The 288,358-nt window shown below is 28.4% G+C and overlaps 4 protein-coding genes across 6 annotated transcripts; 3 read left to right on the top strand and 1 right to left on the bottom strand.

The window, feature by feature from the left end:
• Positions 1–5,449: 5,449 nt before the first annotated feature.
• Positions 5,450–5,983, bottom strand: LOC136975035 (uncharacterized). Its single transcript, XM_067270026.1, has one exon. The coding sequence runs from the start codon at positions 5,981–5,983 to the stop codon at positions 5,450–5,452; it is 534 nt and encodes a 177-aa protein (XP_067126127.1).
• A 48,112-nt stretch (positions 5,984–54,095) lies between these two features.
• Lerp (lysosomal enzyme receptor protein) lies at positions 54,096–137,494 on the top strand. The gene is made up of 42 exons (XM_067269994.1): positions 54,096–54,401; positions 63,531–63,810; positions 63,916–64,144; positions 75,455–75,654; positions 75,723–75,891; positions 78,027–78,195; positions 80,447–80,553; positions 86,251–86,415; positions 88,374–88,493; positions 90,004–90,153; positions 94,454–94,591; positions 97,107–97,269; positions 98,242–98,532; positions 100,631–100,787; positions 103,612–103,770; positions 105,103–105,306; positions 105,723–105,900; positions 106,821–107,117; positions 109,040–109,227; positions 109,305–109,385; positions 111,313–111,532; positions 111,639–112,001; positions 114,852–114,921; positions 117,170–117,320; positions 118,261–118,387; positions 118,468–118,596; positions 118,675–118,925; positions 119,000–119,197; positions 119,269–119,409; positions 120,724–120,909; positions 122,292–122,499; positions 125,956–126,032; positions 127,086–127,243; positions 127,800–127,939; positions 128,016–128,208; positions 130,136–130,219; positions 130,393–130,574; positions 132,021–132,130; positions 134,390–134,475; positions 134,551–134,691; positions 136,673–136,739; positions 136,871–137,494. The coding sequence occupies exons 1-42, from the start codon at positions 54,295–54,297 to the stop codon at positions 136,949–136,951; spliced, it is 6,915 nt and encodes a 2,304-aa protein (XP_067126095.1). The 5' UTR covers positions 54,096–54,294; the 3' UTR covers positions 136,952–137,494.
• A 7,687-nt stretch (positions 137,495–145,181) lies between these two features.
• LOC136975011 (cytochrome b5 reductase 4) lies at positions 145,182–213,962 on the top strand. Of its 3 annotated transcripts, none has more exons than XM_067269999.1 (16): positions 145,182–145,292; positions 175,998–176,196; positions 184,840–185,004; positions 186,976–187,076; positions 192,652–192,736; positions 193,101–193,175; positions 196,880–196,916; positions 196,998–197,149; positions 197,235–197,267; positions 197,373–197,498; positions 200,973–201,113; positions 201,178–201,330; positions 206,732–206,885; positions 211,294–211,380; positions 213,487–213,645; positions 213,722–213,962. In XM_067269999.1, exons 2-16 carry the CDS (start codon positions 176,130–176,132, stop codon positions 213,774–213,776), a joined length of 1,590 nt encoding a protein of 529 aa, XP_067126100.1. In that variant the 5' UTR covers positions 145,182–145,292; positions 175,998–176,129; the 3' UTR covers positions 213,777–213,962. The 3 variants fall into 3 exon arrangements, with proteins under 3 accessions (XP_067126100.1, XP_067126102.1, XP_067126101.1); XM_067270001.1 differs by having other exon boundaries at positions 201,178–201,332; positions 206,737–206,885; XM_067270000.1 differs by lacking the exon at positions 145,182–145,292 and adding an exon at positions 164,639–164,689.
• Positions 213,963–234,622: 20,660 nt separating this feature from the next.
• On the top strand, positions 234,623–284,578 carry LOC136975051 (monocarboxylate transporter 10-like). Its single transcript, XM_067270042.1, has 5 exons — positions 234,623–235,145; positions 279,619–279,952; positions 280,583–280,859; positions 282,564–282,945; positions 283,378–284,578. Exons 1-5 carry the CDS (start codon positions 234,776–234,778, stop codon positions 283,920–283,922), a joined length of 1,908 nt encoding a protein of 635 aa, XP_067126143.1. The 5' UTR covers positions 234,623–234,775; the 3' UTR covers positions 283,923–284,578.
• The last annotated feature ends 3,780 nt before the right edge of the window (positions 284,579–288,358 follow it).

Here is a 288,358-nt window from a genome sequence, read left to right as displayed (position 1 = left end):
CAATTCTAGAAATATATTTCTCGAATTACTTTATATGTATAATAATCTATTTTCGTATGTAGCCTAATTTATAATAATTTAAATAATATAAGTTTATCTTGTATATATTGGAATACAAGTATAACGTAAAAGTTACTTTATAATTATTTTAAAATATAGTTTTATATAGTTTTAGTTTGATTCAAATTATTTCTATACACCTTTTTTTATATAAAATTTCAAATTAATCATAAATTTATACGTAGGCTGATCCAAAAGTGAGTTGGCAATACTGTATTTTATTATTTGTTCCAGGTTTACTTGTAAATATGCACGTAAATCATAAACTGAATTTAGAATGTGTTTTTCTTTTATCAAACTTGCAGAGACACGATAAAAAATATGATTATGTACAGTACCAAGTGATCGTAAGTACCCCAATTCAATGTTGTCTGCAGGGATATTTAGTAGTTCAAATGCAGCCAAATCTGGTACGATGACATTTCCAAACACACAGAAGACATTTCTATAAAAAGAAATTAGTACCAAAACATTATGGCTTTTTGGAGCTGCTAGTCCCAAGCATTATAATTGTACAAGACACTCATGCTATATAGCGACCTTCAGGAAGTACTGCTCAATGTGGTGTCCCCATTCTAAACATGTAAAACTCCGAAGACGATTAATATTGTATTCAATGGTCGATCATAATTAATCATATGTAATGCTTCACACACGCAGTGAAATACTGTCTTTTTTAAACTTGTCAAATTTGGATAGGCTTAAAAGATAGGAAATTTCCCTGTGGTTGGTAAAATGTAGTCACAGAGGCTGTTGTACGTAGTATCGTATAAACTTTGTGGAGGTGCTTCATCTTGCTCGAAGATTGTTGACTCAAAGCATTGTCGCTATTACAGTTGAGATACAAGTGTTGAGTACTTCTATGTATCTCTAGGCTGTCACATAGCATGTCATAAGCCCATTTAGACTAGCTTATCCGAAAAAGAATGATTCAACGCTAGATAGGACAGTAAATCCACCAGACTGTAACTTTATACATGAAAATTTTCCGTGACCCAAATGTAACAGTTACTGATGTCAACTGTTCCACTAAATTGAAAATGTGTCTCGTCGCTCCACAGGATCTTCTATGGCCACGGCACATTCACTTGTATTATGGCAATGAATGTCGATGCAAAGATCAATCGGAATTTCCTGTTGATGACAACAAGGAACTGAAGAGTGTGGTTAGTAGCGGATCCAGAAGTACCAAAGAGGGAACTAATTAAAAAATTAAAAATACTGTATTTCAATTTCTGCACCGTAGCTGAGAAGAATTACATTCAACAGCTGTGGCCACTTTTATACCTATAACTTGACTGTAATACGTACAGTCATTTTCCTACAGTGGCTAAATACATAGTGTAGCCATGCTACATACGGCCGTCATATTTCTTCCATTCTAGCTTTCAGTAAAAATTTGTAAACAATACGTCATCACTTTTTTATGAGAGATCTCACGAAAAGAATATATGGAGAAATGCATATAAACGGAGTTATAGACAAAAACTCTTAGGAGTTCTTAACTAATTCTGCACCTTTCGAATGTATATTGTTTCAGATTGTTTTTGTTATGATCGTGCTTAATGATATTTGATAATTACTATTAAATACTCTGCATTTACGTTGCCAGTATTTTAACAGATCTTTTTACACTTATGGTTTCCAAACATAATTTGTTTTATTTAACTTTATTTATTTTTCGGTTTAGTATTGCAATTTGTTGGCTCAGTGATAATAAATACTGTATAATAATTCTATTTGAATTTTCATTTTTATTATCACTTACATCAGTTGTTGTAGCTGCATTTTTCAATAATCTCAAGTTCCTGTGAAATTTCATTTTATACTGATCAAGACTCTAAGAATAGATAGTTTACTTTTTACGTCAAGTAAACAATGTAGCAATAGAATTACATTTTTAATTTCCGTTTTTCACCTTCGAAAGTTTTCTCACTAACTTGAAGAAAAGTGAACTTATAGCTAATTATAAAGAAAATTAAGTTTAATAGTTATAATGTTACCCAGTAAATATTTTATTTATTAATTATCTATTAGGAAGAATATGCAGAATACGAATTTTTCTTTACGTAGAATTATCTATCAATCAGAATCTATCCTTCGCTCTAGGCTACAGTATTTATAATTTTTCTACGTGTTAGGTTTTTTTGCAAAAGCTTTCATTAAATTTAATTAAAGCCTAAATTAATTTACAAAATAATTATGCTTGTAATTAATTTTCTAAAACAAATTACTATATTTACTTGTCTCCTTTTGTTCCGATTCTATACAACGCTAGTCTGTATAGAAATATTGTTGTTATTTAGAATAGTTATAACTTTTAAATAAAAAATACATTTATCAAAGTAGATTATAGATATATACTAATTTCAACAATTTCAGTAAAATATGAGTTAAAATGAATAATTTTCAACGTACACACGCTCTTAAACAATCCAAAATTGAAAGAAATATAGCGCAGCCTATCAGAAATATATTATCATGACCACACAGTATATATCCAGTCACTGTGCTCTTTCATAACTATAAACCTTTCCACGACTGTTGTGAAGGTTGACCCTTATGATTGCGTGTTCTATGATCATGCTATGAATTCTTCAACTCGGTGCTGAGGTAAACGTATCAATCGAGATGTACTAGAGGCACAACCGTCTCCAGAACTCCACAGAAACTAAAGACGTTAAAATTCCACATTGGCGTTAGACTATAGGCGTGAAAATAAGACCTATCTTGATACTATGGACACAATTGTTTATTGCGAGAGGTAAACTAAGATTTAAAGAATTACATTTGCTTGACGAAAGTTGACGGATCACATGTGTACACAACGAGCAGCAAAGTCATCCAAATATGAGAAAAGGGGAAAATATAACATACAGTACATTACATACATAAACAATTAAAAAATGTAACTAATATAATACATCTACTAAGTCATATCTGTACAACGGGAAAAGCAACGTGTAATCTACACTGTTGTCGACAATTGCTATCTATAAATGTCGAGAGAAGGTAACATGATAGTAAGACGTCAATGATGGATAAAAATGATTATTTTTTGTGTGCGGGTTTAACGTTATTTCGTGCTTTTGTGCTTTTTCTCTATCGTGCAATTATTTATTTAAGTACAGTACCTTAAGTTTTATATTATCTGACTGAATTATAAAAAAAAGGATTTTGTTAATATAGATAAAAGAACATTGTACAGTACAGTAGTTTGTTTCATAAATTTTGTCTAGACAATGTGAAATACTGAAAATAAGCTGTAAATTTACTAGATATTCACTGCTAAATCTCTGTCTAGACGGCGTTGAATAGGGAAACTTTAATTACGAGTGAGGCAAAATTAATATTTGCAATGATTAACGGACTTTGGGCCACATGTGTTTTTTTTTTCTGTAATTTCATTCAATAGAGAAATAAATTCTTAAATGTAATTGTAATCATTCTTGGCACGTTTTTTATTCATTAAATAAACTTTATTTTTATTTTATTCAAATCAGATTACGATTTCTTTCTTGCACATAAACTTTTAAATTTAATTATTGTATTTTAGATTTAATATCGTATTACAGTTAAGAAGTTAAACGAAATTACAAAACGTTAAATGTTTACTCTTACTTTGCCTTTTATATATATATATATATATATAAAATAGAAGCTAAAACTTTAACGCAAATTAATTATTTTTTTAGATGTAAAGTTCAGAAAAAAAAATTAATTTAATAAATTTATTAGATTTGTGCATTTAAAAAATGTATAAATTACTTTAAAATATTAAATGCAATAAAATATAATATAGTAAGGCCTTATTTTACGAATTAGTTATGTTCTCAACCTACTGTTCATAAAGTAAATCGTTAGTAAACCAGGAGTTTATTCGAGAAAATACTGCTTATGCTCATTTTGAAGCATAGAATGTGTGTGTCTACAAATTTTGGTGTGATTCCGAATGCCCAGTAGCTAATAGAAAGCATAATATTTGCATAGTAGATGGAGAAAGAGCGTCATGTGGCTTCATACTTTCTGAAATGTAAAGCCACATGATATAGCAGAGTTTAATAGAATCAGATTATTATCTGCTTTTTAAAAAATCTAATAGAAGATAATAATGTGAAACTATCTTCTATGTTCGTTCTAATTTCAAATACGCATTTATGTACGTAACGAATTTTTTTAATTGAAACAATAGAATCAACGTGAAAATAATATTTCATAAAATAATAAATATTTTATCGCTATAAGAAGGATAATTTGTACTGTTTTTGTTATCAGTATTTCCTTTTTATTTATTTATTTTTTTTTTATTATTATTAAAATATTAAAATTACACTGTTGTATTGTGTTCGTTGAGATTTTTGCCTAGAGTCTACGAAACTTTACCTCCTGTTGGGGAAAGATCTTATTTTTCTTTACTATTATTGAGTTGTTATATATCTAATTAAAATAATAGATATAAACTTAATAATTCAATACCGGTTAAAAACATACTTATACTTAATAATAGACAAAAACAATCTGTGTGTTATCATCATTAAAACATAATAATTACGGATAAATGCATAAGAATTTTGCTCCTGTTATTCTAATTTACATTTCCTTCATAACGAGTTTTTACCGAAAACACTACTTTTTGGTAGCCCTCCTGTACCAGATGTACTGTACAGGACAAATGATCCTGTATATCTGGTACAGGAGGGCCACCAAATAAACGTGAATGTGAAATCTACGGTATTTAAAGTTTAACTAACTGCACTAGTAATCAACGATAGTTTTCAAATAAGTAAATAGTAAATAAATCTTTAATCATGCGAATAATTTACATTAACACGTTTACTCAATATTGATGAGCTTTAGATGAATAAATTTTTAAAAATAATTTTAATTAATAAAAATAATATAAATCGAATAAATAATCTTCAAACTTTATATTAAAGTTGTTTAATGATTTTGTAAACGAAATCGCTAACGAAAAAGTAATATGGAAGAAAATTTGCTGGAAATATTTTTATCGAGTTATTGATGAATACTTAAAAGGAATTCGGATAATGAAATGACTGCAATGAGATGAAAGGTGAGAATAATACTCGATTTTCCCACAAATAAATGCTTAGATGAAAGGAATTTCTATTATTCTTTTAATCTATCAACATATTGTGATTTTTAATGCATTTCGCATTTATGAAAAAAAACTTCTTGATAAATTTTATATCACATCCTTGATAATCATTTCACTTGATAATCACTTATTTTTATAATTTAGTCAAAGTCTTTAAAATAATAATAATAATCTTATTAACGTATGATGCAAGAAAAATATTTTTTTATTTAGAATACATTTAATTTAATTTAATAATAGTAAATACGTCATTACATTAGCTTAATGTCCCTAAATAAACGTTGTTTTCAATAATAAACTAGCTTGAAAATTGTAGCCCAATAATACATTAATTATCTTATTTTTATATACTGTTCTTCTTCTTCTTCTTCTTCTCTTTGGCCCTCGTAGTCCTTGCAGGACCTTGGCCTCATCCAGGATTTTCACCCATTTCCCTCTATTTTGAGCCTTCCTACTCCAGCAGCTCACACCCATCCTTCTCAAATCATCTTCTACATCTTCATCCCATCTTTTTCGTCGTCTCCCTCTCCACCTTCTCTCCTCTGGTCTTTCTCTATACACTTGAGACACATTTCTCTCCGGATCCACTCTTTCCAAATGCCCAATCCATCGAAATCTTCCTCTTTTGATTTCTGTCACAATATCAGAATTTTCATATAAATCTTCGAGTTCTTTATTACTTCTTATTCTCCACTCTCCTCTCTCTTGTACTGGCCCATATATTCTTCTCAAAATCTTCCTCTCAAATCGTCTCAACTGCTCTTCCTGCTTGCTTATCAGTGTCCAGGCCTCGGAGCCATACATGATTACCGGTCTTATAATAGTTTTATAAATTCTAATCTTACTGCATCTTTTATATACTGTACTATTTTTAATTCTCGCGACTAATTTTACAATTATTAAAATTAAAATTAACTTTATATACGGGCAAATGTAATAAAATACAAACATTAAAAAGATAACCTTGTTTATGTAATATTATGAAAGTGTAATACTGCTGATATAGATATATACAAAGCGCTGAATTATACACAGGTACTTTTAATGCTAAGTTATAACGTTATTTTATAATTTAGTACATTTATAATATTACATAAACAGCTTTAAAATTTACGCTTATTCCATTTACGCGTATATAAAGTTAATAACTTTATTTTTTGTGTCTTAATTTTAAGAATTGTCTTTCTCATAAATAAGAATTTTCAAATTGCAGACCTCTATCATCCGTCTGTATGTCTGCACATCCTCCTTTAATCTCTGGAGTTAGATAAATTTTTTTAAAAAAAAGACCAGATATGGAGAGTTTAGGAGCAGGAGGTCCTAATTAACTATATACGAACTTCTAATCTCGAGCGGAAGTCACGTGATTTTTATTTTAATTAAAAGATTATTAAAAATTGCATCCCAGCATTGTTACGATGTCACAATAAATAATTACTCGTTAATCAATACGTACGCTTATTTAATTTAGTTTAACTTGGATTAAAATAAATATGGTTTTAAGTAATGAATCCAAAGGAAAATAATTTTAAGCGGAGGGAAGGAAATGAAGCAGTGTTTAGTGTGTACACAGTATAAAGAAAAAGCATTGAAAACTACATATGTCATTTTAAAAATATCGATCAAAAGCACTTCTGAATATTAAAATTATTTTATTATTAAAGTTTTAATACTATAAAGAAAAGAATTATTTAAAGTTGGAAAAACTTTAAGTAATACTTTTAATTCTACTTTATCATTACATCTATAATAATAATAAATTATTCATAACATTATTGAAAATAAGATTATTAAATTTCTCCTTATTCAAAACATGAAATTTCAAATAAGAATAGATTGATTAATTATTATTTTATCAAATAACAATTATTATTGTATAGATCAAATGGAATAAAGTTTATAGAAAAAACAATATTATATAATTTATGAAAAATAGTATCTCAGAATTAATATGATTAATGCAAGTAAATACATTTTTAGTAAATATTCAAAATAAATTTTTGAATTAAAAATATACAAATCATCTAATTAAACTCTTCTCTAATAATTAAAATAATTTATTGAAGGTCGTTCAAAATATATAAATATATACGTAAGTTCCCCCACCTCTTTATCCTCATTGCATTCACTCTTCTCTAACAACTCTTAAAAAACCTTAAACATCCGTTATCCAATCTTATAGGTTCGGTTTTCTATTTACTTTATATCCACTGAATCTCTCGTGTTTTTAGAGCTGATCCCGTCATCACATCTTTCCATATATTCGATAATTCTTTGGCACCGTTTACTGTTTACCATTTCATAATTTAAGCATTCTACATAAATGTTTACTTGTTCCATTGTCTTTATGCTTGTCGTATCCTCATGCTTTTACAGTGATCTAGCAAGTTCGCAATTTATCTTCAAATCAGCATTACATGTCTCTCTTGCCAGACTTGTTTTTAATTGTTCTTTCTTCACATCACTCCAATGGTTTCCATTCTAATTTCCAACATCATGATCGTTGAACCTACATAAAAATTGCTTCTATCTTTATTATGCTGCAATTTTCAAATTGCAGACCTATAAATTGTCTACTAAAATCGACTTAAAATAAAAATTACAATCCGGCATTATGACAATGTCACAATAATTTTGTTGATTTTTGTATACAATTCAGTCCCAATTTTTTTATTCGAAATTTTAACTTTCACGATATTTTTTTTTCTGTCAAATATATTATTCCTCTTTCCATATATTAAATCTGTGTGCCTCTTTCTCTCTTCATAATATTATACATTTTCATATTATCCAACTTTACTTTTATTCTCTTTCCTTCTACTACATCTATTCTTTCTCCATTCTATTCATCTTGTCCTTTATCTTTTCTAAAATCTTTTTTGAAATGATGACCCTTGTAAAATTGTTTCTCAACATATCAATTTTCTATGTTTAAATCCTTCATATCTATTTACAATACCCATAAACCACTAAACAGATTGTTATACAATTGTTTATGTTTAGTCGTTCATATGAATACCAATGTATTAAACATTGTGCTGAATTTTCTTTTCTGTAAATTTTAGTCAAACATTTGAAACGAAATAAATATTTAGTAAAGTTACATTAAAATTTATTTCTAAATCTATTTAAAAGCATTCTAAATCCGTAAAAATAACAATAAAAATTAATTAAAACAACAAAAGAAAATGTTATTAGAATTTCAAATGGTTTAGTTTTAATGAAAAAACAGTAGATTTTTCCTTATAAAATTTTTAAATATTACTTTTTCCACAAAATCTATACAATTAACACTCCTAGAAAATCTTTATTTATTAACATTGAGTTATATTATCAAAAATACAAACTTATCCATCTGCAACTGTTAAAAATTTATGTCTAATTTTTAATATAAATTTTATTGGAATAAAATTATTTCTAAGGCAATAAATTATTCAATATTTAAAATTCTATTTATTAATATTAATTTAAAATTTAAATATTAAATTATATGACATTACCGTTAGGAAGTAATTTAATGTAAAATTTTTAGTATTAATGAAAGGCAAATTGTATTTATATTAATATTACAATTTCAAACATTCTTGATAGAAATTACTTTAAAATATTTATTTATCTTGTAGCATTACTTATTTAACTTAAAGTTATTGTAATATATAAATTATTATCTCATACTTTTTATCTATATCTAATACGTAACAAAATAATGTTTATAAATTATATCTAAGTTATACATAAAAGTTGAATTCATAGTTTCTTAATTTAATTAATTATTTATTTATATTTAAATAGAATTTAAATATAAATAAAAACATAATTTACTCAGAGATGAATTTAGGTAATTCGACACCCTGGACTCTAGAGATTCCTTCATATAAGTAATATAATGTAAAATCCGTATCATACGTTACTCGATACAGTCTAGGATCTTGACTAGTACTGAATTTCGAGTGCTAGAAGAAGATAAATACCGAAAATGTACAGGAAGGGCCAATTGTCAGTTAACTGAGAGATATTTTAACCTTTTCTTGTTATATTTTATACAAATTTATCACCAGAATTGATTATTAAGTTTGACTTATGTTCAACTGAAATTGGGCCCACCGGTGGCCGAGTGGATAAAACCACCGACACCGTCGCCGATGTTGGAGTCTTCTGGGTATTCTTCACACTTGTAATACGTAAATAGGAGTCAGTTTCCCACAAAACGAGATATTTTTTCCATAAAAGGAAAGGCATCTCCTAGGCTGCGAGTCGAGTTGCCGTATACCAACAACAATAAATATAATATGAGCTTTAAAATTTAATATGACGTAAGTAAAACAATCTTGACCATACTGATGGAAAAAAATCTACAACAGTAAGCGTATCTGTATCCATTTGCTAAGTATCGTATAAATATAAATGTGCATAGTGATAAATTTTTAAAATTTAATGTAATCAATTATAGTATGCTTTCTGTAGTCATTAATTTTCTTAATAATATTTTACCTCTTATAGAGAAAAATCTGTTTGTCTTATTGTTTAATTTTATAATTCTAAAATTGTAAGATAAAAAGATATATATTGTTAGAATGCAATTGAAGAGGAACAAAAGATATCCAAAATGCATATTACATCAGAATGGAGCGTGGAAAACGTATTAGAGATATAAAATAAAAAAGATTTTTTTATAAAGTAAGTGATTGTTTTACTAAAGGTAAAATTTTATTAATAATAAATTTAAGGCTTATTAAAGAAATACCGCAGTTTTTCTGCAAGGGGAACTGGCCTCTATTTAGGTGTTACAAACGTGAAGAATTCCACGTGGTCATCCCTATGGCGAGGTGCGAACCCACGACAAGCACTAGTGTTTAGTGGTTGGTTTTAAAAATAAAGCAGTAATTAATTATAATTATTTTTTATATACTTTAATTTTCATATAAATTTAACATAACTTTTTTATTAATTATCAAATATTTAACTAATTTTTCTTTCTTTTTAAATTTGTTTCTATTGTATTCGATATTATTAAATAAAATGAATAAAAATAGAAATAATTATCACCAACTCTTATTTTTAATTTAAAAAATTAACATAAATTTGCTCCTTTTGTTTCTTTTCTACATAAAATAATTATTTAATAAAAACGTAAAACGTTTCTTATAAAAATTTTATTTAATCATTCATTCTGCAAATATTCTTTTTCAATTAGTGTAAAGCTTATGTAGAGACAAAAAAATAAAAAAAAATCTCTGATGATACTAAACGCCTCTGCAATTAAAGAATTAAATTAAATACAGACAATAATATGAGATCAACAAATTATTTGCTGTGCAGGAATGATTCAACAGAATTTCAACAATCTAAAAATGCCCGAGGGGGAAAAAAAGCTATAAAATACTAAACGTTAGTTTCTCTAGTAACTAAATTTGTTTGCAATTTACAGTTGTCTCTCTCTTTGTTGAGTAAATAAAGAAAAAACTTTTTTCTCCAACAAAAATTTTAAGTAATTGAACAATGTTATAACATCCGGAAAAAAAAACTGATTTTTTTTATGTACTTTTTTGTAGATTTAATTTATTGTTAATCAAAAATTAACGGTGCAGAAAAAGTTTATCATCATTCTTGTTAAGTGTAACAATAATATTTTTTAAATCATTTTAAAACATTATATACAGTCAAACCTGTTTTTATGCGCTCTTTTTATGTGCGATTTTTATTTGTGCGATTTTTTTAATGCGAATTTTTAATTTGTGCGGTATAGTTGGCGACTAGTCTCGTGCGATTCGTCATGTCTCACGTTGACTTATTATAGCTAAATAAACTTATTATAGCATAAATGCACTTATTATAGTAATAATATTGCATGAATATGCGAAAAATGAAATAATTTACTTTTTAAGTCAACAAAACACCACCTGGACAAAAATATGTAAAACAGACGATAGACCAGACGATGCAGTCAAGTGCTGACATCTGTTGTCAATAAATTCTATTTCGTACGGTTTTGAGTTATTTTCTATGTGAGACTTTTTTTATGCGGTCCTTGTTGACCGCATAAAAAAATTATTTTTTAAAATTGTGTTGCGAAAACTATTATTTACAGCCATTCGTGAAGTTTCGTGAGATTTTTTTTAATGCGTTTTTTTTAATGCGGTCCCTATCCCCCGCATAAAAACAGGTTTGACTGTATATTAATTTCGTTCACTAAACATCACTTATTCGTTAAACGAATTAGCAACACATCATCCCACGAGGTAATTATCCAGCTAACACCACTTCACTCCCTACAGTTGTAACTCTTTTTGAAGGGTTCTCATGTGTTTCTCTGGAAATTGTGTTTCTCTTCCCTCAGTAACTGGCGAATCTTCTTTAAAATATTTTCAAAAACACGAACAAGGGAAACAAATAAATGGAACTTATAAAGTATTATTAAATTTTATCATTTCAATAAAGGCTTGTTTTAATGATAGACTATTAATTTTTAAAAAGTAACGTAAAATGTTTAGAGAGAATTTTTATTATAGATACGCCCATACCGAGTAATTAAAATCAGATTATTTTAATTAAAGTTTGTTGTATTCACGGGTATAATAGATAGTCAGTAAAATTTACGTAATGTACAGAAAACATTGAAAAAAATAATAAAAAATTATTTTAAACTAAATAATATAAAGATAAACGTATCCATTTTTATTATAATTAATTCTATTAATCCACATTAAGCATTTCCAGCACGAAATTTATTGTAAGTGGATTTGCAAATAATTTATCTTTGATAATGCATTTCTGCAATTATTAGTAAATTAATTAGCATTAATGGATATTTAATGTATAAATATAACAGAATAAATAAAATTCACTTTCATTCCTTTAATTAAATCAAAGAAAATAGCATATTTTTCGACTTCAAAGCTTATAAAATAAAATTTGTAGTCTATAGTTAACTTTATAATGAACTCAATGGTTAAATTCTTTATTGATGCATAAAAATAATAATTTTTATTTTAATTATTCACATTTATTTTAATAATTCGTAAAATAATATATTTAGAATATAAATTAGAAACTAAATGACTGTTTTCTACACTTTTTAAAAAATTCGACCAGGCCCACCATAAGAGTGATCAAACGGTGAAGGATCGGGATTTTACATGTTCATATATACGGGTTGACCCACCCACGAAACTTTTTAAGTTAATTCAGACTCGAACCCAATCCTCCAGCCGTAAAGGCACCACAGGGTGGTACCTTTACTCCTTTTGCTATCCGAGCTTCTAGCGTATTTACTAAAAGTATGTCATTTAAATCGAGAAAAATCTTTATAAATTAATTTAAATATTAAAAAATTTAACACAGGAAGTCTTATAAAAAAGCAAGTTCTTGAGGGTCTCTTAACCGCTGAGAGGCTCGAATGTAGATTATTAATTTTAATTAAATTACGTCGCGATAATTTAAGAAAAAGTGTGTATTATATACCGTACAAAACATCATATTTAACGTTTATTAATTATTATGATTGTAAAATGCAATCCGCTCTATTGTACAGCAATTCCTCGCCTAATGTCGTTTCGTTGTAACGTCGTTGAGTACATTTGTAGTCACTTACAATTGTTGCTGTTGAATTTTCTTTATAAATAGTAAAATTGATCCAGTGAGGCGGGAATTAAATGCTGGAGTTCGCAAACATGACCCAATAGGAAACTTAACTCATGTTTACATCAATTAGCCTGCGGTAAAATTGGTTTCCTTATACGTCGTTTCACTTAACGTCGCAATTTCCGAAAACCCATCGACGACACAAGATGAGGACTTGCCGTATTTATGAATTTTTTATGATAATGTCAATTCTACTAATCCTACAGTTAAATTTTTATCTTTACAGAATGAAAAAATGAAATAAATCCACAAACAAATATTAATCTTTCAACGTTTAATAATGTTAGTTGAATCAACCCATGCAATATAAATATTGCGTTATGAGTACTTTTATATTTTTGAAAGGCATATTGTTGAAAACCTGATAAAACCTGTAATATATATATATATATATATATATATATATATATCGTCTTTATCTATACCAGCAGTTTTCAATCTTTCTTCACTCGCGTAACACTTGTCTTCTGTATGCAGACTTGTAGCATCAACGGATCCTTCTTGAGTACCCTGATGGTACATTTACTACTGGTTAAGAACTGCTAATCTATACAGTTATGTGCCTCGTAAAACCGAAAATAAATTGGAAAATGATCCGAAAAGACAACCTCCAAGACACTAAAATGATCCAAACATTCAATTAAACATACAGTTAAAATTACATTATTTATTTCCCTGTAGCGGTGCAAAACCATAATTTCCTAGAAGTCTATTGTAACTGCTCCATTCAATACAGACAATTTATTTCTGTATTATCACCAAACTTCTCAAAATTTTCATTAAATTATTCAATTTATTTTTTTAAAAAAATCAACAATTCATTAGTGATGTAGAAAATAATAAAATACAACTAAAACCTCTGTTTTTTAGGGGTAGAACTTTCAGTAATCGTTAATATAATATAATTAGAGTCAATACAAAATTGAAATTTCAGTATTACTTTCCCGGAGACTTTAAAACGTGAGGAAATTCCAAAAAAAAAAAAAAAAAAAAAACAATTGAGGTATTTTTCTGTATGTATGGATGTTGTGGGATTTTGTTCATCCAATTTAAAGCTTAATAACTCCCGTGCCTTTTGTCGAAAATTGCTGAAATTTTGCAGGGAGGTTTGAGCATTACGTGATTAAGTTTTGGTGGTTAGAGATCGACGGAGTAGGGTGATAGACGGGAGTCATATGTGGTATCTCGACTAGAGTCGAACTTAATGAAGATTTTACTCGTTATTAGCATTTAATGTTTACGAAGTGCCGTATTTAGAACTAACCGAATTCTTTAATGTGTAAATCTCTATATCTTCGGCCGGGACAAAAGTACAGTTACGAACTAACTGGGTTTCGAACTATCCGAGTTCGAATTAACGAAAATTTCTTGTAACAATAACTTTCTTTTTATTCTAGATCAACTACAAATATCAAAGAAAATAAACAAATGTGAATAAATAATATTCAATTCACTTTACTTTTGCAAAAAGAATTTTTATATATTTGATTTCGACTAAAAAGAAATTGTAAAGTTATTTTAACAAAAGAACTATTCGTATTATATAATGTTAGTGATTTTATATCTTTCAATTTAAAATTTGATATTTTGAAATTGCTTTTTTTTATAAATTTGCATATTTCATGTTTTTAATTTTCATTTTTAAAATGTAAAATCTCTAAAATACAATCAATTTTTTTTTTGCTAGTAATTCGTTATTTATTTTATCTAATTCAAATTCAAAATTTATTTTTACAGCCAATGTTTTTCTCACGAATACCTCTGTTTCTTTTTTAATAATTTAATTATCAGAGTTTAACAGAGCTACATTCGCTTTGATTTACTTTAAGTAATCATTTATTAGATTAAAAGTAATATTTATCAATTTAAATAACGCTTTCAAATATATTATTCTTCATTAGTCGAAAAGTTTACTGATTCAAAAAGTCGTAAATGAAGATTTTGACTTAGTTGAAGTTTGTTTTTAAATCGATTTTGTTATAAACTGTGATTCTAATGAAGATTTCTGACCAAAATAACAACTCCTAACTGTACCTCTGCTTCATTAATCTGTTTCTCAAATTCTTTCTAGGATGACCTCTATTTTTTTCCGTGTGAGATTTTTTTCCAGCTTTAATTGGGGAAAGTGTTGCAAGACTTCTGTTCTATTCAAGAAAAAAACAAGAAAATACAAATAACAAACAGTAAAAACACAAGTGATAAATTAACTCGTATCATAAACACTATATATTCAACATTTTTGTCTCAAACAAAATTTAGAGTATTTCAAAAAGCACACTAATACATCACTCTACAGCATCCTTTAATATATGTATATATATTTGTTTTTTTTAAAACTAATTTCTACAATTGAAACTATTGTTAACACTTCTCTTTTCTTAGCCACAATACATATTGGTCAAAAATTATCTTTTCTTCAGTTTACATCTCATAAAATCCTCTTTCAATCAAAGGTAAAAATACCATGAATCAAAAGTAAAACCCTTGGAGTAGACATTAGAAACGATTGTTAGAGTTGAACAAATTACAGTTTTTATCCTACAACACGGTGTTTACTGTGTAGAGAAATTTTTTAATTAAATATTTTACAACAAACAAATACAGGGAATCTTTTTTTCAATTTTCCTGTCAGTAAACAACTTTAATGAAGTCTTGTCAGAGAATCGTTCTCAGTTTACAATTGCGATTTAATGTTGTTTGTGAACGTTTATTTTCGCTAGAGTGGAGTTTGTTTCCAGTGTAATGGTTAAGCCAAACCGCATGTAAATTCTTGAAGTTTCTTTTCCTGAAGGCAAAGATATATTTTAAAGAAAAATACTGACTGCATTTAAAGAAAAGAGAAAACATGATCCGGTAAATGCATTGGTCAGTCATTTTTGGGTCAACGCTCAAGAGACCACACTGAAGAGAAATTTCCTTTAGCTGCTGATGGAAGAGAAGCATTTTAGCCCAAATCCACGTAGAATAAGAACTGGCGGATCGAATTCTTCCGTGAATAAAAGCGAGAAGAAAATAAACAAATAGATTCAGTAGAAAAAAATCCCTATTCAATCTCGCTTGTATTCAGAATAATTATTATTATATAATTGTAATATTTAGACATAACATTAAAGAGGAAACTCTGCTTAGAACTGTACTTTTTTTATATAATAAATTTTTAATATAAAGAGCGTGATGAGGATTTAAGCCGTGCGAATGACTCATTTACAATTTTTAAGGGCAAATGAAACGTCACCTGTTAAAATGATGGGTATTTTTTTAATAGGGAATTTTCCTATACTCATCACTGAATAGATTACGAGCTTAAATTATTAATAGAAAAAAAGTAAAATGAAAAATTCTTTATTATTTTTTTAAATGCTAGAAACACCAGCTTAATAGAATACAATATTAAGATGCCATATGATTTAAAAGTTGTAGAGAAATTCAATAAAATATATTACTGTATATAAAAAAAAATAAGAAACGTAACGTATATCAAGTGTTTATTTTCGATCTCAGAACACCCAATAAGGAGATAATAAAGTAAAAACAAAATGAAAATCAATACTTTTGAAGATAAAGATATTGCAATGTCATAGCATATCGCAAGATCGTGAAATTACCTAAGAGGTAGACACAAGATAGAAAAGTTCTAAAAAAATATTATTTCTATAATAATATTTAGCTCTATATTTTTATAATATAGTGTGAATTCATTGTTTACATGATAGTAAATAGTATTACATACGTTTTAATGGTATGACTATTTTTTTTAAATTTATCATGCTTTAAATGAGATGAGGGATAAATTGAATTCTATATTTCATTTTTCTTATTTTTTATGTCAAGTTATATTATACTAAAACAATTATTATAATATAAAATAATATATGGTTTTGTAACAAATAATTAATTATTTATTATTACTTTCTTTTACTATAATTTAATAATCAAGCTCGTCATTCTCTCGTCATTTGTGTATAATAAAAATTACAATAAACGTAATTATATAATGTTATATTACTCTGCATTCTGTAGGCCGCTCACTATACAGTAACACCTGTTCAAAACGAAACCTTAATAAAACGGACACTAAAAAATTATTCAGTGCCGTGCGAGTCCGATTTAAACAGGTTTACATGTATATTACATACGCTCCAGAACCGTAAGTCCTCCCCTCCATCGCTAGAATAGATCAATATTTAAAATGTAGGATCTAGAAAGGTGAGATGAAGCTTGTCCAGTCACAAATGTGAGACACACGTCACTCTCTAAAAGTCACAGAAATATATAAGTAAAAATAATAAAATTAATAGACTTTTGGTCATCTCTGTGTTGAGAAGTATTACTGTCGCCGTCTATCTAAAGAAATTTTTATATATGAATAAAAACACATAAACTCTTAATTTTGACGGTAAAATACAGAAAGATGTCGAACTTAACGTGTGAAAGCGACTATTTATGATATTTTTGAAGTTGATTTTCAAATTGCAGTGCTATAAATTTCCACCGGTGTCTGTTTGCCTGTCTGTCCTTTCTTAATCTTGAGAACTGAGTTAGATAGATGAAATTTGAGACCAGATATGGAAATTTTAGAAGCAGGAGGTCTCGATTAACTGTATAGGAATTTTCAGTATGAACCGGAAGTTATGTGATTTCAATTCAAAAATTTTCTCCAGAGTGGAGTTAGATAACAACAGATTCGTACTGGTCATCTATCAGCAAAAAGTATTATGTACAGGATCAAAACACTATTAAAATCGAGAGCGTATACTGTATATAGTAGATTAATTAGTTCTTAGAAAGCCATGTAGAGAGCCTTCTATGAGCTTCAGAGTTATAAATTGGGAATACGCTCCCAATGTTTTTAATATATTAATCTAATGACCAACAAATGAATGATACTTAAATAAATCGTTTCATATAATCATAGTGAAATATAATTAATTATTTAATTATTTTTTAAAATAAATTTTAAAAATAACAAAACCTCCTTCTAACTAAAAATGATTCAATATTTTCATTTTTTAAAGTAATTTTCTTCAGTGTCAATCTTAAAAAAAGCAAAAACAATTTTAGAAAAATTGTTTTGTGGAATGCAGCTCAACAGCTGTCTTTGAGACGTGAATGTGATTAATGTTTGTGTCGTAATGTCTCTTCTTGACACGACTGATTTATGAAAAACGAAAATTCTCCAAGATAAAAGATTTGGCAAATGATTCATGGTTTAACTGTTACTTGACTCTCTATCTTCATTGCTATAGAAATAGACGTATTTAAAAACAGTATTTATCCAAATTACATATATTAATTGATATGTTTACGTTTATAATTCAACAATCTTCCCTAATAAACTGCGTAGAAATATTTATAATTAATAATAAATTATTAAAATGATACTTATAATTTGTAAATATTAATATTAAAAATATATTAGGAATTGTTATATAGTGAAAAAAATATACAATTCTACGTAAAATTAATTTACTCTTTGTTTATACAAAACAATTTTTCAGGTTATAAAATGATATAAAAAGAATTCCATTGGAAAGAAAACACGGCGAGACTTATGAGGTAGAGTTGAAAGCAACGACAACGACTCCTGGTTGATAGGAAAGTTAGTGGAATTTTTGTCTTCCTTGTCCTGTCAGTCTTCATTACAGTAAACCTGACGAAAGGCACAAAACAAATTGAAAATTTCAATATTATAAAATCCGTGGGTCGGCAATCTGCTGTAATACTATACCCGCAGATTCGACATATGTCGGACTACAGAGATTCTACCGTACTTTCTTGCAAATTATATATACCGTATACATCTATATATATATATATATATATAATTGAGATTGGTTGATAATAATACTAATAATAATAATACCAAACTAAAAAGGCACACTAAAAAGGGATTTTTGGAAATTTCCCCCGCGCAGAATAAGGAGAGGGTTAAAGTTATCCTGTATAACTTGGCTTCTACTGTACTATTTTAGATGCGGTTTTATACGAAAAATCGAACATATTTTTGACTCATCTGAAAATTCTCTAATTAGTTTCGGAAGAGAAGGAACACGATTCTTGCATCCGGTGAAAACGGGTAAGATCGGCTATATAAATATAATATAAAGGTTATCTTACGTAAGGGTTTATCACACCAAATGACCAATCTTACACAATTTAAAAATTCTTTATTCCTTTACTGTACACAGTTTTAAAGAATTTTTAAAATAGCCTAATTGGGCATTCGGTGTGATAAACTCTTACGTAAGGTAACCGTTGTAAATATAAATCAAATACCATAGTGTAATATAATAGAAAGGTTTGAAGTACGAAAGAATCTATCTATATATTATAAAACTTGAGTAAGACCAGATCCAGATTGAGAAAAGCCAGTAGGGTCATTTAGTCCATAGAAAAAATCGCGTGATAAGTCATTTATACTGTATAAAAATAGCACGAAAGTGATATATATATATATATATAAATTTTGTATACAGATTGTCCTGAGTATGCGGTTTTCGAAGAAAGTTTACTTTAAAATTCAGCTACTAGGACAAAATTTGGCAATGCTTTCCTCTTATTTTGCTTATTACCTGCATTTTCTAATTAATTTCGGGTATAAAAGGAGTCGCTAAACCTTCTTCACAATTCTTCGATAAGTGAACAGTAACGGTACTTACTTTGTCTTTATTCAAGATAGTGAATAATTAGTCGATTGTTTTGCAGGAAGCTACGATCGCCAGATGTAATTGTGACTGTGACTTTCGGTTATAAGGTTACCTAAAGAGCCTCGTTTATCAAGATAATGTTCATAATATAGCTGTCTTAAAAGAGAGATTGATTGGATTAATAGTATAAGGTAACGCAACACATGGGCAATCTGCCAAGGAGAGTGCCTCCCAGGAGGACTTTAATAGGAAACTGGCCCGTATTTAAGTGCCGGATAAGTGAAAAAATCCAAAAAGTTCCACGCGCCAACCCATTAGTGAGGCGCGAATCCGCGACTAAGTACTAGTATTTAGCGGTTTTATCCATTTGGCCACTGGTGGGCCTTAAAAGAGAATTTCACATGCGCAGCAATTGTACTCAGATCAGTTGTGTTTCGCCGTCGAGTTATGCTAGTTGTGCAGTGAATACAGTTTTTATAGCATAGCGATAAAGAGCACATAAAGCCATATCTTTGATGTCATCGTCAATTCCACATTCCACATCTGTAATCACATCGTAATTAAAAGTAAAATTCATGGTCGCCATAATAACACATAAAGCACAAAAAAAAACAGTCATTTCAAAGTACACATACACCACAACTCGAATCATTCCGCATTCGATTTGAACCTTGGATTTTCCGCATCTCCTCTACGATTCAATACCCCTTGGCGTTTGCTTCACCCCACTATGTTCAGTTCCCTTTACGCTCAGTAAAGTGAAATCAGAGCTAAATTTCGCTCTAGCGGTTGAATTTTGAAGTAAATCTTTTCCGAAAATCAAAACCAATACACGGGTATTATATGCTAGTATATATACTAGATTTAGTTGAGATTTGTCCAACAGTTCTTTCTGTACAGAGCTCTGAACACCTTCTCCATTATGATTACCTTGTAAATTAAAGTTTCATTGATTTTATTAATATACTCTTATGATTTTTAAAGAGGACATGAGACATTTCTGTATTTAATTGTAAAAAAAAAATTTAGTTAAGAAAATAAGTAAACAAAAAAGAAATAAAATAATGAAGTTACCATAAACTATACAACCAATTGTACTGCCTCTAGACTGTACAGAACAAATATACAGCGTGAATGAAACAAAGAAAATGAAAGTGAAGAAACCTCCTTAGTGGTTTTAATTTACAACCTTTTTGGCCACTATTTAAAACTACTATTTCTCCCTTTATTATTACTTATACTATTAAATAAAATACAAAAAAAGGGCATTGACATATGGGTATATATCATACTATATATAAGTATTTAAGATTGAAATGAGTGTAAAACATCAAAAGTATTAAATTTCAACACTTTATACGTTGAAAACTATAGCCGTATATCAAAATCAATCCTTTTTTTTTCGTTTATATGAATTAATTTTGTGACTAAACAAAACTCGTATGGTGTGTTAACCTAATCATTATAAAACTTCGTTTCGGAACTATTCTAGTTTGCATAATTAAAAATTTAAATAACACAAAACATTAAAAGAAAAAATAATTTAATATACAAAATGTTTTCATTAAATTATAACAGCTGTTATTTCATTTACTTTTAAGTTTGCAGGACTTTATTTATCTCTAATTTACGATATTTTAATACATTAAATTTCTTCAAAACTAAAATTTTAAAACAAATTTTACATATTTGTTTATTTAATTTTCTATTTATAACCATAATTAAATTTTATAAACTAAAATAAATTCATGGAATTGCCTTTCATAACATCAGAATATTTATTTTCCTAGAGTTTTCATTGCATTTATTCTCATACATGCTTAATATTCTTACTAAAGCATTCTTTGTTTAACATTTTATAAGCTCTTCTCCGACACGACTCAATTGCTAACAGGAAAAGTATGATGTACAGGGACTAAAATACTACACATTTCAGGTGGAGAGTCTTTCAAATTAAATAAATTAAAAATTGCAGCCCGGTATTGTGATTTTTTCTAAACTCTTAATTCTTTTATAGCACGAAGAATGAGTAAACAATGAGTTGAGAGATTGAGTTATTAAGTAAAGTCAAAGAGTAAAGTTCAAATGTTAGGGTTGATTGTTAACATATTAAACACTGTGTTTACATAACGAAATTTTTAATAAACGAGTATAATAATGAAATAATCATAATTAATTTTGGTATTTTAATAATAATTCGAAATAGATTTTGAATATTAAAAAAAACCAACAAAATTTGCTTACCAGTGGTGGAGTGGATAAAACCATAAACACTAGTCGCGAACTCGCGACCAGTGTTCTTCACGTTTGTAACACCTAAATAGGGGACAGTTTTCCGTAGAAAGTCCTCCCGGGAAAACTTTCTATGGGAAATACTTTCGCATTATATTTATTATATTTTCTTTCTATGGGAAATACTTCTCGGTAGATTGCCCGCTAGTAGGATTGCCGTATACCTACAAAAAAAAACCAACATTATTTATCTGGAAGTATTACAAATACTGTAATTTATAAGCAATTTTATTACAAACCAATAACTTTTTCATATTTTTTCATGTTTTATTAGTTTAAAGATTTAAATTCTGATTAAATTAATGTAATCTTTTTAAATAATTGAGTTATACTTAAATATGATTTATATTTTTATGATATATTGAGAAAAAATGACTCATTGTAACACTCATTACATTTGATTTTCTTTGTATTTGAAAGATAATTTAAGTGAAAAATGAGCTCTTAGGTGTTTTTGTTAGAAGAAATTTCAACCGATTTTTTTTTATCTCCAACAAAAAATGATCTACTTTTTTTTCCTTCTTCTTTTCTCCTTTTCTGAGATCATTATCTTAATTTATCTCTGGTTATATTAGAAATAGTTATTTAAAGATTAAGTTCGAAATATCTAAAAGTATCCTTGAATTAGGATGCTTTTGTATTATTACATTATTATCTACTTTAATAAAATTAAAGTAATATTTAATTAATACTTTATTACAACGATTAAACCAGGAATAAAAAAAACGACATGATAAAAATTGAGTGTTTTAAGATAACAGAGATAAATGTAGTGCTAAAGACTAAATAAAACATTCATTTAAGATAATTTAAATTTTTTTTGTTATTGTTTCTACTATATTTATATCTTTAGTTTTTAATTAATAATTAATTAAGACAGTGAGAAAAGAGAGAAGGGACTCAGACTAGTCACAACTATCTTACACTATGTAGAATAAATGAAGAAATAAATTAAAAGTTTTTCTGTGTTTCTATACTTATATATAAAATATATAAATTCTTCCATCACATAGAAACAATTAGAAATAATTTCCAATAATTAGAGCTTGGAAGAAAGTCGAAAATACTGTGCTTGATACCGTACCATATTTGACAGGTTATTAATAAGCTTATAAATCAAATACACTGTTAATATTTTTTGAATTACTGTAAGAAGTTCATATTGAAAATTTGTTATTGCGTCCGTGACCATATAGCGAGGAAACGTGAAAAACCAGGTGTTTTTACACGTAAGCATGGGCAACCTAAGTTTTGCCAATGTCTTGAGCCTTTATGAATCTCAGACACTCGACTTATCGATAGTTGGGCTTGATTTTATGTCCGGAATTAATATTAGTTAAAATTTCAGACCTTGTACTATATAAAATAGCTTGTGATGCGTATTGTACATTGTGTAAACTTATATAAAACCAACATGGAGAGTTCTTTGCCTGGAGACTCGTACAATTAAAATCACCACTGAACTCATCATTAATACAAGTATTCTCTTATATGTTATTAGTCTTTTTATATACTAAAAAGTAGTATTAATTAACGACAAAACTTCTTTTATAAATTTAGTAAAATAAATTTTACTAACAGCTTTATTAAACTAATAAAAAAAAACGTTAAAATTATTAGTACAGTGCTATAAATTTTAGATATTTTGTATAATAATAAATTTAACGCATTATTTTCTGTCTTAAGTAATCCATTAAGTAGCAAAAAACTGACAATAAAAAAGAAATAATTTTTGAATAAAAAGTTCTAAAATAAATTTATTTGTTAAGTGTGAATAATAAACGTTTCTCGTGAGTTTTTAAAAACCTTTACAATATAAATTTTTACTCATTTATTCACTTTCAACGCTCGCTATCCTGGGACGATCAGCAGTTCAATAGAGTCTTTTAATGGTTTCGATCTGAAGTAATTTAATTTAACTCTCCTCCTGGAATCCCAGGATGCGTCCAACCAAATTTCCAGATGGGATCCTTTCCTCTGGTTCTTGTCCTTCCAATGGTCTGCATCCATTGGGATAGGAAAACAGAACTTTCTTTACAGATCTTTTCTGTAGCATTCTGCTAACGTGTTTAAACCAATGTAATTGTGATTTCTTTATGCAAACAAGCAGAGAATTTTTCGTATTCTAGTGTTGCAAACTCTGTAAAGCCTCTTAATACCAGGAGATAGTCTGAGAAATCTCATCTCTACTGCCTGTATTCAAGATCGCACTCTTTCAGTCATTGCCCAACATTCAGGTATTACTGTGGTAAAAATTGGAATTGTCCGTTTGTCTAACAGTCAAGGTACATTTAAGAAAAAGTTATATTAAGAAAATAAAATGAATTTTAAATAAACAAGTTTCAAAAATAAAAGGATGAAAGTATCACAGTTTGTATTATGGGGTCATGTAGAGATTCCTGATGTCAAGGGGTTCTCCAAAAAGGCCCGAGCAGATAGTACAGGGTTATGGCATTCTCTATCCAAGAAATAGAGAGAGGACTTAATAGACTTGAAGTTAGAAAAAGATTATTTTAGATGAAAAGCACTTATTAAAGAGCAAACAAGTAGGATAATGAGAGGCAATGCAAGCAAAGATATAAAACAAACAAGAAATTGTTCGAGAGAAAATGATTTGAGCGGATAAAAGCAAGCTCTTGGTTATTATGAAAAGACAATTCTACAACAAAGCTTTAGACTATTATATTAATACTAGAGATGCGAACAGTTTACCATCAGCATGGAAGTTCATTGTAAAAAAGGAACTTTATAGAAACTCCTAATTATGTTTACTAAGATATATTTTTTGTATTTAAACTTTACAATTCTTGTTCTATTTTTTTCAAATTTTGTTCAAATTTTCAGAAAAATAACTGAATAATATGGTAAATACCTTTTTTTTAAAAAAATCATTTTAATTTATTACTATTACGTTCTTTGTATAGTAAATACGACTTTATATGAGGATCATTTTACTTGTGTCAGGTTTACTGATAGAGAATGTGATGTAGATACTTCTATAATCTGTAAGGCGAATAACGAATTTATAATTAACGTCTTTGTTTTTGATAAAAATATACAACAGTTTAATATTCTCAAAATTATGTACTTCAGTCCTGCTGCACCTCTCTATCCAAGATTCCGCCTTACTAATTCTCCTGTCTGAACTTTATATTGCTTTAGTGTTAAATTAAAAACATAACATGTTAAAAATCTTTAAAAATTTTCTCAAATTTCTAACATTAAATTACTTTCTTGCTGACTTATAGTCTCGGGATATGTAATTATACAGAAACAGACTATAAATATGAAAATAAGCATAATCAAATACAGTACATTCTGCAAAAATACTCATACTCTGCTTAATAATTTTTATATTCTGAGAATAAACAGAACAATACAATAAATTGACTCGGTTGACAATCAATCTTTCCTAACTTAAAAATATTACAGTTTGTAAAATTTAATCACGATCGACTGACAAATCGGTTGAGAAATTTTCTATTACAAATTCGTTAAAGATAAAATATAATCAATAATAAAATTTAGTAAATATAACTAAATTCGAAGTAAAATTATTTTAATAATAAGAATCAAATAAATAAAAAGTTAATCATCAAACCTTAAAAAGAAGTCGACTAAATATTTTACTTTTGTAAATTAAATCACAAAGACTCACGCAAATTAAAACCATTTATCTCAAAAAAATTCATTAAAATTCATTCCGCTAACACATAAATATTCACCGAAGTAAGAAATGTTTTTTATTTATTTAATATAAATAAATTAAAATTAAAAGAATTTTTTTTCAAATAAATAACACGTAAGATAAAATTAAATGAAATTTGTAAATAAAATTTACATGTAATCTATGAATAAAACATCATTTTCTTAAATTAAAAAAATCAGGACCGAATTTACATATAAACGAGGCTACAACGAATAACACTAGTAGTATTTGGCCCAAGCTTTTTCGGCTGCAATTTTTAAATTGTAGACCTGTAAATTCCCACTGTTGTCCGTCCGTTTGTCGATCTGTCCATCGTAAATCTCAGAAGGAAGACACGAATTGCAATTTGAAAATTGCGGCACGATGATTGCTCGTTTACTTATAATTTATAACTTAAGGCTCGCATTTTTAAATTTATTATTATTTAGTATAGGAGAAGGCCTCTTATTAGCTATAGTTAGGTCCAGTACAGTTAAAATACAGGCAATCTGTAATATATTTTTCTTTTTATTTTTCTGCAAAGATGAGGCTCTGAAAATCCATTTCCCAGTGAATAAATTCTAGGTTAAATTTAAATTATAAAAGCCATGTTAGATTGCATAAAATTTTAATTATTAGTTGTTATAAATATTTAATTTTGAATTAAAATATTACGATTTGTAATTATATATATAATTTAACTGAATGCACATAACAGTGCTTTCTATCATGGCAAACACGTGTTAACATCTAGTGTCATGTGCACACACGCATCACAATTATATCCCTTAGGGTAGTTGGTGTTTGTATAGAGAATTTGAATCACTCTTTATATTTAGAATCCAAGCCGTATCACGGAAGCTTTTGTCGCAGACCCTACATTTATGGAATTAGACAGATGAAAATCGAGACCGGTTATGGAAAACGTATTGTAGAATTTTAAAAATATATTATTTTATAATATACTTTAGATTGTGTGTGGTAAAGGTCATTCAATATAAGGTGCGAAAGGGTATAAAAAGTCTTATATAGTGGCTACAAACTCTTTATATATAAGACTGTGTCGTAAGAGTTCCCAGTTAGAAAATATCTCTACGATAAATTCACTGAGATATAAATTAAACGTAGATTTAATAGACGAGAACAATTGAACCGTGTAAAGTTGTACAATTTAGTGAACTGAACTAAATAATTTTTTGAGAATTTTTTGATAGATCTATAGGTTCTATCGCTAAATATGACTGATTGCTTTTTCCTATGTTCATATGGAGATTTTGGCACTTAGTCATGTTACATTAATGGATGCGAGATGAGGTATTTGAGAGAAGTGTGTGACATAACGAAGAGAGACTGTATGAGAAATGAACAAATGCTGGACGAATGTGGAATGAAAGAGTATATAATTCAAAGGGTGAGTAAATTCGGTCTACGAAGGTTCTGCCACGTTGAGAGGATGAAAGGAGAATTGTGTTGAAGAAAATATACACGAGAAAGGTGGATGAGAAGAGTGATTGGGGAAGGCTGAAAAAGTCTTGGTTGGAACAAGTGGGCGAGTATCTGAAAGAACGTAAGATGTTAAATCAGAAAGAGAAAGTGTTCTAGAAGAGGCACGAGTGTGTCTAAAGCGAAGAGGTGTACATGTACTGTACCTGGACAGAAAGTTGCTGAATAAATGGTTTGTAAGATGTATCCTTTTGCTTACTGCTCACCATTTTTTGATTATAAGTGTGAGGATATGCCTTGTTCTCGGAAAACGATTCCATTCAAAGCTCTTATAAATAGCTGAATAATAGCTGGACGGAAGACAAAATTCTCAAAGCTTCCATGTAAATCAAAATTCTGTAAGCTTCCATGCAAATGAAAGGAAAGGCTAACAGACAAGAAGAGATTCGAACCACAATAAAATTCGTCAACACCAACTAGAAATGATACTCCTAGTATTGTCTCCTCTAAAACTATATTGAAAAACATAAAAAGATACTATCGTAGACTGCTTTAAATACTTCAAACTATCAAATATGGAAGCAGATTTCTATAAAACCACGAAAAAAATTAAAATTTGAGTGTAGAATGAAAGGGAGGTTACAGATAAATTCTAAACAGTACCACGTCGTCCATCCCTTATTTTCCATTTCAAATATAATAAAAGAAAAACAGTTAAAAAAGTAATTTAAATTAAAAACATAGGACAAAAAATGATATAAATTAATTGCTATAATTTATTTTAAATATAATAATATCAAAAGTTTCTAAATTTAAAGTTTTATAGATTAATATAAAAGTATATTTACTTTTAATTAAAACGTTTAAAGAAATTAATTAATATACGGGATGGTGTTACATTTATTACTCAAAATAACAAAATATTCAATTATTCTCTTCTATAAGAAATTATCGTTTCTAATTAATAGAATTCTAAATATAATTCCAATCATATTGCACTGTTTATTAAAGATTCCGAGATTTAAATCATTACTTCAACTGAAAATGAAGAATTACAAACACGAAAATAATTAATTATGACATATAATAGATATAGAATAAAAGTTTAATTAAAATTTCTTGAATTTACCTTAGTTTTTATTCTATAATTTCAATATAAAACTGTAATATCTTCTTGAATTACCTTAATTAGATAATTAAGAAAAAATGAGAATAGTACAATAATATTTTTTTTTTATATTTATTGATATATTTTATATAGAAAATTATTCGCAGAATTGATCATACGAAGTTTTATTATAGAAATATTTTATGAAATGATTGACATTATTCATAGAACACGCGATAGAATGACAACCGCAAGCATTAACATCCATATATCAAAATGACAGGCAAGTCTGACTTGAAATCCAAACTCTTTCTGTCAATGACAGCTGTATTTCAAACTGAAAAAAAATCTTCTTTGCTTCAATGACACTTTCAATAGATATTTTTATACTTATGAGAATTTCAATATACAAAGTTTCATCGATAATACATTTATTGAAGATTCAATGAGAATACTCCATTCGATCATTCCAGAGAATTCATAGTTTAATTACTCATTTCGTGTTGAAATTATAAATATTTTTAGCTAAAATAAGGTTATTTTATACTTTTATTAAAAAGACATAATACATGTATATATATATATATGTATATATACTGTATATTTTATTAAAATTTCTTCAAAAAGTGTAGAAATTGAACTGATTATGATTATTTTATTACATCTAACAAATGTAAATAAATGATTTAATAATTTATAATTCAATAAAAAATTCAAGAATTTTGGATACTTTTAAACACATTTATTCATTTTTATACAATTAAATGTGTTCAGAATTAAATTAAATACATTTAAAGTCTTATATATAACCAAATCCATATAAAGGAGTATCAGTAAAGCCATTTGGTCTTGCTGGCACTCCTTTAATCATAAATTCGGCTTTTATAAAAATAATATAAATTAAACTTTCTATTGGTAAGCATAAACTGTTCCTTACTCATTTTGTTGGTTTTATTTATGCATTTTAATGAATTTTTAAGAGGAATTGACTCTATATTTGTGTCTATTCCTCCATTGACATATCTAAAGCTAATACGAAAGAACAAATCATTATGAATTCCTTAAAATTCACAATGAAATTAAAATTAAGAGAATTAATTTTAATTTCATTGTGAATTAAATTTAATTTTAATTAATTAAAGAGAATTAATTAAAATTCAGAGAAACACTTCAGAAAATGGCGTCGTCCTTTTCACACATCTCAAGACACACTCAAGGCAGAGTCGAGCTTAATTTCCAGGCTCTTCTCCGCCTCAATATGCAAAACTTGTTTTAAAAAATACCCTCTGCCACAGTGTAATTGAAGCATAATTAATTTTAAACTCATAATTCAGGCGAGAAAAGCCTTCGTCGTGTGACTTTGTTGTGATCCTGAGGTGTGTAAAAAAGGACGAATGATGAAGCCATCTCTGAATTTTAATTATATGCCTATTGTTATGGATAATAAAGTTTAATTTAATAAAAATTGAAAGCGATTTCCTCTTCTTATTCGACATTTAAAACTCATTAAATGATCTATAACTATAATTAGTAATAACATTTGGAAGTAGTTACATCACTGAATAACGTTACACATAAATATCAACTGACATTTGCTAGTATTTTTTTAATGTTAATTCGGAACACGTTTGAAAAGAAACAAGTTTAAAAATCTTAAGAAATCAACCTTTCCAAAATTGATTATTCTTTTGTATTCACAATTCAGTAATCTTTGTTGCTTCAGGGATATTTGACTATCCAAAACGTTGTTTGCATTGAAAATTGAATTTGATTTTAAAGCTGAATGTTTAAATTTAATAACAAAGAACTGTATGTTTTTTTATCGCCAATATTCACATCAATCATTAAAAAAGCTTCTTTATATTTTATACAGGCGTTAAAAATGATTTTCCTTTTATCAAAACGATTCTCTATCGTTAAATATCATTTATTACGTTTGATACATATATTTAAAAAAAAACAACCAATGAAAAAGTTTAATTTACCTAAAATAATACAAATAAACAGCAATTTAAATGCTAAAATTCTCAATTTTTTTACGTATTAGAAGTTAAAAAATCGTGTTTTATTCGAAATGTATAAAATTCCATCGCAGTAAAATCAGTGTTTCGTAAAGAAAGTAGTGAACTACAATAATTACTTACAATTAGACCACTCGATGAGAATAATAGCCCACATCAGCGGAATCTATTCTTTAATTACCACTTTACGTTCAGGAAGAAGAGTTCATTTAGACGATATAATGATTACTTCTTAATGACTTTTTGATGAAAAGAACGATACCAGATGGTAAGAACTGTACAAAATTCATACATTAACGCATCATTTTATATAGAATGATACTTTTAAAGTTGATCCCATATATTTTTTTTTATCGAAGAAATTTACCTATCTTAATTCTGTACGGTGTAATTTGGGAGATCTTTTAAAAACTAACTAAAGAAATCAACAGCTAATAACAGTTTATTCGAAAATGTTATAGTCTCAACTTCTTATAGCATACCATAAAGATTTCTAAGTCTAAAAATTGAATAACCTAATTTAGAAACATTTTTAGTAAACCCACTTTCTTTGCTGCATCGGTCATGGATGAGACCCCTTCAAGTGCTCCTAACAATGGCTGCTCTCTTGATAGATAACACTGTATTTATTGTAGTATTTCAATTTTATTTTATTGGACAATCAAATGTTTTCTCTGATTGTTCGATTGTGATAAACAAACTTTAAAACTATGCCATTTAGAAATGACAAAGAAGCCAATTTATTTCTCTATTCCTCACTCACTTCTTTTTCCTTGTATTGTATTATATAATGTTATCAAATAAATACTTTTATTATATTTTATTCCACTTTACTATAATAAAATATATTAATTTTGTCCCCAGATAAGAAGGACATTCTGATTGTCAAATACAATATTTAGTATTTATACCGAACTATTGCTCTAAAAGTTCTCAACAAGATGGATCATTTTTTAAAAGAAAACTTTTTTAGCTTATAAAGTAAATAATTAATATTTAAATAATATAATTCTAAATTAAATATCTTACGCTTGAATATTAATACCGGAAATTTATTGGTGTCATTCTTATTAAAGAATAAATGAATTGCATACTCGACATTCGATTGTCAGAATTTAATAACTGGATAGTTTATGACGTTTAATAACTTGGTTTTATATCCAAAGATCAAAGAAAGATATTTTACTTAATGTTATGTAAAATTAGAAATTCAAAATGCTTTTTAAAGAAATTGACCATTATTTATCATCCTTAATATTCTTTTTTAAAAAAAGGGAGGGAGAAAAGATGTTTATTTAAAAATACTCAGCGTGACTTTGTTAAATATCTTATAAGCGTTCATAATGAGCCTAATAATCTCTTTATTTTTGTTTCCTACAGAAATTAAAAAATAAAAAAAAGTACTTACATTACCTTCCACATAAAAAAAGACAAATATGGCGATGATTACATTAAGAAATGTCAAGGAAAGAAGCTTATAACAAAAGAAAATTTCGATCGTTTTTTCGGGGGGTCGAAACTGTTTCTTTGGCATTCATCCTATTAAAATTGCAAATTACATCGTTAAAATTCAAAACCTTAATTCTTAATTCTAATTTTGATGAAAACATAACATTTTATGTCTTCTGTACTGTTTATTTGACAAACGAATCTTTGTGAAAGCACGTTTAAATGTTCTTTTTTCTTCCTCCTCCTCCTCCTCCTCTCCTCCTCCTCCTCCTCCTCCTCCTCCTCCTCCTCCTCCTCCTTTTTCTTCCTCCACTTCCTCCTCCTCCTTTTCTTCTTCCTCACTCCTCTTAAAGTATTAATGGAACATATTGAATAACTTAATTTATAAATGATTCAATTAAATTAATTGATATTAATATCGTATTTCTTATTAGAATTATACTTATTAATTTTATTGGCTCGTCTAATTATTAAATATTTATAGATCTAATTGTCTTAAATGATAAAATTAATAAAAGTAAACGAATATTTCGAGTATTCGAGCGATAAAAATGCTTTTTAATATAATAATAAATTCGAATGATTTAAATTAAGTAAACGTAATTAAGAAATCGAGTTTAATTAAATCAATTAAAATATATAAATTTTATTATACTTACTTGATGTTTATGACATATTCTATGAATATTTTCTACATATTTTCTTAATTAAAACATTTAAAGAAATGAAAGTAACGGCATTAAAACTTTATAATCGTTTTAAATAATTATAAAACACCTTCCTTATTTAATTATTATTTTAATTTACTTTCAAGGTAATTATATCAAGTTCTTAGATGATTAAATTACTTAATAATATTTAAGGGCTAGTTTAATTTTTATATTATTTTATTATAGTTTTGAGGTGCTTTAGAAAGCGATTTTTTTTCCAATTTTTTAAATTAAGCAGGGTGTGTGGTGTGTGGTGTGTGTGTGTGTGTAGTGGTGTGTGGAAAGTGGAGTTAAAGAAATTCCGGTTTATTTTTTTGTAAAATTTATAATATAAGGGGTTTCATGTGATTTTAGTTTTTCTTGCAGAATTTTTCTTTCTGGTCGCTGTTCGTCTTTGTTGTAGTAAATGTCGATCGCTGTCAGGAACCGTAATGCATAGTGGCAGCACCAATCGAAATAGTAGGCGGGAATGGGTGGAAAATGTGGCCTTGTTGGAGACTTCAGACGACAAATAAGTCAACTGTAATAAAAGAAGAATCAATAATACATTTTCACAAAAGTTTTCTTTTTACAGTTTCTTAAAGAATATAACGTTTAAAATAAGCTTCTTAAATACCAATTTATGACTTGTGAAATTCTTTTTATTAAACTTTCCCCTCCCCCCTTTTGTTATAATTTAGTGTTGTTTCCTAAACGGTTTACTTATCTTATTTGTACAGGGCTATGTTATAGATCCGGTCTCTTAAATTTGATTTTTATCGTATTTTAATGCAGCGATTAATTTTTGTTTAAATTATAAAATATTCCATTTATTAATAAACATCTTTTTCCTCTCATAAAACATATTTATTATTAAGGAAGGATTTCTGTAACGTTGTTATAATTAATAATGATTTTTTTATATTTTATAATTTTCGTGATTATTTTACGTAGATGTAAAGAGAAATTTTTAAGTATTTTAAGCTACGGTAGTTTTTTTAATTGATCGATATTATAAGCCCATTTATATAGGACTTATATATATAATTTAACAGGTTTTAATTACGTCACGAGTATAGTTCTTATGGAATTTGTTCGATTGAAAAATCAATCAGCACGTGCAAGATGGCGGAATATTTGAAAATTCCCTTCGATCTTGCTCATGCAATAACCACGTCCATTCAGAACGGACGTGCTTATTGCAGGGTGATTGAACATATGTGAACTTAGAAATGAAATACAATTGATATACTCAATTTAATACTTTAAAAATATTTCATAGAATTAATAAAAACAATCCTAATACTACATTTCCATTAATTAAGAATCTCTTAATTATTCGGTGTCATTATAATTATATGTATATATTAATTTGATGTTCAAAAACTGAATATTTTAACTAGTTAAATCAGGAATGGTGTATGAGTATTTAGATATAAGATTATTTTTTTAAAAAAAATTAATGGAACATTATGGCAAATAATTTATAACCTAAATGGAAAGAAACTGGTAAATACAGTAAGTGGCAGGAATAATCTTGTATGCAATTAGTGTAATTGCTTCCTTAACTACTTGGAAGTTAGAACAGTGGTTAATAATATATTGAGTGTAAACCTGTAGTTAGTTTCTAACTCTCGTATACTATACATGTTATAGAACTGTAATAAAGAATAAACTATATTTGAAGACAATTTGACTAAATAATTACTTTGTTTTCACTTTAATAATAAATGCCTCATATATAACAGATTGAAAGATAATTGAATTTATAATAGAACAATTAATATTGTGATTATTCTATTGAAAACTGTGTTCATTACAATACAAATTTAAAATAATAGACAAATTTCAGGATAATTTTTAAAGAAAGCTTTATAGAATAAGCTATATTGTGTTCTACTTAGTTTGAATATGTCAATAACTATTGAAAGTACAGTATTTTCTTGTAAATGCACTAAAACTTAATGTTAAGTACTAATTTAGTGTTTCTAACAGCAGATGAGAGGAGATGTAGAGAGTTACAGATCACAGATGTACAGGGGAGATGTATAGTCACAGATTACAGATCACAGATGTACAGGGGAGATGTATAGTCACAGATTACAGATCACAGATGTACAGGGGAGATGTATAGTCACAGATTACAGATCACAGATGTACAGGGGAGATGTATAGTCACAGATTACAGATCACAGATGTACAGGGGAGATGTATAGTCACAGATTACAGATCACAGATGTACAGGGGAGATGTATAGTCACAGATTACAGATCACAGATGTACAGGGGAGATGTATAGTCACAGATTACAGATCACAGATGTACAGGGGAGATGTATAGTCACAGATTACAGATCACAGATGTACAGGGGAGATGTATAGTCACAGATTACAGATCACAGATGTACAGGGGAGATGTATAGTCACAGATTACAGATCACAGATGTACAGGGGAGATGTATAGTCACAGATTACAGATCACAGATGTACAGGGGAGATGTATAGTCACAGATTACAGATCACAGATGTACAGGGGAGATGTATAGTCACAGATTACAGATCACAGATGTACAGGGGAGATGTATAGTCACAGATTACAGATCACAGATGTACAGGGGAGATGTATAGTCACAGATTACAGATCACAGATGTACAGGGGAGATGTATAGTCACAGATTACAGATCACAGATGTACAGGGGAGATGTATAGTCACAGATTACAGATCACAGATGTACAGGGGAGATGTATAGTCACAGATTACAGATCACAGATGTACAGGGGAGATGTATAGTCACAGATTACAGATCACAGATGTACAGGGGAGATGTATAGTCACAGATTACAGATCACAGATGTACAGGGGAGATGTATAGTCACAGATTACAGATCACAGATGTACAGGGGAGATGTATAGTCACAGATTACAGATCACAGATGTACAGGGGAGATGTATAGTCACAGATTACAGATCACAGATGTACAGGGGAGATGTATAGTCACAGATTACAGATCACAGATGTACAGGGGAGATGTATAGTCACAGATTACAGATCACAGATGTACAGGGGAGATGTATAGTCACAGATTACAGATCACAGATGTACAGGGGAGATGTATAGTCACAGATTACAGATCACAGATGTACAGGGGAGATGTATAGTCCAGATTCATCCAGAAGTCAAACGTATATGAACAAAATTAATAAAACAAATAAAACCCCATGTTTTTCATCACGTATGAAAGCAAAAATTTTAATTTATATCACTTTGGCGCTATGTACTAAATTTCGAGGAAGTTTCTGTATAAATAAATGCCTGAGCTAAATAGCTCTGTTTATACTCACTCTAAGTCTGATTTCTGCAAATAAACTAACATACATGACGTAGTTAATAAGTTTGATTTTATGGATATAACGACTTAAAAAGACTTTTACTATTATTATTTTTCAGTCAATGCCTCTCTTCTGACTTGTTAATTTAGGAAGAGAACATTTTTGTTGAGATACACAATGACAGTAGTACAAACTAATTCTTTTTTTCCCGTACTGTAAACTGTTCATAACTGTTTATTAAGTTAAAACTAAGTACGGTTGATAGATGCTCAAACACTTTTAAATATCGATTTTTTTAAATTTTAAACAACATAAAAATATTTAATGTATTTAATTTAAAAAAAAAATCTATGAAAAACTTCGAAAATGTTTATTATCGAAATATTAAACTTTATTTTTTGTATTAATTATAGTTCATAAAATATATCATTCAATACAAATTAATGAAATTAATAATGAATAATATAATTTGTCTCTAATAGTCAGACTTTCAAATGATTATTTACATTTCAGATGTTTTACTGGTTATTTTACATAGAATTCATTCATAATTTACCATAAATATGGTAAATATTAAGAAGATTTTCTGTGTAAAAGATTACTTGTCTTTTATATAGAACTCTTCAGGCAATTCCATGTCTTTGTCTTGTCTCTAAGAGACAAGACAAAGACATGGAATTGCCTGAAGAGAAATCTATGCTAAGTAATTGCTGAACTGATTAACCTTCTTGTTCCTGAAATATTACAGGAAAGTCGAATATCTTTCTGATAAGTGAAACCGATTGTTTCCATTGATATGCATATCTCTGTAAACAGAAGTATATAAGGAGATGCTAGCAAAAAAGGGGACATTTCATTCATACCCAGGACACATGAAAACCTCCAAAGTGCCTGCAAGAACATTTATAAAAGGTGTCAGTAAGCATTTCAATTACTTTTACGATTATAATTTGCGGAATCTTTTACTCAATTCAGGGAGGGTAAGTGCCCCGATTGCCTTCTCTGCGGAGGCCCATACTACTCATATATATTTTTATATACATGCCCAAATAGAGAGATTACTAGCAGGAACATTTGACTCGAACCTGGACATGGAGGGCCTCTAAAATTTAATTTAATTTTGTTTTATTTATAAAAAAAAATAATTAAAATATTTCACCTGAATAAAAATCCGTATCATTAAACCAAATTAAAGTGATTATTACTTTTTTGCGGTATTGAAATTTTAAAATATATTTTTATCAGTTAATAAAATTTTAGTTTATAGTGTAATTAATCTATAAGATTAAACCGAAACTATTATATTATTTCTAGAACATATCAATTAGTTTTTACTATCTCACCTCTGACATTTTCTTCCCATTTGCCGAAAGTCAATACAAGTTTTTTCTCTCTGCCATATCCTGCTTATGTCAACCTTGATGTGCTGACTTCAGCTGAGGAAGATAGGAGATCGTTTCCAAGTGATGACTGCCTCATTTCTTAAGTTTTTTTTAAAATAATACTAATACGTTTACTTTATAAGTTTCGTTAAGTACAAACCTAAGTTTCGATTAATACACGTGCTTTCATAATCAATTATTAAATATACAGAAGTTTAACTTATGTATAACAGAGAGAAAGCATGGCCATCGGTCAAAAAGTGACCTCCCGCTCAAGATTTTTGTACCTTGAAATCCGAGAAATGCAAAAAAAATTGGGGATTTTTTCCCTGTACGTATGGATGTTAGTGTGTGAGGGGATGATTTTGTTCACCCAATTTGAAGCTTAATAACGCCTGTTCCGTTTGTCGAAAATTTCTGAAATTTTGCAGGGAAGTTTATGTATTAGGGAGAATGAAACTATTCAATTTTAGTGGTTAAAGGTCAAAATGGTGAGGAGATATAGGTGGGTCATGTGTCATAACTACAGTGGGGACAGTGGGTTAATAATGATTTTATTCGTTATTCGCATTTATAATTTTTTTTTTTTTATACAACTCGTCCCTACCCTCAAAATTAAGCTTATTTTTGCCATTTTATAATAATTTTTAATCATTTTTTAAATAAAAAAATCACATAACAGATGGCGCCACACACAATTTTAACTTCCTTGCCGGGAAAGTTACGCAACTCGTTGCTGGATTTTTTTTTTAACTTTATCGATTTTTTCGAGTCTTTCCAAACTTCATTTATCGAAGTACAGAAATAAAACTTGCGAAAACAATAGTTACTATGGCCGTAAATGTCGTAAATTTCTGAAATTCGTTATTACTAAATCTTAAACTTTTATATTGCTTAGTCTCATAATGTAAAATTGGATATAAATTTTATGTGGCTTAAATGATACGTTTTGAAATATCGTAACACTTTCTACGAAGTTTTCTTAGATTTTGGGGTGAAATCAAACGATTTTAGTGCTCAGTCTTTTTAATAAAATATAAAGAAAAAGTAAAAAACAAATTTTATTAATTAATAAAATATTGTTATAAAAATTTATAAGCTAATGGACTATGGTGTAGAGTGTAGAGAACGTTTAAAGTAGGGAAAAAAAGCTTAATTTTGAGGGTAGAGATGAATTTTATAAAAAGTTGTAAATGCTAATAACGAGTAAAATATTCATTAAGTCCAACCCCACTAGAGATATATAAATAATGCACGATCTCATCAATCTTCTCACTCCTTGACTTTTAACAACCAAAATTTAATAGCATCAATGCTCCTAATACAACCCCCCCTGCAAAATTTCAGAACTTTTCAACAAAAAGTATGGGGGGTTTTGTGTATGTATTTCGACAATACATACACAAAAAACCACCAAATTTTTTGCATTTCTCGACATTTCAAGTTCCCCCGAGTGCAAAAATGTAAAAATCTTGGGGGTCATTTTCTGACCGCTCTCCATACTTCCGTTGTATACAACAGCCGGAAAAGTAAAATGTTATTTCGCAATTCGTGTACAGTAAATTCAAATTTATATTTAAAGCAATGCGTTGATAAAATTGAATAAGAATGTACTCAAATTTTAATTTGATATAGCTAATTATGTAGACTGTATATAATCGTTATATATAATTTTTAAAATGTGATTTGCGTTCTCTTTTAATACATGGAAAGATTAATAATAGTATATCAGATTATCAATATTAAGAAAAAATTTTTAAAATATATCAAATATTTGTCTACTATCAAATAAATATTCAATTTGCAACACATTATATTAAACAACAAATACCATTTTTAAAATTATAATTTTACCAATGTACATGTCCCGATTATGTAAGGCCCAATTTATTTATAAATAATTTCTCATTTTAATTCTACTTTATGTAAAAATAAAAAGAAATAGCAAATTAAAGTGATAAGAGAGACAGAGAAAGGGTAAGAGAGGGGAAAAGGGGGAGAAGAGAGCAAGAGAAGAGAGAGGAAGAGGGAGAGAAATGATAACTTGTATTTGACAGCAGTTTTATTTTTTTAATGTTAGCGTAACACTTATAGAGTATATTCTATAAGATTTTGTAATGTTAGAGTAAGACACCATTATTAATATTACCACGTATTACACTTAATTACAATCTACCATGTAATTACGTAGATTATATTCAAGTAATTTACTTACTTCACATTTATATATATATTAATTATATAATTGATTACATTAAAAGAAACTATATTAATATGTAATTTGTCCGCCATTGATCTAAATATATCTTTTCATAGAAGAAAAACTCGAACGTAAAAATTTTGATACAAGTTATTTTACATTTAACTAGACTCATAGCGTCACATTTGTTTTTGAGATGACACATTTAATTAAGTACGTGTCATAGTAATTGCAGTTGGAGGGAAAGAACATTTCATTTCTTCCATAGGGCTTTCGTTTCTGTCAGGTGTCAGTTCCACTTGTTCGTTTGCCAGTTAATTCTCAATATATACTTCAACTCACTATAACATAATTTGTGGTTTGAAGATATCTCGAAAATTTATAATAATGTAAATTCTTCGCATCTAAAATTGACTAAATACTAATATAAAATCATAATGTAATTTTTAAGGCTCTTTTTACTACACGATACTTGAATGTAGAATTAATAAAAGAATTTAAAAAGCACGAATATTACTTCCTCGGCTGCTATATATAACAGAGGGAAAGTATGAAAAAGATTTGGGGATTTTTCTGTATGTAGGGATGTTTGTGTGAGAGGTTCACCCCCTTTGAAGCTTAATAACTCCTGTGCTTTTTGTCGAAAATTTCTGAAATTTTACACGGAAATTTTTATATTAGAGATTTCGATACTATTAAATTTTGGAGGTTAAAGGTCGAGGGAATGGGAAGATAGAGTGAGATTCATTTGTCATACCTCGAGTGAGGTCGGACTTAATGAATGTATTATTCGTTATTAACATATACAATTTTTTTATAAAACCCATCCCTACCCTCAAAATTAAAGCTTTTTAATAATTAATAATATAAAATGTTTAATAAAATCTCATAACAGATGGCACCACGCATAAATTTAAACATTTTTGCCGGGAAAGTTATACAACTCGTTGTTGGAATCTTTTAATATAAATGTTATATATAATTCTTTAAACTGCGAAATAAATGTTTTCTTAAATATTTATACATTTATAAACTATTCAAGACGTAAAATAAAATGATAAACTTTACTTATAAATAAGTGATTACATTTACTTTAGATTTATTTGTATGTAAAGACAAGAAATTTAAGTAATTTTGAATATTATTGTTACAATTCTTTTTTAATGTTAAAATTATCTTAAAGATAATGTTTATGGGCTTCATATAATGGAAAAAGTATAGGAGTTAAATCTTATGATCCTATCACGAATCCAAATAATGGGATATAAATTCTCATTCAGAGAATTAACTTTACTGTTAAATTTGTCGGCTTATCTTCTATTTAAGTTTATCAAGAATTTTTTAATAGTTTAATTTTTTCATTATAGTACTTTATCATCCTCACGTACTGCACTTTTCACGTTAGGTAATTAGATAAATCTGTGCAAAATTTTTATACTAAATTTTTACTTTAATTTACAAACTTTTTATTAAAAAGTATGTCGTGTCTTTTCTTTAAAATATTTTAACAAAAATTCATAAAAATTTCACACTTTAAAAATTATTATCCTACGCTAAAGTGGTGCCATCTGTTAAGAGAAAAAGAAAGTAATTTGGGTAATTTATATCATAAATTATCCTTTATTTTAACATTATATTATTGTTTAGTAATGTAATATATATATATATATATATATATATATACTATTTTAAAATAACTTTTTAAGTATACAAATTTAAAGGATACGATATTAAATGTATATTTTCCTGGAATACATATGTTAGATTGTGTTGCATATTTTGTGCGATGTTTTCGACACGTTAAAGTCTCAAAATGTTTTCCTTTATAGGAAAAAGGCGTAAACATTTTGACATTTATTGATATTGAAAGGCATTTTTATAAAATCTCATTACGTAGCACGGAATGGCCGAAACGTTTTAAGATATGAAAGAAATGATATAAAGCAAGGAAAAAAACATCAGATAAATTTAAAAAACAGATTGAATTTAAGTGATATATAAATAAAAATTATATTATTATCATCTGAAAAAAATATATATACTTATAACTTTCAGGCATTAAAATAATATATTTTATTGTATGATGTACAAAACTTCTAGACTTTAGTAAATGAGTCTCGGAGAAAAAGTGTTTTCTGAGACTTGCACTTTTATTGTAGTTCCTGATAATGGACTACATCCGTACTTTATTTCATTCTCAACATATATCCCTGCAGGTATTAGTTATCTTCGCTGTTTCTATCATTCTAGGAAAAACATGTCAGCATTGGTTGTCATCGTACTACTGAAAGGCATCGATCTTAATCTCTTCTTTCTTTCGGTTCCATATATCATATGAATTTTTTTATTGATTTAAAAAAGAATTATAACATTATATAAGAATTATCGTCCATATTTGAATATGTAAAAGATAATGAATAAAATCCAGCAATGAGTTGCATAAATTTCCCAGCAAGAGTTAAAATTATGTGTGGCACCATCTGATTTTATTTTTAAAAACTTTTATATTATTAATTATTATAAAATGAAAAAAGAGCTTAATTTTTAGGGTAGACATAAGTTTTATAACAATTTGTAAATAATAATACTGAATAAAATCTTCATTAAGTCCGATCCCACTCGATATATGACATATGATCTATATTCTCATCCTCTTGACCTTTAACCCCCAATATTTAAAAGTGTCAATGACTCTAATACAAAAACCTCCTTGCAAAATTTCAGAAACTTCACACACACACACACACACACACACATACTAACATTCATATATACAGAAAAATCCTTATTTTTTTGCATTTTTTGACGTTTCAAGATCCATTGTCTCCTTCAATTGTAAACATTATTATTAAAATTTATATTAAATAAGTAAATTTAGTATTTTCATCCATTTATTTAAAGTTTGATTATTGAGAGAAATGTTTTAAAATTAATTTACATTACTAGATAATGAGTATTATTAACTAAACTATATATTAAGAAAACGATACGTTATTGAATATTAAAAATTTTGTAAATTTTGTAAATTAAGGTAAATAAATGGAAAGGGGTTAAATTAATATAAAATAAATAATCTAAATTTTTTTTTAGATTTGCTATAGTCTATGGAAATAATCAACTTAAGCATTAATCAATGAGAATCAGCCATTGATCGCTTAGTTGTGACAAGGTCTTCCTCATTTGTTAAATACGTCATCGCCGTTATAAACAGTGTCGTGGAAGCTGATGCAGTTAAATACATTACGCACGAGTTTGAGAAAGACCGCATCATCAGAATGAGGCGGACAGTTCGGACCGTTCTAACTTCATTGTTATTAGATGTAAGGATAACAGATACGTCAGGGCACACATGGCTCTGGACGTTTCAGTGGACCACCAGAGACAAGCATAAACCGTAATAGTGTTTTTGTCCCAATTCAATGACAGATGGATAAAACTCTCTTCCGATGCCATTGGTAGGAGACTAGCAGAAGCAAATTTGCCGTGACTAAGAAGCATGGACTGCTACGGACTAGCAGCATAGTCTTTAGAGAAGATTCCTTCTTTTGTTCGGGAACGGACAACCACCATGTTAGATTTTAAAAAATCCAGTGGTGAACGTTTCAATTCAGCCTTTATACTGAGCGGCACACTGCCCTCACTACTGGTGTGATGATCTGGGAAGCCATGTCGTATGACAGTAAGTAACCTTTAATAGTGGTACGAGGGGCATTGACGACACAGCGGTACGTTCAATAAATCCTGCACCCTCACATTTTGCTTTTCGTGGCAGAGCTGCAAAGAACCATGTTTCAGCAAGAATGTTCGGCTGCACATAACTAGGATTTCCTAGGAATGTCTCCCTCATGTTGCCACACTTGCTCGATCTTCCCAGTCTCCGGTTTTATTGCCCATTGAGAATTTATGGGATCAAATGGGAATCCAGCTTCGGACATCTACGAGTATGAGAAATGTGGAGTGGCAGTTGCAACATCTGTGGACAAATATTTCGTACCTCTTGCCTGGATATAGCATATATCCAGGCAATATAAAGTTCTACAAGATATTGATGGTTGCTTTAAATTGTTCCGTTGTTCCACAGTAAATTGATATTGTAAACACTTATTACGCTGACAATAATAAATTTTCATTCGATATCAAAGCCTCCTTTTTGAAATTTTCAAGTTTACTTAATTCATTACCATATTAATTGGAAATTCCTGGGATTTTTTGACCCATTCAATTCGTTCCCGTGTTCCCCAGAACGGTAGGCTGACAACTTAACCGCTCGGCCATCCGAGCCTCATCGATTAATTCTCTTGGGACCAGTGCCCGTTAGAATCTGAAGTAGCCCTTGTCAGCTCCTTCTAAGCCTCATATCTTATGTTAATTTAATATTAGTAACTTCAATTTTGCTCATTCCGATAATTTGATCTGTGTTAGAATGGGCAATATGAATAAAGGATGAATACAATGCCGCCGCAAACTGAACTAACTATTTACGAAGAATCATGTGCCACAGTCGTAAATACGCCAGTTTGCCAGTTTTGAGAATCTATAAGGATCCTTTTATTAACATATACAAGACGATTGTGTAGTGATTGGTACAATAAACCATACTTATCATCATAAACGTTTTTTAAAAACAGTATTTTTTTGTATGATAATTCGAACAAATAAATTTTAAATTTTGGTGTCAATGAGTGCTTAAACCCTCGTAATATATATATATATATATATATATACAGTAAAATATCAATTATCCGGTTTGCTCTTCAACTTTATTAAAAAATAAATAGGCATCGTGCATATATGTTTGTATGTATGCATAAAAAGTGATGTTTTTCTGAATGTAGAAGATAAACTATATACATTTACACATTTAACATTTTATTTGCACATTATTACGTACTTTGCGGTGTGTTCGGATAGGAAAAAAAAATGACTATTTTAAAGTATGTATAATTTTAAAGTCTTCAAAAATTGAGATAATAATAATTAAAATTGATGAAAGTGGATCAGCAAATTAATTAAATATAGCTAAAAATTCAATTTAAGTAAAAATTTAATGTGAAACGAAATTAAAAAATAAACACTTTTCATATTAAATTTTTTAATTCGTTGTTCCTCTTACTATTTCAGTATTCTGATTCAACTTTACATTGATACGGTGTGTGATATCATCATGAATTTATAAATTAAAATTAATATCTTTTAAATCAGATTAACATTGACAAATACAAAAAAAAAATTGCCAAAAATAAAAGATTATTTTGTTTTAAAAATTATGAAAATTTGTTTGGAAAATTATTCTATTAATGTAAAAAATACAGCATACATAAACTAAGTCGATATTTTTCTTTTCTTTTATTCTAAACGAAGTGGTTTGATATTTTATAAAAAAAAATATCTTAACAAATTCATTTACAATGTACTGTACATATATCACACGTGTGTTTGATACATATTGAAAGTCAATTGTTCGAATGCTTTACAAAATTGAATGAATATAACAAATCTTTTTGTATATTTATTTATTTAAAATTAATGTTTATAAGTATCAAACAGCGTATTTAATTTAATTTTGTAATTTTTTAAATTATATATAATTTTTACGAAATAAATTTAATTACCAGATGGTATTTAACAGGATAAATTTATCAGAGAAAGCTTATCTATAAAATTAAACTGTAATCATTAAAAAATAATGTAAATGCCGGTACATCCAACATAATTTTGTTTTTAAATCTTGTAACTGAATTTATATTTAAAAAAAAATAATATATCTAATTTTATTAAATTTATTTATATTTATGTTATATAACATTAATAATTCTGTAAAATTCATATGTAGAAATGGAATGAATATTTATTGAGCTGTAAAAGAACGAGTCAACCCTTATAACTTGCACCTCTAATAGTAAATAATAGGATCAGGTACGAAGATTAAGAATTATTTTTATTTCAGAATAACAACAGACTGCTTTATTAAGGTTACCATTAGTGCGGACAGTTCGTACTTTAAAGGCTCTGTCTGTATCAGTACCGTACTTAGAAAAAATAAGCAAAGTGTCAATACTTTTCAACTGATGGCACAGTTAATAGTTAAATTATAACCACTTAGATTTAAATCTGACAAAAGGTGCTAAATTTTTGATAATTATTATTGCATCCGCTACGTGGCAACATTGTATAAGCAAAATGTAACGGCTCTGTTGCTTAGAGAACATGTGCACATCAATAACGATTTTTTAAATTTGCTAGTGCTTGTTGTCTGCGTGATAAAATAGTTTTCTTATACAGTTGTCCCTTGATAGTCCGACGTTTTGTAATCCGACACGCTCAGTCCCCGTAGTCCACGTCTTCAAAGTGTGAGCACAGTATGTACTGTACATAATTAATCTACCTATGTTGTAGCATTTAGTTATAATGTTTATAAATTATTGTACGTACTGTATTATTTATGCCTATACATACTGTATGTACATTTATTGGCTTCCATATTTCTTTTAATAAACATGTTTTAGTTAACCGAAATGGGTGTTTCATTTTCATATTCACCTAGGCAGCATTTTACTCATAACATGTAGGAATATTATAGGCTACTGCTAGCAAAACAATGCCAAATATGTAATCACTTTCGGTAATCCGGACACTTTTGGTAATCCGACACCCCTTTAGTCTCATATCTGTCGGATTATAAAGGGACAACTGTATTTAAAATTGCATACGAAAATGTGTAGAAATTTAACAAATTCTTTTTTTAAATAGGATTTTAGAAAATTATTTACAGCAAAGTTTATAAATTCTAGTTAGCTTTGATTTTACAGATTACAATACACTCTCTCTAATCCGACCATTCCTTCAGCCGTAGAGTGCCAGATTACTGAGAATGTATAGGCCTAAAGGAAATGAATACGACCTGTCGCCCTGCGGTACGGGTTCACTTTTGAAGACAGACGGGCAAGTAATAATGACACATTGAATCGAAATACTGTACGCAGAAATAAAACCCGAGTGAGCAGCAAAGCAGAATATGACTAACATTTCATTTTCATAAGCGATCAGGGTCATATTTATACATTTAACATTGCAGGGATTAGAGCCATGGAGGATGATTTGCCGACTGATACCAAAAGTTCTAGTAAAAAGCCAGGATTTTTTTTTTAATTCTCTGTATCTCATGAATCTTCTTTATACTGCTGTATTTCTCTTAATTCCGAAAACAAAAAAAATTCTGTTTTTTTTCTTTTGGTAGTATGACTTTGCCAACTATTCAGCGAAATTTGCATACATCGGGGCGAGACCCTCTTCAAATTCCCAGTAACTTCTTCCCTGTAGGCGATCAAATTGAACGGATAATGGGAAGAATCTGATTGTATAGAAAGTCTACTGTATATTTTATTATTGGTAAAAATGAATAGAATAAATAAGTTAAAGATGTTAAGTTGTTATGTAAAAAATTATTAGACGATGTTTTTAAATTTACATTTTGGCAACTAAATAAATGTATTATTTCGGAATAATTATCCCAGTGTAATTTGTCTAGAGCAGATTTTTTTCTTTTCCAGTTGTCACTTAGCAACGTTTGATAACAAACTAAACTGGAAATGTCACATAATTTATCCCAGAATTATTTCCATCTTCTAATAGACAATTCGAGATAAAATCCTTCGGTAATGTTAATTGTGAATTTATTTAATTAACAGTTGTCATATTATGTAAATGGATTAGATTATTACATCGTATAGATATCACAAATGAAAGTATACAGTATGATTTTAAACAAGATTTCCTCATTTCGTTTACTTCAATCCTTTTCATTGCTTTATTGTCAAATAGACATATATTATGTGGGGAAATGAATTCCTTCCTATATAAGGTATCAGCCCGGATCCATGTGAATTTTTGTGAATATTTATGGAACTGGTTAGCATTCTTTTCCTCTCCTATATCGGCCAACTGGAAGTGTTAATCGCTTTCAAATTTGGCGCTGAATTGTCCTATCACCGTAAGAGTTCTGGGTTCGAAACTCATTCAGACTTTAATTTCATGAGTAATTCGAATCCCCGTCTCTTATTATACTAAACAACACAATTCCGGATCTGAGTCTCATATTGAACACGAAAACACAAATGTGGTGACATACTTCTAAGGTTCTGTCTAAAGCGGTTTAAAACACGCAGGTTCGGAGAAGAAGTGCGTGTTCATTGTCATAACTGACAAAAACGTCAAGTAATGTTTAAAGCACCCGCATGTACTGTACAGCCAGTGGCCAATCAACTCCAGCAACCGGTTAAAACAGTCGCATGTTGGATCGCAGGACATACACGTGCGTGTTTTAAAAAATTCATTTCGTCACGACATCGTGCATGTTAAATGCCGTCGTAAAGGTCAATATAGAAAATAGTCGTAGAGATCGATGTAAATTGACAGTAATCGGAAACTCGATTGCAACCGGCTTACAACTGGCAATAGGTCCATAGACTTTACATGGCAAACTTTGACCCAAAATATCTAAGCCCATAGATCGAATTTTGGCTTCGTCAAGACTTCGGCCATACCGAGTTGTACAGTACTGTACATAACTATAAAAAAAAATCATGTTTGGTGGTCTTTCGGTTGCTTTAAACTTCACAGACAAACTTCACTTTGTGACTTATGCAGAGCACCGCTCAATTATTTATTTCTAAAATCTTGATTAATTATACGAAATTGTGGTATAATGACTGCAAGAACGTTTATTTTCATATGATATTATTATAATGTGACCTTCATATATTGACTTATTTTTATTTTCTCGTTTCTACTCCTTTAAAAACGGTATAAACTTCATTATGTATAAAGATTATATTGATTAACGAGCTAATTAGGTATATTTTTTAAACGTTAGATAACATCTGTGATAATTTATTTAAACAGTAAAATTTTTAATGCATTTGACAGGATCATTTTTATTTTTATTTCCACTTTTAGTCTATGTTATCAACTCAATGATTAAATTTATGAGTTCATCTATTTGTTAAACTAATTAGAAATAAAATTTTTTAACGAATTCAATGAGAAATAGCATAAAACAAATTAAAATTTTATAAATTAAGATCAGTTATATTTTATTAAATTGTAATTGAAATTAAACTCTGTAATTTCTTTCTAACAAATAAATTTATTTATGAATTTATCATTTCAAATCAGTAATAGAAAGGTTTAAAGGCTTAAAATTACGTTATATTTATTATTTAATAAGTAATATTAATAAATGATTCATTTTGTTAGTTAAAATATTTTAATTAATGCAGAAATAATTATATAAATGAATTATTTAATATATTTTTTAAAAAAATAAATTAATATTTGCATAGACAATATTTTTCTAAATAAAATTTATAAATTAAAAATGTATACGTTCATTAATTGACTGTGTCATGTGAATATAAATTTTCTAATGAGCCATAACGTACACATCTGGTATTTTGATATAAAAAGATGTCTCATGATTATTAATCACTATTGTTACCACTTGCCAACAAGCAATTTCATAGAATTAGTTCTAGGTTAATGAATTCTGTTTTTATCGTTTCTTATCTCTTTATCTCCATTTAAAATATACTTGTTAATATTTCTTGTCGTGTAAACACGCTTGTCTTAAGAATATTACAATTGATAAAAAGTAAAATCATTAGAAAACATTAAAAGTAATATGATATTATCTATATTAAATATACCAGAGATAATTTAAGTTTTATTTCCGTAAATGAATTTAGTAATTTGTTATTCATTCTTTTCCTTTTTTTTATGTACTGTACTTGTATACTGTAAATGTATTGTAATTTTTCAAAATCAAAACTTAATAATAGTGCAGATAAATGAATATTTATGATGCTTCTGGACTATTTTCCGCTTCCTGTTCAGATGCATCGTGAAATAAATTTTAAATTATGATGAAAACCGAAACCCTTTGTCACGGTTAATTTAGAAATTTTTGAACTATTTACATTTTTCTCTGGTTATTTATTTTCATCTATTGTAATTCATGAAATCGTTAGTTTTAAAATTACATAGGCTATATTACATTTAAAACTACGTATTATGATACTTTATTTTAAAAACTTATTAGATTTTTAATTATTACAAAATAGTAAAAGGCTAAAATATATACTAACCCATATATACTAAGATTCTTACACACAGAAAAAAACCAAAAAATGTAAAAATCTTGAGGGGTCAACTTTTTGACCGATCGACATACTTTCCTTCTGTTATATATAACAGAGCCAGGAAAATAAAAATGATACAAACTGTTTAATAGAAGTCCTTTCTTATCTTTATGGTCATTTCCAACAAGCTTTTGACTCTTTACGGTTAATCTTTTCACGTTTTAGGGTAAAGCGGGTGAAACTCGCCACGTAGAATTGGCAATTGTAGATAATGGTGGAAAATTGACGAAATCACGTTAACTTATGTAATAATCCTTGGTTTATAAGTGATTAACACTCTGTTGAGATGTTCACTCGTGATATTAAATACTTTATTTAGCCATTTACTTGTTAGTCAGCCAGATAAAACATATCTTCGTTAATATCTAGATAATCTCTAATAAATAAAGATTTATCTGCATATTATTTCGAAGATAAATTTAAATAGAACAACGAGTTCTATTCTATTACAAAGCGCTTTTATTTAACTTTATTCGTCAAATGTTAAGTTTTCTAAATCCATTTCTAATTAAGATAGAAGGCTCGAAGAATATGACCAATAAAATTCTTTCTTTAAGTTTTGGTTATAGTTATCATTATATTTCAGTAAATAGGAATTTTGTAATTGGTTTTTTTGTGCTGTCAGTCTCAACGTATGGCTGATAACGATTGATCATTATCAGCTTCAAATGTTAAATGATAACAGTAAAGGGTAATGATGGTCACTTATGAAAAAATCGAAATGAAACAGATTCTAATGATCAGATCTTTATTTTAATTAAATTCATTAAATCATCGATTCATAACATTTCATATAAAATAAACGCTTTGAATGATGACAATACTAAAAAATAAAATTAAAAACACTAAGAATGATCGGTATTGTCAAAATACCCGTTGTCTATAGAAGTAGTGGCGGTCCGATTACGTCTTTGACGCATAATCGGATTGACTGTTCCATCTAGAAAATTCAGAAGGTGCCCACGTCTTACATTTAGTGTACCTATACCATAACTCATTACCTTTCAGACGATGGTATGGCTGATTTTGACAAATCCACCGTACCATCGTAGCCACATTTTTTGTTTCCTTCTATTTTCCTTTGTTTTCCCTTTTTTTTACTAGCTATTTTTATTGTTTGATTTGATCATCCATTTCTTTTTCTTGGGCGGGACTGAACACAGTAGGGCCTCTGCCAGACTAATGATAGTTTGTAAAATCACCTTTTTTACCTTATTCTTCTTGCAACGTTGAAAATGACAGATTCGTACACCTTGCAGAAACCCGTATAAAGCATTCATTTACCAACAATAGCGTTTTGTATATATTATTCCGACCACGATCAATTCTTGTTTTACTCATCTAGAATGAAAAGAGAAATCAAGTGAATTGAAATAATCGTTCAACAGTGAACAACAGCGAGTAATCCGATCAGGTGACAAGCATTACTAACTTTTGAATGGGTTGTCCGTTGAATTATTGTTTGGGTAAATTGACTGGTAAACTGATGAGAATACGAGTACTGAAGGAGGAAATATATATAAAGTAATTTATTATTCATAATGAAACAAAAAAGTCAGTCCTAACCGATTACAGATACATTTCACAATATAAAAACATGGAAATTATGAAGAAATAGTAAGGAAAAAATGTTTACTTAACATGTTCAGAGTCAATAAAATCAGAATTTTCTCTCATTGTAGTTTTATTTATTTACTCCGCATTATGTAATCGAACGGTTATTATCATTTCTACAGGTAATTCCGAAAGAGATTACAACAAGTGGATTCTACTGTAATTCTGTTTAGATGGAAAGGGGGGAACCATATCATACCTCTATATATACTAAATTGAGAAGTAATGTTTCTCATAACTCAAATTTTTCAGTAATGATTAAATGATTAGACAACAGCTTTATTGTTTAAATATAAATTTGACTTAGTAAATTTTACTTGAATAACAGTCAAGATAATAATTAATGAGTTAATGCGATGCAACAGCATTAACTTATAGACTCTATTGTCAATCACAACTATGCACACATTTATAATACTAAGCTATATAATTATTTCTTTCTATCAGATCTTTTGTACTTCAGAATAAGTATTGTTTTTATTACGTAATGGTTTCTCCATTAAAGGAGACAAAAGGACGAATTCCGAATCTTTCAAGAAAGGTTAAAGGGGGAAAAGAACCTCTCTAACCTTTCTTAATGTTTCTGTTTACTATAAATTACTTACAAATCTCGTTGACAATTACATTTTACCCTTGCTACTAATTTGTTGAATTACGTGCTTGAGTGTCTCAAAAAGAGTCACTCAAGCGTCTAATCCAAACATCTGGTCCAAATAATAAGAATAGAAAATAATGAAAAGAAAAAAAAGAACAAAGGGTCATGTCAGGACAAGAAAACGATCTCTTTCTTGTTCTTACATGTTGTTTTGTTCTTTAGGAGAAGAAAGGAGAGAAAGAAAGGAGGAAAAATAAGTAAATAACATCAACATTTCGTAATATACGATATACTGTAGCAGACCAGCCAAGTGTCATAGTTTAGGTGTGACTGGAGTAAATCCCATGGTCTCACATTTTTATCCTTAAATCTCACTTTTTTTTTTTTTTTTTTTTTTTTTTTTTTTTTTTGTGGCCGAAAGAACAAAAGGATCAGTCGTCCTGGTAGAGGCAGAGGGAAAAAATCAATCTGTTTGTTAAACGCGACTTTTTAAATAAGAAAAATCTGAAAAGGTTTCATCTTTCTACACATTAGCGAGGTTGAGGCCGAAGTTTTAAACGCGAAAACGTGTACGTCGGACGTTCAGCGCCGCTTTCCTGTATGCCTAGAAGTTTGACAATGGTGTTTGGAAAGTCAGTGGAATCGTGCTCGACATTCCAAACGCCATTGTCAAACTTCTAGGCTCACAGAAAAGCGGCGCTGAACGTCCGACGTACACGTTTTCGAGTTTAAAACTTCGGCCTCAGCCTCGCTATTATTAATATTTTTAAACAAAAAAAAAAGGAAAGCATTTTTAAATGATTAAGAAGTGGTGACTATTTCCAATCTGATACACCGAATACAGAATACTATCATATACATTGCATGTACTTATGTATGTACCAATACATGGTAGCAGACCTACATAAACACGAAAGAAAACTTCACGCTTGCAGAAGCCTCGCAAATTAAATAGTACATTTTAGTACTTAAATATTCAAATTAGTAGTTATTGAAAATATAATTGTACCAGTATTTGTTGCAACTGCAAAACGGTTATTTTCAAAGTGATAAAGAATCATCTCCAAACAACGTATCAAGAGGGACTTTCTTCACTTTCGATGTTACATTGAAAGAATTTTTGCTGCAGAATTAATTTTTTCCACTATACTGTAATTTCTGGATTTAGCGCTTCGAAAGGCAAGAAAGCTTTCTTCTGCGAGAATTTCCTTACACCTATTAAATTATCCAGATCATTGTAAAAGTCCACCCACCAGTGGCAAAGTGACAATATTACTGAACGCTGCTATTTGGTGATGGGGTTCTCATCGGCCTGGTTGTATGAAGTTTTCTGCGTTTTTTTTTTCACATGTCTCACCTAAATAGAAGCCAGTTCCCATAAAAGTCTTCTCGGGAGGTACTTTCTCTTGGCAGATCACCCCTGTATCACATTGTCTTTTATAATTTCGTTCTACATCTTTGTAAAACTCTTGTACGCATTTTTATTACTTTATCGTGTTTTACTCTGTTTCCGTATTTAAAATGTTCACATTATTATGGACGTAAATAAACTTATTTTCTAACTCCCTCGTTCTTTTAATTAATGAGTCTCAAAAATAAATGTTGGACCTCACAAATCCTAGGACCGTTATTTTACATAGACAGCCGGATGGCCGAAGTGGTTAAATTCGTGGATACTATTCTATAAGCAATATTTCATGACATTTCGTTCTTAGTATCCATACCCTTATTAATGCAGAATAAACATTTTCTAACAGATCACGCGTTTGAAATACAATTTACAAATGTGTTTAATATACAGAAAGCTAAGTTTTTAAATTTTTTTAAGCGGGAAAAAGGTGAAAATTTTCCTAAAACGACGGTACAGTCGGGACACAGCAAAAAAAATTGTTCCCGTTCGAATACAGTATGGTCGGCATATTTTTAGAACAACTCCATTGTGGTTCGGTAAGGCCCACAATGAAAAGACTGGATGGGAGGACGGAACCCGACATATCTGAGACACGAGATCGGATCCACGAGAGCAAATTTTCATTGACTACCGCCAATGAATATTTGCTATCGTGGATTCGATCCCGTGTCCTCTAAAGCAGTAAGCCGACGCCATAACCGCTCGGCCATTCGGGCGTCAATCTGGTTCTATCGATTAAAATTCCTCGATTTACTTTATATATAACATTTATTATTAAAAATTATTAAAGAAGTTATAACGTGGAAACGATTTTATTCAAAACATTTCCAAGAAAGTAAAATTATATTTTATTTCAAAACTTAAAATAAAATAAAAAATAAATATAAATTTTTAGTACTGATTTAATTATGACGTGTATTTTTTTACGTTTAAAGTTAATAATTTCGATTTACGTTTTAATTTAATTCATTTTAATTTTAGTTTCAATTTTACATATGCTTTTGAATTTAAAAACAAAATATCAAAATTAGTAATTTCAATTTATTTGAAATATATATTAATTTATGAAGTAAATAAAATTAAACAAAAATAATTATATTTAATAAATAATATATTTTCTTATTGAAAAAATAATAATTTTACAAATACGAAAATGCGGATATAAATAAATGTAAAATAATGTATAAACAATAGCAGTTGACGTCATCATGTGATGTTTGACTCATTTCACCACGTGAATTATTTAGCCATCGTCACGAGTTTACCTTGATCACGTGCTTTTCAGTTCCATAGTAAGCTGCGTTGATATCGGTTGATGACTTACTTTTTCTCAAAAATAGAAGATATTTATGCGTCGTCACAGTTATTAGCGTATTAAAACGCACTCGTTAATCGTTATTTTAAGAAATATGAAGAACTTTATTGTTGTGACTGTTTTACTTTCTTTCATTTTAGTGGTTAAAACGAAGGAATGTGCTTTAAAGTACGAAAATCACGATTTCAGCTCTCTCGATTGGTGAGTATATTTTACAGTTTGAGCATTTTTAAATGAAATTTAAATAAAATTTATTATATTCTGAGGATGAGATTATGATTTCGCCATTACATGTAAGAAAGAAAATACTTATGTATACAGGTGTGACAATACTTTCGATTTAGGTGTAAATTGCTGTATACTGTTATGCGTAAATTTAATACGAAACACGTTTCGTTAATTATACGTAAAAATGAATATGAAAGAGTTAGTTTGGTAACATGAATCCAAACTGGAATACATTGACACAAAATTTTGAATTCTAAACTATTGTGAAACAATAGTTTATGACACTACATTCCAGCAGACAATTTCCTTGACAATTATACCTCTATATCAGTGGTGCGTTATTCTATGGGCAATTACCCAAAATCTTTTCATATAAAAGATTGGTTTTGGGGCTCCAAACCGATCTTTTACGTGAAAGTATTTTTCCCAAAACATTCTCTCGAAGAAAAATGTCCAAAGTCGATGCTGTACGTGGGGTCCCATAATTTGAATTCGCCTGGACCTTGCGAAGCTATAACATGTTTCATATACTAGCTTTATATGCACTATATGCAATAAGTTATACTTTATGTACGTAGTTCTCGACATTTGCTGCATTATCGACATTACCGATATATAGAGTTATTGTAGCATGTTAAGAAAATTGTTTTATAGAAAGAACAGAATAGAGTATGAAGAAAAATTCATATCATCATCCAGAGAATATTAAAATATATAGTAAGTCATCATTACAATATACTAATTTAAAGGAAATGTTTAAACAGTTTAACTTTATCCCTAATAATTATATATATCTAATACCTAGGAATAGTTAGTGATAAAAGGTTATATCGAAACAAAGGCTTTCTTTATTTTCTGATAAGTTAAGTATGGGTATTAAATAGTATTTCAAATTGATCTCCATCAAATTTTCAGATAAATGCTGGTTTAAATACTCCTATAAAAGAAGTTGTATTAATAATTTTAAATGGTTGTAATCTGGTTTAAAAAATGTATTTTTTGTAAGTAGGTTATGTATTGGAGCCATTGCTAGAGCATTTGGCACCAGGGACAAACTTAAATATTGAGCCTTTTTGATATGCCTTTCATTAGTCTGTTACAAATGTAAAAGTAATAAATAAATACTTTTTTTAATATAATGCATGTCATATTTCATAATATAATTTTTCAAACTCATGTGTGGCAGTGTCTATGAATTCATTCATTCTCATATGTAACAATTTTGGAATTTTGGTGCCCCATCATCTCAACTTCCTGTGTACCTGTATTGAGAAGTTTCAGGTTTGAGTCTGGAATGGGACTCAAACCTGCAACTTCTCAATAAAACCCTCAATCTTTAACTTTTTAAAAATGGTAAAATAACTAAATATTGTTTATGTACAAACAAAAAGAAAAGAACATTAAGGAGGATCTGTATTTATTTTTGATTTCTCTATTTGAATGTTTGAATATTTATAAAACTTGTCAATATTAGAATTAGGGTTTCTCTAATGGGATTCTGGTAATCCTGGCTGTTTTTTAACCCGGGAAATCCCACAAATTTATTAAAAGGTCACTTTTTTCTTATTTTGTATTAAGGTTGAAGAAATTTTGCAAATAGAAAGTATAATTAACCCATAAACTGTCAGAATACATTTGTATTTTTTTTTTTAAACATAAAATCTAAAAATAAAATCTTTCTAGAGTATTAACGAGTAATATTATACACTTTATATTCGATTTTGAGTAATTTTTCAAGGCAAAGAAACCAAATAACAAATGAATACTAGACCTTTATTTTAACTTTTTCCAAAAATTCCATTTTCATTAGTTCCAAATGCATTCACCCTTTTTAACTGGCCTCATCAGTGGATACATTCATTTGGCAAAGAAGATTAGGAAAACAATTAGAAGTTGCAGGAGTCATTTATAAAATATTCACGTTTCCTAGTCCAAAGTGTTACATAGGAGAAACCATACCCAGTAGCTTCAATAATTGCATTATGGCACGTTGTGCAAATTGGGCAAAGATACAACTGAGTATGAAGTATATAAGTATGAAGTTTTTCTTCATAAATCTTATTATTAAATAATACTACTAGATCTTACTGGAGATAATATACTAAATAAATAAATGCTACCTTTAACTATCCAGCAAATTGTTTAATAAATAAAAATAAAAACGTTTTCAACTGTTTTTAACGGCCTTCTTCAGTTAACAAAAGAATACTAAAAATAGAACGCAAAGAATTAAATACGAAAAACATGAACTGCGCCTGCGTAAATACAATTAAGATGCACATCAAGATTAACCATAAACAAATTAAATAATATATAGTAAAAATAGTATAAAAATATAACAAAAGAAATAAATAAATATATAATAACAAATAGATAATAAAAACATGGCTGCAAATAAATAACATTGGAAAAACGGTTGAAAATGTTTTTATTTTTATTTATTAAACAATTTGCTGGATAGTTAAAGGTGGCATTTATTTATTACTAATTATTAAAGCTAAATGAACTGCTGAATTATCGGGCTATTAGCTTGATGCCACTAAGCAGCCAAAAAAGACAAATCAAGAATACTATAGAGCAAAAGAAGTACTGCAACGCATCTGGAAAACGAACTAGAGATCTTCAAGACTACAGGTGAAAAACCACATAACATCTGTCTTCTCTTAAATGCATTAAAGACGATTTCACCCACATCAATTGAATCTGAAAGGGTATTCTCAGTAGCAGGACTTTTCATTAATAAAATAAGAACCAGATTGAGTGATCGGAGTATTGACCATCTTTGCTTTTTAAAATCTTATAAAACTTTACAATAATATTTTGTATTATGTTTTATTTAAAAAACAAAAATTACCTTTTAAGTTAGGAGTTTGGTCTAAGATCATTTTTTTTCTTTAAATTTTTCAACTCAATTCAGAGACTTTTTTTTTGTAAGTAGTTTCCAACAAACTTTAATAAATTTTTTTCTATTTGTAAAAATTTATATGTAATTCAAAGGTAATTTTTAATACTCTCTGCACTCAAAGCTAGAACTACTTAAAATCAGTAACACAAAAAAAAAACCTTTCACACTTTGTACTTAGTGATTTAATTGCTAGAAACAAACGTTTTCGGCCATTTTGAATGGCCTTCTTCAGGTACAATAAGGTCGGTTGGAACTTGTAAGAAGATACCTTCATAAACACTGACATCATGTAAATATCTGCTAACCAACGTTCCAACCGACCTTATTGTACCTGAAGAAGGCCATTCAAAATGGCTGAAAACATTTGTACTTAGTGATTTAATTGCTAGAAACAAAGTGTGAAAGGTTTTTTTTGTTACTAATTTTTATTACATGTTTTACACAGCATTATTATTATTATTATTATTATTATTTTGGAGGTTGCAGGATGTATTAAGTTACTTAAAAAATTAAAAATAATTATATCATTTGATTTGCAGATTTATTTTATATCTAAAAAATAATAAATTATATCTTGGGATTTCCTGGGATCTTGGGAAACAGATCACTTTTTTCACAAAATCTCGAGACAAGCAAAGAACCAGGAAATGAGAAACCCTAATTAGAATGTTATATACTTAATGGCTTTCATGTTAATAAGGAGCAACTGTCCTGCTTAACTTCTCAAGCCTGAATTCTTCTCAGACTTCAGAAGTTAAGGAGAGCAGTTACCACCTATGCAAAAAGTGCTTGTAATGAAAGACCATATCATTATTTATCTTAAAGCTTAATGACTGACTGACTCATTTATTTGCAATCAGTACAGTCATGTAGAATAACTAAGCAAAATATTACAATAAATATAGAAATCAACTAATTAAAAAATGTACAAAAACAAGATTCCTGCAAATTTGTAGATTTGATGTATTGTCAGCAAATTTTTTATGATTAAGTATTCTCCTTTGATCTTTGTGTCATCTTGTGCCATAAGTAATGCTGCCGACACCACCAATATCCCCAACGAGAACTATAGATATAATTGTAACAAGTATAGTATATTCTCATCCTATCATATCCAATATATAGCCAGACTTCCTTAGTATGAAGTCCTATACAATGAATTTCTCTTTTCAGTGAATTTTTCTATAGTATAATGAAAATATTAAATACATCTTATTGTATTCATTACCAGATAGACTAACCATAATTTCTGTATAGCAGAAACGGAATAGAGGAGCCACAGCCGATAAATATTAAAATAAAAATTTATTTAACTCTCATCAAGAAATATAAATACATTAACAATTTGTTAGTACATTATTGCTGATAGTGATTTGGTGATGTAAAAAAAGAATACGGCATATAAATTTTTTCACAAAATTTTTGAAAATCTAATAACAAAAAAGCAATGTTTTTATTACGGTGGGATATCAAAATTTAATATTTAGGTTGATTTAGAATGTTTCCTAAAGTCAAATCAAGCATATTTTTCACACAAACTTATTTTGTAATAAATATAATAAATAAAATTTATAAAATTAAAATATTTAAAAAGAGCAATGAAACTAGAATTAGGATCAGGCCTGGTATAAAGCAAAAATGTTATCCTGGAGATAAAAGCTGGGTTGGTTTATAGGCTTGTTCTGGAGGATAAGCAAAGTTAGAGCAGGTTTGTGCTTGTGTTGTCTGTCCTGCATATCAAGGAAGCCTCATTCTATCAATACAGTGGTTGAAAATTATGATGTATAATCAATTCTGAGAATTTAATGGAACTTATTTTGCTAAAACATTTGTGTTAGTAATCCTTTGTCAGAGTGAGTGTGAAATTGCTTGAATATAACATAGTGTATTGTTCTTATTTCGTTTAAGTACTTTATTATTAAAATTTTATTATTTTATGCCATAATTTTGCTTTATAGTTAGCATTGCTTTAATGATTTCAATATTCAATTTCAGTGGCATGTAGTGACATTTGATGATAGGGACGCTGTGTTTCCATGAAAATTTTAAACAATTACTGAAAATGACAAAAATAAACAGTTTTATCTATTTTAGAATTAAAATAAATATTGACATGAAACAAAGATATAAGAACTTGTTTTTTTACTACCACGCCAACTGCATTTAATATAAAACGCAAAAAATACTTCGAAAACCTTTAATGTGCAGCTAAAACTATCACAAACAATCTAACGTTTTTGGTCAACTTTATTGACCATCCTCAGGATCAAACAAGAACCATTATTTCGAAAAATTCTATTGCCAAACATAAAATTTAGAACGTTTCTTAAAAAACAAAGTTGCACAATCTCAGTTTGCTCTTTTACACATGTATAGCGGCTGCTTTCCACATCGATTGGACCCTATAGGATTCTCTAAAATTAATACTTTGCTCTTTTTCACTGTATTTACAAATATACCAAGCCTCCGTGTACTTAAGCTGTTTTCTATTTGCCACTTTTTGTATAATTTCTGCACCGTCCTGATTGACTGACACCTCCGATGGATCTGCAGTCACGTAATTCATAGTTTTAGCTGCATATTAAAGGTTTTTGAAGTATTTTTTGTGCTTGTTTTTTTATTTTTTATAAACTAACTCTATTTGGCAATTTTTTTCTGCCAAGTCTTTAATTACTGTATCATAAAAATCATTTGTCATCAATTCCATCAAAGTATTTAAAAGCTCTTTTTCTCGAAAGTAACACTAGTGATGACAAACTTTCCTCTGACTTCCTTGCCAATGTATGAATTCGCTTCATGGTTGAAAAACTGCGCTCAACAGACACACTCATAGATGCTACCGTAAAAATTAATGATATTAAATCATATAATTCTTCTAGGATGTTTTTGTTCGGATTGTCATTAATTATATTTTTTGTGTGTAAGAGTGACTTGCCAATATAGTCTTGACACAAATATAAATATTGCAATTCACTACGTAATTTAGATAAATCAAAAAATTCTCTATAAAATTTACTTAAAGAATTAACACCTGCTTCGGAAAATTGTTTTTCTTAATATTTTAAAAATTATTAACATCTAAAAGTGATGATAAAAATTCTGAAGATTGTCTGAAAATCTGTCAATTAATTATAGTTAAAAGAAAATTATAATTAAATATAGATTTGTAAAGAAATATACATAAAAACAACATAAAATCTTTTTTACTTTTTAAATCTTAAAACAACGCACTTAGTCAAATAGCTCCCTACGAGTGGCTAATGGATAGAATCGTTGGAAGCATTATATGATATTTTGGTGTGTAGCATCCACAAGCTAAATCACGAGAGGTTGGTGCTGTGTAAAGTGCATGCGTGAATGTCTATAGTCTGGCTGCATTACACCATTCAAATATTTTTGCTGTGAAAGCTGCCCTATATTCGACAATACAGTGCATCCATTGGGAATTTTCATATACGAATTTATATTCGAATGCACAATAGCAATCTTATCATTGTTTTTCATATGTATAGAAATTTGTAATAAAATACATAACGCAGTTATAATAAAATATTAATTTTAAGTAATTCAAAGTATGTTAAAATATAAAAATAATGCAATTAATCTCTCATAAACCTTTAACCGGGGTGAAGTACAAATAACTGTCCAAGCAAACATTTTTGGATCCCTCCTGGGTCCTTCTTCGAGCTGCGATTTGTTTGTAATGATTAATCGGAACGAAGACCAGCCGTTTGGAACAATATTTCAAATTCCAAATTTGAAATATTGTTCTTTATTAATATGAAAATAATCGCACAATATGTATTTATATTTTAGAAAATACAAGGAAAGCGGAAATTGAACAGTGGCCTGCCATCCATGGAAGCCATGCCACTGTTCAATTTCAACTTCTCTTTTAACTGCTGGAAACTCTTAATCATTGACACACTCATAGATGCTACCATACAAACAGGACAGGCTTCCTTGATATGCAGGACAGGCAACATAACATTTTAAGTTAAAGTACTCTTTCTACAGAATTTCCTGAAAAGTAAAGGACCAATTTTATCAGATTATTAAAATCTTATAATTCAAGATTGTTTTCATATATTTCATTAAATATTTTGATCCATCTGTCAGCTATATTGATTTTTTTTTCATCCTTTAATTTCTTCATGTGTTTCATTATTGTATTTATTAGAATCTATTGATCAAACTGTCAAATTTCATGTTTCTGGTTGTGTAATATGTTCCTTAAATTCATTGAAAACTATTCTGTAAGCTATATTTCATGCCATTTATTTCTCAGTAGTATCAACAGAATAATAACAAAACAGATATAATAACAACAATACTCGTATAATTACAAAACAGATCATAGATGATGCCTTTGGGTATTGCCTCTGTGTATGATATGTTTTGCAATAAAGAATAAGTGCATGCATGGATTATAAAGAGGTACCTCATATATGGTATATTTATTGATATATCAGTAAGTAATTTCTTTTGGCAATCTTCACAATTTTAAAATATATACTGTACTTTGAATTAGACATAGAAGTCATAGGAAAATGTTCAAAATTTTAGCCATTGTTCATAATTCTTTTGAAAGCTACATCAACTTGCCTTTTAATAAATGTTGTATTAATCTGTTTTTTTTTTTTTTAATCCTTATATCATTTAAAAACTAAGTAAAAAAAAATGGAAAGAAAGCACTTCTTGTACTAGAAAATACAGAACAATTACAAAGTTGCAAAATATATTTCTGAGATAATACTTCAGACTTTTTATCATTTTATAAGCACATCTATATACTTCCACCATGATGCTGAGCTACTCCCTGAACTCTTCCAGTTATTCCTCTTCCCGTTCTCGTGTCTGTCTCCTGCCAAGAATCTTTCATTTCTAGAAAGTTCTTGGCACTTGGCTGTTTTTAATAGAGAAGTAATTAACAGTATTTCTGTTATCTTAATAAGTTATATTAAGATAACAGAAATACTGTTAATTACTTCTCTATTAGCACTCCATTAGTCCCCATTTGTGGGCAACTCATCTTGACAGTTATTCAGTCTTTTTATTGTCTGTGAAATGTTCTAAATCTGTTGTCTTCCAAATCATCTAGATTTTTTAAATATAGCTGAAGAATTATTTTGTGAAGCGATTAGAATCTGATAAAGTGTAATTACCTTTGTTCTTGCTAGAACAAAGCTATCTTTGTACCAAAGGTACCAAAGATGGAATCTAACATCTCCCTAGAAGGAGTTCCATCTCATAATAAATTTAATAATTATAGCCCAATGATACATGGCAATTGAAGGTGTGTTATAACTTAAAATATTTTTTTATCTGTGAATAGAGCAGGCTAAAAGGTTGAATTAGTGAGTCAATCAGTATAAATTTTTTAATGTACAGTACAGTACATTATAACATTTTAACACATCTTGCACATTTTAAATTTGTTATTAATATATCTTTCTAAAACAGATGCAATTTAATGGACTTTGGCAATAGCATATATAAATTTTTCCCAAAAAGTACATTAAATTGAGGGTTATTGTGCATTTTAACACGAGACATGCTAATTTTGATAACATGAATGTCAGCGGTATCCATGATTATAAGCAATTTGACTTATGTAGTCTATATCCAAAATTTTTACATTGATTTTTAAATAAAGTAAGAAATTAATAAATACGTAAACAGGTTGACTTCAATATTTGCTGAATATTTAGCATTCAATGTTTCCAAACTATTATCTCTTACTTTAATAAAAAGTAGATCTTATCTTGATGTACTATATTAATGTTTGTATATTAAGTAGTTGCTAATGTATTTTTGCTTAAAATAGAAAGTTTTTCTGTTTATATTGACATTATGCTGGTTTCCTGATTTGATATCGTTTTGTTTTTATTTATATTGAAAACAAAGTTCTGTCTTATATAAATAATGTTCTCTTATCTTTCATGTCATTGATTATTGAGTTAACTTGTTTAAAATAATTAAGAATTTTGTAAACATTTGATAACTTATAAATTGTAATTTCATAAACATTATTTAATAGTAATAACTTTATTTTTGTTTATAAATTTGAAATTTTTATGAATGTAAAATTTGGATTAATATTTAATTTGCTTTAAACTTCATTATAAGATATAAATATTTAAAATAAAACTATAAAAGATACAATAAATTATATAATATTTATCTTTTTCTTTTAGGCCATCATGGACTGTGAAAATGGCTAATGGAGAGGGTTATGAAATCAATGTTTGCCGTCCTTTAAAATTTGATTCTAGTCCAGGAAAAGATAATTGTTCTCAAAGTGCAATTTGTATGTTTAAAGATGGATTTGCAAGGAGTTTGGTTGACTTTCCATTAAATGCTTCTATCAAAAGTACAAAAAATTCATATGTTGTTGAATTTAACAAAGGTCCAGTTTGTCCATATAAAAATTTTAATGAAATATATACATTAACACTTATTTGTGACCCTCATTTGGTAAATAAAAATTTATATTTAATTTTGACTTATTCTGTTAGTAAATTATAAGTGTAAGTATAATAATTTTTAAAATTTTACAAGAATAATTTTTTTCTTTTTTAGGGTTCACCACAGTTAAGTTTGAAAGGGAAATGTGGAATTGATTTTATTTGGAAGACATCTGCAGTATGTAATTCGTTAAATAAAGCTAAAGAAGTTCCTTGTTATGTTTATGATAAAGATGGAAATAAGAGAGACTTAACACGTCTTATACAGTCAAAAGGACATTATTCAGTAGAATCTGCTTATCCATCAGTTGAATTTTACATTAATGTTTGTTCTGAAATAATAGGTATGGCTTTTAAAATACAAATTTTAGTATTTGTTATAGATATATAATCAAAAAATAATTTATTTATCAAATCGAATAACAAAAGATACAAAATAATTTGCCGTTTTATGGTAATTAAATTTTTACTAATTTCTAAATTAATAAAAATTTAATTATTTTACACTTTACAATTATTATTTAATTATTTTACAATTAATTTTATGATGAAAATGCAGTTATATGTAATTATGCATAAAGTTTTAAATCTTGATTTCAAATATTATTTTTGTAATTCATTAAATGCTTTATTATTAATTTTCTAAAAACATAGAATGAAATTCCTATTATGTTTATTTTTATATATAAAAGTATTCTAATTCTAAATTAATTTTGCTTATTTCTGTTTATTCTGCATTACAATGTATTAGATATTTTTAATGAATAATCATAATTAATAAATAAAAATACACAGAAAATATGAATGAGAATATGAATTGTCTAGTATAAACATAATGTTAGGAAATGTATAATTAAGCATCATAAAGAATCTAAATTTAAATATTAAAATTTTTAAAAACTTCCTGACATATTTAGAATATCAGGTGCCTTGCATATAAATATTACAATAATAAAATCATAGATATTAACAATTGGAATATTTATGAATTGTAAATGATATTTATAATATATTTTGTATGGTTATTGCAAAATTGTTTTTAAAACACATATATCATCTATTTTAAAATTTGTAGAATGCAAATAATCTGATTTAAACTATACATGTAATAAAATGTGTCTGTGTGTTAACAGCAAGGCACCTTACACAAGTCATCATCATAAGCAAAATTACAATTTAAAAATATAAACATATAACATTTTAGTGGTGAGTGAAAGTACTCCTAACATTATGGAATTAGTTCATATGTACGTGTTTTTGAATATTAATGTATTAATATAATTTTAAATACATATAAGTCATTAACAATCAAAATCAAAATTTAAAAAGAATTGGAAACTTCTCTGTACATATCTATTTTAATTAATTAATAGATTAACTGATTATTTATCATATTGCCTTTAATTTCTCAGCATTTGTTTTGTGTGAAGCAAGTAATTTCAGTCTTTTTTAAAGGGTCATCTTTAGAATCGAATATTATAAAATTATAAAACTGTAGTGTGCGATTGTTATTCAATGAATTTAGCAGAACACATTTAAAATTTAAATAAATGGGTTTCAAACAAATTAATGTGTACTTGTATATAATTAATTTTAAATATTGTATCTGTAGGAATATCTTGCAAATTGTTTTCACACCTTCATGTGAACATGTTTAAAAATAGTAATACAACTATAAGAAATCTTCATTAATTGGAAATTCAAGGGACATATAATTGAAATTCAAATTATCAAGTTTTGAATTATTCAAGATTTACATATTTCTGTACAATATGCTGAATGCTATGTAACTGTTGTAATTTATTAAATAAACAGAATAAGGCAATATGTACAGGATGCTATTTACATTACTTGCATTTATTTATATTATTATTAATTAAACAGAATATGTCCAGTGAGAATCTGACAGGTGGCCTGATAAATTTTATAAAAAGTAAAGCAGAATTCTCAAAATGTAGCCTAAATTATTTTTAAAGTAGCCCCAAAAGTAGTAAGTTGCCCAAATCTAGTAGCTTAGACCCCTACGAATATTACAATCTGTTACTTATAGCTCAATTTTGCCCAGCCGTATTTTATGAAATAAGAGAAAAAAGATTTTCCATGGGTAAAGTGACACCTGAAAGTATGTTACTATAAAAGCAAAGCCATATTGACCAGATTAGAGTCATTCTTGATGTATTGTTGTAAAGTACTAATCAAACTGGAACGACTAAAGATATATTGCAAGGCGATTGCTAACTTACCGACCGTCAACTCAACGGGTACTTTACACGGGTTTGCGTGAAAAAAATTTATGCCAGGCCTGGACTTTTGCGTGTTCTGGAAATTATAACTATAAATAGTCAACCAATAATAAAGAACAAATCAAGTTTTAATGTGAACTAATAAGACTATGTACAAATTAGTAAATTCTAAAACAATTTATTTCACAAAGGACACTTATTTCGAACTGACAAAACAAGATAACTTATCAACTACGATCTAGAACTAATCCCCTGAGACTTCCGACAAAATCAAAATTCAATTTATAACTATGTACAATTCAACCTTTGAATCGCAAAACTTTCCTATCCTTTTTCCCAATCTGGAAATCACCTGCTCGAACCTCGCTTTCGACTTCCTTGGCAGCACACCTCTCTCTCGATCAATTGGAAGCTCACCTCAGTCGTCGTCTCGGATCTTGTTCTTTTTATACGTCGTGAGGTGACATTACAAATGTTCTCTGGAACCACCCCCTCATTTACATACTTAGACACTAACAGTGATTAACATCTTTGTCTGGTCAGCATTAATCCGAAAAATCTACTAACGACTTTTACATTACTTTTTCTCAATTAAATGTTACATACTTGAGATGTCACTTTTAAGTCATTTAGTGAGTTCTGATTCTAGTATGTGTGGGGTCGTCCCACCTTTTCATGTCAGAACTTCCGAGTGCGGGTGCGCAATAGCCCTTTAGTTTTTTTCCTATGGTGCTTCGTCAGTTCGGTGAGTTGGTTCTTTTTTTTTTTTTTTCCCCCTTCTTTCTTTTTGTCTTATTTGTTACAGTGGGTGAGTGAAGAACTTTTGCCCTAACTAAACATAAGTCCCAAAATAAAATATTCATAACAAAAACAAAAAAAAAAGAAAATAAAAATACAGCTCGGACTCTGTTTCTTACATTGTTCTCTTATAGTATGTAGGAGGCACTTCGATCTAAACCACTGATTTTCAACCTGTGTGCCACAAAAATTTTTGAAGGTTATCTAATAAATTATTTTCAAAAGAAGCTCAAAGAACAATCAATAAGTGTACATTTTAAAATTAAAACCTCTTTAAATTGATATGAGTTTTACATTGTTAAAATAAATAAATGTATACATAATGTAGTAAAAAAATATATATTCATAAGCAAAATTATATGCACATAACACCAAGTTATTTCTTTTAAATGCAAATTAAAACTTAATGTTAATTGTTTTTTTAGGTCAGATATCTCATTAAATGTTCAATTATAATAAACTGAACAATAAATAATATTTTTTTAAGAATTTTAATTATCTATTTATTAGAAATTATAATAAATTGCTTTGTGTTAATAAATAAATTATGAAAAATACAATCTTTCTTTTTACTCTTTTTTTAATCATTATAATTGAGTCTGCCATGGAAATTTAATTATAGGTTCAAGTGTTCCATGAGATTATAAAGGTTGAAAAACACTGACCTAAACAAACAAGTTAACATATGCACATCAGAGTTCAAACAGAATTTTTACTTCAAATTTTGAAGTAGCTGTATTTTGAACTATCCAAATTCTTTAACATGTAAATCTGTATATCCCCTGCCAGGACAAATAGTACAGTTACGAACTAACGGAATTTCAAACTATCCAAGTTTGAATTAATGAGGATATTTTGCATATATATTTAAATATATCTAACCATTCAACTATTCGTAAATTCGTGAAACTGTTTCCTTTTATAGCATCCTCCATGTATTTGATAAAATCCTGGTACCATTTATTAACACAATTACCCTGGATGGACTGTTTATATATTTCCAGTATCTTCATTATTATGTGGTAATATGGGATTTCTGATATCCTTAGCAGTTTTTGCTTGGTTTCAATATATTTCATTCTCTTGTATTATTGCAAATTTTGATGCTATGTTTATTGCTTTTTTGTGCTTACATTACTTTTTTCTTTTATTCTGTTTGTAAGTGCTCCCAATGTAGCCCACCTGTAACAAAATGAATAAAATCACTGAACACTAGTAGTTTGTTGTGGGTTTGTGTCTCACCAACAGACTAGCCATGTGGAGTTTTCTGGGTTTTCTTCACATTTGTAACACCTAAATAGGGGCCAATTTCTTATAAAAGTCCTTTTGGGAGGCATCTCTCTCAGCAGATTGTCCCTGTGTTGCATTGCCATAATCAAATAAACCAAAGCTCTTGGTGTATATCTTACAATTTTACAATATTTGATGAACTTGTAGATGATCTCTTAAAAGGATTGAAAGTACAGTGGGTGATCGGTTAACGAACATAATCCATTCCAAGACTTTGTTCGCTATCCGAATTGTTTGTCAATTTTGTCCGAACTGATTATCAATTTTACCATAGGTTTTTATGGGAATTTGATTAATTCATTCTGGAGACCCCAAAAAATCAAAAATATATACTTTCTTACTATGTTTATTTCTATGTAATAGTAAAAATACATATATATATATATATATATATATATATATATATATATATAATATATATACATACACACACAGTCTTGCATTTTTATTGGTCATGTTTTTTCTATTTGTGGGGATTAAAGAATCTGTCTTCTTCAGGATTTTTCAGAAGTAATTAATAGCATTATAATTGTAGAGATTCCCAAGCCTATTAACCTCAACCTGGTTTCAATGCCATTCTAAGATCATTGTTCTGACATCCTCCCACTTCCTCAAAAGATGTTTAATAGCAAATATCGGCAATAATCCTCTTTTCCGGAAAAACATATCTCGCCGAGTTTCTTGGCATTCTTCTGTCATCAGATCAGTTTCAGGTTCCATTATGAGTTCTTCAATGTTCTGTATTTCTCAGATGTTATTTTTGTTACTCCTTTAGTTAGTTGACTCTTCTTGATTATACAGTATCTTTCTTAGATAAGATTGAACTGTGGCCTACTGTAGACCTGTTTAAGCCATACTGCCCAGCAACATCAGACATCTTCTGCCCACTCTCTATCCTTGGTATTATACTCTCACCTTTTGAAAATAAAGACTGACACAAAACTTAACGAGTGCCCGCTTGACAGTCTCGCGAATACTATAAAAGAATTGTTTCTGTAAGAAAAATAAAAGGCTGGAATTACAAGAGAGAGTTTCAAAGTTCAGAAGAATACTATCTGATCAGTACCTACCAGGTTGAGTGTCAATTGGAGAGGTTTCAAATTGTTGCTTGAGGACAAGAGAAGACCATTCAGTATTCATTATTTTACATCGCTGCTTCTTGTGTTTGTTCTGTGAGGTGTTCATTATCCAAACATAAAAATCTTTCACGAAAGTGTTCGTTTACCAATCACCCACTGTACTTATTTACACAAACAAATGCTTCTCTATTTTAAAATTAAGCTATTTTTTCTATTTCAAGTTTTAATTTTTTTGTGTAATTTTATATTTATTTTTATTTGTATTACAATATATATATTGTTTTATCAATATTTCATTAATAGTGATGATTTTATATTTTAAAAGTTGACCTTGATTATTTTCAAATTCAATGACTTGTTAATTTAAAACAGACTAAGGTATCAGCTAAAAGTCTTTTATGTAAAATAATATATCAATCATAAATTCAAGTCTGATATTTTTGCTATCTTATAATTGATTTTATTATTTTATTGCCATTTGTTTTTATGGTATATTTGCTATTCTGTTAAATCTTTACAATCAGTATATTACAATTTCCTACTTTCCAGACAGCTGGAAGATTGCAAAAATTTGCCTGATAAAGAAACAAAACTGTACAGACCAATACAGTCCTAAAGCCTAAAGGGTTATCACTTTACTCCCAGTGTTGGGTAAAATTTTTGAGAAATTGATAATTACCAGGCTTAACTGGGAGGCAAATAATAGTACATGGTTTTTAGAACAACAGTATGAATGTAGAGCAGGTAAAGGCATAGAGGATGCTATTTTCAGTCTTGTCAGCTATATTAGCAGTGGTTTCAAACAAAAAAAAAGGATACTGGAACAGTATTTCTATATATTAAAGAGCCTTTGATAATCAAACACATGGCACCCAAGCATAATAAATTCTGAATTGTTCTCAATGCACTTAGGGCCTAATTACCAATTTTTGCAGCATCATTTTCACTGGTGCTATATAGCCTATAGTTTCTTATGCAGCTTTCAGTTGGGGGCATGTGGTTTATGTTAAAAGTACAGCTGATAAATTTTTAAGGGTACAGAGGCAACTTGCCTTAAGGATAACACGCGGCTATAAAACAGTCTCTACTGAAGCAATTCTTGTTATTTAAATTAATGCCATGGCCTCTATTCAAAAAAAGATTCTGGAATATTACATTAGGTGTGGATCTCTGTTACCAGTATATGAACATCATCTTTGGGCAACTGGTTTAAATATGTTTAATATTGACAAACTCATGATGGGAAATATTCTACATCCTGCTGAAATGAAGAAGCCAACTGTTGGTTTAGAGAAGAGCATCTTTTTTGACAAGCAGACAGATTTATATACTTACAGATGGTCCAAATCAGCAGGGGTGGCTAACTTTTGAGTACGTAAGATCTACTTTTTATTTTAAAAATGTGTCATGATCGACTTGTTGTCAGAGGCATAGTCTAAGTGGGGAGGGGAAAGTGTGAAATACATACTATGTTTATAACACTATGTTTCAGTACAAGGTGCACTGCTTATGAGTCGAGTCATAACTGCATGCATAGGCCTACTGTTGCGTTCGGTTACAAATATCATACATTACGTGAAGACATTGCGAGTGATCGACCAAAATTGGCTTGGCGATCGACTCGTTGGCCACCCCTGCAAATCAGAGATGTTGGGGGCAGTGTTTGTATATTTACTTGCTATAATAGTAATAATATTACAGACCCAACCTTTATCCTAAATTACAAATTTCGATCTCACACTTCAATCTTTCAGGCTGAAAGGGAGGAAATATAATATATCAAATAGTAACCTGGGTATGCAAACTACAGGATAAGGAAAAGCAAGTGAACATATGTAGTGACTCCAGGTCAGGTCTTACTGCTGTTCTTAACAGCAGAATTAAAAATGAACAGATTTTAAAAAATGAAGCTCTATTATCTTCTTATGCAGATAGAATAAAACTTTAGCATATACTGGTTATAGGGAAATGAAACAGCCGATCCGAAAGCAAAGAAAACTGAAACTGACAACAACATGAAGGTAACTAGCCTACCTGTTTCCACACAGTACTTGAAGCAAATTTTGACAACATACTTTACTCGGCTCTGGAATGAAGAATGGAAAAAAAATGCAAAAAGATCGCACAACTAAGCTTTTTCTTCTCAATGTTTCTCTTTCTCTAGTTCTCCTATCACTCAATACAGTTTTAAATTTGCACAGTTACTGTCAGGACATGGCAATTTTAAAGTTTATCCAGTAGCATTTAATTTGGCAGAAACGTCCTTTTGCTCCTGTGATTCAGGTAAACAGGAAACTGTAACTCATTTTGTATATGAATGTTCTTGTTATGATAGTCGTAGATTCACATTAAGAATGGAATTACAGTCTCTTAGACTTGAGTGACTAAGGCCACTCTTTATCCTTATTCAAAAGCCATACTAGAGGTTTTTCTGATTTTGTGAAAAGAATTAAGATTAATTAATATACCCTTCTTAATTCTACCTTGGCTAAATTCAAAAAGCAAATGCTAATAAGTAATATTATATGTATTGTACATACAAAAATACATACAGCAAAAAATTAGTATTTCACACTTGTCTTATGCTATATCGTGTTGTAAGTATATGTAGTGCTATACACCCATGGAATGGTGCACTTAATAAAGATGTTCTGTTCTGTAACATTTTTAAAAAGCTTAGTAATTTACTAATCTAGTAAAAAAATAATAATTAAGCATCCATTAATGAATGTCTACTTAAATAAGTTAATAAGATTTTCTTCATTTCTTATAGTAATTTACCATATTTTCTGGCGTATAAGACGACCCTCCGACTTTTACTTTTACTATAGAGTTTGGGATATACTCGCCCTATAAGGTGACCCCCGACTTTTGAGAAGATTTTCCTGGGTTAAAAAGTTGTCTTATACGCCGGAAAATACGGTAATTGTGTACTTGTTACTATTACAAAACAAAAGATTATAAAAGTAGAGAATAAAAGATAAATTTCAATTTATTATTTTTTAGTAAATATTATAATAATAATCAAATTGTGAATTGTTTCTACAATTTGTTAAAAATATTATATATATCTGTTTATAAGATGTCTTGTTTGCATTACTATTAATTCAGATTAATGACTTTGTTTTCGTACTTTTATTTGAAATAGAAGAAAAGTTCAAAGTAGTAAATTTAAAATAGTTTTATATCAAATTTACTATTTAAAATCAAATACTTAAACCATTTATTCGAATTACTTATTGTTGATTTTGAACTGTTGAGATTTAGGCCTTTTTCTGGCCAGCTAACTTATAAACAAAGTGGTGGTAGTTATTTTAATAATCCTCTTAAGATCACTTACTATCAGGTCATTTCTAATGATTTTACAATAATCTTAATTTCAAAACTAAAAGATGATTATGAGTTGAATTTATCATTAAAAAATGTATTCAGAAACATTATAATAATAGTTCTTTCACAATTGAAAGAACTATTATTATGATATATAAGAAATTCAATATTCTACATATATGACATTAAAAACTGCTAAATAATAAATGTGAACTCAGGGATAATTGAAAACAGATAAAATTATTTGTTGATAGTAAAATTATCCATAAATTCTTAGTTTGATTATTAAAAATTTCTGTTCTTATGAGGGATGTTTGGAAATGATTGAGACTGAATTGTTTATTTTGTCAAAAAGCATACAAGAAAAGAAAAAATGTTAAATGAGAATTCACACATTCCTTAACTTAGGCATATGTGCAATTGTTTCACTGACTTCCACACTACAATGCACAGAGTTTTTTTTTGGTGAAGTGTTGCTGCACCATCAAGTAGACAGAATAGAGGGACACTCTTGCAGCCTATTTGTACTGCTTAGTTTTTGTTTAAATTGCAACTGCAGCTGATTATTTATCATTGATTACATTGTTTGTGATATACCTCTCTCAGTTATATGATCATGTACAGGTGGGTTGCATTCAATAATGGATGGAAATCTGTTGAATCTGTCCATGAACAAGTCAAACTGAAGCAATGGTGTGATTGATTTCCCAAAAAAATATGGCTAACGGGCAAATTATAATAGACTTTCTTTAGTTAGAAACAGATTTAGGTGAGGCAACAATTCATGATAACATTACAAAAGATGTGAAAATGAAAAAACTATCTGTACATTGGGTGCTCCACATCTTGACATTGGATAAAAAATGAAGAGTCCAAATGTCATAATCAGAATTCTTATTATTTCTTTGAGAAATTGGTGACATCTGACAAATTGTAGTTTCTGTACCGCACTCCAGAAAAATACCATTCAGAGCATGATGGTAGCCCAAAGAAGTTCAAATGTGACTAGCAACTGGACAACTGTCTTTTGGAGTGCAGATGGGATAATCTTAGTAGATTGGCTCCCTGAAGATCAGATGTTTAATATCACATCATATTTTTTGTGGCAACTTTATCAAAAAAATTCAGATATGAATTCATATCAGGCAGGCATAAAATCAATTCAGGCAATTCTTTTGCATGACAGTACCTCCCATACAAATAAAGTTATAACTGAAAAGCCGGCAATTTGAATTCACTATGTTACCTCACTCCCATACATTCCTGATTTGACATCATCAGACTGCATTTTTGACAAGATGAAAAACTTTGTATGGACACAGCTTACAAATTGTGATTTGGTCACTGCAATTGTCTTATCAATGGATGTGGACCACCTCAAAAGATTGGTTTATTGAGGTGAAGTGAAAATTATCCAAGAGATGGCAAAGATGTATTGATGTTAGTAGAGACCATGGAAATGTACTTTACTCAATAAAGTTTCTGATATCCATAAGTATAATTGATTAGAGTTTCAATCATTTCTGAATATGCCTCATAAATATAAATGAATAGTCTTCAGTGATGAAAATAAGAACATCAGTTATTATATCCAGAATATATAAAGCTTAAAAAATATTAAATATCAAATTTTTGTTAAATAAAAGTTTAGAAACTAATTTAAATAGATCAGTGGTTCTTAACCTTTTAGTGATGACAGACCATTTATCAAAATTTTTCTCTTGCCATGGACCACGAGCTGTTTGGCAGTAATATAAGTTCTTATAAGGTTGTTCTATAAATTAAACATGTATAAAATTATTCGAAACCAAGAGTATTATATTATTTGCGAAAATGTTACATTAATTATATTATTTTAGTGCAATTTTTGTAACTGCATAGTGTTTACCAACTGCTGGATTCTTTGTTCAGTGCTACTCAAAGCCAAACGCATGTCGGCACTGGCATCCAACCGATTTCGATGTTTATTTTTAATTATCAAAAGCACTGAGAATCCTTGCTTGCATAAATATGTGGTTGAAAATAAAGTTAGGTACCGTAAAGCAATTTCTCGAATTTTAGAGAAAGCAATAGCTTTATGGCTCCAAAAATCTTCAAGATTAATTCCTGTCTCGAAAGTATCCTTGCAGTTACTATCGTGTTACATTTCAATTAACTCTTCTTGTATTTTATCCGGCACCTCAGAAATGTTGACTATGAAAGGATTGTGGATCAGTTTTCGAATAATGCCTTCCAGGAGGTCTTTTAAAGGAAACTGGCCCCTATTCAGGTGTTACAAACGTAGAGAAAACCCAGAGAACTCCACGTGCCAGCCCGTCCAAACGCAGTGGGAACCCGCAACCAAACTCTCAGTGTTTAGCGACAGAACCGCTCGGCCACTGGTGGGCATCTCAGCACACTGTCTGTCAATAATTGGGTTCAATGTATCAAACGCAGAAAAATTTCTCTTTCAACTTTGCTGATCAATAGGTCGATTTTAGCGATAAACGTACTGATTTTATCTTCAAATGCAAATATATTGCTAGTGCCTTCCAATTTCATATTTCCTGACTGTTGCAGTTGAAGGTTCAATTTATTTAGTTTGTGCAAAAAAATCCACTAAATAAGCAAAATGTATTTGAAATTTGAACTGACAAAACTCGTCATTTATTTAACAATTTTAGGATGACTTCACGGACCACTTCAGGTGCTTTCAGGGACCACCAGTGGTCCACGGACCACCGGTTAAGAACCACTGAAATAGATTATATTATTTGAAGTGAATTAAATGGTTTTATGCTTATTAACTTTGTGTTAAACAGTTTTATACTATCAGTTAATTGTATTTTCATAGTATTATTAATGTATAACTTCTTATTTTGTTATTAATATTAGTGTTCATAGATTAGAAAATTTAAATACACACTATTTTTAGATGGTGATGCACCTGAAGGCAGTGCTGCTTATCAGAAGATTGGTAATGAAAAAATTACTGTTGGAAAGCTAGATTCTGGAGTATTTTTAGATGGTAATGATTTGAAGTTAGTATATAATGCTAATTCCTCAAGTCTACCTTCTGGTTGTACTAAGGACTATCGTGTAGTTATTACTTTTAAGTGTCCTCCAAGAGGAAAGGTATGTATTTACTTTATAAAAATTTATTTCTTAATGTTTAATATAAATTTAATTATTTAATGTTTCAGAGTCGCAATCCAAGGATCGTATTTATTGCAAACTGTCAGTATGATATTGAATGGGAAACAGAATATGCTTGTACAGAAAAAATCTTAATAGGAAACTTTTCAAAGTGTACATTTACTAGCATGCCTCATCAAATTGAATTGGATCTTAGTCCTTTAAAGAAAATATCAGGTGAATATTTTAAAGTTAAGATACTGTATTATTTAAGAGTGATCAAATATTTTATAGTATTTATTTATTTGTATTAATTGAATTTTTTTCTTTTTGTATTACTTGATGAAAGACAATGGCTTAAGAATATTAGATAATTATAAAACTTTTGTAAAAAGAAAAAGTTTTATTTTTACTGGCTGAATTTTAATATTAAAGCTGTATTGTGTGAATGTATATTTATATGATTCTAAGTGACAGTTTTATATATTCCTGTTAAACTTATTTCATTTCTATTAATCTCTCTGAAACATGCAGAAAATACCTGGCTACAAATTTCATTTTCTATCTCATTTTACAACTAATTTATTGTTCATTTTATAATTAGTTCTGATATTTACTTTGAATTAGGCCTTTTGATTATTCCAAACAAATAGCTTTCTTATCATTTCTATAATAGATTATCAAATTTGTATTTATTAAATATTTTTGTTCATAGTTTTCATAAATATAAAACAACATATGGCCATAATTCTTGCTTTTGAGTTTTTCATTTGTAGATGAAATTATAAATTTTTTATTATTATTTTTGAAGAAAAAAAGATATAGCATGGATATGATAACCTCAGTATATTTTAACTAATTACAAAACAACTGTTACATGCTAATCTCTATATATTAATTTTGTCAGTAACATTTGTTAGTAAAATCCTAACTACATATCAGTATGTCTGATTTAAAATGTACAACATTGATAAAATTTTACATATTATAATTTTATAATCAGTTGAAATAATTCTATAATTTTTATAAAATAATAATTAAAATGGAATGTAAATCAAAAACATTTATATTCGTTATTGAAAACTAAATTTTTATCAATAAAATTATCATCAATATTAAAATATGATGGTAACTTGTAACCAAAACTGAAACAAGATGTTGACAAATCTAGAAAAAAAAAGCCTTTTCATTTTCCAGCAGTATTTAATGAGAAAAAAAATTTCAGCATTATAAATCGGTTTTCTTCAGTTTTCAAAAACAAAAAATGGAATGTTTCGTATAACATACATTGTTAAAAAGAATCTGATTTAAAATTTCCAATAGCGTTTAGATTGATATAGCAAACAGGGAAATGAACAAATAATAGTAAATATAAATGAGAAAAATAAAATAAAAATAACAAAAATTTAAAATACGTAATTAATAATATATATAAATGAAAAAAAATAGAAAAATAACATATGAAAAATTTTTTACATAAACAATCACATAGGATCTACCACTGATAAGCATAGAATTCACCATGCAAACCTGTCTTTTCTTGGTATGTGGTATCTTAAAGAAATCACACATATCTGATAATGAGTATTCTTGTAAGCAATAAGGGGAATTTGCTATCAGAAATTTATATCTGTGGTTATTTATAGAATATATTTAATTTTTTTTTCTTTTTTTTGGAAACTGAAGAAGGCCGATTAATAAGGATGAATATTTTTCATCATTAAATACTGCTGGAAAGTGAAAAGATGTTTTATTGTGTAAATTTGTTGACATATTGTTTCAGTTTTGTTTATAAGTTATGATGATTTTTAATTCTAAATAAATTTCTATTAATTTTTTAAAATTTTATTGTAATGTTCTCTTAAAGATTGATCATAAAAACTTGTTTTTTTTTTTTTTTCATTTATTCAATGAGATGTATTACTGCTTAGCTCACTTTATTTGTTGTACTAACTTTGTTATTTCAAAGTCATGAGTCCACTTCAGCATATCATAATGTTGCATTATCATTATACTACAATAATAATTGTTTGTGATGGATTTCTGCAGGTTGAATTCCTTTTATCTAGGAAAAAATAATTGTAGATTTCATTTTATTCGTATGTACTTACATTTAGTACATTTGCCATTGCTAAACTGGTACTACTCAAACAAATGAGGTGAACCTTTGCCTACACTGGGTGAACATTCTTGTCATATGATGAAGGAAAAATGCTAACTGACGACAGAACCAGTGTGCTATAGGCTTTATTTTCATTTGAATAAAATACGGAAACTTATTTTCTGACATATGCCAGAAAAATATTTATACTTGTATTTTTTATTTATGGATAATATTTTTCTAATTATAAAAATTTTGATGTCTGTTTTAGGTTATTATTCTATAAAAAGTAATGAAACTGCATTTGCATTGAATGTTTGTGGTGGTATTGGATCAAGCATTACATGTAATAATCAAAAGTGGAAAAGTAATTCTGTTTGCATGTTTGATTCAAAGAATAACTCTGAAATCATAGGTACAACAAGAGATGCAGAATTAAGGTAATTATAATTAATTATTTATACATTTTTTGACAATAACCAATATCTTTAAAGAGAATATGTAGGCCTATATGTGCAAAAATTATTACATTTTTAATTCTTAATGTAAAGTTTTCACTTCAGTCTGAATATTATGTTGCAATATGCATTAAACAAGTATTATATATTTAATCCTTTTGTGTGTATGGGCTTTAAACATAATATGTTGCAAACATGAAATTTCTGCAAATAGTTTATTACTATTCCTTAGACCAGGGTTGTCCAACCTTTTTTTCCTAATGGGCCAAATTAGAAATTTATGTGTATTCGGTGGGCCACAAAAGTACATTATATAAATATATTCACATTTTGAACTTTTAAAAGTTCAAAACGTGAATATCAAATTTTAATAACAAATATATATTATTATAAAAAATACTGTATTATCGACAGTAAAAAAAGAAATTATACTCACACAGAATAAAAATAAATTCAATGCAATTTTTGACATTGCCTTCCTTTTATAATATTGTCAATATCTACTTTTATGAGACTAGTCTTAATTCTAAGAAAGTTAGTTAAATGGGAAACACTCCCTATTTTTTTCAGCAGTTTTGATGTTTTTAATGCACGAAAAGAATTGTTCACAACAGTATGTACAATACTACCACACACGCATAACAGTTCTCTAGATAAAACAGTTTTCTAACGCCAATTATGTCATTATGACATCAAAGTGTAGCCAGTGAAACAAGAATAAATTTTATGACATACTTTACCAAAATAAATGAAAATATACCTAAAAAAAATTTAGGGTGCAGTGCAGCCTGCAGGCCACAGGTTGGACCTCCCTACTTTAGACCAAATATTCAAGTAGAAAAATTCATTGTATTCGTAATGTGGACTATGAAATACTTGTACCTGAACATGCCGGGCTTCCATACTCATAAAAACTTTTAGAATCTTTTGAGATTTAAAAGTTTTATAGATATAATCAAATAAGAAATAATTTATTTATTTATTATTTTCTAGATTTAAAAAACTGCAAAAAATTAAAATCACCTAAATTACCTAAACAGTGTTGTATAGATATCTAAAATATCTATATCAAATTAAAAAATTTTGAAAATTTATTAATAAAATAAAAATAAACTTTTACTATTTGTATCAACTAACGATGATTTGTAGTTTTTATGAATAAGATGATGCTAGATAATTTGATAGGAAGTTTCTGATGCAATTTTAGATTTATGACTTTTTCTGAAGACATTGTTAATCACTATTTGTATGATTTCCAAATGATAAAGAATATTATTTAAAAAGTAATAAATATAAGAATTATGACATTACAGTTTAATTTTTAAAATTAAACTTAGATTATAATGATTTAACTTAAAGCTTATAAAATTAATTCTTCGTATTTTCATAATGTATTACAGTAGACTCCTGTATAACGGGCTCCCATAAAATGCGAATTCGTACAACACGACAAAAAAATTGCGATTAGTACTCATACAGCGCGATAAACAGTCCCGTATAACATGTAAGATAAATTTAACATTTTCACATAGTTTCTGATTTTTTGTTTAGAAAAGCGAATGTATACACTTACCTGTTGTTTATATATGAATAGTGAAGCTGATAGTTTAAAGAAGTAGCAGTTTATACAAAAATAATAATACATATTCATTTAAAGATGTAAGAGGAAAATAATTTTATTCAACTTAAAATAAAATTATGCACTTCACTGTTTAACATTTATTCACTATTGGAAGTATCAACAAATAAGTTCCAATGATGCCGTTTTGTTAATATTGGTTGTACTGTACGGATTTATTGACAACTGTTACAATTTACAGACTCCTGAATTTGCATAAATTGATCTGTCCCATATAACGCGATTTCCTACGTGGAACGTATCCCCCACGTTATACGAGAGTCTACTGTATTTCACTTTTATAAAATTAATTTATAGAAATTTTTTGTTTCTTCCTTCTTTTTCTGTAAATAGAATTTTAATAATTTTTTATGTTTTTAGAATATAAGATAAATCTATGCAGAGATGGCATTATTTTAAGCAAGTTATCAGTTAAATATTTATATAATATTTTTTACTTTAAACATTTTGTTGTTTTATAAATATTTAACAATGCAATATTGGAAAATAGAAGTATTTCAAATTGATTTTTTTTATTATTATATAACAATAAAATATTATTAGTTACATTTTTATATATGTTATAACTTTGCACATTTTTATTGCTATTAATAGATTTGTTGATGGACAGATCACCTTGATATACCCCACTACTATTAATTGTGAAATTACAGGAGCCACCAAATTAAGTGTAATTGAATTTGAATGTGATGAAGAAGCAGGTGAGAACTTTTATATATATTTTATTTATTAAAGTCAATCAAAATACTAGAAGATATGAAACATGAAAAATTTTTAAAATGAAACAAGAAAAACTGTTTTATTAGTCCATATACGGTTGGTGCTGTCTGATACTATCATTATTTTATTTCTATTCTGTCTAAAATGTAGTTAGGCTGGAAACTTGATGCCTACTATGTATTTTTATGACTATTTAATTTAAAAATAATTGTGATATAATTATAACATATAACGTATAACATATAACATTGAGCAATAATATTAGTTTCTCTACTATTATTGCTCAACAGGAGTAAAAAGATGAAGTTGTAGCTATAAATTGAAAGTTATAAACCATGTAAAGAGGCATGGTAGCAGAGCAGAAGAATGTTTTTAAGAGACACCACCCACGGAAAAAATATGCATGATTACTGATTAAATCATTTTTATTGTTTTGTTCATTTAAGTGAGTTTGAATTTAAATTCCAAATATAAATATTTTCATTAGCTTACCTAATTGAGATAATTTAAATTATTAAGCATTATTTTAACATCATATCACTCAACTAGTGGTTGTTGCTTTCAGTTCTGTGTCAATGATAGATTGAATCATTCATTTATGATTTTCCCATTGTTCTCATGTTGAATTAATTACAAAGTTGCCAGTATGTCTGGAATTGAACTTTTTCAATCCATACTTTAAGCTAGTCTTTTTATATTTCTCATCAATCAGATTGATATTCTTTCTAGTCTAGATTAATTTAACTTTTTAACATTCTCATACTCTCTTAATGTTTACATTTCTTGTTGCTATCTCTTAACCCTGTTTAATAATTGATTTTTTTTCTATCTGAATTTCTTACTTAATCTATATTATATTAGTGGTTAAAATTATTCTGTTTTTATTAAATTGTGAAAAAATTTATATATCATATTTTTTTACTTTACTGGCTTTATGTATAACAGAGAGAAAGTATGGTGATTGGTCAAAAAATGACCCCCAAGATTTTTACATTTTTGGACTCTAGACTTTGAAATGTCTAGAAATGCATAAAAAAACAAAGTTTCAAAAAAATGTATGAATGTTAGTGTGTATGTGTATTGGGGCATAATTTTGTTTACTCTCTTTGAAGCTTAATAACTGATTTTTGTCAAAAATTTCTGAAATTTTGCAGGGAGGTTTGTGTATTAGGGAGATTGATGCTATTAAATTTTGGTGGTTAAAGGTTGACAGGGTGGAGAGATAAAGGGGAGTTGCGTGTCGTATCTCAAGCAGGGTTGGACTTAATGAAGATGTTATTCATTATTAGCATTTATAATTTTTTATAAAACTTATCCCTACTTCAAAATTAAGCTTTTTATTATTTTATAATAGTTAAAAATATAAAAGATTTTTTAATAAAATATTATAATAGATGACACCACAAACACAGTTTTAAATGTTGCCAGGAAAGTTAAGCAACTTGTTGCTGGAATTTTTTTATTCCATTTAAGATGCACTTCTTTTGTACTTAAAATTTCTTTGAAAATAAGGATTTTTGCTATCATTCAAATGTGATTCATACTACAAAGAATATTTTTTCCCTCCAAAACTTCAATATGTAAAATTTGATACATCCTATAATGGTAAATATAAACATATGGTAATTTTCTGTTATGAGAATCATTTAATATCTATTTTTGTATTAATGTACTTAACAAAAGGTTGCAATCACCTGTCTTTTTAATTCAAATGTAGTATGTTTGGCTGATTTAAATTATCTTTGATGATATTCCATAAATTTGTTGTTAATCTTATTTTCCTACATCAGTTTAAAGAATGACAGATGACTGCAACTTTTTGTAATATGTATTTGTTATGTATTTGAAAAATTAAAGCTAATTATGTTAAAGATTTTAATTATAATATATTACAAAATTTAAGTATCCAATATTTTTAATTTTTTTATTGAAAAAAAAAATTCATTAAAATTAAATATGATCATGTAGAAAACCAAGCCCAAATTATATATTAATAATTAAATGATAAAGCCAGATTCGTTACCAGTAGGGATTGCAATCCAACAGTGTTTTGAATCCAGCTGGATTTTTGCTGGATTGAAATCATTCCAGCTGGATCCAGCGTGGATATATTTTTGGTGCAATAAAGTGTTATCTGTCTATCTATCTATCCTGCAATTTATGTTTTTTTTAATGAAATAAAACGTTTTTAAAAAATACTTAAGAAACTTTTATTATTTAGACTGGTCACTATAAATCAGTAAAACTTACACATTTAGGTAGTAAACTTAACTTTGGTTCAGTTTAACATTTGAGATAGAGATAATTAACTTTAAATGTTTAGTTAGATTATAATTATAATGTAATCTTTAAGTTAAATAATAGCAAAGGTAATTCTACTGATTAATTTATATTAATATATTATAATAATGTAAGGACGGATAATCAGTGGCTAAGTGACTATCAGTCTTACCAGTTTTCATATATAGGCTCTACATATTAGTCTGTAGTTATTTATAAGTATATAAAACTATGTACTGGAAGTAGAATAAGTTAAATAAACTACACCTTTATCAATCCAGCAAAATTTAATAAAATAATAACATTTTCAATTGTTTTTAACGATCTTCCTCGGTTACAAAAAAAAATAGAACATTAAATATAGAACATAAAATGTGTTCGGAATAAATATAAAAATTAACGGAAAATGCTCAAACAGACAAAATATAGATAAATAAACAAAATAAATAGCGGAAAAAATATATACAGGGTGTTTTTTTTAAACTGACGGTACTCAGAAACATCTGTAGAGCAATCTAACAGCCGGACTGTTGCCAAATTTGGAGAGTGACTAAGTATGACATGGAAAAGAGATATTATTGATGAATTTAGCTGTACCTAAATTCGCCGGTAGAGGAGGATTTGGCGCTGTTGTAGCGAAAAAGCTACCAGCACTTCACTGAAGAAAGGGTCATCAGTCGCTTTTTTCCACTTGCATGGCCGCCTCGCTCCCCGGATCTAACCCCATGTTACTTTTTCCTGTGGGGTTACTTAAAGTCCAAGGTCTATCTTAGTAGTGTCCCAAACTTGATGACTTTGAAGGATAACATTTCTCGAACTGTGATGAACATTCCTGCGTTCGGCCATAGAGAACACGGTGTTCAGGATGCAATGAGTTGTCCAGCAGGACGGTGATCACATTGAAGAAGGGAGAAGGTTATTTGCTGATTAATTAAACTTTTGTTATTACACTGAAGCCTCTGTCTGATTATTCATTCGTGTGTTTGTTAATTGCAGCTGGATTTTATGCAGATTCTTAGCTGTTTTGCTACAACAGCGCCAAATCCACCCCTACCGGAAAATTTGGGTACTACTTTTTTCTTCGCGGAATCTCTTTCCCATGTCGTCCTTAGTCACTCTCCCAATTTTGGCGACAGTTTGGCTGTTAGATTGCTCTACAGATGTCTCTGAGTACCGTCAGTTAAAAAAAAACACTCTGTAGCCTATATAAGATCCAATGAAACCAGCATTGTCCGTTAATAACATTAATTAATGTAAAAGGATCTCCACATGGTAGACAATGAGTCCGCATCTCTATGGTTTATACAACCAGTTTGGAAATCTGCAAGGCGCACATGACATCTCTCAAGATGTTTGACCGTTTGCCTATTCGTCGTTGTTTTTATAATTGCCGCTTGATCCCATTGGACGTTAACATCCTTCTGTCTTTCGTATGATGCCAGCGCAGTGTTGTCAAGGTTCTTACTGATTGTATATTTGTGCTCTTGAGCCTTTGTTTTAAACTGCGCATCGTTGCACCCAAATAAACAAGCTTGGAATTGAAGCGATGGTTGTGTAAAGGCACCGAATATATACCCGTTGTTGAATTCTGATCCTCTTTCTTTTTATCATTTCTTAAAAGTTTGAAAACAGTGGGATTATATCGGTATACAATACAAAAATTATCAGACCTGGCAGTACATCTATGTATCTTGTTTAAAAAAAATGGGATGTAATTAAGCACTATTATTTTTATATTTATTCCAAACACATTTTATGTTCTATAGTTAATGTTGTATTTTTTTGTAACTGAGGAAGATCGTTAAAAGCAATTGAATACATTATTATTTTATTAAATTTTGCTGGATTGATTAAAGTATAGTTTATTTATAAGTAATTTAATTATTAGTGTTAGTAAAGTAGTGAGTAAGTAATTAGTAGCAGTCTAGTAGTTAGCAAAGCGGCAACGTGACGACATAGACTTTTGCGCAATTATTTAGAAAGTTAATTGAGTATTTGCGGATCCACAGCACTGGATCCAGCAGGCCAAAGAATGCGCTGGATCCAGCAATTGCAATCCCTAGTTACCAGGCTAATAAAATATATAAATGATATGCAATTTGGATTAAAGATAAACAAGTAAGTTGTCATATTTTATTAAATTTAATAATTAGAATTAAATTAATTAAAACATTTACCACAGCAGAAAACTGGTTGTTTAGAATGAAATTACATACAAAATATCACAAAAATCAGTAAAAGGAATAAAAAAAATTGTCTATAGGAGGAGTCCAACTACCTTTGCTTAATTAGGAACAACAAAGATTCCATGAATGGATATTAAACACAGGTGTATATGCTATTCTGTTTCATGATACTCAAGTGGAACCACTGTTTAGTGTACATCAGAGTGATTGCCAGGAACCTTGTTTTAAGAGTAAAGGAGCATATACGTGACATCAGTAAGAATTGGTCCAACATAGCACTTACAGGATATTCTTTGGACAGTGACATGAGGATCCATTTTGATTAGGCTCATGTATTACATTGGATGTCAGTTCCCACATATTTGAAAAATTTAGAAGCACTTCAGATTACAGGACTGTTAAAAACTGGAAGGTGGTCAACTTTAGAGAGATGAATACACACACTACAGCATGGAGGGCATGGCATATTTTGCACTTCCCTTAGAACTTTAGTTTTGTGTTTTATTGTTTTTATTACAATTCAATGTTAAATTTACAAGTTTTAACTAATTGTGGTAACACAGTGCTATTGTGCATGTGTGCTTCAAATTACTTTGAACCTTTAAATGTATTTGATGGCTTGTTCTGTTTTCCTTACGGAATACCTGAAGGCATTCATTACAAATGGACAAAAACATTTGTGGAGGTAAATAATTCTTATTCCTTTTATTGGTTTTGTGATATTTTGTGTGTAGTTTTAAATGAATTAATTTAGACTATTTTGGAATAAAAGATAGATCTAGAGCGAGAGAAACCTGCAATTTTCTGCTTATTGTACTGTACATTACCACATACACTACCCAGATCACCATCTGATCTTTGCTTCCAGATTAATTGATTTAAAAGATATGACATTGTGATTATATCTTCTATATCAATTGATCTGGAAGCAAAGAATGGATGGTAGCATAATTGGCAATGCATTTACACAGTAAGCAGAAGTTATGAGTTCAAATTTGCTCCAGATTAAGCTTTCCTTACAGAAAATTTTAAGTTAATTAATTTTAATCCTAATTATTAAATTTAACACAAGATGGCAACTTAATTTCCTACCATTTTATTCTAAATTATGTAATATCTGTTATTAATACTTAATTATTGAAATCAAAGCTCAATGATGAATTTAGCTGTATCTAATTATTAACATTAAGCATGTCTTTTTTTATTTTTTAGATGATAATGGTGTTGGTAAGCCCATATTTTATATGGAAAATAACTGCAAGTACATTTTCAAATGGAAGACAAAATATGCATGTTTAACACATCCATATAATAATAATTGTTATATTAATGATGGAAATGTCCGTATAGATCTAGGAGTTTTGACAAAGAAAAATGGTAAGTTTGTAATTCGGTTATTTTCGTTATAATATAAATCAAATATATTTTACTGATTAAATCATTACAATTTTAATATATTCTAATAATTGGAAAAATATTTACGAAGAACAGACTAGTTATTATAGTTTACATAATACACAATAAAGCTGCAATATATACTAAATGTTAAATTAATTTATTTCTCTAGATATGGATAATATTACATTATTTTAATCTAAACATTATATATATATTTTTTTTTTTTTTTAATTTGTGTCCATAAAAAAGGTAAAAAGAAACTGGTAAAGTGAATTATAATAATTGAGATAAAGATTATACTAATTAAAAACATCAACCGACACCTTAATTCACTAAAGAACAAAAATTTAATGAACAACTGTTTTCAGTCTTTTACAAAGGCCATCATCAGGTTTTAAGGATGAAACATAAATTTTAATAGAAAACAAAATTCAAATGTAACTGCCCTTTCTTTATCAAACTCAGTTTTATATTTAATAATTTAATTTTTAACACCTGAGTATATGACGTGTCTATCCAGTTGCATTTGAATTTTGTTTTCTATTTTAATTTATTTTTTGTCTCTAAAGATGAAATTTTTTTCATCATTAGATGAAAAACATTGAAAACATTTGTTAATCATTAAATTTTGTTCTTTTCTGGATTAAGATGTGGTTTGGTGTTTTTTAATATTAAAAACATTAGTATTTAAAGTATGGTTTATATTATATATAGTGTAATATTACAAATTTTAATAATACAATAATTAAACTACAAAGTAAGGCGATCACAAGAACAGATGACTTCCACGTCCGTTACACACATGTCCGGTCTAAAAAGTGGTGACCTTTCTCTCCTCTCTCCCCTGTCCAAGCTCTTCCTTCCCCTTCGTGACCCCTCAGTTCTCCGAATTCTTGACCCTCGCAGATGTGGAGTTAATGGGGAGGGGTGCTAATGAATAGCAGATTTTAAACTCTGCTTACATATAGTATATAAGAACAACTGTTTTCAGTGGTCTTCAGTTACCATCTTCAGATTAGAATAGTCCTTCAAATGTAGAAAAAGCTTATAATGGAACACTTCAATTTCAAAAGTAAAGTGTCATAAATGATGGAAAAATTCCTTTGATGGTAAGGCTTCTTATTCCAGTCAGTTATTGGTGTGATGAGCCGTGGGTAGATAGTCTGGATTAAACTTTCTACCACTTACTCGGCAGCGGATTTGTTGAATCTGTCCATGTTGTAGGATGGCTTTTATATGAATGTAAAAATGTGGAGACAAGACGATCGTATAAACACTGTCTCCTGTCAGGATTTTCCAACACCAGATAGGGATTCACGCCCTATCACAAGTTTCACTTATATCATTTAAAGAGTATAGGAGGGCTACTATGATGATGATGAGTGAGGGAACTGCGGATATGCAATAAGATTGTGATTTAATCAAAAAGGCCATTATAACAACAACAAAATTTAATAAAACAATGAAGTAGAATACACAATACTGAGAGACCAATAAATTCCTATATTACCCTATTTGCGTGAGAGAGAGAGTTTACAAATAGGTTGTCGTACTATCTTAACTTGATCTTGACTTTGGATAGGTGTCAAAGCGTTGATAAATATTCAGGAGATGGAGAATGTGGAACGGGAGGAACAATCTTCTATGCACCCAGTATAAATTATTTTCGAGACTTCTATATGGCATCGATATTATGCGAGGCTGCCTAGTTCATGTAGCATGTTCTAATCTTGTTGAACCGCCGTTTGTGGCAGATAAGAACTTTCCATCATCTGCCTCGAATGGCGGAAAAATTCCGATTCAAAATATTCATCATAAATATTAAAATTGATGTTCATTATTATTAAAATATAACTGATTCATTAAATTAGTTAAGATGCTGATATACTTGATATTCTGTTTATGAAAAATTTCAATAATTTTTAAATAAATTTCAGGAACTTGGAATGTAGTTAATACTTTAGATAATGAAAAAAGTAGTTTTCTTCTAAATGTATGTTCTGAGATACCAAGTTTTAATAATAGCTGTGAACCTGGATCTGCTATTTGTAAAATAGGTATGTATATGTAAATTTAGATACTATTCCACTATAAAAAATTAAATTTAATATGTATTTAAAAGCAGCTATATCAGTGATGATCTTGTGATTATCATTGGAAAAAATTCAATAATAAAAGAATAGCCACTTTCTAAATTAGTATTTAAAAAAGTGTTTACATTATTGCATTAAAACATAAAATAATGAAAGAAATATATTATTGAACTAAATGATTAACATTTGAAAAGTCTAAAATTTGTTCTGAAAAAATTTTTAATTTTCTTGTATTTGAAAAATCTGATTTTATATTTTTCTATATTGCAAATTTTTTTTTATTCTGAAATTCACTAACTATTTACAGAATACAAATATTTGAAAATAATAAAGTTTAAATGTAATATTTTATTATTTTCTGTTTTCAGAATCTTAATTACAAATGTCATAATTGCAATACAGTATATTTAATGTAATATTTTATATTTATTTTTGGGAAATTATTTTCTAAAATACAATTTTAAAAACAAAATACATGGTGTCTGAAAAGAGAACTGACAGATTATGAAAAGTATTGTGTATTTAAAGAAAACATCAACACAAATAGTTTTCAGCAATTGTCAGTGAAACTTCCTTCCATAACTAAGACACAGAGTGCTATTGTTACTGCAGGTAGAACTTTTGAATGAAGTCTTTCCTAACTGATAGATGGGGCAAGATGGATCAATTCAGTTTTTATCCCACTCTGCTGACATAACATAATCTCTCTGAGGCCAACCAGTGGCCAAGCAGTTCCATTCCCCAAACACTGGGAGTTCTTGAACGGGCTGGCCACGTGGAGTTTTCCAGGTTTTCTCCATGTCTGTAACACCTAAATAGGGGCCAATTTCCCTTAAAAGACATCCCCCCAAGCAGATCGCCCAAGTGTTGCATTGCCATAACTTAACAACAACAACAAAATCTCTCTGAACTTTTTCTTGTGGGGTTTATCAAACATCTGTTACAAATATTGAAACATTAAAAAATTAATAATTCATGACATGTTTTGAGTGACAGTTCTGATTGCATAATAAATGTAATCAGAACTGTCACTCAAGACATGTTGTATTTGGAGGAACACCCAGAGAGGAATTGAATTATTGTTTTGATATTGCGCAAGTAACACTTGATGTGCACATAGATTTCTTAAAGATGAGACATTTTTTTCAGTTTGCTTACTAATTAGAACAAATAATATGGCTGTATCTATTTTACTAAAATAAATATGAGTGTCAGTAATTCGTCAGATCTTTTTCAGACAACCTGTATTACAGATATTGCATATGTTTTATTTATTTATCATTTATCTATTTATCCTTTGGTATTAAAAAATTATATAAGAATAATTGTAATTGTAATTTAATATCGATATATAGTAATATTCTTAAAATTTGTCATAGAGAGTTTTTATATATAAATATGCTTATTTATTTATGAATTACATTAAATTTTGTTTACTTTTTCTTAAACAATTACAAATATTTATGAAATTTAGATGAAAATGATAAAGCCATCTCTCTTGGAAAATCTGCTTCACCTCCTAAATACAACAAAAAATTTAAAACAGTAGAGTTAATATATGAAAATGGACAATTATGTGAAGGAGGACATTATTCAACTCACATCACTCTATACTGTAAACCTGGTATGTACTTTTATTCATTTTTTACTAGTAAATAAAATATTACTTTTTATAAAAGAAAGATTTAGAAACATTGTAAAATATTATAAATTTTAAAATTAGATTAAATATTTGCAATATTTTTTTAATCATATACAGTGGATTCCGCTTATTTGGGACACATGGGCACTAATTCATTTTGGCCCAATTAAGCGACTGCCCCAATTAAACAAACTGATAATAAATTCTATAATAAAATATGTAATACGTAGGTAAAAAATAATAATTAGGAACCTATTTTAATGCTTTATTAAACCAAAATACAGAAAATATTTGTATTATAAATATGCCAGACTCATGACGATAGATAACTGATTTGCATAATGCTAGTGTTGCCAAATATTAGTAGTGACATAAGCAAGGGTTGACCATTTGATCCGTTCCTGATTGAACAATTTTTCCGTTTTTTCTTTAGTTGGAACACGTTCTAACTAAACAGGGAGGGAAAAAAGGGTTCATCCAAAAGTCATTTTATGGTCTTCCTTTGAGTACAGTTTTTTTTTACTTGGAGGCGGGCCACTTCGGCGGGAGTGTCCATAGAATCCGCCAGCTCAATGCTGGTCTCAACAATCGGATGACTGCCGTCTGAATGTAGACGTAATTGTGCACACAGTATCTTCCAAGGAAACTCTAGCTGTCTTCCAACTCAGTCGAGAGACTTTGAAAAACTGTCCGGCGATCTTTGTCTCTTTGCCTTTGAGGAGATCATCCTGTCCAATCTGGTCAATAACTTGCATTCAGGTCGCCTCAGATGAAATCCCTGTGTGATACATCCCACTATGCTGACCTCCTCTGGAAAAACCAAACTGCTTGAGCAAAAGACAAAATTGCTTTGTCTCTGCCAACCATTAGGCCTACATGACATTAGTGTATGTAGTGCTTACACATTTTTGGAAGATTACTAAAATATATCAAGAATTGTTAACTTCTTTTTCTGCTACTGTCCCAATTAAGCGATTAAATTATGTATTAATTTATTAGTTTGGTTTCCATTCTTTGAGATTTGGCCCAATAAAGCGGCTGCTCCAATTAACCAGTGTCCCAATTAAGCAGAATCCACTGTATTTAAAATTATTTAAAAAAAAATTTTTTTTTTTATTTTTCAACTACTGAGTGATTATTTCCTTTCTAAAATCTTTTAGAATGTCAGACATTTAATTTACCTTTGCTGCCTCAGCTATCCAGTTGCTTTGTTTAGATTTTTGAATAATTTAGCAAGAATTCATTAAAATTTTGACAAGTCAATTGGGAATGTTGATTGAAAAAAATTAATAATAATTATTGACAGATTATATATTTTTTTAATAATAATTTTTTTTAAATACAGTGTCTGTACAGACCTGGAAAGTCAGGGAATAAGATTTTTAGAAGAAAAAGTCAGGGAATGGCATCAAATGTCAAGGAAAGTCACAATCTGCAAACATTGCAGAATCTGTCTGCCATTCTGACTTTTTTTTTTTTTTAATCTGAATATGTCTTTAAATTTGGTTTGGTATAAGGGGAGTCTACAAAAACTGGAGCAACTGAAAGAATGGCAAGATTCGTCACACTTTTATCTTGTAAACTATAAATGATAATCTAACAATTGAATTTTTGTTGGATAGAGGATTTATGTTTGTATTTAAAATGGTGCATAGTGGGAGTGTGCAACTGTGAGGGGGGGTTTGCATTGCATATGAACACTGAAAATGGCACTATTGCACAGCATTTGGGCAGTATAACTTTGGATCATGAAGAGATAGGACATTGAAATTGGTGTTAATTTATACAGAATGACAAGATCTACAATATTACTTAGCAATAATAACTGATAAAATAGGATTTGTAAAGTTATAAGCTGATAAGTGTGTGAGTTGAAGAAAATTTTCATAATGTCAAAGAAATTGCAAAGAAAATATGAATAGAAATGTAGGAAATATATATCATTGGAAATAAAAATTGAAAAGGAATCAGAAAAGTCCAAAATGACTAATCTGAATGATGCAGATTCTATAGAGAATGTAAGAAAACCAAGCTTGTCAACTCCAATGCAAATACTTTGAATCTGCTGCCATCTAAACCAATAGATATTGACTTGGAATGTGATAACTATCGTGACTTTATTTGTTTACATCTTATCCTTCCTCTAATAACACAAAGACATTTATTCATACCATAAATTATTCCGATGTTCCATACACAACCCTCCCAATGTTTTTGACTTGCAAACTTCTGGTTAATTAACTCTTTGCAATCAGTCAATGATGTGGGAAGAGGCAAAGAACTGTCAGCCGGTTTAACAATATTGTGTACAGGATATTTTGGACCCCGTTACGAACCTCACGCAATTCATGTATTTTTATTTGTTATATTCTTTGCTGCTGACACACATACGGTATGTGGAGATGATAATCCTGCCAATGTTGACGGATTGATAATCTGTGATGTGTTATATCTTTAACTGCAAATTTTTGTCTTTCAATGGCCCACAGAGTTTCAGAAGTTCACATTTTTCAGAAGTATACCAAAAATTCACCATAGAGTTAAAGTTGGGTTTTCAAAAACCCATTCAACAGCAACCCGCTTTACCACCAAAACTCCACTGCTCTCATCATGAGTTACAGGGAGGATTGGGAAGAAATGTAATGACCATGAATGGATTCATATCGGATCAAAATTAGCACACAATGTGTGATTTGTTCCTCTCATGGAATGCATGATTTATTCTGCTTAAATTATTTTGACTTTCCGCCACCTTGCTTTAAGAAAATTTGATTTTTTGATTCAACTCGAGTCTTTTTCTTATTTAAATAAAATTTACAAATTAATGTAAATAAAATCACAAAATTTTTTTATATGCTGTAGAAATGATGTAGCCAATTACATAATTGATTTTACACCAAGTTTTTCATTTTTTGTAAGTGAATAAACTGTTTTTAATAATACAGTAAGACCCTGCTTAACGCGGGGATACATTCCTAGACGACAAAGCACTAAACGAAACAGCATTAAATGAGGTCATTTTAACATAGAGTAAATAGGGATAGGGGAACACACAACCAAAAATAAACAAATTTTACTTTAATTGTAAGTTATCTTATATTAATTTGTGTAATAATATGTGTTAAATAACACATAAACACATGCTCACAGAAATGTAAAGTTCATTTTTTGTGATGAAGATCCTGACTTTTCTGAAATTCTTGTTTTTTTGCTATAAAGTCGTGAAGTTTCTATTGTTGCTTTTTTCTTTCCTTAAGCAAATGTCTGTAGCGGAAGATCGCATCCAAAATGCCTCGTTTTGCTTTTGCACTGTTTTCAAAATCTGGATCATTCACTACTATTTGATCAATGATTTTAGTTATTGTTACCAAACTTTTACTAAGGAAATCTGTAGAGAAATTTTTTGGATTCTTCGTTTTCAGAATCTCTTTTCCAGTTCTACACGAATTCCTTGTTCTGCAGTTCTTGAAGGTTGTCGTCGGTAAGGCTCTCACCAGAAACCTGCGTTGTCATTTTTGATTTTACAGTTTTTATTATATTAAGCATTTATATATATAAAATATCAGTAATTAATATAATTTTAATTGTTATCCATACAGTTTTAGGTTAAAAAATTTTTTTTATAATTTTGTACTAATAAAAATTATATCTATAAATGAGCTAAAAATTAGCTTGCTTGTACTGTGCACAAAATATTTTCATACAATAATTCCAGACTCAATTAAAATATGAAAACATTAAAATTTGTCTTCTTTTTATTGATAGTTATGAGATGAGTTATCAGATCAAATAAATAAATAATTTTTAATCAATTTCTTAAAGAGTAATTTTTAAATTATTTTTACAAGAATAATTAAAAAGCAAGATTTATAATATACAAACATTTTAATTTTTCTACTGTGATAGATATTTTCTTCAATTTTTTTACATGTATTTTGAATTTTATTAAATGTTTGTTCTCCATGCTTATTAATTAATTTTATGTAAATTTTGATGAAGGCTTAAGTTTAAAATTGTTTGGTAATTTACTGTTATGTAAATGTGATTGTGATTTATATGGTGGAAGTTCCAATAGAAGTGCAACTGCAAAGAGGATTGAAGTTTTTAGGTTCTATTGAAGTAAGGGCTACTTTGTTGTTTTAGGAAATTTTTTTTGGTGTGTGAACTTTTAGTTCTACAAGTTGTTATGCAATATTTTAAAATAAATCAACTATATTAATTAAATATTTATTAAAAAAAGATTAAATACTTAATATAAAATTTGTTTGAATTATTAATTTAGGTATGTTAGAGAGTTCACCAGTTTTAAAAACAGTAACTAATAAAGGCTGCTTATATGAAATTGAATGGCATACTGCTGCTGCTTGTCCATTAAAAGTCAAAAAAGGAAAAGATTGTAAAGTATTTGATGATGATTTAGGTGAGCATTATATTTTATATATTGTTTGTATTTTTCAGAATAAAGTTATTTGTTTATAAGATTCAAAAAAGTTTTTAGAGGATTACAAATATATCTTCACTTTCAAATTATTTTTAAAATAACTGGATAAGATCTGTTGTTTTTTAAATTAAAACTATCAAATTTACAAATATAATTTAATCTTTAAGTGATGGTAATTAGCTACTTTTCTCTAAGAGACTTAGATTTTTACATAGACAATTAAAAATTTTGCTCTGTTTTAATTACAAAAGTTAATTACAAAAATTATTCCATATTACTGCCATATGCACTTAATGCAAGGATCATGTTTGTATATTATCAATTGTTGTATATAGTCATATCAGCACTATGATAGAAACTAAGAGTTCAATTCAATAAGTGTAAGAGAAAAGTAAGAATAATACTAAAAAAAAAAAAGAAAAAAAATGACAGTCTACAAACACATCAAGTAACACAGCAATATTTTCAAAACACTCAATGAGCAACAACTGTAAAAATAATTTTTACAGATTCACAGATTAGAGAAAAGTTTATCGATATTTTGCTTATGACAAACTTTGTAATGGAGTAATTAAAATTACCAAACAATCTTTAAAATGTCATATTTTTCATTACTTGTTGTTTAATTTCTAATAGTATTTTATATTATATTATATGTTGAGTTATATACAGGTTTCCTACGTACATAAAGTCAGGAAAAATCAGGGATTTTCATTAGTGTTCAGAAAGGGAATTTGCCTCCTTGACTGCCTTGTTGTGTTTTTTGCTGACAATATATTTGACTACATGTAAGCATAAAGTAATGTGGTGCAATACAATTTATGAAAAGATGTGCAGAATATTTCCAGGATCCAAAATTTCTCCCAAGCATACACAAAATTTTCCCAAAAAATTTACAAAGTAAAAAAAATGATAGATAATTTTAATTTAAATGGTATTATTTATTATTTTAATAATTTCGATTGTGTAACAAAACAATTTCCAATTTTTTTTCAGTTTATTAATATTTTATAAAGTTCATGAAATTTATTAAGGGATAAATTTAATAAATATATACTTTTATAGATGGATTACACAAGATTTGTTAGTGAGTAAGAAATAAATAATTGCTTTCTTTCTTTTTTCAAAGCCATGTAGATTTATGCTTATGGATTAATAACAATAAACTAGTTTAATTTAATAAAACATTTTATTTTTAGTTTTAATAATTTGGCAATTATAAAAAATATATAACTGTTAATTAGAAAAAATAACTAATTAAAAAGTTGGAGAAGCAATACAATATGGGCATAGTAAGTTAAATGCTATTTTATTTTGTCATTGTGCCACACTATAAAGGACATGAGGGTCAGGGAATTTGTACAAAGTTGGAAGTCGTGGAATTTAAAACAAAAATTTGAGTAGGAATCCTTTATATATTTTACATTAATAATATAAAAACCATTGCCCCATTGCCTGTGTGTGAGAATTCCTTATAACTCCTGCAATTTCTGTCCAGTTCAGATGAAATTTTGGTTATATTCATTTTATGTTCTGGTGGAAAGTGTAGGCTACTTATTTTGCAGAAATATTAGCTATAGAATAAACGTTTTATCGATTTTGTATCAATGATCTCAATTATGTTGTGGTGATATCAGTGACCACGTTTAGTTTGTGCTTGATGACAGAATTTCCCTTAAGTTACATTTTTAAATATTTTGGCAAATGGCATATTTAAACTTACTTCATTAAATATAAACTTTAAAAAAGATAGTTGTATCTTGTCACTTCTATAACAAATTTTTAAAAAATTCTTTTCATGGTGACTACGTGATTTTCTATTATTTAATCATAAGTAATGTCTAACGAGTCTGTTATTTAGAAAGTGTTATCACTCATCTAACTAACATACATGCCATTTATCTTTGTTTTATCAATATGGAATTAAAAAGACTTGCTATTTCGTCCAAAAGAAATGCCTAGGGGAAAGCGTAAGAGTAAAATTGGCCAGGTAAATTCTAGATCTAAAAGAGTAAGAACAACTGAGACCCCTGAAGGCCCTGAAATCTCAACTTGAGCAGCATTAAGTAAGAATGGCTTTGTCAAGGGCTGCAGAAACAGCATCACAATGTTTTACTCAGAATGTATTGTGTGAAGAAATTTTATAAAGAAAGATTTTAATATTTTTTAACATAAAGGCCATCATCTGTTTGTATGTATAAGTAAATTATTTGTAACTTCTTTTTGTCCACTCCAGGTGAATTTTTGTTTTGTTGCTCTTTATGTTACAACAGATAGTATGAACTACTTAATTTTAGAAATATTAGCAACTCTTCTTGAATTTCTTGAAATTCTCTACCCTTCTCAATTCTTCGATCTCTGCTTTCTAAGAAAAGTATTCTACCATGTTTGATGGGGAAATTTCTAGTTAATAATAAATTAATATCTAAAATATATTGTAATAATTGATTACCAACATTCTATTAAATTAATTATAAATTTATCATGTTTTTAGGATTTACGGTAGATTTGAATCCACTAAAATCAGATAAGAATTATGAAATAAAAACAGATAAATATACATACTATTTGAATGTTTGTGGTCCAGTTAAAGGAACAAAATGTGATGAAAATGAAGGAAAATCTCAAGCTGCTGCTTGTCAAGAAGAATCAAATGGGTAAGTTTTTAAAAAAATCTCTTAATTTTTGTGTATATTAAATAATAGAATTGTAGATATTCCAAATTTTACATCTAGGAGAACAACTTATTATTAAAATAGAAAGTATAGTTTAATTTTGCAAGCACAAAATTCTTTTGTACATAATTTGATGTCATTAAATAAAACTTTATATATAAAAAAAGTATTTTTTAGAATGAAAATGGCACAGTAAAGGAAAATTAGTCATCTATATAAATAAAAATGTAAATGTTCGTTTGTTCAAAATCTTTAATCTCCAAAAGTTCTTTACTGATTGCTTTGAAATTTTGCACAATGTTGCATTCAAATATGCATGTGCTTTTATATATCTACTATTATATAGATGTCCCACAAAATCCCCCTGCTGGGGAGAGGGACAGGATTAAAGCTTATCGTGAATAACTCTGCTTCTATTATACTATTTTAGATGCGGCTTTTTGCATTTTTGATTGTGTTTTAATAGGGGACATCATGAGAATGTACACTAAGAAGGGATTTTTCGAAATCCCCCCACGAGGGAGAGTGAAAAGATTAAGTCTTATCCTAAAGAACTCAGCTTCTACTGTACTATTTTAGATGCAACTTTTTATTTTTAACTGCATTTTAGTAGTGTACCATGTGGTGATGAAAGAAGTGTATTCTTTAACAATTGAAGTGTTAAGAGAAAGTGACATGCAAGATTTACAGGGGCAGATATGGTTTTTTGCAGGAAATCGAACATATTTTTAGACCCATCTAAAAATTTTCTAATTAGTCTGGAAACAGAGGGGACCTAATTCTTGCATTCTGTAAAATGGGTAAGATTGGCTATAATGTAATAATCTTAATCTTCGCTATCGTTACTTTTTGCCCGAGCAACGCTGGGCTTATCTGCTAGTTTATAATAATAATTTAAGTTATATTGAAATTAAGTCTTTATTTTGAAAATCAAATTTCATGATATCTTTACAGAAGATTTTGGAAGTTAGGTGAACCAAATTCTGAATTATTCTATGTTGATGGCATGATAAATCTAACATATGCTCATGGATCTCCATATAATGATGAAAATAAAACACCTCGTTTAACTTCAGTTACTTTCCTTTGTGATCATAATGCTGGGATTGGTAAACCAGAATTTATTAAAGAGATAAATCAAGCATATTCTTTTCAATGGAAGACCAGCTATGCATGTCCAACTAATAATGTGGCAAACTGTTTATTAAAAAATCCTAAAAATGGAATTCTGTATGATTTCTCCAGGTAAGGTTTTGAAATTTATACAGTTGAAATAATACAAAACATAAAAAGTTTTGATATTGTTGTTAAAAAGTAATTTTATTTAGTTTATAAGATACTCAATTCTTTGTAATGACAAATTAACAAATAAACCAAAGGAATATAAGTTACTAATTAAAAGAATTTTAATTTTCATATGTAGAATGTTTTTCATACTTTTATAAAGTATTCAAGTAATAATCATTATTTTGTATATGTGTAATGTAATTTTATAAATTTGTAGTTGGACTTTAATCATAATTATTTTTCAGCCAAAACAAATTTAGTAATTTTCTGAGTCCTGAATATTTTATTAATGTTATAAAAAATATAGTCAAAAGAATATTTAAATGTGGCATTCCAATTTTTTTTATGTAACTAATTAAATGGTCACCATTTTAAACTCAAAGCTTCTATTGAAATTTTTTATTTTGTACAACAAAAATAAAATAAAAGATTAGCTGAAATCTATGTTAAAATTTGATTTCAACAAATTCTAATATGATAATATAGAAAAATAATAAAAAATAATAAATAATTGTTATATAAAGTAACTCTTGATGTTTCTTTATGTAGAGCATAATAATAAAGTTATAAAAATTAATACAAAGCTGAAAGTGGCCAGATGGCCAAGGCAGTTAATAGGGATCAGTAAATATACCTGCAATACAAATAAATATTTGCCTTCAAAAAAATTGTCACTTGTCTACCTATTTTTTATCAAATTTACTGGTAAAAAAATATTGTATGTATTTTAACCTATATTTATATGTATTAAAGACAAATATAAGCATAAAATGTTTTTATTTTTACACCATTAAAATAGTTTACATCATTTATCTTTTAAATTATTGCTTTAAATTTAAAAATATAGTTTTTGACTAGACTATGTCTCGTATCTAAAATCTCTCTGCTGTCAATGGTTGCACATCTTAGAGGTATGAAGGAGTACATGTCAGGAGTTGCAATTTGGCACAGAGTATTTGGTGCCCAAGGCCCATCAGTGGCCGAGCGGTCTTCGTTCCCTGAACACTGGGAGTTCGGTCATAGGTTTGCACCTTGCTCGGACAGGCTGGCCATGTGAAGTTTTCTGGGTTTTCTCCATGTCTGTAATGCTTAAATAGGAGCCAGTTTCCCTTAAAAAGACCTCTCGGAAGGCATCCCCCTAGGCAGATCGCCCAAGTGTTGCGTTGCCATAACTAAACAAACAATTTGGTGCCCAAATCATGCACACATAAAAATAAACCAGACTTGTAAGTAGTCAGGGGACCGAAAACCGGGTCTAAAGAAAATACAAAATGCTGAGACTTTTTCTACAAACAGGTGTATGAGATTTGTGCATGCGTTGCTCACACTCTCTGGGACATAGTCTCGTGCCAATAATTGCTTCGCCATTTTACTTGTTAAAGTATATTACAGTACAAAACTGGACAGTTTGGCAATTTGTTCCTTTATCTGTAAAGTGTAGAGTTCACTAACAATTTTAGTTGAGAAACTTTGTAATTGACAAAATGGAACATGTTTATTTGAATGTGATTGCTTGTACTGATCACTTTTTAATCACGGCAACTAAAAAATTACAGCATGCTCTACTATATTTTTCAGGCAATGAAACTGTTGCTTTTCAAAATAGAAAAAAGCAAATTCAGTTGTTCTAAATCTTCCCAAAGCTGTTATACTCTAGTAAATAACACCAATAAAACCATTGGACATAGTGCACTAGCGATTGTTTTGGATGCTGACTCACTCTATGAATTAGCAACTAAACAATTACTAGTGTGTTAAGTTTTACATTTGGAGTCTAAATTTAAACATTAAGTAATTTACCAGTAATAAAATGTCAGTAAATTTGCAACCCATAGTGGTTAAGGCATCAGCTTACCACTCTGAAGACCTAAGACTGGATTTTAATAAATTTATTGAAATAAATTTGAACAAAATATTTTTCAATTGTAATTTTGTCTGTTTTCAAAATAGCTTTTAAGATGTAAAATGATGATCAAGATTAATTTTTAAATGTTCTTAATCCTTTATTGATTTAATTTATAAATAATAATTCTCAATTATTAATTTCATTTTACAGACTGACTAAAACTGCTCAAGAAGGTAACTGGATAGTAAATCAAAATACTAATGGGAAACAAAGAAAATTTTATTTAAATGTTTGCCAACCATTAAATCCTGTTATAGAATCATGTTCATCTGATTCATTTGCTTGTGTAATAGAAACAAATGAAGAGGTTAGCATTTTATTTAGTAATGATTGTGTATATATAAAGCCTTTTATTTTTATATGTACAGTGGGTGATCAGTTAACAAACATAATCTGTTCCAAGACTTTGATTAATTCATTCTGGAGACCCCAAAACTTGTTACTATCCAAATGTTTGTTAACTGATTATTGATTTACCATTGGTTTTTATGGCAATTTGATTAATTCATTCTGGAGACCCCAAAAAATAAAAAATATATAGCTTTCTTACTATGTTTATTTCTATGTAATAGTAAAAATACATATATATACACAGTCTTGCATTTTTATTGGTCATGTTTTTTCCGTTTGTGGGGATTAAAGAATCTGTCTAATGTCAATTGCTTTTCTCTCTTCTTCAGGATTTTTCAGAAGTAATTAATAGCATTATAATTGTAGAGATTCCCAAGCCTATTAACCTCAATCTGGTTTTAGATGCCATTCTAAGATCGTTGTTCTGTCATCCTCCCACTTCTTCAAACGATCTTTAATAGCAGATATCAGCATTAATCCTCTTTTCAGAAGAAAACATATCTTGCCGAGTTTCTTGGCATTCTTCTGTTGTCAGATCAGTTTCAGGTTCCATTATGAGTTCTTCAATGTTCTGTATTTCTCAGATGTTATTTTTGTTACTCCTTTAGTTAGTTGACTCTTCTTGATTATACAGTATCTTTCTTAGATAAGATTGAACTGTGGCCTACTGTAGACCCGTTTAAGCCATACTGCCCAGCAACATCAGACATCTTCTGCCCACTCTCTATCCTTGGTATTATACTCTCACCTTTTGAAAATAAAAACTGATGCAAAACTTAATGAGTGCCTGCCCGACAGTCTCGCGAATACTATAAAAGAATTGTTTCAGTCAGAAAAATAAAAGGCTGGAATTACAAGGGAGAGTTTCAAAGTTTGGAGGAATACTATCCGATTAGTATATACCGGGTTGATCGTCAATATCGACGTCTCCCATGCTCTGAAAAGTTTTGAACTGTTGCTTGAAGACAAGGGAAGACAATTCGGTATTCATTATTTTACATTGCTTTTTCTTGTGTTTGTTCTGTGAGTTGTTTGTTATCCAAACATGTGTTCATTGTTTGAACATAAAATTCTTTTGTGAAAAGTGTTCGTTAACCAATCACCCACTGTAATCTATTGATGCTTGTACAAGTATTATGAGATTGATAAATTGTATATTAGTGTCTTATGTCCATTGACAAAAGTACATTATTTTTCCTGTTCAGCATACCACAAATATAGCCTGATGGCATATGGCAGTGTTGGCTTTGACAACCAAAATAATCAGTAATATAAAAATGTATTTATTTAACAATCGGTTTAATTCAAATGATAAAATAAAGTACATATACAAAGATTAAATTTATTTTCTTAAGAGAGTGCTGATTATTATATATATTATACAATTCTGGGTGCATTCTTATATATACATATACAAGGACTAAATTTCTCATTTAATTCCAACAATGAATTGAATCTGAACAGGCCTTTGAATCCTGATGAAGCTTTATTCTCATTATTTTTACAATCGGTGTCATAAGCATTTCTATTAAACCAAACGATCACCACAATTAATTGGGCTATTATTTTGCTACAATTAATAATTAGAAATTAAGTAATGTGGTACTAGAGGTAAATGTTAGGTGCCATCTCTTATCAAAGTGGACAAAAGTATAATATAAGTAATTAAGGACAAGAAGCACATATCAACATAAAAAATATCCATTTGCACAGATACTTAACTGCCAGGTGACCAAAAAAGTTTGTGCAGTTTTTGCAATTGTAGCTATTGCAAAAATTGTATAAAAATTTTTGGATTTTGATTTTTAAAAATTTGGAAAAATCTTGCAAAAAATCAGTTTAATCATGTTTTTATTGGTAATAACTACACTCAAATTTAGAACATACATGATCCCCTTTCATATACTAGTCTTATTTTTGCAAAGCTCTTTTTCATGGCTTTTCCAGCTTTCTGTTCTGACCTTTTTGAAGGTCCAGAAGTTAATTTGTCATCTTTGTTTTATATCTTAGCCTCTCTTCATGAAGAATTTAGGTTCGTGTCTCTACCTCTTAGCAAAGTAGACATCATCAGCTGAGTTAAGTTCTATATTCCTAACTGTATATATACTTACAGACTACTATGTAAACGATTTACAATATTGCACAACACATGGATACTAAACACCTTATCATTTGGAGAGTTCCTTGTCAACCTTGTTCTATCATGTCCTTTCTCGTGTCATAGTCCCTCTTATCCTTATAGTTGGTTGGGTGTCTCAACCAACTAAAAGGTCAGGATTCCAACATGTAATGGGTGTCATGTGGATGTTTAACTAAAATCAGGTGCCAACAGACCAATTCATTCCCATATGTTTATAGGGATTACTTCTGTCAACCTTCTAACAAAGTCTATTTTTTTCTTTTATGTTCAATTACTAAGGCCTAGTTCATTCATACATTGATAGTAGTAAATCACTGATCCTGAATGTACTTCTGGACTATATTAGCTTGCTTTCACTTTTGCATGTATCTTCTATAACTCTACCTAAAAGTTAGTACTATATTTTAGAAAGAATTATCTATATGAATTCATTTTATACAATGAGCTAAATTATTATTAGTCTTATTAAATTAAATAATAAATATAGATTAAATTTTAATACTAAGTATTATTTTGTTGTCTATAATATGCAAATTAAATTGTTTAATATTATTAATCAGTTTAATTCAAATGTCTATAAGTTTTTGTTAATTTTATAAGAATAATTTTCAATTAACTTTATGTAAATGTATAATTTCAGGGAGATACCTCTGTCCATAATTTAGGGAACCAGATGACAGAACCAGAATTTAAAAACCAAGGGCATTTTACAGTGAAGTATACTTCTGGTGATCCTTGTACATCATTTGGTAAAGCAGATAATTATACAACAACAATTCATTTCTTATGTGGGCAAGAGGTATTAATTAATTCCAAATTTTATTCACACTAAAATAATTGTTTCATAATATTAGACTAAAATTATTAAGAATTTCTGTTAATATTGAAGAACTTAAGAAAAATATTCATTTGTTAAGATTTTTAAGTAAAATTGATGAATAGAACTGAAGATTACATTACATTTATTCTTTTATTAAAATCTATAATTATGGACTTATCAAAATTTCAAGATTTAAATAATGATAAATTATTTTAATTTTATAAATTTTAATTAATACAATATATATTTATGTAAATATTATCATTTGATGGAATAGTAATCTTTAATTTTGAAAATTATGATAAATTGATAAACTAATATTAGAAAATTTCAAATAACAAATTGCATTGGAAGACTGTGTGACTTTCCTATGCTAATCCAATACCAAAAGGTACTGGAGGAAGATGAATGTCTGTTTTCCTTCAGAATTCAACAGGATAGTGCAAAACAGCAGATATGTGTATCTTGAGCCACTAGTAGAACTGAAATTCATGAAATTTGTACAATTATTGCAAAAAGAATTAAAAAGCAAAGAAAATTAATGCAAAAAATTTTATCTGTTGCTCCTAAAGTTTATTCTAAAAATTAGACAAGAACTTGAACAAACCTTTTACTCTTTATGCCAAAAAATTCCTTTTTTCAACATAAAAAGAGTATTTAAGTTTTTTTTTTTTTTAAAGTTCTTTCAACTTTTTTATTAGTCATTTGTAGAATATTAGTCATTGGGCTTTCATTTACAATTGATTTCAGTGATTTAACATATGCTTGCTGATTGTAAGTGTTTTGTATTTTCTCTACTGTAGTATTTGCTCTCTTTACCTTGTTTTCTGTTGTCATTTTTGCCTCCTAATGTATTACAATTTGGTTTTTATTTCATTAAACTTGGAAAATATCATGTTATGATTTTAAAATCTCCATCAATACAAAGATGTGCTATTACCCTTAACCATAATTTTACATCAAATACACAACTATATAAATTTATTATCCTAATACCATACAATGTCAGATTGAGATTATTTCATACTTTTTGTTTATAGGATGCTAAATATAATAAATTGTTCAGTTATTTTAAGAACAACAATTTATTTGAAGTTCTATTTTCTGAGTTTATTACATTACAGTTTTATTGTCTTTGATATATGATATCACTAGTATAGAACAATTTATCCATACTATTAATGAAATATGAATTATAATTAATATTAAATTTACTATTGTTTAACTATTTAGATCAGTAAAATATGGATAATTTGACTAGTTAAACAATCCGTGTTATTTTACTCTTGTAAAAATGTTTTTTATTTACAGGTAGAAGAATTAAGATTCTTAAATCTGTTGGGAAATTGTGAATACATGTTTTTGTGGACAACAGAAGCTGCTTGTGGTGTAAAAACTGAAATAATTAAAAATAAGTGCACTCTTGTCGATCCATTAACTGAATATACGTTAAATATTCAATCTTTAAAAAATGATCATGGTTATAGTGTCACTGTTGATTCTCGTACTTTTAAGGTAAAATTATATATAAAATAATAACAATTTAATTAAAATCTTTAATAAGAAAAAGCTTGTCTAAAATTGTTTGGTTTTTAATAAATACTAAAATAACTTTTATCTTGATGAAATAAAAAATATTATGATTAAAAAACAAATGTTTTTAATAATTACTTGTTTTTATAATTTTGATTGTAGTTAATTATAAAGGAATGTTTGATTAAGAGTTAGAAGTTATGATTATGAATTAAGAGAAGTTACAATAAAAATACATATCAGCCAAAAAGTTTTGTATTAATTAATGATACTCTATTAATTTGACATTCTTTTAAAATTTAATTATTAAATAAAGTTTTTAATTTTTATATACTTGACTTTGCATTTTGATATACTCAGATGAGAATTTTAAATTATGTTTTTAAATATATATTTAGTTAAATATATGTGGAACTGCTGATGGATGCACATTTGAAGGAAAAAATGTATCTGTTTGTGAATTAAATGAAGGAAAACCTCATAATATTCTTGGATTACTAAAAGATTACTATTTGGAATTGTCCGACGATGAAATTGTAACACTTGTTTATGAAGGAATTTTTAATCAAACAACAGGTAGGAATTAAAATATTAAATCTATAAAGAATTCATTGATTCTGTAAGAAAAAGTTATTATTTGTATAAATAAAATAACTCTAAAAGTTTGTCACTATAACTTGTTATTTGTAATTAAATTTTTTCTTATATAAGTAAATTGTCAATGGTGTTAACGTATGCCAAAAACATACTTTGTGATACATTATTAAGGTTTTTATTAATTAATATATTTTTGTGTGGAATGTGTCTAAAAAATTGAATGGCTTTGTGTTAGGATTTCAACCAGTAGAATACAATATTTGTTGATAATTCACATAATTTATCATAATATAATGAAAACGTTACATTACAGTATAAGATAATGATTGAGAAGCAAACATAACTTATACTATAGTGCAGTGCTAGTTTTAAAATAAAGTTATGGGTAATAAATGAGTAATATGCAGAACATTGAATATACAAAGACCATATATAGAACATAGAAAAATTTAGTGTATAAAACTTAATTTATTCTAAAAGATAAGAAGTAATTGTGTGGAAGTTAAAGGTTTAGAACTTTCTGTAAAACTCTGACGATCTATTTATATTTTTTCTTGGTTATACAATTTAAATGTAAATTGATATTTAAATCTATTTTATTTGAAATTTAGTTTTTAAGTAAAATACTAAGAAAAGATGAAATTGATATTTATTAAACATGATTACAATTTCTTAACTTTAGAAAATTAATTAAAACTTTTTTCCTTTCAACTTTTATTACAAAATTTTAATTAATAAAATCTCTATTTGTTTAAAATATAATAATATATAATATTTTGAAAATCTGAATAGAAACTTTGTAAATAAAGTAACAAAAGAAATGGCATTTTGTTAAATATTAGTCAATTTCTTCAAAACATTATTAAAATTTTCATTTTATGTAAATGGTTATTTTACAGGTACTGTATCAAAAGTTTATGTTGAATTACCATGTAAACAAGGATTAAGACAGAATGAAATTAAATTTATTCGTCAAGACGGCAATGCTTACTTTTTTGAATTGGAAACTTCACTTTCATGTTTTCCTAAACAAATTGATTGCTCTTTTAATGATCCTTTTGGTAATAGTTATGATTTAAAATCTCTACTTAGATGGAAAAATGACAATTGGGAAGCTGTAGACATTCATTCAAATGATAAATATCATATAAACTTTTGTAAGCCATTGAATCCAACATCATTTTATACATGTCCAGGTATGAATATTTTTATTTACTAAAATATGTTAAATTTAGTTACATATTGTATTTATTATGAATATGGTAAACTAGTTAATTTATTAATTTTACTTTTTGAATTGAATTGATTAAAATGAAGTAGAATATAGCCCAATTTTTTTTTATCATACAAAATTGGAACTTGGCATGTTTGTTCTCTGAAGATGTAATGAGAACAAAATCAAATTACAGGCTGCTGGTGGGAAAATGTATTTTGCTACAACTGATATGGAAATAGTGTTTTGAAGTGGATGTTGCTTCTATTCATTCTGTTTACTACTAGAAAACAAGTGTAAATTATGTTTTTGTGTGAAAAGATTGCTATTATAGCTATTTGATGCAACTAACAAGTTTCCCAGCATTTTTTTTTTTTTTAACCAACATATGCTGTAATTTAGGTAACATTTAATGTAATCAAAAAAGCTTGGGGACATAAGGATTAAGGAAAAACATTCTTTATTTTCTGAATGAAGTAAGGAAAGTGTTTTAACTTTTTCTGGAAGCAACAGAATTACAATAGTTGCATTTTGATATAGAATATGCACAAGTTCTTTGGAATGATCCAGGTGCTTCAAAGGTTACAGTTTTGAAACAGAACTTGTGTTTTCAGATTCTGAAATACTACAAAAAAAAAAAAAACATTGTTTTGCTACAGCAAAGTCATGGCATAGTCTGGAAAAGCAGAAAATGATTTTTCCATTCTGAATTCATTTTCATTAGTCTGTACAGAAGTTCCATTTCAGAGTCTACTCTAGATATACAGGGGGGTGCAAAAGTAAATATACAATTATTATTATGGTAAAAAAACATACAGGGAGAAAATGAGAAGAAAAGACATTTATTTTTATGTACAAATTAAATCAAAATAAAAGATAATAAAAATAATAATAATAATGAACACCAAACATTTGTATTTCTCAGATTCTCAACTGTATACCTTTGCACCCAGCTGTATAATTTGGTGATATAATTGTTTCATGTTCCTTATAGCATTCTTTATATAAAAATAAACTCAGTTGAATGTATTAATTATGCATTTAATGTTTTTTAATAGGATTTCCAGTAAATTATATTCAGGATTATAAAATTGATTGTCATAAATTATGCTTATACAATGAAATAAATTTATCAAAATATTATGTACTGTATTTTATGGCACATAAGATGTTTAACTTTTATCCAAAAAAGGGAGGGCTTAAAAGTTACTCTGCATTTTACAACGTGAAGTTGCAATTTCTTGTAGACTAATGAATTCTCCAAATGGCCTTCAGTAGGTTACGGGTAATCTCTACTTAGCCCAAATTTTCTATAAAATACTGTATAAAATGCATATTGTTACAAAATTGCTAAAAATATCCTTGCTAGATATGTACATAATCAATTGTGATATATATATATATATATATATATATTGCTAGCAGTATCTTGAAGTATCAGTTTGTCTTAATAATGATAGATATAGTACTTTTTTTGATAAAATTATAAATCCATATTGCTTTTTCAGGTAGCTAAATAGTTTTATTATATGTAAAAATATTTTTAGCATAAAAAGCATTTTTAGGTCAGCTTCTGTTATAGTTCTTGCAACGAAACATTGAATGTTGTAGAATCCTTTTTTCTATACTGAACACAATATTTTACTGATAAAAACTTACCAGCATAATATAGTTGTAATGACATAATTTTTATTTTGATTTCTTGTTTAACAATTCACTCTGATATGATCTATCACAAAGCAACATATAGTTCTGTTTTCATATTTTATGTTTACCAATATTATATAATGTCTCAACTTATAAAGTTTAAGAATGTTTAATTTTAAAACTCATAATTTATTATTTAATAAATATATTTAATAAAAAAAATAAAATTTTAAAATGCACATATATATTGTTTGAAAGCTGGAGAAGTTATGTCATGTCAAACATCTCATGATGGAAAGGAAGGCTTCAGTTTAGGATACATTCAAGAGAAACCAATTGTACATTCTCAAGGAATTATTACTTTGCAATATAAAGGTGGCACACTCTGTGACGAAGGACAGTTTAATCGTAGCACAAGAATAAATCTCAAATGTTCAACTGTGCAGGTTAGTTAGTTAATGAACATTTGAAATAATTAAAATATTTAATTCCAAAATGAAACAAAATATAATTATCTTTTCAGAAAGATTTGGTTTTTGTGGGGAGAACAGTAGACTGTGTGTACATTTTTTCTATGGATACACCTGCTGCATGTCCAATTAAGGTAATTATTTTAACATTTTAATAGTAATGTGAATATTAAAACCCAAAATACCAGAATTTAAAAAATAATGTTTCTTTGATTGAATTTTAAACTCCAAACTCCATTAATTTTTTTTTTAATAAACTTGTAATTTTATTTGTCTATATAATTACATAGTATATAATATTAAAAAAAATTATTTATAGTAGAAAATGAAGGAGACTGCTAAACTAATGACTACATGTAGTTTATTATTTGAACTGATATTTTTTGTTAAAGCTAATATGTTGAGATATTTTAATATTACTTATTTGTTTACTTATAATAAAATAAAATCCTTGAAATAAAGAAAATTTAATGGAAAAATTACAACTTACATAAATATTTTCTGTATTTTTTACATTAAGATCATTTTAGTTAAAAAAAAAAATAGACAGAAATAGTTTGCTTATTGGAATTAAATACTTTCTAATTAAAAATTCAGCTAAATAATATATCATTATAAAAGAAATCATAAATTACTGACTCTTATTTTGCTTAGCTTTTATGTATTTAGTTATTTTTGTATGAAAAATTCCAAAAATTTAGGCATGCATTAAAAATAGAATATTTTAAAAAAGAAACAATAGATATTTTATACATTTCAATGAAAAAGTAAGAAAATATATTACAATGAAGATAACTTCTAGATCGTTTGTGTATGCTTAAATAGATTCATTTTTTCCAAATTACTAAAAATTTAAATTTTACTTTATATATATATATATATATAATTTTTAGTGTGGAAAAATGAAAGTCTAAGAGTAGTTCTTTGAGAATGAGCACAAAATTGCTGTGTAAAACTTATCATACAGGAACACTCCCCTCTCCAATCATGACATATGATCCTGTGCTACTGAAATACTACATATATCCTGTACTATTACAAAAAAATAATTAGTTCAGAAATCACTACCAGGAGAAAATGGCATTTTATGAACACCTCAGCATTTATGCAAATTCATGTAATGTGTCATATGGTTTTACTGCTAAAGCACTATTTATCTATCAGCTCTGACATTTGCCAAAGCTGATAGATGCAATTTGTCAGCATATTCATAACATTCTGGTTGACCTGCTTTGAGCTACTGTGGAGAGTGCGATATTGCACTTTAACCTGGTTACAGAAAGTGGTGGACAGCCCATTGAACATGTACTGCCATGATTGTTATTTGTAAAATATGTTTTGATGTCAGTACAAGGAATAAACCTTGATTTCTTTCCCCTGGTGGTAACTTTTTAAACTAATTATTATTTTGAAATTCCATGGTCTCCTTTATAATATTTCCAGGTTTGGAAACATTTGGTTCAGTAATTTTCATTTTATAGGGGAGTTCAAAGTGAAACTTAAATTATGACCACCCTGTATATTATATAAGTTCCACAAAATAAATAAATCCATGATATATTTATTTTGTGGAACTTATATCATAATTTCTTAGAAATTATTTGATATTATAAATCCAAATGGTTGCCAGATTACCTCAGGCTATATTAATGCTACTAATTATCAATTAAATGGCAAGTAATTTGGCCTAGACATAGGTGCTAGATGTCATCTCTTGCTAAATTACCTATAAGCCAAATTACTTGACACTTAATTGGTACTTAGTAGCATTAATACAGCCTGATGTAATCTGGCAGTCATATGGCTTTAATCTAAGAATTGGGTTTGTAGATGTTTATATGCCTATTTGACAATTTAAATTAATGCTGTATTAACATTTCTAAGATTTTTGTTTACATTGATTTTCATACTAACTAAAATAATTTATTATTGAGATATATTGTTATCCTAATACAATACATAATTTTATAAATGAAAGTGATTTATATAAACAGTGATTGTATTAGAATATATTATACAATTTTGATTATAAATCTTATAAACTGTAAACTTTTTTTTTAGAATGTAAATGGCTTCCACTGTGCTGTTAACGTACCAAAGTATGGATACACTATAGATTTATCTTCATTGCATCAAGAAATTGGAGAATATCGTGTTAAGCATAAAGAATATGAATATATTCTTAATGTGTGTGGTGAAATAAAAAATGCCTCTGGAAAATGTAAAGGAGCTGCAGTTTGTCAGACAAAACTTTCAGATACTGATTTTGCTATTAATGCAGGTATTGAAAAAAAAAGAATCAAAAATGAAACAAACATCACAGAGACTTAATGAATATTTAAATAACTTTACATTTGAAATGTTAAATTATTTTTGCTTTTTTTTAGGAATGCCAAATTCTAACTTGTTTTATGATGATGGGGTTGTTCAATTGATATATGAATCTGGAAAAGGAAATTGCCATCGTAAATATAATAGGTCAACAGTAATTATTTTTACATGTGACGACTCTACAAATGGTGCAACAGGGCCTACATTTTTAGAGGAAAAAGAAGACTGTACTTATGTGTTTGAATGGCCAACTTCTCTTGTATGTTTACCTTATTCACTTCACCAATGTAGTGTTGATGATGGAGACTTCCATTATGATCTCAGTCCATTATCATTACCTGATAATAATTATATGATACATCATGGACAGAATTTAGTATTTATCATTAATGTCTGTAGATCCATAGTGACAAAAAGTGGTAAGTGATAAAGGAAATTTAACTACATTTTTCAGTTTTTTTAGCTTTAATTAAATAATGAACTTTAATTATATTTTCATTACAGATCAAAATACTTTACATAACTTCATAGTAAAGTAATGAGATAGATCTTTTAAACAATTTAACTTAAAACATTAATGATAATTCTTCTGAAAAACTTTTATTTTTTAAACTAGTTTCTAAGTGATATGTATTTTATAATTTAAGAGAAGATTAAGTAATTAATTCAATTGAATTATACAACTTCTTTCGTTCTAAAGATTCAAAGAGATCAGTTAATTTCATTAAAGAAAAATAGTTGCTTTTTCTGTAATATTAAAATTCATATTTGACTGGAGAATCTTATTTTATAACATACAAGTATCTTATTTCTTTTAATCTCCATAATTTGATGCAAAATTTTGTAGATAATGGAATAGCATTTGTTAACCATCATACTATTTATTTCACTGCATTTGCATTGCTCACACTTTCCATACATTTTTTTTTTTTTTCCATGTTTAATATTTTTATGTCGGAAATGTCTGTATAATTAAATATCTACAACATATACATGTTTTCATACAAATGTATTTAGGTGTAGGTAAATACTGTATATAGATAACATTCATTTATAACTTTTTGTGGTGTTTTCTCTGTAACGACAGCAGTCAACACACGCCTCTTAAATACTAGCAATGTCATTTCTATGGGATCTATCTTTTGTAAAAATTTAAAATAATAATAATAATGTTATGTGAGAATTGTTAGAACCATTAATTTTATTACACTTACTTCAAAAGTGTTAAAATCTGATTGGCAATAGTCAAATAACAAGGACATTTGCAGTGCTTGAAATATCTTGATATCCACTTCTGGTCTATAATAATAGTTTTGACTAAGTTTTTAATAAGTATTATATTTATAGTTATTTTAGTTTTTTATTTAGTGAAAACTTCTTCTAAAGTTTTATAAAGTCAGAGCAATAAAATTATAAACTCCATTTTCTTATTGCAATTCTATCACTTTTGTACTAAACCAAATAATCATTGTAATTAATTGGGTTATTAATTTGCTATTTATTAATAATTATGATTACTTATATAAAAGCCATTGTCTCTGGGTATGTGTGAATTCCTTATGACTCCTGTAGTTTTTTGTCCAATCTACATGAAATTTTGGTTATATTCATTTTATATTCTGATTGAAAGTATAGACTACTTATTTTGCAGAAATATTAGCTAAACTATAGAATAAACATTTTATCGATTTTGGATCAATGATCTCATTTACGTTGCAGTGACATCAGTGACCCCATTTAGTTTGTGCTTGACGACAGAATTTTCCTTAAGTTACATTTTAAAATATTTTGGCAAATGGCGTATGTTAAACTTACTTCATTAAATTTAAACTTTAAAAAAGATAGCTGTATTGTGTCACTTCTATAACAAATTTTTAAAAAAAATCTTTCCGTAGTGACCAAGTAACTCTATTATTCAGTCAGAAGTAACAATCTAACAAGTCTGTTATTTAGAAAGTGTTATCACTCATCTAACTAACATACATACAATTTATCTTTGTTTTATCAATATGGAATTAAAAATACTTGCTATTTTGTTCAAAAGAAATGTCTAGGGGAAGTGTACGAGTAAAATTGGTCAAGTAAATTCTAGATCTAAAAATAAGAACAACTGAGACCCCTGAAGACCGTGAAGTCCTGACTTCAGCAACATTGATTAAGAACAGCTATGTCAAGAGCTGCAGAAACAGCATCACAATGTCAAGCTTAACTTGAAACTCTTCTCAATAAAAGTAAACATCAAATGAAACCCAATAAGCCAATATACCAACAACTGCCATAAATAATTGGGCAAAATTTTAGATAAATGATTAAAGATTAGAAATGGCCCAGTCAGTGCCATAATAGCCGTCAATGATTATGTCTTAGTCTTATATATGCTGGAAGAGGAGATCAGACCGAAGGTCCAGGTAGCATAACTGGCAACACGTCCACACGGTAAGCAGGAGTTGCGAGTTTGAGTCCCGCTTCAGGCCGATTCTTTTCTTCCAGTTTAATGTAAATTATTTAAATATTATAATTATTAATTTTAATAAGAGATGGTGCCTAACGCCTACTTCTACTGCCAAATTTATTTCTAATCTTTAATCATTTATCCAAAATTTAGCCCGATTATTTACGGCAGTTGTTGGTGCTCCTCTCAATTCTTCAATCTCTACTTTCTCACAAAAAATATTCCATTATGCTTGACAGGAGAATTTCTAGTAATTTAATAATTTTATTAAATAATTTAGAACAGAACTAGCCCAGAGTGGATTTGACCCTGTAACCTTCACTTACCATGCAGTCAGCTGCCAGTTACAATGATAATTTGGCTTAGTATCAATGCATGGTCTTTGGGAAATTTATTATATTTATCTATCACTTTTTTCCTTTAAAATATGTTTGCTAATTTCTTTTTATTTTAATTACTAATTACTAATGTTAGCTTAAAATTTTTATGACTAGTTTTCCTCATACAATAGAAAGTGGTTTTCTCTATTTATATTGAATGATTAGTGGTCATAAATTATTATAAATTAATATTAATATTAATAAATAAATTATAAATTATATTCTAATTTATACATTTATGATTTAGAATTAACTTTATTCAATTATTTTTTAAATAAATTTTTACTATTACATAAATATAAATACTGTATTTTACGGACTATAAGACGCACTTTTTTCTTCGAAAAATTGCCTCCAAAATTCAGGTGCGCCTTATAGTCCGTAGCATCTTATAGTCCATAAAATACGATATATATATATATTTTTTCTTTCCATAGGAATACAATGTCCATCATCTGGGGCTTGTGTAATTGATTATTCAGACTATACAAAATATTCTAAAACAAAGTAAGTACTTTATCATAAAATACTAATAATTTTTAGTTCAGTAATCATCTAACTTTTTGTTTTTGTACTTTTTAGTTTAATTACTAATCACATTTTGTTTTTTAGTGAAAAGTTGGTGCTTATCTTACATTGTTTCTCCTTTGAACTGATAAAATTGTTAAATTAAAAATAAAATAACAAAGTTATATTTTTATTTTTATTAAGAGTTTTGTTTCAATTTATTTTCTAGTGGTTTATTTAGAAATAACTTATGTAAATATATTAGAGTAGTCTTTGCATTTATATTCACATGGTAAGCAGGAGTTGTGGGTTTAGTTATTAAACAATAGTCATATTATAGTCTGATATGATCTGTATAAAGTCAAATTAACTGATATTTACAAATGTATTTCTAAAATTTAAAAATCAATAAGATGATAATCCCTGATATCTGTTGGAGAGTTTTTTCATTCAGAACTATGATAAATAATGTAGAAATTAAAAATTTCTATATAAAGAAAGAAAAAGAAATAACAGCAAAATAATATTCTTTGAAAGAAGTTTGCTGGTTTTGCAGACAAAAAAAAATGATCAACATTCATTTACAATAGTTTCTCAATTAACTCTAATGTTAGGCTCCCAAAGTTACCAGCATACAGTGGAACCTCATTTAACGAGCATAATTTGTACCAGAATCTTACTCGTAATGCAAAACACTCATTAAGCGAAACAATTTTTCTAATATAAATTAATGTAAAATATGATAATGTGTTTCATGCCGAAAAAAAAAATACTCAAATATTTTATGTATAATGTTTATTCAAAGAAAATTATACAATATACATCTGTTAAGGAGCATGAATCATCATCATCTCTTCTAGGGTGAAATGAACCAACCTGGAATGCAAGTTTGATTTGCAGAAATCAAAAAAATATCTCTCATAAATAGCCAAACAATATACCAAATTTTTGGGCTATGATTAAGTATTAGAAATTAATTAATTTGAATGGAATTAGGCATTTATGCTTCCATCTCATATTAAATTTAATAATTATAAATAATTAATTTTTAATTTAGACATTTCTACAATTTAATTTGGAATTGGTCATTAAATTTAATACAAGATGGCAGCATAACTGCCCACCTTTTGTCAAATTAATTAATTTTTAATATTTAATAATAGCCTTTGCATAGCCCAAGAATTTGGCACATCATCTGGTATGTTTATTATATAACGGGCTATGATTGTTGATGTTTATATGTAATATGTGTAAACACAAGTGCTAAACACAGACTGATGTAGCTGCGCACAATCTGGGACTTTCCTCTCCTCATTACTTGTTATACTCATTAAGTGAGGTTCCACTGTATATTGATCAAGATAGATTAAAATTTGCCTTTTTTTTTTTATTTCAATAGATATGCTTCATTATATAAAAGAAACTTGATTCATAAAATAATATAAAAAATTATTCTGATTCCACAAACACAAAGATCTGTTTTTGAAGAATTTAATTTAAGAATTATTAAAATTTTTAAGCTTTTTTTTGTGACATACAGTTTCTTTAAATTTACATAATGTTGGAACTTAATTGTCAATTGTATCAATTACTAGTGTAAATTGAATATTTTCAGTTTGCTCTGATGCATATTTTTACTTTGTTTCATTCATTCTTTGAGATAGTTGCTATTCAAAATTTTATCTTTTATTATTAAAAAGATAGATAAATCTGTTATCCAAATGTTAAGATTAACAGTGTATATCATAATATTTTTAATATTGAATCAGTTAATATTTTTTAATTATTAGCTTCTTTAAAGCTATAATAGCCAATTGTATATATTTTTGACTATACAGAGAAATAACTCCTTGGAACCATTTTAACTAAGCACCCTGTTTACAAATTACAAATGCAAGGCAGTTTTCGAGATTTCCGTTAAATAAATTTTAATAGCAAGGCTAGTATTTTTCAACATTTTTCTAACAGTGGCACCCCTAACTTGGTAATTTTTCTATTACCTCACCCATACTCCTTTATCAATGTAGAGTTATTGTGCTTTTAGTAATACATGCATGAAGTATTATGGCTTAACTAAGCACTATATTTTGCAGTACTCCCAAAGTTTAGTAAGGCATCCTAGTCTGCTGTGACACTTCTATTGAAAACCACTGATCTAGACTATTAACACAACTAAATAATGAGAATGAAATTTTTAATTAGTAATTTGCCATTGATGTGAAATAGTAATTAATCATTATTTTTTTAGTGACACTTCAATAGGAAAAGCTAGTTCTCCTTATGTTGAAAATGGTAAATTGAAATTACGTTATAAACAAGGTAACCAATGTAAACTCTTTTCTGGTGAAGAAACAAATCTGGAAACAGTCATTGAATTTGAATGTGAAAAAAATAATTTGGTAAGTTTTATAAAACATTTTATCTCTCTTATTTTGTTGTATTTTTAAGCAATACACTGAAATTTCAATCACACATTATAAGACCAAAGCAATTGAAATCATTATTTTAATGAAATAATATTCTAGTTTTTTACATTATAACTCTGTACTGTAAATTAAATAATTAGGCCTAAAGATAGAGAATGCAGTTATCTTTTATTAATTTCAATAATTGATTTAAAAACTAGCAGATATTATTTTATTTCTAAAGAATTTCATTGATTGTTTACCATTTAAATCTATTCTGGATTTTTAAAGCTGTTATTCTGTTTGTGCTGTTGATATATTTATCAGTATTTAAGAATTTCCTGATTATGATTTATTTAGTATGATTGTTTTTTGTAACATGATGTATGTACTGTTGTAAGGGCTATTGTTTCTAGACTTTTTTGTATAGTCTGTGTTATGACATCTATACATAAAAGTATCTTAGGCACAAAAGTACCTTATGTAGTCTCTACGGGTGCTTTATTTTATGGCAAATTCTGAATACTTACTAATTTTTTTCAGTTATATTGTGGATGTTTGAAAATGATATGTTTATGATATGTGTAATTTTTGTTTTGTCAATGAATATGATGTTTGATTTGTTGTGATAGATTATTTTGCCTATGATTTATGATTAATCACAGCATAATTTGCTGTTTTATAAGACTGTCTGTGGTAAACCTGTATATTTTGTACTATGTAATAATTTGTTTGTGTGCAAATGTTTGATGTATTATGTTTTTTATTTTTAATTGTGTATTATGTTAATATAAATAGTTTGAATGTGCTAAAATTGCAGCCTGATGTAATATATAGTTTCAGGCACGATATGGCATTTCATACAGATTATTTATTATTATTTTTTCTTTTAAAATATAATAAAGTAACAAACTTATACTAAATAATTTTATAGGATAGTGAACCACAGTTTATTGGAATGGAAAATTGCACATACTACTTCTCTTGGTCAACAGCATATGCTTGTCCTGTTGAAGATAAGGATGATTCAGAAAACTGTGTTGTAGAGAATCCTATTACAGGTTTAATTATTATAAGTTTGAATTTTACACTTATAGAAAATAAATATATATATAAATGTAATATATTCTTTTAAAAATAGGTTTTAAGTATAATTTATCATCATTAAAGAAAGTTGGGTCATATGAAGTTATGACTTCAAATTCAGAACATAAGTATTATCTCAATGTATGTGGTGCTATAAAAAATAGTACTTGTGGACCAAACGTTGGTAAGATTATTATTATTATTATTATTATTATTAAATTCTGAAAATACAAATATTTGAAAAATTAATATATTGTATTAGGATCTTGTCAAGAAGATGAAGAAAGTAGTAAAAGATGGAATGCAGGCCTAGCAAATTCTAAATTAAGTTTTCATGAAGGAGTATTGATTTTAAATTATAGTGGTGGAGATATTTGTCATGGAAAGTATTCACGTCGTACTATAATAGAATTCAAATGTGGTAGTGGAGAAGGAAAGCCCATGTTTCAGTTTGAATCTGAAGATTGTACTTATTATTTTATTTGGTCAACATCATTAGCTTGTGAAAATAAAGTAATTTCTTTAATTATTATAATTTAAGATTATCTGTTAATAATTATTCTCAAATAATTTTTTTTTCTTTGCAGAAACATTGCATAATTTCAAATGGTTCAGAGACATATGATTTAACACCATTAAGCAAGTCAACTTATACTGTAAATGATTTGACGGGTAAAAATGATTTATATTATTTACATGTATGTGATTCAGTCAACATAAAGGGAATAGGTTGTCCTTCAGATGCTGGAATTTGCAAAATTAATAAAGCCAATAAATCAACTACAGTAAGTACAAGTCTGTTTGCTTTATTTTAGTTTATAAATGAAGATTAATAAAAGTTTTAAAAACATTTAAGAGTCTTGGAATTCCAACATCACCAATGATTGATTTTGAAGGCTATGTAACAATACTTTATCCATTTGGATCATTTTGTGAAAATGGGAAGAAAAAACTGACATCAAGAATTAAATTTATTTGTGATACTTCAACAGAATTGGTAAATATCATAATTGTATTAACGCTTAAAATATTTGATTTCAATCTTTTGAAGAAGTTTTATTTTTGTGAATGATCAGATTATATTATTACATATCAAATGGTAATAGTTTTAAAATGCATGAAAATTCATATAAAAGTCATATAAATTTTCATACACTTTTAGTTACTTATTGTAACTTTTATCAAAATTTTATAAGTCAGATTATTTATAAATAAAAATAATGGTTTAGTTTATTCGATTTGAAAATTTTAAAACTATTAAAAATTGTTGTTGACAAATTTAACCATTAAAAAATTATACATTCTTTAAATCTTACCAGATGTCCTGTTGGTAAGATATAAGCAGGGCCGAATTCTCTGGGTTTGCTTAGCATGCGCCGCATGCTTAATAGGAAGTTTTGACTGTCAATATACTTTTTATATGAAAACAAATATGCCAATAATAATTTATTCTAACATGTAAACTCTTTTATCATTTGTGTTAGCTTTTACATTGACAGCTAGCGGCTAGCTGTTTTAAATCAGTGCCATGCTTGCAGGAACTTTATCACTTCCTCGTGTGAAGATTTGCCATAGCAAACACAAGTGCAAGCACATGACGTCATTTGAAGAATTTAACACAGCCAAATTGTATCAAATGCTTGCAGTACCCAGTCAGCATACATCTATTGTGTACAGGGCAGATCTACATAGGGACTAATAGAGTTTAAGCCCTGATCCCCCAGTGTCAAGGGCCAACAAAAATTGAATTATCATCATAAATTTTTAATACTTTTTCATTATAATATATTTCATATGTAGATCTAATGGGCTTTATAATAGTCCATACTTTTTTATTCACGCGAAATAACATTTTTGCCTATTGTTTAGTGCTAGAGATAGGCCTATTATTCTTATTATAACTTTCAGCATGCCCAAAAATTTTGGTCATGATTCATCCCTGGATATAAGCTTACTTACTGCTATGGGGAATAGGCATAATCCAGACTTTATAGTTTACCAAGGGCAAACAGATCAAGGCATTGTTGCTCATGTTGACAACTCCATTATGTATCAGGATCTGTTCTAATAGGCATAATTGTGGCTGGTTGGTCACACTTATGCCCATTAGAACAAAATACAGCCTATAATGTTTTGTGCTTTTTATTAATTAATAAAGCACTTAATTTGTAATTATAAGTATTAACACATAATGAGATAAATAATACTGTTTAAATTTATTTAATTAGTATATAGTATGTATATATGTAAAATGTTTAAGTATTATGTATGTTTTTAAATAACTAAAGAATACAATGTTTTGAATAAATAGGGTGAACCTGAACTGATAACTTCTGAAGAAGATTGCCATTATGAATTCGAATGGAAAACTAATCTTGTGTGTCCAAAAAGTATTGTTACTGAAAATCCTTCAGTTATTAATTGTGTTTACAGAGATGTTAACAAAGGGATTGACATTGATCTTTCACCTTTAAGAAAAGTTAATTCTTCATATGTGGTAAGTATACAAAAGTAGCAATTTAAGAAATGGAAAGTCATAAAATCATATCCAACTTTTTAGAACACAAAAATTGCGCATTATAAAAAGTTCATTTCTTTTAAGTGTTCTATATATTTTTTTTTTTGTATTTTTATATAAAATAAAACATTTAATCTAGAAAGAAGATTGACCAATTCAATTTTAAATTAAGTACAGTGATCTGAAATAATGATTTGAAGTTGATAAAATAGTTAACTGATTTTTTTTTTGTATTAATAATACAAATATGTTTAAAAATTTTTGAATAATAAGAGTTATTAAAGTAAAAATATTTAATTTAAAAGTTATTTGATGAACGAGTTTAAAATTATATTTATTAAGATGTGTACTTATATTAATTAGTAATTAGTTCAATATTATATAATTGTTAAATATTGTCATGGTTCTTGTCATTTGATTCCTACAATTATAAATAAATAGCTTTCTTTTTTAGGGGTAAAAGATATTATAAAATATAGTTAAATATTTTGTTATAAATAAATATTTATTGAGTAATTAAAAATACATTAAAATTAATGACAAGAACACCAAAAATCTGGCATGAAAAGTACTTTAATGTAAAAACAAATGAGGTTTTGTTTTATATTAAATTATTTTTACATGCTGGATTTTGGTCATCTTTTTATTAATTCGTATAAACTTAGAGTTTCTCTTCTACTTACATGGTTGTTATAATACATTAAAGTTGTTGGCTTGGCATGTTTTTAATGGTATCAAGTAAAACATAGCAAAAATTTATCATCATTCTCTGTAATTATCCACCTGTTAAGTTACTGATTTGTGAATTAGATTACATTCTACAAATATGATATAGTGATTAACTTTTCTTGTTGTTAAGGAATTTTGTTCTAAATTTATTGGAAAATTCATCTAAATTAAAAATTAATATAATATACTCATTATAATTATAATTTTAGAAACTTATTATTAACAAGAATTGTAAATTTCTTGTTAAAGAATTTTTCATGTGTAATTGCTTATTAAACTGTTTGTCATTTAAGATTATTGTATAGTCTGATGTTGATAAGAAATTTTTCAATTTACATAAATTTCAGTATTCAAAAAAATTGTTTAAGTATATTAGATTCAAATTTATATTCATCTTTTTTCATAAATATTTATTAGAAATTGCTGTAAAAGTACTTTGTTTTTACTTTGTAAAGTGTTTGTTTTTAATACACTACAAAATAGCCAATCCTGTTGTTACTTTCTTAACCTTTTAGTGTTTATATTGTTTTATGATTAAAATTTTTAAACTTGTCTTTTAAAAATGAAGAATAACATTTATTAACAATTGGATTAGACATACATGATGCAATTTTTCTCTGTTACCTAAATAGGTGAAAAGTAAACGTAATACATATTTACTGAATATCTGTGGATCAGTTAATTCATCAAAATCAGGTTGTTCTTCTGCTGCTGTTTGTCGCCAAGTTCAACATATAAGTGAGAATGAAAATTTCGGTTCTGTAAGTAGTGCCAGTCTTTCATATGATGCTGAAACATTGACGTTAAATTATGCTGAAGGAGGTAGTTGTATTATGAGTTGTAAGTATTAGGAATTTTTATTCGATAATTTCAGTCTATTTTGTAGAATGATGTATCTTTTTTAGCAGAATTCTTATAGGAATTAGATATATCATAATCTTATATCTCTTATTTGTGACTGATAATGCATTGTTAATCTGAATATGTTTATACTTAGAACTTCTTATTTATATAAGCAATTTTTTCAACAGTTTTTGCAAATTGTTGAATAAGTTGTTACATAAAGAAAAAATGGAATATTTCATTGTTAAGCAAAAACCATCTTTATTTATTTGTTTTTTTAACTATTTTACATTAGCATAAGCTTTATAGCTCCATTTAATTTACATGTTTTGTGTGCCACATAAAACAATACAAAATTATTTATTCTGTTTTTACAATATTTACTCAAGATGTTCATGTAAATAATGTACAGATCTAAAACTGAATTATCAGAATACAAGAAGTAGATTGATTAAAGAATAATGTATCTAGGTAAAAGAAATGTCAAGATATAATTTTATATTTTAACATCATAATACATGGTGCATTCAAATTCTAAGGTATCCCATTTTTTTTCTGACAAAATACTTACACAAACAAATTGAAACATCTGTCACTTCTCAACATAATCTCTCTGCAGACGTACACATTTTTCACAATTTCAATGCCATGACATCATGGCCACTCCAAATGCTTCTTTAGGGGTCTGTTTGACCACTGGAAAATCACTGATGTTAGAGCGGCACAACTGGAAAATGTGCGACCACAGATGATGTCCTTTATCATTGGAAAAAGCCAAAAATTGCTAGGAGCAAGATCAGATGAGTAGGGATCATGAAAAACCACTTCAAAGTTGTTTTCATGAAGAAACTTCTGTGTTAACATCGTCTGATGAGCTGGAGCATTGTCTTGATGGAAGAGCACACATGCAGCCTTTTCCAGCCATTTTTTTCGCAATCCTGGAAGCAATTCATGACGACAACATGATTGCGCACATAAAGCAACTTGCTCCACGCATGCAATCATGTTGTCAGACCAGCTGGTGCACAGACATGGATGTTTCAGTTTGTTGTCACATGATGTTTGCTCCTCTTTGAGCTGTCGCACCCACGAATGCACATTTTTCACATCCATGACACCATCACTGCATGTGTCACTCCACACAAGTGCAAAAAATGAATGATTATGTGTTCTTGAAAACATTGCCATTTTAAGTATCAAAAACACTTTTCATTTGAACTGCTGCTGCTGCTACAGTTCCATGCACCATGTGGTGCTACCCCGTTATGCAACCACAAACAGTGTCTACTTCTTTTAAAAAACCGCATGTTGCTACTTGTTCCCTTCCCCTAGAAAAAAAGCAGATCTTACAACTTGAATGCACCTCGTAACTATAATTTCATAACAACAATTTTCAGTATTAACTAATTTTAAATTTTTAAATGTAATCATTGAACATAAGAAATTTACTTCAGTTATAATGGCAGACTATTTTTACAATTTAAAAAAAATATAGGAGAAACTAAATCATTTCTGTAAAGGGAGACTGTTTTGTCCATGATGATTGGGCATGATCCAATTGATTCTGTCATGTCCAAGTTAGTTTGTTCTAATTTTTTTTTTTTAATAAAAAATTTACCTCAAAGGTTAAAATGTTTGAATCAAGTGGATGAAATTATTAAATTTAATAACAGATGGTGCCTAATGCCTACCTCTAGTACGGAATTACTTAGAATTTAATTTGTATATTCTGTAATGTTTCATCCCCACCAAAACTGAAACCAACACTTTACAAAGAAGTAGCATGTAAGTAGATCACACCAATTCACAGGTGGGTCTACAATTTGTTCGTGGAAAGGACCACCCATTAACTTCCTTTGTGGACTCTTCATAATTCATGGAATGGGTTAACAAAGGGAAAGGAAGGTCTTTATGTAGGGATAGGAGACACAAAAAGACTTGGACTTGAAGACAACTATTTGTCTGCTCCTGTAGCAACTAATTTCTAAGTTTGAGTTTTGAATAATAATATATACCAATGAACTAGAATATACTACATAGAGTGGCTGTAGCAATGCCATGTTTAAAGAAATTTTAAAGAAACTTGAATATACATCTGCCATTTTCCTTGTAGTCAAGGGGGTGTGGCATTTGTGTTGTGTAAAGGCAAGGAGCAAGTTTAATATATACAAGTTAGAATATTTTAACTTGTATATATTAAAAGCAAAATGTTCCATCATCGCCACACACAAATAACATAAATTTAATAATTAATTTAATTTTCAATTGCTTTGATTTTTTTTTTTTTTTGTTTGTTTTTGTTTTGGTTTAGGTGTAAAGGCAAGAGTTTTAATTATTATTTTATTATATTTAAATTTAATTGTTGTTTTTAGGTTTAATTAATTTTTGGTTTAATTTATTCAGTATTAATTTAGTTTTAGTTTTTATAATTATTTATTTAATTTTGTCTGCATTTTTTGAACCCTTAATTATAATCGTTTTAATTAATTGCAAAGTTTTAAATTTATTTTAATTTTTTAGTAATTTCATTAATTTTTGTTTTATAAATTTATCTGCTTTTTAAAGATAAAATTTTTATTTTAAGCAGGTTATTTCAGGCTACCTAGTTATTTATAGTAGCATTAAAGTAGCCCAATTCAATGTGACGACCATTTGGCTTATGCTTACAGCAAAATTTCAACGTCTGTAAATCCATAATAATGAGACATTTGTCAAGTTCATCCATATACATTCATGTAAAAGAAATTTCATTTTCATTTCAACTCACGACTTGCTTTACTAATTCAGCTTTTTTCATAACTTGTTTTTACAAAACAGCCATGTTGTTATAAAAGTTGTGATCATATTTCAGTGCATATGCTCTCTTTAGTACAGCTAACAACTTCCTTTTTTTCTAATGACATGGTATATAACTAGTTGACAATAAAACTTGGTTATACTTAAAATGTCAAAATTTAAAATTTATGAAATATAATTTGCATTGAATGTGCAAATTAAATTTATTTAGGTATATATAGTATAATGTCATTACTAAATTGTTACAATATTATTAACAAATAAATAAATAAATGTATAACAAATTGAAAAGTCTCACAGAAATAAGTAACACAAAAAACCTTTCACACTTTGTTTCTGGCAGTTTAATCACTAAGTACAAATGTTTTTGAATGGTCTTCTTCGCGTACAATAAAGTCGGTTGGAACGTCGGTTAGCAGATATTTAAATGGCGTCAAAGAGAAGGGCTCACAGAAATAAAACTAAGTTTATTAGATTTCAGCTAATAAAATTTTTTATACCAGCTATTGATTATAAATTATCGAATCAAAAATTAGAAATAATAATAGTGAATGATTATGCTAATTTATTAATATTACCATTCTTTTAAATCTTCTTTGAGTTATTCTGTTACTTTATTGTTATTATGTCAAGTAATAAAGCTTTTCAATTTTCTAGCATCTGGAAAACGATTTACAAACATCTTATTTTCCTGTAATCCAAAAGCTGGAACTGGAGAACCAAAAGTCTTGAAGGTATGTAGAACAATTTATGCTTTATCTTCACTTTTTGACTTCAGTAGATAATATTGAATTTAAAATTAATTATAGCAAACTGTGAAGTGTGTGTGTCTGTCTGTTTGTAAGCACGCGTGCACATTTGAGATATTTCAGGACAGTTTATAAATTTAAATCTTCAATGTATTTTGTAGCAAACAATTTAACAGGATTTATGTAACAAATAAAAGAAAAACAAATTGAAAATTTATCATTAACATTAGCATTGTTAGTATAAATGGATTTAAATCTTATCACCTATTTTCACTTCACATATTTCAAATAGAGTTCTTCATTATGTAAGCTAATTTATTGCGTTTACAAGATTTTTCTTTCCTGATTTAAAACAGTCTAAAAATGATCTTTGGCATTCATTTCGAATCGTTTTGTATAGGTACCAAAAAATTTTTAATAGGAGAAAGATCTAAACTGTTTTCAAATGAAGGTATAACTTTATTATTTGGCAAATTTAGTCAACTTTTTTTAGTATTGAATGTGACATCGTTTTATTGGAAAATAGCTTTTCTTCTAAAATTGTATACATATCTGAATTGTGCAAATAAAGTTTGCATAAAATATTAATGTAAATTTTTATTTACTTTTGCTTCTCTTCTACCAGAAATTTTTTGTCTGTGGTGATTGAATAATTTAATAAATTGCATTTCAGTAAAATAATTTCTTACTAATGCCAAGTTCAGGTAGATTGTCTGTTATAATTTTTCCTTTATTGTTCTTTATTCCTCTAGCTACAGTTTTCCCACTAGTTTGAGATTCTTTACTAATTGCCAGAACATTTTGCCCTGTCTTTATACTTGCTTTCTATTTCTGTTCCAACATCTTTGTTTAGCAGTCTTTACACACAGTTTGGCTCTCTTACATTTAACTTTACAATCTAATAGGTTGCTTGTGGCCTTATTTGCCAGATATCTTTTATTATTTTATTATATGTATAATTTAATATTTTTAAAATAAATGTTGAATAACAATTGTTATGGTATATTATTAATTTTTTTTTTATTCTATTTTCTATAGGAAACAGCATGCTTTGCAGTTTTTAAATGGGAGACAAATTTAGTTTGTAGAAGTTATCAAAGGCCATGTTCTTTTAATGCACAAGGTCAACACTATGATTTTCAGTTATTGTCAAGTTTAAGCCATGACTGGAATACAACAGATAATGAAGGAAATATGTAATTATTATAAATTATAATTATTAAACATTATAACAATAATATTTAAAGTCTAACATCATAGTATAGGCATATTTCCAATTGTCAGTATAGTTGTCAAATAGGGAAATAGATACTCCAAATGACTGTAAAACTTTATTAAACTTATAGCTCCGTCTTATTTTGTTGATATTGTCGTTATTCATTTGAGTATTCATAAATATTATAACAATAATCAAAAGTGTAGTGAATATTTTGATAACATTATCAGAAATTATTACAAAGAACTGAACTAATCTGTTCTTCAAATGATTATGTATGGTGAAAGAATAATTGTTATATATTTAAATACTAATAGTATCAAGGATTTTTGTTAAAATCAAAGTCATACGGAAGACTGATCAGTTGAAAAATTTTCTTCATAAAGTTTCTCTTATTATTTTCATTAAGTTGGAAGATATCTTTATTATTTTCTCTTTCAGACTTGCAAAATTCAATTTAAACATTTGTTTTTCATTTAAATCTGTTATAATGATTAAAAAAGCTTTATTAATAATAAAGTTTTTTATTATTATAGATACTGGTTGAATTTGTGTAGAGAAACCAAGATTAATAAAGAGTACTTAACTTGCCAAAATTCACCTGTATGTAGAAAGGATACTAAGGGTAATGTTGCTTCTTTAGGAAAGTCACAGTCTCAAGAATTTCATATTGATAGTAAGTAAAACAGTTAAAAATTTATATTTATTATATTTTTTTCTAAAAATAAACTTATTTATTTTTAATTGTTTAGGTAATCATAATATTCTTCTAAGCTATGCAGATGGAAGTGATTCAGTCTGTCCACGTAAAAATACATATGCAAAAACAAATATCAAATTCATTTGTGGTAATACATTGAGTACACCAAAATATACATCAGGTCCTAATGATGAATGCGTGTTTGAATTTTTATGGAAAACTAGAATTGCATGTGCAGAAGAAAAGTAAGAATGACTTACTTGTTTATTAGTTATAACTATATAATGATTTCAATATTTAAATAATATAATTAAAATGATTTTTATAAATGAAATATTTAATTTTGTCAATCAAAAATTACAAACAGATATTGTTCAAATTGTAATTATTCTAAAATATTTTACTCGGGGAAAATAGTATAATTGCAGATAATTGTGAATCTGATATTTGAACTTTAAATCTCCTAATAACTCATTTGTTGAAATAAAAGTAAATTTTTAGTAAATAAAATTATTTTAAAAAATAATTTCTTTTTAAGTAATTTTAGTAAAGTAATTAGTTCTATAATTTTTCTCTAATAGTAATATTAGTAAATATTCAATAGAGGATGATCTTAACCACAAATTGTTTGTATAATTAGCAATAGTTTATATTCTCGTTGCTGAAAATGTGATTAAAAAATTAAAATTTCTATCGTTAATATTCATGTCAAAAAAATTCATTCAAATTTATTTAATATTTATAGTTTCATGTAAGATAATATAATAATGTATCTTATTTTTTGTCCAGCACATTAATATTTTCTTGATAGATTACTGTTATATCACATTGTCTATATATACAAGAATTTCCTTAATGACAACAAATTCTTGAGCATACTGTTTAAAGATTGGCTGAATTTTGCAGTAATTTTTTGCTTTCCTCCACAGTATTAATTTGTTTTGTGCTTAATTTGTATTAATTTGTACAAAATATTATCAGAATAAAACAGTCATCCACAGTTTATGGTGGTGAACTATATAACTTGTCTGGTACGCTTCTCTCTTGTAAAAAAAAATCCATTATAGTTGTTTTACATTGAAATATTTAACTTTGATTAATAATAAATTGCATGACCTCTTTTGCTTGTTTTATTGCCTTATTAACTGGTATGGAAAGGTAAAGCAATATGAAACCCACTGTATAAAATTTATATTTGTAAATATAAATAATATAAAAATTATAAGCCATTGAAGATGTAGTAGAAGATAAGCCTTCAAGCTTGAGAATCCAGTTCCAGACTGAATTCTGAAACTGACAGCACTTGGATAATCCATTAACAATGCTGAGACTTTTTCTAGAAAATGTGTGGATGAGTGCATTTATTAACTAAGGCCTGAATAGCTAACCATCCTTATTGACTTTTACACCAAAAAATTACTATGGACAAGCCATTCATGAAGTTGTGTTGTCTGTGCTGTGGAAATAGCTAGAGAGGTCCAAATTTTCAAGCAAGTGCTTTGATTTGGCAAGTTTTTTTGTATAAGAACCCTACACAAGAAACACTAGCCAAATTGGAGTTCTTCACAGTTTGTCGAGAGCAGAAAGTTAAGTTCTTGTCCTTAATTAATACAAAGCTTTAGATTTATTTGCAATTAAAAGTTGGATGATTTATAAACCTCTTCATGTGCTGATTTGTGCCTTATAGTTGTGGTTTCAAAATTTGACTTGTTCCATAGCAATATATTTGACGTTACAATAGGAATCAGCTTATATTTTTTCATCATGAAACTCTTTAGTGAACACATCAAACTCTGCCACTGCATTTTCAAAGTTTAATTTGAAGGATTTGGAAAATAGTTTGGCACCCAATTTCAAGAACTTGTCAATCACTAAAAAAAACTCTGAAAGAAATTTTATATTCAGTGATTCATATTTTATGGACTGGTTTGTTTGAATATAGTTGAATTTTATTTTTTAAATTATTAAAGTTTTATTTTATATGTATATTTATTAAAATATTAAGTGATAATTAGTTTTTTTTTATTAAAAATTGTTACAGTAGTCTTAGACATTATCTCAAAATGTGTTTTAAAATCTATAAGAAAATACAGTAATTAGAAGAAATTTATTAAATATTGATGTAATGTTATAAATTTATTTTTCATTTTTGACTTTAATTAAATTTTATAGGAAAGAAGTTAGATTAGAAAAAAATGGTGTAATATATGAACCAAGATTAAACATGAATATTGATCTCTCTCCTCTACTAAACAAGTAAAGTTTTAATGACTTTTTTTTAATATATTATTTTGAATATTTATAATTTCAATTGAATTTTGTTTGATTTTATATATTAAATGTTAATTATCAAAATTTAAATTCAGTTTTTAATTTAAAGTAATTGTTTTTATTAAAAAATATATTAAAGTTTCTTAAATTTATTTCAGAACTTACTTCATTGAAGGAATTCATCATGATGAAACCTATATATATGTTATTAATATAGAGAAAGGAACCGGTGCAGTTACATCAGAAGCATGTCAGAATGCAGCTGTATGTCAAACAAAACAGCAAGAAAAATTTTACAGAGATATTGGATCCTTAGCAACTAGAACATTCTATTTAAAAGGTTAGATTGTTTATATTACTAAACATGAGATTTTATAATGAAAAATTGTTAAATTTGAAATCAATTGTAAGCTTTTATATTACATTTATCACTGTAAAAACTGAATGCAGAAAGTATAATCAACTCCAAAAACACCTAAATCCAGTTACAAAAACAATTTATTAACTGAACTAACATTTTTGACTTTGTTTGAGACCCATCCTTGGGTTCTTAAGATGGAATGAAAACAAATTTAAAATACGTACGTTTGAATGATTTTATAAATTTGTTTTTGTAACTGAATTTAGATGTTTTTGGAGTTGATTAAACTTTTACATTATAATTTACTATATAACTGGAATAAAGCATATAATTTACCATTAACATTTTAGATGTAGAGTTTACAGAATTAAAATTAATACACAGGCTTTATTAATTAACAAAATTTATGAGCATAATTAATTAATTGTGTTAAAATTTCTATAAAATTCAACAAAAGTAATTAATCATGTTATAAAATTAATAATGGTATCTAGATCATTCCTAAGATACTTCATCTTAGATTATTCATCAAAGTTTGGAAATTACATTCCAGTGTTTCAGTATTGTGCATGCATAACGATTTTTGCCTAACGTAATGTGATTTCATTGTCTGCACACAATCATAATGTTGATTTAGCTATTCTAAGTACATTTAAGATTTTTTTGAAGTGAATAAAGTATGTTTTCAAATCTTGAAAACTGACATTATAGACTATCTTTAAAAGATAAAGTTTTTTAAATAATACTAATCACTATCTCAAGATTACTACATTGTAATGAAAATTTACAGAATGTGAAGTAATGATTGCTATGAAATTAATGGAAGAGAGATAAAATTACTTGAAACGCAAATATAATTATTCAATTGATGTGTTTTGATAATTGAGTTATTCTTAAACTCTGGGAATAAAAAATTACATAGATAGATCACAAATTTCAAAGTGAATATGTAACAATATAAATGAATTCATTTTATAATCTTAAGCAAAATGTTGTTATCGGATGAAATTAATATTAAGGAAGTGCCTGAGAAATCAGTATGTGACACAGCAGTGATAGTTTGATATGTGTCAAGTAGAAATATTTGACAATTAGTAGTCAATTTTCTTTTATTTCAAATTGTTTGTCATAGTGTTAAAAATATTACTGACAAATTAATTATAAAATATGTGTAAATTAGTAAATAAATTACTTCCATGATATTTTTATTAAATATCATTAAAATGTATTAGATAAAATTAGTAAATAAATATTGAAGAAAATAAATGATCCAAGATTTTTATATAAATAAATTTATTGAATTAAAAAAGGTTCATATTTAAATTAGAACTTTAATTAATATTATATTTCAAATCTTACTACTTTATTACATTCTAAAGTGTCATTTATTTTACAGAGTATTAATTTTATTTTTATTTTTCAAAGGTACCGAGTTGCAATTGGAATTGACTTCATTAGGAAGAAAGTGTGGTAAAAATGAGAATAAAAACGTTACTACAATAATAAATTTTGTCTGTGTTGAAGATGCTGGAGATGTAAGTCACTCTGAAATCTGTAACTATTTTTCTTGGAATATTTAAATATACTTTCAAATCTCACAATGTTTTTTTATATAACATTTATGTTTTAATTTTAGGTGATTTTTCAATACAATAGATAAAATTGTACGTTGTATTAACTTAGAAGAATTAGATTATTGTTTTGGAAAGATTAATATATTCATCATAGTAAACTTAAAAATAGTTCAAATGATTCTTTTATTAAACTGAATAATAATCTTAAATATGAAAAAAAGTCGAAGAAAATAAAAATTGCAAAAATGAGGGCTGATTCAAATGCTTTGAAGTCTTCTACACGTCCATTCCAACCATCAGAACACTATCAGCATTAGCAGAGACGACTATTCTTTATAGGCTCTTCTGCCTAAATATGTGCAAATTGTTTAAATGTCTCTCTGATATTGAATACTTAGAAAAATTTTTTTTTATAAAAAGTTTTACAAAGAGATCACCACTAGTGATCTCTTTGTAAAACGACTAATATTGATTGTGTTCCAACAGCTAGAATGGATATATAGAAGACTTTTGTCATCTCAGCCTTCACTTTTGCAGTTTATACATATATTTCTTTTATAGTTATTTGATTTTCTTTTACTTATAATAAGTAATAAAAAAAAACAGAATGATATACTTAAATTGTAATTTTATATTAGAAAATATAACCATTAAAGTTATAAATGTATTCAATGTAAGATTCATAAGTTTGCTAATATATTAGTACATTAAAAATCGGATTAAAGTGCTTAAAATTGAATAAAAGGATTAGTTTATTAACATAAAGCTACAATTTATAGTTAATTGAAAATCTAAAATTTAAATTGATTTAAAAAACAAAATATGCAAAGTTGTTTAATATTAAAATTGTGACAAGTTTTATATATATAAAATATTCATTATTTTGACCAATTACACTAATTAGTTTTTTTATAATCTGAAGTAAGGAAATATTTGTTCAATAATAAATTACTTTGAGCTGAATATATTTATAGTTAGAGGATTTCTTAAAAATCATAACACATGGAAAAATTGGATCTTTAGTTTCTAGGTTCATGGATTAAACTTAGGGTGGACTTTGACGGCTGTGGAGACCTCAGCAGCCACCCTTTATATTTACTTACAGGAACACTTGAAGGCTTTTGTGTACCAAGAAAAGATTCAAAATATGGATCACTTAAAGCAGGGGTGTCAAACTGCTTTAGTGCCAATTTTTTGTCTTGAGTATGACAGCGGGCCAAATGTTTTGAGATTTTGTAGCCAACTCAAAAATTCCTTTTTAATAACTCGAGATTTCACAATAAAATAATAATAAGAAAAAAAACACCATTTGTTGTTTTCCAGCAATAACTTAATCACAGAAGAAACATTTTTGGCTAATTTACAGGCCTGAAGCAGGTCTGTAAAATGATCTAGAATAGGGTTCGCAAGACTCAAAATACAAGCATAAACTGTAATTTACTAAAATGTTGAAAACACTCATTTTATGTACAAAATAGTGAGAATTGTGCAATAAATGATCTTGCCAAGATGGACTTTAATTTGAAATTCAAAAGATGAAATAGAGAAAACATAATGTAAACAAGAAATTAAACACAAAAATAAATCAAATAAAATAAATATCTCCAAGTAATATGAATAAATAAAAACAAAAACAATAATAAACAAAATTGTTGAACTCAATTATTAAGTATTATTTGTTTAAGTACAAAATATCACATTTCCTTTGGTATCAAGATAATAAAAAAATAAACAAATAGCATTATTGAATTGATGTTGCGGGCCGCAACCAATTGTCTCACGGTCCACGACTGGCCCGCGGGCCATATCTTTGACATGCCTGACTTAAGGAATGCATTTGAAGTTCAGTTAAGTGCATAACATCTAATGTGTTAATATTAGTTCAGTTTAAGATGCACTGGTATGTGTAGAAAGAAATAGCCAACATGTATAAAGTGCTTTTAGAAAAACATGACTATAAGTGTTAAATTTTTCTACATATTGTGCAAACTTTTTGCATTTTAAAATTTAAATTAGTTAATTTAAAATTCTAAAGAAACAAAAAAATTATCAAACATATTTTGTTCTGTAGGTAGAAAAAGAGGAATCTGTAAATTAAGATAGTGTAAAATAATTACATTTAAGAGTAAAGAATTTATTTAATTTTGAATTTTATGAAATAATTTTTAAGTAAAATGGCATTTTTAGCCCACAGATTAATCATTGTTATATTTTTTTTAGGGAAGACCACTGTTTTATTATGAATCTGGAAATTGTGATTATCTGTTTGAATGGGAAACTGCATTAGCTTGTATAAATAATTTCAAGTAAGTATTAGCATACTAAACAATATAAATTTTACTAATTAAAATAAATTTCTGAAAATATTTTAAAATTTTTAGAACTGTCACTGATTATCATTCAGCATCAGATGAAAGTGAAAAGGTGTCAGCATCAGTTACAGCACATGTTATTGTTGCATTACTTTTCACCGGTATCTTCCTAAGTCTAATTATTTTTATTGTCTCGAAAGAAGAGAGAAGGTAAGTTTTAAAATTAATTTACCAGATAGTTTTCTTGTAGTGATACATTAGGCAAAATTTCAGTATGGTTCTTTTATATTAGCAAATTATCCTTATTTTGCATTTAGTTTTATGATGATTTTGCCTCATTGTTTATCACTTTTTCTTTGATAAATTCATATAAATGAAATCTGAGTAATAAGTTATATAAAAATTACAACAAATATCTCACTATTATATATTTGCATATTTTACACTGTAAAATTCAAAAGGTAATTTTTCTTCCGTGCATTACGAAAATATACTTACAATAATGTACTTAAGTCTTCATTTTATAAAAATTATTTTGATTTATTTGGATCTTTAAAATATTTAAAAATAAAGCTTGAAAGATAATTAAGTTCACAATATTCTAAGAACTTTTGTATTAGTTAATTAGATATACGGTCAGATCCAATTAATTTGAATTACCGTATTGGATAATTCAAATTTTTTAATATTAATTCGAACAATTGAAAGTTCATATATATCATATTTCAAAAATGAATCTCAGAGAAAGAAATGTTTAGTCAATTGTTTATGAAAAGGATGCATTTTGGAAATTTTCCTAAGTGTATGTTTTCCGTAAATTCTTGGAGTGTGATCAAAATTTTCAGTTTTGGGGAAATTTCTGTTTGGATGGTACAATAGTTTAGCTTTTTTTTATGATGTTTAAGATGGAACATGCACAAGTTTATCTTCTCTTAAAAAGTTGACATGGTTAAAGGCATAAAAAGTAAGTAGAGAGAAAATTTGTTGCTACCAAAGAGCATGGAGTGCTGAAGAACACTAGAAATTTACAGAAAAATGGAGAATTTAAATTTGAACTTTTTTGCATTTCCTCAACTGCTTGAATTAAGGAGTTCAGTAAAAATGAATGGATAAAATCAAAAACATTAGTTCACTTATTAAATTTGTTTTTTGTTCCTGGATTCAGGTGCTATTTTTGAGTTAATTATAGTAGTATGTCCAGTTTTTTTTGCACTAATTAATACTGAAAGATTCAGTTAAATCAGATTTGACAGTTATCAGTTTACATAACAAAAAATTATAAATGTGTTTCACTTTTTTTCATTGGGTAATAGAAAGTAAAGCAATTCTGTGTGTTAAGAATTTGCAAATGTAATGCATATTGTATATATATTCATTTTGCATCATCATCATCAAATATTCAATTTTATATATACAGATATAGTTCAGTGTCTGAATTCCCATTATAGAGAGGATTATCTTTAGTACATCACTGCAATATTTCAATTGAAGAATAGTCCTGGTATTACAGATTTTTTCAAAGCATTTTTGTCAAAAATTTGAAAGTTAATGAGTAAAAGAGGGAAATAGGTAGTGACTTCAATTGTAGCATCTGTTTTTGTTTCTTCACATCACTGAAATTCACATTTACATTGCTCAGAACAATTGGGAGATTAGTATTGTATTTAATAGTATACTTTTATGTAAAAATTGTGATGCAAATAATGGAAAAAATGTTAAGAATGTTCAATAAACTTTATGGTGTTGTCTCGATAAAATAACTAATGTGGCATGTAGTATCCTGATGTCACTGTAACAGTAGGATACAGAAAAATTAAAAATATTCATTAGTATCTTGTGATTTACATGGTAAATCATTTCTATCATTATGATTTTGAAGTTTTAAATTTACTATAATATAAATGATAGCAAAACTATGCAGACTTTAATATGGCCTTTTTTAATGTTCATTATGGGTTCCTAATAAGTCTGCAATGGGACAGATGGGCCTTTCCCAGTGGCTTGGTTGATGTAATATTTAAGACAGATAACTATGAAAATTTCTAAAATTCAACCCAAAGTTGAACTGAAGTCTTTTGGAACAGTTTATTTCTTTTTGGCTATCCTTTTCAATAGTATATTATTTGATTAATATCCAAATTTTATGAAAATTTTTCATTTCAGTTTTAAAAAATTGTTTTTTACTTTTTAGATATGCTGTGAAGCACAAAGTTTCAAGGATTTTTTCATACATATCTTCATCAAAATGTTTCAGAAGGGTAATATTATTTTATCATATTTAATAATTGTTATTTAGTTTACTGTGTAAAATTCCCTTTTTAAAATCCTAAACTAAATTTTAAATTCTATTTTAAAAATAACCTGTTTTAAAATATAATTTATTTTACAGAACGATAGCGAATCATTACCGCTCTCCTCTTCCGTAATTACTGCTTATCACGACGATAGCGACGTGGAGATTCTAACATGAGATCTAAAATAAATTGTTGCTGTGGAAGTTGGTCACAAACAGTATTACAACTTACGGTGATCATCTTTGATACACTAAAATTAAATTCTTGGAAGATGAATGTGCCTTTTTACGGTTCGTGTTAAACTTTTATTGTGATACACACGTTAGGTGTCGGTTGAAATTCACTATTTTTTTTAATGAATCCAAGAAGATCACTCATTGTTTGTTCTGTGTACTTTCTTTACATCTAGTCCTAACGAACTATTTTCTAAGATTAAATGTGCACCAGTTGAACAAACTTTTATATTACCAAAAAATCTAATTTGTGATCCTGTTCAGCTGTTACACAGTTTATAAATAATGCAATGTTATTTATTTTAGCACTTTAAATTAAATTATCGTTTTTGTAAAGGGAGGTTATATAAATATATTTAATTTGTTGATACCATAAGATTATGGAAATGGTTTTTAATTTTTAAAAAACATCCAGTAATTTTAATGGGTGTTTTTTACATTCCATCTAATGTACATTTTTGAAAAATAAAAACTATTTTAATTTAAGTTTTTTCAAAGTAATGTTTTTATTGTGAAAATATTGTTTAATTATCAGAAAATAAAAGCTGTGAAAGACACGGCTTTCACTTTTTGTATATATTCAAGTGCTCTTGGTTTTCAGAGTTTGACATTTTGCATGAAAAACGTTGAACTTCCGACCATAAAATATAAATGGGCTGTCAACAAGAAGTTTAACTAATAAGTAATATTTCAAAGTATTGATTAGTCACTAAGATAGCATTTAATGATGGTAAACCGGTTGGTGTGTAAAAGCCCATAATGTTTGGAGGTAGATTTAGGTCTCCTTGTATATTATAAAAGTTTACATTTGCAATAACATTATATACCTGTCTCATAAATACACACAGCCCAATAGCCCATAATTTTTATATTTACACGATAGGACAAATTATAAAGTCAATAGAAGTTATCCTTATAAGTTATGAATTTATACTCGGTTCATTGTGAATGTATTTATTAAAAAGAGTCAGTTTATAAGAAAAATTAAAATAAACATCCTACAAATAAAGAGTGTTTTCATTTATTTGAAAAGATTTTAACTTGTTAAATAATAATACAGAAATTTTTATTTAGCATCTCTCTCCATCATCAATTTCCTAGTTGTTAACAATTAGAAAAGATGTTTAATTTTTCTCAGTTGTCAATTTTCAACATGATTTAATGTATCATCATCATCATTTGTTTGATTATTTTATTCTTCTATGAAGAATAATTCATGATGATGACGACGACAATCATAGTGAAAATCAGTAATTTTGAAAGTAATTCGGACACTTGACAAAATAATGGACATTAGTTTGGTAACTCAATAGGTAAAATATTTTATTACATGTTGAGATGTTTTATCAAATTCTTTTATATTTTTCCTTTTCACACTACTGTATATTGGAAATTATAACAAAATTAATTTAGAATAATGTGTACGAGAAACAAAGATCAAATGTAACATTTCTCACCTTGATATAATTTTGAAAAAAATTACATTACAACACAATTATCTTAGGCCCCATCTCTATCAGATTAAGTTTTCTTTATATTACTGTTCTAAAAATAATTCAATTATAAATTTTAAATATAATGAGATTAATAATACTTCTTACTGTTATATGGATAAGAGTCTTTAAATATTCCCAATACTTTATTTAGACACACGCTCACACTTAAATGTAACGTTCAAAAGTCATTTCTAATCATGAAACTCCGACCTGGAAATACATTGACCTTTATGCTCAATAATGTCTCCCATGAAAATTCAACAGGAGCGAGTTCTTTCATTTTGGAGAATGGAATTTTTTCCTCCCAGTTGTTACATTTCTGTGATTTCTAAATAATGAAGATTAGAAAGCTGGCAGAAATTTCTTCCGCCAATCCCGATAATCGGGGAACAAATATCTCAAGAAAAAACAATAACCAGTAGTAATTAGTGTGGAAAAAACACCACATGACTTACAATCAAGCGAAACACATTGAACAATCAATATCTATTTCTTCAGTCAGGTTTATATCTGTCTTGTCAGCTTTTTCGTTTAAGTTCTCTCCAACGAAAAAACTGACAATTGTGAATGCTGCTCTCTATTAGAAGAGTGGATTCTGGATGAGAACATCATCCAGTTTATCAAGTGTATTATTTACTTTACTGTGAAAATTCTTTAAATTTTTTTTTCTTTTTAATATTGTAGAGAGTTTGAGAGGAAAAAAACTCAGGAAAAATTTTTCTTTGCAAATTCGTCTCTTGTAAATAAAGCAATTAAACAGAATAAACTTCAATATATGGATATAATTACTCGAAAACAGTTTATATTACCCATACAAGTAATTATCCATTCTGGATCCGCCTGAGTTAATATTTATTTTGCGAAAACGAGTAACAATCACGTAATGCATGGTTGTTTCTTAAGCTAATGTTTCATCTTTGCAGCCAATACTGGTGTAAATATTTTTTTTGTATTGTCGTTAATAAAGAAACAAACGATAATTGCTACATCAATAATTTAATCATACCCCATTTAAGCTAGATGTGCTTTTTAAAATTACAGAAATCAATATATTCAAGTACTAACCATTTTCTTGCAGACACTAAGAGGGGCCTTTTTTTTTACACCTAGATGTAATAAAGGCCTGGAAGAAGTGAAGAGGCCATCTGGTCCATCTCACTTTCCCGGGCCTTTTTTTTATATCCTGTGAGATGGACCTGACTTCTTCCAGCTGTTCCTAAATAATTCTAAAGAAAACAAAGTATAAAGATGTAGGAAAATAGGATTGATGTTGTACTTTTATGTAGTTGTCAATATGAAAATTAATTTTATCCTTAAGAGTTGAAGTTAATGGCTAGAAAATTTTAAATCTTTTACACATTCGTATATAATTAAGTATAAAATACATTTTCTCAAGTGATTAATTTGCGTACGTTGTTGTTAATCGTTATTGAAAAATACATTTTTACAATATATTTTGAAGATTTTATGAAATTATAGGAAACTACAGATACTATTGTTCTAAACTTTTAACATTTTACATAATTAAATAAAGCTTAGTAAAATATTAAAACGTTTGATAATGCATTTCCTGCCTTCACCAAACAAATTTATTAATGTGATAATACTTCTTCCAACCAATCGATCGCGAGTTCTCTGTAGTTATGAATTATATTCCTCATATTGTCACGATCTTATAGCCAGGCCTTGTGACAGGAGGGGTCATTTGGTTCAAACCTCATATACGGTCCTCAAAAACATATGTTATACAAATTATTCTATTGCATTTGTGTATTAAGAGCTATAAATAGTTTTTAAGGCTGGTTTTATTAATTAATCATTATATTTTTAAATTAAAATCGTTGAGCGTGTTGTAGGCTATTCCCTCGAGTGATGCACTGAATAAAACTTTCTTTAATATACTGAAGGCCAGAGAGAGGTTTAGCCTTTCTTGCCTTCAGTATATTAAGGTTTATATTTAAGTTTATTACAATATCAAATGAATTTACATTTAAAAAGCTTTATAATGTAAGCACGACTAGCATTTCTACCATTTTTTATACAGTACACAGCACTAATTATGCATTACGAACCACGTGCTAATGTACTGTACTGTACTTCGCATCAATCAAAAGTTTACAAAAAAAAAGTGTAGAATACGTAAACCCTAAGTTGGCAACACTTTTTAAATTACACAGATAATAAACAACAGCCTCTGTTTATAAAACAAAGAATAGTTTAATTATTTTAATTTTTAAAAAATCACGTTACTTCCGGCCCAGACCGGAAGTTTGTATACAGATAATCGGGTCCTCCGATCCGTAAACTTTCTATATCCGATCTCTATTTTCATTTATCTAACTTCGCGGACAGACCGACGGACGGACGACAGTGGGGTAGGTCTTCAATTTGAAAATTGTGGTCCAATAGAAACTAATCGTTCAATCACGAATTGTTTTCATTCACTGCAACAGCATTTAATAATTTAAATGGTATTAAAATAATCCTATTTAAAAGACATTTTATTAATATAATTATAATCAGCGGCAAGTTTCTTTCTAGTTTATTTTATTTTATTTTATTTTTTTTTAATTCCTGATTTTATTTTATCGTGAAATCGTATTAGATTTATTGAATTAAACTGTTGTTAAATATTCGAAATTTTTATATGTAAATATAATTTATTTAACATTGAGTAAATTCAACGCTAACCAATTTAAAAAGCTGCTTGATTTTCCTGTCACTCGAACAGGAGATTAAGAGGACCATTAGGAAATCCGATAATTTTCGATTATACTACTGTGTAAAATTTTTAAAGAAGTAATTTTATTAAATTATGAAAATTTTTTTTTATTTTAAAATAATATATTTAAGTTTAAAAATCTTCAAGACACAATAATTCAAACTTAAAATTGTGTGGCACCGTCTATAATGAATTGTTAAAAAATAATTCTACATTGACCCAACTCGAGATATGACACGTGATCCTCTCTATCTTCTCACTCCCTTGACCTTTAACCTCTAAAATTTAGTAGCATCAATCGCACATATATAGAAATAACCCCGCCAAGTTTCAAAATTTTTGATTCGTCCAGTCCTGATATATTATGCAAAATAGACCTCAACACACACACACATTTAAGAGGGATTTTTTACATTTTTGGGGCTCCTCGAGTGGCAAAATAAAATTTCTTGATAAAAGTAAAAAAATACAGTAACGTGGACTGAGATATTGCTGTTAAGATAAATCGATATTCCAATTTTCTCATATATATATATATTTTTTTTTGTAAGAAAAACTTTCGATTTTCTTAGAAATAATATTTGACCTCATCCTTTAAAATAACTCCATTTAAATTATATTTTAAAACATCAACTAAAATAATAAATTTATAGAACGATAATTTAAATGTTTATTATATTATTTTTAATCATTCTTAATATTTAATCTTATATTAAAGCCTTAAAAATTTATGGATAATATTTTGTAGCTTGTATAGATTTAAGCTTATTTAAAGCTTAAATCTTAAAAATTTACAACGTGCATTCATGAAGAATAATATTTGATGAACGAGTGAAAGAAATTTTATAAAAATCTGTGTATCATTTCCTTTAAGCTTGCCATTAAAACAAGGATATGTACTTAAAGATTGACATTGAAACCGTTCACCCTTCACTCGTCATAATGACACATTCCTTCTATAAATAACCCGTTGAGGAAGATATCTTCACCTTAAAGTAGTTGTAATTTTTTGTAAGTAATCATAAGCTCCGTTGTTTTAATCAATTTATACACTCGACTAATCGATCGAAATTTATTTCTTCTTCAATAAAAAGATCTTGTATAATTTTCACATTAATTATCAGATTTCATCCTTATTTTTTTAACCATTTATATAATGATCCCTTGTTCATACTCCATTGAAGGACAGTTCTTCAAGGATGTTCTCGGTCTCTTTAACTATAAAGTTAACGTTTTAACGATTTCCATTTTGCTTCCTTAAATAATTGTTTATTTTTATAGTTCTTAATGGGTTTTTAGGGGGATTATTATGGGATGCTTCCGTGTCTTGAGTATATACTGTACATACTTTGCTCACATCACTCTCATTTACACTCTCGTCACGTTGAGTTGCAGGGGGATCGAATGAAACAAAGTAAAATCTAACAAGAGCATGGTTTTAGTAATTCGTTAGGTTTGTCTGTCCGGAAGATTTCTTGATAAATTAAAAGGAGAAAGTGTCTTTGAAGGATTTCACATTTTACTTCCGTTACTTTTAGAAACTCTCAACGCAATATACTAACTTAATGGAAAAATAAAAGAGTTTAAGAGCGTTGAAAGTTTATATTCACTTTGTGCATCGTTTCGTTTATCTAAAAGGCTGTCTGTTTGTCTGTTCGTATCTCCTCCTATTCATCTGTCCACAAAGTTAATCGAAAAGTGTGGGAATTAGACTAATGAGGAAATAGATCCGCCCAAACTATCAAATTTCTTTTTACGTACTGTATTAATTGTTTACCATTCAATTAAAATTACGTGACTTCCGGTTCACACAGGCATTTCGTATATAGTTAATCGACAGCAGAGTTGGATATCTCTGGTCTCGATTTTCAATTGGTCTTCTCTATATGTCTAATTCTTCATATATTTAACTCCGTTCTCGAGATTAACGTAGAAAAGACGGATTTTATGACTAAATAATTGAAAAAATAATGGGCAAAATAGTTAAATGATACATTATTTATTTTATCAATCGAAATATTTGTATAAACCTTTCGGAGGAAACGTTCTCTGGAGGAGGAGGAGGAGGAGGAGAAGAAGAAGAAAAAGGATCAAAAATCTTATCGACCCAGAAAGATCATCTGCTTTAAAAGAAGATCGTTATAAGGAGTAAATTCTAGAGAATAATAAAAAAGAAAGCCTAGAATTTTGGTCAAATATAGAAAAATGTATGCTCCATAATACTAATTCTATGAATGTAATTTAAGAAATAAATTATAAATTATTTATTTAAGTGAATAAATATACTTAAAAATCATCATCGTTGATTTAATAATTCTTTTTCTAATTATTTAAAATATTATCATCAAATTTTTAACGTTTAATAAATGCTAAAACATAAAATTCTAGTAGAATATAAATAAAACAATATTAAATTTTAAGGTTGTACGGTTGTTATATTTTCAGTTTTATATAAAGTTTTATAGCAATATCTTTAAAATATATACATATATTATATTATATTATAGAGTTTTTTTCAATTCCCAAAGGTATTAATTTATGTTGAAGTCACACCAGAATTTAAAAAATAAAAAATAAGACAAAATAAATTGAATTTTTATAAAATATCAAATAGAAAATTCATTTTAAAAAATTTCTATTCAATTATATTTAATTTTGAGTGATTTTTTTCCCTTGAATATTTAACAATTAAAATTATCTGATAGAAAATTTAATTGAATTTAATTAAAATTCAATGGAGTGGTGGCATTTAAAAGACGTTTTTACACTGAAAATATTGAATTTTTTACTTGGAATTTGACATTATTTAATACTTTTTTTAATATATAATTGAGAATTTAAATTGTTACAATATATTTTTTTTTTTTAATCTGTGAAGTTATTTAGAAGATTAATTAAATATAAATAATATAAATTTAATTGTATTAATTGAAGCAATTCTTTTTTTATTTTTTAAATGAAATTTGATAATATTTCACTATGGTTTGTCTACGTGTAACGTTAAGTCTAGCAGATTTTTAATTAATTTTCTTAAAATTTTGTGAGTAGACAAACAAACAGACGAATAAAACCGAAAATTTCATAACAAAAAAACAAAATTCAATTCTTATTTTATTAAATTCCTGGAAAAGCTAAGAATTTTGGATTGACGAATTCAGACAGTAACATAAATAAACACATGATTTTGAAGATATTACACGAGAATATTTATATTAAAAACAGTAAAAACTTTGTTTAAAATGTCATTACAATCTGTAAAAAAATATCCGCTTTTATCCCTCGTTTTCGTATATTTCTAATAAATTTTACGAATGGACATCTAAACGGACAGCAAAACTATAGGAATAGAAACTTTAACGTAAATAAAAGGTGATTTAAAAAATAAAAACTTTCTTTACTTCTTTATATTTTTGATACGTTTTGAGAACAGACAGACGGACAGAAAACGCACACTAAAGATATATAATAAAGTGTATGTATACAGGCTATGCAAGCATAAGTTATCTGTGTAGGTGTGTGTATGTATGTGTGCGTGTTTTATATCAGTAAAGAAATTAAAAGTAACACATTATATATATATAATCATCAGATATAAATATTAATAAATCTTTTAAGAAGGCAAATAATATCGATCTTATTTTTATTTTACACATAATAAAATACTTCAGAAGAATAATATTTTATTAAAATCTTTTAAAAAATACTTAAATATAATTATAAAACACGTTAAAATGCGAGATATTCCCTTATTTATTTGGTGTTCTTCTACACTTAAAATGCAATAATTTACGTACGCATTTATTATCTTAAAATTATTTAAATAATACAAAAGAATAAAACAAGAAGTATATATATATATATATATAAAATTTTCCTAACCTTGCCTTGCATTTCCTCTCAAACCCTCTACGGATTATTGGAGGAAGACTGTTGACGTCATACTAGTCAGTCACGTGTTCCAGTCTGTATAGCTGGGTAGTATCAGGAAGTGGTTCTATCCGATTGCAAAGCTGTGAGGGTGTGTGTCACTTTACAAGTCTTCGTTTCTTTAAAATATATATAAAAGGTATGATATAAATTTATTCCATAACGTTATCGATTGTTTTCTCTTCGTTAACAATGCATCTGAATGGTTGACAAGATGCTGCAGATGTACTCTTCTCCTCTTTATAAAGGGTTCAGATTCGACACGATTTATAAATAAATTAAGGTAAAATATCGTGTGTATTGATTACGTTTTATTGTTATACCTTCACAGAATTCTGCAGAAATTCTGTCAATTAAATATACAAAAGGATATTGATTTAAATGGATGATATGTGAAGATTAATATAAATTTTTTTGTTCGAAAATCGATTTTTTTTTTTCGTTAGTTCTTAAGCTAAAATATTAATGTTTATACTTAAATTTTCTGTAATTTAATTTAATATATCCTTTAAAAGTTTTAAAAGATAATAATATATTTAATAATTTTTAAGGGTATTAAACGAGGAAAAAAAAAAAAATAATAATAAATAAAATTGATTTACAATTGCACTTTAATTACATTTTAAATTAATTCTTGAAAGTAGTAATTAATTTGAAATTTAATTATAATTAAAATCTCTCACATTAAATTTCTCCTCGAGTTATTGTTAAAGTGACATTACTTAAGAAGTTTCTTATTGTAAAATATTTAATATTTTATTTATTTAAAAATATATATATTAAAATATTTATCTTTTGATAAATAAATTTTTATATATTATTTTTATAAGTGTATATTTTTTAAATAATAATAATAATAATAATAATTTTAAAAATTTCTTTATAAATAAATAAAAATTAATTTTATTTTTATAAAGAAAAAAAATGCATTAATAGAATTTTTATTGTTTTTAATAATTAAATTTAATTTATTTCATTTAATTAATTAATTAATATTAAATTACATTAATTTCATATATTAATAACATTAATTTTAAACATTATCTAGTTAAATTTTAATTAGGAAGCCAAAAATATCTAACATTAACAAATAGTTATTTTTGGATCTAAGTTTGTTTATTTTATTTATTTAAAAATATATATATATATATATTAATTAATTGCATTCAAAATAAAAATAAATGATAATTTAGTTTAAAATTAAATACTTAAAGCCTACAGAAAAATCATTTTTAGAATGTTAAAGTGAATGAATAAATTACACTAGACATTTGTCTATGCATTAAAAAAATAAGTATATAGGCTTATATTTATATTAATTTAAATTAATAGGATATTTTTCCTTTCAAATTTTCAATTTAATTTTAATTTTTTGAGTTTAGAAACCATTCTATTAAAGTATAATGTGTTAAGTGTGCATGGGAACTTACAAATAAATAATCCATGTAAGAAATTTAAAAGCATTTAACTCATTTAAAATTTAATTAGTTAGATTTTAAAATTAAGTTCTTATTTTGTAATAAATATATAAAATATTGTATTTATAATTTCCTACAATTTTTAACCAAAGAATTCTGTGTATATAATTTATCTTATGAGCAAGTTTTCTAATTTTATATACTGTATTGAGGGAATTAGAAATTAAGATTTTTAATATATATATATATATATGTACAGTATATGTTTAAAGTTTGTATTTTTAAATATATATTTTCTGTATAATAAATAACATACTGTATATACATACATCAAATTTTAAACTAGAAACTATTAAAATGAATTAAGTGTACACAAGGTGATGTTTCATTAGTTCTGCATGAAATGACAAATATTTCAAACATGCTATTTTAAACGGCTTATTAAATTTGTTAAATGAGATCAGTTTAATATTAATATATGTATTAATATTCTAAATGATGTAAATGGTAGGATACATAAATTATAATTTGACATAACATTTCAAATTATACGTGGTTATACAGAGATGAAACGAGTGTTATATAAATCAGTGGGTTGATTAAAAGATGTGTTATAAAATACTTGAGGTACTTGTAAGATAAACCTTCCATCCTTAGTTGAATATCTAAAAATAATTTCTTGAATAAGTTTCTTCATTTCTTAAATTATTTATAGAATAATATAGATTTTTCCTAATGAATAAATGGAAAATATTAAATAAATAATCCCACATATATTATCTAAGTTAAACCATTAATAAATGGAATGTAAATAACTCGCCTAACTGAAAATAATGTTTTATAAGAAAATTTGGCTTTCTTGGCATTCTTTATTTGTTTTCATCCTTAATAATTGCTACTGTTACCTTTAGGTCTTCCGAATGGTTGGGGAGATGTTAAGGGGTTGGGCCATATCTCTCGAATCAATAGTCCGATTTTCTTTAAAATTTCTAGAAATATTCCTTCCTAATACACAAACCTTCCTGCAAAGTGTTAGAAATTTTCGATAAAAGGCACAGGATTTATTAAGCTTCAAATTAGGTGAAGAAAATCGTGCACACCACAAACACTAATATCCATACATATATATATATATAGGGGAAAAACTCAAATATTTTATACATTTCTCGACGTTTTAAGGTCCCCGAATACAAAAATGTAAAAATCTTGAAGGGGGGGGTCATTTTTTGACTGATCGCTACACTTTCTCTGTTATATAACAGACGGCAAAGTAAAAAATACAATAATACACTAAAGTATATCCTGGTGTTTCTAACTACTTTTGTCTTCAAGAGTAATAGAAATTATAACGTAGAGTAACTTATTCAAGTTATCGAATTCGAATATAAGTATTTGATTAAATGCATTTAAACGAAGCTTTTAATATCGTGAAGAGCAAAAGAGGATTTACGATTGGCGTATATTAAAGAGTATTTTATTACTTAAATGAGTATAATTACATCCGAAAATTATATAGAACTGATGAAAAATTAATTTTATAATTTATCTTTTAATATCTAACTTATAAATATTATTTATCGTAAGTAGACAATGGCTATCTGTTCATAAAACTGGTGTTTTATCTTATTTATTGTTAAGTAAAAAAAAAAAATAAATAATATATAAATAAAACGTTTTATTCCTAATAGAATTAAATTAAATAATAAAATAAATAAATACCTGCGTAAAAATTTATGTAATGTTCGTATATTTATTCACCTAAATGCTAAGGAATGTATTGGCATTCGTTTGAAAACAAATTAGGTTATACATAATTCTATCAGTAGTAAAGTGCGGTTTATTTAAAGTAATAAAAATAATAATAAATTGATTAAATGTAAATAAAATAATTTTAACAAGTTCTTAATAATTAATTAATTAATTTGAAATAAAATAAATAATACTTTTTTTTTTTTTCATTGGAAAAATTATATTAATGTGATAAAATGGTGGCATTTTTTATTATTTAATATCGAATATTAATTGTTAAAAATAAAATTATTCAAATGGATGAATACAATTCGTTCAGTCGATTAAAATTTAATGTCGATTATTAGAAAATAAATATATTTATTTATTTAATTTAACCAAATTCGATTAATAAAGTTACCTTTTAAAAATTTTATCTACATTTTCTTTCATGATTTTAAAATTGTTATCATTCATTTTACATTTTCGTGAGATTTGTAATTTATTTAAAAATTTCTTTTTGTTGAATAATAAAATACAAAAAAATTTAAGTAAAAAAAAAATAATAATAATAATAATAATAATCCAAGGTAAGCTTTGAAAACGACTTTAGAAACTTCTAAGGCTCGTTTCTTTCCATTAAAATACAATAAATGAAAGTCAGCTTGGTAAATATTTTAAGAATAAAGTATTTTTTTTTTTTTATTATAAAATAAAATAGAATAATCAATATTTTACATTAAAAGAGTATATAATATAATTTAAATTTGTAGGCAAAGGTAAATGACATTTTAACATTACAGATTTCATTATTTTAAACTATATCTATAATTTACATTATTTAACACGCTTAAAATTTGAAAAATAAATTTAAGCTTAATTATTATTATTTTCTTAATTTTTTCCTCTTGTTTTTTTTTTAATTTAATTATAAAATTCCTATGTGATAAGGGAGCGTAATGATACTTGTATTAAATCTTTATTGATTACCGTTTAAAACATTCTTGAAAATTTTACTAACAATTCACCATTTAACACACTGAAAGATCAAGAATAGAGTTTATTATTAATTAATCCCTGGGCTCGAGAACTACCTGTTGAGAGGCGTAAATAGGATGCGAGTCTTTTGAGATTCTTGTTAATCGTATTAATGTATATTTTAAAAAGTACAGCGTTATAAAATTAGTAGATTATGTGCGTGTATACAGTGCTTTATATAATTGGCTTGGAACGTATATCGTCAAATGATTTCAGTTTTTATTTGATATACGTTATGTGACATTGGTCTTGATTCAATTGTAATAAGTAATCCATTCTGTTAATTAAAATTTATTTTGGGAATTGTTTAAACGTCTTTTGTATAAATTTCAACGTGCACCTTATGAGAATTGAGAATTGATTTATATTTTTTAAATTCATCCGATGAAAAGATTATACAGGGTTATATAGAAAGTCTTTATATATTTTTGAGAAATAATGGATAAATGTAATAAGGAAATGATAGAAATATATACTGCATTTATTAAATATTTAAAAATAAGGTTTATAAATGTCGTGCCAAGATTTTATAAGGCTGGCTGAATCTATTTGATGGGACACGTAACGCATTTCATGCTCTGAAACATGTACAAGTCCAGATCCTTGTTCATCATTAACAGATCTAATTCTTTGTCAACTTATTCATTAACTCACTTATTGTCTATTCTGTAGTTTATGAAATTCCTTTGAACTTCTCTCTAATTGCATTGTATTTCTCTTCTTGAATATGCAGTATCGCCATCATCATACGTTCATTCATTCATGAGGTTCTATAGCTGATTCATTCATAGGGCATTGAATCCCTTCGTAGGATTCTATAATAGAAGTCAATTAAAACTATTATTTCTTTATAAATTACAATTGTTAACTGACGTATAAGAAATTTGATTTATTCACTTTGACATTATTTAGCTTTAAAGTTCATTACGCCGAAGCTTTCATTTCACAGCTCTAACCCAATTGTATGTTATTTTTCGTACTGTTATTGTATACTTTTTTTAATTTTTAAATGTTATTTAATTTAAATTTATTGATACATTACTACAAACATGGAATACTCGAATCAATTATTTTATAATAACTTAATTAAGTTTTAATTTTTAAGCTGTTATATAAACTTTTTAATATTATAAAACTGATTTCATTCAATTTTAAAGTTTGAAATCAATCTGAAAGAAATGAATAAAAGCAAAATAAAAAAAAAAAAAATTCTATTTTATTATATATTTCTTTTTAATAAAAATCTTGAACCATTAGATCAATAACTTTAAAATTTTTATGAAAGTTATATTGTCTGAATCGATAAATTTCGGTATTAAAGTGTTTTTTATGGCAATAAAAATAAATTTAACAGTTTAAAAAAAGGTATTTAAATATAAATAATAAAATAAATTTAACAAATTAATGAAGATAATTAGCCATTTTAATTATAATTTATTTTATTCTTTTTAATCGAATTTATTGCGTAAAATTCTTGATTTCTAGATTTTTTAATGTAGTTTTTAATGCTTTGAATTTTTGGATGATTTTTTAATTTTAATTATATATAAAAATTATTATTAAAAAGTCAATTATCTGAAATTTATCATTGGTTTCCTTATTGGGCTGCAATTTTCAAATTTCAGACTTATACACTCCCACTGTCGTTCAGCTGTCTGTCTGTCCTTCGTTTGATCTCGATATATGAAAATAATCTTCTTTATGAGTGGACTGTTCTATGGTATATATATATATATATGTGTTCAAATCGTCATCAAAATAGGGGTTTCTGTGTGTATAAAAGTATGTATAATGTTGACTTTTTACAGAACTACTTTACAATTATCCATTATTTTGAAAACAAGAATCTTCTGACTAGAATTACGTTAATTCATTTCAATGGCTTAACTTTGTATCACGATTTTATGTGTAGAATGCCACACGATTCCTATACTTACTTCTATAATTATGATTTATCTATATGCTGCTCTTCAATCAGCGTACATGTTTTAATTTTTTTCTCGCGTTATTCTTAACATCTGACAGTTGGAAGTCGTTTTAAAGCAGTTTCTGATAGCTATTTTTGTGTCTTCGGCAAGGAGATATGAGAAACTTTTCTTTAATAACACATGACAATTCTTTTAGATCATTAAGTTCTAATTTCTAACAGACACACCTTATCAGATCCAAGCCAAGATTCCATTAAATGTGTCGTCGACTTATTAATTGGAAAACCCAAAGCACAGTCTTCTCAAGCATAAGGATCCCGTGTCCATCCGTTGTGTAAGATAACTGTATATTTATCAAATTGTGTACGTGTTCGATACTTTCAAAGTTCAAAAAATAAAACTGGAAAACATTATCTTAGTCAAAGCATTTTGCAAAAAAGTCTCCAATTAAATTCACAGAAAAGGATATATGTGCGGCTGTACGGTCGGGGCATGGAGGCACACAGGCATCGTATGCTCTCCTGCCAAAGATTTGCCACACGTGTTGCAACTGCCGCTTCAGATTCCTTACACTCGTAGGTGCTCGAAGCTATCGTCCCACTTGGTTCTACAAATGGTCTATGGATGACAATTCTCGAGACCGGTCAGGCCAAGATTTGTGACAACGTGCCGGAAACATTCCTGGAAAACGTCTCGGTCGTGAAAGGTGACCGGGGGTGACACAACGGCACGTTCAGGAAGTCCTAAACATATCGTTGTGCTGCCAATATCCTTCTCACCACTACTAGGAGTGAACGGAATGTCAAACGAGGTAGCTCCCCAGACTAACACGTGCCCATCAGTCAGTGGTGGATTGACTATTAGGCTGAGAGGACTCAAAGCCTGGGGCCCTAAACGAGAAGGGACCTGAAAGAAAAAAAAAATGATTCAATTGAATGTACTATATTTTGTAGTATTCCGGATGATATTTCAGTACTTTTGTATATATATGTTTTTAAAGGGAGTGTCTTGAAAAACACGCGTAAATGAAAAAGCGTATAACTGGAAATCAATGGCAAATTACTCACAGGGATCGTGAGGCACACATGCCTACGGGCCTCTGTTCTTGGAATCCCGAAACTAGAAAATATATAATTGCAACAGTAAAATTGTTTTATCATAATTAAAGATCAGATTTTGTAGCGATAAAAAAAAAATAGCGGAAAAATTTCAAAATTAACAAACTCAAAAATAAAATTTTATTGTTAACTAATACACATTACAAAGAAACAAAAGAGAATGAACAATTAAGTGAAGCTCTGTAATTCCTTTACTGTTTGTTGTATTTTTAATATAATGAATAATATTATATATATATATATACGGTACTACTATATACAGTATATAGTATTATTATGTAGTAAATTTATAAAATTCATCGGATGGTAATTTTTATAATAATTGAAATCGAAGACAAGGTCCGTCGAGACAATCATCTTTTTATTCACTGTAAGTTCCGGAATACACCCCAGAAATACATCTGGAATGCATCACAGAAAGGTCAGGTGTCACGGAATGTATTCCAAAACATGAAAGTAAATAAAAAGATGACTATTTCGACGGACTTTGTCTTCAATTTTAATTAATTCTATTTAGTATTAATACGTATATTTTTTTAATTATAATTTTATGTTACTATATTAATTGAATTAAGTTACTAATTAAAATTTATCAAACCTTCTAGCGGGGTTAGATGATGATATGAGAGGACTAGGCGATGGTTTTAAAGGCATTTTTCCTAATAGTCCTTCTTAAAGTTACTTTGAACGATGCAATTTTTATTTCCATTATTAATTTCATGTATAATGGGACGGCGAATAAAAAGCGTGCTTCACTATTATTTTTCGCCATCCAGCACTACATTTAGGTTAGATAATTTGGTAAAATTTCCTACATCTAGAAAGATATTCATAGACTTTGCAATTATAACTGAGATTAGTGAAATGTGTGCCTTCAAATGGTAATCCGTGGCGTTAATCTTTTCTGTTGCAGCAGTACATTTGAAATACAAAAATTTTCCAAGTTTCCTGTAGAAAAATTAAACAAAATGTGTCTAAAATGCCAAAAGTAAAGTAATAAAACCGGCAAAAGCTCAACAGGATCTATTCAGAAGAGCAATAGTGTCATATCCAGTAAAAATATATTGTCAGGAAAGCGCTGTCTCTGGGTAGAAAAATGTATCAATTACTGCCATATCCGCTCTCTTATCTTAATTTATAAGTAATTCCATACCTCCAGTTAGACATTATTAACTTATGATATCGTAAAATTGTGTAGAAGGGAATCCCAATCTTCTGTGCCTCTGGAGGATCTTAATCCGCTCCCATCAGTGACCGAGTGGATAAAACTACTGAACATTGGTCTCGGGTTCCGTATCATCAACAGGATGGCCACAAGAAGTTTTCCAAGTTTTCTTCATATGTCTAACATTTACACAGAATCCAATTTACTACTAAAGGTCCTCCCCTTGACAGATCGCCCTTGTGTTGCATTGCCCCATTAATCCAATCCAGACCAGCACGCCAGTAAAGAGTGAACATGTGTCTGGCAGGTATATGAGGGGCTCTCATTTGTCGGTAGTGAGGGGTAAAGGGGACTAAATTTTTCTTCATTGTAAATGTACTTTTTAGATCATCCCCAGAGCAAAATCTTAAGCCACTGCCTCTATAAAACTGCATCCGTCGAAATGGAAAATTCTGAATTGTATATTGATTATACTTAAAATTATTTAATTTAATCTAGAAATTTGAATAATTGTGCTTTATGCAAATAAAGCAGTTTTCTGAGAATAATTTAAAGTCTAAATATTTTATCAGAATAAATTGAGAATATCGTATGAAAAAGAAGTTATAGAAGAAAAGAACAATTGATTAGTTGTTAAAATAGATTTAAAATTGAACTTCGAGAAATGCAAAAAATTCGAAGGTTTTTTAAATATATGGATGTTGTGTGTGTGTGTGGAGAGGTACAAAGTTGTTCAGTTCACACTTTGAAGATTAATAACTCCCGTGCCTTTCCTCGAAAATATATGAAACTTTGCAGGGAGGTTTGTGCATTAGGGGCATTGGTGCTGTTAAAGTTTGGTGGCTATACGTCGAGGGGATGGGCAAATATGGAGTGGTGTCATATGTCATATCTCAAGTGGATCGAGCTTTGATGAAGATTTTATTCGTTATTAGCATTTACAATTCGTTTATAAAACTCGTTTTCACCCTCAAAATAAAGCTTTTTGCCATTTTATAATAATTAAAACTATAAAAAAAGTTTTTAATAATAAAATATCATAACAAGTGACACTACATACGCAGTTTTAAATGTTGCCGGTAAAGTTAAGCAACTCGTTGCTGGATTTTTTTAAAAATGACATCTCAACAATACCTCAACATACAGTAAGCCTATGTTAAAATAAGGTACAGTACCTACAACACTTCCATGACAATACTAATTCGTTGTTTTATTTTTTTAAAAATTTCTAGTTTTTGTAAAACTCGCCTGCATTTTGCCTGGAATTTTGTTATTCGAAGTGCCATAAAAGGTTTTTAAATAAATATTTTGCAAGTCTTTTGTCTGTTTCATAAAATTGCAATTCAGTTATTGGACAATTTAATAGAAATTAGTACTTTATTTTTTTTAAGTTCTATATTCGCACAACATAAAGGAACTGTGAATGAAGATCATATATTCGTTATTCTATTATAGATGAAAATACGTTTCCTATGCTCAACAGATACATGTTGACTGTAAACCTGTTGACTAAATATAGAAATAGAATAAGAATATGTACACAGTCGACAAATTGTTGAAACACTTTTATGCAGGTATGTACTGTACATAAGCGACGACACGACAAAATTGTGTTTTAACTGTTACCGGAGTTATGGAAGGCTACAACAATACAGCGACATTTTATTGTTACGAATACGATAGACCTAGTGTAAATAGAATAGGCCCTATGCACCGGTGACAATTCTATTACCGCTCACCGGATCGTGAGAAAGGATCTTTCCTCCCTACTGTCCATTCCTAGTGTTGCCAACCGTAAAGGCAGGTCCTTACGTATAGGAATAATTATTATCATTTTATTATGCATAATATAATTAATGACCAATCGAGATAGGAAAGTGCTAGTAGCTGAAGCCTTAAACACAGAAAAAGCTGTAAAATTTTAGTTTTTTATGTACAAAAAATGATATTGAAGTAATTTAAATTACAGTTTATTTTGATGAATAATGAAAAAACTTTGTTCGGCTGCAATTTGAAAAAGTTGTAGAACTATAAATTCTTACTGTTGTTCGTCCTTAATCTCGAGAACGGAGTTAGATAGATAAAAATCGAAACAAAGTATGGAAAAAATAGGGGAAGGAAATTCCGATTAACCATAAACGAACCTCCAATGCAAGCCAGAAGTCACGTTATTTCAAATTCAAAAATTTTCCCCTGAAAGGTGTTAGATAGATGACCGGCACGTCTCTATTGTTAAAGGAAAAGTATGATGTACAGGGGCAAGCCACTACTAATTTTAGATGGAGAGCATATATTTTAAATTAAATAAATTAAAAATATAATTAAAAATTGCAGCCCGGCATTACGACGATGTCACAATAAATAATTTTACGTTTTTATTTGATTTCCATTGATAAATTTCTATGTTTTCGGTAAAGAATAATTATTGGTTATTCAAAAATTTTAAATGAATAACTAGTACAGAAAATCGAAGCCTTAGTAAACAAATTACGGAGAATATTGTTAAATTATTTGTAAAATTGAACAAGGTGATAAATCTTTATATATAAATATTAGTTTAAAAATTTATGAGCTAGAAATCGAATCAATCATTCACCATAATATAATTATATTTTTCTAAATTTAATAATCAGAAAAAGTTTTTAAAAAAAACTAAAACGTTTATTAACTTCTTATTAAAAATTAATATCACGATTTTACTTATATATAATCTATTATAATTTTATTTAAAGTTATCAAATAATTAATATATCTAAATTGTTTAATTCTAAATTAAATAAATATAAATCTACGTTCAGTCTAAATGATTATAGTTCTTTTACTAAATGACTATTTCTATTTTCCCGACTGTTATATATAACAGAGAGAAAGTATGGCGATCGGTTAGAAAACGATTCCAAGATTTTTATATTTTTACATTCGGAGGACCTTAAAACGTCGAGAAATGCAAAATAATTTGGGGGGGTTTTTTCTGTATATGTGTGTATGAGGAGCATGATTTTGTTTACCTTTTTTAAAGCTTAATAACTCCTGTGCATTTTTCAAAATTTTCTGAAATTTTGCAGTGAGATGAAATTGATGGTATTAAATTTTGGTGGTTAAAGGTCATTAAGTCTGAACTCACTCTAGATATGGCACCTGACCCTTATATCTCCTTATTCCCTAGACCTTTAACCTCCAAAAGTTAATAGCATCAAAGCCTTCCTACAGAATTTCAGAAATTTTCGACAAGAGGTACAGGAGTTATTAAGCTTCAAAGTTATATAAAACAGAGCCGGGAAAGTAAAAATAAAACATTAAATTAATCTAATAATTTAACATAATATCCAACATCTTATTTTAACAATTTAGGGGTGTATTGCCTGGTAAAGGTAATACAGCTGGATAAGCACCCCTTTAATTTGAAACGGATTATGCCATTGGCTCGCTTATCCAGCAAATTGTTTTCTTATAAATTATAATAAAATTCTTTAATATAATTAATCTTGTAAAAATTAAAAATTGTTAAACTTTCTAACTGAGTTATTTAATTTCTTACAAACTTTAAATTAGTATTATTAAGTGGAAACTAAAGCAATAAAGTTGTTTTATTATTTAAGTTTGTTAACACGTTTAATTGCATTAAGGGATAGGATGTGTAATTACAATTAGTGATTGTTGATGTAATTACAATTAGTATAAGCTTATTTCTAACTATAATTATATACGTTCATATTAGAAAAAAAAATTAATTATTTTGAAGAAATAAATGAAGAAAATAAAAGTATTTCGAAACATTTAATTTCTTCTCTTTATAAGAATAAATATTCTAGATATAATACAAGTTATTTGGGGATAAATCGTTTTTACGGGGGGGGGAAATCTTTTGAATTATTATTAGAATATTCTAGGAAGATATAATTGAGTAATTTGAATAATATCTGAAAGCCTAATTGCAAATTTATTCTAATATGACTTTTATATTAATGTGGTATATAATTAACCATAAAAATAAAGAATCCTTATAATATTTCAAGAACATCTGTGCTATAAATTGTAATTACATTAAACAAGTTTTCCAACTAGTAGCTCATAATTAAATATAAATGTTTAATAAAATCCAGCAGAGTTGCGTAACTTTTCCGGCAAAATAATTAAAATTGCGTGTGGCGCAATCTGTTGTGAGATTTTATTTTAAAACTTTTTATGTTATTATTATAAAATGGCAAAAAGCTTAATTTTGAGGGTAGAGATGAGTTTCTTAAAAAAAATTGTAAATGCTAATAACGAATAAAATCTTCGTCAAAAGTCCGATCCCACTCGAGTTATGATACGCGATCTCCTCTATCTCTCCACCCCTTCGACCTTTAGCTACCAAAATTTAATAGCATCGATACCCCTAATATTCAAACCTCCTTGCAAAGTTTCATAAATTTTCGACAAAAGGCACAGGAGTTATTAAACTTCAAAGTGTGGATTGAACAAATTTGTGCTCCTCCACACACACACAACATCCGTACGTACAGAAAAAAACACCCGAATTTTTTGCATTTCTCAATGTTTCAAAGACCTCTGAATGGAAAAATGTAAAAATCATGGGGGTTCAAAATAGGGGGATTAAAAATCATGGAGAATAAAAATAGGATTTATTTGTATTCTCAGAATTGAATTACTGAATCTTAAATATTTATTTTCAGTAAATATGTTTGTTATATTTACAAATCCATATTTTATTTATGTATCCATATATTTATTTATATCCACTGGAATAAGTCCTACTACGAATTTCAAATGTATTTTTCTTTTATATTTTTTCACAATTTTTCTCAAGTTTCTTTCGTAATTTTTCCAAAATTTCCTATAAATTCTTACTGTCGTCCATCCTTAATCTCGAGAATAAAGTTAGATAGATGAAAATCGAGTCCAGGTATGAAAGCCTTAGGGACAGAAAGTCCCGATTAACTAGGTATGAACTTCCAGTTTGCACGCTATTTTAATTCAAAAATTTTCTCCTAAACGGAGTTAGATAGATAACCGGCATGAATCTGTTGTTAACAGGAAAAGTATGATTTACAGGGGCAAGACACTACTAAAATTGAGAGCATTGTGCCGGGCGATGCTGCAATTTTTTAATCATCTTCTAATTTAAAAAAAAAACACGTGTTCTTCCGGTTCGTGAATTTCGAAATTAAGGCTCCGTCTCCTAAACTATTTATATCTGGTCTCGATTTTCCTCTATCTAATTCTTTTCTCCGAAATTAACGAAGAATGGACGGACAGACACTGGGAATGTACAGGTCTGCAATTTGAAAATTGCATTCCAATAAGAAAAAAAAAATATTTACAGTAAAACCTGCATAAGCCAGGATTGTACGGTAACTAATATTTTTCCGGTTTGGCAGGTTTCCATTTTGAACAGGTTCCTTTTAACACAGAAAAACTGCTCGGTTTCGAAAAATTCTTCCCGTTTAAACAGGTTTTATTCGGGTTTCGTTTTGGTTTTACTGTATAGCCTATTAATATAGGAATAATTATAGATATTTTAAATTTAATTTATATATTAATAAATGTCTTAATTGATTTTCTTTTAATTATTATTTATTATAAAAGTATTAAGTTGTTTCCTAGTATTTTATTTTATTTTTTGTGTGTAGCAATTTGCTATGAATGGTCATGTTATGTAATTCAATCTTGCCACTGCATGCAATATTATCTTAACAACGATTGATTGATAGTTATTATGGATAATTTTTCTTTATGTTACTCCCGAGATAGAACGTAATTCATTCTTATAATGGTTTGACATATGCCGTCTAGTTTACAACACATAAATTGAGACACGCGAATAATTTTGAAACTTTTAACAAGATATTATTAAGCTTAGGAATTTATTAATATAAATTTATTTTAATTTAATTATCTTGTTCTGTACTGTTAATGATAAAATATCTTACGTCGTTAGTCTGGAATCTTGAACAATATCCCTTATCAGAGATGAAAGGATTTTATTCTCCTATTGCTGTAAGCTAAGATCGATAGGAAATTACTGACTTAATATTAGATATATCCAGAAGAAATAGAGTTTGGCATTATTTATTTTATTTATATTATATCTACAGGGAAGTTTTAATACGTAATTTTTTTTTCAAATTTTTATTTTTACTCAGAAATTTTCTGGATAATTGGAGTGCATTTTTCGAATTTTAGATTTATTCGTTCTCACTCTCGTCCGTCTGTCCTTCATAGAGACGTCCCGATACTGCCGATACATTCCATTTACAGTAGTACCCACAGAGCCCATTAGATCTGGAGCTTCTTTTATGTACCTAAGACATCATACGAATGCAAACTGAAGTACTGACTAACGCGATAACTTCTGAATCAGATAGCCGTGATTCAATTCCCTGGAGTAAGTAACAAAATATTAATTGCTACTCTGGGGCTTACTCATCATTCATTGTAATGAATACAGTAGTAAAAACAGACTGAACAACGACATCCGGAGGCTCTGATTAACTATATACGAACTTAAAATGTGATTAAAAATTGCAGCCCGACATTGTGACAATGAAGCAATAATATAAATTCGATATTTTATATGTATTTTACATTACAGTATTTCTATTATTTAATGTGTGTTCTTGATATTTAAAATCAAGAGTTTGATCAAATATTAAGTACAGTTTTAACAACAAGAATTAACTCTTTATTAAGAATTGTTTACAAAAATAACCAATAATAACGATTCTATTATTAAACAGTCCCCTTTTTTAGGACAACCCCTTAAAGCTGGACTGTTTAATGAAGAATTTTTGCCAATTTTGTTTATTATAGAAGGCAATCATGCAATTTACTTTCCTGTGAAACAACAAGCTTGTTAAGAAATCGATTGTCGTTAATTGCTCTATTGTTAAGGAATTGTAATCCTATATCTTAAGCTGATATTGTGTAATTAGTATTTATTTTTTTAAATTAATAATAAAAATATTTGTAAACTTTAATTGAATAATTAAAAGAAAATTTTAATATTCCGATACTGTATCATATAAACAGAAGCCAAAAAATTACGTAGACATTATATACATGATCAAATAGAGGAGGTCAACTCGGACACAGAGAAACTCTAAAAATTTAGTATTTTATATACAAAAAGATACAAAATTAAAGTTTATTTTAATAAATGATGAAAAATCTCTTTATAAATCTACTTGTTTTATTGATTTTATGGCTATTACAGATGGGTGGATCTGCATTAGTGAGTGGTTCGGGCCTTTCTTCCTTCTGTTTCAGGCTTATTTATAAATAAATAAAGGAGACTTTATATATATATACTAAATGGATATTATTTGACTGTTAATGTAGATAAATTATTTTAATAATTTTATTTATTCAATTTGTTAAATAATTAAATAAATAATACTGTATTATATCTATCAAATTAATATCATAGTTGCCTCTTTAAATTCTATATTTAGATTTATAACGTATCGTTAAGAGCAGTTGTAAGTAAACTGAAGAAATACTAAAAATATCCTTTTTGATGTGAATAAAATTTTTGTATTCAGAAATAAATCTTCGTCTTTTATATGTTAAGTTGGATTTAGTTGGATATATTCTCTGCTATGCTGTAAAAAGTATAATTTTCTATACAAAAATTCTAGAATTATAACGTTTATAATATAGAAAAATATTTAATGTTACACTATCGTTTATAGCAGCTGTTTTTAGCCTTTTTTTTTCCACTCGTGTACTACCTGAGAGTTCTGTGAATAGACAAATAGAACTAATGGATCCTTCTTGTACTGTACGTGTACTACTGGTTGAGAACTGCTGGTTTATAATATTGAAAGAAAGTATTGATACCTACTTATCAATACTTACTTCCAATAATTTCATTTCTTTTAAGTAGGTTAATGATCTCAGGTATATTTTATCCATAAAAATCTAAAATATTGACTACATAAATCTAAAAAATTAGAAAATTTATAACGAAATAATTATATTTTGTTATTTCTCGTGAAAAATTGTGTTTATATTACTTTCTAAAAGAATTATTTCGATTTTTATCATAAACTTTCGATTTAAAACCGTGTAGACGTAAAGCACTTTAAAAATATATTAAATTGAATAAAAATATCGAAATAATTTTAACCTGTAAGGATTATAGAAATTCTCTTTAAAAATATAAACTAATTCAAAATACAGTAGAGCGTCGATAAGTGGAACCAATTGGGGACTGGGGTCCTTCCAGTTAATGATTTGTTCCAGTTTCCGGCTTTGTACGAAAAAATACATTAACCTGTCCGATGTTCAAATTTTTCTCCGTTGCGTATCGCTTCCTGTTGAATTTTTCTCCGTTGCGTGTCGCTTCGTGTTGAATTTTCGTCGATTTTAAGCCTAACGAAAATTTTTATAATAATCATCGAGGCTATCGTATCGTTAAAAATTATTTCTGCATTTTGTACAAACAAAATAAATATATTGAAAGAATATAAAAAAACATGAAAATTATACTTTAGAAGTAAATTTAGTATCAAAAACATTCGATTCAGCACGACACAGTCCGACTGAAAATCGTTCCACTTTCCGGCCATTCCACTTACCGACGTTCCACTTATCGGCGCTCTACTGTAATCTAAATCGATGTGACTATTACATTGATTTTAACGTATTTACAATATTAATTTTTAATAAATTAATAATTTTATTTATTAAATTTCATATTTCATAAGCATAAAAACCGGTTAATGTGAGCCTAGGTATACAAAATGACGGCGCTTCCGGTAACCTCGATGGCAAGTGTTTTTAGAAAAGAAATGTAGATGGCGCTGATAGTAATGAAGTTGTTATTATAATTACTTAAAAACTCCCGGAAGAATAGAAAAATTTTAATTAATATTCTCATTAATTACAACGATTTCGTACATAGATTTTACTATGATTTATTTTTTTATTTTTTATTTTTAATTAACTCGTATCTCTGACAATGTAAACCACGAGTATCAGAGTTTATAGAGACAGATGAGTAATATTTTATCTTATTAATTGACTTGAGCCAACATAATGCACAATTTATTGACGTCAGAATTTCGAAGTAAGAGAAAAATTCTATTTAACTTTGATAAATTATAAAATTAAACTTAATACGAGTTTCATAATGAAGCTATAATTAGTGAGAGTTGTTATAGAGTAGTAAACAAATCTTACAGATAAGCGTAATGCTGATAAATTATACATTTACTCGATATACATAGGCCTACATTAAATATTTAAACAAAATATCTTGAGTAACTAAATAAATCGAAACATAATGATACATATTTTATTTTTTTAGCTTATAAAAAAAATCTAATAATTCTAATTAACCGTTTTATATGCCGGGCTGCGATTTTTAATCATATCTTTAATTTATTTAATTTAAAATATATGCTCTCCATCTCAAAATAGTAGTGTCTTGCCCCTCTACATCATACTTTTCCTTTAACAATAGAGTCGTGCCGGTCACTTTTCGGGGGGGATTTTTGAATTGAAATCACGTGTCTTTCGGTCCATTCCAGAAGTTTGTATATAGTTAATCGCGGCCTTCTGCCCTTAAGGTTTCTATATCTGGTCTCGGCTTTCATCTATCTAACTCCGTTCTCGAGAGTAAGGAAAGACGGACGGACGGACGACAGTTGGAATTTATAGGTCTACAATTATTTATTGCAGCCAAATTAAAGCTAAAATGATATAGTAAGGTAGTTTTCAATTGTTATAAAGTAGTATTTCCGAACCAATAAGTCGCAAAATCTACTTCTCGATAAGTCTTGGGGATCAACAATAAGAAACAAATTAGTAAACATACACATAAAGAATACAAAGCTGCATAGATCCTTATTGCTTTTATAGGTCAAATAGATATGAAGATATGATTGAGGTCATTCGTATAGCCTATCACAGCTGTATCATATAAATGCAGATTGAGCGCTGATGGAATTCAAATAAGACAATATAAATAGTTTTTTCCCTGTAAAATATGTCACATTTTATTAAAAATTAGTTGAAAAAAAAAAATGTTTTTTAAAATTTGTAATGTTCCGTAACAAGAAAAGTGTACACACTTAGAACAGGTATTTTCTTGTAGACAACCGCCGATGCCGAAGCTTTTTATCTTCCATTTTTTAAGTTACTTTTCTATTTGTGAGATTGTTATTGAAAAAATAAATAAATAAATTTAAAGAAACGCGACGTCGTTTTCTGTTTTCTAGAAATATACACTTGTACGAACATTTCTCAACTCAGAAACAATTGAATAATGTATCCGAATATTAATATTTGATTGAATTTATTCATAACTCGAATTTTATTCTACATTAATCTTTAATCAATGTAGAATAAAAGAAACAGAACAGTGTAGTATTGGTTGGTTTATTTATTTATTAAATTCGAAACACTAGCGTATTAACACTTTAATCGACCATAATTTCTCTCGTTAAAGATGAGTTTGACCCGTAATGGGGTTAGTTAGCAAGGATTAAGGATCGCGAACTTTCCTACATGATAAATTATGAATCCGAAATATTTATATTCATTTAGCTATGCCAATTTAAACGTATGTCGTTAATTAAATTTATCATTTATAAGTATTCCGTTATAATAACGAGGTTGAGGCCGAAGTTTTAAATGTGAAAACGTATACGTCGGACGTTCGACGCCGCTTTCCTGTAAGCCTAGAAGTTTGACAATGGCGTTTGGAAAGTCAGTGGAATCATGCTCGACGATCCAAACGTCATTGTCAAACTTCTAGGCTTACAGGAAAGCGGCTTCGAACGTCCGACGTATACGTTTTCGCGTTTAAAACTTCGGCCTCAACCTCGCTATTATCTATATCTTAAACAATGCACATTAAACTTAATTTTTAATGAATATATAGTTTGAATTAGAAAGAATATCGCAATCGACATGTATGAAATAATTAAAATCAGGATTAAATTGTAAAAAATTCATTAAAAAATATTTGAAATTTTTAACAAAAAAAGTTTCAAATAGTAATGAATAAATATAGTGTACTAATATTTTTTTAAACATAATAAAATATTGTATTATTATTTAATAATACTTAAAATGTCCGTTTTGGCGCCGCAGTTCCTTTTCGTAAATATGGCGGCCTCTATTTATCACGGGTAACGTGTTGTTAGTTAATTCATACTTTTTCGCTTCAATATTTAATTATCTCTACTCAATTAGCTAATATAAACCGTTTTTTTATGATTTATTTGTTTACATTCGCTCATTAAAAGAGATAAAGATGTTCTGATTTATTAATGTTAGAAGAATTAAATTTTCATAGTTTATTTTAATTAGTATCTATATTAATTTTATATAATAAATAATAAGAACAATGTGCGGTAATACATATTTTTTCATAGCGTTTATTATTATTGTTTTATGTAAATATATATGCTATTCAGTTAATGTTACCCTTGGTGCCAAGATGGCGGCTCGTCTCTGATTCCAGCAAGAAAACAGTGGGACGTGGAGTGGGTCTTTTTAACGTGTGAAATTTTGTTATATCGTTATAAATCGTGGAGTGTGGCTATTTTTATTATTTTATTGCGTATATAATTTATTTTTACTATGTTTTTATGTCGTTACTTTACGCTTTATCTGTAATCGTTGATGCAAATTAGTTGATTCGACGTCATGACTCGCTCGTGCGATTATGCAAAGTAGATGTGCAAGTTGCTCGTGGTGCTCATTTGTGTGTTTCATTATCACGTTCGTTACAAAGTTCTGAAAATGGAATATACTTTTTGGGACTTACCGAACGACGAACGTGGAGCTATAAGTGTGTTTCGGAAAAATGGAATTTTACATTCCGAACGTTTTTGCAATAATAATCATCCAATGAGTTTGTATTTTTGTGAAACAGAAGGTCCGAAATCAGTGCTGTCTTTAGGGCAGGGCCCCTAATCCGAAAGTATTAAAATAAAAAATAGGTTAATTGAAGTTTGATAACTCAATCATTAATATATTAACTTAATTTTTAAAGTAATTTTTGTTATTCTTAGAATAAGAAAACTTAAAAAATTTTTGATACTTATTCACTACACCTCGGCCAAAAATGGTACTTTCTTCCTGAGGAAAGAAAATTCCACTTCCTGGCCAAGGGAAGTGAAAAATTGTATATACTCCACAGGAGGAAACAAATAGGGCATCCCTAAGTCTGTGATATACTATTGTCTCTGTTTCCTTAGGGAGGTCCCATCTTGGTCCTTGCCCAGGGCCCCTTACATTCTAAAGACGGCACTGTCTGAAATGGAGACGCCACGTCGGGACGTGCCGACAGAAAAAGGGAATTCGGACAGATAACTGGTTTTTTGGTTCCCGCATATCCTTCCTTGATGCTTTGCGTTTTATATATATATTTGGTTGCTGGAACTTTCTTCATTGGAATTTTGTAAAATGCAAGTAGGACTTGATTTTTCTACAACCATTGGTTGGAACAGTTACACAAGGGAGGTCTGCACCCATTCTGTAATGAGTCGTCGTGACGGGAAGATAGGCGGTGTCGACAAGATTGTTGAAATCGACGAAACGATGTACAGTATTCACAAAGGAAGTACAATGTCGGTCGTCTTTTACCCCAACGATGGGTGTTTGGTGGACTATGTCGAGAGACAAAGGAATGTTTCCTTGTTCCAGGTGCCAAATTGTTCGGCAGAAACGTTATTGAAGGAAGTGGAAAATCATGTACGTGAAGGAACGACCATTTTTTCGGATTGTTGGAATGGGTACAGTACCAAAGATTTACAAGAAGCAGGATATTTTCACTATCGAGTGAATCACAAATTTAACTACGTCGATGCGGATACTGGATGTCAAACGCAGAACATAGAGGTTATGGGGAAATTGTAAATGGAGGAACAAGGTACAACGAGGTACTTCTCATCATCGTCTCAACTCCTATCTGATCGAGTTTATGTGGAGAACTGTAAAAATGAAGCATTTTCATCGATTTTACGAGACATTGCAAATTTCATGTCTCCGAAATAATAAACTACAAGTGTAAGAAGTAAGCAGTTTTGGAAATTTGTTAAATATTAAAGCTCACCTTTTGTAAATCGTTAATTTATTGTTTGATTTAACAATTGTTTTAAATTTGAAAAATAAAAATTGCATTATTCAGAAAAATCGCAATTTCCAACTGGCGTCCTCTTAGCCCAGTGTTTTTCAACCTTTTTCATTGAGTGGCACCCCTGATTGAAAAATAAAAAATCGTGACACCCTTGACCAGCAGTGGATCTAGAATCTGAATAGTGGGGGCTAATGGGCCAGATGAATTTTTTGCAAAAACGAATATGCGCAACGCTGGGGTGGGGTCCAAGGGGGAGACTCCCTCCCCGGGGAAGAAAACTTTTAAAAATTGACAGTTTGAAGTAGCATTTTAATGCAAAAAAGCATTTCTACATGTTCAAAATCAAAATTTAAGTCCATTGAATTTTGTTGACATACCTACATGTAAAATAATAGTTTTGCTATTGTTTTTTAAATTTAGTTTTATTATCAAATATATCAGATTACACAAAGATGCGTAAATACTTACGTAATAACAATTTTAATTAATGCGAGATCTGAGCTTGATGTGATGCACAAATTTTTTTAATTCTGGGTGGAATATTGAAGAGAGACACACTGTCTAAAAAATTGTTTATTTGTCATTTGTGATTGAAACCAGTGCCGGATTAAGCCTCTAGCGGGCGCTAGACAAAATTTAAATTGGGGCCCCATTTAAATAAGTTGCATCTAAATAAATCTTATATAAAGTGACATTAGCGTAGCTAGTATGGGTGACACCTGGTGCGGACATCGTGGGGTCACCCATAACTTTTTAACTCTTTTATAAAACACTATTGAATTGTAATATCTTTGCACTCAAGCAACTTGAACGCTATATCGAATATGCGATGTCGCGACGTATAGGTGTAGATTTAGAAAATAAATCATAACCATCCATACATCAGTACTACCACGAGACACGGCTGTAGGAATATTTGTAGATGGTGCGAGATTGTTAAATACAACCTTTTCTGTCCTTTCGAATTCGAAACAGAGCAGTCTTCTGCACTGAAGCCGGGCCCCTCCGGATTACGGGCCCTAGACATTTGCCTACTTTGCCTATTCGATAATCCGGCCCTGATTGAAACCACACATTTTTCAAAGTACAATGCAACGCTTTTTAAAGTATATATGTTACCGGCCAAACCTGATTTCAGGCCAAACTAGTTTGTCCTAGGCCGAACTGATTTATGTACTATAAATAGGTGCCAGTGTAAAAAAAAATGATTTTGTGTAATTCGAAATGCCACCACAGTACATCCTGTAAAAATAAATAAAAGATAAAATATTTTATATGTTATGCTAAGAAGCACAAATAAGTTCATTTTTAATTTTAGTTTGAATCTAAAAGTTATTTTTATTATTTCGTTTGAATTTTTGAAAATATTTTCGAAAGTTAATTACCCTTAAAAGGGCATGGCTTAATAAAAAAAATACAAACTGATAAGTACTAATTAGCTTATTTTTATTTTATAGTTATGTACAAGTGTTGTGTCACTTCTAATCAATACCGTTTTTGGTTAATGTTACCCTAGGTATCGAACGTGGCGGCTCGTCTCCGATTCCAGCAATCTGAAGACAGGGAACAGTGGGGATGCACATTCTAATCTAACCTAACCTATTCTAATAATTATGGTAATTTATTAGAATAGGTTAGGTTAGATTAGAATGTGCATCCCCACTGTTCCCTGTCTTCAGATTGCTGGAATCGGAGACGAGCCACCACCTTCGATACCTAGGGTAACATTAACCCCGTTTTTTATAATTCAATACTATGTTTGAATAAATATTGTTCATCTAATTGATTGCCTTTTAATTTTATTTTAACTATTAATATACTTGAATAATAATTCTAAATCAGTTCGGCCTAGGACAAACTAGTTTGGCCTGAAATCGGGTTTGGCCGGTAACATATACAAGACACAAGTGACCACGTTGTTCTCTGTTGGTTGGCCTGGTACTGGGACTGGGAATGTGAAGGCCAAGCAATGTGGTTTGGGCGAACTCGTGATATGTCGTGCGTACACGTAGCGTAGAACATTACATTAACATGCGATTAGTCATTGTTTCTTTGCTTACTAGATATCTCGTAACAAAATAGAACTGACAATGAGTTATCCTGAACTACACTTGAATAAATTTCCAAGAAAATGTCTAAATGCCCTAAACTTTGCGACACCCCAATCGTGGCGCCCCGGTTGAAAAACACTGTCTTAACCCATAAGTACCATTGATTTCTTATATGATGTGATTAAAAAGTGTGAGGTTTTGATCACCTTGATTCAATATTCTGTTTGTATTAATTTTCTTTTAAAATACTCATTAGTAAACTAAAATATTTGATAAAACTTTTATATTTAAGATGTTTTACTATTTACTTTATGCTGCAGAAAGAAGCTGCTTGCATTAAATTTAAATTGTTAATTTTACCTCTCAAACAAAGTCTTATATTGCAAAAATAAATTACTTTTAAAATGTTTCGAATTAAATAATTCGCAAAACAATTTAACAGCTGAGTCGAGATCTGCCATTTTAAAATTGCAGCGCTGCTCTGTGTGCATTGTTAAGTTAATTAAAACACCTTCAGCAATGATTACAGCAAAAGCAGCAGCACTGAATTTAATTGTACCATTGGCTTTGTTCAAACTGAAATGATACAGTGTAATCTGAAGGTTTACAAATAATCTGTTTTTCATTTGAAATTTTGCAAGCTGATTAAACAGTTTCTTGTCTACCAAAAATTTTCATTTCTCAATCAACTCCTTTTTTGATTACTATTATTAATATTAGTATTTTATTTTTTCATTGCCATTAACTTCATTAATTATGCTTGTGCTTGCACTTTTGCCCACCCTCATCACATCAACACGATGCAGATTCATCCTCATTCAAAAAATGCACACATTATAACATTGGATAGTTTGTATGCATTTTTTCACATCCTACAATGACTTACCATAAGCTCCTATAACTACCTGGATATAGTTAGACACAGTTTAAAAGCTTTTAAAAAGCCCACTTGCATTGGCATAGCCAGGATTTTGTTATGGGAGGGTCCTAGTAGAGGCTGTAATTTTCTGGGAGGGGCACCAGGTGCCCCTCCCCAGAAAATTGAACATGAAGGGGCATGGGTGGGGGTGCCCAGCCCCATGCCCCTTCCTGGCTATGCCCATGCCCACTTGCTAATTCATTAATCATTTCAACTTTTTAAGCTGAAGATTAAGTATTGAACATATGACTAATCTTCTCAATGATTCTGTACAGATCTCTATGTAATTTCTCCCATTAATCTGCCAGGACAGAGGTATGGAGATGAAATTCTGGATCAGTTTTTGAGACTATGCAGAGCATAGGAATGTAGTTCATTCTACAGGATGATAATGTCTGTTCCAACAGAACAGTATCTTAAGGTAAATACCATAACATGGATGAAGTGGTCAGTATGTTCTCCCAATCTCAGTCCTATAGACCAGTGGTGTGCAAACTATATTCATTTCCGACCCCCCATTTTGAGTAAAATTTTGTCGCGACCCCTGGATAGACAGTAGCTGTTTCTTTAATCATCAATGTAGGTAAAGTGAAATTCTTTTTGGGATATGCACTTATATTTCTGCCTTATAAGAGACAAAACTAGTCTTCTGGAGCCAGAGGCAATTCTGGTCACTTGTAACAATCTCATCATTACTGTTGACATCATGATTGTATTAAGTTGATTATGCATGTTTGGGTTATCTATGTACTGTACATAGCACAGTATAGAATTTTAATCAATAAAATTGTAAAATTTTCAAAAATTCAGCATACAAAGTTATAGATCAAGTGATAAGGAAAGAACAAGGTTCAAACAAAGCACATAGTTTTGACAAGGCTATGCTTTGTTTTTAATGTTTTACAGATTGTAATGTCAAATGTTTTGGGTAATGTCTCTTAACAAATAGAAATTTTAATAATGTAAGTTAGAAAAGCATGCATACTTATAGAAATTAGATGATAATATCTCAAAAATTACTTAGAAATTGGCTAGAAGTAACAGATAAGATTACCAGCATGTTCAATGATTGAATAATTGTTGTAAAATCATTTTTAAAAAGATGAAGTCAATGGCATTTCCAAATTAAATGTAAAGTGACCTCCTTAAAAAAAAGATCAAAATGTTATCTCTATCTAGAAATACTCTTTTCCAAGATAATGTTCTGTAATACAATTGTATAGTGTGAGTAGAATCTAGTCGTCCATATTGCATATAAGAAAATCGAAGTTTACAGAGGTGGAGAGAGTGGTTGAAAGTTGACAATCTGCTTGTCTCTGGAAGACGAGAGAATCTTCAAGAGAAAAAGTTGTCCAGAATTACATTTTGGAAGAAGAGATGATCTCTCAAGACATAATCAAATGTTTAGCTAATCAGTGACTGGCTTGGGACATAGATACTGTCTCTCAAAGATGAGAATGACCAAAATATTGTCCTGTGTTTGGGATACTCCAAGGAGACTTGTGTGGTGATTCGTGGCAAGGTGTAATATGTTCCACGAACGGACCGATACAAAATAAACTAATTGGATTTTGCTTTTTACAAGATATGACTTATTTTTGCCAGAAAAGAACAAAACAGGTTCTTTGCGGATCCCAACTTTACAAAGTAAAACGTTGTACAGGCATTCTGTCTCTTAGTATACAACAAAGGACACGTTCGAAACGGAACTAAACAAAGTCCGATGCAAGCAGACCTTAAAACTAAGCTTATCCTACTTATAACTATAAGAGAAGAAAAAGTGAAATTAGGTGTAGGTAGAAATAGGAGAAGAGTGAAAATACCTGGGAGTTTCTTTTCTTTGTATCTCTGCTTTGATGGGACACCGCTTTTAAGTCCTTCTTGATTATTATGAACTTTCCGTTCCCTCTGTGAATTTCTCGTTCTTCCATAGTTCTCTTTAGCTCTCTGTACGGTAGCCTCGAAAATTCCCCTCCTTTCTTAGGCCTAACCTTTTCGGTTCGTAGTCTTTGTTACTTTTCTTTCTGTTGCTAACCTATGCACCCCATTTGAGCTCAATCCTTTGTCCACCTTCTCTCTCTGCCGTCCAGTCCAAAAGTGACTCACCGGCTCCCTCCAAAGCCCTCGGGGTCTTGCTCTTCTATTGTTTTCGTTGTTTACTTCTTCGAAACGGTAATCCCACCCAGAGGGTATAAGAAGTGGAAAGGAAAGTTTTAGAGGATAGATAAGACAGAGACAAAGAATTACTAAAACTAACTTATATTACATATAAAAAATATAACTACGTGAATAATATGGCTGACGGCCACACTTGCTTTATTCCTTAAACCTCTGCTCAGAACCTCCAAGGACTCTAAATGGCTTTATAATAAGAATTGCATAATATTCTGGTTGCTTTAACCAATTGCCTCATTAACAGTATCAGTGACTTGTATTGCTGTTAACAGTGATCGTATGCCAAATTAAAGTAAATTTCATATTCCACATTGGGGTCCTTTTTCTCACATGTAGACATCATCACCTATTTTTGTACTTATGGTTAACTAAATTACATTAAACTTGGCATTTCAATAGCTTATTCCTATACTTTCTACCACATTTCATACACACATAAAGGCCTAATTATAATTTTAGAAATGATTATTGTTTGTTCTTTTTATATTTCAAGGCAACATATAATAATTATATTGTATAATTATTTTTATCTTTAATTAATCAGTCTACACCAGTGCTTCTCAAGAGATGAAAATGGGTTTCTTGGGGTAAAAATTATTTTCAGACATGAAAAAATTTTAGGAATCTCATCAGACAGGAATATAAGAAACATTATCAGATGAAATATACTAGCTATATTGTATAATATAACAAAAAATGAATAAATAATATGAAATATGTTATTTTACAGTTTGTTAGGGATGGTTAGAAAAACATTGACTAAAAATTCTTTAGAGGTAATTTCTAAAGAAAAGCTGAGAAACTGTAGTGCTACACTACTATGGGTTGTATAAATTTTGTATTTTTATTTATTTATATAAGTGTGTTTCCATTATTTTGTGTCGGGTTTTAACGGAATTTTGTGTTGTTTGTCCTTTTTGTGTCTTGGTGTCACCTTTTGTGTAGTGAATCAATTGGAACCCACTGATTGGTCAGGAAGGGTATCACATGCTGAAACTGTACTTCCAGGTGGTGGGTGTTATAAGTTAAGGTGTTTTCACCTGCAGAACACTTTTTTTTTTTCCTGCTTCCTTCTGGACTGTTAAGGGAGAGTTTAACTTCGAACCGTGGAGAGAAATGTTCATTGAGATCATCATTAACAAAGGAACGTTTCAGCAAGACTGAGTCAATCCATGTTCATCTTCATGAAATTGTTGGGTATCAGCAAAGATTGTGCACATCATGCTTGAGAAGATCCTGAGGACATTAGTGAGACTTATTTTTAATTAATAGAAATTACTAGACACATGTTTTAATGCACTTGTAATCAGCCGACTACAGTGACATCAATTAGAATGATCATTCATGTAAAGTTGTGTGAAGGAAGGCAAGAGCGTGTGTATATGTAACTGTGTAAATTTGTAATTCATTAGAACATAAATTCGTCTTGTTGTGCAGAAGTATTTTTTTGTTGTTCCCCTTGGTATTCGTGATCATAATACTCAGTCCCTACAATGTATGTATCAAAGCCAACTACATCTTACTGTTGCTAGATTAAACAAATTTTGCTTTGTTTTATTGGTCTGGTCAGTTATTAAGTCCTTGTCTTATTACCCTATCAACATACTCTGTATACCCCGATATATCAGAGTTACTACAAAACACTGATCTGCTATCATTGATAATGAAATAAAGTTCATCAAATTGTCTGTGACATAATTTAACATGTCAACAGCTTGCAATTGTAATGAATGTTGAATCCCTCATTGATTGATATGATGAGTTCAGGGATGTTTTGTTGAAATCATTTTCTCATTACTGATTTAGATCTTGAGCTTTGGAATGCATTCAAGTTGATGAGATTTAACAAACAAACCCAAAGAAGCTAGGATGATGGAAATAAAGGCAAATAACTTGAATTACTATAAATGTTGTTGTATAGCTCTTAAAATATATATGTATATAAGATACTGTTTAATTATAGCTATAAATAAATAAATCTCATGTTAACTCACTGAACCAATTTGAAAAAATAAAATGTTTGTAGGCTACATATTAAATGATGATGAAACAAGTAATATAAAAAGAAATTTTTTAAAGTAAATTCCTACTTAGGTCAACAAAGAAAAATTTTATTTTAGTTACTTTTTATTAAATAATTACAATTAATATAAATATGTATATACATAAATATGTTATATAAGAGAAATTTTTGTCCGTCTCCTGTCGTTGTTGGCCCGAAAAGTGAATGAGTAGTTCAAAGTTCGCTTTTTTCTCCTCGCGCCCTCTATCGGTCCGAATCGGCATATTGCTGACAGGCGCCACAGTTTAAATTTAATTAATTAATGAATTAATATTTGAAAAAACTGTATTAACATCAAGTGTCATCCACTACAAGTTTAAAAAAATGTATTTGAACCTGAGTGGATGAATAGAAAGTATTTTATTAACGATTGAAAATTTGAATGAACAAGATATAGGGAGAGTGTGAACTAATAGTAGGAATTTAAAAAAGATATTTTAAAACTCTTTTTTGCATTATCATTCCCAATGTAGAAAGGATAACACACAATTGTTATCAGTTATCATTATCAGTCTTAAACATTGCTTTAAAATTTAATATTGTAATTGTTATTTGCATGCAGTATGATAATTTAAATTTTTGGCATTTCTTTCTTCAGTTATATGTGAGCTATTGTTAAAGATAGCACAGCGAAAATAAAAAAGAGCAGCATTGGATGAATTACTATTTCCTAATAATAATTAATATAATTATTAAATATTGAAGTTACACATTACAACTCAGTAACAACTTTCTCATATGCACCATGAGCCAGTTTCTGAATTTATTCTTCATAATGTTTATTTTTTGAAAAAATTGTTAATAGATATACTCCTGTAAAAACTTCCCGTCTGTTGTTAATAGTTTTGGTACAGGTAATTTGTCACTACATAAATAGCTTTTAGAGAGCCCAAAAACTATTAGTTTTTTTAGTGTTAAAATAATACAAAACACTACCAAAAATTAATTATTTACATATTTTAAAGTCATTAACAATTCCTAAATATAAAAAAAAAACAAATAAACTATAATGTATTATTTTAACTTATTTGAAAGTCTCTAATAGCATTATTTTTAATATGTACAGGAGGGTCTAATGATGTGTTCACTTGTTTATAATCGATCAGCGCCGCCGTAACTTATCCGTTACAATTCCCAGACACGCACCTGTTATCAAAGAGTTTACCGTTACGATTTGACCGTTACGAGATTGACGGTTGCGATTTGCGCTGATCGATTATAAACAAGTGAACACATCATTAGACCTTCCTGTATCTAGCAACATGTTGCCTAACTTTCCTTATTGTTATCAGATTTTATTTTTAAAATAACTGTTACAATTTTATTTATTAAATAATAATATATGTGGTGTAATCTGTTATGAGATTTTTTCCTATAAAAAGATATTTTGCCATTTTATAATAATTAGTAATATAAAAAGTTTAATTTTGAGGGTAGGGATGAGTTTTATAAAAAAAAAATGTAAGTGCTAATAATGAGTAAAATCTTTGGTAAATCCAATCCCTCTTGAGATATGATACATGATGCATCTTCATCTCCTTACCCCCTTGACCTTAAACCACGAAAATTTATTAGCATCAATGCCTCTTATACACATGCTACCATGCCAAATTTCATTTTATAATTATTACCCCATCCTGAGATATTAAACAAAATAGATGCCAACACATATACACATCCATGGAATTTTTTTTACATTTTTTGAGTTCAGGGAGTCTCAAATAATGGAGATTTGCAAAATACTCAGAGGATCAAATTTGACATGATTCCAACACTTCCTTTGTTAATAAAAGTATACATAACAGCTGGAAAGTAAAATGGATTTTTCATGTCTTTTTTTACCTTTAATATATGTAGTATATGCATGTATTCTAGTTTATTCTGAGCTTATAGAATTTGAAAAGAGTATTAGTTTAAAATTTACTATAGAGTTCCTCGTCATAGAATTTTTCCAGAGGTTCCACAGAGAAATTCAACAGGCAGCACTTAATCTATGGACCGTGCATTACTCATTATTAGTTTGTGCTGTTATTTAGATATAGAAGTAATTAATTAATTATTAATCATGAAATTATACTTTCTTCATATATGAAACATAATAAAGTATCAATTCAATAGATTTCGTAACAAAATTTTTATTTTACAGCTGGGGTGTAGCAAGTCCAAAATTGGGGTCGTGTTTTTGACCCAAAGGTTACAAGAGAAAAATACTTCAGAATCCAATTCAAGGAAAGGACAGTCCGATGAAGAAACTGAAGAAGTTGCTGAAACAGATAAGATGGCATCAAATTCAGATAGACAACTATCTGTTTCACAAAATGTTCTTAAATCAGAAATTCAACCAGGTAAAAATTTTATTTGAGTTTTAATTATAAAGCATAAAAATAGTTTATTCAAATAGTATCATTTATGATTTTTATTTTAGAAATTTTGGTGTTTCCAAATCTTATTAACAAAGTTTAAAAATTTAATTTAACAATTTAGAAAAGTTGGGCTTTGTAGTTTACTCGAGTAAACTACAAAAATGTAAAATGTCTAATGTCACGATAAGAATAGTTGGGATTTCAAATCCCACTTTTCTTCTGAAATTTTCTAAACTTTTTAATTTCTGATCATTAATCTTAATACAGAATGGTGACATAACCATCTGTCTGTAGGCTAAGTTCGTTATTTTAATTATTCTTATAGTTAATACAGCTTGCAAATAACACAATTGCTTAGCATTAAGTTTATTATAAAAAAAAATAAAAAAATGTTGTATATAATATAGCCAAAGCAACAGCTTGAGATAAGCACTACAGAACTGCAGCACTCCAAAGAATAAAATAAAATCACAAAATAATGTCTCAGTTTTTATTACATTGTAATTATATAAATTATTATACATTATTAAAATTAAGGTTTTTATCAAAATGAATGCTGATTGAAATGGTACGCAAAACAAAGATGATTCTATTAGGATGGTAGTGTGCTGTACGCCTTCCTGAAATAGCACTGTTAAACAGTGCAGTACCATCTTGAAAGGTCATCTTTAACACCTCTAATTTGGAAAACAGTCCTATTCATTTAGCCACCATGTCTCATGATTTGATGAAATACTTTAGCAGTGGTGTTGCAAACAGTATGGCTGCATGGCGGGAATTAATTACTGGGTCAGAGCAAAGATGCAGAGTACTCTGTAGTCTGTAAATGGTATTATTAGTGTGACAAAAATTTAAAATTTTGAATTAATTTGAAAAATGAAAAATATTTTACTGAGTGAACTTGAATTATTAAAGATATATATCTTTATCTCTGTCTATATATATTTGTTTAAAATGCTTTTGACTCAGATTGAATAAAAGATAAGCAGCTGATAGAAATTTATGAAATTCAATAATTCAAACAGAAATAAATAATCTAGTGGTCTTAAAGATCAGATGTCACCCTTGAAAAATACATTTAAATGTAAGTAGACTTGCTTTATAGTGATTTTTAGAGAATCTGTTGGAAATGGACTTTGTATTGAATTTTCTAATTTTGATGGGACCATTGTGATTACTTCATACAATTTTTTATCTATGTAAGAAAAATGTTTCAAAACTTAAAAAAATATTCTTTAAAATTAAATTATTTAAAGTAAATTAAAAAATTAAAGATATTACAAAAATGAAAAATCTGACAATCAAATGATAGTGTGACGACCGGCAAAAACCGGCCAGTCCGTTTTAAATTTTATTGTTCAAACCCCTCGGGAGATAGCGATCAAGATTCAAAGGATGTGCAGTCTTCCGCCGGCAAACTCACTTCCCTCCTCCCCGGATCTAACCTCTGAGTCAGGGAGATCGACTCATCATCTACCGTCATCGCAGCGGACGAGACCGGGAGTATAAATAGGGGGGAGATAGCTAAGAACGGGGTCGGTCGCTGAAGGTCCGCACAAGCCACCCGACCCGTAGGATCCGTCCCGAGAAGCGAGAGCTGACGTCCGAAGTAGACGACCTGCCCGGCGACATCGTATCCGACTCGAAAGCCAAGTCGAGACGCCGAAGCCTCAGCCGCCAAGCCTATCCTGCCCACTGTCGCTCCGCCAGGAAAACGCCCGAGTCCGACGAACATCTTCGACCTAAATCGAGCACCGAGAGGTATGAATCCCCTAACAATTGTGAGCTCTCTCTCTCCCGCGATTAGGGACGGGATGCGTAGCGTTTCTGTAGTAGTTCCTATGTTCCAATAAACTGTGTTGTCCTGTTATACGGATATTGCCTTTCTTTATCGACGACCCCACACTCACTCCTCCACTCGACCTGACAAGTAACTGACCGATCCCGACAAGTCGGGATATCGCGCAAAATTAGCCATCCTTGACAGTGGGGTGGGTCTTGCCGACCTATTCGCCGAGAGCAAGGAGGTCCGACTTCCGTCCTACCTCCCGGCGTTTCCCACAAATTGGTTGTCAGGAGTGGGGTGCGATAAAGAAGAAAAAAGGCCATATTCGAATTCGGGACTTAAGGATAAATAGCGATAATGGAACCCAATCCCCAACCCGCGGCAGAGCCTGCTAACCCAGCGAATCCGCCACCGCTCCCAAATCCAGGACCGAACCCTTTTACGTTAGGCGGTCTAGGCGGGATAATCCCGTTGCTGCCTGTATTCTCAGGAGACCCGCAAGGCCCCCGTGTAACGGATTTTTTTGATTCGTTAGCGGATATCATGAAGGTTGCTGCATGGTCGAAAGCGCAAATGCTGGCAGTAGCGAAGTTAAAACTAGCGGGAATAGCCCGGGAATTCGTACGAAAGGATCGGCGAATTAAGGAAGTCGACGATTTCGACGAATTTAAGCGACTTATGCTCCAGCGTTTCGATAGAGTGCCTCTCACTTTTCGATTAAATCGGTTTTATTCCTGCGTGCAAAGACGGGATGAAGATGTCCAAGCGTATGCCGCACGGTTGCAAGCGCTAGCGACGGAGATAGAAATCACCCCGGAACCCGGTGCGGATGCGGCGGAAACCGCTATCATACAGCGTGTGCAAAGAAAAGAGTTGGACGAACGCCTAAAGGTCCAATTCTTGAACGGAATCACGCCGCGGATCCAACAAAGGGTAATGAGTCACGCCCCAAAAACCTTTGACGAGGCCTTAGATGCCGCAATTAACGAGGAAACAATTGAGGAACTCACCGCGCGTTCACGCGGAAACTTGCGGACAATTAACCTGCGATCAACCGAACATCCTCCGTTAGACGATTTAACGCAATTAACAAAGACGCTGGAAGAACTTAAAGGTAGAGTGGACGGGCTCACTCGAGGCATAATTCCACGCGATTATAGAACCCCATACGGGAGACGAGACGATCGAGAAAGTTTTGCGAATCCCACCTATGGCAATCCCAACCGCAGACCCGACCGGCCGAGCGACCAGAATCAACACCAGAACCGATATGATAACAATAACGACATAGGAAATGATAGAAATAGAGTTCGATTCAGATCCCAGTCTCCAGCAGAGGATCGAGATCGCTGGAGAGGCCAAGTGCGAAGTGTCAAAGGTCAACGACGTCGAATTAGACCTAAAAGAAATCCTATAGTTGAGAGGAAACGACGATATACTGATTCCTACAGAACTTTTCCTCCCCCTTATACCGATTCGACAGGAGAAGAGAGCGACACGAAATGGAAAGGCAGGATCGGATTAACGAGAACTTCTTCCAGACCTAAACCTATCATTTTAGTTTACATTAATAATATTCCGGTGAAGATGCAAGTTGATCTCGGAGCTGAAGGCACGCTTATATCAACTAATCTAGCAAACAACTTGAAGGGTAAAGCGCCCGTTAAATTTGGTATCAAAAGGAAGATGGTAGGTTCACAGGGAAATTCTATTCCGACCATAGGCACAGCGGTTCCCATCTTTAAATTAAGGGGACACAAGTTCCCTCAGTTTTGCAGAATCGTTCGAGCAGAGATCACCTCTCCGTGTGACGGCATAATAGGGCGAGACATTCTCGAAACGTTGCGATTGAATCTCGATTTCCATAATAGCCAGGTGATTCTACCGGATGGAAAGGTCGTTCACTTTTGTTCACCTTCCAAACCCGTAAAACGGAAGATAAAAGGATCCAAGAGTCAAGAGAAACGTCCTCCCAAACCAGGTCAAATACGAACGCTCCGAGCGCCTTTCCCCAGGGACGCTATGACACATCGGAAAAAGAAACGCCGAAGAAAGACGGCCCATAGGAAGATTAAGCGACCGAAAATACAGCGGAATGACGCTGACATGACCGTCGATCAATCGGAGGTATCACAAGGAGAAGACACATTAAGGAACACGCCACCACCTAGCGAACTACCCGACCCTTGGGATGAAACTATTCTGGCCTCCGTACTCCCTCCACTACCGAAAGAACCGTCGGAACCAGAAAGCGAAAGCGAGTTAGAGGAATCCGAGCTAGAAAGCGAAATGTGTGAAGCGGAAACGACGGGGAACAAGAAATCATGCCCCCATATGCACTTCGAAGTCGCGGCCCGGTGGAAGACCCACCGTGGATTATGCGTAGACGTAGCCGCATAAATAGACTTTAAATTGCCTATTGAAATTATCGATAACACTATAATCGCATGCTGAGCGTAGAAAAAGGTCGATCGAATTCTAGTAAGCAACTCTTCTATAATATATATCATCATAACCTATCTATTGGAGAACGGACGTTAATGCTAATACCCATATTTTGGGGAAGAAAGAATTTGACTCGGGAGAAGTGCCCTATCAAAGTGACCATATTCTATTCCCCCGACATCTTGTCAAGTCAATCAGCCTTAAATTCAGAGATAGAAGTCATAAAACAAAGAGGGATTAATTCATTTATTACGATACAGTTATTACAATCTCTTCTAAACGGGGCCTTAACCATAAAATATATTCACCAACTCCCGGAAGGTTACGCGATGTTCGAACCTATACATCCGATTTCGCTAGTTAAATATTATCCAGGGTAGTCAATCGCGGCAGCCCTAACTGTCAATTTAAGCATCTTTGCAAGTCGAGACTAAACATCCAGGTATCGCGCTATCCAGGGACAGCCAGTCCTATATGCTAGGGCAACGTCACGACTTAACTACGTGTAAGACCGCTTACTTCCCTTTGTGCTCATTAGACTGCCCCATACAACGAGAGCCGCAGACAAACTGTGAATATTCACTATTTAGTAGCAAGGAACCCAAGGTCAAAGCCAAAGCAAATTTTTGCGATAATTGTTAATCTCATTGAGGGTTCCTTCATAACCCCACTAACCCAAACAATTATCCATATATGTATATTTTTAGCGCTTCTCGTATTCATAGTTTATATCTTTCTAATTCACAATATTAAAGTTTCGTATATTCCTAGGAGTATCGGAAATTGCATTCGATTATAAATTTTTACCTTTAGAAGTTTTGAATATTAGCGTTTAGAGAGAAATGTTTATATTTTGTTATCTAAATACTTAGCTATAATTCTCCGAGAGAGAGTAATATCCCGATTTACGTATGTGTTTACATACCTCTATCCTCTATGCCAATGAACTTTAATCCAAGTACTTTCTATGTTAATACGTTTTGAATATCAAGACAGTAACTTTTTCCAATTCCGCCGGACGAATATAGCCTCCCACAGCTCGATCGTAGATTCAACACTCAACAAGAATAATACCTGCATCCTACTTCGCATCGCCAGACATTACGAACTTCCATGAAACCCATTCGTCGAGCACCGAAGTAATCTGTGACCATCAAAAATCCAACCGAGTAACCTCGTCCAACATATCAACTTCTTACCAAGAACAAAGGAAATCTAACAACCACGTGTTTCCTCAAATTACGAACTTCCACTCTCACACCCAACCCGACCGATCAATCAACTGATTGACAACCGATCAACAAATCAGATCGAACGTACTGTAACCAGTCCACCTAGCCATCGAATTTATCGTATTGTTTTAATATTGGTTCTAATATTGGTTCTTAATAGATACAAGTGTAACGCGTTAATCGATACAATCTTAGTACGCTGCAATCTTATTACGATGTTCAATACAATCTATAATCTATCAGTTAATCTATACAATTGTAACGCGTCTCAAATAACCTAGCTATACTTATTTATAGTAGTATGTATTGACAAATGAGAGAGAGTAACATTCCCTGTACACCCCGATATAAAATTAAAATCAAACTAGTCCCATTTAGGACCAAGTTTGATTTAGAAAGTCCGATGCAATGTGACGACCGGCAAAAACCGGCCAGTCCGTTTTAAATTTTATTGTTCAAACCCCTCGGGAGATAGCGATCAAGATTCAAAGGATGTGCAGTCTTCCGCCGGCAAACTCACTTCCCTCCTCCCCGGATCTAACCTCTGAGTCAGGGAGATCGACTCATCATCTACCGTCATCGCAGCGGACGAGACCGGGAGTATAAATAGGGGGGAGATAGCTAAGAACGGGGTCGGTCGCTGAAGGTCCGCACAAGCCACCCGACCCGTAGGATCCGTCCCGAGAAGCGAGAGCTGACGTCCGAAGTAGACGACCTGCCCGGCGACATCGTATCCGACTCGAAAGCCAAGTCGAGACGCCGAAGCCTCAGCCGCCAAGCCTATCCTGCCGCCCACCTGTCGCTCGCCAGGAAAACGCCCGAGTCCGACGAACATCCTCGACCTAAATCGAGCACCGAGAGGTATGAATCCCCTAACAATTGTGAGCTCTCTCTCTCCCGCGATTAGGGACGGGATGCGTAGCGTTTCTGTAGTAGTTCCTATGTTCCAATAAACTGTGTTGTCCTGTTATACGGATATTGCCTTTCTTTATCGACGACCCCACACTCACTCCTCCACTCGACCTGACAAGTAACTGACCGATCCCGACAAGTCGGGATATCGCGCAAAATTAGCCATCCTTGACAGTGGGGTGGGTCTTGCCGACCTATTCGCCGAGAACAAGGAGGTCCGACTTCCGTCCTACCTCCCGGCGTTTCCCACAATAGATAGTGAATTTTGAGAATAAACATGTGCTTTATTATTATTAAAATTGTCATTGTGTCTTGGAGAAATGTTAATGGATATTCATATTTACATATTGAAATTTTTACATTTAATTCATTCATAAAATCATATATATAAGGTATATTTCACCTAAGAGAATGGTTTGTTCTTACTTTCACATTTAATGTTCAAAAGATTTCTCTAACAAGATTCCAGCCATTTACAAGATGGTTATATTAATGATAAAATAGTATTACCAGGTGTATAAGCTTAAATCCACTGTTTTTTAGTCAGAAAAAAACACGTTTTTTTCATAGCAAGCAAAAACAAATTTATTCAAAGTACTTTCCCTGACTAGCGACACATTTTTTCCATCTCTCGGGCAATGTGTGGATACCATGCCAAAAAAATTCTTTTTCTTTCGAGGCAAACCACTCATCAAGCCATTTCTGGACATTTTCGTAAGAATCGAAGTGGCGCTCAGCGAGCGCGTGGCCCATCGACGAAAATAAGTGATAGTCAGAAGGGGCCAGGTCTGGTGAATAAGCGGGATGGGGTAGCACCTCCCAGTCGAGTGTCTTCAAGTAGTTTTGGACCAATGTTGACGAGTGCGATGGTGCATTGTCGTGGAGGAAAATCAGCTTGTTGTGTCTTTGCTGATAATCTGGCCTTTTTTCACGCAGAGCATGATGCAATTTGATCAGTTGTTGGTAGTAGCGGTGGGCATTGACAGTTTCACCAGGTTTCAACAGCTCATAGTAGACGATACCCTGCTGATCCCACCAAACGCACAGCATCGTCTTCCGTCCAAAGCGATTTGGTCTTGGGGAAGATGTTGATGGTTTTCCTGGATCAACCCACGATTTCTTGCGTTTAGGATTCTCAAAATATATCCATTTTTCGTCGCCAGTTAGAATCCGATGAAGAAACGACTTTCTTTTTTGTCTGGCGAGTAAGATTTCGCATGTGTTTTGGCGTCGCTCCATCTGCCTATCGTTCAATTCGTGCGGCACCCATTTTCCGATCTTTTGAATCTTTCCCATGGCACGTAGACGCATGGAAATAGCTGGTTGAGTAACACCCAGTTGCTCGGCAAGCATTTTTTGTGATTGGGTATCGTCCTCGTCCAAAAGAGCCTGCAATTGATGGTCTTCAACCTTCCTGGGCCGATTTTCACGCTTCTTGTCGCTCAGGTCAAAATTGCCGTCTTTGAACTGACGAAACCAATCTCTGCACGTGGTTTCCGATAAAGCACTGTCGCCATAGGCCTCCACAAGCATTCGATGAGCTTCGGCAGCCGATTTCTTCAAATTGAAGCAGAAAAGCAGAGCTTCCCGCATATGCTGTTTTTCTGGCACAAAACTAGGCATGATTAACAAAGGAAAAATGTATGATGTCGTATGAAATCGCTGATGATGTGCACGGATTAATGTTGACAAATGTCAAAGTCATCGAAAAAAAAATATGGCGTCTCCACGGTAGCTTAATACGCTTACTAACGCCATCTATTAGCAAACAGCGGATTTAAGCTTATACACCTGGTATGTTTATGGAAGTTTCATCAGTACCTTTTCTATTGGTCTTTGTAGTATGCTGAATCACTAAACTGAGGTTTTGTATAAAGTAAGTCTACCATATTAGAAATAAGTTAGAAAGGACTACTTTTATCTAATTTTAATAAATATTTTTATTTATTATTTATAACTTTACTTTAAATTTTATTATTTGTAAAGCAACTAGATATTGAAATGTGTGTGAACACTGATTATCAAACAAATAGTAATAGTTGTAATTGGGTTTTAATAATTTTTCTTATCTACACATAAGAAAATTATAAATTTTTTTGATAAATTAATCTAAATGAAATGTGAAAATAAATCATCCTCTTCTGTTTAATGATTTTAAAATTAATAATAGCATTTGCATATTAGAATTTTGTATTTTGAGAATTATGATCTAATTGATTGAAATCGTTAATAACTGTTTAATTTTTATAGGTAGAAATAAGGTAGCATTAAAACCGGGACGGTCTTTATTAGACTGGATTCGTTTAACATCATCAAATAAGGATTTAACAGGAGTCGGTGGTAAATTTCTTAATGTAACCCCAGAAGAATTGGCTAAGCACAATAAAAAAGACGATGCTTGGATAAGTTTGAAAGGTAAGTTTTAATAGTTTTTAAATATTTCATTTATTGTCATTTTTGACAGTTTTTTTTCTATGATTAGTACTGGAACGTTGTTTGAAATTAGCAGATGATATAACCACTTTTTAAGATTTTCAATGTGATTTCAATATGATGATAACATTATGATTTAAATTCTATATTCTAGTCTTATTTCATAATTAACATTATACTAAATATTAACAGATAATGTGTCCAGTTATAATAAACAAATATAAAATTTTTTCTACATTCAAACATTTAATTTTACTGTATTTATTTAGAATTTTGCAATTTAACATTTGAAATATGCTTATTAGTTATCTAAATAGTAACTGTCCATTAGTATTGTTAAATTTTAAATTCTTTAACTATTAGATAAAATATATGAAAAAAAAAGAAAAAAAACAGTTTAATATATATGGGAAATTTTTAAAGTTAAATATTAAAGAGAATTTAAATTTATATTGATAAATATGAACACAGTAAAATAGTTTAATTAATTGTTTCTTTAAATTTGCCATTTCACTAATACTACAATTCAAAAATTAGATTGTATAATTATGAAAACACACACAAATATAACCAAACTCAGTAAAAGGAATAAAAATATTTACTGATGCAAATGTTTTTGTCCATTTCTAATGACTGTCACCAGGTATGCATAATAAATATCAAACAGAACAGATTAAGCAATTGAACACATTTAAATATAAAGATTTGAAGCAGTACGAATTGCATACTTGTACATTTGTGTGGTGTTACCAATCTAAATATAGAAAATTAAGATTTACAACTTAAACTTAAAATGTCTGTAGAGCTGGAATACAATAATAATATGTATAATGGAAACCCTATGCCCTCATTTTCTAATCAGAAACGGGCTAAAACATTTGTATCAGTAAATATTTTTATTCCTTTACTGGTTTGGGGTATATTTGTGTTTTGTTTTAATTCTATACAACCAGTTTTTTGAAGAAGTAGATGATGTATAATTATATTGATACCTATTCCAAAAAAACATTGAAATACATTACAAATGAATTCAAAAACTGAAGATTATTATTCTGTTGGTAGAATGATCAATTTTTATGGAGGGAGAAATATTTTTTGTGTGATCATAATATACTTTTAATATTATTTCTTATTTATATGGTATTAAATATAAATATCTGTTTTCAGCACCTGAAATAACATACAAAATTTATGACTGAGAGAGCTTTGATGTAAAGTGAAAATGTCACATTTGATATTTTCTATCAATCTGAAGAAATTAAATCTTGTTATTTTATAGTTATGTTTCCTATTTGAAGAAACCTAAATCAAAGTATGTTATCTGAAATACATAACATTGAATATAAAGAAATATTATAAAATGAATATAAATATTAATTTATAAAAGCTACAAATTTTAAACTTAGAATGAGTGCAATAGATAATCTGAAGAACATTCTTCATAACAAAATCCTTCAACAAACATGACATTAATAATGGTTTAAAAATATTTAGTCTAATATGTAATTGAAAAAAAACTCATATAGCAATAAAACTTTTCTGGTACATTTGGAGTTAAAATAATTTAATGAAAATTACTGTTATTTATATAAATTAATGATACAAACTATAAAGTGTAACACATCTAGTTTAATTAGTGCAAGTTAGAAAATCTCAATTTTATAAGATCTTCATTTTATATGGTATAATTTTTCTATATTAAAGATTGGTTGCATTAGGTTGTTCAATAAATGAATAAACTACATTTCTCTTTAATAATGACTCAATAATTAATTATTTATAAATGATAGATTAATAAAATAAACTGCACAATATAACTTTAATATTACAAATAATATTAATGATATAATAATATAATTATAAATAAAATAAATTATAATTGTTATTAAATTTAAAATATTTTTTAATTGTCTGAATTATTGATAGAAAAAGATAAATAATTAATTATTTTAGGTAAGGTATATAATATTACACCATATATGGAATACCATCCAGGTGGAGTGGAAGAATTAATGAAAGGAGTTGGTAAAGATGCAACTGATCTGTTTAATGAGGTAAAAATTTTCAATTCCAATGTATTAAGTTTTGCTTAGAATATATTCTTGCTTTAATTCAATATAATATTGAATAAGAACTATTACATAAGATAATATAGTTCTCATTCAAACAAAAACATATAAACAACTCTTGTTTCATCTTATTACAATGTAATAATTTGTGTGAAATGTTTATATATTTTATATTAAATTCTTTGTGTATATTATTAAAAATTTTGTTTAATGTTCTTATATATTTTTACTATTATAAATTAACAACTGCTACTTTACAACTGGTTAATATTAGAAAAAAATACACACTACTAAAACCTAACAAATCAGCAAGAAAGTTATACACAAAGTGCAAACATTTTCACCCGTGTTAAATGGGCATTGTCAGGCAACAAACTGCTGAGAAGATATGGGATTGCCAAACGTGTGTATGGAGAAGGGGTGTATGATGTAAGAGGAGAAGAGAGGACTTTATATTTTGTAAAAAGACTTCCACACAGTGGGGAAGGAGTCAATGTTGCAATAGTTTATGGCTGTGCTATGATGGGTGACCTTGTAAATTACCACTTGTTTCAGATGTTTAGCACATGTAGTTTAGATTCATAATGTAGGATGTGTGTCTCATGGAAGTCCACTTGGATGCCGGGGTTGGTTGTGTAGAAAGTCAAAGCCATATTGTTTAAATTTTTTTGATAAATGTTTGATGTTCCTTGAGATGGATAGGGAATTCATCTGTTTGCTTATCTTCTTGGCATATCATCCCCAAGATTGACACTACTGCAATTCTTTGCCACTTTTACCCTAGTTACACCCTCACTCACCTACTTACAGGACATGGAAACTTTAAGCAATACTTGCATAGATTTAACCTTGGGGACAATCCACAATGTTATTGTGGTATTCAGGAGGACCAAACGCCACTTCACTCAGTTTCTCACTGCAATAGTTACAATCACATTACGGATAGTTTAGAGCTGCTATTATTAAAGGGTACAACTGGCCTTGCAATCCACACCAATTCATTCACACACATACAATGTTCCATCATCTACTCACATTTATATCCCTTAGTGGTGCTCTTGAGAGCACTCACTCCAAGGGCGTGAATGGCATTTAGCTTTTCCTTGCTTTGTTTCAACTGTCAGTATATAGCTGCCTTTAACTTTGTATTTTAATTCTTTTTTCTGTCTTCTTTTTCAGTTTAAATTTGGTTAGTCCTAGTTGTAAGTTAGATTAGGGACTCTTAGCTTGATTCCGGTTAGGTTAGGATATGATAGGTTAGGGTTTGTTAGCTTTAGTCATCTGGTTAGGTTCGTCCTAGGTTATGGTAGGTTAGTTTAGTTAGTGAGTGAGTTAATGTTTTAAAAAATATTTTTTTTGGGGTCTTGCCTGTTTGTCTCTGTCAGTCTGTTCATCTTGTCTAGTTTGTCATTGTGTTCGTTTCCTTTTTGCACTGTCTGTCTAGCTGTTAAGTAGTATTAAGATTCATAATTATGTTCAGTTTTATTAGTATTAAGTTAGATGTAAGTCTTCCTGCTAACAGCTACTTTGTACTAACTTCTACACTTAGCTATTCGTGGCAGCACTCAATTATTGGTGTTCACTACACTATGTTTTCTTGTTTTCTTTTAGACCCTTTAGGGGACTACAGCCTTGCATCATAAAAACTGCATGCCAACATCAAACATAGAGGGTACTGTAGCTGTGTATGCCGTTCAGAGGGATTCTACCTTTCTCTACTGTCTATCTCCTCTCCTTTCCCTTACCGTCTTTTCTGCCTGCTAAACACTTCTTGTATGGCAGATGTCTTTCATGTATGTATGTTATGTATGTATCTTCTTGGCAACTGCATTTGATCCAATGTATTTTTGTTAGAATTTCTGAAGATTAATTCAAAAAAACAGTAAAATACTAGGACGTCTCTGTACTTAACTATTTTTCTTACCTTTAATATATATATTTTTCTGGTAAAACACTGTTTTGAAGTTATTTGTAGAGTATAGTAATTTTTTGAAGATTAATAAAGATCTTCCAAGGCCTCTAGGCCCAGAAGATTGGGAATCTCTCTACATAGTTTTACATCATAAACTCATAATACTTAATCATAGATACAGGGTTCCTACGCACCTGGAAAGTCAGGGATTTTCATTAGTTTCGGAAAAAGTCATGGAAAGTCAGGGAATTTGTCTAAAATTGTCAAAAAGTCAGGGAATTTGTTGAAAACTGTCAAAAAGTCAGGGAATTTGTCTCCTTAACTGCCTTGTTGATTTTGTTAGCTGAATATGGCTGAATAAGCGTAGCCATCTGCAGGCAGCAAGAAGTAATGCTGCAATCTTTAATAAGAAAATATACCAGAATCCGTTTTTAATCTGAAATGGCTCTTTTCACCGTTCTGAAGCCATATAATTTTACAGTTGTGGATTAATAACAGGATAAACTACTATTATGTAATAGTGTTTAATTTTTAATTTTAATAATTCAGCGATTATAAAAAGATGAATTTGTTAATTAGAATAAAAAATAACTAATTAAAAATTAGTTTACAAACTTTTAAAACTTGAAATCGTAATTTATTAGATTGTTCACTTCAAAATAGCTAAATAGATCAGTAAAAATCCGTGATTTAATTGTTTTTCACGTTTAAAACATTACTATACAACATAAAAAATTATAAATAGCTACCCGACATTTACAGTAAAATGCTGGCGCCGACTAGTAGTTTTTTACATTTGTTGTTACAACTTTCCTTGAAAAGAACTGTACTGCAAGCGTATTTTTCCCCCTCTCCCGTTAATTTCCGCAACTTCGATACATAGTTTAATAATTAGTTTAACAGAAATGATGTTGGGTAACAAATATCCACTGATTTTGGCAAATTTAGGCATCATACTTGTAATAGATATACTGTAGTTATCGTTTTGAAAATCAACTAGGTAATCCGATAGTTTAACCAATGTTAACTTGCTTATAATTAATTATAAATTTAAAAAGCTGGTAAATTTTAAAAAAATTAATTAAATTACTAAAAAATTAAAATAAATTTGATTATCTTTTGTGCGAAACAACAACAAAACAATTTTTATAGTTATGTTGCAAAAGAAAAAGATTTGTAGTTACGATTCTATGCGCTGAACTTCTATATTTTATTAACATATAATTGTAATTTCGTTTGATGTTTATTTCTGTACACTCAAACCTGTTTTTGTGCGGTATATGAAAATTTCAATCAAATTGGAACATAATTGACTTCTGTAAAATTTTTTAAAACTCTATTGGATGTTTTCTATGACATCAAGTTTTTTTCATTTTTTATTAAGTAAAATTTTTTTCTCTTACCTTTTTTTCGGTCCCTGTATTTTAATAGCATAAAAATCAGAAATATTGTGTTAAATGTAGACTGCAGGTGTGAAATTTCACGCCTTGTTAAATGAAAGAATAACACTTCCTGCAGCTATATTTATCAAATAAAAGTATTTTTAACATTACTTTTAACTTTTTATATAGTTTTTCTGTAAAACCACTTTTTGGGAGGGTGTTTATTTCGCGGGAATTATTTCCCGGCAAATTTTTTAATGTTAGATTCGTATTTAAGTGGAAATAATTAATATAAAAAATAAACTTCTTAGAGGATTTTTCCCCCATTAGGGATTGCAGAAAAAGGCCCAAGGAGTTAAAAAAGCAATTCCTAGTTATTTCGTACGATTTTGAGTTATTTTCCACGTGAGACTTTTTTATGCGGTCCCTATTCACGCATAAAAAAAATACTTTTTGTGTTGCGAAAACTATTTTTTATAGCCACTCGTGAAGTTTCCTGCGATTTTTTTTTTTTTTTTTTTTTTTTATGCGTTTTCTTTTATGTGGCCCTATCCACCGCACAAAAACAGGTTTGAGTGTATTTATTTTATTTTATTTAAATTCTATACATTTTAAGAATCCTAATTTTCGTAATACTATGACGTCATAGGAATACAAGTCTCACTAAAATAGAAAAACGTAAAAAAATTAAATTATTAGATGAAAAAAAGGAATGAGTAAAAATTTTTTTATAGAAACTTGAGAAATAGTCAAGACAGTGCAGCTCTCAAGATCGATCATTTGGATTGGAGTTGAATTTTTCATTGTTTGAAAAGACAATTTTTTTAAGTACAGTACAGTACTATTTGTATATCAAAGAATACTGTTTGTTGATTTTATGCTATCTTGTATTTACTAGATTTACATACAAATAATATTGATAAATGATGATAAAATAAAAAGCTCATGTTTCATTTGTAAATTGCTTATTTTTTCATTACATTAAAGTTGTGGATTCTATCATACATTTTTCTACAGGATGTATGCATACTGTATTTTTTTAATGTGGCAGTCTTTGAAACATACAACTAGGCAAAAAGAGGGATAGATAGGCCTATACTTGATGTTCGCAGTAAATAAAATGCTGTTTTATTATGTTGATATTCCACACTGTAAGAAATGTGAGGGTCAGGGAATTTGGACAAAGTTGGTCAGGGAAAATCAGGAAAAGTCAGGGAATTCAAAACAAAAATTTGAGTAGGAACCCTGTAGATAGATTATTTATTTATACATTATTATATACAGTACAGTTGCAATGGCAAAATTGCTTTATTTTTTCCAATTTTGGGGCTTCTGAGTGTGTCTAATGGACAATCCAGGAATGCTATTATAATTACCATTAACCAATAAAATTGTAACTTTTCTACAGTAATAAGAGGGTTAGGATTGTTGGCAACTTGCTTCACTAAAAGAACAAAATTAAACAACTAGGAATTCTACTGTAGCACAAAATATTTAATAACTAATGATTGATCTTATTTAAAAGTATTCATCAGGTTAGATTACTTAGAAAATCAAACATGCTCACAGAACATCTTTGATAATCAAAATTGATTGATTTGATTTGCTAAATCAAGCTATCAATAACAAAAAATTTTTGACAAAACAGTTAATTTTATTATTGACAAACTACTATTGAAATGTAGTCTTTAGTTTAGTTGTTTAAAATATCTTAAATTTTGAATATAATACTTCTTGTTTTTTTAAGTTGTAATTTCTGTAATACTGTATGTTGAAATAATAATTATAAATGATATTTTTTATTTGGTGTACACCTCCCATATGTGTCCATTTTGATTTTCCCTGAGATGGTCAAATGGGAGATTTTACATTATATATTTTCATGTTAAATATATTTTTCTGGTGTAAAATGTAATTCTCATCTAATATTTATGTCTAAAATGAAAGCTAAAAAAATTATTGGACCTCTGAATATTGAGATAAATTATAAAATCATATGGAATTCTGGACAAGAATTGAATATTAGAGTAGCCCAGCAAAATTAGAATATGTATTAACTTTTTTACAATGCAAATAATAATGCTACATTTAGTAAATATTGAATTAAAGTAAATAATACTGAATTTTCTAACATGTTTTATTTATTTAAAAATCTTTTTATAATAGGATTATTTAAAAAGTCATAAAATAAAATATATACTTTTAAATTATAATATTAACTTAATAATTAACTTTGAAATGCTTTTTTTTTTTTTTTTTTGTTTAGGTTCACAGGTGGGTAAATGCTGAGTCTATGTTACAAAAATGTCTTGTTGGTAAATTAAAGGTGCCACTTTTATATTTCCAGAAAGGTTTGTATTTTCGTTTTGTTGTTTATATACTGTAACGTCATTATTTTCTTACAATATAGACTTTTGTTAACTGTATTATATATTTTTTTCTGTTTTTAAGAATTTATAACAAAAGCTATTCAATATTATTTGAATAATTGATGACAACTTAAAATGTTAAAGACAATTTTTTTAAACAAAACTTGGATAATCTGTCTTTTCATTGGTGCATAACATATCATTATATATCTTATAGTTGTGAGATTTGTTATGAATATCTTAAAAATTATGGGTCTAGTGTTTTTTCTTTAAAATGTGAAAATATCAAATTTTTTTTTCATGGTAAATGAAATGTTAATTTAGTGAAATATCATTCTTTTTGTAGGTGTTTTTGGTATTGGAAAAGATTTAGTGCCAACTGCAAATACAGCGAAGAAAAAAAATGATTTGAATGAGAAAGGTAGTTTATTTATTCTTTTATTTTCTTATTGATTTGTAACTAAGTAGTAATTTCTAATAAAGTAGTTATATGTAGAAAAATTTATATTATTGCAAACAGCCGAGTTTTAGTATATTTCCACTCAACTCATGATTCTAATACATTTGAGTTTTATTACATAGAATTCTCAAAATGATTACAGTAGAGCATTGATTATCCGACCTTCGATCAACCGTCACATCAGTTAACCGACAATGTTCTAGTCTGTAAATTCAAATGTCCACTAGTGATGTGGCGCTACAATATTTGGCTGTTTTGGCTACTTTAATATTATTTTTGTTAAATTTTTGCGTGTTTTAGCTGGCAACACTGGCTCAACCATGAAAGGGAGGCCAGTATTTAAACCAAGCTTAATTTTCTATTTTTTCTTTATTTTTGTATTTATTTTGTGCAAAATAAAGAAATAATTTTTAACGATACAATAGCAACGATTATTATTTTAAAAAAAATTTTATTAGGCTTAACATCGATGAAAATTCAATGCAAAGTAGGTTAATAGCAATATACTAACATACTAATTACATGGAATATACTATACTATTGGGTTGTTCGGAAAGTTCGTAGCGATTTTTAAGAGAAATAAAAGAAATTGTTTTAATACTAAAAATATACTTTTATTCCACTATGTATGCGCCATTGTTTTTAATGACGTGTTGCCATCTATGGGGCAGCTTCATGATACCCTCTTCGTAGAACTTTCCAGTTTTTTCCGCGAAAAACTGATCCACGTGGTTTTTGCAAGCTTCCAAACTATCAAAGTTTTTATCATGAAGGGAATTTTGTAGAGAACGGAACAAATGGTAGTCCGACGGGGCAAGGTCGGGTGAGTAAGGGGGGTGGGGTAAAACATCCCAGCCTAGTTCCAATAATTTTTGGCGTGTTCGTAAAGACGTGTGAGGTCTGGCATTATCTTGGTGAAACACAATGCCTTTTCTATTGGCCAGTTCCGGACGTTTTTCTTTAATTGCCATGTTCAGCTTATCCAATTGGGAACAATACTTATCAGAATCAATTGTTTGATTCTGTGGAAGCAGCTCATAGTACAGGATTCCTTTCCAATCCCACCAGACAGTGAGCATGACCTTCTTTGGATGAAGACCGGCCTTTGGAGTTTTTAATGGTGATTCATTTTTCTTACCCCACGATCGTTTTCGGCTGATGTTGTTATAAATGATCCACTTTTCATCACCTGTCACTAAACGCTTCAAAAAAGGGTCATTTTCATTTCGTTTTTCAAGAGAATCACAAATGGAGATGCGATCCAGTAAGTTTTTTTCCGTTAAGTCGTGAGGTATCCAAATGTCATAACGATTCACGTATCCGAGCTTCTTTAGATGTTGAAATACAGTACTGTTTGATGACTTCACTATGTCTGCAATCTCTCGAGTTGTGTAATGAGGGTTTTCATCCAATAATGCTTTGATTTGGTCCTCTTCAATAACAGGAGGTCTTCCTGAGCGAGGAGCATCTTCAAGGCTGAAATTACCCGTTTTAAATTTTGCAAACCACTTTCGAACAGTTGATTCTGATACAGCACTCTCACCATAAACATCACATATCTTTTTTGCTGTTTGTACAGCATTTTTGCGTTTACGAAAAAAGAAAAGAAACAAGTGTCGATAATGCACGTTGTTCGCATCCATTTTTGCAATGAGCCAAATTAAACGCTATTTGAATAATCTTAACGGTTTTTTTGTAACGGACGCGTCTCAAGGTCATTTATCGTAATATTCATTGGTTTGTACAATTCTAATCATTTTTGCGTCAATCGGTGTCTCAACTGTCGGCTATCAAAAATCGCTACGAACTTTCCGAACAACCCAATAATAATGTATTTTTTTCATACTTTTCGGTTATCTGTTTTTCAGTTATCTGACTAACCCCAGTCCCCAATTGAGTCGGATAATCGATGCTCTACTGTACATGGAAATTAATAGACATTGTTGAGATCTGTGTTTTAACCTGATCTATAATGTAATATACTGTAAATCTTCGTGTAATTTTGTAATCACCTATGGACAATTAACTGAACAATGGGTTAGGTTAATTCAATTTGCATGTTAGATAAGTTGTCAAATTCAGGCAGAGAAATTGAGACACAAAGTAAAATGATTTTATTGCTGTTTAGTATGGAAATTACAGATTCTGTGAGTTGTAACTCTCCATTACATAGTAATTTTACACATGTCAAATTACACATACATACTTGAACATTTCTGTTCAAGTAACCAATAAATCAGACCAACAGTTCTGCTGTACTACATGCCTTCCTTCCTTCTCCCTATTTTAAAACATGCATTTGGTGAACAATGCACTTGCCAGTAAAGCATAACTGACTTCGGTATAATTGTCTCACATGTAGCAGAATTCTGTTTTTTAAGACAGCTAAGCTAGACTCTTCAAGTATCCCCATAACCAAAAATCACAAGGGATTGAGTCTGGTGATTTTGTTATCCATGCTGTTGAAAATAATATGCTAATCACTCTTTCATTCATAAAGTGCTGATGCAATAACCTTTGTACTGTACATTGATGCCAATATGAGGAGGTACTTCATCTTGCATAAAGAATGTATTATCCAAACAGTTTTGTTGCTGAGTACAAGGATGACAAAGTTTTAAAGCATTTCTTCCATCTAGTGGCATTGACACAACTTGTCACTGGCCCAAATGCAGTGTTTTCTTCAAAAAAATAAAGTCCAATGATAAAAGATACTGTGAACCAATACTACACTGATTTTTGGTTGGTGAAAGGGAATTTGTTGATAAATATGTGGGTTTTTCCAGACTAAACAGACACAACTTCTGTGTTTAGTCTGGAAAAATCCATCACATCATTCAAGTAAAAATGAGCATAGGAAATGTCCTTAGAATTTGTCAGGGCCACAAATTGTTTATAGAATATGTAAGAACTTTGTTGATTATCACCCAAACTATGAACAATATGGTAAACGATTTCTGTTAAGCTTCACCTGGAAACAATTCCAAGGTTCCCACAGTCCTTACAAATGAAAGTTTTTAAAAAGTGCTTAAAGTTTCTGTAGTGCCTAAAAATACTTTTTTTCTCAAAAATTGGCTCAAAAATGTCTTCTGAACACTTAATTAGCTATCATTGACTCAAAAACAATTATGGAAAAATAGTTCTGTTCAATTGTTCTCTACTGACCAATCAGAAACCAGATAACAGAATTGCTTATAGTTGACTTCTGGGGGGGAATTTATGAATGCATTTAGATTTCAGTGAATCCAAAAAAAAGAATTGCTAGAATACATTCCTTTTATAATTCATCAATGATATAAGTCACATGTAGAAATATTCCACTCATAAATGTTTTGTTTGATTATAATTTTTAATAAATTTAATGAAAAATTCATCTTATTAAAACAATTTTTTTCTCTCAAGAAAGAATCTGTGGGAAAATTTTGAAATTAAACTTTTTATTTGTGAAATCAAAATTCCATATTTAGGAAAGTATACACACCAAATTTTATTGTATTCAATAAAATTTCCAATAATTCTTTCTAAAGAGCTCTAAACACAACCTGTTTAATTATAATAATTCTGTGTATTCTCAGTTTATGAATTTCTTTTAGAATATAATGAAATATAAGTCAAAACTTTTTCCATATATTAAATTATTAAACTTGATGTTTTTAATTATTTAGATCAAAAATTAAATCTATCATATAAAGCAATACCAACGTAAGTTTTATTATTATTAATATATTATCATACTTTTGTTTTCTAATGTTTATTTTGCAATAATACTTTATAACATTTCAGGTATGAATGGTTTCAAAGCGATAAAACAATTAGCCTTGTAATACATACAAGACAGAAAGATGTTACGCAAGAAAATGTTATAGTTGACTTGAATGACAGGAAATTGTCTGTAACGATTCGGTCTAAAACACACACATATCAATTGCACATTGGTTAGCTAAAATTTTATTAGTGGTAACAATAATAATAAATATATTTATGAAAACTTATTATTAACGTATAAATAACTTTAATTAGATTTAGAAGCTAAAATTCAAGAAAATTTTGAAGGTAAATAATTATTTACAATATTTATTTAATAAAATTTTTTGTTTTTGGTTAATAAACAAGAATTATAAGAATATTGATAACGTATTGAAAATAATTTATTTTCAGTAAAAACTGCAGAAAACAGTGATATTGTTGAACTATTACTTTTTAAAGTGGAAAAAAATCTGAATTGGAAAGACTTAGGTAAATTTTTACAAGGACACAATACATACCTTCCAACTAAAGAAAAAGGTAATTTTCTTTTTTATTCTTTATGAATTATCATATTTATATAATTATAGATATATTTTTTAATTTGCATGTAATTGAGTTACAGGCTTTTAAATGAACTATAATTGAAAATGTTAGCATTCTTAAATCATATTGTAAAGAAAAACTTCTAAAACATCCAGGATGAAATATATTTATATAAAATACATTGTAAAATACAAAATATTAAAGACCTATATGAATAAGATATTCTTGTTGTCTTCTGTCATCCTTTCTCAATATGATCCATACTGGAAGAGTCAACCTTTCTTCATAGACCACTTTTCCTGGCTATATTTATGTAAATCAAGTAAAAAGGATGATAGAAAATAACAAGAATATTTTATTCATATAAGTCTTTAATATTTTGTATTTTGCGATGTATTTTATATAAATTCTTAAATCGTATCACAACTCTTCAGAAACTGGAACTGACACAGAATTGCACACACTTTTCTCATTCTTCCAGCAAGAAAATTTCTTTATTAAGATGAACATTTTCAGTTTCTTTCAGGGGCCTACTTCAGATTTTAACTATTTTAAATTGAATGTCTGTTGAGATTCTAAATTGGAGAAAGTTATAATTTGGAATCTCAGCAGATTTGTAACAGTTAAAACTTGATGTAGGTCACTGAAAGGTGCTGAAAACATTCATTTTAATAAACAAAGTTTTTTTTTTTTTTTTGCTGGAGGAGTGAGAAAGGTATAGTGTAATTCTGTTCTTAAATAAGAAATTGATCATTGCAAAAGTTACTTAGTTGTATTCTACTTCAATTGATTGACTTGGATAATATAATAAATTTGATATTTTATGTAAATTTATCACTGTCCATTAATTTTCATGACATGAAATTAACTATTGAAATTTAGAAATAAATATTAAAAAAAAAAAAAAACAGATAAGAATGAATTTAGTTGCTTTTGATGATGTATATTAATATATTTAATCAGTTTTTAGGAGTTGTGGATGTAAATTCCGTTTTGAATTATGGTAGAACTCTATTCATTTGTGTTGCATATTCACAATTCAGTATTTGTAACCTTTTCTCATATTCGTGAAAATATCAAAGTATTGGATAGAGAAAAATAAATTTTAATATTTTTATCTTAAACTTGTTACACTGCAATTTATATTGTTTACTGTTGGTTCTGGTGGATACCATATTGTTCCTCATATGTTAGCATATGCACTTACAGGGACAGTAAAAGCTTGCATTTTGTATTAGTATGCATTATAATTTTGCACTGTTTGTATAGAGTTAGCTTTTCTGTAGTTATGTGCAATATTGAGTTGGCATATTCTAATTTTTATGTATTTTGAAATGTCCTGGTTTATAGTTATAATAATATCTTAATACATAAAACAAATGCTTTAATGGAGTTTAAAAGTCTAAAATATATAGCTATTTGAGTACTTTTGAGTTCCTTCAATCATCAAAAATCTGCAGCATTTCTTTTTTACATTTTTCTTAAATTCAAAAATCATCCTGAAACTTTGTTTTCAAATATGACAATCCTGTGAAACCAAACTGTATAGTGATGTTGATCAATTATTTTATAAAAGTCTAGCAACTTTTCATGTGTGTAGATCAGATAAAAACATTGTTGGATATTTTTACAGAATTTTGGAGTTGAGAATTTGAAATTCACAAAAATATTTGACTAGATAATTCTAGATTTAAATAATAAAATTTCTGACAAGACATTTTTAACTGATAATTAAATGTATTAAATTTATACAAATGCTTAGCTTTTCAAGTTGTAAAGTTTGTCACGTATCTTCCAAATAATTGAATTGGTATTACAGTAAAATTTCAATTATATAATGATATTGGATGTGAAAGTTTGACAAATAAACTAAAAACAAAAAGAGACAAACATTTCAAAAATGTTCATTAACTATTTACAGTAAAACCCCATTATATTGTACCTCATGAAGAATGGGAAATTACTATTTTAAATAATGGCACTTTAATTTCTATTATCATAATACACTGTACCTATGCCAGTTATAACAATAGACATATTTCTTACATTCTTAAAGTAATTTTACAATTTTTCACAGAAGCTAGAATCTCACCCTATAACAGAACAAGTATACAATTATTTTGTATTAACACACACAGGATCCTTTTGTGTTTTCAGACCTTATCGAGTATTCTTCTACTTGCCCAAAGAAGAAAAAGAAGAGAGTTTGTTCACACATTGGATTGCCATATACAGTACGGCTCACTGCCAGTGTCTCTTCTCTTGAGACTAGCCTTCCTCTTCTAGCCAAGGCCAATTGGCAAACTCCAGTATTTTAAAATCAGGTGCAATTATATGGCTTTGGAAGGAATTAGAACAAAATATGTGTTATTAGACAAATACATGTTACTGAAAACCACTACTTTATAATCAAAACACACTATGTTGTAATAAAGTAAAATTGTGTAACATTGGCAGGGAACAGATGAAATATACATTATTGACTGAAATACTTTATAATGAGGTTATACTGCATACAATTTTTAAAGATGTATATTCCAATGTAGACACAGTTTATGTTAAAATAATCAATTATTGGTTTCTTTGTTTCGATGCATTTCTAGTCTTCACAAAGCAATGTTGTAAATTTTCTGAAAAAAATAGCACTTGTGTTATCACTGCTTCTTCTTACATTTTGAACCATTGGATGCACTTTAATAGCAAACTTTCAAGTTAATTATGGTTATGCTTCTGTTGTCAACTTCTTTACTTTCCTCACTCTTTCAATTACTCACTCGCTCACTCATCTGCAATTATTGAACTTTGCACCAGTACAAAATAATGAGGCATAAGCACATGCTGCTGTTACTATTTTATAATTTCTTAAACATGTGGTGTACTTCAGTGATATGACAGTTATCAGAAACTGATAGATAAAATAAGTTTTACTGTGTATATATTATACAAGTGGAAAAAACAACAGTTAAAAATGTGAATTAATAAAATCACTTCTTAAAGTTTACTTTTACTAGTCTAAGATATTGGCTGGAAATAAAAGCAGTATTACAACATAAATGGTTTTGTGTCAAAAGTTGTTTATTTAAGAAATTTATTTTATATTATCTTTTCTTATATTATGAGATTAAACATTTTGGAGAATAGACTGAGATACTAAATAATAATAAGTCTGTAATGTTTATTTGTTATAATTATCAAAATGTCAAAAATTAATTGAATTAACAAATTTAGTTAATAATCTAAAATTTGGAAAATTATTTTTATATGTTGAATATTTGCTATGAAAACATCATTGACACTTGTTATAATAAAGTTATTTGCTAATTCAATACTTTTAATTTGCAATGTTTAATTTTTTATGAGTTTTAAAAACATGTTTATTTAATAATACATGTTCTTGTTAATGTAAATAATTTTGAAAATCGGTGAAATGTTGATTTATGTAACAATAATATATATGATTTTTTTTAGAAATTTATTATCGTCCATGCACCTTATCATCAAAAAAATCCATTACCCATAATACTTATTTATTCACCTTCAATTTGCCTACTGCATCACAAATGTTGGTCCCTATTGGCTATCATGTTCATATAAATACAGTACTAAATGGTAAGTATAGGAATGTTTAAATTAATTCTACCCTATTTTATTTAATCATGGGTCTTTGTTATAGGTGTTGAACTCATCAGAAGTTATACTCCGGTTCTTCCTAATCTTAACATTCCAAATGATCACCCAGGCTTAACCAAAGGAAATGAATTGTATTTAATGATAAAAATTTATCCTGATGGAGCAATGACTACATTTTTAGATCAGATAGAAGTAGGTAGGTTTCAAAAAGTTTTCAAATTTTATCATGAATATTTATAAATAAGCCATATACAATGTTCAGAATATCAATTTATGTGACTTTCTTGTGCAGAAATTTGTTTCATATTATTTTCTGGACAAACTAATCAAAGGCTGGCATTATTAATATAGCCGATTCCAGCCTGAAAATTTGGCTTTGGTCGGTTTATTGCTTTAATATATCAGGTTGGCTGTTGATGTTTGTTTATGTTTATATATACGCCTTGCGGGGTTGCAATGGCCGGTTGAGTGCCTTGGGAGGACTTGGGCGCTTGATGTGTCCCCAGCCGACATTGTAATGGCCGTCGATGGTCGTAATGTAAGCTTATATTTACTGGAAGAGATCAGACCAGAGGTCTGGGTAGCATAATTGGCAATGCATCTGCACGGTGAACAGAAGTTGTAGGTTCGAGTCCCGCTTCAGACCGATTCTTTTCTTCCAGTTTGTTCTAAATTATTTAATTAATTATAATTATTTAATTAAATTATAATTATTTATAAATTTAGCAAGAGATGGCGCTTAACACCAAATTATCTCATAATTTATTATTAATATAGCCAATTCCTGCCCGAAAATTCGGCTTTGGTTGGTTTATTGCTTTAATATATTGGGTTGGCTGTTGATGTTTGTTTAAGTTGATAACATTTGTTTTTCTGTAATTTTACTGAATGTTATGTAATTCAGTCAAAGGCTCAAAATTCTTAACTGGCTCTGACAGCAGATAGTAAATTAAAGAAAACAATCTTATATTCTGTTAAATAAATTATATAGTATAAACTTCTCTACAAAAGTTTTGAAACAGTCAAAATGTGTACTGGTAAATTGTTTTTAAATCATTCAAATTATTGATATCTATTGTACATAAGTTAAAAGATTTTATTAACTAGAAAGGTTGAAAGTTATCAAATTTTATTAGCATTCATCAAAACAAAAAGTATCATATATATAATAAATACAAAGAACCCAATAATTACTTTAAATATCAAACAAACAACCAGATTCCTTTATTAAGCTTTATTTATAATTATTAAATTTAACAGGAGATGGCTAACTGTTTACCTCCTACCAAATTACTTAGTAATTATTTAGCTTTAATAGCCCAATAAAGGAATCTGGCTATCCATTTGATATTTGAAGTAATTATCAGGTTGGTTGTATCCAGTGGTGATATTCGAAACAGTTAACAAAGGGTTTGCTAGCAGAAAATTTTTCCCTGACAATCACCGACAAACGAAATGGAAGTTTTGGCTAGAAATAAATACAATACCTTTTCTTGCAATATATCTAATAGTCAGAGGCGTATTTGGAATGTAACAAGCCCTGGGCGGAGACCAGCTAACGGTAGCATATTAGTGCTGTCGATTTTTTTTTTCTTTTTCTTTTTTTTTAGGCAGAGAAATTTTTCACCCCGAATGGCACTGCTGATAATAGACAGATGTCATCGTCTCTCGAAATACAATATCCTTTTTATTTCGCTGTCCATAGCCCGACACGTCTTCCACAGCCATCTTGTATTATCTCGTGTGCGTGAGATTGTGGGATCTCTCTTATGACTGGATCTAGTTTCAAGAACTCTCTTGAATCGATTGCAATTAAACCTTATTTCGGTCGAGATTGAAACGGTCGAGAGAGATCGCACCAAGACATAGTCTCCAACCTTGCTCACAATCTAGATTGAAATGCTCGGTGCAAACGGGGTATAAGGCTCTAGTTTAGTAGTATTACAGAGTATAATACGTATATTTTAATATATTTTTAAAGAAAAAAAAAAACCACTGAGAAATGTTCCATGTGTTTAACAAGGTTTGGAAAACTGAAAATTTTAACAACGGTTTCGGTCAAACCTGTACGAACCCGCTGAATATCACCACTGGTTGTATCCACTATGCTAGGTTAAAGTGTAAGCTGGCTGAGAGTCACAGACACTTAAGTCATTCTCACTCAGCATAATGAATGACCAATATTAATTAACTATTTTATTTATAAAATAATTAATTAATTAATTAGTCTGGAAACAAAGATTGTATGGAGGTCTGGGTAATGTAACTGGCAACACATCTGCACAGTACACAGGAATTGTAAGTTCAGGTCCTACTCCAGATCTATCTTTTCTTCCAGAATATTCCAAAATTAAATTTAATTAAATTAATTTCTTTATAATAATTAAATTTAATGAAATGGTGGCTTAATTGCTTGCCTCCTGCCAAATTACATAGTAATTATTTAGCCTTAATAGCTCAATAAAGTAATCTGGCTGTTCATTTGATAAAAAAGTAACATGCTTCAACAGGAATACATTAGCAACAATTGGTCAAAAGTTTAGAAATGAGAGCTTCCACAGATCATCTGATCTGGAAAAGTATATCATTTGCATACTACAGCAATAGAAATGATTTGTTTGGAGGACTTCAAGTAGTACACATCAGTTTGTTGCTTTCTAATCATTATGGGTTTGGAAAAGAATTATCAAATGCTGAAAGAGCAGAGATTTTGTTTTGTATCAGGCACATCCTGATAGGCCAAAAAAAAAATATCCAGCTTTTTAACATTATCTGCAGCCACAGTGTGTCAATTTCTGAGGACTCCTGGGAATTATGACAAGACATCAAGGTCTGAACAACCCTCAGAAGCATTTAAATGTGATCAAAGAACAATCAAAAATACAATTTGAAAGAGAAAGTCATCATAACAAATTTGTGAGGAGTTGCAACTGGACTGTTCTGTGAGAACCATTTGAAGAGTCTTACAAAGATGGTCAGAAATTCTGTCCAAGCCACTACTTGAGCACTGACAATGAAGAGAAATGTTTGCTTTGAACCACATTTGTTAAGCACTGATTGGAGTTGGACTGTCTTCTCTTATGAAAAAGAAAATGGAACTTTGATGGTCCAGATTATGGTTATGCCAGTAATTTCTCAAGCCATTGAGAAGTTACTGGCATAACCTGTGAGGTAAGGCTGTTCCAATTTTCAGAAAGTAACAAGGTGATAACAATGTCATAGTTTTGGTAACTTTTTCCATCAAAATAATGTATCGATGCACTCATCCAAATCCACATAGGACTGGTTTCGAACGAATAAGGTTTTGCCATGGCTCACTAGAAGTCCACACCTCAACCATATTGAGAATCTTTGAGTATGGTCAGTTCATCAGATTAATGGGTAAGATCAGCAGTATACAACCATACATGACTTGAAGACTGCAATTTGTAAATTATGTTAATCCATAAAGTTACAAATTGCACATTGTTAACATTAGCACAGTCTTGCACTAAAGGTCTTGTGGACTCAATGCAAGACTGCCTGAAAAATCCTGCCAAATATTAAATAAATTGAATCTGTTGTTTCTAAACTTTTGATCAAGTGTTGCTAATATATTGTCGTTGATGTTTGTTTTGATAACTTCATCCAACAAAAAAAAAATTGGTTACTTTCACTCTGTTTATACTACTGACTAGAGAGAGTGAAATATAGAGCAGTAGTTTCCAACTTATTTTTATCATGGAACTCTCTTCACCTAATAAAAAATGTTAGAACCCCGACAATTTTTAATGATTATCAAATGGAAACACCAAAAACAATTTATCAAAAATGCAAAAAACAAAAACAGATAAGTAATAATAATTGCTTTCCGTTGTTAAATTCAGAATTAATCATTAATGTGAAGGCTTAAACTACTTTTCTTTCAATATTTTAAACAGTGCAAGTGGCTGGATTTGTATCTTCATTGGTATTCACCTTTTCAATCTCCTTATCACTAGAAACATTTGACGTACTTGCTACATTTTTCTTTAAAAATCTTCTCTCGGCCAACACTCCGTGATTTTTTAATTTGGGATATGCAAAATACTAAAAACAATATAAATTTCTACAATTTCCACTATTTTTTTTTTGTAAGAAAAATACTTAAAATATCACAAAATGATTGCAGTGCAAAACTCTAATAATCTTTGATATGCCCGCTTGTATGCTGTACTGTCTTGCTACAACATACTACAGATAATGAGAGAGTAATTAACTAGCACATGTGTAGAACATCATAAAAGGACTTGATCCAAGACTAGAACAATTACATCTCGCATCCCAAATCTGCATTTGGTACATTAAAACCTTTTTCCAGAACTTTACAAAGCATTTTCATTAATTTATTGAAAATGAATTGGTCAAGCATCTTTTATATTCTAATGATTCATACAGATTAGAATAGATAAATGATTATAATTTTCAGTTTTTATTAAATATATATATAAATGCTAAAATAGCTAATAAATTTTGTCAAATAATTTAATTCTGGTAATCCTTCACTTATGCAAGTAATTGGTTCCATGAAAATATCATGTAAATGAATACTGTAAATGGAGCAATTGAAAGTTATTTAAAATAGATTTGTTCCATATTCTCAATTACCATACTCTACTCTTACTGAGATAGAAAAGTTTTAACTAGTTTCTTTTGTCCATATAAGAGGTTCCTGATAACAAGAAAAAGCACATTATGATGTAACTATCATTTATTTCCATAAAGTTGATTATTTAAAATTTTAAAAAAATTTTCAGTTGCATTAGTGAATTCACATAAATGAAGAGATTATTGTACTATTTTGTAGTTTTACTGCAAAATCAGTTTGATAAATAGAGTAAAACCTTATTTAGATGACCATCCCTGAAATTCCCTTGTAAAAGTACATAATTTTTAATATAAATCAAACTCAATCTTGGTAGCTACCTCAATTAAGTGGCAAATAACGTCTTAAAGTAACATTTATTCTTGTTTATGTTGCTAACTGAACATGAAAACCTCCACATTCCTAAACTCAACATATTGTTTAAAGAGTTTTAAACAGCATTTAGCTTTGTTGCTATACTTTTGGAGCAGTTGAACCTCATCTGTCAGAGGGATCTCAACAGATCCCTCTGACAGATGAGGTTCAAATAAGTTTCATTTGTCAAGTGTAAAGATTTATTTTATCTCCAAAATTCCGTAATAAAAAAGATAAATTATGTATTTCTTCAATAATTTTACATAAAATCTGATTGTATTTTATACAAATATAACTGTAAATTGGCAATGATCAGTCCGTGTCACTGATACATCACTTGCAACACTCAACAAATAAAAGTACTGATGAGCCTCATGTAAAAGTCACAGAATTGATCATGCAAAATTGTCATTTTGCAGTGATTAATTTCATTGCCCTCTTCATGATTCATTCCTGTGATAAATTCTAAATTTATCAAGCTATGTGATTTAAGAAGTACAACAATTACTAGGGCAAGAAGCATTGAGCACAATTGTAAATTCATTTATTTTATTTTTTATGTAAATTAATATCAATATTATATATTTTGAAATGTGATTTATTTTATATATTTAATTAGGTGGTGGTACTGTTAATATTAGCAGTTATGATGGAGATTTTGATAAAGGAAAATTACTCAAATGTACAAAACTTGTGCTTCTGGCAGCAGGGACTGGATTTACTCCAATGGTTAAATTAATACAGTTCAGCTTGAATGATAAAAATACAGAAAGGTATGTAAAAACTAAACTTCTAATTAAAATTTTATTTTAATTGAATTATAGAAAATTGTATTTAGACTTTTAATTTTGATGATTTTTTTACCTTACGATTTATTTCTTGTACTATTTTGGTCATAAAAGTTTTCTTTTATTTTAAAATTTCTTCAAAATTATTTATTGTTGTCCTCAGAAAATATAACCTTGGTCCGGATATAATATGACCGGAACAAGTAATAATCTAAGGGTGCCAGATCTGGCAAATATGGTGGGTGTGGTAGCACATTCCATCCAAGCTGTAATAATATCTGATGATTTGTTTTGTTGAAACCGTGTCTTCTTTTTCTTGTTTTGTTTGGTGTCACGACTTGGTGAATTTATAGACACTTGGCAAATTCATCTATTTAATCCATAATCTTGCAGAGACGGGTTTCCAGCTTTCGCCCCTCTTCAGTCTTTTACGTAATGTACATGCGTTGCATCTGGTGGGCATCTGTCCGGCACCTTCCGCACTACGTTTTCCCACTTACATTCCCCTCCTTGCTAACTTGATTGCTTCCCCCACATGTCTCACAGTGTGTAACTTCTCCCTCCCAGAATGCTGCACACACACAGCCATGCCTACAACTATATAAATATACTTTTTATGATATTCTATTTAATAGTTGTAACCAGCTTTTATGAATTTCGGTGCTTAAGTTCTTTTTGATATTATTTTTGTCTGTAGTAATTTCGTAGCTTTCTTTAAATTTTCTTTTGTACCAAATATAAATATAAATTGGTACAAAAGAAAATTTAAAGAAAGCTACGAAATTACTACAGACAAAAATAATATCAACAAGAACTTAAGCACCGAAATTCATAAAAGCTGGTTACAACTATTAAATAGAATATCATAAAAAGTATATTTATATAGTTGTAGGCATGGCTGTGTGTGTGCAGCATTCTGGGAGGGAGAAGTTACACACTGTGAGACATGTGGGGGAAGCAATCAAGTTAGCAAGGAGGGGAATGTAAGTGGGAAAACGTAGTGCGGAAGGTGCCGGACAGATGCCCACCAGATGCAACGCATGTACATTACGTAACAGACTGAAGAGGGGCGAAAGCCAGAAGCGGGTCTCTGTTAAGATTATGGATTAAATAGATGAATTTTCCGAGTGTCTATAAATTCACCAAGTCGTGACACCAAACAAAACAAAAAGTATCTGATGAGTTACCAAACTTGTGTAGGATCTGGCATTATCATGGTGAAACACTACACCTTTTCTGTTGATCAGTTCTGGCCTTTTCTGTCTGATGGTATCACTCAATTTGTCCCGTTGATGGCAGTGCACTTTTGAATCAATTGTGGAATTGTCTGGTATTAGCTCAGAAAAAAGAATTTCTTTAAAATCCCACCAAAGAGAACATTTCTTTCTTTAAGAACATGTGGAAGGAACCCATATATCAAGCTTTGAAATGAAACCAATTCATTTCAAGTGATCATAAACAGTTCAGTTTGAGAAATTCAATCTCTTAGTGATTTCTCGTGCTGTTATTCGGCAGTTTGCCTCAATCAATACCTTTATTTTGTATTCATCAGTTTCAACTGGCATTCCATGGTGCATCTTCAATATCGAAATTGCCAGAACGAAATTTTGTGAACCAGTTTTGGCACTATCATCAACACATCTTCTCCATATATGTCACACAATTTTTTCTTGCTTGAAGAGCATTTTTATTTTTTTGATAGTAAAAAAGCAAAATATGCTGAAAATGCTGCTTTCGATTTTCCATATTTGATGGGACACCAAAAAAAAACAATTGCACAGAATCAAACAAAATTTTTTACAAATAAGCCTTGAAATGTCAGCTGTCAAAATATATAATGACAATGTGATTTAAAATGAAATTGGCAGGTAAAAATATAACTAATTCCTTTGGTGATAAAAAAAAAACAAAATTACTTTTCAAACAACCCAATAATATTAGCCTGGAGATAATAATATACAAAACTTTGTATTTAATCTTTTTTAGCTTGCTCAAAAATTGATTTTCATATTGGAAATAACTGATTGATTGTCTCAAGACATATTTTGAATGAAAAACACCAACCCCTCAATAATGTAATGCTATATAATGTACTTTAATTTTGACATATCAGTCAAAATCATAGGTGAAATCCTGTTCGATGAAGAAACAACTTGAGATATGATCAGATAGAACACGCTATAAAAATGCCGGTAATTATTAGGTATATTTATATTTCTGCTAGGCATATTTTGTGACAGCGTGCTTGGCTAATCAGATTTAATTACAGATGATGGTTTTATTTTTATTTTAAGAATACTCGAAATTGTTCTTTTTTAAAGATATATGCAAACTAATTTTTGTTTTGTGTGTATTCTTGTAGTTACTCTGGTATATTTTTATAATTTTAATTTGTCTAGTAAACAATTTTATTATTATAAAATTCAGTTCGAATGTACTCAGCAGAGATAAATTACAAATTTACGATTACACCTATGCATTTGCTGAGAGAATATTTTTAATAACTAACGTTTTTAGCCTTCTCCTGTAGGCCATCATCAGGTTTCTTAAAACAGTTTTTAGAAATTGTTCCACAAATAGAACATTCCATTTAAATTAACTTTGAAGAACTAATAAAAATTAAATTAACAAATAAATAAATAAACTAATGTAAAAAATATACAAGATTAACAAAATACAAATAAATATGCAAATAAGAAAAATATATTAAAAAAACTATGAGTGTATAACACAAGTTAAATATGATTATAGGGGGACACATAATTCAGCAGTTTTTATGTTCAAATCTTTTTTCAATGATGTATTTCCAGGCTGAAGGCATTTGCATCTCTTGCATTCAGGCATTGCTCTTCGATCTTGCTCTTGTAAATCTCTATTTTTTCCATATCCATAGTGATAGTTGGAGAATGTACTTTTTTAATGTCGATTGCTTTATCCCACTTTATAACAGTGTCTTCCACCTGCGACATTACTACTAAAATTGTATTACTATGGTCTTTTTCTACATCATACTTGTGGTTCTTGAGTCACACCATGAGGTTTCTTTTTGTGATTCTAGAGTAATCTTTTTAGACCTCTAATTGTTGATTTTCATAAGGTATTTTGTATACTCCAGCCTGTCCTTTCCTTAATTTGTCTTTATCATTTCTCAGTAAGTTGTAAATATTAGGAGCTCTTTTATAAACTATCCTTGAGTTTTTGTAAGATGATGTATATGAATACATCATCTTACATACATGTTCCAGAAGCCAATAGGTATTGCAACAAATGTTTGTAGGAATTTTTCTTTTTTGTAAGTGTCTGTTTGTAACCTGATTACTCACTTCGTTTGTGTATAGTGATAATTCTTAAAATGTTTATAAAAATTAATAAACTTATCTATAATTTATCAATTTATCTATAATATTTGTATGAGTTTTCAGTGTTTTAGTTATTTAATTGAAGTAGTGTAGCTAATAAATGAAGAAATTTTTGTGTATTTTTCTTGTTGATGCTGAAAATTTTTGGTCTCGTTAGTTTAAAGTTCTAAGAATTCATAATTGAACAAAATTAAATTAAAATGAATGAAATAGATAATATAAACATTTTCAGTGTGGGTTTTTTAATGATTTCTAAAATTAATTCATTAAAACATATACAGTAAAATATTTAATTTGGATGCATTGAAAAAAATTTAAAAATTAAATAAATTTTCTAAAACATTAGCAGCAGAAGTTTTAGTAAATTTAGTAAAATTTTGATTAATTTCTAATTTTTATTATTAACAATAAATAAAACAGCTGCTGATATTATTTGAGATTATTCTGAAACGGGTCATTATTTTTTTTTAAATTATAAAAGAAGGATTTAAGCATTCTATTTAGAGAGAAAACCAAATCATTATTATACAGTAGACTGCATTTAATGACTGAAATGCCATATTAAATGATGTATTTTTTGTTGGTTATCCATGAGTGATATTATATAGTTGAAACTATCTTTTCTAAGAATGTAATCTCAATTTATGACACTCGGCTCGTGGGAATTAGGACAACTCACTTAATGAGAGTTTTTCTATGAATCGATTAGGTTGTAGAAGTGAAAGTTTATGTATTTTCTTAATATTTAAAATACAATTGCTTTATATTAACACTTAGTTAACCACAATAAATTAATATATAGTTCTAAAATTTAATTTTGATTTATGATCTTAAATATTTCAGAAATAGATTGATTTGTTTTTATTAAATTTGGTTACAGATCTTAATGATGCCAATGTTTTAGTCAAACTTACGACAATTTAAAAAGTTGCAATTATTTATTAATAATAGTTTTAATTTTAAGAAATATTAAATACCATTCTGATAAAGTATTATTCAATTAATAATAATTCTGTTTTTCTTGTATTTAATAGGACTGTTCTACTAGTATTTTTTAATAGGGAGGAGAAGGATATATTTTGGCATGAGGAATTGAATGCATTGGAAAAATCTAACAAAAGGTAAATTTTTTAAGATTTAATATTTTGCTTAACTTATTTATAACAAATTTATAATTTATAATAAATTATACAGTCAAATCTTGGTACAGCAATTATCAATATAACAGTAAATCCCTCTGTGACAATAAGAAATATAATTTCCTATGCAATTCCTATTAGCTTTAACATAAAACTTCTCCTGGTTTGAATGATATCCTCTATTTAGTGATACATTTTTTACTGTATTCATAAAATACACACTATTTTCTTTTCTCTACAATGATGCTATTACAGTAAATTATTTTTGATCAGTGAGCATCAGTACAGGCAAGAGTAAGTTACCAGATTTAGGGTGATTTTGATATTTTAGTGCTTATACTCATTTAACACAATGAAGTTCTTATAGAAAATGTACAGGGATGTTTTAGTGTTGCAAATTACACTTATTGAAATAATGAAACAAAGCATTCATCTTAAGAAATACTTTAGAATTAATTTCACTTTTACTTTTTGCTTTATTTAGATCAGGGATGTGCAACCTGCGGCCCTCATTAATATATTTTGAGGCCCGCATTGCATAAAATGTGAATAAATAAATTTCCCATCTTAAGGAAGTATGCAGCAAAAATTCAAGCGTTATTTTCTACAACTTATGTATAGTAAAATTAAATAGCTAAATTAAGTATACTCATGCTAATTTATAATTATATATGAATAAATAATTGTGATTTACCGACTTTTTTTTTCTCTTTTCTCTTGTATGTGGCCCGCATCAGTTCAAAAGTCTTCAGATGCGGCCCTTACATAGAAAAAGGTTGCCGATCCTTGATTTAGATAATTTTTGACAGGAAGATTCAGGTTCTGACTGATTTTTGGATTTTGATGTTTAACATATATTGTAGAAATAATATGCAATTATAAAATTAATTTATGACATGCCTAATAATATAAATTAATTTACTTTGATGACAGAACTTAATGCTTCATTCCTTATTAGCTAGATTTCAAGTTTAAATCCTGTTTTAGGCATGAACGTTGGTCAAGATTCATAAGGATTGTTGTCCACAAAACATGACATCATTGTGAATAGATTAAATACATTTTAATTATGTAAATATTGTAATTCAATTAAATGTAACTACTGTGTTCTACTGTGAATTATTTTCATAATGGTTATTTAAATTTCAATATAAAAAAAAAAATGTGAACATGTAATACATTACTGGAGCTGAAATATAATCAGTAAAACAGTTAATCAAGATATTTATTTACTTATGTTTTAACTATTGATAACAACTATAATTCGAATGTAGTTATGTAGTTGTGGAATGAGAACCAGTTGTCATTAAATATAATATAATATATATTATTGTGAAAATTTTAAAAAATTGAGTAAAGCAACTTTCTAATTATTATTTGTTCTAGGAACCAGCTTGTGTAAAGGAACAAACTCTATGATGGTTACAAAAAGCAAAAGTAATGTTTTGTGGATAACATATTGTGATGTTTTATTTCTAAATACAGTATATTCATTCCTGCTTTCTAACTAGCATAGTTTTTTTTTTCTTTTTTATACATTTCAAATTATTGTAATTTTTTTATGACACAACAAAACCAGTTTGTAATCATTATTCAAAATTGTAAGGTTATTTCCTTTACTATAACATTTTCTTTTCTTTGTTATGGACAGACAGAAGTGTAATGTACAGTACATTGCTTTATACAATATATTGGCTGTACTGGTATTCAGAATATAAAATTACACATCAAAGATTATTTAACACTGAAATGAAAAAAAAATTAGGAATTTAAATTATAAAATTGTTCATCAATGCTAGTTATACATTAAGTACGACTCATAAGTTAAATTTCAAAAGTTAAAACATTTATTAATGAAAAGTTAATCAGCATTAACTGATTACATTAAAGTAATGCCACCAAATCTTGTTATATGGGTATGTTTTCATTTTTTAGAAATTACAAAAAGCTCTTTGATAACCATTAATTTTTTACAGTGTTCTTAAATGAAAAGATAGGTTCACACGAAATTTAAATCACAAATTTGTTGTCATTTTTAAAAATTATTGTTATTTTTAAAGTTTTTATTAATATTCTTTCTTTAAACAGATTTCAAGTTAAGTATGTTTTATCTGAACCTCACGAGAAATGGATAGGTCTGACCGGACACGTGCAAAAATCGCTTTTAGAAAGTTTACTTCCCCAAAATGAAAAAGATATTTTGATATGCATATGTGGTCCTACTATTTTTACCAAAAAATGTTTACAGTAAGTCATGAAACTATTTTCAAACAAACTTTTGAACGAGCAAGATTATTTCATTTGTTTAATTATAATTTCACAGATATTTAGAAGAAATGAAATACAGTTCAGAATATATTCATGCCTTTTTGGGATAAAGTGAACTGCCGGCTTTCTTTGAAAAATAACGGAGTCGGTGAGAAATTTGTAATCGGTGGATCGTAAATATTATTTATTTTTTTCTCGGATCCACGTATACCCGTCCTAAAACTAGAAAACATTATGTACAGTTGTGGATTGTATAAATGCGCTGCCTGTTGTAATAAAGTAATTCATTCCCTATAGTTTGAATTTTTATTGATTAATTTACAGTCACTAAAGATACACAAAATAGATTCCCATCCAATTTTTAAAAAAGAAAAGTTATTAACAGGTTAAATTTAAATGTTTAAATATAAATTTAACAGCAGTAAATGATTATTAAATGATAAAGCATATTCTAATAAAAGAAAAACAAAACTACAGTTCAAGATTTTAATTACAACAGTTTAAATTTTGCTTTCTTTACAACATTTTTTGCTAGAGAACTTATATTTTATTATGCCATGATGAAATATAAGTTCTCTAGCAAAGAAGTTATGTTGTTTGGTGAAATTATTATAATTTCTACTTATTGAAATTAGTTAAATAATAATAATCTAATGTAAATTTCATAACGATATAATTAGAGAAAAATCTGTAATCAAAGTGCTGTTTAATATTAAAAAGTGACTATATCGTTATCAATAAGTCTTCTAAATAGTTTAAAATTCCTATGGTTTTTCATCCTTGATGCAATGTGTTATGCACCTTTATAATTGTTAGATTTTAGTAATCTCATATTGATATCATATGAATGATAATCAAACTGTGAAATGCTTTTTATTAGTTGTATAAAATTGTAATGAATTTAAAACCTACAAATTAAAGTCTATTCTGGAAATTTTATCTAGATTTATATATAAAATTTATATCAATCATATATGTTTCACTGTAAAATTCAATATAACAATGTGAACTACAGTAGAGCATCGATTATCCGACCCCCGATTAACCGACCGCGTTCTAGTCGGCAAATTCAAATGTCCGCTAGTGGCGCGGCGCTACAATATTCGGTTACGTCTTGGCTACTTTAATATTATTTTTGTTAAATTTTTGCATGTTTTAGCTGGCAGCACTGGCTCGACCATGAAAGGGAAGCTAGTATTTAAACCGGGCCTAGTACACTATACTAATAATGTATTTTTTCACACTTTTCGGTTATCCGACCAACCCGAGTCCCCAATTAAGTCGGATAATCGATGCTCTACTGTATTCTTCAGTAGTAAAGACCACGGTTGAAAACAAAAAATTATTTGCATAAAGCAGATCAGCCAGTATTTAAGAGGATTCATTGTTTTGATTATGCCTAATGGTTTTGTTTGTTTTCTCACTCAAACACATTTGCTTTTGTGAGAGTAAAAAAAATCAATTTCCTTTAAACTAAATGCTTTATATTGTTTTATAAACATTCACTGAAGCATAAGATAAATTTCTTGTAACAATATAGAGAATTTGAGTACATAGAATATTATAAATGTTTTACCACAATTTTCTGTTTTAAAATAGAGAAGAGCCAGATTGCATATTGATGTCCAAATTCTCAAGTTAGTTACGACAGCCTATCACTCTGGAGAACCTGGAATTGAATTCAGATGAGTAACCCCAGGAATTTTATGGCCGTCTCGGATAGGTCTGGGCCACCTAGTCTCGCGAAACAAGTTCCGAAGACGTTTGTGTTGTATTGCTACTCATAACTGGAGATTGAGGCACCCGGTCAATACTTAGCCATTCACGTCGTGTACCACCAAACTTGCAACAAATATGATTAAATAGATAAAAAGACCCTCATATATTTACAAGATGAAAAGAGAGAGGAGGAATAAAGGCCCTTAAAGTGGTTGAGAAGAAATCTGAAGGTGTTTGATTCCTCGATTTGTTATCAAATATAGAATTATTTATAATTTTAATATATTCTTAGTTTTGTTATGATGATTCACTCTGACATATTTTTTATGCTTATTTGATTATATTTATATCATAGTTCTCTATAAAATCAGAGTTGAATATTTATTAACATTTCATAAATTAAAAAATTGCTCAGATAAAAAACAAAGTACACTTAGCAATTCTTATGTATTTCACATAATAAATTGCTGATTAATAATTTTCTTACCAGTTTTTTAATATGGATCTCTTATTCAGAATGCTAAAATTTCTGTTTTTTTTCTCAATTTTAAGTCTATGCACTGGACATATTTTGTACAAATATGAAATCTTTTTGCATTTTAGTAAATTCTATTTTAATGATGTAAATGCCTCTTTCTTTCAGATCACAGGTAAGCTCTTTACTTCAATTTTTGTAAAGCTTTTGCATGTGAACTCCCCAAATGCTTTCAGTTTTTAAAATATGGCAATAGTTTATTAATAATAGAGCAAAAATATTTTCTCATTCTTTATTTTAATATCTACAAAGCATTTAAATAAAACAATCAGCAATGTAGTAAATTAAAAATAAATTTTATAGTATAAACTAATTAATTGTAAACATATTACAACAATTTTTATAATAAATATACTTTGACTTTGCTTACAAAACGATTTGTCTTAATCATTCTACAAATATAATTGTAGAATTTGACGGGGAGAGTACTTGAAATTCATTTTAAGGCATAGAAATTCATTGCATCCAGTCGTGTTGATTCAAAATATTCAGCTAAAAGAAGAAATTTACTTAGATTTATTACTGACATGATCATGATTGCCTCATTCAGCATCTAAGACAAGAGTAAGTGTTTCTTATAAGCTATCAAACACAGTAGACCTAATTAAAAAGTAAATTTATAAAATTTTGTACAGACTTCATAAAACACTTATAAAATTACGTGTTTTATTTATAGTTTGAGGTCTCCACGGGGCCTCCGCAAGGCACTTGCGGAGGCCTATGGAGACCTCAAGCACTAAAACTAGTGAACAATCAGAATATTCCTCTTTAAAATGCCACAAGTTGTTAGATTACTGGAACCTCATATAAATTAACATTTATTTTAAGTGAACGCTGCATTTTTCCCCAGTTGGTCTTGTGTCCCTTTTAAGTGACCAGTTGTAATTCTTCTAATTGTTCCCTAGACAATAATAATTGCCTGGTTAATTTCCTGTTGTCAAATTTTACTCCTGGAGGCAAATTTAAGTGAACAAAACTAGAATTTTCTAGAAATTTTGGAACTGACACATAAAAGTAGTTGATTTGTCACATTATAACAGCAGTCAGGTTTTTATTTGTACTTAAGAATGAAGTATTGTTTACTATATATAAAACGAATGAGGGAGCCATGATTAGTCTACAGAATGACAATTTCTTGATTTACAAGAAAAATCCTATTATCATCATCATGTTAGCACTGTGAGGCTTTTATGTTCTATCTTCTATGGTGCTCTTTATATTTACCATAATGATTCTACAGTTGAACATTCTTAATAGTTTTAAGTGGTTTTTGTTTTGTCTTTTTTTTTGTGGCTGTCGTTTATTATTTGGGTGTAGACAAAATTTGTCTACACTCAAACAACGTGACGTTGAGAAATGCAAAAAAGTTTTCTGTATGTATGAGTGTTATTGTGTGTGGTGGGCACCCACTTTGTAGCTTAATAACTCCTGTATCATTTGTCGAAATTTTCTGAAATTTTTCAGGGTGATTTGCGTATTAGGGGGAATTGTTTCTAGAAATTTTCAGGAAAATCGGAGTATTGGTTCAGGAAATGTGGTCCTACTCCCCTACTCCCTCGAACCAATCTGAAGACTTAAATGACTGACCTTTATCCTCTTTAAAATGTTAATATAGGGGTTTTAGAGGAAATTTCAGATCTGTTTAGGGGGTTTTCACAACAGAAGATTGGTAACACTACTACGTGTTCTGAGGAGCTCTACTTGCGTTTAATTTAAGCTATAACTAATTCATCTTTCTTCTATTTCCCTCTACCGTAACATGCAGAAATTTCTTTTTCGCGAATAAATATATTCTTACATTTAATTTTAAATACGTTTTACGTAAAATAAACATATGTAACACTTTTTAAATCATATACGAGAGAATTAATATGAAAGAACAAACTCATTTATTTAAACATCTGTAAGTGAACATTACTAGAAACTTAAGAAGCCATCAGAGTGTTTAGAAGATGCATTATACATATGGATTTTTAGGCATGATTTCGTTTTATATAACAGAAAAGAAATTTATTCCACATCAAATAAATACGAAATGAAATGGAATTTTTTTTCTTTATTATTGTTTAAAAAAACCCTAAAAATGCCATCAGCCTTTATTATCCTTTCCGAGTTGTGTATGCATAGAAATGTATAAATTATACCAGGAAGCTACTCTTATCATAAAATTTTACAATATCAATACTTGCAGTAATAAAATTTTTATTTTAGTTTGACCAACTGAAAGTATTTTTTCTACATTAAAAAAAAAAGAAGTTTAACAGACTGTATCAATTGTAAATATATATATATATTTAAATTGAATCAACATAAGCAAGGAAGTATATTGGATAAGTAATGCAAAGAGAAACAAGTTTCTCTATTGTAAAATTCTTAAAAGGTTACATAAAAGATAGAATTTGGTATTTAATAACTTATTCAAACAGATAAATATATTCTAAATTTCCATTATTTTCTTGCCTTATGTTTATTTTACATCTTTAAAAGCCTTCTTCTCCCTCTCCTCTTTTTTTTTCTTTTCTTTAAATCTAATTTTTCTGTTTGGATTGTAAGAATATACAATGAAAGGTTCTTCTTCTATTTAATAGAATATTCAATATTTGTAATTGTGAATAAATGATGTAAAATTAAAATTTACAAAAAGAGACGGCAGCTGCAATTACAAGGAGAATTAAGTACGTGGAGGGGTTTTTCCTCTCGATAAAATAACGTTCTGACATACATCATATATTTTTATCCCGCAGAATAAGTGACGTTGATCTTTGTTACAACGGTCGTAACTATTTTTGTTGGTTTGGCACTTGTCTGGAATTTTTCGCCATCCGCAACCGACTGTTTTCGTGATTGACAAATTGTTAATGGTAATGATAGTTTTTGTCACGTTGTTTTAAACGGGATTACTAATTATTTTCTTGAACTTCAGGCATTTTTTTTTTTTCCTACTACTCCAAGATACTCACACCTCGTGCGAATTTTATACTTTATACAATGGACTTTCGACGAGGTCACCGTTCATTTATCGCTAATAAAGTTGATGTTTTTGTAATTAATGATGTTTTATTTATGTATTTATATAGTTACGTGTATCAATCATAATCAAGTATATAGAAGCCATTACTATATTAAATTGTCGTCGCGTAGCTGTCAACGTTAGAAAGAGTTCAATCATCGATACTTATATAAATAAGCTTGTCAACGGAAACCACGACAAAAGATCCATTAAAATACCATAGGACATACATGTATATATGACTGATGCGTTGACAAATATGCATACAATCCCTGTGGCAAACCCTCATCTGTGGTGGTACGTACGGATGACCGATGGCTTATACGATCTCGGAATGATTTATTTCATAAATTTGATTTTCGTATTCATTACACGTCCTCTGTTACTTCATAGTTCTTTAATTATATCGTCCCATTCGTGTAACGTGTAATCCGAATTTGAATAAAAGAAATTAAATTCTCTTATATACAGCATCCTTTTGTTTAATTATTTATATCTACGAACTGGTTTTAGGAAAAAATGTATCTGTACAGAGAAGAAAAAAGAGTTTAGATTGAAGCTACTCATTCGCTTAGATAATGTGAAGATAAGAGTTTTCCTCTTCTTAAAACATAATAATAGTTTTAAGAACTATTCTCGGATATTTGAGTTAATTTAATATTCCTATTTTGTAATTAATTATTATGAATTTAAATCGTTACAAAAATGCGAGGAAGAAAAATTCTAGAATGATAAAGGGGTATTGATGTTAGTGTGGAAGATGCACGATTTTGTTCACCCAATTTGAAGCTTAACAACTCTTGTTCTTTTTGTCGAAATTTTCTGAAATTTTTCAGGGAGATTTGGGTATTAGAGGGGTTGATGCTATTAAATTTTCGTGGTTAAAGGTCGAAGGGGTGGAGAGATAGAGGGGATCGCGTGTCGCATCTCGGGTGAAGTCGGACTTAATGAAGATTTTACTCGTTACTAGCGTTTATAATTTTTTAAATAAAACTCATCTGTAACCACGAAATTAAGCTTTTTACCATTTATAAGAATTAATTATATAAAAAGTTTTTAAAATACAATCTCATAACAGATGGCGTTACACACAGTTTTAACTATTTTTCCGGGAAAGTAATGCAACTGGATTTTAAAAATGTCTGAAGTGAACAACGTACATGGAACCTCAATTCAAATTTGCTTGGACCCCACGAAGCTTTAATATTTTATTAATTAAAATTGAATTTTACGATATATTATGAAATTTAGAATTCTCATATTTAAAAAGAAGAATAAAATTTAATAGATTAAAAAAATATATACTATTTTATTCAAAAATGAAATTTCTATTAAAGCTTTAGCTATAAGAAACCTCGACTTTGTGTAAGACCTTACACAAATACTTGTAAATACATGGACTAGTACAGGCCCACCAATAATCAAGTGGATTAAACCAATAAACACTTGTGGTTTCGGATCTCGCCCGTTGGAGAGGTCCGAACCCACGACCATGGGTTTTTTTTCGCGTTAGTAACATCTAAATATGGACCAGTTTCCCATAAAAGACCTCACCAAACAGTACTTGTAATCCAACACCGATTAGAATACTGGATTTTGTACAATATCTAGTAACTTTTTAATATGAATTTTGTATTATATTTATGTAAAAAGGTCTTCAAAAGTTCACGGACTTTAACATGACACAAAATCACCATTACATTTTAAAAACATTCATTCCATATCGACAGATCTCACTCTGATCAAGTCCAGATGTGAAATTTTTCCATGTTTTGAGCTTTGAATCTCAATCTCGCATCTCGTCCAAATGGTCCAAGACTCTATTATGGATCCGGATCTGGCTAACTCATAATGGATATTTTATGACCCTTCTTAGTTTCGCAAAAGGGCGTAAAGAAGTAAGATATATATATATATATATATATTACGTTGGTATAGTCCCACCCAAAAGCTTTGCCAAAAATTTGTATTCAAACCGTACGTTTCTACTACATATTAGCTACATTTCTTTTCCTTTTTCTTTGTCTATTTTCCCTATTAAGTAGTCATACTGTAACTCAGATATAAACAGATGAATAAGGTATAACCTATTTTAGGTTTTACGCCCTTTTGCAAATTAACAATATGAAAAGTAAATGAATTATAAATTAAGGAGTTTGAAAAACAGCAAAAGAAGTCGGAAATTCTTTTCTTTGTAGAAATTATAAGTCTCGGAATTAATTTTATATGTTTTATATCAGCTGAACATAAAGAATTTTTGAGTTTTTCCAAACTTACATAAAAATAGTGTAATATTTCGCATTAAGAATATTAAAATGAATTCAACTTCGTTAATTAAATACGTAGTGTTTACGTGGTATTATTATTATTATATAATTGTGACGAGGAGTTAACGTAATTAAATCATCGCTATCAACCGTTACATTATTATTTCAAAAATCGAAAATATTACCTTATACTTGAAATTCTGCTACTTTCACTTGGCAGGAGTATTATGTTTAGGAATTCGTGATTCTGTTTGGCAGAATTTGGCCGCTAGTGCTTCCAACTTTAATTTACAAGTAGCTTCAGGCCTTAAAGATCCTGAAAAGCAACTCACGTAATTTTGCACCTGTCAGTTCCGTCAGGCTGTGTGCAATTCAATGCATGTGTTTAGCTTGTCATGAGTGGTTCACACAACTTTTTGATCGAATGTCACAGCTGTAACGTGTTATAAACTAGTTGTCGGTTAAGGGGATCCTATTCCCAAACTAAAAATCTATTTCCCGTGTTATTCTTTCAATTATAATATTTCTCGTATCAAAAATCATTATCTTTTACTTATAAATGAAAGGTGTAGTAGAGTCAACAGAGAATAATCATTATCTTATCAAAACTGTTATAGATCCGCTACTGTAGTTTTTAATTCCTCGTATTAAAAGTATACAGTGTAGATATTATAGACATATCTCAAGAATGGAATGATAAAATACGTGTAGTAAGTCGAGCGAAATTCAAAGAAAATAACAGGTCTGGGATGTATTTGATTAAAGAGAAACACGACGAGACGTGTCAAAGAAAGAACAGACAATAAGACTGTCGATGACAAGACGGTAACATTCGGACAATGAAAACGTTTCTGCCTCATTACTGTTTCATGCGAACAAGCTATTAAAGTCATTCTCCTGTTTGCATCATTCACCCAATCTGAAAAGTACTTTTATCGAATTAATTATCTTAATCTCAATTAATGAAAAGTGCGGAAAATTGTTAGAAATTCACTCTTATAATCGATTAAAACTTCTCGTAATTAATGACGAAACAATTCTTTTTTTTTTCTAATCTTAAATTATTTCGAGTGATAGATACTCTTATAAAAAAAATAATAATAAATTAATGTTTTCCCTTACTTTTACTCGAATGCAATACATTAAAAACGGCTTAACACTGGAAAAAAAACGATAATTGAAGTTATTAACTGCATCATATTCACTCTCAATGAAGGTAAGTGCAATGATTATCAGTAAATAAAGCAGAATAGTTTCTGAAACATCAATGTCGACTGTAAGCAAGAAGTAGTGATGGAAACAGAACGACTATGTCTTCTAGGTGAAATATTTTAGTCAGCGGAGACGTTTACTGTCTTCTGTTAGGAACAGATTCCCACTTCTACTTTCGACATGCTGACGTGTTCTTTGTTCAAAATACGACCGAAGAGGTTAAAGAAAAATAACCATTACATAAATATTGCTTCTTCTTTTATCTTCCAACAATCTTTGAAAGTTTGTACAAGGAGGGAAAAAATAATAATAATAATAATAATTTAAACTTTTTGCTTGTTGAATTTTTTCGAAATTTCGTTTATTTTTATCCTACGTTCGATCTCAATTAAAGGGGGTCGACTTTCGATGGAATTGTCCATATAATAAATTTATCTCTATATCGGATTCTAATAAATATCAATTGTGGTGAGATAAGAGTGCAGATTGATCTCATCAGTTAATGGTTGCAGATGTGTGGATCGATGAATCTACCTGTTTTCTCGCAGACTACATCTGTACAGACGAGATTCATTATATAAATTACCAAAAACTTTATCGAAATAAAACAAAAAATACGTCATACGAAGTAACTAGAAAAGACATTTCGTCGCAATAAAATTCAGATTTTGTAATATATATATATATATAAAAATGAAATATCAATACATCAACAGCTAAAGAAATTATCAATTTGTTTTTCCTTCTTCGATTTATTATCCATCGTTTATTGAAAAGAAAATAGGAATTTTTCTAAGCCTGCACCGTCATTCGACTGAAGGGTGCTGATATACGAAAGATTTTCTATTGAATAGATTATATATAGGCCTATATAGTCAATTCGAAGGGTATAATTTTATAAAAGTCATAAATTCACAATAAAATTTACGGTGAAACACGATCTAGATAATGAAGCAATTTAATGTCTGGAACACTTTCCCTTTCCCGTCGAGGGGGAAAAAAAAAAAAGATACTAAGGTCAACTTGATTTTAACCTGTCACTCGAAAGAAGAATTGTTGTAATGCTCACTTTTAAATGAGATTTATTGCGTAAAGAATTAAATATCTATGCCTTTTTCTTATTTATAACATGGCCTTAATGTTACGAGTACGCATTCCTCGGCGATCTGTTTCGATCTCATTAACTTAAATGTTTTTTCCCTTTTTTTATGAGATGATGGACTTAAAATTTAAAGTTAAACGAAACTTACAAATGATTGTTTCCATAAATTAATTTAAATAAATTATCTTACACGTATCCATCAATCAATTAATGGAAAAGGAAACAGGATAGGTAAGGTAAATCTATGTCATTTTTCATAATATATATATATATATTAGAATAGATTTGATGCTGCCTTTTAAGAGCAAGAAGAGTAAAATTGTATTATTAATCAGTATCATAATTGCATCTGTGTTAAGTTTTGAATCGAATCTATTGTGCTTTGATGGTTGGTGTACACGTCCATTATGTATTCAAACAAGTACATTTGACTTCAGCCCCCGAGCTAGCAATCATTGCTATTATAATAAAGACTTAACTACAATAGCCAAACTCATCGATCTGAATTTTTCACATCTTAATATAATTAAGTTCAACCTATTAAATAACCGGAGTGTGTGATATTGTTGATTAACCACGATAACAACTCTTTAGCACATTTGTTCATCTGTCATCATTACCTTCTTCCGACTGATAGCCTTGTTACATTCGAGGCATCTATCATGTAGTTTATTTTCAAAAGAAAATTATTATGTTAATAGCACTATTTTAATTTAGATTTATCTATTTGTCAAACTAGTTACTCGCTTTACTTTTCTTCTATTTACAAATACGTCGTTCATCAACTTTCTATCAATTACTCATTTAAAACTAAATTTAAACGGGTTTAAATTTTATTTTAATTGTCGGCCGAGTTTAAAAAATTATTTATTTATTTAAAAAGAAGGGTAGAAATTCCGTCCGCAAACGTTACATTTTAAGCGATACGCGCGAATAAAATGAGTTACGATTCCCTCCCTCTTATTCGCTGTTGTGGAAAATGATCAAATTTGAATATTTAGATCGATAACTTTTTTAAATTTTAAATTTCTCCTGCGAATTATCTGTTATAAAGAAATATATTCTCCTCTTTACGACGTGGAGTAAGAAGAGTTTAAAGGCGCTCCGACTCGAGGACTAGGATCTTAAATTTAACATTTAATGGGTTCGAGTGAGTCCAAGGTGTGTCGGTACCTACCCCCTACCTGCTCGTGATGGATGACAAAATTACAAGCACAACAGAATTGAAGCCGACCGTGAAAGCGTGAAATTATATCTGATAGAAAGCGTGGAAACGAATGAAGTCGTTGTAGTCTCGGATATAACTTATTAGCACGCTGACATTTTAGATGCCAGCTGCACTCGATAATTTCTCATATAGTTCCAGAACTAGATACAAACAGGAATTAAATAATAGACTGGGCGTGGAGCGTACAAAATCCGTGTCAAATTCTTGTGGATTAATTTTGCTCGCACATTACTTCTTAAAATTAAAAATAAAAAATTGTAAGAGGAGAAGAACATTTCACGCACCTTAGAGATTTTGAGATTTTTTGTTCGTGATGAAGAATCGTGTAAAAGAAAAAGAAAAATCGACCGCAAACCGATAAATGCCGACAGTTAATACGGTGCTGACAGTAGCTGAAATCCATTCCAGATTGATTTACATCCGGTTGCTATTAAACCGAGCATTGCAAATGATGTAGAGAATTTCGGAAACGGCCTATCGAATTGATGTAACACTCGCCATTACTGTTAGACTAGTCAAAAAATGGGTCGATGTAAAGAAGAATCGTGTAGAATGTTGTCGCCGATGTTACTGCTCGGGAAATGATAGTGTAGCGCGAAACAGGCAATAATAGTAGAGAACGAAAATCCCTGGTTTTCCTTAATAGACCGGGAAAGAAATCTGATAAGTCTCCATAGCATAAATAGCTATTTAACTAATTGTTTGGAAAATGTCGATTTAGATTCTCGAACCGTAATTAGCAAATTTAAATTGCTAAATTCACAAAAAAGTCCGCCAGTGAATCTTCTTTTTACAAGTTTCCTAAATAAAACGTTACGTTAGATGTAAAATTACAGAAGACACAAATTTCTTCTATTATACACTCGAAGGGAAGGAAATGTGTAATAAATTTATTTATAAAGTAGGAACTGAAATGATATACAGTTATTGGAGAATTTACTTCTACGGTGCTTGTGTGTGTGTATATATATATATATATATATATATATATACGAATAAGAAAGAAAGAAAGAATGATTTCATATCTGGGGAATAGAACAGTCAAACTGCAAAATAATCGTTCGGAATACAGAGATTGGACATTTAGAGAAATGAAATGTCCTTCCCGGATGACGTTTAAAGTAATTTGACAGAATTGGTGACTTGTGAAAAGAATTGTTAAGAAAAAAAGAAGGGTCCACCACGTCACCCGGTAATTTGATGGAATTGCCAGAAGTTGTTACTTACAGTTGATTCTTTCCAATTTTATCTGGATTGTTCTTTTCCAAAATGCTAGAAAAATTCATTCGAATTTATTGCTTCGTTGATAAATGCTTCCTTATGGATCCTTTTAATGGCAGCACGTAGAGAGGACACAAGTAAAGATAATCCAAATTTAACTTTTTATTAATTTTATAAAATTATATTAATTATTCTGATTATCTACATTTGTATAAACATATATGGTTTATTATTATTAATTATTATTATTTAATTAAATTTTAAAAAAATTAATTTAAATAAATAAATTGAATTTTCCGTTCAAACTTAGCATACAAACGATATTAAGCGGAGAAAAGTCGAATTATGGAATTTTAACTAAATAATTATTTAAACAATGGTTAATTAATCAAGTCATCTTTAAAGATTTACGACGTTGTGTCGATTTATGCGCTCAATTACCATTCGTTCGTTCTATTAATGGAATTTTCACACTCCAGGAACCAATTCGGTGTTGCAGAACGAAGATCCTTCTATCAAATAGTTGTGTGTGTGTGTGAGCTATAGATAGAGTCATTAGGCTCAACAGACACTAAGATACGCTCCTCTTGTCAAAAACAAAGACAGAACTGTCTAAGCCATTTGCACCAATGACAATCTCTATTTATCATTGAGCAACTAAATGGAAGACACCCTTCGTGAAGGCATTCGCTCAATCACCATACCACACAGATAATATCTTTTTACATTATCACCCCAATGTACTTAACTTGTTTATATTTTTCACCGTAAGTTTCTGATAAAATTCATTTTTTCTTATTTAATCCATTTTTATGTGCCACACTTTATTAAGATATCCAAAGCTAATAGAACTTTAATGCTAATTTAAATCGCGTTAAATAATAAGTAATTAATAATCATTTCCCCCTTCATCTTCTTCTCCTTCTTTCGTTCGGAGTGTAATATTTCATAAATAAAATTTTAATTGAGATTTTTTAATCGCTCCATTACCATACCTACAGTTTTAAAACCTTAGCACATCGTGATTAGAAGATGAGATTAATGCATTGTGCAAGTAAGACGTGCCTCAGACAGTAACTAATGAGTCTGGCTCGAAGATGGGCTGTTCTAGTTTTAAATTACGACTCGGTGGAAGAAGAAAAGTAACGTGATGTCATGTTAAAGTCGACTTTCTACTGGCTTATCCATTGAATCTTCTCTGAGCCGGCTCTGAACGCCTTCAGATTGCAAACGATAATGTAGGCTGATTAAGATAATGTGATTAATGAAAAATTAATTCTGTGAAGATATCAATATGCAGATACTTCGTTTGTCATAAATCACTGGGTCAATAAGAGATCCATAATTTAATGGAGATGTTCAAACTCGACCATGCGAAAATCTTTTTCTTTCATTAATCGTTCAGTTGCACAAGATAAGAGACAATTTTTTATTTTTATTTTTTCCTTAGTTATAAATTGGAATCGTGATCAAATTATTTACTTTTTTCTTATTTTAGAAAAATATTAAAATTAGTTACATAAATTTTCGTTTTTAATACTAAATTTTCTCGTGTTTTTATACAGACCAGTTCTGTGAATAACGATATAAATTTTATATAATATATTAAATAATGTATGAAATTTGAGATAAAGTAAAGTAATATAAACTAAAGAAGTTAATTAAAACGTAAAATTTAAATCTAAATTATTGATATTTAACGCTTACATACCCAACTAGTAGATCGCGACTTCCTAAGATGAGCCGCATCCTTATAGATTAGTATTGTAATCTTTTATCACTCTTGAAGGTTGAGAAATACCGTTTATAGGATAAAACTAAAACAAAATTAAATTTTATATTAATTATTAAACTTAAAAATATATATATATATATAAAATAGTGTTTTTTATATAGAAAAGGATTTCCCCTTCTACAGAATATAGAACTATAAAAACTCCTTTCTGCATCCTTTTAACTAGATAAATTCTTTTATTAAATATTTATAATGTAAAAAAAACATAATAAAAATGAATAATTTTAACGTGAATTGTCATTTTTATCAATAAAATCCTTTAGATAATTAATGCTAAAAAACTTATATAAAAACCTTAAAGAAATCCAAATAAAACAAGGAGATAAAGAAGAAAATAATAGATTTTATTCTGCAGATTTGATCTAAAATGGAATTTATGAAAGAAAGAAACAGTAGTCGGGAGAACATATCAAAAGCTTATTACAGAGATGACCTCATACGTCATAACTCCAAACATTGACCATTGGGGGGCCATCAAACGGGGTGACGATCCTGGTGGGAAGCCTCTGCCACTAACACCAGGCATTTACTGGCTGATAGAAGATGGTGTAGCTATTATAGTACAATAACCCTCTTCTACTATACAAGCCTATATTTTATAGCCTACATGAGCCTACGGTGATCATCAATAATTCATAATTTGAAGCTCTTATCTAAATAGATCTATATATTATCTATTCTCTCGTTACACAAAATCCATTAAAAGGAATTTAAAGGAGTTATTTGATATCATATTATTATTTTTCATTGATCAAATATATTTATATGTTAAATTTTATATTTTTAAACATGTTAAAATATTGTTAAATTAATACGTACATTTTTATATATTTAAGCCATTAAAATATTAAATTTATATATGTATCAAGGACAGATTTAAACTTGTGACCCTAAGCTATATAAGAAGCTCTTTCCTTCTATAAAATGATAAGGCCCTATATAAGGCCTTAAGATGTAGTTCGTTTAGAGATATTAAATTATAGTTTCTATAGGAAAAATATAAAAGTGTTTATATACTTTAGCAATTTTTTAAGGATAAATTGAAACGTTTCCATATTTTTTATTACTTTTTTTTAGCCGGAACTTTTTTACCTTTTTCTGCTTTTTTTATCTTTCAATTGCAATTTTATGGTCTATCAAAATATTTTGGAAGAAAATTTAGCAGTTTCCTTTAACAATTAAGGTCAAAAGAAGCCGCTGGCTCTACGATAACGACCACGTGTTGTATAAATACAGTATTATTTCTTCTCCTGCAGAGATTGAAAACTCCAATCACAATACTCGAAACAATCAAATTACAATTTTATATCATTATTTTTAATAACGTTTTAAATTTATTTATAAAAATATTTTTAACATCTTGCACATCCTTTTTTTATTAAAACATTTTTTTTTTTTTTGTTTTTTGTTTAACTTGTTACAAGATAAATTATAGGCTAATAATTACAAAGTGTAATTATACATTCATACGCCATGTTAATATCTTAATTTTCATCATCCCATAACTTATAAATTCACGTTTCTTAATAATTTACAAATATAATTTTTAAAAGCATTTTAATCTTAAAATTTCTACTAAAATATTACTTAAATAATTATATTCCCATCTAGATATCATTTTTCTAGCCACGGATGCTTATTTTTCCATCGTTTATGAAATTTAAATCAATAATAATTAAGCTATCAAACGTTACTTTTTTTTAATAAAATTCTGAGGTTTTATTATTCAATAAATTATCAATTAAATGTGATTAAATGATAAAGAACAGATTTAAAATATATATATATATTTAGTAGCTTCAATAATCTGATCATGTTATAACTTATGAGAGTAGAGAATTTCATTAAGTAACTGCTGCGCTGAATTTTTCCTCGAGTTTCCTACCAAGGAACAAACATTAATGCTCAGCATGTGCGAAACTACTAAAACCTTTCAACGACTTTCTTATTTTTATTTATTTTTATATATTTATATATATATAGTAAATCCTATAAATTCTTAATTTACTTCCTTATTCCATGATTAAAACACATTACATTCATGAAAGTTTTCTAAGGAGAACAATAAAAAAAACAGATGAATAAAACAAATACAGAAGCTAGAATTTTATTTATTTAAATTATAAATTAATAAATGAAAGCTTATATAAGTGTCATATATTATATTTCTTCCCCCTTTCTAAAGTTATCCTGTAAATTATTGAACAGTTCTTGACAAGATTCTTTTGTTAAGGATAGGAGTAATGATTCTTTCATGGTAACTGTTTAAGAAGTAAATTTGGTTGTATAAACAAGTTGAGAGGATTACACGTATCCTGCAGAGAAGGATAATCGCGCTATTAAATATTCATCAAGGGCGTAAATTTAAGAAAAAAATACACAAGAAATTGTGTAATTTTTAAATAAGATTTTCTTATATACACGTTAAAAAAAATAAATAAAATAACGTGGATAATCATTTCGAGTTCCTCTACAACGTCAACAAATGAGTGTTTTAAGTATTCAAAACAAAGATTAATTAACCGGTCGAACATGTATAGTTATACATTATAGGGTCGCGGATACATCAAAGTGTTTAAAGAAACAAAAGCGGCTTCTAAATAGAATCTATCTAATTATATCGACGTTGTGGAGCCTGTCTGTTAAAATGTTACGGGATAAAGTCATCTATAGGAAAGGAAAATTGCCTGAAAATTTATTGACACCTAAAGTTGATGACCTCCTGTATTATCCTCGGTCCGACACTTTGTATCGATTATAGGCCTATATACATACACATGTATGCTTTATTAGTATAGATCTTTGCATTAAGTGGATAGAATTTATATAAGTATAATGAATCAGAAGTTTTTAGAATGCGGACAATTTTTCTAATCTGAGTTGAGATTACGGCACTATGTTTATTATATGACTTTTAGAAACGTGTGGAAAGTAATGGAGGAAGGGGGGGTTTAGAAAGAAGGCAAGAGAAGATGAGGAATTTAAGAAACGAGTTCTCAGATGCACGAGCGTGAATAAAGCTGTCAGAAAAGAATGCGACGAAGAAATGCAGCATGATTAAAATCTCTCATTGTTCATCTATAAAAGAATAATATGGATTATAAGATTCGTTCTCTTGGAAATATTTGAAATCGCCGCATTTTAAAACGTATCGCTATTCAGAATATGAATTCTCAACTTAGAAAAAAAAGGGGGGAGGGAGACTATTCTCGTGATGTTTTATTAACTCGCGTGTGAAATTTAGTACTAGCGAAAGAAGATAAAACTGTGAAGTATTTAGTTTATCCACTAAGAAGGATTTTTCTTAAGATTCCACATGAATTCTGCAATGTATACATTCCGTAGATCTAATTATACTGATCTAAAATAGAAATCTCTCGTAAGAAACTCATATTGAATAATCGAATGTGACCTAATCACGTATTAATTTAAAAAATTAGTGGACCGGAAGCTCTTATATAGTTAATCGAGGCCTTCGATCCCTAAGCTGAGGAGTTAAATAGATTAAAAAAAAAAAAAAAGAAATGAAAAATTTACAATAAAATTAGTTAAACTTAATTTAAATATCATTAACCGTTCTACTCTAATGAGTTGCTAATCAGTTAGCATCTTCAGAAGGCTTCTTTTATCTTTACAGCATCAGTTTGATTATTATCAAATTAATTACATTGTAATTAAATGGTTGGCTTTAAAATTAATTGCTTCGTTTTAACTGATTTTAATTTATTTGTTTATAAGCAGAATATTCAAAAACATATACAAAAAACACTTATAATGTTATTATAATCAAGAGCAGACCTAAATATAGAACGGGCCAGCAGGCCAACCCCTCCTCAATCTAGCATTTAATGCGTTGTCATAGACACGAAAGGTCCCACAAAATATATTTTAATGTAAAAACATGATACACGAGTGATATAAATTAAAATTTCTCATGATAAACGGTGTAAAATCCGTTATTACTTCTTTTATTGACTTTTCTTACACATTTTTATGACTTTCGGAGCCGTAAAGATATCTCATAAAGATGAGTGGTTCCATATTTGTGAATGGTTCCACCTCCTCTCGGTCAATAATCAAACAGAACAAAAGCATTAGAAACGTAATTGAAACTTTATATAATTCGAGAACCAACAAACGAACGTACTCTTCGTATCAGTTAATACTAATAATTATAAAGTTTAAGATAAGATAAAACCCATAAAATTAACATTAAAATTAGTATAATATAGATTTTGTATTGTTTTTTTAAGTGTTGTTAATAGAAAATAATATGATTAAATTTAATTAATTAATTAATTAAATTGTAATTAAGAAGATAGAAAAGTAAGTTTTGTGTTTGCATTAGATATTTGACAAACAGGAAAAGAAAAGAATAAATCTGTAGTATAAATAGAACATCCTTCACTTAATTAAGATAATGAAAATGTCTAATTTTAGAAAAGAATTTCCAGAAGGAAATTATAATAGAATAAATACATTTTTTTTAATATAAAAATATGAGAAAAAGTGATAACTTTTATGAGATTTATAGGTATAATACCTTTATTACTAGTAACTATGTAAAAATTTTATTTTCTTAACGTAAAAAGAATAATTTTTTCGCATATGTGACGTCAATCTTCTCCCTCCCCCCCTTTTTTTTGTACTTTTCAACCTTCAAGATTTATGTTTTTTGTATTTTCCTGTTTTTCCTTACCGTCCAGAAAGGCAATAAGTGATAAGAAGTAAACATTAAAGTTGTGATTTATGTGGCTACAGATAGTTAAGGCGGAGTGGTTTTATGTAAATACCCTTATATTTATCTCGTGTCTAGCACAAGGTCTCTAGCGGTTAAGTTTCCTTACATTGACGATATCATCTACAACATTTGTTGTGAGATTTTTCTGTTGTTTTCTAGTAAATCCTCCAAAGGCAATTCGGTCAATACAGAAAAATAAATGCCCCTTCATAACTCTATGATACATTTTCTCGTAATCTGCGATTAATGGACAACGTTTGTTCGACTGAAATTAAACTTAAGAAGAGAATATCTATCTTATGTTATGTCCCATTCGGGCTAAACAGAGCGTGTTTATCTAAGAATGAAAACATTTTACAGCAAATTACACGTGTTTTTTTAAAAATTTTAGTATTTTTCTGTGAATTCCTTGTTGCCTTTATAAATATAAATGGATTTATTTTCATTTAAAAAAGAAAAAAATCCTCGTATATAATCTTTTTGTTTACATTATTTATATGTAAACAGTAAAAATGCATTTTAAGTGTCTTAATGAACATAAAGCTTTCGTCGTTTATTAATACTATTTTTAGATATTTTTGTATTAAAGGTTCGTATTTGACCTTTCAAACCTGTAGAATAAATCACACAAATGTGGATTAAGTAGGTACATTTGTAACGTATAGAGGCGTATCTACCGAGGTACCACCGACGACAAACGAAGGTGTCGCCACCTGCTGACGTAATGGTAATTACCCCCCTCATGGTTTCTACTGCCCACATCAATAGGCGGTGTTTTCAGGATAAACTAAGAAAGAATGTGGGTGACAGGATAAAAGTTGTCGACAAGTTTCACAAAGGAACCTGTTCTGCACACGCAAATTCACTTATTTTAGAGAGTTTGGTCTGTTTGTTGGGTAGTAAAACAATTATTTACAAATAAGAACGTAATGTGATACATTTTTTATTATTATTTTTTATCTTCAAAAGTATTTGGTGTAAAATCTGCATATACCGTAGACATGTAGACAAGAGGATTACTATAGAATGTTTAATTACATTCAGTTGTGGGTAATAGTTATATACATAAAAGTACAATGGGCTAAATCTTCTTATATACGATTAGTTATTCGAATATCTCAACAGTTTTTGCGTAGATTTTTTTGATTATTTGAATCATTTTAGATAGATTTAAACATTATGGAGATAATATTTCATATTATTTACATTATAAATCGATTTAACCTTTTAATGGGCCAATACTCGTATGTCTTACTAGAATATATGAATGGCTTCCTTCGAGTGTTTTCTTTTTTTTTTAGCTTATTTTGATAACTTTATATAGCCTGAAGCCATTATAAAGCAAATATTTGGCGTGACCTTTATAAATATTTCAATCATATTCAATTTAAAGCGTGTTGTGGGCGGTTAAAGTCCATTATTTTTCCATTTTGCATAACTTCTTACCATATCCGGTATATATATATATATATATATATATAGCTGTAAATAATAGTAAAATGAAACGTTTCGCGGGTGTCAGTGTCAGATTCTTCTGCTAATGCTATCTTTACAGGTAGCTTTTTGGGTGACAGTTGTGATGGAAGATCACAAGGAGCATACTAAATGCACGTACCGCACGTCAGATAGATTTAAGAGATAGAACTTTACGAGTAGTTTATTCTATCTCGAGAATTTATAGAAAGAGTTAATAACATGAAAGGGGTCTAATTAAATCACGTCGGGTGTTACCAAAACCAGCGCCCTCTTTTGTTAAAAATACATATTAAAAATTGGTTAAAATTTAATTAATTTAAAAGAAATATATTTTTAAGTTTCGTTTAAAAATTCCGTCAAAGCGTGCTTAATATATATATATATATATATATATATATATGTATATGTATATTTAAGGAAAAAAAAAGAAGAGGAAAAAAATAAAGGTAACGACTCACCCCTGTGATTAAGTCTCTGGTAGGAAAGATTAACTCATTTAAAAGTCATCAGCCGGTGCCCCCTTTCTTTGCCGGATCGAAAATTTGTACCCCAATCACCTTAAATGGTGCAGACAGTCGGCGTATCCCCTGGCAACTGTTTCCTAGCAACGGGTTCCTGATCTATAAGCGGCTTCACATCGTGAGGTGCACGTGGTCAATGGAGTTGTGTCGAACTACGCGCGCATTCTTAACAAATCGCGACTGCGTAGTCAAGCTCTCACAGCCCAGAACAAAACACCTTTCGGGTGTCTAGGAATATGTCAGGTGTGAACTTCTCTTGGAGCCCGCCACGTCCCTTATAGTATGAACGAAGTGAGCGAAGAATCGCCCGATGACTTAGCGGCAGTTGGGCGGCCTAGGTCTTCCTCCTTACCCTCCAGGAGAACCAGCCTGACCCCGCCGCCCAGAGAACGAGAGGTTGATTCGGTCTTGCAGTCGATTGGTCCATATAGAACACCAGAACAACCCAGAGATCGACCGTCTATCCTCAAACACCAAGAATTGAAGAGTTCTACTATCAGGCAACACTATTATCCCGAGGGAGGCTGGGGTTGGGTTATCTGTGCCTGTGCCTTTCTTATTCACTGTATGACTACCGGCTTACAATTGAGTTACGGAGTTCTGTATCTAGAAGTGTTAAGGCAATTCGGTAACGAGAAACTCATGGAAGCTGGTAAGTCAAAAAGTTTTTATTTATAAAAACAAATAATAATAATAATAATAATAATAACAAAATAATAAAAATCATTCCTTTCTTCTAATTTTTTTAAAAGCCTTATGCAAATCAATGGCGAACACTTAATGTAAAATGCCATTAAAGTTAACGATGCCATGCAAAAACACGATTGATTCGATATTTTAATGATGCGTATCATAATTACTGCTTACTACTTTAACTTCAAAGATTGAACTTATCGAAAAAAGTCCAGAAATTTATTTAAGAGTACAGACTTAGTTTTATTTATTTTGATAAAAAGCAATCGATTCTGCTATTCTATACAAAGCTAAAAGACAGAACGATAAGAGAAGATCCTGGAAACAACACAGTATTTATCCTAAATCGAGTGTAACGACGACCACTATTGATTTAACATTCTATCAGATATACAGAAGTGAAGTTTGTGTGTGTGTATATATATATATATATATATATATATATTTCCTAGAAAATTGGTTAAGGATCACAGTGTATAAACAATCGATTGTAAGACCCTGCTCTTCCTAATGTACTGTACACATCGTGATATAATTTCTTTTTAATATGTATGAAGATAACTGATATCAATTAAAGGTTCTCTGTATAAAATAAGAGGATGGATTTCATGCACGATTTTCACTTTACTTCCAGCATCATTATCATAAAAGGTCGCTGATATCATTTGCACGTTTCATCGCTTGGTATAAAGCTTCTATTATAGCACGAAATGCTACTGCTTGTATAACACCCGGATATAATATTTTTTTAATTAAAAAGTATTTTTTACAGTAATAAAAAATGCCTATATGATAAGCTGTCTGTACCTTTCAAGCCTTATTAAAACAATAAAAAACACTGTTCTACTGGATAGTCGTATGTAACCATTCGAGATATATAAATAGTAAGATATTGCAGTGATATACAGATATCCCTGACGTTTATTTTATAAATTTTATTTATATTTTGTAATATATTTTCATATTAAATTATTAAAATTCTGAATGGAACGTTGAATTAGATTGTATAAAGCATTATTTGCAGTTATCTGTTGCTCTTATATTATTACTTTAGATACTTTTTCCTCATCATTGAAGTCTCTACAGAATTCTTGTCCTATCAAACTATAAAAATAACATTGGAAGGTTGTAAAATTTTATAGCTTATCATTTAAAACGTTACAGTAAGCATCATTGTTGTGTTATATATATATATATATATATATATATATAGCCTACAAAGTATTTCTTTATACAAATCAATAATAAATTCGAGTAAGTTATATTTAAATGGCTTTATTATTTATACACTTAGTTTATAAATTATATTATAAAAATATGGATACATTTTTCTATTATCTAAATGAAATGTTAATTAATTATCTAATTATTGATATATAATAGAAACTAACTTCAACTGAAGGCTTATATTATTGTAATTTACTTTCTATTATAGTATTAGTGTATGAAAGTTGACAAATTGTAAAATAGGGGGTCTGAATGGTGAGTAATTCGTGTAATTTTTACATCACGAACACTCACTTTTATTCTATTTCTAGAAGGGAGGAAAAAATATTTATACTTCAATAACAATTTATATGATAAACATTAGAACTTGCCATAGTTTTACTTCACTAAAGTATAAACTAAAGAAGATAAAGTAAATAATTATATTATATATTTTAATACTGTTTAAACGTTAGTAAAAAAAAAAAAAAAGTGTAAAAATTTATTGTTTCAATTTACTGTATAACTTTGATGATTTCAATTCATGTAATTGGAATAAATTTTCTGGTTAAATAAACTTGGAGACATTATTTATCAGAATCCAATTACTCTCAACAAGTATCCTGCGGCGAATGAGTAAATACTGAAGAATCAGTATAAATGTGTGAAGTGCTGAATACAAGAATTTAGTTATTATAAAGAGAGAGAGAGAGAGAGAGAGAGAGAGACACTTCAATTTACTTTTTATTTAATGTACTTCACGAGTTGTGGTTTCAATAACATTTTGTAAATTTTAAGTATTCTCAGCTTTGAATAGCCCATTTTTTTGGCATATTTTAAAGTTTTTTAATGTTCTCTACTCATTTTTATATTAAAGTATGAAGAGTAAAAGTTTATATACATTTATATACATAGTAAAGAATAATATAGAGCTTAATAATACATTTTTTTTTTTTAAATATAAAATCATTAATAACAGTTTAATATTATTAAAAATGATCGAAGAAACATTCTTCTTACGTATTTAATTCAAGGAAAAATACTTAAAATTATTTAATTTTTAATATTTAAAAAGAATTAAATGAAATAATACTTAATTCATTATTAACTGTTGCATGCTAAATCTACGAATGGTAAATTCTCTGGAATACGTTTTGTAAAGCGAATAAAACCAATTCAAAATGGCTAATTTGGTTAAGAAAGTAAATAAAAATAATATTAAATATATATAAAAAGTTTAAAGCCATATTAATAGATGATAGTGGACGTAACTTCATTAAGAGTTGACATATTTAGTAAGAGTTAATGGAAGTAAAACACATCTCACGAAAGCCATTAAAAGTAAGTTAATTTTATTATAGTTACTATTTGGCTTCGCTAATGTGAGAAATACCGTGTTATATATATATATATATATAAATTTTATGGCTGTTTGAGGGTCAAAAGATTACGAAAAGAAGAGTGAAACGAATTTTTATTACAAGGAATCTAAAAGAAAATTTTCTATTAAAAACTACCTTAAAAGATAAGATAAAATAATAAACAAAGTGTCAATTTTATTATTTTTTTTATGAGAAATTAAAGCTATCGAGACTAACTTTAACTCAATGTAAATATTGTTTCTTATCACTTTATTATAATAAAATTGCTTTAAAAATAGAACTAAATATAATATACACGAATGGCTTAATGTAATATAATAATTACAATACACACATAAGTTTAATATTTGTTAAAACTAATATTTTATATTGAAATCATTTATTTATTCTCTATGATTTCAATTCTATGTAACTAGTGTTGTGAACCGTCAAAGAAATGAATAAATCGAGCCATGGTTACAAAATTATTCACTATTTTTCATGGTTACTATATTGAGAGTCCACTGTATATACTATAAATTTGCTTATAATAAACTACATATGTATATATAAGTTTGTTAAATTATAAATTTTATAAGTGTAAACTATAATATACTGTACTGTACAAATTTTAGCATGGACTACATATAACTTATTTTCTATATAAATTTATGCAAAATATTGTTCTTAAATAATAAATAATGCTTTAAATTTGCTTAAAAGTATTTAATATTCATCATATCATCCCCTCGTTTAGTTTAATCGATGAGCAAGTAAGTTATAGTTTTATTTGATTTCGAATAAATAATATCTACATTACAAAGATACGGTTATAAATTATGTTATTAAATTTAAAACATAATAATAGGCTTATAGGTTCAATAATAAGAGTAGCATAAATAATAGTAATCATTATTTAGACGATAGTGACTTTTTTTCGAGTACCCTCAGAGCCTATGATCAATTTTAAATAAATTTCACATAGATATGTGACAATGTGTTAATTAGAGAGTGTGTATAAAGGTAATAATTATTATTTATAAAGATTTTCTTTAAAATATAATCCTCTAATTCGAAAAAAATAAGCTTCTCAAGTGGCTATTTATTTGAATGTGAGCCAAATCTAGTAGCCTTATTTAATTAAATTTACAGTAAAGTTCTTTTAAATACTTGTTAAATTTTATTTAATAATTATATTTATTATTAATATTGAAAAATAATTATATAATTACAAATAAATTTCGAATTTTAGCTCTTGAAGTAGTTGGCATTTATATTATTTTTGAATTTAAATTTATAAATGAAAATATATTGTGTGTTGGTTATTTTTTTATCATAAGCCATTTTATGAAGGAAGGTATTTTAATATTTATAGAATTTATCCACTTGAAGATATGATTTTAAATATAAATATATTATAAAAATTTATATTTTTTATAGAGTTGTATATTGTATATAGACTGAACTTTCTTTAACTTTCTGATGTAATTTTGCTATAATGTGCAATGCTTAGTCATTAGGAAGAGGTTGTATTGAAGCCACTGTCCAAAAAAAAATCTATTAAAAGTTTCATTATGAATTACGAAATATTCTTCTTTATTTACGATGCACCAAAAAACTCTCTTAAAGACGTAATTGCTTAGCTTGTTAAGGACTTAAATTGGATACTACTACAATTTTCCTTAATGTATCCTCTAACTATACAAAAATAATAAAAGTTAATAAAGTTGATCATTATAAATTTCTTCTTTGCAGTATGAGTAACTTGACCCGGTATAAACGATGTAAACTAAATCAATCTCATCTAGACAATGGATACTAAGAGCAATAATTACTAGAAGTTACATATCTCTAGACAATGATTTACACCAAGGATCGGCTAATCTAGCAAATTGTGGAGGAAAACTGTGTAATAAAAGTCGATAAGAATGCGCAGCCCAATGTCGCCACTTGGTCATGAGCAAATGTGCAAGATTCTCACGCTTATTTCTGTATAAGTGATTGCGAGTTGGCGCCGAAGAGTTCATATCTTTGCTTATAGAAGAAATAGTGTTAAAATTTACGAGAATAAAAATAATGTGCGTTATTACATTTCGTGAAAAAAACCCTCGTAAAATTCATTCTAACGATATTTATATTATACGAGAACCATTCTTCAATGGCTTCAATTCGTCGTTGATACACTGAATTTCCGTTCTTCTACTCTTCGTGTATTGTAATCAATAACGGTTCTAATAAGGATTCCGTGTTAAAATCCGTAAGTATTTTCGCTATTTTTTATCATCTGTATTGTTTGAATAGAATCTTTCAATTCTCTATAATATAATAGGTAGTTTTCTAAAGCACTAAATTATAACATAACACGGAGAGGCGTAATAATTTCTTTTTTAAATCTTCTTTATAGGAACATACATTACTTCAGTCGTTTGAGACATGTAAAATCTGATGAATGGGCTTAAAAATAAATTATGTAAGCATAATACAATAGAAAGAAGAATATCCTCGTCTTGTTTTTAACATTATTTTTTATTTTGTTTATTCAACGGGAGATTCTAATCGCCATTCAATTTGCTTTTTACGTATTATTGCCGTTCACTTTTAATACTCTATTGTGTTTACTATACTTGGATATTGTATATATAATCTTCAATTATTTGTCGTCAACGAGTAAAATCGGATCTTCGAATGTAAATACCGGATTGAACAGGAAGGTATATCTTGACACCTGTCTGTGAGTGTGGCTGTTTCTTGGTCGTTTTTGTTCTAGTCAAGTCCGTGGTCAATGCACGGTTGATGATAGTAAGGCTAATAGCAGTGGAACAGGAAACCATCCCCAAAATTTTCCCGGCTCTGTGGCCGCGAGCTACAGTACATGGGCCTCTCTCACGGCCGCCTTGAAGTGTCTAACGTAGATTTTAATGGACTCTCCCTCTACTTGGATGAATATACGTCTATCTACCACACCCCTCTGGGCGAGGTTTTGGATACAGTATTCGTTTCTAACTATTGACAGTTGACTGTTCCGTCCTATTTGTAAACAATGTCAATCTGAACTTCGCCCCCGAAGTGGTATAACTGGTTGACTGATTTGTCAGATTAAAATTAAGCCGTGTGATTACTTTACACAAATTATATACTTAATTGAATTTAATTTTTCGACTATTCTTTTTTTTATTTTTAATAATATATATTGTTTTCTTTTAGTTAAAAAAAATTCAAGATTCTTTTATAATACAGGGAACATTTTTCGACTGATGAAATTCACATTTATGTAATCACCCTCCTAGAAAAATAGCTTTAATTTTGTCAAGATGACACGTCCTGTTAATTTAAAATTACAGAAATTTATTTAATATTTGAATTTTTAAATTCCTATCTTTAAATTAAAATATATATATTTGCATATTATACAGAATTATCCAGTGGATAACAAATGTACTTACATCTAAGAAAAATGCCATTCATTAAGCAGTACTTACTGTTCTTTCTTCCTTCTAAAACATGTAAACACAAGAAAAAGCAAGAAAAACACTTACATATTTAGTTACTGAGAAAAGGGAAAGTTGAAAAAGTAAAAAAGAAGAAGAAAATTTATTACCAACCACTCTTAATGTAGAACTATTCCTCTTCTAATAAACAAGCTTCAGGAGGGTTCTTTCTATAGCTTAATACAATTAACAATATATGTATCTATTCATTATTCATGGAGTCGAGTTGTGGCGAGAAAAGTCTCAGCACTGTGTTACTATAATTTGGATTATTGATGTGTGTTACTTCTCACGCTAGATTTAAGGGACTTTTACTTTACAAGAGTCGCTTCAGATGAATCTATTTGTGAACTGTGCTTACCAAAATAGGAGCACTTATGAGTAAAATGACAGAACATGTGCCGTGTGTATCCTATGTCGCTCTATAGCTGTATATAATACCCACTTAAGAGAAAGTAATAAAGATTAGGGTTGTTATACTCGTCTTTCTTTCAAAATGATGAACTCGAGTACTTCAAAAACCATAAATTTAAATGATTTTCTACGCCAATTTCTTGATGAATAAAAATAAATTCCCAAATTTTTCTAATTTTATTCTCATATCAATTATACACGATGTAAAACAATACAAATAATGGATTTAAAGATAAGAATTAATTAATTATTTAAATTATATTAATGATTTTTAAAGGAAGAACGATGACTTTATTGATAAGCTTTATCTACAATTGTATTATTTTCTTTTTTTTTAAGCTAAAATGAGTGAAGGGAAATGAAACAGCCATCTGGATAAAATCAATTAATTTGCATGCAATTTTTATATAATTTTTCGTGAAAATCTTAAGCAATATTGCATATAATGTTTTACATAGTCCTACAATCTATACATTTAATTACTTACATATTTAATAGAATTTATATATTTAGGCCCTATATAGGGCCTATTTATCGCATTTATTTACTTACAATTTTTAAGGTTCTACAACTAAATTATATTTTTAAAAAAAATGATTATTTTAATTACTTAAAATAAATGAATTATTTTACAAAATTAGTTCAAAATTAATATATAAATAATTTGATGCAGTTTAACGTTTCAGAGCTTGCTCCTGTAATGATAATATTGTTAAATTAATTAATTAAAAAGAAAAAAAACAACAAAAATAAATGATTTATAAAAAAATAACAGATTTAAAATGATTTACGAAGAAAAAAAAATGTAAATAATCACATAAAAATAGTTTAGAAATCACCTCAAACGTTAGAAAACACACTTCAAAGCAGTATAGAATGCATATTTTCTGGCATGAAAAATTAATTTTTTTTGCCATAAAATGTGTAAAATACAAGCATATTTAATAATTGAATTTAAAAATTTATATATTATTTATATAATTCAACAATTAACCGAACGACAATCTTGTTAATCTTTAAACACGATACGAATCTAACTACAAATTTCAACTTCGTTAATCTCCTTTATGACTAGTAACAAAATTTTTATGGCTTGTTTATGAGGTAGCCCACATTACATAGAGAGATTAGGTACATATAATCTTATATAACACGTTTAACCACTTCAAAATACATGATTAAAGATGTTATTGTTCGAAAAATCTCCCATATAATCTACGAGAAAATAGATTTTAAATATTATAAATATGTACAAAATTAATCACAGGATGATAAAAATTTGTCACGAATTAATTACAATTTCAGTAAAATTCTTTAATTAATATATTTAAAATTTAATCGAGTAGTTGCTTTATTAATTTAATTAATAGTTTTAATTAAAATGATAAATTATCTTAATAAAATATTCAAATTTTTAAGGCATTATTTAAATAGAATTTTTTATATTTTTATAATAATATACAGTATTTACATTTATTCCTCTTTATAATAAATATAAAAAACGAATATATATTGAAAATATTTACACTTTTAGTTTATAAATAGACGTTAATTAAGATAAACAAAGTTTAATTAATTAATTCTCTATTATTGTAAGAATTTTATATATTTATTCATTAAGAAATGTTAACAAGAATTATTTTTTGAGTTTTTTCTACCTTTTAATTAAATTTAAAATGACAAAAATGTAGAAAATTGAATGGAAATCCTTTTCTTCTTATGCTATTTTAACAAAAAATAAGGTTAACTTTTAATTGATTTACTATAAATTCCACTTTAAAGCTAATTGATATGTAATTAAAACTAATTTGAAATAGTTTTTTAACTTAAATTATCTTAAATTAATTTAAATAATAGTGTCTACAAGCCCTTTTTTTTAATAGAGATTATACAAAACTACACATATTAAACTCTATAAAACTAAGAAGTTCGAAAGTATTTTAAGAGTTTTCAGTAACAAATTGTGATATAAAAAATTTAATTTTATATAATTTATTATTAGAAAATTGGCCTCTTAAATAAATGAATAGATAATTAAGCGTTTTACTATGCCCTATATTTTCTATATAGGTTATATCTGTATTATATAGCACTTGTTTAAATGATGTAATTTATATAAAATCCAAGAATTATATAGCAAAAATGAGTTTATATGATGAAACTGGTCAAATAAAATTCTCAGTATTTTAATGATTTATTGTGAAAATATGACAGATTTTTCGCAATTTTTATCATAAAATTTATTGTAAATTTTATATAATAATTTGGAAAATAGTATTTTAGTCGTATAGAAGATGTATTATTTATTATTATAGGATTAAAGTAATGTCAATGGCACTGGCACGTTATAGCTTCATAGGGCTCAAGCTAATTTGAGGGATCCCATGTGCTGTACAGTGTTGATTTCAGACACTTCTCTGAGGAGGATTTTTGGGGAATATTTTCTTATGAAAGATTGGTTTGAGGCTCCCAGCAAATGCCTTTTTTTTGCCCATATAACGCACCACTGGCCATGGGAAAAAATGCCTTCCCACTAGTATAACAAACAGTAAATATTCCCATTGAAAGCTAACAGTAAACAAGAAGAAGCCATTAAAATAAATTTTAATTTCTTAATTAAAATGTTTATTTATTACGCAAGAAACTGGTAAATGAATTTTATTAAGTGATAAAGTTTAATTTATAATTGATATATTACAGTTTTATTAAAATTAGCTAATTAAATATCAAGAGAAGTCTGTATTGAAGTATATTATATATAAAATATTTTTACAGTATAATACGGTTTATTGTTAATGATTTATTTAAATTTATAGTTTATAGGTAACAAGAAAAATGTCAAAATATCTTTTTGTCTTGCAATTTGTACAGGCCTCAGTTAACTAAACCTGTTACTCGTATTAAGGAGGCCTAAAGTGTCGTTATCATTTTATTAATTTATTCAAAATAAATAAATCTCTAAACTAAAATCTTTCATTTATTTGTATAAATTCACGTAACTTTGATTACACGTATACAGTGAAATCTCGAAGCACTAAGTTAAATTATTATACCAACAATTAGCCTTATATTTAAAGTGTTTTCCAACAAAATTATTGGCTATATCGTGGGTAATACAATTATAAAAATCAAGGGATTAAATTGAATAATTCCTATTTATATAATGCAAAAAAAAAAAAAATTGTCTAAACAAAGAACAGAATTATTCACTACATCGAGTCTACTGTATACAACGCATTAAAAACTGTTTCGAGTCAATAATTTCGATTTAAAATGAGAAAAAAAAATTAAAATTTATAAAATTTAACAGTTAAAAATTAAATAAAATTATGTTTTATAGGTAAAATTTACTATAAAAGTATAAAAAAACAAGCAAAACTTTTGATAAATTTAGAAGGAAATTTGTGTCATTCTGTACAGAATACAATAAGAAAAAAAAACAAAATAATGAAACTATGGTTTTATCATTTAATATAAACCAATGAAAAGAAAAGAAAAACCGAGATAAGGAGGCAATAAAATAAAAAGAATCACTACAAAAGCTTCATCCAATACAGGACCACACACAAAAGGAGACCTTATTTTACTTTTATTTTTATTTTTTCTTTCATTTGCCGCTAACTACTTTAAAAAAAACAAACTCATTAAAGTAAGCTGTAATTTAAAAAAATTTAAATATAAGTCATTAAAGAAATTCAATTATATAGTACAATGAATGATTAATTAATAGTAGAAAAGGTTCACTGTTAAGTGACAGCTTTTCACGAACTTAAGATGGAACGGTTTAAACGAATTTAGATATTAAACCTCTCATATAGTAGAGTTTATGTAGCTTAATAAATGAAAATTATTTCCTTAAATGAATTAAAATTGTAATTAAACCCTTTCAGCAATGATATATTAAGTAATCATTGCTGCTATTTTGAAACATTATACACTACTTATAAAACTTTTCCATTTTGCTAAATTGTGAATTTTAATATATAGAAAAATTGTGGAAATTTATCTCAACTTTTCTACATTAAATTTAATTATAATTATAATTTAATTTAACGTATAAAAATTTAATTATAATTAATCACTCCATAAAGATTTTGCTGTGTTACACGTGTTGTTGTTACCTATACCATTTTGCGTTTATTATGCAGTTATATACCAATTAATTATAATTTTAAACGTATTTAAATTATAAAAATACGTTTGAAATTTTTTAATAAATGTAATTAAACTTGTAATTTCATCATTAATAATGCTCATTATATTAGTTGCAGTGCAGTATATAATTTAAGAAGTCTTCGCTCAAGTTTAAACTTCAATAACTTTGTATATATAAACGATAAAAATATACTGTAAATGGTATATAAAAGATTAATTCTTAATGTTTTTATTTATTTGTGCTATTAGTTTTTGCTAACTAATTTTTTAGCCTTTAATTAAAAAATTGCGTCAGTAAACCTAATGGTTTCTCTGAGTTATGGCTCTCACAATTGAGTTTTATAACTGTAAAATGCTGTAAAATTATAAGAATTAAGCTTTTATAGTATATATCTAGTGTATTTGTATCATATATATATCCATAATTATTAGAAACTTTAACATTGTTCAAGGAATTTATACCGTAGTTACGCTTTATAATAAAATTATTTTTAAAAATTCCCCATTAATTCGGGTATTTTTAAGTAAAATATATAAGAAAATAATGAAATATTTGAATTTTTTATTAGCTCAAAACTTAAATAAAAAGCAATTAAAATATTTAAAGTAAAAAATTTATTTCCATTATTAAAAACTTTGTAATTAACTCTAAAGGAAAGAATAATAATAAATTAGATTTATATATAATTACACATCAAAAATCTTGTTTAAGTAGTAAAATAAATTGATTTTTTCGAAAAAAAATGTATATAAATCTTAAAAATCTCTCTTTCTATAGTTAAATTATTGTTTCGAGTTGATTAATACTGAAGATAAGTTATATCAGACATCATTATATTTTTTTATTTGTAAATTAAGAAAATAAATTTAAATTCTACTAGAGAATTACAGTAAAAAAAAAAAAAAAATATATATATTATTTTCCCCAAAGTATTGTTTAATTTATAGCCACGATAGCTTGGCATTAGCTTGTGGCTATGCTTATAACAAAGTTAATTGAAGAACTTAAAAAAAAAATATATATATAGGCCTATATTAATATGATCCATTGAGGAGGATCGAATACTTTGTTAGGGGGTATCAGCCCACATCAAGCTTGAACGTACGATATCTTCTGATAGAGTTAATTAAGCCCATTTGTATGTCATGTTGTTGGTTTGTGGTCGGAGCAGCATATTCTCTGGCAAGATGGTATCTTGCGTGGAATCACCTTAATAGAAGTTGGTTCAGTTAAGGAGTGTCTACAGACAACACCTTACTTCTTGCCAGATATTGCATGAATGGTTTGATACAGCAAGGGTTTCATTTATATTTTTCTAAAATTTCGACTCCTTAAATATCATTAATAATAGTAATTAATTAAGTGTGCAATTTTTCTTCTATTTTCTCGAATTATCGTCTATTATTTCGAAGGAAATCGTTTTATAATATTAGAAAAGAGTGTCGTATGATGATTTTGATCGATGATAATCTTTTATATAATTAAAATATTGCATAAATATGTATAAAGATTGTCAAATATATATACAATAAAAAGAAAATCATCCACGTCTCATTTCTGATGCCGGATGACTGAATAACTAATGATAGAATAGTATGAATACAGTAAAAGGGTGGAATCAATAGAGGAATTTAAATTGTTTTTGTATTGAAAAACATAAATTGATCCAGGATAAGTTTACTTTAATCGTGTATAATGCAAAATAGTATATAAAAATACTGAAATGTCTTTAAATTCTTTCGATTTATGCACATATATTTAGATAGATTACAGTTTAAGTAAAGAAAAATCGCATAATTTCGATTCTTATATTTAATTTAATTGACTCCAATTATAATTAATCTTCTCTTATTTTTCCATTGAATAATTTGAGCTTTCGTTATAGAAAAACGTAGACTAACATAGACAATAAATAACATTTGAACATTTCAATTCTGGTTTACATTATCATAAAAAAATTCATAATGATAAAACAGACATCAAATCTTATTAAAGAATGCTTATTTTGTATTCTGAAAAGTTTCTTGGTTTTTTATAAAAATTTTCAACAAACAAACTAATTACCTAACTGACATTTTGGAAAACAGGTCTTCTCTTCGAATACTTCATTAACAACGTGGCAAATTCAAGAATAGCAAATTAATCTTATACAAAACCCTTTTAATTACATTTGCCTTTTGTTCCTACAGTTTTCCAATTACTATGGATAACATAGAGGTCAACGAAAATGATTAAGGTATAAAGCAGCTGTCAACATACACAAGACTAAGTCTGGTGTATATTTTTCTTACGTATAATTCAGTTTAAAATTTAAAAATATATGTATACATTTTTCGAAGAATTCATTTTAACGAATGTCTTAATGTCATATTAAACAAAAATAGGATTGTTGTAGTTGAGAATTAAGAGTCTTTGAAACCGTGTCTTCCTATTATTTATATAAATACGGTAATTAGTGAACTGTTTCAACCCAGCCTGCTATACGTCTTCATCATTTTGTAATCTGACAGTTCCAATGCAGCTCAGGTACGCCTCTTGTCCTCTGACATCTTACCTTAGCTACCTTCTTTTCTTCGAGATAATTCAGCTTCAACCGCACTGATACATATTCCTACGCTCTTCTATTTTCTATAATTGTTATTAGAAGTGTTTGCTTATTCAGAATGATCGAAGATCCAATATAATAATAGGTTGAAACAGATTCAATTAGTATAAAACCCATAATTATTCCAATGAATTTCTTATACTCCAAAAATTTCCATTTTCTGCTTTCTCTGCTGATTATCATGTGACATAACACTATCATCTAGTCAGTAGTGTTGAGATGATTAGTATTATCGAAGCTATCAATCAATCTACTACGTAATTAAAAATGGACTACTCTTATAGGCCATACTCTAATTCTATTACTGTTACACTTGTCTATACCGAGTCATTATCTAATAGAGACGTATTAAATTATGTCGAGTGTATTAATAGGTCAAATTATGATATTTACTAATGGATTAATAACTTGTTGATGTTAATTTGTGTTTATGAATTTAATTTCTTTATTAACTGCTTTACAAAGTAGCCGAGAAGGTGTAGATGAGGTCTTCCTGCACTCTGACACGGTTTTAAAGTTAAATACACCTGCGGTAGATGGATTTTTAAAGAAATTCTTCCTAAATTAACCTAGAAACGAGTCTAAATTTTATTTAAAAAAAAAAAAAAAACATTAAAACTAAACGTTTACAACGCGACATTCGTGATGGAATTTGACAACTTACAATTGAATATTGGAGTGAAGAGGACGTAGAGAAACAGTTATAAAGTTAATATAACGGGTTTAAAAAAAGACGAGGTGTAGATATTCGGTGGCCAAAGGGTCGCTGCTGAAGGCGGTAAAAATTTAATTGGTGATGAGGGCGAGAAAAAACAGCAGCGGACAGCTGGAGATGGAGGATGATGGAACGATGTGTCTAAATGGCGGAGTCACGGTTGAGTCGTGTTGAAAGTCTTGGCCCACTGCGGTTGATCATTTATGCTCATTCTAGTCCATTGGTGTCAAAAAGTTCATCCGATACGTAGATATCAATGTTAACATTGACATTCTTATGAGCGATAAACGTTCGATATAATTACTTTACACTTAACTTTAGTGGTAAGAATTTTTTAAAGTGGCACGCGTAAATTACAATGTCGCTTCTTTGCATGTTATTATTTAATACAATTATCTTCATTATCTTTTATTTATAGTCGATTGGACGCTATAAATCCTTATATTGTTTTATGTTGGTATAAGATAATTATGTGAGTTGTCGCGGATAGATCATGTTCGTTTCATCACCACCGGATGAATTTGAACGGTTCCGCAATTATAGTTCCTGTTACCCACTAATTAAACAAGATATACTTTGTCAGTTCTATAAGGAAATGATTAATGATGCGATGTAAAGAAGAAAGAGCAACTAATGCCAAGATGAACGATTTACAATAAGACATTTGTAGAGCAATAATTGTAACTGTGCATATAAGAAGATACAAAGTTTTGATATTTACTGCATTTCCCATCCGTCAGCATTAAATAAAATATATATAAAATGATTTATAAACTTATTTTATAGGCAATTAACTTATTCATTTAGCTACAAAACTTAATTTTCTTCCCACAATTAACCTTACTAAAACCATCAAATATAAATAATTTTTAAAATTAAATACAGTAAAACCTCTGTAAGCCGGCTTGCACGGTATCGAATATATATATATATATATTCGATGTGGCAAGTCTCCGTTTTAAACAGGTCTTTTTTAACACAGAAAACCACTACATTTTTTTGTCCGTTTAGGCAGGTTACCATTTTTATTCAGGTTTTACTGTATTAGAGAAAATTCTAAAATTTTATAAAGATCAATAGAAAGTACTTAATGCAGTAATATATCCAAAAACATCAATCACACACTGCAGGGATATTATCAGGGTTCAGCACAAAAATCTTATAAGAAGTATGCAGACTCCGGATGACAGTAAATAATGAATGATAACAGAAAATATCTGAAGAAACTTTTACATTAGTTGTAAAGAAGACAAAACTCTTGACAAAAATTTATTTTTTAATCGATAATTTTTTTTTTTTCGGATACCATTTCATTTATGGTTCTTTTAACAGATTCTTTTCTCTCCCCCCTCTTTAAAACAATCGATATATTTGGTGTTTATCGATTAATAAATTTATAAAAAGTCTTTAAAAAATTTCAAATTTTATTGTCTTTATTTAAAAAAACAATTATAATTATTAAAATTGCGTTTTTTTACTCTCCTGTTTCAATATAAAATATAATTTAATTACAGTAAAACCTGTGTAAAACGAAATCGCACTGTACCCTATATATTTTTCCGTTTTGGACAGGTTTTACTGTATATTGTTAATATGTTTTTTTCGGATGTAAATGTTTATGATTTTAATTAATTCGATAAAGTAAAACCTGTCTAAAGCGGAACTTTAATAAAACTGAAAGCTGCCTAAACGGGAAGAATTCTGTGTTTTTTTTTAAACCCTGTTTAAGACGGAAAATTACCAAAAAAATATACCGTACGTGTCCGGTTTACACAGGTTTCACTGTACTGTACATCATAGATTTATTTTTAGGTTAATTTTTAAATTAATTTATATACTTAGAAGCGGATAAAAGTTATTTAGTTATTAATCAATTTATTTATTTTTTTAAATTAGGCAATTTTATAGATTTTTAAGCTAAAAAAAAAAAAATACACGAAAATCTTTTATTTACATGGAAAAATACCGACGAAAATACTCATTTACGTGTAAGATATACGAGTGAAGTTTTGCTTTATTATTTATTAGCTTGTGATTTAAAATTTGCAAAGAGAAAATATATTTTTATGGACTTATTTACTTTAGAAAATTAACTAAAATCTCCATACCGCAGCAAGTCTTGTTGATAGCTACGACTCATGTCGATCTCCCCCATTTATGTCTTTAGCCTCCGAAGCATTTGAGATAAGGTTAGCTAATTGGAATGCTGAAGGACGAACAACCCCCTCCGCTATTACCACAACTTTTCGAGATAAGTACTACATGACACGATGAGAGAAAGCGAGAGCGAGATGGCGATTGCGATGTTGTATGTCACGCGTCACACTTTAGATCTGGATCGTGACAAAATCGTGAGCTTATGCTTCATTAGTTTTGTCTTGTAGAACCACCGAGTCAATTAGTTTTATCCAATGTTATAATTTTAACAGCGTACCATGCACAATCTTACATTTAGATCTAATCTATTTACAGTATATTCTACAATTTACATATTCCATTTCGTTAAATTATGGTAAATCATTTAGGAATCCGAAAGGAATTCTCCATACATTCGTATGTAGAATTCCTTCCTCGTCTGGTTAATGTTTAAACTTTAATTCAATGGTTGCTAGTTGTAGAAAATTAAGGTTTAATTTAAAGGGAATTTGTAGATATTTTTTTATTTAAAAAAAAAAAAATAAATATTTCTTTTAAAATTCTAACGATTTCTAAGCAAGATCAGTTAAGATAGAATTATTGGCCCGAGGAGTTTTGTTTAAATGAGTATTTATCACGATCGTTGGAGGGTGATTCTGGTTTTTCTTCACCCCAAAAATCACTCGATTGAATTATATTTAAGGCTATTACAAAGAAAATAGATTTAAAACACTGGAAAATTTATATAAGCTTACAGTAAAATCTGTGTAAACCGGACCGTGTAAAGGTTCTTAAACTGTATTGTCAGTACAGTTGGCTTAATATAGACTATATTAAACTACTACCGTTAAAGTATAGTGTAGAGTGCTGTTTATCTTAAGTAATTTATAAAATAATCCAATATCCTAACGTAATAATTAAGAAATAAGAACAAGAGGAAGTGTAGTTTTTCATGACGTCACTTAAACTACAAACTTAATGATGTGATGTTGATCGTTCCTCGTAAGAACCCCACATCCTGCTAACATTTGTCATTAACTTCTAATAACTATGTTTACAATTACATGGTAATATTTTTTTATGAGGTATCTTAGATGCATTTTTTAAAAACTCGTATCGTTTTCTATTATTTATCATCGAAGTTTGAAAGTTATAGCCATTTATTATACTTTTCAAACCTGAATTAGGATAATTTTCTAAATCTTCAGCTTTATACCGGAAAAAAATATATAAAAATTAAATGTTTATTACGTTTCTGAGACGATTCTAAGAAGGAACAATTATTATTTTTGCTGTTTTAACTGGTTATTCTCGAGTACAGTCAAACCTGTCTAAAGCGGAACCTCAATAAAAACGGAAACCTGCCTAAACGGCGAGAATTCTTAAGAATGTAGCGATCTTTTGTGTTAAAAAAAAACCTGTTTAAACCGGAAAAAATATTCGGTACCGTACGATTCCGGTTTATACAGGTTTCACTGTATTTACGAATTTTATGATATAGTATAGGCCTATAGAAGTGTATTTAAATTTTTAAGCTTATTTTATAGAAAAAATCTTCAATTTATTAGTTTTATATTAAATAATTAAAATTTTACTACTTTTTTAAACATTACTTTAATGGTTTATATACGGATTGAAGACGTTATTTTAATATTTTTAATGTATTTCAGCGAAAAATGTAATCAAATAAAACGTTAAAAATTAGAAGATCGCGAACAAAAATAAATCGTTGCATAATTTGATAAAGAATTCGAACGTTTTACATTAATAATTCCTTACAGAAACAAGAAAAATGTAACACATTTTCTATATTTAACACGTTTTTATAAGTAAATTATTAAACATTTTCCCTCTCCTCCTTATTATATTAGCAGAGCCGTCGAGAGGTGAAAAAGGGATTTTTTCCTGTGTCCGGAGAAAAATCCCTATACCCCCATAGCGGTTTCAACCCCTATAAGTTACTTTTAGTTAACGAAAAATTAAATATTTTTCGGGAGGCCTTAGAGGGCCTCTTTTGCCAGTTTTACCCCCCCCCTCCTCCCGGACAATCCCAAGCAATCGTAGCCCTGTATATTTAGTGACTTATCTTAATATTTGTATCTACGTTACGTAAAGATTAGTTTCGTGCTCGAACCCATTCGTACGGATTAAAGAATAATTTATTTGTCTCAATGTTTTTGATTCCTGGAAAATGTTGCATATTAACAAACGGTTTCACACTAATTGCAGATGTTTATCAAATCTTAGTAAATGATAAATAGAGGGAGGTAAGGAAGAACATAGGCATATACACTCGATCTTATCGCATTGATCAGTTTTACGGGCCAAGTGGGAGGAGTTGGACCAACCTCAAGATTTTCTAGAAAATTGGTTTTTGATGAAGTATCCTCCTGTCGTTGGTTTTAATGACTATAAAATGAACTTTTATATTAATAGTGTGTTATGACTGTATTTTGCAATTATATAAGCAAAGGCCAAACTAAATAAATATAAATTAAAGATTTAAATATATTATAATTTAAATTGTTAAATCTGTTGTGAATGATCATTAATTTTGATTTTTATAATTATATAGCCTATATATATATACACACACACGCCATAGAAACCTGTATAAGTGTATAAACTCAACACGTTCTGCTGTATATTATGGTTGGAATTTCTTTAATATTTATAAAGTTTAAAACTTTTTTGCATTTTTAAAACTTCAATTATCTATATATAAAGTCACATTTTTTAAAAAAAAATTTTAATTAGTTAATTCACTTATATTTATAAATTCTTACATTAATTATAAATGGATTTAACATGGATTTATAGACTATTTATACACTTATACATTAAAAATATAATATTTATTATAACTTAAAACGTTAAATTCACTTTAAAATGTGCCATAGATTGTCATTAATTTTAATCTTTACGGTTGTTTACACTGTAAAAAAACGTATAAACATTTTTACACTTTTAACCTTTAATTAGTTTTTTTTCCATTTACATTTCTAAATTTTTTTTAAAAAAAGTTTAATTTATATATTAATTAATTAGAAAAGAAAATAAGATATAAAAAAATGTAAAGTATTTGAATGAGGCCTCGATAGATTAGATTATTAAGTGCAAGCGCGCGATTATAAAGCTACCAGATATTGGGTCACACTAGCAGCACCCTAAATGCATTATGTGCTTATCAGAGATTGCCTTTAGTGGGGATACAATCAGCTAGATGCACTAACGACCTACGCACACAGGGACATAATTTGTCATCAATATCTACCAGGTGTAGCACCGAAGCATCATCCTGTTCATTTCGACCTCTAAGCTACTTTTATCCATAAATCTTATGTCTACTTCACGTCTTGTCTGACCTATAACATCATATCCTTACTTTTGACCTTATGCTTTTCTATCAAATCTTTTCAAATTTTTGCCACAAGTAATCATGATTCACTCATCCATTTTACGTTCCTCAAAAGTAAAGCTCTTTCCATGATCGATTATTCGCTTTTTTTTTTTATTAAAGAAATTTAATGTATAAATCATTTTATAAGAATTCCTTAAAGATTTAATTAATTCTTTTTTATTTATTTATTTTACTTTTAAAACATTAAAATTTCCTGGGGTTTTTAGTGTGGGAGACGTACGAAAATATTTGTTTTTCTCTACCTTTATGTAGGCTTATCATCAGTTTTGATCTCTAACTTTCGACAAAAGTAGAAAAAGTTGAAAATATATAAATTGTAGTAAAGGAAAAACAAAAAAAAAAGGGAGGGGAGGGGGAAGAAAGGTTCTTGCGTGACGAAATTTTTTATATGAAATTTATTCAAAAAATTGTTTCTACGTGGTGAGAATATTTTATTTTATTTTTTATAAAATATAAAAGGTAGTGACGGATTAATCAATAGGCACACTAGGGCCTGGAGGAACCTCAAAAATTATGAGGCCCCTCGAGACCCTGTAAAAATTTAGTGAGCGTTTAAGAAGCTTTAAAAAAAAAAACTCGTTATTATTTAAGGATTTTATTGTCTTTTTAATATAAAAGACACTCTTACGTAAAGGGCCTTTTTCGTAAAGAAACATAATCCGCTACTGATAATAGGATCTTTATACTTTATTTATAAATAAAAACTATTGTAAATAATTTTATTAACTAAATTTAAATTCGATTTTTTTAAAAATATAATTTTTCATATATATATATATATATATATAATATATACTTATCTGGCTTTCTATTTTATCCATTCTCTAACTCGAATTAAAGAAAATAAAGAATTTAATTAATTAAATTTTTAAAAATTCTTACATATTTTTACTGTACAATACGAGAAGAGTGTAAAAGTATAATACTTTTGTATTTATTATTTAACATTATTTTAATGGTAACTTAAATATTTACAATTAACTTTTCGTAGTTTTAATGTGTTTGAGTGCATTGAGTGCATGAAAACTAAGAAAGCAATTTTTATCTTATGTAATACTTAATTAAGTACTGAATATAGTTATTATTATTTTTTTTATTTTTTCCCCTTCTTTGAACGAAGATAATCGATAAGTTCTTCAATGCTTGTAGCATTAAGAGAGATGGCGAATATTGGACAAGTTAACAGTTGAAAAGAGACTAATGTCGACCTGCGACCTCATCTGTTGGCACTAAGTGTTAGAACTCACGTCGACAGAAACTCGAACCTGACATTCGACCATTTCTCTGGATGTCGGCACCGTGCCTTGAGCCTTGATCAAGATTATATAAGGCCCAGTTCTCCTGGTAGGCAGTGGTTGACTAATCGCCATTTGTCTGTTTATTTCTTAACGCAGCCATACATCTTTTCTGCAAAATTGGCATTCTACAAACACTAAACTTCACATTTTCCTCCCCTAAAAGTCTTCTCTGGTTTTTATTATTATTATTATTATTATTATTATTATTATTAAATTTTAATTTAAAAAAAAAACAAATATACACAAGAAATTCTTCCTTTCTTGTAGAAAAAAATATTGCAATTCTTTAAAAATTTAAATTGTGTGCATGTTTATACAGGGAAAGGATAGAACTGAATGAAGATTTTAATGGCCAATAATTAAGATACGTCAGACTTTATAAGGTCTATTATTAAATTTCAAAAATTCTGTTATGTGTCTTGGCAAAAATTCGAATTCTTTCAGTTGCCAGGTTAATTATAATATTTGGGAGTAGGAAATTGATGGATCGCATCCTTTTCCTCGTTTCATTTTGATGATGAATTTCGTCAAATTGGCCCGAGGGATTAAAAGTTATTAAGTAGAAAAGGGGATAAAGTTATATCTAAAACATTTAAAAAGAAGAAAAACTGATAGAGGAATTAATAAATACGTGCTTACACCTTCTAACTTAAATTTTTTAAATGTTATAAAGGTAGAGCTTCTAAATATATCTTCTGTTGTCTCTTATCGATATAATTTCTAAGTATCTAGCTTAAGTTCTTCGATACTTTCTAAGAAATGAACTATTTTAGTCTGCTGTTCGGTTTGTGTAATATCACTCTTATCGATTTATTCACTCCTGTTATACTCTGATAGTTCTCTTCAATGACCTAAGAATTTTATACGTTTCATCAAAACAATTTTGGTCATTCAACTCGTTTCTTTCTTTCTTATCAAGCTAATGAAGCTCGAGTAAGATATTTGAAGTCTTTCTGCTTCATACTCCATTAACTTACAGTTAAAAACTATTGTCTAAGTTGAACAGAGAGATATCTTCCATTTAATTATACATTCTCTAAGTAATTATAATAAAAATAACTGTTATATATATATATATATAATTTATAATCTCTTACATAATTAAAATATATGATACATAATGAATAATATTTGAATTTTCAAAGTGATTAGAGAAAGGAAAATCCGTTGACAAAAGTAATCCAAGTGCAATAATGACCGGGTGTATACAGTGGATATACTTTGATATTGTCCATCCCAGCAATTATATGCTAAAGTTAGACATTTATAGATGTAACAAAAGTCAAAGTGCACAGTTTCTTAACTATTTTTGTAGATAAAGATAGCGTAGAGGCCATTATGTTACTTGTAATTTTTCATTTGGATCGTTTTGACATTTTTCTACGAAAAAAAGTGCTACTTTCGTGCCAGAAATTAGTACTTTAAATACTGACAGATTAAGAGGTTGTTGGTAAAAATAAGCTTAAATAGATAAATTCGTCTAAATACTTGATAGGTAAGGAAAAATTCTTGTAAACCTTGTAACAAGACTGTATAAGATTACTTATTTACTGTTTGTACTGTGTTATGTTAAGTAGTTTCTTTAGAAATTCTACGTTAATTTTACTGAAAAAAAGTAGTATAATTAACAGCATTTACTCTAATTTATAATAAAGTAATAGTGGTATAATTATAATAAAGTATATTGATTATACTTAAGAATATAATATTTAAAAATTTTTTTCATATTGTAACTATACATTTAAGTATCATAAACTATGCACATCCAGAGATGAATTATATTAAACTAATGTAAAAAATTATATAATTTAATTAATACAAGCTATAATATTAATAGTTTACAATAAATTAGGCCAATTATCAAATTATGTAGCTTATACTAAACTATATCAAAAGCAAGCAGTTACTACTTCTTAACCAATAATTTAAACTATTGTCTAAATATAAAATTATTAAAATGATAAATTTAATTACTTCATAAATGTAATTTTAACACTTGAAATTACTAAAAATGTAGCAAAGTATCTCTAAAGTATTCTTCCACGGATGCCATAGAGCAACTTTCATTGACAGACGTTGCAACGTATCTCTCTTTCACAGCTCAATTGAGTACAATAATAATCGTGTTTTAGTAATCCATCAAGATATAATCAAATTGATAATCGAGAATTGTTAATGTATAATCAATATCACAATTACATTTTGATTGTTCTCTCGTAGGAGAAGAATAAATAATTCACTCCATTCTAATATAATTTTTATATTGATTTTACTGAATTTAATAATAAAAAAAAAACAAGATTGATTTATTACGTTTATTTTTCTATAAAAACAATAGCATTAATTCATTAATTTTAATGAAGTTTGTGGAATTTTAATAGCTTTATTCATTTTTAATCAAGCATTTTATACAATGTCCATAATGTTTCCTATATGGATAGTCCTGTAATTAATAAATTAAAATATTCATTAACTATAAATTGATTTTTTATAAAAGAAAATCTACTACATTAATCACGAATTTTGATGTAAATTTAATAATAATAATATAAAAAAAAATTGGGCTTTTCTTCCCCTTCTCACGCGATAATCTCTTTAATTATGAACCGAGTTATGTATTTATAAATAAATTTGATATCACAGATGAGTTTAAATATATTTTTATAATAAAAACAACAAACTCGACGTTAGAAAAAAATGGTTAGAAATAGAAAATAAGGACCACCCACGTTCTGTTATAAAAGGACAAGCGTGTAATTTTCGGGGATTGCCATACTCCACCTCATGTGTTGGGATCAGCTTTACATAGTATGACTAGGAATACAAATACTGCAAACAGTTCACGACCTTTCTAAAAATCCATTAATAGTTGATGTAAGGAACAAAAATATTTCATACCTCTGTGAAAACATATCCATCACTTTCATGAAGAAATCCGACGATGACTTTGTTTGAAATGATGGACGATATGGAATGAAGGAGGAAGGAACCTAACACACACATATACCGAATTCTCTTATATTAAAATAATTATAAATTTAGAATTATTACAAGCGTTAATTGGGATTTTGACATTATTTTAAATTTATTTACTTATATTTTTAATGTATATATATATATAAAAAAAAACTAATAATGATGTACTGTTTATTGTATGTAGACAGGTTATATATTTTCTAGTTAATTAACAAATTAATAAAAATTTATATATAACTAGATAAGAATTTGTTTAATAAGAACGTAATAATCGATTAATTTAATCGATTTTTTGAGAGAGAAAAAAGTTAATTATATTTAAAATAAATCAACGAAATTTTGTGAATTTTTATAATAATTTTAGTTATTTATATATATATATATATATATATATATATTATATATAGGACTTTACATGCCTGAGGCCAGAGCTAGTCCATTTTAGAAACAGCAAACAATGACTTAAAACAAAACACAACAAGGAGTAAAAAAAAAAAAAAAGTTTCCTAGATAAAATTTATGGCCCAACTTTCCCAAACCCTATATTTTATAAGGAATTAATTACCCGGCACGTTGTACGTTGAAGAAGGTAAAAATTTACACCAATTTACTCAAGCATGCCTTGAATGCTTAAATTCTTTAAGCTCTACTTTTTTGGAAAAGTGGATAGCAGAATGCGATCTGTTTTTATTTTTTAGAATATTTCCTTTTAATTACATAAAAATTAATTTTTATAAAATAGAAATTGAGTTATTTACACGTTAAAAATGAATAATTTCGATTTAAAAAAGGGAGATTTTAAATATGGAAAATGGTCATAAAACCTGCTTCGTTTACTGTTTAAATCGTTAAAATGAATATTAAAAAAAATAATAAATATGTTGATTTTTTTTATCATATTATCGTTTTTAAAATATATTGTATTTTATAAGTAAAATGAATTAATATTGTAATCAAATCAAGACGGTAGCTATTAATTAAAACACCTTTTTAAGCGGTTTAATTATTCTAAACATTTTAAGTTGAAATTTTTATGAGAGTGGGAAATTGTGTAGGTGTACTCGCGACGATTTCCAGAAAAAATAAATAAATAAATAAATAAGAAAGAGTCAAAGGTTATCCAGGGCCAGAACCTCACGAAGTAAATTACTCTGGAAAACGATTACGAAGGTACTCAAGTTCTACGACCTTCTACCCATTGAGATAAAAGAGGATAAAGTTCCAAATATATTTTACATATTGCTCGTACGAGGAAGATATATTGAAGAAAACTCTCACGAAAAATTAACATCATTCATGTTACAGCTGCTCGTGTGATATACCGATAACGTTATGTACACGATCTACTGCTGATTTCATTTACCTAAGCTGCTTACAGCTTTGAAGAGTATATTTAATTTAAATATATATATAATTTACTTTTAAAATTTTGTATGAAGTTTATTGTTTATTCTTCTCTCGTTGATGTAACGTTTGAGGCAAATTGTACGAACGTTTTCTTCTGTATCTACACTAGCCACAGTTTATGTAACAGTTCAATAAATCAAACTTAGTGAAAACAAAAACGACCGGAAGGAAAGTAGGAATGGTTATCGACGTACAGGAATGAGTGTTTTTAGAACTCATGCATCATTCGACTATTCTTGTCTTTTTACTTCGTTCATTCTTCAAAAATCTAAGGAACGAGATCGAAAAAATTCCAGAAGCATAAGTTTTTATGTCATTCAAAAGTTCTCCAAGCAGACTGTGACGCATTCTTTCAACGTGTTTACAAGTTTCCATTTTTAAAATAAAGTTAATAAATAAATAAATCAAATGTAGCGAAGTTTAAGCGTTAAAAAGTCTAAGATTTTCTACACGTTAACCTTATAAGGATTAAGAGATGTAGGGATGAAGTTATACTAAACTCTACTCGATAACTATATTAAAAAAAAATCGTTTTTAAATAAATAACTTATTAAAATATTAACTAATTATATAATATTTTTTATCGGTTATTATTTAATTTATTTAATAACAAGATTTTCAACCCGCACAAATAAAAACCAACCTTTAAAACGACTTACTGCTTCAACGGACGATAAAAAGGATGTAAGGTAATTTATATTCTCAATTTATTTCTGAATAAAAACTGTTGGAGAAACTTTTCTCGTATTTTATCTCGAAAAATATATCTTAAATCGCATTTTATTTAAAAATAATAAAAGTATTTTATCCCAAGTCGGAAATAAACAATAGTTTTCAGTCACCTTCCAAACACTCACTTCTCCACCCCTTAACAGTTTCATTTTATAGTTTTAAATTTATTTATTTATTTTAAAGAATTAATATAACGCTAATAAAGTTTATTTAAAGTCATTTAGTGTCTATTTTTTACTGTATTTTTAGTTTTTGTGTCAGCTTTTAGCGGTTTTTTTCTTCTTCTGCCAGAAGTTACTAAAAAGAATGTAGACAAAGATGGACGAACTTTGTCACTGAAGCCAGAAAATTTCTCAAAATGTAAACAGGGGAATTTATTTATTTATTTATTTTTGGGTCCAACACATATATATATATATATGAAACGATACGTTATGGTTAAGTGATGTTTGTTTTGCTAGCAGTTGTCACTGGAACTTTATTTGAATTGTAAATATTTGACTTAATATGCAGGGGAGTTAGGGAGTGATGATGGAATTTAATTAAATACATTTACATTATCACGTTTTTATTAAATAATTTAAAAGTAAAAAACTTATTATTTATTGCGACGTCGTCACAATCCCGGTATTTTTTTTTTAAATTTAAATAAAAATTTTGAACTGAAATCACGTGTTTTCCGGTCTAGACCGGAAGATCGTATATAGTTAATTGGGTATTCTGGTCCTTAATCTTTTCATAATTATTAAATTTTTAATATATTTCGGTAATATAATTATTTTCCTGCGAGAAAATTAAAAAAACTTATCGACATTTTTTTAAATATAAAGTAAATTAATACCTTTAAAAAAATTCGGTTGTAACACCTGTAAAGTATGACAAATATTTAACAATACAGGGTGGTCTAAAAGTCAACCGTTGTGTTATTCAAATACTCTCTATTAAGTGAAAACATTTCATTTAATTCTATAGAAAATCTCAATTAATTAATTTTAATTAATAGTTAATTAGGTTTCAATTAAATATATTTGTATTATTAGCTAATTAATTTTTAATTAGACTCATTAATTTTGATTGATAAATTAAGTAGAATCGATATTATGTTAATAAACGATATTCATTTTTCCTCTGTGAATTATTTTTATATTTAAATAATTTATATCTAAAAAATCGATCGTTTTATATTAATCAATATACGTAGCTCTTAAAGCCGTAGCATTCACTTCATCCGTCCGTTTGTCTGTCCACTGCTGTAGTAATTTAAAGTTATTTTATTTTTTAGAAAATACGTTGAAATTTTTATAGATTGTGATGATTTATAATGTACTTCAGACTTTCTTCACATAATTTCATATCGAGTCGCCCTCATTCATGGATTTTAAACGTAAAATTTTAGACTTTTTCGATAATAGAAAAAGCCAGAATTGAAATTTTATATTAAATTTATACGTCCGTCAATCTTTCTGTCCGCAAGATTTCTCAGAAACTAATGGAAGTGCTAAAGTGTTCGGTTGTAACACCTTTAAGTGTATAATGGAATTTACTTTTATAAAGTATAAACAATTAAGAAATACCTTTATAAAGTTTTTCTATATTTTATAATCATCTACACGCTTCTAAAATTATATTTAATTAATTAATTAATATATATATATATATATATATATTAAAAATAAATAAGCGTGTTTAAGAAAGGATCGTTTATATTTAAATATTATAAATACAAGTGTTTATTTATAACATTTATCGTAAAGGTTATTAAATATTTTTAAGTACAGACTTATGAATGTGTTTGTGTGTTATAGACGTTTAAGGTTGATTAGAGGTTTGTTTGAGGACCTGTTTGCGTAGCTTGTAATAAATGGTTCATTGATGCAATGAATTGTCTATACTATAATTAAAATCAGGTTTTCAGTCGGAGTGACTTTCTAAATGCAAATAATTCATCTATCGATATGTCTTCAAGTTTTATTTCAAAATATTCGTAAAGTGATACGGTTTATCTTAGTATTTCTTTTATCATTGTCTTTTATTTAATATTCTTTTCTTCTCAGATGTCTTTAACTCTTTATATATGAGCAGTGGTGGGTTATAGTACGCTTCGTGGAACCCCAGACAAAGTTGAATTAGTGGGGATCCATGTACTGTACAGTGGAAACCCCAGGCAATTTTTGCCCATGGGGTAACACGACACTATATATCTGAGGTGTGTGTGTATGTATTGTATATATTAAAGAACATGCTTTAAATTTTAAAATTCATTAACTTACACCAAGAAATTAGCATTCATATACATTTCTGTGAACTGATCATTTCTTATTCACAGGAGATTTTGATAAATATCTTTAATCTTTGTCTTCATCTGGGTGTAGCCTTCAATTTAAAAAAAGAAGAAAAAAGAAATAAAGAAAAAGAGATTCCTAAAGAGGATCTTTTTATCCAAGAACCGTGAGAAATAAATCTGGAAGCCACAATGAAAGATGGCTTTGATAGTAACAGGAAGCTTTTATCGCATCCAAGTAACTCATTGAAAAACTCGTAAATAAATCGAAATAACTTTCCCCATTTCAACGCCAATTTTAAGTCTTGTAGTGTAGAGAAAACTGAAAACAACCGAGAAGTTTATCTCCTGAACTCGTTAGCGCGAGTATAAAATATACTAATGTCTGCTATGTGCTTTGAATGTTTACTTATTATCTTTAGTTACAAATGGAATCAATAATTTATCGTATAATTCTGATATTTCTCTCTGGTCGGTTCTTTTAAACACGATATTATACGAATCTAAAAGAGGGATGTTACTCTTCTATCATAAATTTAAGTATTAATTATATTACTTATCTACTACAGTTTGGATCGATGTTATCCCTCAAATACAGTGGTTCTATACAAATTCCCGAGCTAAATATTTCACTTTTATAAATTATATCTTCTAAAATAACACGAATAAATTAAAGTATAATTGCAAGAAAGTATTTACATGTAAATTATTAAATTTATAAGGTGTCGCCTATCACGTCTTCTCCAATACACTTTATATGGTAATTTGACGTAATTCAATGGATTCGTTGATGTAAAAAATTACATTTTTTATTATAATAATCTTAAAATATTAATCATTTAAACTTTTTAAGTCTTTTATACATTTCAGAAAGTTATTGACACAAGTAGAAAAAAATATATAGGGCCTATATTAAAAAAATGAAGTGCAATTTATGAAGTTGTCAAAAACAGATTGTTCGCCTCTGATATCATTTTCTGTTCTGACTTTCAGTGAACTTTCCTAAAGATTGATCCACTAAAAATATAAACTGTATAGAAGCATAAGGATCGGAAAGCTGGCTTATATCTAGAAAGAACGAAAAGAATTTTATATATACAGTATATTGGAATATTTCTTTCTAAATTCCGTTTAATTTTATAAATAAATAAACGAAAGCCATTTAAAGTTAAGAATATTTTTTATTTATATTAATTTTTCCAGGTAAAAATGATATATTTAAAGCCAACGACAAGACGATATAAGAGCCACGTATTCTAATCTTCTCGTTTAATGTCGTTGGCCCTCTAAGGAATTATCTTTACACTTAATGATTCATGGAAATGTCCAATAATTGATTTGTCGCTGATGATGACATCGCACGTCCTCCTTAATACGGCAATTTGGAAAATAACTAACCAGACTGCAGATTAGAAAGTTAAATCGAAACGTGTGAGCGCAACTTTATAACAAGAATTGATTATCCTCGCATCTATTAACAAATAACTATAATAATTCACCAAAAAATGTTTTCATTTATTTTCATTTTTCAACGTGTCATCCGTGTGTGTATACAGCAATTTATTTTAATATTTTAAGTAAAAATTCACGAATTTCTTTCAGAGTTTCCATCGTATTGTATCTAAGAATAATACTTTAAAATTTGAACAAGTTACGCGTAATAATACAAAAATTTTAATAGAAATATTTATTAAATATCTTATATTTTTAATATTAAACGTTCAAAAAGTATAAAACTATAATATCATTATATTAAAAGAAGTATAAACACAAGTACACGACAAGTCTTAAGTACCGTACATTTTGAGTTCAATACGAAAAATTGGAACTGTACAAAAATAATGAAAGATTATCTGATCTATTTTTAACAAAAATATAAAATAAAATAAAATGAATTAAACTAAATCTCTTCTAGTACTAGAAAGAAATGTAGGGTGATGTATATAAAAAGAAAGCGTTTGTCACAACGATTCAGTATATGGCAGATCATTATTCAAAACCCCAGAGCAGTAAACATTTATACCGGTGTCCCCATCAATTTTTGACAATCCATTTTTCAAATTTCTATTCCTATATGTATCCATTTTGTTAAGAAGTAATAGATAGGGTGGTCCTTCAATCGTATCATTCGTTATAGTCTATTTTCTAATGAATGGACACTTTTGTTGAACGATGGTTCAATTAACCGAGTCGTTCCAGATTTTATTTTATTTATTTTTTTTAATATATATACATATATAATGAATTTTTATAAATTTCTTATTGCTTTATGTATTAAATTTTTAAAATTCTGATAGATTTTTGATTGATTGCCTTTTAGTAATTTGGATATTTAAAAAGGATTTTCTGCTTCGTGTGCCTTTTAATAGATTAGATTGTATTAAAGAATGATAAATTTCTTAAGAAAAATTAAATAAAAATAAAATAATATTATTATTATAATAGGTAAAAATTGGTAGCGAAGTTGGAAATTTAGTTTATTTAAGTAAAAATCGTGATAATGTAAATTAAAATTTCTTTTGATAATTAGTGAAAATTCGGTTTTTATTTTTATGGCCTTCGTTGGGGGGAAAGGCCTCACATTTGTGATTGATTCGAGCTTTCTCTCGCCTCTTTCAGGCCCTGGGTTCGATAAAATTACGATTAACTTTTGTTTATATTATATTTTAACTTAGGAAAGTTTCTTAAAAATTAAGGATTAAATTATTCTTAGAGATTTTAAAGCTAGATTAATCCTTTATTGTGTATTATTTATATAAAATATTTGTAAAGCTTCTTACATTTTTAAGCAAAATATAAATAAAAATTAAATTAATTTACTATATAAAATTCAAGTTTATAATATTTATTCCATTATTTAAAATTGTATTCAGCAGAATTCTTAATTACGTTAGCGCTTTTCACTTGTATAAGAGTGGTCCCGAGTTTAAGACGTGTTTTTTCCTTTGAAAAATTGGTAAAAACATCATAAAAAACAATTTGACACACGACATAAAAACAATTAAACCTCTTTTGGCCCATCCCGTTTTATAAATCACATCGTAGACTTATAATTTTTCAAACTAAAGACTTATCAGTATCGATAGATAAGACAGTTTCCCCATTTATCACGACCAATATAAGGAAGCAGCAATATTAAAAACTATTGAAAAATCCTTTATTAATTTAATTATCTATGGTAATGGTCTATTGAAAAATAACAATAAAAGAAATGAAAAATGAGGAAAATGATAACCGTGCTTTGACAGGGATGATGTTAATAAGAAAGATGATTAGTCTCGTATTAATAGACGATAATGATTTTTCTGACAAAGAATGGAGAGAAAATTTGGTAACAATTTTTTCTTTTTCTGGAATATATAAGCACTTAATTATACATTTTGATTAACGAGAGTTGTGTGATCTCTAGAATATTTTTAATCACATTCAAAAAATCTATAACACGATAACACTTTCCATTGTTTTCTATGAAATAATATCATCTAATTATTGATAATTTCTAGTAAAAAAAAAAAAATTATCAGGAGTAGACTAAATAAAAGTATTTTACATAATTATAGAGGCCTTAGAGTTAGTAAAGTCAATTATTTATAATTTTTTAAGCAGAAAAATTAACTATAAACTACTTAAATTATTAAAAAAAAAAGTTAAATTTTGAAATTTTCTACTCATTTTTAATATGAAAATATCAGTTTAATTATATTTAAAAACAAAGAAATTGTTCATTTTTGACATATTATTTATTGATAATTGCTGTAAGAACCTTAACCTCTAGTAATTTTTATCTGTTATAATATAATTACTGTTATATTTATGTTTTTGTAGTTAATTTTAGATTTAAAGATAGTTTTGTTCTAGCCAGAAAAAAAGCCATTTTTCTCTTCGAAAAATGAAATTTTAAAATCTTTTTTTTTTTTTTTTTTGGAAAATGTCAGAAAATACATTGATCCCGTTACTTCGTTCATGAAGTTTTATCTTTCTTTTCTTTTCTTTTTTATAAAAATACAAAGAAAAATAAGAAAGTAAAGTTTAAACACGCGTGAGGAAAGATAGAAAATATAAAGCACCAAGTCGAAATTGGATTGATACCAAGAATTCAATTCCTTCGAAAATATATATTTATTTATTTTTTGATTTATATATATATAGGATTCAAACAAAAAGTTAAATTCTAATAAATATCTTTTCGAGGAGTTCGTAATAATAATAAAAAAAAGCACGTTAAGATTTATTTAATCTTTTTCTACACAGTGACATTCTATTAATATTTAAACTGTATAGACATTCGTTTTCTTAGAATTCTACACATTTTAAGGTTATTTTTACATTATTTATAATGATAAAAATGTAAAAATTACTTAAAAATGTACACTTCTCTAACAATTTTTAAGCAAAATCATCGAGAAGAATGTATACTATTATGCCGAGATAGAGCAAAAGTGTACGCTCTCCTCAATGCTTTTTACTTAAAGTTCGGAGGTTTTTATTTATTTTATTTATTAAAATTTAATAAAAAATAAAGATAAAATTATAATAATAGATTAATTATTTAATTTAAAGTTAATTTAATTAATGATATATTTAATTTTTTACTTTTTTTTTTAATGAAGCATTAAGATACACTGTCGTGATTTCTGATGAATATTAATAACACGAGGTATTCATCATATATACCTCCTTTCGAATATTTTTTTAAATTATTACATTATTTATAACGTTTTATAGATTTTATAAAGTCTTTTCTTTTGTTTTTTAATATATATATATATATATAAGAATATTGCAATACATTATAATTTGTATTTGAGAAGTAGATAAAAGGAAATTCGATATAAAGGAATTTTATGCATCCTTTCTCATAAAAATACATAAATCCTATGTAAAGAAATTCTATATATAACTTACCTATACTTATCTACCTTAATAGAACATAGAAATATGAAAGTTCTATGTAAAGAAATTCTGTTATATAAACTTTCGTATCCTCGTAGAACATAAAAACATATGCAGAAACATAGCCTTTACGTGAGTTTTTTTTATACTTCTTTTATAAAAAGCTTATGAGAAGGATTACATGGGATAATGATTAAGATTTTATGCATAAAATTATAAAAGAAAAATCATTTAAGTCCGTTATGTATAGATTGTAATGAATAATGTCTCTGTAATTAACATGGTAAATCTATAAAATCTGTATTCAATTGGATCTAAATTTCAATTGACCCGTTTCCAAAGGTAAAAGTTCTAGATTTAAATACGTTAAAAATATATAATAGGCCTAAATAAAATAAAAATAAAAAACAGGCCTGTAAATCTGAGCTCAATCTGCATAATTTTTATAGAAAGAAAAATCCGATAATATATTTAAATCTGTTAAAAATTATAAAATCTTTAGTCGATGCTTCAAATACCTGACATAATTAATTACGGTTTATAAAGGTTAAAAATTACTAATGGTTTTTAACCTTTACTAATGTAACTGATAAGTGTGATAACAAGTATTATGTAAACAAAATTTACATAATACTTGTGAAAATAATGCTATTATACTTGTATGATGCAAGCCTAGAGTCTTTGGACCTCTGTCTATCGAAAATAAAGGGCTTTATCCTTCTATTTTACTTGTAATAAAAATTTTAACCCTTTATCTAAAGAGATTCTAGAACTCTGTCTAGGCCTTAACACTTAATTCACTTATTTTTTATCGAATTTATCAAATTCTTAGTTGATGATGATGATTTGTTATTCGATTTAAAAATGATTAAACTCGTTGATTAAATAAAATTGAAACAGACGAAGATAAATAATGATAAATAAATAATTTATCGATTATAATAACTTATAAATTATAATTTAAAATATGTTATAATATATATTCAATCTCTACTGTATGCTTTGAACTGTTCTAGTCATCCCCTCCAACGCAATCTTTCATTTATTTTAAATTAACGTTAATTACAATTTATATTTCTTAATAATATACAAAATTAAATAATATTTTTATTATGTTTAACGTTGATAACCATTAATAATCACATTATGATTAAGTCCCTATATTATAAAATAAACATAAACTTAACGCTTCTTCACAACGTTTATCGTGCATTATTACGCTATTAAGTGATTTATAATTAGACCTTTCTTATAAAAAAAAAAATAAAATAAATTTTAAATTATGACCTTAACTAATTTTTCTCGGAATGTACAGAAGAAAATTATAGAAATATTATATTTAATAATTAATACAAAGGTCAAAGGTAATACCGTTAATAGAAGACAAAGGATGCTCTATGATAAGTTACACGAGACTATCGATCTGTGTTATTCACTTATTTAAAATAAATATATGAAATTATATTAATAAACTGTCTAGTAATAGTAAATAGTTATATAATCAGAAATTTTGTATAGAAATTCGTTTAAAAATATATTAAAGTAATTCTTATTTTATTTTATTCATTCAAAAAAGAATAGAAGTTTTAATATCGTTAACATCTCTATAAATTTTTTATATACATTTATGCTGTGATATATATGTATCAGACTGTGAACGAGAGACAGAGTGAAGAGAAGAGAGAGAGACAAGTGAAAAAAGAGAGAAGAGAAGGAAGAGAGAAGAGAGAAGAGAGCGAACAGTGAAGAGAGAGGTGAAGAGAAAAGAGAAAGAATGGAAGAGAGAGAGAGAGAGAGTGGCCCTAGACAAATGTAGATTCAGAGGCACTAAGTATATGAGTTATAACGTAGCGAAAGGGTAGCAGTGTCTGATTTTAATAGTGAATTCATACTCTAGCAGTAGAAGTTTTAAACACTGAAGACCTAGGATTTTGTCTTAGACTTTTACGGCTTCGTATCACACGACACTTGACATTATACAGTAGGAATAATTAAGATCTTCCTTAGTCTGGATTCCGAATATCGACAAATATATAATTGTGTCATACGTCCGTAAAAGGTTAGGTTGCCTAAAACAGTATTGCTGCGGTACGAATTCGACATTTAAGAATAACTCTCTACCAAGAGATAGTTTCTATAATAGGTTCTCCTGTAAGATGAACTTTTATCAGTAAAAAAATACACTTATCTATACAGTGATAAGCATAACTTAAAATTCTTTTTATGACCCTTTCTTTATAAAGACTATAGTGAATATTTGAGGGGATTTGTGTACAATTTACTCTCTTAATATTCTATTCTACGCTTTAAGATGCCTTCCAGGATTTGAGATTATTAACTTTGTTTACTAATCCTCTAAGATGAAACAAGAAAATCATTTTAGAAAATTACTATATAAATTAGATAAGTGAAAAATGTTAATCTGAGTCGAGTCTGATACGTCACAATGATTATTTTCCCTACTTCAATTGCATTATGTACACTACATGAATCTAAATATGTGTTGATATCTATTAGTATATTTAAGGTATAATTTTCTTATAGAAAAATACAGATTTAGACAACAATTTTCTGTTAAATAATGAAAATTTTAATGCGATTTTTGACGTTAATTTTATACTTTAATTGTATTTTAGGAAATGAATTTTCTTGGTGAATATTTATATGAAATTTAGCTTAAATTTTTCCATACAGTTACACATTTGTACGTCTAAAACTATGACTAAATAATTGCATAACTTATGACTAAACTGTTGCATAAATGATAAAATTTTTGATATTTTAAAATTATATCTAAATAATATAAAGCATGACAATTTAGTGAATTATCGCATACTACCTTATGCAATATATCAATATCTAAAACTATAATTATGCAATTTCCACGAAAATATAACAATCTAATTTAAAATGATATAACATATTTTAAATTGGATCAAAATAGGACACTCGTAGATTGCATAAAATGATAAATATAATTAGAAAAATGGAATGACTTTATAGAATATGAGATATTTTCGTTATATTATGACCTATATAATTTATTCATGTCGGAATTAATTTAATAATAAAAGTAATAAATATTTATTAAATACAGTAAAATGTATAAATGAATAAAAACATAAACTAAGCCTCTATAATATCAAGGTTTACACATTTTACATAGAAGCATATTCGACTTTTCATTACCTTATCCCATTTATTAAACTCCAAAATTATAATATAAATTATTATAAGCTTTATTCAGTAAAACCTGTGTAAAACGGAATTTCATAGTACCGAAATTTATTCCGTTTTGGACAGGTTTTACTGTAATAACTATTTTAAGTGTAGCATACCTAAAATTCTCACTGTTTTAAAGTTTTCTAAGCCAATATTTAAAATGTTTTTTTACAATTTATCAGTTTAAAATGAGCAAAAATCATAGATAAAAATTAAAAAATAAAATAATTATTAATTAAATATCGTTTTATATAATTATTTTAACATTAATTAGATGGATAAATATTAAAATATTTATAGAAACTCGATGCTACTACATCAGATAATTATCCATTCATTCAGATGCTTCATATACAATGGGATGATTGATTCCTCTTCATTTATATATATTCTTATTCTCTCATTATCATATTTTAACAAATTAAAACGGCTCGAAAGTAACCAAGAACTGGTTTTTTTTTCTTTCCCTTTTTTTCATATCAGCTGCAGCTGTCTACATTTTAAATTTATATCGAAGTCATCAGTTAACTTCTATCCCTGTCCATTGTTTGGCTTTTAGGGCCCACTCCCTGTAAGTTATTCCTTTGTCCTTAGCTTAAACTTCGTAAGGGGGATCTTCCACATCTACCCAAAATTAGATGGTGTGGTCAAAAATAAACTTAATTATATTCATCGCTAATCGCTCATTGGTTACCGTATGCAACTAAATTACTGTTATTTTCATTTCATGTGATTAGGATGTATCGAAATTTTATCTTTCTATAAAGATCTTCAAAAATAAACCGTAAAAATCTTGTATTATAATTAACGATATTATAATTTTTATTTTTATTTTTTTTATAAAAAAAGTAACTATTTAAGTCTAAAATATATAATTTAAAATATATCAGTATTAAGAAAGTTTTGTTGAAATTATAATTTGAAACTTCTTTTTCTTTTTCAAAAAATATATGAATAAATAATGCCTTATATAAATTTTCTATGGTGTTATTAAACTAAATGCTCTGTTTATTCATGAAAATTATAAAGAAAAATAACTTTTTAAATGCATTTTAAGAGAAAAACGTGTTGTGGATACTTCAAAATATTAATTATAAATTCTAGTTCAGAGTAAAAACCGAATTCTTCTAATAAATAAAAACGCATTTGGTCCCAGATCCGTATCCTTCATCATTTAAAGTCGTGGGTTCGGTTCCCACCCAACTTTTCAGAGGCGTTGTTAAAATAAGGAAAAGGGGGCATTACGAGAAGAAATGGTGGCATAATTACACGGACGATAATGCAAATTTTTAATAAAATTTAATGAAAGATTTATAATTTCTACTGATCATAGGGTGGATGAAAGTCGTCTAACCTATGTTTTGTTTCGTGTGTTGTAGATACGCTTATAAATATGAATTGTAAACAGTGTCTAGAACAACGCATTTTTCGTTTAACTGAGTCGATGAAAACGTGGTAAAATATGTAATTAAATATTTAAATGTTTGAATAACACAACAATTTAGTCTTTACAATGGCTAACTGACTTTTATCCTGTTTTTTTAGCTGCTTACAAACTTGCAATTTATTTTATAATTATTATAGGTAGACCAATTTCATATATATATATATTTATTTATTTTAATTTGAAATTATCAAAAGGATCGATTATTTTCTTTCAAATTAAAAATCTATGGACATTAAAAGACCTTTCAGAGTTATTTCTTATCTAATTATAAATCCAATATTGACTTAACATCATCGACTTTTAGAATCATTTTAATGGTGTTTTGGCATAAAAATAATTCTACGTATCCATATTTTAAAAGTTAGAATATGCAATTAACACAATTGAATTTCTATCGAAATTAAAATGATAATTAAGAATGAAGAGATTTTTGAGGTTTTTACGTGATTTAAATATGTTTAAATGTTAGCAATTAAGCATTTAAAAGAATAAATAAACAATTGTGCAGTAAATTCTCATCAAAAGTAAAACTATAATTAAGAAAAATGTTCTTAAAGTATCCTTGTTTTAGATCGTGTCTACAATTGAAGGGCATGGGTTCAGTTCTGAACAAAACACAATTTTCTCTATCAGAATATCGAAATTGCGCTGTGATTTACACGTTTTGAACATTATAAATATATTATTTTAATAAAAAAAATAATAAGAAACCTGATACAAATCAAATGATAACTGAAAAATAAGAAACATATCGTAATTTATGGCATAGGTTACGAATGTAATACTCTCTTTCCTATTAAATTGCCTTGTAATTTAAGTATATTGATTGTTAACAATTCTAGTATTTTAATAATTTAATAACAAGAACTTAAAAAAAAAACCTAATTAATTAAATTATAAAAGTTAAAAGTTATAAAAATAGCGTTAAAAACGATGCGCTTTTATAACAGGTCATATTTAACTTATCAATTAAAATTGCATGTCATGAGAGAGATCAAATTGCAAATTATTTATTTAGCAATTACTTTATGAATAAAATATAAACATGCACAACGTTTTATTGATTTATATAAATCTACTTATGATATAGAAGATCCATTTACATGCTTAAAAAACTAACTGTTAATAATTTACATGGCTCATACATTATAGTAAAGCATCATTAATATATTATTTATATAACAGAAACGATATTTATTAAAATAATTAAAATATGTTTTAAACATTATAGAATTAAATAATAATTAAATAGAAATGAAGTCATTTATATTCACATAAAACCTTTATTATTATTATTATTTTTATTTTTAATTTAAATTTAAATATAATCCTTAAAAGTTAATTACGTTATAATTAGATCATAAATTATTATAATTCTGATTAAAAATACAAATGTATATAGTTTATTTTAATAATTACACTTGTAAATTAATATTATATCGTGAATTATAACTATGTATAAGGATATTTAAAGATTTATACGAGTTTAAATTTAGTAAATGAGCAAATTTAATGGCCTTGTATAGAATTTAATTATCTTTCAATAGTCAAACTGTATAATAATTACTCAAAAAGAGCTATTAAGTGAAGAAAAATCGTGATAGTAATGCGTGTGTTTGAGGGTGAGCAGAGAGGGGGGTGAGCATTAGTAAGAGAAAGTGAATTATTGTATAGTAGATAGTGTAGTATCTATTGAAGAAGAGAGTAACGTCTCTTGTTGACGAATTGAGAAAGGATGCGATATTTCCGGTTACAGGGAGTCATAAATTGTATAGAATCGCCTGATATGTTCTTTTAACATTTTTTCCAAATACCTCAAAGAAGTCATTGCACTTATTGGAAAAGTCATTTAATACGATTCTCTTCCCACGAATGCACGCAAAAAATATATTAAAAAAAATCAATTAAATTTATAAAATCTAAATTCTGTTAAAGATTCCTTTACTTTTCTTTTATAAATTTCAAATTTACAACATTTTAAATTAGTTTCTTCTCAACGACTTCATAACTCAGCTAAGAACAATGACTATGAACTTCCCTATTCATTAGTCCAATTAATGACAAACATTTATCAACTTGTACTTTACTTTTAAATTTAGTTTCGTGAAGAAATGCCCGAAGAAAACAATTTCCAACTCCGAAAATTAAAATTAAAGAAAGAATCTTATGTAAAATATTTTTTAAATGTAATTAACTTAATTAAATATTATTTAATTTTTAAAGAAATCAATAAAAATATTATATAAATTAATTGGAATTTATTTTTTGTAGCTTTAAACATAAATTTATTTTCAATTTAAGGGGAAACTCTTACTTTTAAAGGCGATTTTAAGACAGTAAACGATGATATATAGAAGTAAATATAGCTTAGAAGAATTTATTAAAGGGTAAAGACGTTAATAATATATTTAAAATAAAATATAAATGATTAAAAAAATGTAAAAACAAACAGGAAATTCTACAATGTTTTCATTAGTATATAGACTTGTAAGGAGTGAAAAAGCCTATACAAGTCTAGTAAAGAAGGTTTATATTTCGTATTTTCTGATATTCTCTCTTTGTCTATTGAACACCTCAAACAGTTCTATATAATTTGTGAGTAGTGTGAAAGGCTGAAGGATCATAGTTGCACTTTGGACCCCACAGATTGCAAAAATATAATTATGCCACTGCTTCGAATCTAAGTGGGATCCCTACTTTTAAGAAAGACAATTAGAATTAAATGCGGTTTAAAATAATGTATTTAAGAGTAAAAGGGTTAATAATTCATTTAATATAATATTAATTAATAATTGAGGAAGTATATATATATATATTATATTTTAGATTTTTAACGTTACTTTTGCTGCTTAATTTAAGTGTTGTAAGGTTGCATAATTTGGATTTAAAAATCCTCCTACTTTAAATTGAGAGTAATATAAAGCTGGATTTTCCCCTCATTCTTTATTTGCTTTCACCCCTAATAATTGTTGACATTACTTCAGATCTGTCGGGTGATATTAAAGGAGTAGGGCCATATCTCCCGAACCAATGGTCCGATTTTCCTGAAAATTTCTAGAAATATTTCTCCCTAATATAAAAATCACACTGCCAAATTTCAGAAATTTTTGACAAAATGCACAGAAGTTATTAAGCTTCAAAGTGCTTGAAAAAATCGTCCATCTACACACACACACACATATATATATATTTTTTATTCGTTTAAAATAAATAAAAAGAATTATAATAATCTATTTTGCATCTTAAAATGAATTTTAGTAATTTGTCGAATAGAAAATTAGATTTTTTATTTTATTTATTTATTTATTTTTTTTAACTGAAAGTGGGGTTAATCTTTTAAAACATTCAAGATAAGTAAGATAGGATGAAATATTTCAATTTAATTAAAGTCAAAGATAATTAAAATTTTTATCTCGAATTCTAATTAATAATTTGAAGAAAATTTAATTTAAATAAATTAATTTTATTGCTATAGGCTTATTTAACGTAAATTTTATTTTTTTTTAAATTTGTTTTACATAATTAGCATTAACAATTCATTTAGAAAATTAAATTTTTGTGAATTATAAAGACGAATTCTTTAAAAATGCGCCCATTTACAGCTATAAAATATAATTATTTACGAACTTAATAACGTAAAAAATATATAAAAACGTTTTAAAATGTTTATAAATTAGGTTATTTACAAAAATTCATGTCAATAATATGCAAAACTGCACTCATTTATAACGACGAATCTGTATTAGATATACCTGCAGTTTGATTTTTTGGGGGGTTCATTTATATGGACAATTCATTTATTAAATAAAGAAGCGCGAATATTATAAGTTAGAAGCCATATTTGTTGATAATTAATCTTTCTATCAACAGAACTTCAAGTGATAAGAGCATAGAAAGTACATTGATAAGATCAGGGTGATGCGTGACTGTTTATTTATTTATTCTCTAGACACACAAGTGCTTATCACAAGAAAACCCTCCTACGTTACAGGTTGTATTTGCACGAAGAAAAATCTATGCAAAAATGAATCGTGGAGAAACTATGCACTGGTCAGTAGTGATAAATTGCAACTAGTTGTAATTATGCTAAAGCCGGCGGCCCTTCTTTACTTATTCCTCTGTATTGTTTATTAACATATTGATATTCTTAGAACGTTCTGGTTGCTCGACCTTTAGGGTATAATAATATTCGTTATATTTCTTAGAACACTTTGATTTATGTCGAATTTTTTTTTTTAGTATACTGAAAGTTATTTGTCGTCGACTTTCATTTTGTATGATTCACAAGAATAATTTGGATCAGTGGGAATAATTAAGTAAAGACAATAGAAATGCATAAATTATACTTGAAAGACTGTTTATTTGTTTCTTTTTTCCTAAAATTTTTATTGTAAGATATTTAAAAAATGAGATAAATTATTGTTTTTATTAGTGGAAAGAGTGCATACTTTTTTACAACGTTTTCATCGATGAATTTCTAACATATTTATTTATTATTGTGTAGAAATATTAAATATTTAAAAAAATTGAATATAAATAAACGTAAGAAAACGTATTTCCATTATTTAAACGAAGGAAAAAAAAAAAGATTACGAATTTAAATTACTTTAACTTAAGAACGTAATTTAATTCTAAAGATCAACTTTTATTCTATAATTTTTATGTAATCTTTATCTTTACCAATTTATCTTAACCTATAAATCGTAAAGTTGTCTCATGACCTTACAAAATTAATTATTTTTATCTACTTTCAATCACTTAATTTTATCTTCATCAATTGCATCCGTCTCTTGGTCTTCCCATGATGAAGAAAGAGTAAATGAGAATATCTCCTCCAGCATCTTTTTAAAATCGTTTTTAAATATAATTTATAAAATAAAATTAATTATATTATTATAAAATTTAATATAAAATCATAAAATAATTATTATTTCTTTTAGAAAAAGTCGATTTATTTATAATATAGTTACATAAATAAACATCTTATAAATCTATTTACTTAACACTTTGGATATTATTATTATTTATTTAAAAATTTTTTTTCCTATAAAAACCATTGATATATTTCATAAACATGACATGAATAACGTGTTTCTCTAGCCAGAATGGTTAAAATTATGTTTAAAACTTCGGAAGACGTGGGTTCGGTTCCTAACTATAGTTACACTCAGATTTTTTTACTAGTTTGGGCTTGGTTTCTTTATTTTTGGGTGGACAAGAAACTCATACGGTAAGATTTATATTTTAAATGTTTTTTAAGAAGATATATAGCCTATAATTTACATAGAAGAATCGTTGAAATTAATTTTATTATGTAAGCTAGACTCTGCTTTTTTTACATATAAAGGAATTAATAAAACTTCTCTATCTAATTTCAGTATTATTTATGTATTTTAAATTTATAATGTATTTGAAAAATAAATTTTAAAATTATTTTCTAGATAATAAATTTATTTTTAATCACATAATTTTATTATATAAATTGCTTAAAAGTTGAGAAAATTTGCGCTTTTTTTATATTCAGTTGGATTCAACTCTTGGTTTATAAATTTAATAATATATTTATAATAAAATTTACGAGTCAGCGATATTAAATAATGAATAAATTTAGATTTAATTCAAGATTTTTCTCACTAAATATCTAAAAATAACACTGTAATGAGAGCGACATTGCTCGAGTTTTCTTCATTAAAAATGGCGGTCCACAACTTTCTCCTTCAAACTCCTTATTTGAAAATTTGTTTAATGATGATTAAGATTTAATTAATAATTAACGATGTTTCTAGAAAGTTGTTTTATTCGTTTTTTAATTATTTATACACCACTTAGTGTATTTTTTTTTACTTAAAGCCTTCTATATAATTGTATATTTACCTATACTGTACAGTACGCAGAACCATAGACAATCGTATAATATATAAACAAACTGTTTAAATTAATTATTTTAATAATAAAAAATATCTTAGTAAATAAATTTATACTATAAAAATCTTTAATAATTTAAAAATTTCATTTAAAATTATTAAAATTATATAGGAGAGAAATTATCTTCGCATCGATTTTCGCTATTTTTCCTGATTTTTTTTTTTTTAATTCCTTAAAATAAAATAAAAATTAATTTAAAATATTATATATATTATTATTATTTAAATCTTAAAGAGTTAATTCATAAAAATTTGTTTAAAAATATAATAAAAATTAAGTTTTATTTAAAGAATTTCATCAGGAAAGTATAGCAAAAACCAATTTTTTAAAGTGCATTTTACAGTAAAGAAAATTGTAATTGTAATTTATATATAAAAATAATTATAAATTAAATATTTATTTATAAATAAATTTTAAAATATAAGATGATTTTATAAATTAACATGTAAAAATCTATTTAACTTATAAACAAATTTTAAGCTCAAACTGAAGATAAATTGATAAACTAAGGCATAAAAGTATAATTTCAATTAAGTTATTTAACAAATAAATAAATAAATAAATAAATAAAAATCCCCTATTATTATTATAGAATATCCCATTTAGAAGCATTTATTCGTTGTTTAGCATACAATAAAAGACAATTAATCACTAGGAAGAGTCGTAAAGATGAATTCGTTGTATTTACCGTTCTAAATAAAAAATAAAGTTAATTTTTATTTTATTTATTTCTATTTTTTTTTTTACAGTGTGGATAGGGTCATTGTCCCTCTCCAGCAGCTATTTTATAGCTCCTATAGTGGTAGCATTCTGTCGTAAGAAGAGCACAAGGCTGACGGCTGTTTTTGGAGGTTTGGCATCTGCACTCGGTTGTCTGTTCAATTCATTTGCCAAAGAACTTCATCAGGTGACATTCAGTTATGGGATCGTCATGGCTGTGGGTTTAGGAGTGGCTCGTGAAACATCGAATCTTATGATTGGCCAATACTTTAAAAGGAAGAGGGAGCGTGTTGAATTAGTCGTCCAGTGTGGTACAGGTGTAGGCGTGGCTGTTTTCTCAGTATTTTTTCGTGAAATTATAAGGTAAGTTCTACTAGACAATTTACAGCTTATATTAATAGTTCGTTCACACCCTACTGATAAAGTTGTAATCTGTAAAAAGATTGTATAATGACCATACTGTGTATCGGACTATAACCGATTTTTTTTCTCACTATTTATAGATTCTATAAACTTAAAATATGTAGTAATTTGTACATAATTTGTAAGTTTAGACTTTAGAAAAAGTTTCGTTTTTGTACATTAATTAATCATTAAATCATACGATGAATAACAGACGTGTAATGACCATTTTGGACTATAAACACGCTTTTTATTTTCGTTCGTTAATTAATTATATAATTCTACGGTAAATTTAGAAGTGTAATTTACCTGCGTTAAAAGACTTTGGCCTATATTGGATTTACTATTTATAAATTATATCGGCTGCGTGTTATAGCTTCATAGGGCCCTGGCGAATTTGAATTAGGGGTCCCCTTTTGCTTATAGTATAACGCGCCACTGACTTATACGTTTGTATTCGCTAATTAATCGTGCAAATTATGCATAATTTAGTTCATTAATTTTGATTAATGTTTAAGTTAGAAGTTAAGATTTTATATTGTTATAAACTATTAAATATGATGATAATTAATGAGAATGATTTCTTTCTAGAGCTTTAGGATGGAGATTGGGTCTTCATACCGTAACAGGAGTCATATTTTTAATGTTTTTTATTGGTATATTCTATCGTTCAGCTTCTTTATATCATCCTCAACGACGGGCTATATTACATCTTAAAAATCAGCGTAGGAAAATTAAAGAGAAAAACAATAGTTCTGATAAGTCACCATTCTTTGATTTCTCTGTCTTAAAAGTAACCACCATTCAGATAATTATGTTATCAGTTGCAGTTGCTACTTTTGGAGCATACACCCCATTTTATTACTTCGTAAGTACACCTTATCACGTTATCTCCTTACTTTCTACCTCTTAGAATCGTGTTGTTTTGCCACCCTACAAGACTCAGAATATAAAAATTTCATATCCAATATTGTAGATCTATATATAGGCTATATATATATAATATTTTTCTAAAAACTTATCAAAATATTTTCACGTCAAGTTTAACAGAAAATGATGATTTAATACTGAAATGTAGACCTGGCGACCTTCGGAAATCTGTCAACTATAGACGGGTTGATAATAGTACTTAACCTATCATGATCTTAAGCATCCGGTATGTAAGATAGACAGATGGTTAGAAAGATATTTAAGATGACCCATGCAAACCTGACACAATGAGAGACGTTCAGCCCACCTCTTGGGACAATTTTCACGACCAGGTATCCTCTTATTGTTCTAAGAGGAATAATGAAACCTTTTATAAACTATACATCCACCCAGAAAAAGAGGGTAATAATACACGGTCTACTAATATATTATTACCCTTTCTAAGATATATATATATATATATTAAAAAAAAATTAGACTAAAGATCTAAAAACTTTTTTGACCTGAGGTGTAACAAAGTCTAGTTTTTAGATAAAGTGTTGATGGGCGCGTCTTATTCATGGGTGTCAAGTGTTCGAGTTAACAACTTGGTGTGCATACAAGTGAAATTTTAATGCATCGTTTTATTTATTAAGTATATTCGCATGGACGTTAGTTGTGTTTCCATCTTGTAAATAGATCAACTTGCAGATAATTCGACATCATCTGCATCACTAATCTATGTATGATTTAACTATATTTATTGTCTTAAAAACTGGATAAATTAGGAAAAAAAAAAATCATTTTTATTTAAATAAAGGCATGTTTTTATAAGTTTAAAACACATTTCAGACGTATAAAAACATAACATAAAATGTAGGATTTTAATAATAAAATACATAACTGTAGAAGCCTCTGCATAGTACAGTATATCACAGTACATACAGTTAAACGTTACTCTGACAGAAATTAAGTTATAACTTTAAAAAATATCTGTGAAATTATAGAATACATTTATCATATGTAGTACAAATGCACGAAGATCACAACCCCAGAAATATTTTCGTGAGAAAATTAATTTTTTTTATTTCTTACTCTAAATCCAACATGTAAAGAAGTCAAGAATAATAAATCGTGACAGTAAAATGACTCATCACTAGCACGATTCTGTAAAGAAAAACATATGTATAAATTCAGTTAATCAATTATGAAGTTTAGAAGGAAGAATATTTTAATAATACTTTCAAGTTTATATTAAGTTAACATTAATTTTTATATAATGAAGAGGAAGAAGAAGAAGAAGAAGAAGAAGATGGTGATGATTTTATGATAAGATCAGGGATTGTACTTTCAATAATTCCTAGTTTTTAAGCCTCCTTATATAGATACTTAAAATCGAAATATTTAATATTAATCATTATTATTATTTTTTATTTTATAAAAATAATATATTTTTAATTACGATATAATTAACTTAATCGTTGTATTCTTCAACGTTGGCCAACACACGTTTTATCAGTTTTAGAAAATTAATGGTTTCAGGTAAACTCTAGACAGTAATAATTGCAACGAGATTACTAGTTTTAGAATCTTGAATATATATAGGTAATATTTTATAATAAAAAAAAAGCTATATTAATTTAAGTTTTTATTATATTTTCAGGCTTATTTAACTGAAGAAGAGGGACTTAACGAGACGGCAATATTGTTGTTGCAAAGTTATTTAGGAATAGCATTCTCTGTTGGTTGTTTAGTTTTTGGCTTTCTGACAGCGAAAAATAGCATGCAGTGCATGATTTCTAGACAATATTTATGTCAAGCATCTCTTATAGGTGTTGGACTATCTATTTTATCAAGTCACGCTGTTCACGGATATCATGGATACGTCCTGTTTGTTAGTTCTTATGGAATTTTTTGTGGTGGATTCCATTATTCGTTAAAAATGTTCGTTTTTGAAAATGTTCGTGCTAGAAACTTTGCCCGTGCTTGGGGCTACGTTCAATGGTGCCAATTTTTACCAATTCTAGTTGGGATACCTATAACAGGTAAATTGAACTTAAATCTTTAACGTTTCTGAAAATATCTTGCGTAAAATTATCTTAAATGAATGTATTATAGATAAAATAGCTTCAAATATAGAATTAAAGTAAGTTTTAATTAAAATTTTGGCTTTTTAAGATAGTAATTTTGTCTAGAAAAGTTCCGGAATATTTTTAGACAAAATAAAGGGTAAATCAAGACTCCATACGTAGAAAGATAGGTTATTTTATTAAGTAGTCATCTATAAATATGATCCTCATGAGTAAAATTTAACTAGCTACACTTAAAAAAACATCTGAAGTTACGTAGCACACTAATCACAAGTATGAGTGCACTTTAGGTGTTTTGTATGGAGGCTTTGACTTGCCCGGTGTTCTGCTTCACGTTACAGTAATCAAGTTGTTGTTGTTGTTATTATTATTATTATTATCTTACAGGTTACAGTAATCAAAATAAAAATCCGAAAACAGGATTTTTCTTCTCGGCAGCTTGCACCTTTGCTGGCGCCATGTTTATGTTCCTTCTGAACTGTTGTAAGAGATCATCGAGTATCGTATATCGGGACCATAGTCAGGAAACACCGACCGATTCCGGTCCAGGAAGCGGTGATGATGGCATTTGCACTTGCCACCATTCACCTGATGTAAATAAAAAAATGAGTAGAAGAGACGTTGTAGAAAGGGAACCATTTCGATGCCATAGAACTATTTCGTTTGCACATTCGATAGAAGTAATGGATGAGGATGATGAATTAGAGAGAAGACAAGAATGCGTTACTTGTATGGGTGACGATGCTGTATTTGAATTAGAAGCATTCGATGAAGAATGGAAGGAACCTTACAAAGACGAAAGTCAAAAAGAATACGAACAAAACCAAAGAATGAGCAGAAATGACTGTGTACATGTAATGCACTGCGATAATATTTTACACATTCCCAAAAGGCCGATGAGTGTTATAGAAGAAGTGACGAGTACAGTATAGAAAAATAATAATTATTTACACAACTATTTATATAATTAGGAGATAGTTTTGTAGTCTACGGCACTTTATATAGAATCAGAAATTTATATTAAAATTGTATAATTGTGTTTTTTATAATCTAACTTAAGTATACATGTTGATGATGTGTTTGAAGTGCCGTCGGCTTTACAAAACCATTTGCTCCGTCCAAAATATAATGTTATACGTATGTAAGCCGCGTAAAGGGTGGCTTAAACTTGTGATAAGTTTAAAAAAAAAATCAACATTTTTAATGGAGAATTTTTAAAACCGTCCACATTATTTTAATGGAAGCCATTAAACTAGTCTTGCACATTTTAGATTGTTAAACTGAACACATTAATCGGTTGTATACTGTTCAAGTTTTAAGCTTATTCGAAACTATTAAATAAACTAAACTAAAAAAAATCAAAATCTTTTATATGCAAAATTGAATAGATTATGTAGAATTGTGTGTTTTATGTGTACAAAATGTATAGCTTAATTGTAAACTTGTTGCATCTGATAAGAAGAAATCGTGTTGTTTGGTATAAGAAAATTGTATCTTAGAACAATCAGAACAAACTTTTAATGTTTTTAAAACTATATATAATAATCATTTTGAGTCGAATTTAATAAAATATGTACAGTTTTATTTATATTTAGGCAGACGAGGTTGATTTAAAATGTACACTTGTATAGGTAAATATATAAATATACACTAGTATTTCTCTCTTTAAAACATTATAATTCTTTAAATAATACACATTAAATATAATTTTACTTAAATTTAAAGCATTAAAATGGGATAATAACCACTTAAAATGTATACCTGTACAGGTAGAGCGTATTAAAATAAGGCCAAAATTAATTGTCTGTGGAAAATGGTTCCATACAATATTTATTTTTTCTTATTGTATTATGTTCTCGACATCGTCACGCAATTGTAAACATCGTGATTTTCGTGAATGCGGGTATAGGACCATTAATAATGATAGTTAAAGTAGCATAAGGTATAACTTAATTACTTCTGTATAATAAATGAGTAATACAATGAAATTAAACCTTATCTATTAAATCAAAAAATTGTATTCGGCATCGAAATGATTATTATATACTATAAAGGCTTGTAATTTTTATACAAAAACTTTAATTACGTTAAACAATATAGATTAAAAATATTTATACATGTATACATTCATATACACGTGGTATACATGCGTGTAATGTCTGTATGTATGTATATACACTTATAGTGTATGTATATGCGTGTACATACACATACATACATTTAAAAAATTTGTAGATCAGATAAATTATTGTAAATATGTCATAAATATATATAAAAGAGTGTAAATATTGTTGCTGTAAATAATAATCTTTCATACTGCTGATTAAATCCAGTTTCCTCTTCCGATTCTTGTCCAATTTTATATTAAAAATAATCGAAAAAAATTGATATTCAAAACACATTCAGGCTATAAATAAACCCTTGTCTTATTTTGAGTATAAATGATAGTGACGTTGGATCAACATTTTAAACGAAGAAGATATTTATGTAATATCGAAAGTTTCACAAAAGTAAAAGGAAATCCCCTTAAGAAAGATCAATCCTTCAATCTGTAAGAAATAAAAGAGGATTAAGAAATCTAGTCGACATCTGCAGTGACAAAGAATAGGTTAGAAAGTCTTGGGAAGTCGTTACAGAAAGAAGAATGTCCTCCTTGTCACACTCGGCCTTATACTTGATATTTTCACTGTATATAAGAATAAAATACAAATAATGTCGAGCGTGAAGGTTTTTTTTTAATATAAAAATCTTATATTTTCTTTTTTAAATATATAACTTTGCAATTTTTCTATATTTTTGACAACTTTCCCCGCCTTACAACAGAGCAAATTGTCACAAACACGAGTGAAGTATGAACGAGCAATTATTTATTGTGACGTCGTAACGTCGTGTTGTAATTTTTAATCATATTTTAATTTAAAAATAAGCTTTACGTATCTGATCTCGATTATCATCTATCTAATTCCGTTCTCGAGATTAACGGACAGACACACGGACGACAGTGAAAATTGCAAACCGATATGAAACACGTATACCTTTTTATTCTATGCATAAAATTTAGATTTTCTTTTAAAAACTCTATATAATTGCCGTCAACCTATATAAAAATACCGTTAAATATGAAAATAAATATATACAAAACGTTTATATATAAAAACACACTTAAATTTTTAAAAAAATACATTTTAAACATCATTTAAAAAATCTAAATATAACGCATTAAATTACATAGAAACAACGTTTTAAACTGAGAATTTTCCTCATTTAACACTTTATAAACGAGTAAAACAATAAAAATAAATTTTAAATATTTAAATAATATAAATTATAATTATCCCGATTAAATTATAATAAATTTTAAGGCACCAAATCAATAATAAAGTCACGGTCTATAAAAATAAATAAACACTTTTGAAGGTAGATTGTTCAAAAAAAAAAAAAAAGAAATTCATTTTGGTACCATTCCAAATTTACTGGTGACATTCGACTGCACGTGCAGATAGAGATGACACTTTTTTATCTTCACTTCTTCGCCTCATTGCCTTGGAACTGAAAAGTAAGAGAAGGCACATTAATGCTTTTGGGAATACCTTAGACTTTACTGGAAGTAGTTTTACAGAAATGACAGTTTTAATAGTGTTATAAATTACTATTGCCATAAACACTTGAGATTTTGAACTTACAGAAACATTTGTAAGATTAATTTTAAAAAGAATACTATCTTCTAAGAAGGTTTAATTATGATTTATATTCTTCAAAATAATCTACTTTTAAAAGTTTCATTGTTCTACTTGAAACTTTGGTATCAAAGAAAAACTATATAACAGAGTGAAAAGTATGTCGATCGGTCAAAAAAAAAATGACCACCCAACCCTAAAATTTTAAAACTTTTGGACTCAGGGGACATTTAAATGTCGAGGAATACAAAAATTTAGGGGGGGTTTCTGTATGTATGCATACGTTAGTGTGTGTGTGTGGGGGGGAGGCACGATTTTGTTTGCCCAATTTGAAGTTTAATAACTCTTGTGCCTTTTGTCGAAAATTTTCGAAATTTTGCAGGGAGGTTTAAATATTACACGCATTGATGCTATTAAATTTTGGTGATTAAAGGTGTAAGGGGTGAGGAGATAGAGGGGGTCACGTGTCGTATCTAAAGTGAGGTCGGATTTAATAATGATTTTACTCGTTATTAGCATTTACAATTTGTTTATAAAACTCACCTCTACCCTTAAAATTAAACCTTTTACCATTTTATAATATCTAATATTGTTAAAAGTTTTTTAAAATAAAATCTCATAACAGATGGCGCCACTACATTTTAAAGTCTTTTTCCGGGAAAGTTTGGCAACTCCTTAGTAGATTTTTTTTTTTTTTTTTTTTTTTAAATTTAAGATTCATTTTCTGTAGGATATGTAATGATAATTTTATCATTTAAAAAAAATTGTTTTTGCTTATTTTGCTCTATTTTAATCGCTTATTAATTAGTTACACGTGTTTACTTTATAGTTACAATATAACTGCTTAACAATTCAATTTCCAAACATTGTTAAACAAAAAAAGTACAGTATACAGTGACTTAAATACTTAACAGTTGATTCAAAGTAGATTCCTCTGTATTTAACTAAGAACAGATACTTTTAAAAAGGGAACGACAGTAAACAATTTGCCAATCTGTACATCGTTTCGTAGGATTTTTACGTTAGTAGCAGCTGTTGTCAATATATCTTAAATATAAATAAAAGAAAAGAAAAAAATTCCTTTGAACCAGAGTTTGATTTTCCAATAAGATAAAGCTCCTACACGAATCGAAGTGAAGAAAAATAGAGTTCTAAGACAGGAACAGAGTCAAAAATTTTACTTGTTTTTTCTTTTCTTTTATTTCTTCTGTTTTTAAAGTAAAAGAATTGTAGAAAATCCCCTTCCAAACAATATTTTATTGTTTCCAAATTGGAAATTGAAATGAATGCTTTGGTCCATAAAACTTAGTTTTGTTATTTCCTTATCTGATTTGCATCCTACGCTAGTCATGCCGAGTTAAACAAACAACAATCGAAACTATTTCGCATCGTTTAAAGCTTTTAAAATATATATATATATATATATAAATACAGGGTAGTCCAGAAGTCAGTTAAACAATGTAAATGCCTAAAATTTAAAAATACTTATACGCTGTTAAAAATCGTTTCATACGTAGGATCTTCCTCGTTAAATACACAATATACATCTTTGTAAATTGCTGAATTGATTGAAAAACAGCATGAATTTTGGGCTATCCTTTACGTATAAACGAGAAGAATTGAAGAATAAAAAATTGTTGTAAACATTGTGGAAAAATATTTTTTAAAAAAAAGGAAGGAATTTTAAGAAA

This window comes from Centruroides vittatus, unplaced genomic scaffold, assembly GCF_030686945.1.
Source record: "Centruroides vittatus isolate TY-2023 unplaced genomic scaffold, ASM3068694v2 contig_361, whole genome shotgun sequence".
NCBI lineage: Eukaryota > Metazoa > Arthropoda > Arachnida > Scorpiones > Buthidae > Centruroides > Centruroides vittatus.
This window is presented reverse-complemented; position numbering and strand designations above follow the sequence as displayed.

Bases quoted from the DNA above. Each gene is read 5' to 3' on its own strand.
- LOC136975051 (XM_067270042.1), top strand. From the start codon at position 234,776: ATGAACGAAGTGAGCGAAGAATCGCCCGATGACTTAGCGGCAGTTGGG. The intron at 235,146-279,618 runs GTAAGTCAAAAA...TTTTTTTTACAG, and splicing joins CGAGAAACTCATGGAAGCTG to TGTGGATAGGGTCATTGTCC. The intron at 280,860-282,563 runs GTAAGTACACCT...TTATATTTTCAG, and splicing joins ACACCCCATTTTATTACTTC to GCTTATTTAACTGAAGAAGA.
- LOC136975035 (XM_067270026.1), bottom strand. From the start codon at position 5,983: ATGTATGGCTCCGAGGCCTGGACACTGATAAGCAAGCAGGAAGAGCAG.
- LOC136975011 (XM_067269999.1), top strand. From the start codon at position 176,130: ATGGCATCAAATTCAGATAGACAACTATCTGTTTCACAAAATGTTCTT. The intron at 201,114-201,177 runs GTAAGTATAGGA...TCTTTGTTATAG, and splicing joins TATAAATACAGTACTAAATG to GTGTTGAACTCATCAGAAGT. The intron at 211,381-213,486 runs GTAAATTTTTTA...TTCTTTAAACAG, and splicing joins TTGGAAAAATCTAACAAAAG to ATTTCAAGTTAAGTATGTTT.
- Lerp (XM_067269994.1), top strand. From the start codon at position 54,295: ATGAAGAACTTTATTGTTGTGACTGTTTTACTTTCTTTCATTTTAGTG. The intron at 88,494-90,003 runs GTATGTATATGT...TATGAAATTTAG, and splicing joins ATCTGCTATTTGTAAAATAG to ATGAAAATGATAAAGCCATC. The intron at 109,386-111,312 runs GTAATTATTTTA...CTTTTTTTTTAG, and splicing joins CTGCTGCATGTCCAATTAAG to AATGTAAATGGCTTCCACTG.